Source organism: Meriones unguiculatus, chromosome 20 (genome assembly GCF_030254825.1).
Source record: "Meriones unguiculatus strain TT.TT164.6M chromosome 20, Bangor_MerUng_6.1, whole genome shotgun sequence".
Classification (NCBI taxonomy): Eukaryota; Metazoa; Chordata; class Mammalia; order Rodentia; family Muridae; genus Meriones; species Meriones unguiculatus.
In genome coordinates this window covers 3015836-3286659 of record NC_083367.1, presented here as the reverse complement: position 1 = coordinate 3286659, position 270824 = coordinate 3015836, and positions in this window count along the sequence as shown.

Below are 270824 nucleotides of genomic sequence, written 5' to 3'. Positions count from 1 at the left end.
TCTGGAGTCATTTCGTTGCAATCGGGTTTTTAAGTGCTCTGGAGTCATTTCGTTGCAAGCGCTTTTTTTAGTGCTCTGGAGTCATTTCGTTGCAAGCGGGTTTTTAAGTGCTCTGGAGTCATTTCGTTGCAAGCGGGTATTTAAGTGTTCTGGAGTCATTTCGTTGCAAGCGGGTTTTTAAGTTCTCTGAAGGCATTTTGTTGTAAGCGGGTTTTTAAGTGCTCTGGAGTCATTTCGTTGCAAGCGGGTTTTTATGTGTTCTGGAGTCATTTCGTTGCAAGCGGGTTTTTACATACTTCTCTTACATTGCACTGGAAGCGGGTTTTTTAAGTGCTCTGGAGGCATTTCGTTGCAAGCAGGTTTTTAAGTACTCTGGAGTCATTTCGTTGCAAGCGGGTTTTTATGTGCTCTGGATTCATTTCGTTGCAAGCAGGTTTTTACATACTTCTCTGACATTTAACTGGAAGCGGGTTTTTTAAGTGCTCTGCAGTCATTTCGTTGCAAGCGGGTTTTTACGTGCTCTGGAGTCATTTTGTTGCAAGCGGGTTTTTACATACTTCTCTGACATTTAACTGGAAGCGGGTTTTTTAAGTGCTCTGCAGTCATTTCGTTGCAAGCGGGTTTTTAAGAGCTCTGGAGTCATTTCGATGCAAGCGCTTTTTTAGGGCTCTGGAGTCATTTCGTTGCAAGCGGGTTTTTAAGTGCTCTGGAGTCATTTCGTTGCAAGCGGGTTTTTAAGTGTTCTTGAGTCATTTCGTTGCAAGCGGGTTTTTAAGTACTCTGGAGTCATTTCGTTGCAAGCGGGTTTTTAAGTGCTCTGGAGTCATTTCGTTGCAAGCGGGTTTTTACGTGTTCTGGAGTCATTTCGTTGCAAGCGGGTTTTTCCATACTTCTCAGACATTTCACTGGAAGCGGGTTTTTTAAGTGCTCTGGAGGCATTTCGTTGCAAGCGGGTTTTTAAGTGCTCTGGAGTCATTTTGTTGCAAGCGGGTTTTAACGTGCTCTGGAGTCATTTCGTTGCAAGCGGGTTTTTACATACTTCTGAGACATTTAACTGGAAGCGGGTTTTTTAAGTGCTCTGGAGTCATTTCGTTGCAAGCAGGTTTTTAAGTGCTCTGGAGTCATTTCGTTGCAAGAGCTTTTTTTAGTGCTCTGGAGTCATTTCGTTGCAAGCGGGTTTTTAAGTACTCTGGAGTCATTTCGTTGCAAGCGGGTTTTTAAGTGCTCTGGAGTCATTTCGTTGCAAGCGGGTTTTTACGTGTTCTGGAGTCATTTCGTTGCAAGCGGGTTTTTCCATACTTCTCAGACATTTAACTGGAAGCGGGTTTTTTAAGTGCTCTGCAGTCATTTCGTTGCAAGCGGGTTTTTAAGAGCTCTGGAGTCATTTCGATGCAAGCGCTTTTTTAGGGCTCTGGAGTCATTTCGTTGCAAGCGGGTTTTTAAGTGCTCTGGAGTCATTTCGTTGCAAGCGGGTTTTTAAGTGTTCTTGAGTCATTTCGTTGCAAGCGGGTTTTTAAGTACTCTGGAGTCATTTCGTTGCAAGCGGGTTTTTAAGTGCTCTGGAGTCATTTCGTTGCAAGCGGGTTTTTACGTGTTCTGGAGTCATTTCGTTGCAAGCGGGTTTTTCCATACTTCTCAGACATTTCACTGGAAGCGGGTTTTTTAAGTGCTCTGGAGGCATTTCGTTGCAAGCGGGTTTTTAAGTACTCTGGAGTCATTTCGTTGCAAGCGGGTTTTTACGTGCTCTGGAGTCATTTCGTTGCAAGCGGGTTTTTACATAGTTCTCTTACATTTAACTGGAAGCGGGTTTTTTAAGTGCTCTGGAGTCATTTTGTTGCAAGCGGGTTTTAACGTGCTCTGGAGTCATTTCGTTGCAAGCGGGTTTTTAAGTACTCTGGAGTCATTTCGTTGCAAGCGGGTTTTTACGTGTTCTGGAGTCATTTCGTTGCAAGCGGGTTTTTAAGTACTCTGGAGTCATTTCGTTGCAAGCTGGTTTTTATGTGCTCTGGAGTCATTTCGTTGCAAGCGGGTTTTTACATACTTCTCTTACATTTAACTGGAAGTGAGTTTTTTAAGTGTTCTGGAGTCATTTCGTTAAAAGCGGGTTCTTACGTGCTCTGTAGTCATTTCGTTGCAAGCGGGTTTTTACATACTTCTCAGACATTTCACTGGAAGCGGGTTTTTTAAGTGCTCTGGAGTCATTTCGTTGCAAATGGGTTTTTAAGTACTCTGGAGTCATTTCGTTGCAAGCGGGTTTTTAAGTGCTCTGGAGTCATTTCGTTGCAAGCGGGTTTTTAAGTGCTCTGGAGTCATTTCATTGCAAGGGGGTTTTTAAGTGCTCTGGAGTCATTTCGTTGCAAGCGGGTTTTTACGTGCTCTGGAGTCATTTCGTTGCAAGCGGGTTTTTAAGTGCTCTGGAGTAATTTCGTTGCAAGCGGGTTTTTAAGTGCTCTGGAGTCATTTCGTTGCAAGCGGGTTTTTACGTGCTCTGGAGTCATTTCATTGCAAGCGGGTTTTTAAGTGCTCTGGAGTCATTTCGTTGCAAGCGGGTTTTTAAGTGCTCTGGATTCATTTCGTTCCAAGCGGGTTTTTAAGTGCTCTGGAGTCTTTTCGTTGCAAGCGGGTTTTTAAGTGTGCTGGAGTCATTTCGTTGCAAGCGGGTTTTTAAGTACTCTGAAGGCATTTCGTTGTAAATGGGTTTTTAAGTGCTCTGGAGTCATTTCGTTGCAAGCGGGTTTTTACGTGTTCTGGAGTCATTTCGTTGCATGCGGGTTTTTAAGTGCTCTGGAGTCATTTCGTTGCAAGCGGGTTTTTAAGTGCTCTGGAGTCATTTCGTTGCAAGCGGGTTTTTAAGTACTCTGGAGTCATTTCGTTGCAAGCGGATTTTTACATGCTCTGGAGTCATTTCGTTGCAAGCGGGTTTTTAAGTACTCTGGAGTCATTTCGTTGCAAGCGGGTTTTTAAGTGCTCTGGAGTCATTTCGTTGCAAGCGGGTTTTTAAGTACTCTGAAGGCATTTCGTTGTAAGTGGGTTTTTAAGTGCTCTGGAGTCATTTCGTTGCAAGCGGGTTTTTCCGGGTTCTGGAGTCGTTTCGTTGCAAGCGGGTTTTTCCATACTTCTCAGACATTTCACTGGAAGCGGTTTTTTTAAGTACTCTGGAGGCATTTCGTTGCAAGCGGGTTTTTACGTGCTCTGTAGTCATTTCGTTGCAAGCGGGTTTTTAAGTACTCTGGAGTCATTTCGTTGCAAGGGGGTTTTTAAGTACTCTGGAGTCATTTCATTGCAAGCGGGTTTTTAAGTGCTCTGGAGTCATTTCGTTCCAAGCGGGTTTTTAAGTGCTCTGGATTCATTTCGTTCCAAGCGGGTTTTTAAGTGCTCTGGAGTCTTTTCGTTGCAAGCGGGTTTTTAAGTGTGCTGGAGTCATTTCGTTGCAAGCGGGTTTTTAAGTACTCTGAAGGCATTTCGTTGTAAATGGGTTTTTAAGTGCTCTGGAGTCATTTCGTTGCAAGCGGGTTTTTACGTGTTCTGGAGTCATTTCGTTGCAAGCGGGTTTTTAAGTGCTCTGGAGTCATTTCGTTGCAAGCGGGTTTTTAAGTGCTCTGGAGTCATTTCGTTGCAAGCGGGTTTTTAAGTACTCTGGAGTCATTTCGTTGCAAGCGGATTTTTACATGCTCTGGAGTCATTTCGTTGCAAGCGGGTTTTTAAGTACTCTGGAGTCATTTCGTTGCAAGCGGGTTTTTAAGTGCTCTGGAGTCATTTCGTTGCAAGCGGGTTTTTAAGTACTCTGAAGGCATTTCGTTGTAAGTGGGTTTTTAAGTGCTCTGGAGTCATTTCGTTGCAAGCGGGTTTTTCCGGGTTCTGGAGTCATTTCGTTGCAAGCGGGTTTTTCCATACTTCTCAGACATTTCACTGGAAGCGGTTTTTTTAAGTACTCTGGAGGCATTTCGTTGCAAGCGGGTTTTTACGTGCTCTGTAGTCATTTCGTTGCAAGCGGGTTTTTAAGTACTCTGGAGTCATTTCGTTGCAAGGGGGTTTTTAAGTACTCTGGAGTCATTTCATTGCAAGCGGGTTTTTAAGTGCTCTGGAGTCATTTCGTTCCAAGCGGGTTTTTAAGTGCTCTGGAGTCTTTTCGTTGCAAGCGGGTTTTTAAGTGTTCTGGAGTCATTTCGTTGCAAGCGGGTTTTTAAGTACTCTGAAGGCATTTCGTTGTAAGTGGGTTTTTAAGTGTTCTGGAGTCATTTCGTTGCAAGCGGGTTTTTACGTGTTCTGGAGTCATTCCGTTGCAAGCGGATTTTTCCATACTTCTCAGACATTTCACTGGAAGCGGGTTTTTTAAGTGCTCTGGAGGCATTTCGTTGCAAGCGGGTTTTAAGTACTCTGGAGTCATTTCGTTGCAAGCGGGTTTTTACGTGCTCTGGAGTCATTTCGTTGCAAGCGGGTTTTTACATACTTCTCTTACATTTAACTGGAAGCGGGTTTTTTAAGTGTTCTGGAGTCATTTCGTTGCAAGCGGGTTTTTACGTGCGCTGTAGTCATTTCGTTGCAAGCGGGTTTTTACATACTTCTCAGACATTTCACTGGAAGCGGGTTTTTTAAGTGCTCTGGAGTCATTTCGTTGCAAATGGGTTTTTAAGTACTCTGGAGTCATTTCGTTGCAAGCGGGTTTTTAAGTGCTCTGGAGTCATTTCGTTGCAAGCGGGTTTTTAAGTGCTCTGGAGTCATTTCATTGCAAGGGGGTTTTTAAGTGCTCTGGAGTCATTTTGTTGCAAGCGGGTTTTTAAGTGCTCTGGAGTCATTTCGTTGCAAGCGGGTTTTTAAGTGCTCTGGAGTCATTTCGTTGCAAGCGCTTTTTTTAGTGCTCTGGAGTCATTTCGTTGCAAGCGGGTTTTTAGGTGCTCTGGAGTCATTTCGTTGCAAGCGGGTTTTTAAGTGCTCTGGAGTCATTTCATTGCAAGGGGGTTTTTAAGTGCTCTGGAGTCATTTCGTTGCAAGCGGGTTTTTACGTGCTCTGGAGTCATTTCGTTGCAAGCGGGTTTTTAAGTGCTCTGGAGTCATTTCGTTGCAAGCTGGTTATTACGTGCTCTGGAGTCATTCCGTTGCAAGCGGGTTTTTACATACTTCTCAGACATTTCACTGGAAGCGGGTTTTTTAAGTGCTCTGGAGTCATTTCGTTGCAAGCGGGTTTTTAAGTGCTCTGGAGTCATTTCGTTGCAAGCGGGTTTTTAAGTGTTCTGGAGTCATTTCGTTGCAAGCGAGTTTTTAAGTACTCTGGAGTCGTTTCGTTGCAAGCGAGTTTTTAAGTACTCTGAAGTCATTTCGTTGCAAGAGGGTTTTTAAGTGCTCTGGAGTCATTTCGTTGCAAGCGGGTTTTTAAGTGCTCTGGAGTCATTTCGTTGCAAGCGGGTTTTTACGTGCTCTGGAGTCATTTCGTTGCAAGCGGGTTTTTAAGTGCTCTGGAGTCATTTCGTTGCAAGCGGGTTTTTAAGTGTTCTGGAGTCATTTCGTTGCAAGCGGGTTTTTAAGTACTCTGGAGTCATTTCGTTGCAACCGGGTTTTTAAGTACTCTGGAGTCATTTCGTTGCAAGCGGGTTTTTAAGTGCTCTGGAGTCATTTCATTGCAAGCGGGTTTTTAAGTGCTCTGGAGTCATTTCGTTGCAAGCGGGTTTTTAAGTACTCTGGAGTCATTTCGTTGCAAGTGGGTTTTTAAGTGCTCTGGAGTCATTTCGTTGCAAGCGGGTTTTTACGTGTTCTGGAGTCATTTCGTTGCATGCGGGTTTTTAAGTGCTCTGGAGTCATTTCGTTGCAAGCGGGTTTTTACGTGCTCTGGAGTCATTTCGTTGCAAGCGGGTTTTTAAGTACTCTGGAGTCATTTCGTTGCAAGCGGATTTTTACATGCTCTGGAGTTATTTCGTTGCAAGCGGGTTTTTAAGTGCTCTGGAGTCATTTCGTTGCAAGCGGGTTTTTAAGTACTCTGAAGGCATTTCGTTGTAAGTGGGTTTTTAAGTGCTCTGGAGTCATTTCGTTGCAAGCGGGTTTTTCCGGGTTCTGGAGTCATTTCGTTGCAAGCGGGTTTTTCCATACTTCTCAGACATTTCACTGGAAGCGGTTTTTTTAAGTACTCTGGAGGCATTTCGTTGCAAGCGGGTTTTTACGTGCTCTGTAGTCATTTCGTTGCAAGCGGGTTTTTAAGTACTCTGGAGTCATTTCGTTGCAAGGGGGTTTTTAAGTACTCTGGAGTGATTTCATTGCAAGCGGGTTTTTAAGTGCTCTGGAGTCATTTCGTTCCAAGCGGGTTTTTAAGTGCTCTGGAGTCTTTTCGTTGCAAGCGGGTTTTTAAGTGTTCTGGAGTCATTTCGTTGCAAGCGGGTTTTTAAGTACTCTGAAGGCATTTCGTTGTAAGTGGGTTTTTAAGTGTTCTGGAGTCATTTCGTTGCAAGCGGGTTTTTACGTGTTCTGGAGTCATTCCGTTGCAAGCGGATTTTTCCATACTTCTCAGACATTTCACTGGAAGCGGGTTTTTTAAGTGCTCTGGAGGCATTTCGTTGAAAGCGGGTTTTAAGTACTCTGGAGTCATTTCGTTGCAAGCGGGTTTTTACGTGCTCTGGAGTCATTTCGTTGCAAGCGGGTTTTTACATACTTCTCTTACATTTAACTGGAAGCGGGTTTTTTAAGTGTTCTGGAGTCATTTCGTTGCAAGCGGGTTTTTACGTGCGCTGTAGTCATTTCGTTGCAAGCGGGTTTTTACATACTTCTCAGACATTTCACTGGAAGCGGGTTTTTTAAGAGCTCTGGAGTCATTTCGTTGCAAATGGGTTTTTAAGTACTCTGGAGTCATTTCGTTGCAAGCGGGTTTTTAAGTGCTCTGGAGTCATTTCGTTGCAAGCGGGTTTTTAAGTGCTCTGGAGTCATTTCATTGCAAGGGGGTTTTTAAGTGCTCTGGAGTCATTTTGTTGCAAGCGGGTTTTTAAGTGCTCTGGAGTCATTTCATTGCAAGCGGGTTTTTAAGTGCTCTGGAGTCATTTCGTTGCAAGCGCTTTTTTTAGTGCTCTGGAGTCATTTCGTTGCAAGCGGGTTTTTAAGTGCTCTGGAGTCATTTCGTTGCAAGCGCTTTTTTTAGTGCTCTGGAGTCATTTCGTTGCAAGCGGGTTTTTAAGTGCTCTGGAGTCATTTCGTTGCAAGCGGGTTTTCAAGTGTTCTGGAGTCATTTCGTTGCAAGCGGGTTTTTAAGTACTCTGGAGTCATTTCGTTGCAAGCGGGTTTTTAAGTGCTCTGGAGTCATTTCGTTGCAAGCAGGTTTTTAAGTACTCTGGAGTCATTTCGTTGCAAGCGGGTTTTTACGTGCTCTGGAGTCATTTCATTGCAAGCGGGTTTTTAAGTGCTCTGCAGTCTTTTAATTGCAAGCGGGTTTTTTAAGTGTTCTGGAGTCATTTCGTTGCAAGCGGGTTTTTACGTGCGCTGTAGTCATTTCGTTGCAAGCGGGTTTTTACATACTTCTCAGACATTTCACTGGAAGGGGTTTTTTAAGTGCTCTGGAGTCATTTCGTTGCAAATGGGTTTTTAAGTACTCTGGAGTCATTTCGTTGCAAGCGGGTTTTTAAGTGCTCTGGAGTCATTTCGTTGCAAGCGGGTTTTTAAGTGCTCTGGAGTCATTTCATTGCAAGGGGGTTTTTAAGTGCTCTGGAGTCATTTCGTTGCAAGCGGGTTTTTACGTGCTCTGGAGTCATTTCGTTGCAAGCGGGTTTTTAAGTGCTCTGGAGTCATTTCGTTGCAAGCTGGTTATTACGTGCTTTGGAGTCATTCCGTTGCAAGCGGGTTTTTACATACTTCTCAGACATTTCACTGGAAGCGGGTTTTTTAAGTGCTCTGGAGTCATTTCGTTGCAAGCGGGTTTTTAAGTGCTCTGGAGTCATTTCGTTGCAAGCGGGTTTTTAAGTGTTCTGGAGTCATTTCGTTGCAAGCGAGTTTTTAAGTACTCTGGAGTCGTTTCGTTGCAAGCGAGTTTTTAAGTACTCTGGAGTCATTTCGTTGCAAGAGGGTTTTTAAGTGCTCTGGAGTCATTTCGTTGCAAGCGGGTTTTTAAGTGCTCTGGAGTCATTTCGTTGCAAGCGGGTTTTTACGTGCTCTGGAGTCATTTCGTTGCAAGCGGGTTTTTAAGTGCTCTGGAGTCATTTCGTTGCAAGCGGGTTTTTAAGTGTTCTGGAGTCATTTCGTTGCAAGCGGGTTTTTAAGTACTCTGGAGTCATTTCGTTGCAACCGGGTTTTTAAGTACTCTGGAGTCATTTCGTTGCAAGCGGGTTTTTAAGTGCTCTGGAGTCATTTCATTGCAAGCGGGTTTTTAAGTGCTCTGGAGTCATTTCGTTGCAAGCGGGTTTTTAAGTACTCTGGAGTCATTTCGTTGCAAGTGGGTTTTTAAGTGCTCTGGAGTCATTTCGTTGCAAGCGGGTTTTTAAGTGCTCTGGAGTCATTTCGTTGCAAGCGGGTTTTTAAGTGCTCTGGAGTCATTTCGTTGCAAGCGGGTTTTTAAGTGTTCTGGAGTCATATCGTTGCAAGCGGGTTTTTAAGTACTCTGGAGTCATTTCGTTGCAAGTGGGTTTTTAAGTGCTCTGGAGTCATTTCGTTGCAAGCGGGTTTTTCAGTACTCTGGAGTCATTTCGTTGCAAGCGGGTTTTTACGTGTTCTGGAGTCATTTCGTTGCAAGCGGGTTTTTAAGTACTCTGGAGTCATTTCGTTGCAAGCTGGTTTTTGTGTGCTCTGGAGTCATTTCGTTGCAAGCGGGTTTTTACATACTTCTCTTACATTTAACTGGAAGTGGGTTTTTTAAGTGTTCTGGAGTCATTTCGTTGAAAGCGGGTTTTTACGTGCTCTGTAGTCATTTCGTTGCAAGCGGGTTTTTACATACTTCTGAGACATTTCACTGGAAGCGGGTTTTTTAAGTGCTCTGGAGTCATTTCGTTGCAAATGGGTTTTTTAGTACTCTGGAGTCATTTCGTTGCAAGCGGGTTTTTAAGTGCTCTGGAGTCATTTCGTTCCAAGCGGGTTTTTAAGTGCTCTGGAGTCATTTCATTGCAAGGGGGTTTTTAAGTGCTCTGGAGTCATTTCGTTGCAAGCGGGTTTTTACGTGCTCTGGAGTCATTTCGTTGCAAGCGGGTTTTTAAGTGCTCTGGAGTCATTTCGTTGCAAGCGGGTTTTTAAGTGTTCTGGAGTCATTTCGTTGCAAGCGGGTTTTTAAGTACTCTGGATTCATTTCGTTGCAACCGGGTATTTAAGTACTCTGGAGTCATTTTGTTGCAAGCGGGTTTTTTAAGTACTCTGGAGTCATTTCGTTGCAAGCGGGTTTTTAAGTGCTCTGGAGTCATTTCATTGCAAGCGGGTTTTTAAGTGCTCTGGAGTCATTTCGTTGCAAGCGGGTTTTTAAGTGCTCTGGAGTCATTTCGTTCCAAGCGGGTTTTTAAGTGCTCTGGAGTCTTTTCGTTGCAAGCGGGTTTTTAAGTGTTCTGGAGTCATTTCGTTGCAAGCGGGTTTTTAAGTACTCTGAAGGCATTTCGTTGTAAATGGGTTTTTAAGTGCTCTGGAGTCATTTCTTTGCAAGCGGGTTTTTACGTGTTCTGGAGTTATTTCGTTGCATGCGGGTTTTTAAGTGCTCTGGAGTCATTTCGTTGCAAGCGGGTTTTTAAGTGCTCTGGAGTCATTTCGTTGCAAGCGGGTTTTTAAGTGTTCTGGAGTCATTTCGTTGCAAGCGAGTTTTTAAGTACTCTGGAGTCGTTTCGTTCCAAGCGAGTTTTTAAGTACTCTGGAGTCATTTCGTTGCAAGCGGGTTTTTAAGTGCTCTGGAGTCATTTCGTTGCAAGCGGGTTTTTAAGTGTTCTGGAGTCATTTCGTTGCAAGCGGGTTTTTAAGTACTCTGGAGTCATTTCGTTGCAACCGGGTTTTTAAGTACTCTGGAGTCATTTCGTTGCAAGCGGGTTTTTAAGTGCTCTGGAGTCATTTCATTGCAAGCGGGTTTTTAAGTGCTCTGGAGTCATTTCGTTGCAAGCGGGTTTTTAAGTACTCTGGAGTCATTTCGTTGCAAGTGGGTTTTTAAGTGCTCTGGAGTCATTTCGTTGCAAGCGGGTTTTTAAGTGCTCTGGAGTCATTTCGTTGCAAGCGCTTTTTTTAGTGCTCTGGAGTCATTTCGTTGCAAGCGGGTTTTTAAGTGCTCTGGAGTCATTTCGTTGCAAGCGGGTTTTTAAGTGTTCTGGAGTCATTTCGTTGCAAGCGGTTTTTAAGTGCTCTGGAGTCATTTCGTTGCAAGCGGGTTTTTAAGTGCTCTGGAGTCATTTCGTTGCAAGCGGGTTTTTAAGTGCTCTGTTGTCATTTTGTTGCAAGCGGGTTTTTAAGTGCTCTGGAGTCATTTCGTTGCAGGGGGGTTATTACGTGCTCTGGAGTCATTTCGTTGCAAGCGGGTTTTTACGTGCTCTGGAGTCATTTCGTTGCAAGAGGGTTTTTAAGTGCTCTGGAGTCATTTTGTTGCAAGCGGGTTTTTAAGTGCTCTGGAGTCATTTCGTTGCAAGCGGGTTTTTAAGTGCTCTGGAGTCATTTCGTTGCAAGCGGGTTTTTACATGCTCTGGAGTCATTTCGTTGCAAGCGGGTTTTTCCGGGTTCTGGAGTCATTTCGTTGCAAGCGGGTTTTTCCATACTTCTCAGACATTTCACTGGAAGCGGGTTTTTTAAGTACTCTGGAGGCATTTCGTTGCAAGCGGGTTTTTAATTACTCTGGAGTCATTTCGTTGCAAGCGGGTTTTTACGTGCTCTGGAGTCATTTCGTTGCAAGCGGGTTTTTAAGTACTCTGGAGTCATTTCGTTGCAAGCGGGTTTTTAAGTGCTCTGGAGTCATTTCGTTGCAAGCGGGTTTTTACGTGCTCTGGAGTCATTTCGTTGCAAGCGGGTTTTTAAGTGCTCTGGAGTCATTTCGTTGCAAGCGGGTTTTTAAGTGTTCTGGAGTCATTTCGTTGCAAGCGGGTTTTTAAGTACTCTGGATTCATTTCGTTGCAACCGGGTATTTAAGTACTCTGGAGTCATTTTGTTGCAAGCGGGTTTTTTAAGTACTCTGGAGTCATTTCGTTGCAAGCGGGTTTTTAAGTGCTCTGGAGTCATTTCATTGCAAGCGGGTTTTTAAGTGCTCTGGAGTCATTTCGTTGCAAGCGGGTTTTTAAGTGCTCTGGAGTCATTTCGTTCCAAGCAGGTTTTTAAGTGCTCTGGAGTCTTTTCGTTGCAAGCGGGTTTTTAAGTGTTCTGGAGTCATTTCGTTGCAAGCGGGTTTTTAAGTACTCTGAAGGCATTTCGTTGTAAATGGGTTTTTAAGTGCTCTGGAGTCATTTCGTTGCAAGCGGGTTTTTACGTGTTCTGGAGTCATTTCGTTGCATGCGGGTTTTTAAGTGCTCTGGAGTCATTTCGTTGCAAGCGGGTTTTTAAGTGCTCTGGAGTCATTTCGTTGCAAGCGGGTTTTTAAGTGTTCTGGAGTCATTTCGTTGCAAGCGAGTTTTTAAGTACTCTGGAGTCGTTTCGTTGCAAGCGAGTTTTTAAGTACTCTGGAGTCATTTCGTTGCAAGCGGGTTTTTAAGTGCTCTGGAGTCATTTCGTTGCAAGCGGGTTTTTAAGTGTTCTGGAGTCATTTCGTTGCAAGCGGGTTTTTAAGTGCTCTGGAGTCATTTCGTTCCAAGCGGGTTTTTAAGTGCTCTGGAGTCTTTTCGTTGCAAGCGGGTTTTTAAGTGTTCTGGAGTCATTTCGTTGCAAGCGGGTTTTTAAGTACTCTGAAGGCATTTCGTTGTAAATGGGTTTTTAAGTGCTCTGGAGTCATTTCGTTGCAAGCGGGTTTTTACGTGTTCTGGAGTCATTTCGTTGCATGCGGGTTTTTAAGTGCTCTGGAGTCATTTCGTTGCAAGCGGGTTTTTAAGTGCTCTGGAGTCATTTCGTTGCAAGCGGGTTTTTAAGTGTTCTGGAGTCATTTCGTTGCAAGCGAGTTTTTAAGTACTCTGGAGTCGTTTCGTTGCAAGCGAGTTTTTAAGTACTCTGGAGTCATTTCGTTGCAAGCGGGTTTTTAAGTGCTCTGGAGTCATTTCATTGCAAGCGGGTTTTTAAGTGCTCTGGAGTCATTTCGTTGCAAGCGGGTTTTTAAGTACTCTGGAGTCATTTCGTTGCAAGTGGGTTTTTAAGTGCTCTGGAGTCATTTCGTTGCAAGCGGGTTTTTAAGTGCTCTGGAGTCATTTCGTTGCAAGCGCTTTTTTTAGTGCTCTGGAGTCATTTCGTTGCAAGCGGGTTTTTAAGTGCTCTGGAGTCATTTCGTTGCAAGCAGGTTTTTAAGTGTTCTGGAGTCATTTCGTTGCAAGCGGTTTTTAAGTGCTCTGGAGTCATTTCGTTGCAAGCGGGTTTTTAAGTGCTCTGGAGTCATTTCGTTGCAAGCGGGTTTTTAAGTGCTCTGTTGTCATTTCGTTGCAAGCGGGTTTTTAAGTGCTCTGGAGTCATTTCGTTGCAGGGGGGTTATTACGTGCTCTGGAGTTATTTCGTTGCAAGCGGGTTTTTACGTGCTCTGGAGTCATTTCGTTGCAAGAGGGTTTTTAAGTGCTCTGGAGTCATTTTGTTGCAAGCGGGTTTTTAAGTGCTCTGGAGTCATTTCGTTGCAAGCGGGTTTTTAAGTGCTCTGGAGTCATTTCGTTGCAAGCGGGTTTTTACATGCTCTGGAGTCATTTCGTTGCAAGCGGGTTTTTCCGGGTTCTGGAGTCATTTCGTTGCAAGCGGGTTTTTCCATACTTCTCAGACATTTCACTGGAAGCGGGTTTTTTAAGTACTCTGGAGGCATTTCGTTGCAAGCGGGTTTTTAATTACTCTGGAGTCATTTCGTTGCAAGCGGGTTTTTACGTGCTCTGGAGTCATTTCGTTGCAAGCGGGTTTTTAAGTACTCTGGAGTCATTTCGTTGCAAGCGGGTTTTTAAGTGCTCTGGAGTCATTTCGTTGCAAGCGGGTTTTTACGTGCTCTGGAGTCATTTCGTTGCAAGCGGGTTTTTAAGTGCTCTGGAGTCATTTCGTTGCAAGCGGGTTTTTAAGTGTTCTGGAGTCATTTCGTTGCAAGCGGGTTTTTAAGTACTCTGGATTCATTTCGTTGCAACCGGGTATTTAAGTACTCTGGAGTCATTTCGTTGCAAGCGGGTTTTTTAAGTGCTCTGGAGTCATTTCGTTGCAAGCGCGTTTTTAAGTGCTCTGGAGTCATTTCGTTGCAAGCGGGTTTTTAAGTGCTCTGGAGTCATTTCGTTGCAAGCGGGTTTTTAAGTACTCTGAAGGCATTTCGTTGTAAATGGGTTTTTAAGTGCTCTGGAGTCATTTCGTTGCAAGCGGGTTTTTACGTGTTCTGGAGTCATTTCGTTGCATGCGGGTTTTTAAGTGCTCTGGAGTCATTTCGTTGCAAGCGGGTTTTTAAGTGCTCTGGAGTCATTTCGTTGCAAGCGGGTTTTTAAGTGTTCTGGAGTCATTTCGTTGCAAGCGAGTTTTTAAGTACTCTGGAGTCGTTTCGTTGCAAGCGAGTTTTTAAGTACTCTGGAGTCATTTCGTTGCAAGCGGGTTTTTAAGTGCTCTGGAGTCATTTCGTTGCAAGCGGGTTTTTAAGTGTTCTGGAGTCATTTCGTTGCAAGCGGGTTTTTAAGTACTCTGGAGTCATTTCGTTGCAACCGGGTTTTTAAGTACTCTGGAGTCATTTCGTTGCAAGCGGGTTTTTACGTGCTCTGGAGTCATTTCGTTGCAAGCGGGTTTTTAAGTGCTCTGGAGTCATTTCATTGCAAGGTGGTTTTTAAGTGCTCTGGAGTCATTTTGTTGCAAGCGGGTATTTAAGTACTCTGGAGTCATTTCGTTGCAAGCGGGTTTTTTAAGTGCTCTGGAGTCATTTCGTTGCAAGCGCGTTTTTAAGTGCTCTGGAGTCATTTCGTTGCAAGCGGGTTTTTAAGTGCTCTGGAGTCATTTCGTTGCAAGCGGGTTTTTAAGTACTCTGAAGGCATTTCGTTGTAAATGGGTTTTTAAGTGCTCTGGAGTCATTTCGTTGCAAGCGGGTTTTTACGTGTTCTGGAGTCATTTCGTTGCATGCGGGTTTTTAAGTGCTCTGGAGTCATTTCGTTGCAAGCGGGTTTTTAAGTGCTCTGGAGTCATTTCGTTGCAAGCGGGTTTTTAAGTGTTCTGGAGTCATTTCGTTGCAAGCGAGTTTTTAAGTACTCTGGAGTCGTTTCGTTGCAAGCGAGTTTTTAAGTACTCTGGAGTCATTTCGTTGCAAGCGGGTTTTTAAGTGCTCTGGAGTCATTTCGTTGCAAGCGGGTTTTTAAGTGTTCTGGAGTCATTTCGTTGCAAGCGGGTTTTTAAGTACTCTGGAGTCATTTCGTTGCAACCGGGTTTTTAAGTACTCTGGAGTCATTTCGTTGCAAGCGGGTTTTTACGTGCTCTGGAGTCATTTCGTTGCAAGCGGGTTTTTAAGTGCTCTGGAGTCATTTCATTGCAAGGTGGTTTTTAAGTGCTCTGGAGTCATTTTGTTGCAAGCGGGTTTTTAAGTGCTCTGGAGTCATTTCGTTGCAAGCAGGTTTTTAAGTGCTCTGGAGTCATTTCGTTGCAAGCGCTTTTTTTAGTGCTCTGGAGTCATTTCGTTGCAAGCGGGTTTTTAAGTGCTCTGGAGTCATTTCGTTGCAAGCGCTTTTTTTAGTGCTCTGGAGTCATTTCGTTGCAAGCGGGTTTTTAAGTGCTCTGGAGTCATTTCGTTGCAAGCGGGTTTTTAAGTGTTCTGGAGTCATTTCGTTGCAAGCGGGTTTTTAAGTACTCTGGAGTCATTTCGTTGCAAGCGGGTTTTTACGTGCTCTGGAGTCATTTCGTTGCAAGCGGGTTTTTAAGTGCTCTGGAGTCTTTTAATTGCAAGCGGGTTTTTTAAGTGTTCTGGAGTCATTTCGTTGCAAGCGGGTTTTTACGTGCGCTGTAGTCATTTCGTTGCAAGCGGGTTTTTACATACTTCTCAGACATTTCACTGGAAGGGGGTTTTTTAAGTGCTCTGTAGTCATTTCGTTGCAAATGGGTTTTTAAGTACTCTGGAGTCATTTCGTTGCAAGCGGGTTTTTAAGTGCTCTGGAGTCATTTCGTTGCAAGCGGGTTTTTAAGTGCTCTGGAGTCATTTCATTGCAAGGGGGTTTTTAAGTGCTCTGGAGTCATTTCGTTGCAAGCGGGTTTTTACGTGCTCTGGAGTCATTTCGTTGCAAGAGGGTTTTTAAGTGCTCTGGAGTCATTTCGTTGCAAGCTGGTTATTACGTGCTCTGGAGTCATTCCGTTGCAAGCGGGTTTTTACATACTTCTCAGACATTTCACTGGAAGCGGGTTTTTTAAGTGCTCTGGAGTCATTTCGTTGCAAGCGGGTTTTTAATTGCTCTGGAGTCATTTCGTTGCAAGCGGGTTTTTAAGTGTTCTGGAGTCATTTCGTTGCAAGCGAGTTTTTAAGTACTCTGGAGTCGTTTCGTTGCAAGCGAGTTTTTAAGTACTCTGGAGTCATTTCGTTGCAAGAGGGTTTTTAAGTGCTCTGGAGTCATTTCGTTGCAAGCGGGTTTTTAAGTGCTCTGGAGTCATTTCGTTGCAAGCGGGTTTTTAAGTGTTCTGGAGTCATTTCGTTGCAAGCGGGTTTTTAAGTACTCTGGAGTCATTTCGTTGCAACCGGGTATTTAAGTACTCTGGAGTCATTTTGTTGCAAGCGGGTTTTTTAAGTACTCTGGAGTCATTTCGTTGCAAGCGGGTTTTTAAGTGCTCTGGAGTCATTTCATTGCAAGCGGGTTTTTAAGTGCTCTGGAGTCATTTCGTTGCAAGCGGGGTTTTAAGTGCTCTGGAGTCATTTCGTTCCAAGCGGGTTTTTAAGTGCTCTGGAGTCTTTTCGTTGCAAGCGGGTTTTTAAGTGTTCTGGAGTCATTTCGTTGCAAGCGGGTTTTTAAGTACTCTGAAGGCATTTCGTTGTAAATGGGTTTTTAAGTGCTCTGGAGTCATTTCGTTGCAAGCGGGTTTTTACGTGTTCTGGAGTCATTTCGTTGCATGCGGGTTTTTAAGTGCTCTGGAGTCATTTCGTTGCAAGCGGGTTTTTAAGTGCTCTGGAGTCATTTCGTTGCAAGCGGGTTTTTAAGTACTCTGGAGTCATTTCGTTGCAAGCGGATTTTTACATGCTCTGGAGTCATTTCGTTACAAGCGGGTTTTTAAGTACTCTGGAGTCATTTCAATGCAAGCGGGTTTTTAAGTGCTCTGGAGTCATTTCGTTGCAAGCGGGTTTTTAAGTACTCTGAAGGCATTTCGTTGTAAGTGGGTTTTTAAGTGCTCTGGAGTCATTTCGTTGCAAGCGGGTTTTTACGTGTTCTGGAGTCATTTCGTTGCATGCGGGTTTTTAAGTGCTCTGGAGTCATTTCGTTGCAAGCGGGTTTTTAAGTGCTCTGGAGTCATTTCGTTGCAAGCGGGTTTTTAAGTACTCTGGAGTCATTTCGTTGCAAGCGGATTTTTACATGCTCTGGAGTCATTTCGTTGCAAGCGGGTTTTTAAGTACTCTGGAGTCATTTCGTTGCAAGCGGGTTTTTAAGTGCTCTGGAGTCATTTCGTTGCAAGCGGGTTTTTAAGTACTCTGAAGGCATTTCGTTGTAAGTGGGTTTTTAAGTGCTCTGGAGTCATTTCGTTGCAAGCGGGTTTTTCCGGGTTCTGGAGTCATTTCGTTGCAAGCGGGTTTTTCCATACTTCTCAGACATTTCACTGGAAGCGGTTTTTTTAAGTACTCTGGAGGCATTTCGTTGCAAGCGGGTTTTTAAGTACTCTGGAGACATTTCGTTGCAAGCGGGTTTTTACGTGCTCTGTAGTCATTTCGTTGCAAGCGGGTTTTTAAGTACTCTGGAGTCATTTCGTTGCAAGGGGGTTTTTAAGTACTCTGGAGTCATTTCATTGCAAGCGGGTTTTTAAGTGCTCTGGAGTCATTTCGTTCCAAGCGGGCTTTTAAGTGCTCTGGAATCTTTTCGTTGCAAGCGGGTTTTTAAGTGTTCTGGAGTCATTTCGTTGCAAGCGGGTTTTTACGTGCGCTGTAGTCATTTCGTTGCAAGCGGGTTTTTACATACTTCTCAGACATTTCACTGGAAGCGGGTTTTTTAAGTGCTCTGGAGTCATTTCGTTGCAAATGGGTTTTTAAGTACTCTGGAGTCATTTCGTTGCAAGCGGGTTTTTAAGTGCTCTGGAGTCATTTCGTTGCAAGCGGGTTTTTAAGTGCTCTGTAGTCATTTCATTGCAAGGTGGTTTTTAAGTGCTCTGGAGTCATTTTGTTGCAAGCGGGTTTTTAAGTGCTCTGAAGTCATTTCGTTGCAAGCGGGTTTTTAAGTGCTCTGGAGTCATTTCGTTGCAAGCGCTTTTTTTAGTGCTCTGGAGTCATTTCGTTGCAAGCGGGTTTTTAAGTGCTCTGGAGTCATTTCGTTGCAAGCGCTTTTTTTAGTGCTCTGGAGTCATTTCGTTGCAAGCGGGTTTTTAAGTGCTCTGGAGTCATTTCGTTGCAAGCGGGTTTTTAAGTGTTCTGGAGTCATTTCGTTGCAAGCGGGTTTTTACGTGCTCTGGAGTCATTTCGTTGCAAGCGGGTTTTTAAGTGCTCTGGAGTCATTTCATTGCAAGGTGGTTTTTAAGTGCTCTGGAGTCATTTTGTTGCAAGCGGGTTTTTAAGTGCTCTGGAGTCATTTCGTTGCAAGCAGGTTTTTAAGTGCTCTGGAGTCATTTCGTTGCAAGCGCTTTTTTTAGTGCTCTGGAGTCATTTCGTTGCAAGCGGGTTTTTAAGTGCTCTGGAGTCATTTCGTTGCAAGCGCTTTTTTTAGTGCTCTGGAGTCATTTCGTTGCAAGCGGGTTTTTAAGTGCTCTGGAGTCATTTCGTTGCAAGCGGGTTTTTAAGTGTTCTGGAGTCATTTCGTTGCAAGCGGGTTTTTAAGTACTCTGGAGTCATTTCGTTGCAAGCGGGTTTTTACGTGCTCTGGAGTCATTTCGTTGCAAGCGGGTTTTTAAGTGCTCTGGAGTCTTTTAATTGCAAGCGGGTTTTTTAAGTGTTCTGGAGTCATTTCGTTGCAAGCGGGTTTTTACGTGCGCTGTAGTCATTTCGTTGCAAGCGGGTTTTTACATACTTCTCAGACATTTCACTGGAAGGGGGTTTTTTAAGTGCTCTGTAGTCATTTCGTTGCAAATGGGTTTTTAAGTACTCTGGAGTCATTTCGTTGCAAGCGGGTTTTTAAGTGCTCTGGAGTCATTTCGTTGCAAGCGGGTTTTTAAGTGCTCTGGAGTCATTTCATTGCAAGGGGGTTTTTAAGTGCTCTGGAGTCATTTCGTTGCAAGCGGGTTTTTACGTGCTCTGGAGTCATTTCGTTGCAAGAGGGTTTTTAAGTGCTCTGGAGTCATTTCGTTGCAAGCTGGTTATTACGTGCTCTGGAGTCATTCCGTTGCAAGCGGGTTTTTACATACTTCTCAGACATTTCACTGGAAGCGGGTTTTTTAAGTGCTCTGGAGTCATTTCGTTGCAAGCGGGTTTTTAATTGCTCTGGAGTCATTTCGTTGCAAGCGGGTTTTTAAGTGTTCTGGAGTCATTTCGTTGCAAGCGAGTTTTTAAGTACTCTGGAGTCGTTTCGTTGCAAGCGAGTTTTTAAGTACTCTGGAGTCATTTCGTTGCAAGAGGGTTTTTAAGTGCTCTGGAGTCATTTCGTTGCAAGCGGGTTTTTAAGTGCTCTGGAGTCATTTCGTTGCAAGCGGGTTTTTAAGTGTTCTGGAGTCATTTCGTTGCAAGCGGGTTTTTAAGTACTCTGGAGTCATTTCGTTGCAACCGGGTATTTAAGTACTCTGGAGTCATTTTGTTGCAAGCGGGTTTTTTAAGTACTCTGGAGTCATTTCGTTGCAAGCGGGTTTTTAAGTGCTCTGGAGTCATTTCATTGCAAGCGGGTTTTTAAGTGCTCTGGAGTCATTTCGTTGCAAGCGGGGTTTTAAGTGCTCTGGAGTCATTTCGTTCCAAGCGGGTTTTTAAGTGCTCTGGAGTCTTTTCGTTGCAAGCGGGTTTTTAAGTGTTCTGGAGTCATTTCGTTGCAAGCGGGTTTTTAAGTACTCTGAAGGCATTTCGTTGTAAATGGGTTTTTAAGTGCTCTGGAGTCATTTCGTTGCAAGCGGGTTTTTACGTGTTCTGAAGTCATTTCGTTGCATGCGGGTTTTTAAGTGCTCTGGAGTCATTTCGTTGCAAGCGGGTTTTTAAGTGCTCTGGAGTCATTTCGTTGCAAGCGGGTTTTTAAGTACTCTGGAGTCATTTCGTTGCAAGCGGATTTTTACATGCTCTGGAGTCATTTCGTTACAAGCGGGTTTTTAAGTACTCTGGAGTCATTTCAATGCAAGCGGGTTTTTAAGTGCTCTGGAGTCATTTCGTTGCAAGCGGGTTTTTAAGTACTCTGAAGGCATTTCGTTGTAAGTGGGTTTTTAAGTGCTCTGGAGTCATTTCGTTGCAAGCGGGTTTTTACGTGTTCTGGAGTCATTTCGTTGCATGCGGGTTTTTAAGTGCTCTGGAGTCATTTCGTTGCAAGCGGGTTTTTAAGTGCTCTGGAGTCATTTCGTTGCAAGCGGGTTTTTAAGTACTCTGGAGTCATTTCGTTGCAAGCGGATTTTTACATGCTCTGGAGTCATTTCGTTGCAAGCGGGTTTTTAAGTACTCTGGAGTCATTTCGTTGCAAGCGGGTTTTTAAGTGCTCTGGAGTCATTTCGTTGCAAGCGGGTTTTTAAGTACTCTGAAGGCATTTCGTTGTAAGTGGGTTTTTAAGTGCTCTGGAGTCATTTCGTTGCAAGCGGGTTTTTCCGGGTTCTGGAGTCATTTCGTTGCAAGCGGGTTTTTCCATACTTCTCAGACATTTCACTGGAAGCGGTTTTTTTAAGTACTCTGGAGGCATTTCGTTGCAAGCGGGTTTTTAAGTACTCTGGAGACATTTCGTTGCAAGCGGGTTTTTACGTGCTCTGTAGTCATTTCGTTGCAAGCGGGTTTTTAAGTACTCTGGAGTCATTTCGTTGCAAGGGGGTTTTTAAGTACTCTGGAGTCATTTCATTGCAAGCGGGTTTTTAAGTGCTCTGGAGTCATTTCGTTCCAAGCGGGCTTTTAAGTGCTCTGGAATCTTTTCGTTGCAAGCGGGTTTTTAAGTGTTCTGGAGTCATTTCGTTGCAAGCGGGTTTTTACGTGCGCTGTAGTCATTTCGTTGCAAGCGGGTTTTTACATACTTCTCAGACATTTCACTGGAAGCGGGTTTTTTAAGTGCTCTGGAGTCATTTCGTTGCAAATGGGTTTTTAAGTACTCTGGAGTCATTTCGTTGCAAGCGGGTTTTTAAGTGCTCTGGAGTCATTTCGTTGCAAGCGGGTTTTTAAGTGCTCTGTAGTCATTTCATTGCAAGGTGGTTTTTAAGTGCTCTGGAGTCATTTTGTTGCAAGCGGGTTTTTAAGTGCTCTGAAGTCATTTCGTTGCAAGCGGGTTTTTAAGTGCTCTGGAGTCATTTCGTTGCAAGCGCTTTTTTTAGTGCTCTGGAGTCATTTCGTTGCAAGCGGGTTTTTAAGTGCTCTGGAGTCATTTCGTTGCAAGCGCTTTTTTTAGTGCTCTGGAGTCATTTCGTTGCAAGCGGGTTTTTAAGTGCTCTGGAGTCATTTCGTTGCAAGCGGGTTTTTAAGTGTTCTGGAGTCATTTCGTTGCAAGCGGGTTTTTACGTGCTCTGGAGTCATTTCGTTGCAAGCGGGTTTTTAAGTGCTCTGGAGTCATTTCATTGCAAGGTGGTTTTTAAGTGCTCTGGAGTCATTTTGTTGCAAGCGGGTTTTTAAGTGCTCTGGAGTCATTTCGTTGCAAGCAGGTTTTTAAGTGCTCTGGAGTCATTTCGTTGCAAGCGCTTTTTTTAGTGCTCTGGAGTCATTTCGTTGCAAGCGGGTTTTTAAGTGCTCTGGAGTCATTTCGTTGCAAGCGCTTTTTTTAGTGCTCTGGAGTCATTTCGTTGCAAGCGGGTTTTTAAGTGCTCTGGAGTCATTTCGTTGCAAGCGGGTTTTTAAGTGTTCTGGAGTCATTTCGTTGCAAGTGGGTTTTTAAGTACTCTGGAGTCATTTCGTTGCAAGCGGGTTTTTACGTGCTCTGGAGTCATTTCGTTGCAAGCGGGTTTTTAAGTGCTCTGGAGTCTTTTAATTGCAAGCGGGTTTTTTAAGTGTTCTGGAGTCATTTCGTTGCAAGCGGGTTTTTACGTGCGCTGTAGTCATTTCGTTGCAAGCGGGTTTTTACATACTTCTCAGACATTTCACTGGAAGGGGGTTTTTTAAGTGCTCTGGAGTCATTTCGTTGCAAATGGGTTTTTAAGTACTCTGGAGTCATTTCGTTGCAAGCGGGTTTTTAAGTGCTCTGGAGTCATTTCGTTGCAAGCGGGATTTTAAGTGCTCTGGAGTCATTTCATTGCAAGGGGGTTTTTAAGTGCTCTGGAGTCATTTCGTTGCAAGCGGGTTTTTACGTGCTCTGGAGTCATTTCGTTGCAAGAGGGTTTTTAAGTGCTCTGGAGTCATTTCGTTGCAAGCTGGTTATTACGTGCTCTGGAGTCATTCCGTTGCAAGCGGGTTTTTACATACTTCTCAGACATTTCACTGGAAGCGGGTTTTTTAAGTGCTCTGGAGTCATTTCGTTGCAAGCGGGTTTTTAATTGCTCTGGAGTCATTTCGTTGCAAGCGGGTTTTTAAGTGTTCTGGAGTCATTTCGTTGCAAGCGAGTTTTTAAGTACTCTGGAGTCGTTTCGTTGCAAGCGAGTTTTTAAGTACTCTGGAGTCATTTCGTTGCAAGAGGGTTTTTAAGTGCTCTGGAGTCATTTCGTTGCAAGCGGGTTTTTAAGTGCTCTGGAGTCATTTCGTTGCAAGCGGGTTTTTACGTGCTCTGGAGTCATTTCGTTGCAAGCGGGTTTTTAAGTGCTCTGGAGTCATTTCGTTGCAAGCGGGTTTTTAAGTGCTCTGGAGTCATTTCGTTGCAAGCGGGTTTTTAAGTGCTCTGGAGTCATTTCGTTGCAAACGGGTTTTTAAGTGCTCTGGAGTCATTTCGTTGCAAGCGGGTTTTTAAGTGTTCTGGAGTCATTTCGTTGCAAGGGGTTTTTAAGTGCTCTGGAGTCATTTCGTTGCAAGCGGGTTTTTAAGTGCTCTGGAGTCATTTCGTTGCAAGCGGGTTTTTAAGTGCTCTGTTGTCATTTCCTTGCAAGCGGGTTTTTAAGTGCTCTGGAGTCATTTCGTTGCAGGGGGGTTATTACGTGCTCTGGAGTCATTTCGTTGCAAGCGGGTTTTTACGTGCTCTGGAGTCATTTCGTTGCAAGCGGGTTTTTAAGTGCTCTGGAGTCATTTCGTTGCAAGCGGGTTTTTAAGTGCTCTGGAGTCATTTTGTTGCAAGCGGGTTTTTAAGTGCTCTGGAGTCATTTCGTTGCAAGCGGGTTTTTAAGTGCTCTGGAGTCATTTCGTTGCAAGCGGGTTTTTACATGCTCTGGAGTCATTTCGTTGCAAGCGGGTTTTTCCGTGTTCTGGAGTCATTTCGTTGCTAGCGGGTTTTTCCATACTTCTCAGACATTTCACTGGAAGCGGGTTTTTTAAGTACTCTGGAGTCATTTCGTTTTAAGCGGGTTTTTACGTGCTCTGGAGTCATTTCGTTGCAAGCGGGTTTTTAAGTACTCTGGAGTCATTTCGTTGCAAGCGGGTTTTTAAGTACTCTGGAGTCATTTCATTGCAAGCGGGTTTTTAAGTGCTCTGGAGTCATTTCGTTCCAAGCGGGTTTTTAAGTGCTCTGGAGTCTTTTCGTTGCAAGCGGGTTTTTAAGTGTTCTGGAGTCATTTCGTTGCAAGCGGGTTTTTGAGTACTCTGAAGGCATTTCGTTGTAAGTGGGTTTTTAAGTGCTCCTGAGTCATTTCGTTGCAAGCAGGTTTTTAAGTACTCTGGAGTCATTTCGTTGCAAGTGGGTTTTTACGTGCTCTGGAGTCATTTCATTGCAAGCGGGTTTTTAAGTGCTCTGGAGTCATTTCGTTCCAAGCGGGTTTTTAAGTGCTCTGGAGTCTTTTAATTGTAAGCGGGTTTTTAAGTGTTCTGGAGTCATTTCGTTGCAAGCGGGTTTTTAAGTACTCTGAAGGCATTTCGTTGTAAGTGGGTTTTTAAGTGCTCTGGAGTCATTTCGTTGCAAGTGGGTTTTTACGTGTTCTGGAGTCATTTCGTTGCAAGCGGGTTTTTCCATACTTCTCAGACATTTCACTGGAAGCGGGTTTTTTAAGTGCTCCGGAGGCATTTCGTTGCAAGCGGGTTTTTAAGTACTCTGGAGTCATTTCGTTGCAAGCGGGTTATTACGTGCTCTGGAGTCATTTCTTTGCAAGCGGGTTTTTACATACTTCTCTTACATTTAACTGGAAGCGGGTTTTTTAAATGTTCTGGAGTCATTTCGTTGCAAGCGGGTTTTTACGTGCGCTGTAGTCATTTCGTTGCAAGCGGGTTTTTACATACTTCTCAGACATTTCACTGGAAGGGGGTTTTTTAAGTGCTCTGGAGTCATTTCGTTGCAAATGGGTTTTTAAGTACTCTGGAGTCATTTCGTTGCAAGCAGGTTTTTAAGTGCTCTGGAGTCATTTCGTTGCAAGCGGGTTTTTAAGTGCTCTGGAGTCATTTCATTGCAAGGGGGTTTTTAAGTGCTCTGGAGTCATTTCGTTGCAAGCGGGTTTTTACGTGCTCTGGAGTCATTTCGTTGCAAGCGGGTTTTTAAGTGCTCTGGAGTCATTTCGTTGCAAGCGGGTTTTTAAGTGTTCTGGAGTCATTTCGTTGCAAGCGGGTTTTTAAGTACTCTGGAGTCATTTCGTTGCAAGCGGGTTTTTAAGTGCTCCTGAGTCATTTCGTTGCAAGCAGGTTTTTATGTACTCTGGAGTCATTTCGTTGCAAGTGGGTTTTTACGTGCTCTGGAGTCATTTCATTGCAAGCGGTTTTTTAAGTGCTCTGGAGTCATTTCGTTCCAAGCGGGTTTTTAAGTGCTCTGGAGTCTTTTAATTGTAAGCGGGTTTTTAAGTGTTCTGGAGTCATTTCGTTGCAAGCGGGTTTTTAAGTACTCTGAAGGCATTTCGTTGTAAGTGGGTTTTTAAGTGCTCTGGAGTCATTTCGTTGCAAGTGGGTTTTTACGTGTTCTGGAGTCATTTCGTTGCAAGCGGGTTTTTCCATACTTCTCAGACATTTCACTGGAAGCGGGTTTTTTAAGTGCTCCGGAGGCATTTCGTTGCAAGCGGGTTTTTAAGTACTCTGGAGTCATTTCGTTGCAAGCGGGTTATTACGTGCTCTGGAGTCATTTCTTTGCAAGCGGGTTTTTACATACTTCTCTTACATTTAACTGGAAGCGGGTTTTTTAAATGTTCTGGAGTCATTTCGTTGCAAGCGGGTTTTTACGTGCGCTGTAGTCATTTCGTTGCAAGCGGGTTTTTACATACTTCTCAGACATTTCACTGGAAGGGGGTTTTTTAAGTGCTCTGGAGTCATTTCGTTGCAAATGGGTTTTTAAGTACTCTGGAGTCATTTCGTTGCAAGCAGGTTTTTAAGTGCTCTGGAGTCATTTCGTTGCAAGCGGGTTTTTAAGTGCTCTGGAGTCATTTCATTGCAAGGGGGTTTTTAAGTGCTCTGGAGTCATTTCGTTGCAAGCGGGTTTTTACGTGCTCTGGAGTCATTTCGTTGCAAGCGGGTTTTTAAGTGCTCTGGAGTCATTTCGTTGCAAGCTGGTTATTACGTGCTCTGGAGTCATTCCGTTGCAAGCGGGTTTTTACATACTTCTCAGACATTTCACTGGAAGCGGGTTTTTTAAGTGCTCTGGAGTCATTTCGTTGCAAGCGGGTTTTTAAGTGCTCTGGAGTCATTTCGTTGCAAGCGGGTTTTTAAGTGTTCGGGAGTCATTTCGTTGCAAGCGAGTTTTTAAGTACTCTGGAGTCGTTTCGTTGCAAGCGAGTTTTTAAGTACTCTGGAGTCATTTCGTTGCAAGAGGGTTTTTAAGTGCTCTGGAGTCATTTCGTTGCAAGCGGGTTTTTAAGTGCTCTGGATTCATTTCGATTCAAGCGCTTTTTTAGTGCTCTGGAGTCATTTCGTTGCAAACGGGTTTTTAAGTGCTCTGGAGTCATTTCGTTGCAAGCGGGTTTTTAAGTGTTCTGGAGTCATTTCGTTGCAAGCGGGTTTTTAAGTGCTCTGGAGTCATTTCGTTGCAAGCGGGTTTTTACGTGCTCTGGAGTCATTTCGTTGCAAGCGGGTTTTTAAGTGGTCTGGAGTCATTTCGTTACAAGCGGGTTTTTAAGTGCTCTGGAGTCATTTTGTTGCAAGCGGGTTTTTAAGTGCTCTGGAGTCATTTCGTTGCAAGCGCTTTTTTTAGTGCTCTGGAGTCATTTCGTTGCAAGCGGGTTTTTAAGTGCTCTGGAGTCATTTCGTTGCAAGCGGGTTTTTAAGTGTTCTGGAGTCATTTCGTTGCAAGCGGGTTTTTACGTGCTCTGGAGTCATTTCGTTGCAAGCGGGTTTTTAAGTGCTCTGGAGTCATTTCATTGCAAGGTGGTTTTTAAGTGCTCTGGAGTCATTTCGTTGCAAGCGCTTTTTTTAGTGCTCTGGAGTCATTTCGTTGCAAGCGGGTTTTTAAGTGCTCTGGAGTCATTTCGTTGCAAGCGCTTTTTTTAGTGCTCTGGAGTCATTTCGTTGCAAGCGGGTTTTTAAGTGCTCTGGAGTCATTTCGTTGCAAGCGGGTTTTTAAGTGTTCTGGAGTCATTTCGTTGCAAGCGGGTTTTTAAGTACTCTGGAGTCATTTCGTTGCAAGCGGGTTTTTACGTGCTCTGGAGTCATTTCGTTGCAAGCGGGTTTTTAAGTGCTCTGGAGTCTTTTAATTGCAAGCGGGTTTTTTAAGTGTTCTGGAGTCATTTCGTTGCAAGCGGGTTTTTACGTGCGCTGTAGTCATTTCGTTGCAAGCGGGTTTTTACATACTTCTCAGACATTTCACTGGAAGGGGGTTTTTTAAGTGCTCTGGAGTCATTTCGTTGCAAATGGGTTTTTAAGTACTCTGGAGTCATTTCGTTGCAAGCGGGTTTTTAAGTGCTCTGGAGTCATTTCGTTGCAAGCGGGTTTTTAAGTGCTCTGGAGTCATTTCATTGCAAGGGGGTTTTTAAGTGCTCTGGAGTCATTTCGTTGCAAGCGGGTTTTTACGTGCTCTGGAGTCATTTCGTTGCAAGAGGGTTTTTAAGTGCTCTGGAGTCATTTCGTTGCAAGCTGGTTATTACGTGCTCTGGAGTCATTCCGTTGCAAGCGGGTTTTTACATACTTCTCAGACATTTCACTGGAAGCGGGTTTTTTAAGTGCTCTGGAGTCATTTCGTTGCAAGCGGGTTTTTAATTGCTCTGGAGTCATTTCGTTGCAAGCGGGTTTTTAAGTGTTCTGGAGTCATTTCGTTGCAAGCGAGTTTTTAAGTACTCTGGAGTCGTTTCGTTGCAAGCGAGTTTTTAAGTACTCTGGAGTCATTTCGTTGCAAGAGGGTTTTTAAGTGCTCTGGAGTCATTTCGTTGCAAGCGGGTTTTTAAGTGCTCTGGAGTCATTTCGTTGCAAGCGGGTTTTTACGTGCTCTGGAGTCATTTCGTTGCAAGCGGGTTTTTAAGTGCTCTGGAGTCATTTCGTTGCAAGCGGGTTTTTAAGTGCTCTGGAGTCATTTCGTTGCAAGCGGGTTTTTAAGTGCTCTGGAGTCATTTCGTTGCAAACGGGTTTTTAAGTGCTCTGGAGTCATTTCGTTGCAAGCGGGTTTTTAAGTGTTCTGGAGTCATTTCGTTGCAAGCGGTTTTTAAGTGCTCTGGAGTCATTTCGTTGCAAGCGGGTTTTTAAGTGCTCTGGAGTCATTTCGTTGCAAGCGGGTTTTTAAGTGCTCTGTTGTCATTTCCTTGCAAGCGGGTTTTTAAGTGCTCTGGAGTCATTTCGTTGCAGGGGGGTTATTACGTGCTCTGGAGTCATTTCGTTGCAAGCGGGTTTTTACGTGCTCTGGAGTCATTTCGTTGCAAGCGGGTTTTTAAGTGCTCTGGAGTCATTTCGTTGCAAGCGGGTTTTTAAGTGCTCTGGAGTCATTTTGTTGCAAGCGGGTTTTTAAGTGCTCTGGAGTCATTTCGTTGCAAGCGGGTTTTTAAGTGCTCTGGAGTCATTTCGTTGCAAGCGGGTTTTTACATGCTCTGGAGTCATTTCGTTGCAAGCGGGTTTTTCCGTGTTCTGGAGTCATTTCGTTGCTAGCGGGTTTTTCCATACTTCTCAGACATTTCACTGGAAGCGGGTTTTTTAAGTACTCTGGAGTCATTTCGTTTTAAGCGGGTTTTTACGTGCTCTGGAGTCATTTCGTTGCAAGCGGGTTTTTAAGTACTCTGGAGTCATTTCGTTGCAAGCGGGTTTTTAAGTACTCTGGAGTCATTTCATTGCAAGCGGGTTTTTAAGTGCTCTGGAGTCATTTCGTTCCAAGCGGGTTTTTAAGTGCTCTGGAGTCTTTTCGTTGCAAGCGGGTTTTTAAGTGTTCTGGAGTCATTTCGTTGCAAGCGGGTTTTTGAGTACTCTGAAGGCATTTCGTTGTAAGTGGGTTTTTAAGTGTTCTGGAGTCATTTCGTTGCAAGCGGGTTTTTACGTGTTCTGGAGTCATTTCATTGCAAGCGGGTTTTTCCATACTTCTCAGACATTTCACTGGAAGCGGGTTTTTTAAGTGCTCTGGAGGCATTTCGTTGCAAGCGGGTTTTTAAGTGCTCCTGAGTCATTTCGTTGCAAGCAGGTTTTTAAGTACTCTGGAGTCATTTCGTTGCAAGTGGGTTTTTACGTGCTCTGGAGTCATTTCATTGCAAGCGGGTTTTTAAGTGCTCTGGAGTCATTTCGTTCCAAGCGGGTTTTTAAGTGCTCTGGAGTCTTTTAATTGTAAGCGGGTTTTTAAGTGTTCTGGAGTCATTTCGTTGCAAGCGGGTTTTTAAGTACTCTGAAGGCATTTCGTTGTAAGTGGGTTTTTAAGTGCTCTGGAGTCATTTCGTTGCAAGTGGGTTTTTACGTGTTCTGGAGTCATTTCGTTGCAAGCGGGTTTTTCCATACTTCTCAGACATTTCACTGGAAGCGGGTTTTTTAAGTGCTCCGGAGGCATTTCGTTGCAAGCGGGTTTTTAAGTACTCTGGAGTCATTTCGTTGCAAGCGGGTTATTACGTGCTCTGGAGTCATTTCTTTGCAAGCGGGTTTTTACATACTTCTCTTACATTTAACTGGAAGCGGGTTTTTTAAATGTTCTGGAGTCATTTCGTTGCAAGCGGGTTTTTACGTGCGCTGTAGTCATTTCGTTGCAAGCGGGTTTTTACATACTTCTCAGACATTTCACTGGAAGGGGGTTTTTTAAGTGCTCTGGAGTCATTTCGTTGCAAATGGGTTTTTAAGTACTCTGGAGTCATTTCGTTGCAAGCAGGTTTTTAAGTGCTCTGGAGTCATTTCGTTGCAAGCGGGTTTTTAAGTGCTCTGGAGTCATTTCATTGCAAGGGGGTTTTTAAGTGCTCTGGAGTCATTTCGTTGCAAGCGGGTTTTTACGTGCTCTGGAGTCATTTCGTTGCAAGCGGGTTTTTAAGTGCTCTGGAGTCATTTCGTTGCAAGCGGGTTTTTAAGTGTTCTGGAGTCATTTCGTTGCAAGCGGGTTTTTAAGTACTCTGGAGTCATTTCGTTGCAAGCGGGTTTTTAAGTGCTCCTGAGTCATTTCGTTGCAAGCAGGTTTTTAAGTACTCTGGAGTCATTTCGTTGCAAGTGGGTTTTTACGTGCTCTGGAGTCATTTCATTGCAAGCGGGTTTTTAAGTGCTCTGGAGTCATTTCGTTCCAAGCGGGTTTTTAAGTGCTCTGGAGTCTTTTAATTGTAAGCGGGTTTTTAAGTGTTCTGGAGTCATTTCGTTGCAAGCGGGTTTTTAAGTATTCTGAAGGCATTTCGTTGTAAGTGGGTTTTTAAGTGCTCTGGAGTCATTTCGTTGCAAGTGGGTTTTTACGTGTTCTGGAGTCATTTCGTTGCAAGCGGGTTTTTCCATACTTCTCAGACATTTCACTGGAAGCGGGTTTTTTAAGTGCTCCGGAGGCATTTCGTTGCAAGCGGGTTTTTAAGTACTCTGGAGTCATTTCGTTGCAAGCGGGTTATTACGTGCTCTGGAGTCATTTCTTTGCAAGCGGGTTTTTACATACTTCTCTTACATTTAACTGGAAGCGGGTTTTTTAAATGTTCTGGAGTCATTTCGTTGCAAGCGGGTTTTTACGTGCGCTGTAGTCATTTCGTTGCAAGCGGGTTTTTACATACTTCTCAGACATTTCACTGGAAGGGGGTTTTTTAAGTGCTCTGGAGTCATTTCGTTGCAAATGGGTTTTTAAGTACTCTGGAGTCATTTCGTTGCAAGCAGGTTTTTAAGTGCTCTGGAGTCATTTCGTTGCAAGCGGGTTTTTAAGTGCTCTGGAGTCATTTCATTGCAAGGGGGTTTTTAAGTGCTCTGGAGTCATTTCGTTGCAAGCGGGTTTTTACGTGCTCTGGAGTCATTTCGTTGCAAGCGGGTTTTTAAGTGCTCTGGAGTCATTTCGTTGCAAGCTGGTTATTACGTGCTCTGGAGTCATTCCGTTGCAAGCGGGTTTTTACATACTTCTCAGACATTTCACTGGAAGCGGGTTTTTTAAGTGCTCTGGAGTCATTTCGTTGCAAGCGGGTTTTTAAGTGCTCTGGAGTCATTTCGTTGCAAGCGGGTTTTTAAGTGTTCGGGAGTCATTTCGTTGCAAGCGAGTTTTTAAGTACTCTGGAGTCGTTTCGTTGCAAGCGAGTTTTTAAGTACTCTGGAGTCATTTCGTTGCAAGAGGGTTTTTAAGTGCTCTGGAGTCATTTCGTTGCAAGCGGGTTTTTAAGTGCTCTGGATTCATTTCGATTCAAGCGCTTTTTTAGTGCTCTGGAGTCATTTCGTTGCAAACGGGTTTTTAAGTGCTCTGGAGTCATTTCGTTGCAAGCGGGTTTTTAAGTGTTCTGGAGTCATTTCGTTGCAAGCGGGTTTTTAAGTGCTCTGGAGTCATTTCGTTGCAAGCGGGTTTTTACGTGCTCTGGAGTCATTTCGTTGCAAGCGGGTTTTTAAGTGGTCTGGAGTCATTTCGTTACAAGCGGGTTTTTAAGTGGTCTGGAGTCATTTTGTTGCAAGCGGGTTTTTAAGTGCTCTGGAGTCATTTCGTTGCAAGCGGGTTTTTAAGTGCTCTGGAGTCATTTTGTTGCAAGCGGGTTTTTAAGTGCTCTGGAGTCATTTCGTTGCAAGCGGGTTTTTAAGTGCTCTGGAGTCATTTCGTTGCAAGCGGGTTTTTACGTGCTCTGGAGTCATTTCGTTGCAAGCGGGTTTTTAAGTGCTCTGGAGTCATTTCGTTGCAAGCGGGTTTTTAAGTGCTCTGGAGTCATTTTGTTGCAAGCGGGTTTTTAAGTGCTCTGGAATCATTTCGTTGCAAGCGGGTTTTTAAGTGTTCTGGAGTCATTTCGTTGCAAGCGGGTATTTAAGTACTCTGGAGTCATTTCGTTGCAAGCGGGTTTTTAAGTGCTCTGGAGTCATTTCCTTGCAAGCGGGTTTTTAAGAGCTCTGGAGTCATTTCGTTGCAGGGGGGTTATTACGTGCTCTGGAGTCATTTCGTTGCAAGCGGGTTTTTAAGTGCTCTGGAGTCATTTCTTTGCAAGCGGGTTTTTAAGTGCTCTGGAGTCTTTTCGTTGCAAGCGGGTTTTTAAGTGTTCTGGAGTCATTTCGTTGCAAGCGGGTTTTGAAGTACTCTGGAGTCATTTCGTTGCAAGCGGGTTTTTACGTGCTCTGGAGTCATTTCGTTGCAAGCGGGTTTTTACATACTTCTCTGACATTTAACTGGAAGCGAGTTTTTTAAGTGCTCTGGAGTCATTTCGTTGCAAGCGGGGTTTATGTGCTCTGGAGTCATTTCGTTGCAACCGGGTTTTTAAGTACTCTGGAGTCATTTCGTTGCAAGCGGGTTTTGAAGTAATCTGGAGTCATTTCGTTGCAAGCGGGTTTTTACGTGCTCTGGAGTCATTTCGTTGCAAGCGGGTTTTTACATACTTCTCTGACATTTAACTGGAAGCGAGTTTATTAAGTGCTCTGGAGTCATTTCGTTGCAAGCGGGTTTTTACGTGTTCTGGAGTCATTTCGTTGCAAGCGGGTTTTTACATACTTCTCAGAAATTTCACCGGAAGCGGGTTTTTTAAGTGCTCTGGAGGCATTTCGTTGCAAGCGGGTTTTTAAGTGCTCTGGAGTCATTTCGTTGCAAGCGGGTTTTTAAGTACTCTGGAGTCATTTCGTTGCATGCGGATTTTTACGTGCTCTGGAGTCATTTCGTTGCAAGCGGGTTTTTAAGTACTCTGGAGTCATTTCGTTGCAAGCGGGTTTTTAAGTGCTCTGGAGTCATTTCGTTGCAAGCGGGTTATTAAGTACTCTGAAGGCATTTCGTTGTAAGTGGGTTTTTAAGTGCTCTGGAGTCATTTCGTTGCAAGCGGGTTTTTCCGGGTTCTGGAGTCATTTCGTTGCAAGCGGGTTTTTCCATACTTCTCAGACATTTCACTGGAAGCGGGTTTTTTAAGTACTCTGGAGGCATTTCGTTCTAAGCGGGTTTTTAAGTACTCTGGAGTCATTTCGTTGCAAGCGGGTTTTTACATGCTCTGGAGTCATTTCGTTGCAAGCGGGTTTTTAAGTACTCTGGAGTCATTTCGTTGCAAGCGGGTTTTTAAGTACTCTGGAGTCATTTCATTGCAAGCGGGTTTTTAAGTGCTCTGGAGTCATTTCGTTGCAAGTGGGTTTTTACGTGTTCTGGAGTCATTTCGTTGCAAGCGGGTTTTTCCATACTTCTCAGACATTTCACTGGAAGCGGGTTTTTTAAGTGCTCCGGAGGCATTTCGTTGCAAGCGGGTTTTTAAGTACTCTGGAGTCATTTCGTTGCAAGCGGGTTATTACGTGCTCTGGAGTCATTTCTTTGCAAGCGGGTTTTTACATACTTCTCTTACATTTAACTGGAAGCGGGTTTTTTAAATGTTCTGGAGTCATTTCGTTGCAAGCGGGTTTTTACGTGCGCTGTAGTCATTTCGTTGCAAGCGGGTTTTTACATACTTCTCAGACATTTCACTGGAAGGGGGTTTTTTAAGTGCTCTGGAGTCATTTCGTTGCAAATGGGTTTTTAAGTACTCTGGAGTCATTTCGTTGCAAGCAGGTTTTTAAGTGCTCTGGAGTCATTTCGTTGCAAGCGGGTTTTTAAGTGCTCTGGAGTCATTTCATTGCAAGGGGGTTTTTAAGTGCTCTGGAGTCATTTCGTTGCAAGCGGGTTTTTACGTGCTCTGGAGTCATTTCGTTGCAAGCGGGTTTTTAAGTGCTCTGGAGTCATTTCGTTGCAAGCTGGTTATTACGTGCTCTGGAGTCATTCCGTTGCAAGCGGGTTTTTACATACTTCTCAGACATTTCACTGGAAGCGGGTTTTTTAAGTGCTCTGGAGTCATTTCGTTGCAAGCGGGTTTTTAAGTGCTCTGGAGTCATTTCGTTGCAAGCGGGTTTTTAAGTGTTCGGGAGTCATTTCGTTGCAAGCGAGTTTTTAAGTACTCTGGAGTCGTTTCGTTGCAAGCGAGTTTTTAAGTACTCTGGAGTCATTTCGTTGCAAGAGGGTTTTTAAGTGCTCTGGAGTCATTTCGTTGCAAGCGGGTTTTTAAGTGCTCTGGATTCATTTCGATTCAAGCGCTTTTTTAGTGCTCTGGAGTCATTTCGTTGCAAACGGGTTTTTAAGTGCTCTGGAGTCATTTCGTTGCAAGCGGGTTTTTAAGTGTTCTGGAGTCATTTCGTTGCAAGCGGGTTTTTAAGTGCTCTGGAGTCATTTCGTTGCAAGCGGGTTTTTACGTGCTCTGGAGTCATTTCGTTGCAAGCGGGTTTTTAAGTGGTCTGGAGTCATTTCGTTACAAGCGGGTTTTTAAGTGCTCTGGAGTCATTTTGTTGCAAGCGGGTTTTTAAGTGCTCTGGAGTCATTTCGTTGCAAGCGGGTTTTTAAGTGCTCTGGAGTCATTTTGTTGCAAGCGGGTTTTTAAGTGCTCTGGAGTCATTTCGTTGCAAGCGGGTTTTTAAGTGCTCTGGAGTCATTTCGTTGCAAGCGGGTTTTTACGTGCTCTGGAGTCATTTCGTTGCAAGCGGGTTTTTAAGTGCTCTGGAGTCATTTCGTTGCAAGCGGGTTTTTAAGTGCTCTGGAGTCATTTTGTTGCAAGCGGGTTTTTAAGTGCTCTGGAATCATTTCGTTGCAAGCGGGTTTTTAAGTGTTCTGGAGTCATTTCGTTGCAAGCGGGTATTTAAGTACTCTGGAGTCATTTCGTTGCAAGCGGGTTTTTAAGTGCTCTGGAGTCATTTCCTTGCAAGCGGGTTTTTAAGAGCTCTGGAGTCATTTCGTTGCAGGGGGGTTATTACGTGCTCTGGAGTCATTTCGTTGCAAGCGGGTTTTTAAGTGCTCTGGAGTCATTTCTTTGCAAGCGGGTTTTTAAGTGCTCTGGAGTCTTTTCGTTGCAAGCGGGTTTTTAAGTGTTCTGGAGTCATTTCGTTGCAAGCGGGTTTTGAAGTACTCTGGAGTCATTTCGTTGCAAGCGGGTTTTTACGTGCTCTGGAGTCATTTCGTTGCAAGCGGGTTTTTACATACTTCTCTGACATTTAACTGGAAGCGAGTTTTTTAAGTGCTCTGGAGTCATTTCGTTGCAAGCGGGGTTTATGTGCTCTGGAGTCATTTCGTTGCAACCGGGTTTTTAAGTACTCTGGAGTCATTTCGTTGCAAGCGGGTTTTGAAGTAATCTGGAGTCATTTCGTTGCAAGCGGGTTTTTACGTGCTCTGGAGTCATTTCGTTGCAAGCGGGTTTTTACATACTTCTCTGACATTTAACTGGAAGCGAGTTTATTAAGTGCTCTGGAGTCATTTCGTTGCAAGCGGGTTTTTACGTGTTCTGGAGTCATTTCGTTGCAAGCGGGTTTTTACATACTTCTCAGAAATTTCACCGGAAGCGGGTTTTTTAAGTGCTCTGGAGGCATTTCGTTGCAAGCGGGTTTTTAAGTGCTCTGGAGTCATTTCGTTGCAAGCGGGTTTTTAAGTACTCTGGAGTCATTTCGTTGCATGCGGATTTTTACGTGCTCTGGAGTCATTTCGTTGCAAGCGGGTTTTTAAGTACTCTGGAGTCATTTCGTTGCAAGCGGGTTTTTAAGTGCTCTGGAGTCATTTCGTTGCAAGCGGGTTATTAAGTACTCTGAAGGCATTTCGTTGTAAGTGGGTTTTTAAGTGCTCTGGAGTCATTTCGTTGCAAGCGGGTTTTTCCGGGTTCTGGAGTCATTTCGTTGCAAGCGGGTTTTTCCATACTTCTCAGACATTTCACTGGAAGCGGGTTTTTTAAGTACTCTGGAGGCATTTCGTTCTAAGCGGGTTTTTAAGTACTCTGGAGTCATTTCGTTGCAAGCGGGTTTTTACATGCTCTGGAGTCATTTCGTTGCAAGCGGGTTTTTAAGTACTCTGGAGTCATTTCGTTGCAAGCGGGTTTTTAAGTACTCTGGAGTCATTTCATTGCAAGCGGGTTTTTAAGTGCTCTGGAGTCATTTCGTTCCAAGCGGGTTTTTAAGTGCTCTGGAGTCTTTTCGTTGCAAGCGGGTTTTTAAGTGTTCTGGAGTCATTTCGTTGCAAGCGGGTTTTTAAGTACTCTGAAGGCATTTCGTTGTAAGTGGGTTTTTAAGTGTTCTGGAGTCATTTCGTTGCAAGCGGGTTTTTACGTGTTCTGGAGTCATTTCGTTGCAAGCGGGTTTTTCCATACTTCTCAGACATTTAACTGGAAGCGGGTTTTTTAAGTGCTCTGGAGTCATTTCGTTGCAAGCGGGTTTTTAATTGCTCTGGAGTCATTTCGTTGCAAGCGGGTTTTTAAGTGTTCTGGAGTCATTTCGTTGCAAGCGAGTTTTTAAGTACTCTGGAGTCGTTTCGTTGCAAGCGAGTTTTTAAGTACTCTGGAGTCATTTCGTTGCAAGAGGGTTTTTAAGTGCTCTGGAGTCATTTCGTTGCAAGCGGGTTTTTAAGTACTCTGGAGTCATTTCGTTGCAAGCGGGTTTTTACGTGCTCTGGAGTCATTTCGTTGCAAGCGGGTTTTTAAGTGCTCTGGAGTCATTTCGTTGCAAGCGGGTTTTTAAGTGCTCTGGAGTCATTTCGTTGCAAACGGGTTTTTAAGTGCTCTGGAGTCATTTCGTTGCAAGCGGGTTTTTAAGTGTTCTGGAGTCATTTCGTTGCAAGGGGTTTTTAAGTGCTCTGGAGTCATTTCGTTGCAAGCGGGTTTTTAAGTGCTCTGGAGTCATTTCGTTGCAAGCGGGTTTTTAAGTGCTCTGTTGTCATTTCCTTGCAAGCGGGTTTTTAAGTGCTCTGGAGTCATTTCGTTGCAGGGGGGTTATTACGTGCTCTGGAGTCATTTCGTTGCAAGCGGGTTTTTACGTGCTCTGGAGTCATTTCGTTGCAAGCGGGTTTTTAAGTGCTCTGGAGTCATTTCGTTGCAAGCGGGTTTTTAAGTGCTCTGGAGTCATTTTGTTGCAAGCGGGTTTTTAAGTGCTCTGGAGTCATTTCGTTGCAAGCGGGTTTTTAAGTGCTCTGGAGTCATTTCGTTGCAAGCGGGTTTTTACATGCTCTGGAGTCATTTCGTTGCAAGCGGGTTTTTCCGTGTTCTGGAGTCATTTCGTTGCTAGCGGGTTTTTCCATACTTCTCAGACATTTCACTGGAAGCGGGTTTTTTAAGTACTCTGGAGTCATTTCGTTTTAAGCGGGTTTTTACGTGCTCTGGAGTCATTTCGTTGCAAGCGGGTTTTTAAGTACTCTGGAGTCATTTCGTTGCAAGCGGGTTTTTAAGTACTCTGGAGTCATTTCATTGCAAGCGGGTTTTTAAGTGCTCTGGAGTCATTTCGTTCCAAGCGGGTTTTTAAGTGCTCTGGAGTCTTTTCGTTGCAAGCGGGTTTTTAAGTGTTCTGGAGTCATTTCGTTGCAAGCGGGTTTTTGAGTGTTCTGGAGTCATTTCGTTGCAAGCGGGTTTTTCCATACTTCTCAGACATTTCACTGGAAGCGGGTTTTTTAAGTACTCTGGAGGCATTTCGTTCTAAGCGGGTTTTTAAGTACTCTGGAGTCATTTCGTTGCAAGCGGGTTTTTACATGCTCTGGAGTCATTTCGTTGCAAGCGGGTTTTTAAGTACTCTGGAGTCATTTCGTTGCAAGCGGGTTTTTAAGTACTCTGGAGTCATTTCATTGCAAGCGGGTTTTTAAGTGCTCTGGAGTCATTTCGTTCCAAGCGGGTTTTTAAGTGCTCTGGAGTCTTTTCGTTGCAAGCGGGTTTTTAAGTGTTCTGGAGTCATTTCGTTGCAAGCGGGTTTTTAAGTACTCTGAAGGCATTTCGTTGTAAGTGGGTTTTTAAGTGTTCTGGAGTCATTTCGTTGCAAGCGGGTTTTTACGTGTTCTGGAGTCATTTCGTTGCAAGCGGGTTTTTCCATACTTCTCAGACATTTAACTGGAAGCGGGTTTTTTAAGTGCTCTGGAGTCATTTCGTTGCAAGCGGGTTTTTAATTGCTCTGGAGTCATTTCGTTGCAAGCGGGTTTTTAAGTGTTCTGGAGTCATTTCGTTGCAAGCGAGTTTTTAAGTACTCTGGAGTCGTTTCGTTGCAAGCGAGTTTTTAAGTACTCTGGAGTCATTTCGTTGCAAGAGGGTTTTTAAGTGCTCTGGAGTCATTTCGTTGCAAGCGGGTTTTTAAGTACTCTGGAGTCATTTCGTTGCAAGCGGGTTTTTACGTGCTCTGGAGTCATTTCGTTGCAAGCGGGTTTTTAAGTGCTCTGGAGTCATTTCGTTGCAAGCGGGTTTTTAAGTGCTCTGGAGTCATTTCGTTGCAAACGGGTTTTTAAGTGCTCTGGAGTCATTTCGTTGCAAGCGGGTTTTTAAGTGTTCTGGAGTCATTTCGTTGCAAGGGGTTTTTAAGTGCTCTGGAGTCATTTCGTTGCAAGCGGGTTTTTAAGTGCTCTGGAGTCATTTCGTTGCAAGCGGGTTTTTAAGTGCTCTGTTGTCATTTCCTTGCAAGCGGGTTTTTAAGTGCTCTGGAGTCATTTCGTTGCAGGGGGGTTATTACGTGCTCTGGAGTCATTTCGTTGCAAGCGGGTTTTTACGTGCTCTGGAGTCATTTCGTTGCAAGCGGGTTTTTAAGTGCTCTGGAGTCATTTCGTTGCAAGCGGGTTTTTAAGTGCTCTGGAGTCATTTTGTTGCAAGCGGGTTTTTAAGTGCTCTGGAGTCATTTCGTTGCAAGCGGGTTTTTAAGTGCTCTGGAGTCATTTCGTTGCAAGCGGGTTTTTACATGCTCTGGAGTCATTTCGTTGCAAGCGGGTTTTTCCGTGTTCTGGAGTCATTTCGTTGCTAGCGGGTTTTTCCATACTTCTCAGACATTTCACTGGAAGCGGGTTTTTTAAGTACTCTGGAGTCATTTCGTTTTAAGCGGGTTTTTACGTGCTCTGGAGTCATTTCGTTGCAAGCGGGTTTTTAAGTACTCTGGAGTCATTTCGTTGCAAGCGGGTTTTTAAGTACTCTGGAGTCATTTCATTGCAAGCGGGTTTTTAAGTGCTCTGGAGTCATTTCGTTCCAAGCGGGTTTTTAAGTGCTCTGGAGTCTTTTCGTTGCAAGCGGGTTTTTAAGTGTTCTGGAGTCATTTCGTTGCAAGCGGGTTTTTGAGTACTCTGAAGGCATTTCGTTGTAAGTGGGTTTTTAAGTGCTCCTGAGTCATTTCGTTGCAAGCAGGTTTTTAAGTACTCTGGAGTCATTTCGTTGCAAGTGGGTTTTTACGTGCTCTGGAGTCATTTCATTGCAAGCGGGTTTTTAAGTGCTCTGGAGTCATTTCGTTCCAAGCGGGTTTTTAAGTGCTCTGGAGTCTTTTAATTGTAAGCGGGTTTTTAAGTGTTCTGGAGTCATTTCGTTGCAAGCGGGTTTTTAAGTACTCTGAAGGCATTTCGTTGTAAGTGGGTTTTTAAGTGCTCTGGAGTCATTTCGTTGCAAGTGGGTTTTTACGTGTTCTGGAGTCATTTCGTTGCAAGCGGGTTTTTCCATACTTCTCAGACATTTCACTGGAAGCGGGTTTTTTAAGTGCTCCGGAGGCATTTCGTTGCAAGCGGGTTTTTAAGTACTCTGGAGTCATTTCGTTGCAAGCGGGTTATTACGTGCTCTGGAGTCATTTCTTTGCAAGCGGGTTTTTACATACTTCTCTTACATTTAACTGGAAGCGGGTTTTTTAAATGTTCTGGAGTCATTTCGTTGCAAGCGGGTTTTTACGTGCGCTGTAGTCATTTCGTTGCAAGCGGGTTTTTACATACTTCTCAGACATTTCACTGGAAGGGGGTTTTTTAAGTGCTCTGGAGTCATTTCGTTGCAAATGGGTTTTTAAGTACTCTGGAGTCATTTCGTTGCAAGCAGGTTTTTAAGTGCTCTGGAGTCATTTCGTTGCAAGCGGGTTTTTAAGTGCTCTGGAGTCATTTCATTGCAAGGGGGTTTTTAAGTGCTCTGGAGTCATTTCGTTGCAAGCGGGTTTTTACGTGCTCTGGAGTCATTTCGTTGCAAGCGGGTTTTTAAGTGCTCTGGAGTCATTTCGTTGCAAGCGGGTTTTTAAGTGTTCTGGAGTCATTTCGTTGCAAGCGGGTTTTTAAGTACTCTGGAGTCATTTCGTTGCAAGCGGGTTTTTAAGTGCTCCTGAGTCATTTCGTTGCAAGCAGGTTTTTAAGTACTCTGGAGTCATTTCGTTGCAAGTGGGTTTTTACGTGCTCTGGAGTCATTTCATTGCAAGCGGGTTTTTAAGTGCTCTGGAGTCATTTCGTTCCAAGCGGGTTTTTAAGTGCTCTGGAGTCTTTTAATTGTAAGCGGGTTTTTAAGTGTTCTGGAGTCATTTCGTTGCAAGCGGGTTTTTAAGTATTCTGAAGGCATTTCGTTGTAAGTGGGTTTTTAAGTGCTCTGGAGTCATTTCGTTGCAAGTGGGTTTTTACGTGTTCTGGAGTCATTTCGTTGCAAGCGGGTTTTTCCATACTTCTCAGACATTTCACTGGAAGCGGGTTTTTTAAGTGCTCCGGAGGCATTTCGTTGCAAGCGGGTTTTTAAGTACTCTGGAGTCATTTCGTTGCAAGCGGGTTATTACGTGCTCTGGAGTCATTTCTTTGCAAGCGGGTTTTTACATACTTCTCTTACATTTAACTGGAAGCGGGTTTTTTAAATGTTCTGGAGTCATTTCGTTGCAAGCGGGTTTTTACGTGCGCTGTAGTCATTTCGTTGCAAGCGGGTTTTTACATACTTCTCAGACATTTCACTGGAAGGGGGTTTTTTAAGTGCTCTGGAGTCATTTCGTTGCAAATGGGTTTTTAAGTACTCTGGAGTCATTTCGTTGCAAGCAGGTTTTTAAGTGCTCTGGAGTCATTTCGTTGCAAGCGGGTTTTTAAGTGCTCTGGAGTCATTTCATTGCAAGGGGGTTTTTAAGTGCTCTGGAGTCATTTCGTTGCAAGCGGGTTTTTACGTGCTCTGGAGTCATTTCGTTGCAAGCGGGTTTTTAAGTGCTCTGGAGTCATTTCGTTGCAAGCTGGTTATTACGTGCTCTGGAGTCATTCCGTTGCAAGCGGGTTTTTACATACTTCTCAGACATTTCACTGGAAGCGGGTTTTTTAAGTGCTCTGGAGTCATTTCGTTGCAAGCGGGTTTTTAAGTGCTCTGGAGTCATTTCGTTGCAAGCGGGTTTTTAAGTGTTCGGGAGTCATTTCGTTGCAAGCGAGTTTTTAAGTACTCTGGAGTCGTTTCGTTGCAAGCGAGTTTTTAAGTACTCTGGAGTCATTTCGTTGCAAGAGGGTTTTTAAGTGCTCTGGAGTCATTTCGTTGCAAGCGGGTTTTTAAGTGCTCTGGATTCATTTCGATTCAAGCGCTTTTTTAGTGCTCTGGAGTCATTTCGTTGCAAACGGGTTTTTAAGTGCTCTGGAGTCATTTCGTTGCAAGCGGGTTTTTAAGTGTTCTGGAGTCATTTCGTTGCAAGCGGGTTTTTAAGTGCTCTGGAGTCATTTCGTTGCAAGCGGGTTTTTACGTGCTCTGGAGTCATTTCGTTGCAAGCGGGTTTTTAAGTGGTCTGGAGTCATTTCGTTACAAGCGGGTTTTTAAGTGCTCTGGAGTCATTTTGTTGCAAGCGGGTTTTTAAGTGCTCTGGAGTCATTTCGTTGCAAGCGGGTTTTTAAGTGCTCTGGAGTCATTTTGTTGCAAGCGGGTTTTTAAGTGCTCTGGAGTCATTTCGTTGCAAGCGGGTTTTTAAGTGCTCTGGAGTCATTTCGTTGCAAGCGGGTTTTTACGTGCTCTGGAGTCATTTCGTTGCAAGCGGGTTTTTAAGTGCTCTGGAGTCATTTCGTTGCAAGCGGGTTTTTAAGTGCTCTGGAGTCATTTTGTTGCAAGCGGGTTTTTAAGTGCTCTGGAATCATTTCGTTGCAAGCGGGTTTTTAAGTGTTCTGGAGTCATTTCGTTGCAAGCGGGTATTTAAGTACTCTGGAGTCATTTCGTTGCAAGCGGGTTTTTAAGTGCTCTGGAGTCATTTCCTTGCAAGCGGGTTTTTAAGAGCTCTGGAGTCATTTCGTTGCAGGGGGGTTATTACGTGCTCTGGAGTCATTTCGTTGCAAGCGGGTTTTTAAGTGCTCTGGAGTCATTTCTTTGCAAGCGGGTTTTTAAGTGCTCTGGAGTCTTTTCGTTGCAAGCGGGTTTTTAAGTGTTCTGGAGTCATTTCGTTGCAAGCGGGTTTTGAAGTACTCTGGAGTCATTTCGTTGCAAGCGGGTTTTTACGTGCTCTGGAGTCATTTCGTTGCAAGCGGGTTTTTACATACTTCTCTGACATTTAACTGGAAGCGAGTTTTTTAAGTGCTCTGGAGTCATTTCGTTGCAAGCGGGGTTTATGTGCTCTGGAGTCATTTCGTTGCAACCGGGTTTTTAAGTACTCTGGAGTCATTTCGTTGCAAGCGGGTTTTGAAGTAATCTGGAGTCATTTCGTTGCAAGCGGGTTTTTACGTGCTCTGGAGTCATTTCGTTGCAAGCGGGTTTTTACATACTTCTCTGACATTTAACTGGAAGCGAGTTTATTAAGTGCTCTGGAGTCATTTCGTTGCAAGCGGGTTTTTACGTGTTCTGGAGTCATTTCGTTGCAAGCGGGTTTTTACATACTTCTCAGAAATTTCACCGGAAGCGGGTTTTTTAAGTGCTCTGGAGGCATTTCGTTGCAAGCGGGTTTTTAAGTGCTCTGGAGTCATTTCGTTGCAAGCGGGTTTTTAAGTACTCTGGAGTCATTTCGTTGCATGCGGATTTTTACGTGCTCTGGAGTCATTTCGTTGCAAGCGGGTTTTTAAGTACTCTGGAGTCATTTCGTTGCAAGCGGGTTTTTAAGTGCTCTGGAGTCATTTCGTTGCAAGCGGGTTATTAAGTACTCTGAAGGCATTTCGTTGTAAGTGGGTTTTTAAGTGCTCTGGAGTCATTTCGTTGCAAGCGGGTTTTTCCGGGTTCTGGAGTCATTTCGTTGCAAGCGGGTTTTTCCATACTTCTCAGACATTTCACTGGAAGCGGGTTTTTTAAGTACTCTGGAGGCATTTCGTTCTAAGCGGGTTTTTAAGTACTCTGGAGTCATTTCGTTGCAAGCGGGTTTTTACATGCTCTGGAGTCATTTCGTTGCAAGCGGGTTTTTAAGTACTCTGGAGTCATTTCGTTGCAAGCGGGTTTTTAAGTACTCTGGAGTCATTTCATTGCAAGCGGGTTTTTAAGTGCTCTGGAGTCATTTCGTTCCAAGCGGGTTTTTAAGTGCTCTGGAGTCTTTTCGTTGCAAGCGGGTTTTTAAGTGTTCTGGAGTCATTTCGTTGCAAGCGGGTTTTTAAGTACTCTGAAGGCATTTCGTTGTAAGTGGGTTTTTAAGTGTTCTGGAGTCATTTCGTTGCAAGCGGGTTTTTACGTGTTCTGGAGTCATTTCGTTGCAAGCGGGTTTTTCCATACTTCTCAGACATTTAACTGGAAGCGGGTTTTTTAAGTGCTCTGGAGGCATTTCGTTGCAAGCGGGTTTTTAAGTACTCTGGAGTCATTTCGTTGCAAGCGGGTTTTTACGTGCTCTGGAGTCATTTCGTTGCAAGCGGGTTTTTACATACTTCTCTTACATTTAACTGGAAGCGGGTTTTTTAAGTGTTCTGGAGTCATTTCGTTGCAAGGGGGTTTTTAAGTGCTCTGGAGTCATTTCGTTGCAATCGGGTTTTTACGTGCTCTGGAGTCATTTCGTTGCAAGCGGGTTTTTAAGTGCTCTGGAGTCATTTCGTTGCAAGCTGGTTATTACGTGCTCTGGAGTCATTCCGTTGCAAGCGGGTTTTTACATACTTCTCAGACATTTCACTGGAAGCTGGTTTTTTAAGTGCTCTGGAGTCATTTCGTTGCAAGCGGGTTTTTAAGTGCTCTGGAGTCATTTCGTTGCAAGCGGGTGTTTAAGTGCTCTGGAGTCATTTCGTTGCAAGCGGGTTTTTAAGTGTTCTGGAGTCATTTCGTTGCAAGCGGGTTTTTAAGTGCTCTGGAGTCATTTCGTTGCAAGCGGGTTTTTAAGTGCTCTGGAGTCATTTCGTTGCAAGCGGGTTTTTAAGTGCTCTGGAGTCATTTCGTTGCAAGCGGGTTTTTAAGTGCTCTGGAGTCATTTCGTTGCAAGCGGGTTTTTAAGTGCTCTGGAGTCATTTCGTTGCAAGCGGGTTTTTAAGTGCTCTTGAGTCATTTCGTTGCAAGCGGGTTTTTAAGTGCTCTGGAGTCATTTCGTTGCAAGCGGGTTTTTAAGTGCTCTGGACTCATATCGTTGCAAGCGGGTTTTAAGTGCTCTGGAGTCATTTCGTTGCAAGCGGGTTTTTAAGTGCTCTGGAGTCATTTCGTTGCAAGCGGGTTTTTAAGTGCTCTGAAGGCATTTCGTTGTAAGCGGGTTTTTCAGTGCTCTGGAGTCATTTCGTTGCAAGCGGGTTTTTACGTGCTCTGGAGTCATTTCATTGCAAGCGGGTTTTTACATACTTCTCAGACATTTCACTGGAAGCGGGTTTTTTAAGTGCTCTGGAGTCATTTCGTTGCAAGCGGGTTTTTAAGTACTCTGGAGTCATTTCGTTGCAAGCGGGTTTTCAAGTTTTCTGGAGTCATTTCATTGCAAGCGGGTTTTTAAGTGCTCTGGAGTCGTTTCGTTGCAAGCGGGTTTTCAAGTTTTCTGGAGTCATTTCGTTGCAAGCGGGTGTTTAAGTGCTCTGGAGTCGTTTCGTTGCAAGCGGGTGCTTAAGTGCTCTGGAGTCATTTCGTTGCAAGCGGGTTTTTAAGTGCTCTGGAGTCATTTCGTTGCAAGCGGGTTATTAAGTACTCTGAAGGCATTTCGTTGTAAGTGGGTTTTTAAGTGCTCTGGAGTCATTTCGTTGCAAGCGGGTTTTTCCGGGTTCTGGAGTCATTTCGTTGCAAGCGGGTTTTTCCATACTTATCAGACATTTCACTGGAAGCGGGTTTTTTAAGTACTCTGGAGGCATTTCGTTCTAAGCGGGTTTTTAAGTACTCTGGAGTCATTTCGTTGCAAGCGGGTTTTTACATGCTCTGGAGTCATTTCGTTGCAAGCGGGTTTTTAAGTACTCTGGAGTCATTTCGTTGCAAGCGGGTTTTTAAGTACTCTGGAGTCATTTCATTGCAAGCGGGTTTTTAAGTGCTCTGGAGTCATTTCGTTCCAAGCGGGTTTTTAAGTGCTCTGGAGTCTTTTCGTTGCAAGCGGGTTTTTAAGTGTTCTGGAGTCATTTCGTTGCAAGCGGGTTTTTAAGTACTCTGAAGGCATTTCGTTGTAAGTGGGTTTTTAAGTGTTCTGGAGTCATTTCGTTGCAAGCGGGTTTTTACGTGTTCTGGAGTCATTTCGTTGCAAGCGGGTTTTTCCATACTTCTCAGACATTTAACTGGAAGCGGGTTTTTTAAGTGCTCTGGAGGCATTTCGTTGCAAGCGGGTTTTTAAGTACTCTGGAGTCATTTCGTTGCAAGCGGGTTTTTACGTGCTCTGGAGTCATTTCGTTGCAAGCGGGTTTTTACATACTTCTCTTACATTTAACTGGAAGCGGGTTTTTTAAGTGTTCTGGAGTCATTTCGTTGCAAGGGGGTTTTTAAGTGCTCTGGAGTCATTTCGTTGCAATCGGGTTTTTACGTGCTCTGGAGTCATTTCGTTGCAAGCGGGTTTTTAAGTGCTCTGGAGTCATTTCGTTGCAAGCTGGTTATTACGTGCTCTGGAGTCATTCCGTTGCAAGCGGGTTTTTACATACTTCTCAGACATTTCACTGGAAGCTGGTTTTTTAAGTGCTCTGGAGTCATTTCGTTGCAAGCGGGTTTTTAAGTGCTCTGGAGTCATTTCGTTGCAAGCGGGTTTTTAAGTGCTCTTGAGTCATTTCGTTGCAAGCGGGTTTTTAAGTGCTCTGGAGTCATTTCGTTGCAAGCGGGTTTTTAAGTGCTCTGGACTCATTTCGTTGCAAGCGGGTTTTAAGTGCTCTGGAGTCATTTCGTTGCAAGCGGGTTTTTAAGTGCTCTGGAGTCATTTCGTTGCAAGCGGGTTTTTAAGTGCTCTGAAGGCATTTCGTTGTAAGCGGGTTTTTCAGTGCTCTGGAGTCATTTCGTTGCAAGCGGGTTTTTACGTGCTCTGGAGTCATTTCATTGCAAGCGGGTTTTTACATACTTCTCAGACATTTCACTGGAAGCGGGTTTTTTAAGTGCTCTGGAGTCATTTCGTTGCAAGCGGGTTTTTAAGTACTCTGGAGTCATTTCGTTGCAAGCGGGTTTTCAAGTTTTCTGGAGTCATTTCGTTGCAAGCGGGTTTTTAAGTGCTCTGGAGTCATTTCGTTGCAAGCGGGTGTTTAAGTGCTCTGGAGTCGTTTCGTTGCAAGCGGGTTTTTAAGTGCTCTGGAGTCATTTCGTTGCAAGTGGGTTTTTAAGTGTTCTGGAGTCATTTCATTGCAAGCGGGTTTTTAAGTGCTCTGGAGTCATTTGGTTGCAAGCGGGTTTTTAAGTGCTCTGGAGTCATTTCGTTGCAAGCGGGTTTTTAAGTGCTCTGGAGTCATTTCGTTGCAAGCGGGTTTTTAAGTGCTCTGGAGTCATTTCGTTGCAAGCGGGTTTTTAAGTGCTCTGGAGTCATTTCGTTGCAAGCGGGTTTTTAAGTGCTCTGGAGTCATTTCGTTGCAAGCGGGTTTTTAAGTGCTCTGGAGTCATTTCGTTGCAAGCGGGTTTTTAAGTACTCTGGAGTCATTTCGTTGCAAGCGGGTTTTTACATACTTCTCAGACATTTCACCGGAAGCGGGTTTTTTAAGTGCTCTGGAGGCATTTCGTTGCAAGCGGGTTTTTAAGTTCTCTGGAGTCATTTCGTTGCAAGCGGGTTTTTAAGTACTCTGGAGTCATTTCGTTGCATGCGGATTTTTACGTGCTCTGGAGTCATTTCATTGCAAGCGGGTTTTTAAGTACTCTGGAGTCATTTCGTTGCAAGCAGGTTTTTAAGTGCTCTGGAGTCATTTCGTTGCAAGCGGGTTATTAAGTACTCTGAAGGCATTTCGTTGTAAGTGGGTTTTTAAGTGCTCTGGAGTCATTTCGTTGCAAGCGGGTTTTTCCGGGTTCTGGAGTCATTTCGTTGCAAGCGGGTTTTTCCATACTTCTCAGAAATTTCACTGGAAGCGGGTTTTTTAAGTACTCTGGAGGCATTTCGTTGCAAGCGGGTTTTTAAGTACTCTGGAGTCATTTCGTTGCAAGCGGGTTTTTACATGCTCTGGAGACATTTCGTTGCAAGCGGGTTTTTAAGTACTCTGGAGTCATTTCGTTGCAAGCGGGTTTTTAAGTACTCTGGAGTCATTTCATTGCAAGCGGGTTTTTAAGTGCTCTGGAGTCATTTCGTTCCAAGCGGGTTTTTAAGTGCTCTGGAGTCTTTTCGTTGCAAGCGGGTTTTTAAGTGTTCTGGAGTCATTTCGTTGCAAGCGGGTTTTTAAGTACTCTGAAGGCATTTCGTTGTAAGTGGGTTTTTAAGTGTTCTGGAGTCATTTCGTTGCAAGCGGGTTTTTACGTGTTCTGGAGTCATTTCGTTGCAAGTGGGTTTTTCCATACTTCTCAGACATTTAACTGGAAGCGGGTTTTTTAAGTGCTCTGGAGGCATTTCGTTGCAAGCGGGTTTTTAAGTACTCTGGAGTCATTTCGTTGCAAGCGGGTTTTTACGTGCTCTGGAGTCATTTCGTTGCAAGCGGGTTTTTACATACTTCTCTTACATTTAACTGGAAGCGGGTTTTTTAAGTGTTCTGGAGTCATTTCGTTGCAAGGGGGTTTTTAAGTGCTCTGGAGTCATTTCGTTGCAAGCGGGTTTTTACGTGCTCTGGAGTCATTTCGTTGCAAGCGGGTTTTTAAGTGCTCTGGAGTCATTTCGTTGCAAGCTGGTTATTACGTGCTCTGGAGTCATTCCGTTGCAAGCGGGTTTTTTCATACTTCTCAGACATTTCACTGGAAGCGGGTTTTTTAAGTGCTCTGGAGTCATTTCGTTGCAAGCGGGTTTTTAAGTGCTCTGGAGTCATTTCGTTGCAAGCGGTTGTTTAAGTGCTCTGGAGTCATTTCGTTGCAAGCGGGTTTTTAAGTGTTCTGGAGTCATTTCGTTGCAAGCGGGTTTTTAAGTGCTCTGGAGTCATTTCGTTGCAAGCAGGTTTTTAAGTGCTCTGGAGTCATTTCGTTGCAAGCGGGTTTTTAAGTGCTCTGGAGTCATTTCGTTGCAAGCGGGTTTTTAAGTGCTCTGGAGTCATTTCGTTGCAAGCGGGTTTTTAAGTGCTCTGGAGTCATTTCGTTGCAAGCGGGTTTTTAAGTGCTCTTGAGTCATTTCGTTGCAAGCGGGTTTTTAAGTGCTCTGGAGTCATTTCGTTGCAAGCGGGTTTTTAAGTGCTCTGGACTCATTTCGTTGCAAGCGGGTTTTAAGTGCTCTGGAGTCATTTCGTTGCAAGCGGGTTTTTAAGTGCTCTGGAGCCATTTCGTTTGCAAGCGGGTTTTTAAGTGCTCTGAAGGCATTTCGTTGTAAGCGGGTTTTTCAGTGCTCTGGAGTCATTTCGTTGCAAGCGGGTTTTTACGTGCTCTGGAGTCATTTCATTGCAAGCGGGTTTTTACATACTTCTCAGACATTTCACTGGAAGCGGGTTTTTTAAGTGCTCTGGAGTCATTTCGTTGCAAGCGGGTTTTTAAGTACTCTGGAGTCATTTCGTTGCAAGCGGGTTTTCAAGGTTTCTGGAGTCATTTCGTTGCAAGCGGGTTTTTAAGTGCTCTGGAGTCATTTCGTTGCAAGCGGGTTTTTAAGTGCTCTGGAGTCGTTTCGTTGCAAGCGGGTTTTTAAGTGCTCTGGAGTCATTTCGTTGCAAGCGGGTTTTTAAGTGTTCTGGAGTCATTTCATTGCAAGCGGGTTTTTAAGTGCTCTGGAGTCATTTCGTTGCAAGCGGGTTTTTAACTGCTCTGGAATCATTTCGTTGCAAGCGGGTTTTTAAGTGTTCTGGAGTCATTTCATTGCAAGCGGGTTTTTAAGTGCTCTGGAGTCATTTCGTTGCAAGCGGGTGCTTAAGTGCTCTGGAGTCATTTCGTTGCAAGCGGGTTTTTAAGTGCTCCGGAGTCATTTCGTTGCAAGCGGGTTTTTAAGTGTTCTGGACTCATTTCGTTGCAAGCGGGTTTTTAAGTGCTCTGGAGTCATTTCGTTGCAAGCGGATTTTTAAGTGCTCTGGAGTCATTTCGTTGCAAGCGGGTTTTTAAGTGCTCTGGAGTCATTTCGTTGCAAGCGGGTTTTTAAGTGCTCTGGAGTCCTTTCGTTGCAAGCGGGTTTTTAAGTGCTCTGGAGTCCTTTCGTTGCAAGCGGGTTTTTAAGTGCTCTGGAGTCATTTCGTTGCAAGCGGGTTTTTAAGTGTTCTGGAGTCATTTCGTTGCAAGCGGGTTTTTAAGTGCTCTGGAGTCATTTCCTTGCAAGCGGGTTTTTAAGTGCTCTGGAGTCATTTCGTTGCAAGCGGGTTTTTAAGTGCTCTGGAGTCATTTCGTTGCAAGCGGGTTTTTAAGTGCTCTGGAGTCATTTCGTTGCAAGCGGGTTTTTAAGTGCTCTGGAGTCATTTCGTTGCAAGCGGGTTTTTAAGTGCTCTGGAGTCATTTCGTTGCAAGCGGGTTTTTAAGTGCTCTGGAGTCATTTCGTTGCAAGCGGGTTTTTAAGTGCTCTGGAGTCATTTCGTTGCAAGCGGGTTTTTAAGTGCTCTGAAGGCATTTCGTTGTAAGCGTTTTTTTCAGTGCTCTGGAGTCATTTCGTTGCAAGCGGGTTTTTACGTGATCTGAAGTCATTTCATTGCAAGCGGGTTTTTACATACTTCTCAGACATTTCACTGGAAGCGGGTTTTTTAAGTGCTCTGGAGTCATTTCCTTGCAAGCGGGTTTTTAAGTGCTCTGGAGTCATTTCGTTGCAGGGGGGTTATTACGTGCTCTGGAGTCATTTCGTTGCAAGCGGGTTTTTACGTGCTCTGGAGTCATTTCGTTGCAAGCGGGTTTTTAAGTGCTCTGGAGTCATTTCGTTGCAAGCGGGTTTTTAAGTGCTCTGGAGTCATTTCGTTGCAAGCGGGTTTTTAAGTGTTCTGGAGTCATTTCGTTGCAAGCGGGTTTTTAAGTGCTCTGGAGTCATTTCCTTGCAAGCGGGTTTTTAAGAGCTCTGGAGTCATTTCGTTGCAGGGGGGTTATTACGTGCTCTGGAGTCATTTCGTTGCAAGCGGGTTTTTAAGTGCTCTGGAGTCTTTTCGTTGCAAGCGGGTTTTTAAGTGTTCTGGAGTCATTTCGTTGCAAGCGGGTTTTGAAGTGCTCTGGAGTAATTTCGTTGCAAGCGGGTTTTTACATACTTCTCTGACATTTAACTGGAAGCGAGTTTTTTAAGTGCTCTGGAGTCATTTCGTTGCAAGCGGGTTTTTAAGTGCTCTGGAGTCTTTTCGTTGCAAGCGGGTTTTTAAGTGTTCTGGAGTCATTTCGTTGCAAGCGGGTTTTGAAGTACTCTGGAGTCATTTCGTTGCAAGCGGGTTTTTACATACTTCTCTGACATTTAACTGGAAGCGAGTTTATTAAGTGCTCTGGAGTCATTTCGTTGCAAGCGGGTTTTTACGTGTTCTGGAGTCATTTCGTTGCAAGCGGGTTTTTACATACTTCTCAGACATTTCACTGGAAGCGGGTTTTTTAAGTGCTCTGGAGGCATTTCGTTGCAAGCGGGTTTTTAAGTGCTCTGGAGTCATTTCGTTGCAAGCGGGTTTTTAAGTACTCTGGAGTCATTTCGTTGCATGCGGATTTTTACGTGCTCTGGAGTCATTTCGTTGCAAGCGGGTTTTTAAGTACTCTGGAGTCATTTCGTTGCAAGCGGGTTTTTAAGTGCTCTGGAGTCATTTCGTTGCAAGCGGGTTATTAAGTACTCTGAAGGCATTTCGTTGTAAGTGGGTTTTTAAGTGCTCTGGAGTCATTTCGTTGCAAGCGGGTTTTTCCGGGTTCTGGAGTCATTTCGTTGCAAGCGGGTTTTTCCATACTTCTCAGACATTTCACTGGAAGCGGGTTTTTTAAGTACTCTGGAGGCATTTCGTTGCAAGCGGGTTTTTAAGTACTCTGGAGTCATTTCGTTGCAAGCGGGTTTTTACGTGCTCTGGAGTCATTTCGTTGCAAGCGGGTTTTTAAGTACTCTGGAGTCATTTCGTTGCAAGCGGGTTTTTAAGTACTCTGGAGTCATTTCATTGCAAGCGGGTTTTTAAGTGCTCTGGAGTCATTTCGTTCGAAGCGGGTTTTTAAGTGCTCTGGAGTCTTTTCGTTGCAAGCGGGTTTTTAAGTGTTCTGGAGTCATTTCGTTGCAAGCGGGTTTTTAAGTACTCTGAAGGCATTTCGTTGTAAGTGGGTTTTTAAGTGTTCTGGAGTCATTTCGTTGCAAGCGGGTTTTTACGTGTTCTGGAGTCATTTCGTTGCAAGCGGGTTTTTCCATACTTCTCAGACATTTAACTGGAAGCGAGTTTATTAAGTGCTCTGGAGTCATTTCGTTGCAAGCGGGTTTTTAAGTACTCTGGAGTCATTTCGTTGCAAGCGGGTTTTTAAGTGCTCTGGAGTCATTTCGTTGCAAGCGGGTTATTAAGTACTCTGAAGGCATTTCGTTGTAAGTGGGTTTTTAAGTGCTCTGGAGTCATTTCGTTGCAAGAGGGTTTTTCCGGGTTCTGGAGTCATTTCGTTGCAAGCGGGTTTTTCCATACTTCTTAGACATTTCACAGGAAGCGGGTTTTTTAAGTACTCTGGAGGCATTTCGTTGCAAGCGGGTTTTTAAGTACTCTGGAGTCATTTCGTTGCAAGCGGGTTTTTACGTGCTCTGGAGTCATTTCGTTGCAAGCGGGTTTTTAAGTACTCTGGAGTCATTTCGTTGCAAGCGGGTTTTTAAGTACTCTGGAGTCATTTCATTGCAAGCGGGTTTTTAAGTGCTCTGGAGTCATTTCGTTGCAAGCGGGTTTTTACGTGCTCTGGAGTCATTTCGTTGCAAGCGGGTTTTTAAGTGCTCTGGAGTCATTTCGTTGCAAGCGGGTTTTTAAGTGCTCTGGAGTCATTTCATTGCAAGCTGGTTATTACGTGCTCTGGAGTCATTCCGTTGCAAGCGGGTTTTTACATACTTCTCAGACATTTCACTGGAAGCGGGTTTTTTAAGTGCTCTGGAGTCATTTCGTTGCAAGCGGGTTTTTAAGTGCTCTGGAGTCATTTCGTTGCAAGCGGGTTTTTAAGTGCTCTGGAGTCCTTTCGTTGCAAGCAGGTTTTTAAGTGCTCTGGAGTCCTTTCGTTGCAAGCGGGTTTTTAAGTGCTCTGGAGTCATTTCGTTCCAAGCGGGTTTTTAAGTGTTCTGGAGTCATTTCGTTGCAAGCGGGTTTTTAAGTGCTCTGGAGTCATTTCGTTGCAAGCGGGTTTTTAAGTGCTCTGGAGTCATTTCGTTGCAAGCGGGTTTTTAAGTGCTCTGGAGTCATTTCGTTGCAAGCGGGTTTTTAAGTGCTCTGGAGTCATTTCGTTGCAAGCGGGTTTTTAAGTGCTCTGGAGTCATTTCGTTGCAAGCGGGTTTTTAAGTGCTCTGGAGTCATTTCGTTGCAAGCGGGTTTTTAAGTGCTCTGGAGTCATTTCGTTGCAAGCGGGTTTTTAAGTACTCTGGAGTCATTTCGTTGCAAGCGGGTTTTTACATACTTCTCAGACATTTCACCGGAAGCGGGTTTTTTAAGTGCTCTGGAGGCATTTCGTTGCAAGCGGGTTTTTAAGTTCTCTGGAGTCATTTCGTTGCAAGCGGGTTTTTAAGTACTCTGGAGTCATTTCGTTGCATGCGGATTTTTACGTGCTCTGGAGTCATTTCATTGCAAGCGGGTTTTTAAGTACTCTGGAGTCATTTCGTTGCAAGCGGGTTTTTAAGTGCTCTGGAGTCATTTCGTTGCAAGCGGGTTATTAAGTACTCTGAAGGCATTTCGTTGTAAGTGGGTTTTTAAGTGCTCTGGAGTCATTTCGTTGCAAGCGGGTTTTTCCGGGTTCTGGAGTCATTTCGTTGCAAGCGGGTTTTTCCATACTTCTCAGACATTTCACTGGAAGCGGGTTTTTTAAGTACTCTGGAGGCATTTCGTTGCAAGCGGGTTTTTAAGTACTCTGGAGTCATTTCGTTGCAAGCGGGTTTTTACATGCTCTGGAGACATTTCGTTGCAAGCGGGTTTTTAAGTACTCTGGAGTCATTTCGTTGCAAGCGGGTTTTTAAGTACTCTGGAGTCATTTCATTGCAAGCGGGTTTTTAAGTGCTCTGGAGTCATTTCGTTCCAAGCGGGTTTTTAAGTGCTCTGGAGTCTTTTCGTTGCAAGCGGGTTTTTAAGTGTTCTGGAGTCATTTCGTTGCAAGCGGGTTTTTAAGTACTCTGAAGGCATTTCGTTGTAAGTGGGTTTTTAAGTGTTCTGGAGTCATTTCGTTGCAAGCGGGTTTTTACGTGTTCTGGAGTCATTTCGTTGCAAGTGGGTTTTTCCATACTTCTCAGACATTTAACTGGAAGCGGGTTTTTTAAGTGCTCTGGAGGCATTTCGTTGCAAGCGGGTTTTTAAGTACTCTGGAGTCATTTCGTTGCAAGCGGGTTTTTACGTGCTCTGGAGTCATTTCGTTGCAAGCGGGTTTTTACATACTTCTCTTACATTTAACTGGAAGCGGGTTTTTTAAGTGTTCTGGAGTCATTTCGTTGCAAGGGGGTTTTTAAGTGCTCTGGAGTCATTTCGTTGCAAGCGGGTTTTTACGTGCTCTGGAGTCATTTCGTTGCAAGCGGGTTTTTAAGTGCTCTGGAGTCATTTCGTTGCAAGCTGGTTATTACGTGCTCTGGAGTCATTCCGTTGCAAGCGGGTTTTTTCATACTTCTCAGACATTTCACTGGAAGCGGGTTTTTTAAGTGCTCTGGAGTCATTTCGTTGCAAGCGGGTTTTTAAGTGCTCTGGAGTCATTTCGTTGCAAGCGGTTGTTTAAGTGCTCTGGAGTCATTTCGTTGCAAGCGGGTTTTTAAGTGTTCTGGAGTCATTTCGTTGCAAGCGGGTTTTTAAGTGCTCTGGAGTCATTTCGTTGCAAGCGGGTTTTTAAGTGCTCTGGAGTCATTTCGTTGCAAGCGGGTTTTTAAGTGCTCTGGAGTCATTTCGTTGCAAGCGGGTTTTTAAGTGCTCTGGAGTCATTTCGTTGCAAGCGGGTTTTTAAGTGCTCTGGAGTCATTTCGTTGCAAGCGGGTTTTTAAGTGCTCTGGAGTCATTTCGTTGCAAGCGGGTTTTTAAGTGCTCTGGAGTCATTTCGTTGCAAGCGGGTTTTTAAGTGCTCTGGACTCATTTCGTTGCAAGCGGGTTTTAAGTGCTCTGGAGTCATTTCGTTGCAAGCGGGTTTTTAAGTGCTCTGGAGCCATTTCGTTTGCAAGCGGGTTTTTAAGTGCTCTGAAGGCATTTCGTTGTAAGCGGGTTTTTCAGTGCTCTGGAGTCATTTCGTTGCAAGCGGGTTTTTACGTGCTCTGGAGTCATTTCATTGCAAGCGGGTTTTTACATACTTCTCAGACATTTCACTGGAAGCGGGTTTTTTAAGTGCTCTGGAGTCATTTCGTTGCAAGCGGGTTTTTAAGTACTCTGGAGTCATTTCGTTGCAAGCGGGTTTTCAAGTTTTCTGGAGTCATTTCGTTGCAAGCGGGTTTTTAAGTGCTCTGGAGTCATTTCGTTGCAAGCGGGTTTTTAAGTGCTCTGGAGTCGTTTCGTTGCAAGCGGGTTTTTAAGTGCTCTGGAGTCATTTCGTTGCAAGCGGGTTTTTAAGTGTTCTGGAGTCATTTCATTGCAAGCGGGTTTTTAAGTGCTCTGGAGTCATTTCGTTGCAAGCGGGTTTTTAACTGCTCTGGAATCATTTCGTTGCAAGCGGGTTTTTAAGTGTTCTGGAGTCATTTCATTGCAAGCGGGTTTTTAAGTGCTCTGGAGTCATTTCGTTGCAAGCGGGTGCTTAAGTGCTCTGGAGTCATTTCGTTGCAAGCGGGTTTTTAAGTGCTCCGGAGTCATTTCGTTGCAAGCGGGTTTTTAAGTGTTCTGGACTCATTTCGTTGCAAGCGGGTTTTTAAGTGCTCTGGAGTCATTTCGTTGCAAGCGGATTTTTAAGTGCTCTGGAGTCATTTCGTTGCAAGCGGGTTTTTAAGTGCTCTGGAGTCATTTCGTTGCAAGCGGGTTTTTAAGTGCTCTGGAGTCCTTTCGTTACAAGCGGGTTTTTAAGTGCTCTGGAGTCCTTTCGTTGCAAGCGGGTTTTTAAGTGCTCTGGAGTCATTTCGTTGCAAGCGGGTTTTTAAGTGTTCTGGAGTCATTTCGTTGCAAGCGGGTTTTTAAGTGCTCTGGAGTCATTTCCTTGCAAGCGGGTTTTTAAGTGCTCTGGAGTCATTTCGTTGCAAGCGGGTTTTTAAGTGCTCTGGAGTCATTTCGTTGCAAGCGGGTTTTTAAGTGCTCTGGAGTCATTTCGTTGCAAGCGGGTTTTTAAGTGCTCTGGAGTCATTTCGTTGCAAGCGGGTTTTTAAGTGCTCTGGAGTCATTTCGTTGCAAGCGGGTTTTTAAGTGCTCTGGAGTCATTTCGTTGCAAGCGGGTTTTTAAGTGCTCTGGAGTCATTTCGTTGCAAGCGGGTTTTTAAGTGCTCTGAAGGCATTTCGTTGTAAGCGTTTTTTTCAGTGCTCTGGAGTCATTTCGTTGCAAGCGGGTTTTTACGTGATCTGAAGTCATTTCTTTGCAAGCGGGTTTTTACATACTTCTCAGACATTTCACTGGAAGCGGGTTTTTTAAGTGCTCTGGAGTCATTTCCTTGCAAGCGGGTTTTTAAGTGCTCTGGAGTCATTTCGTTGCAGGGGGGTTATTACGTGCTCTGGAGTCATTTCGTTGCAAACGGGTTTTTACGTGCTCTGGAGTCATTTCGTTGCAAGCGGGTTTTTAAGTGCTCTGGAGTCATTTCGTTGCAAGCGGGTTTTTAAGTGCTCTGGAGTCATTTCGTTGCAAGCGGGTTTTTAAGTGTTCTGGAGTCATTTCGTTGCAAGCGGGTTTTTAAGTGCTCTGGAGTCATTTCCTTGCAAGCGGGTTTTTAAGAGCTCTGGAGTCATTTCGTTGCAGGGGGGTTATTACGTGCTCTGGAGTCATTTCGTTGCAAGCGGGTTTTTAAGTGCTCTGGAGTCTTTTCGTTGCAAGCGGGTTTTTAAGTGTTCTGGAGTCATTTCGTTGCAAGCGGGTTTTGAAGTGCTCTGGAGTAATTTCGTTGCAAGCGGGTTTTTACATACTTCTCTGACATTTAACTGGAAGCGAGTTTTTTAAGTGCTCTGGAGTCATTTCGTTGCAAGCGGGTTTTTAAGTGCTCTGGAGTCTTTTCGTTGCAAGCGGGTTTTTAAGTGTTCTGGAGTCATTTCGTTGCAAGCGGGTTTTGAAGTACTCTGGAGTCATTTCGTTGCAAGCGGGTTTTTACATACTTCTCTGACATTTAACTGGAAGCGAGTTTATTAAGTGCTCTGGAGTCATTTCGTTGCAAGCGGGTTTTTACGTGTTCTGGAGTCATTTCGTTGCAAGCGGGTTTTTACATACTTCTCAGACATTTCACTGGAAGCGGGTTTTTTAAGTGCTCTGGAGGCATTTCGTTGCAAGCGGGTTTTTAAGTGCTCTGGAGTCATTTCGTTGCAAGCGGGTTTTTAAGTACTCTGGAGTCATTTCGTTGCATGCGGATTTTTACGTGCTCTGGAGTCATTTCGTTGCAAGCGGGTTTTTAAGTACTCTGGAGTCATTTCGTTGCAAGCGGGTTTTTAAGTGCTCTGGAGTCATTTCGTTGCAAGCGGGTTATTAAGTACTCTGAAGGCATTTCGTTGTAAGTGGGTTTTTAAGTGCTCTGGAGTCATTTCGTTGCAAGCGGGTTTTTCCGGGTTCTGGAGTCATTTCGTTGCAAGCGGGTTTTTCCATACTTCTCAGACATTTCACTGGAAGCGGGTTTTTTAAGTACTCTGGAGGCATTTCGTTGCAAGCGGGTTTTTAAGTACTCTGGAGTCATTTCGTTGCAAGCGGGTTTTTACGTGCTCTGGAGTCATTTCGTTGCAAGCGGGTTTTTAAGTACTCTGGAGTCATTTCGTTGCAAGCGGGTTTTTAAGTACTCTGGAGTCATTTCATTGCAAGCGGGTTTTTAAGTGCTCTGGAGTCATTTCGTTCGAAGCGGGTTTTTAAGTGCTCTGGAGTCTTTTCGTTGCAAGCGGGTTTTTAAGTGTTCTGGAGTCATTTCGTTGCAAGCGGGTTTTTAAGTACTCTGAAGGCATTTCGTTGTAAGTGGGTTTTTAAGTGTTCTGGAGTCATTTCGTTGCAAGCGGGTTTTTACGTGTTCTGGAGTCATTTCGTTGCAAGCGGGTTTTTCCATACTTCTCAGACATTTAACTGGAAGCGAGTTTATTAAGTGCTCTGGAGTCATTTCGTTGCAAGCGGGTTTTTAAGTACTCTGGAGTCATTTCGTTGCAAGCGGGTTTTTAAGTGCTCTGGAGTCATTTCGTTGCAAGCGGGTTATTAAGTACTCTGAAGGCATTTCGTTGTAAGTGGGTTTTTAAGTGCTCTGGAGTCATTTCGTTGCAAGAGGGTTTTTCCGGGTTCTGGAGTCATTTCGTTGCAAGCGGGTTTTTCCATACTTCTCAGACATTTCACAGGAAGCGGGTTTTTTAAGTACTCTGGAGGCATTTCGTTGCAAGCGGGTTTTTAAGTACTCTGGAGTCATTTCGTTGCAAGCGGGTTTTTACGTGCTCTGGAGTCATTTCGTTGCTAGCGGGTTTTTAAGTACTCTGGAGTCATTTCGTTGCAAGCGGGTTTTTAAGTACTCTGGAGTCATTTCATTGCAAGCGGGTTTTTAAGTGCTCTGGAGTCATTTCGTTGCAAGCGGGTTTTTACGTGCTCTGGAGTCATTTCGTTGCAAGCGGGTTTTTAAGTGCTCTGGAGTCATTTCGTTGCAAGCGGGTTTTTAAGTGCTCTGGAGTCATTTCATTGCAAGCTGGTTATTACGTGCTCTGGAGTCATTCCGTTGCAAGCGGGTTTTTACATACTTCTCAGACATTTCACTGGAAGCGGGTTTTTTAAGTGCTCTGGAGTCATTTCGTTGCAAGCGGGTTTTTAAGTGCTCTGGAGTCATTTCGTTGCAAGCGGGTTTTTACGTGCTCTGGAGTCATTTCGTTGCAAGCGGGTTTTTAAGTGCTCTGGAGTCATTTCATTGCAAGCTGGTTATTACGTGCTCTGGAGTCATTCCGTTGCAAGCGGGTTTTTACATACTTCTCAGACATTTCACTGGAAGCGGGTTTTTTAAGTGCTCTGGAGTCATTTCGTTGCAAGCGGGTTTTTAAGTGCTCTGGAGTCATTTCGTTGCAAGCGGGTGTTTAAGTGCTCTGGAGTCATTTCGTTGCAAGCGGGTTTTTAAGTGTTCTGGAGTCATTTCGTTGCAAGCGGGTTTTTAAGTGCTCTGTAGTCATTTCGTTGCAAGCGGGTTTTTACGTGCTCTGGAGTCATTTCGTTGCAAGCGGGTTTTTAAGTGCTCTGGAGTCATTTCGTTGCAAGCGGGTTTTAAGTGCTCTGGAGTCATTTCGTTGCAAGCGGGTTTTTAAGTGCTCTGGAGTCATTTCGTTGCAAGCGGGTTTTTAAGTGCTCTGAAGGCATTTCGTTGTAAGCGGGTTTTTCAGTGCTCTGGAGTCATTTCGTTGCAAGCGGGTTTTTACGTGCTCTGGAGTCATTTCATTGCAAGCGGGTTTTTACATACTTCTCAGACATTTCACTGGAAGCGGGTTTTTTAAGTGCTCTGGAGTCATTTCGTTGCAAGCGGGTTTTTAAGTACTCTGGAGTCATTTCGTTGCAAGCGGGTTTTCAAGTTTTCTGGAGTCATTTCGTTGCAAGCGGGTTTTTAAGTGCTCTGGAGTCATTTCGTTGCAAGCGGGTGTTTAAGTGCTCTGGAGTCGTTTCGTTGCAAGCGGGTTTTTAAGTGCTCTGGAGTCATTTCGTTGCAAGCGGGTTTTTAAGTGTTCTGGAGTCATTTCATTGCAAGCGGGTTTTTAAGTGCTCTGGAGTCATTTCGTTGCAAGCGGGTTTTTACGTGATCTGGAGTCATTTCATTGCAAGCGGGTTTTTACATACGTCTCAGACATTTCACTGGAAGCGGGTTTTTTAAGTGCTCTGGAATCATTTCGTTGCAAGCGGGTTTTTAAGTACTCTGGAGTCATTTCGTTGCAAGCGGGTTTTTAAGTGCTCTGGAGTCATTTTGTTGCAAGCGGATTTTTAAGTGCTCTGGAGTCATACCGTTGCAAGCGGGTGTTTAAGTGCTCTGGAGTCATTTCGTTGCGAGCGGGTTTTTAAGTGCTCTGGAGTCATTTCGTTGCAAGCGGGTTTTTAAGTGCTCTGGAGTCATTTCGTTGCAAGCGGGTTTTTAAGTGCTCTGGAGTCATTTCGTTGCAAGCGGGTTTTTAAGTGCTCTGGAGTCATTTCGTTGCAAGCGGGTTTTTAAGTGCTCTGGAGTCATTTCGTTGCAAGCGGGTTTTTAAGTACTCTGGAGTCATTTCGTTGCAAGCGGGTTTTTACATACTTCTCAGACATTTCACCGGAAGCGGGTTTTTTAAGTGCTCTGGAGGCATTTCGTTGCAAGCGGGTTTTTAAGTGCTCTGGAGTCATTTCGTTGCAAGCGGGTTTTTAAGTACTCTGGAGTCATTTCGTTGCATGCGGATTTTTACATGCTCTGGAGTCATTTCATTGCAAGCGGGTTTTTAAGTACTCTGGAGTCATTTCGTTGCAAGCGGGTTTTTAAGTGCTCTGGAGTCATTTCGTTGCAAGCGGGTTATTAAGTACTCTGAAGGCATTTCGTTGTAAGTGGGTTTTTAAGTGCTCTGGAGTCATTTCGTTGCAAGCGGGTTTTTCCGGGTTCTGGAGTCATTTCGTTGCAAGCGGGTTTTTCCATACTTCTCAGACATTTCACTGGAAGCGGGTTTTTTAAGTACTCTGGAGGCATTTCGTTGCAAGCGGGTTTTTAAGTACTCTGGAGTCATTTCGTTGCAAGCGGGTTTTTACATGCTCTGGAGACATTTCGTTGCAAGCGGGTTTTTAAGTACTCTGGAGTCATTTCGTTGCAAGCGGGTTTTTAAGTACTCTGGAGTCATTTCGTTGCAAGCGGGTTTTTACATGCTCTGGAGACATTTCGTTGCAAGCGGGTTTTTTAAGTACTCTGGAGGCATTTCGTTGCAAGCGGGTTTTTAAGTACTCTGGAGTCATTTCGTTGCAAGCGGGTTTTTACATGCTCTGGAGACATTTCGTTCCAAGCGGGTTTTTAAGTGCTCTGGAGTCTTTTCGTTGCAAGCGGGTTTTTAAGTGTTCTGGAGTCATTTCGTTGCAAGCGGGTTTTTAAGTACTCTGAAGGCATTTCTTTGTAAGTGGGTTTTTAAGTGTTCTGGAGTCATTTCGTTGCAAGCGGGTTTTTACGTGTTCTGGAGTCATTTCGTTGCAAGCGGGTTTTTCCATACTTCTCAGACATTTAACTGGAAGCGGGTTTTTTAAGTGCTCTGGAGGCATTTCGTTGCAAGCGGGTTTTTAAGTACTCTGGAGTCATTTCGTTGCAAGCGGGTTTTTACGTGCTCTGGAGTCATTTCGTTGCAAGCGGGTTTTTACATACTTCTCTTACATTTAACTGGAAGCGGGTTTTTTAAGTGTTCTGGAGTCATTTCGTTGCAAGGGGGTTTTTAAGTGCTCTGGAGTCATTTCGTTGCAAGCGGGTTTTTAAGTGCTCTGGAGTCATTTCGTTGCAAGCTGGTTATTACGTGCTCTGGAGTCATTCCGTTGCAAGCGGGTTTTTACATACTTCTCAGACATTTCACTGGAAGCGGGTTTTTTAAGTGCTCTGGAGTCATTTCGTTGCAAGCGGGTTTTTAAGTGCTCTGGAGTCATTTCGTTGCAAGCGGGTGTTTAAGTGCTCTGGAGTCATTTCGTTGCAAGCGGGTTTTTAAGTGTTCTGGAGTCATTTCGTTGCAAGCGGGTTTTTAAGTGCTCTGGAGTCATTTCGTTGCAAGCGGGTTTTTAAGTGCTCTGGAGTCATTTCGTTGCAAGCGGGTTTTTAAGTGCTCTGGAGTCATTTCGTTGCAAGCGGGTTTTTAAGTGCTCTGGAGTCATTTCGTTGCAAGCGGGTTTTTAAGTGCTCTGGAGTCATTTCGTTGCAAGCGGGTTTTTAAGTGCTCTTGAGTCATTTCGTTGCAAGCGGGTTTTTAAGTGCTCTGGAGTCATTTCGTTGCAAGCGGGTTTTTAAGTGCTCTGGACTCATTTCGTTGCAAGCGGGTTTTAAGTGCTCTGGAGTCATTTCGTTGCAAGCGGGTTTTTAAGTGCTCTGGAGCCATTTCGTTGCAAGCGGGTTTTTAAGTGCTCTGAAGGCATTTCGTTGTAAGCGGGTTTTTCAGTGCTCTGGAGTCATTTCGTTGCAAGCGGGTTTTTACGTGCTCTGGAGTCATTTCATTGCAAGCGGGTTTTTACATACTTCTCAGACATTTCACTGGAAGCGGGTTTTTTAAGTGCTCTGGAGTCATTTCGTTGCAAGCGGGTTTTTAAGTACTCTGGAGTCATTTCGTTGCAAGCGGGTTTTCAAGTTTTCTGGAGTCATTTCGTTGCAAGCGGGTTTTTAAGTGCTCTGGAGTCATTTCGTTGCAAGCGGGTGTTTAAGTGCTCTGGAGTCGTTTCGTTGCAAGCGGGTTTTTAAGTGCTCTGGAGTCATTTCGTTGCAAGCGGGTTTTTAAGTGTTCTGGAGTCATTTCATTGCAAGCGGGTTTTTAAGTGCTCTGGAGTCATTTCGTTGCAAGCGGGTTTTTAACTGCTCTGGAATCATTTCGTTGCAAGCGGGTTTTTAAGTGTTCTGGAGTCATTTCATTGCAAGCGGGTTTTTAAGTGCTCTGGAGTCATTTCGTTGCAAGCGGGTGCTTAAGTGCTCTGGAGTCATTTCGTTGCAAGCGGGTTTTTAAGTGCTCTGGAGTCATTTCGTTGCAAGCGGGTTTTTAAGTGTTCTGGACTCATTTCGTTGCAAGCGGGTTTTTAAGTGCTCTGGAGTCATTTCGTTGCAAGCGGATTTTTAACTGCTCTGGAGTCATTTCGTTGCAAGCGGGTTTTTAAGTGCTCTGGAGTCATTTCGTTGCAAGCGGGTTTTTAAGTGCTCTGGAGTCCTTTCGTTGCAAGCGGGTTTTTAAGTGCTCTGGAGTCCTTTCGTTGCAAGCGGGTTTTTAAGTGCTCTGGAGTCATTTCTTTGCAAGCGGGTTTTTAAGTGTTCTGGAGTCATTTCGTTGCAAGCGGGTTTTTAAGTGCTCTGGAGTCATTTCTTTGCAAGCGGGTTTTTAAGTGCTCTGGAGTCATTTCGTTGCAAGCGGGTTTTTAAGTGCTCTGGAGTCATTTCGTTGCAAGCGGGTTTTTAAGTGCTCTGGAGTCATTTCGTTGCAAGCGGGTTTTTAAGTGCTCTGGAGTCATTTCGTTGCAAGCGGGTTTTTAAGTGCTCTGGAGTCATTTCGTTGCAAGCGGGTTTTTAAGTGCTCTGGAGTCATTTCGTTGCAAGCGGGTTTTTAAGTGCTCTGGAGTCATTTCGTTGCAAGCGGGTTTTTAAGTGCTCTGAAGGCATTTCGTTGTAAGCGGGTTTTTCAGTGCTCTGGAGTCATTTCGTTGCAAGCGGGTTTTTACGTGATCTGAAGTCATTTCATTGCAAGCAGGTTTTTACATACTTCTCAGACATTTCACTGGAAGCGGGTTTTTTAACTGCTCTGGAGTCATTTCCTTGCAAGCGGGTTTTTAAGTGCTCTGGAGTCATTTCGTTGCAGGGGGGTTATTACGTGCTCTGGAGTCATTTCGTTGCAAGCGGGTTTTTACGTGCTCTGGAGTCATTTCGTTGCAAGCGGGTTTTTAAGTGCTCTGGAGTCATTTCATTGCAAGCTGGTTATTACGTGCTCTGGAGTCATTCCGTTGCAAGCGGGTTTTTACATACTTCTCAGACATTTCACTGGAAGCGGGTTTTTTAAGTGCTCTGGAGTCATTTCGTTGCAAGCGGGTTTTTAAGTGCTCTGGAGTCATTTCGTTGCAAGCGGGTGTTTAAGTGCTCTGGAGTCATTTCGTTGCAAGCGGGTTTTTAAGTGTTCTGGAGTCATTTCGTTGCAAGCGGGTTTTTAAGTGCTCTGTAGTCATTTCGTTGCAAGCGGGTTTTTACGTGCTCTGGAGTCATTTCGTTGCAAGCGGGTTTTTAAGTGTTCTGGAGTCATTTCTTTGCAAGCGGGTTTTTAAGTGCTCTGGAGTCATTTCGTTGCAAGCGGGTTTTTAAGTGCTCTGGAGTCATTTCGTTGCAAGCGGGTTTTTAAGTGCTCTGGACTCATTTCGTTGCAAGCGGGTTTTAAGTGCTCTGGAGTCATTTCGTTGCAAGCGGGTTTTTAAGTGCTCTGGAGTCATTTCGTTGCAAGCGGGTTTTTAAGTGCTCTGAAGGCATTTCGTTGTAAGCGGGTTTTTCAGTGCTCTGGAGTCATTTCGTTGCAAGCGGGTTTTTACGTGCTCTGGAGTCATTTCATTGCAAGCGGGTTTTTACATACTTCTCAGACATTTCACCGGAAGCGGGTTTTTTAAGTGCTCTGGAGGCATTTCGTTGCAAGCGGGTTTTTAAGTGCTCTGGAGTCATTTCGTTGCAAGCGGGTTTTTAAGTACTCTGGAGTCATTTCGTTGCATGCGGATTTTTACATGCTCTGGAGTCATTTCATTGCAAGCGGGTTTTTAAGTACTCTGGAGTCATTTCGTTGCAAGCGGGTTTTTAAGTGCTCTGGAGTCATTTCGTTGCAAGCGGGTTATTAAGTACTCTGGAGTCATTTCGTTGCAAGCGGGTGTTTAAGTGCTCTGGAGTCATTTCGTTGCAAGCGGGTTTTTAAGTGTTCTGGAGTCATTTCATTGCAAGCGGGTTTTTAAGTGCTCTGGAGTCATTTCGTTGCAAGCGGGTTTTTACGTGATCTGGAGTCATTTCATTGCAAGCGGGTTTTTACATACTTCTCAGACATTTCACTGGAAGCGGGTTTTTTAAGTGCTCTGGAATCATTTCGTTGCAAGCGGGTTTTTAAGTACTCTGGAGTCATTTCGTTGCAAGCGGGTTTTTAAGTGCTCTGGAGTCATTTTGTTGCAAGCGGATTTTTAAGTGCTCTGGAGTCATACCGTTGCAAGCGGGTGTTTAAGTGCTCTGGAGTCATTTCGTTGCGAGCGGGTTTTTAAGTGCTCTGGAGTCATTTCGTTGCAAGCGGGTTTTTAAGTGCTCTGGAGTCATTTCGTTGCAAGCGGGTTTTTAAGTGCTCTGGAGTCATTTCGTTGCAAGCGGGTTTTTAAGTGCTCTGGAGTCATTTCGTTGCAAGCGGGTTTTTAAGTGCTCTGGAGTCATTTCGTTGCAAGCGGGTTTTTAAGTACTCTGGAGTCATTTCGTTGCAAGCGGGTTTTTACATACTTCTCAGACATTTCACCGGAAGCGGGTTTTTTAAGTGCTCTGGAGGCATTTCGTTGCAAGCGGGTTTTTAAGTGCTCTGGAGTCATTTCGTTGCAAGCGGGTTTTTAAGTACTCTGGAGTCATTTCGTTGCATGCGGATTTTTACATGCTCTGGAGTCATTTCATTGCAAGCGGGTTTTTAAGTACTCTGGAGTCATTTCGTTGCAAGCGGGTTTTTAAGTGCTCTGGAGTCATTTCGTTGCAAGCGGGTTATTAAGTACTCTGAAGGCATTTCGTTGTAAGTGGGTTTTTAAGTGCTCTGGAGTCATTTCGTTGCAAGCGGGTTTTTCCGGGTTCTGGAGTCATTTCGTTGCAAGCGGGTTTTTCCATACTTCTCAGACATTTCACTGGAAGCGGGTTTTTTAAGTACTCTGGAGGCATTTCGTTGCAAGCGGGTTTTTAAGTACTCTGGAGTCATTTCGTTGCAAGCGGGTTTTTACATGCTCTGGAGACATTTCGTTGCAAGCGGGTTTTTAAGTACTCTGGAGTCATTTCGTTGCAAGCGGGTTTTTAAGTACTCTGGAGTCATTTCGTTGCAAGCGGGTTTTTACATGCTCTGGAGACATTTCGTTGCAAGCGGGTTTTTTAAGTACTCTGGAGGCATTTCGTTGCAAGCGGGTTTTTAAGTACTCTGGAGTCATTTCGTTGCAAGCGGGTTTTTACATGCTCTGGAGACATTTCGTTCCAAGCGGGTTTTTAAGTGCTCTGGAGTCTTTTCGTTGCAAGCGGGTTTTTAAGTGTTCTGGAGTCATTTCGTTGCAAGCGGGTTTTTAAGTACTCTGAAGGCATTTCTTTGTAAGTGGGTTTTTAAGTGTTCTGGAGTCATTTCGTTGCAAGCGGGTTTTTACGTGTTCTGGAGTCATTTCGTTGCAAGCGGGTTTTTCCATACTTCTCAGACATTTAACTGGAAGCGGGTTTTTTAAGTGCTCTGGAGGCATTTCGTTGCAAGCGGGTTTTTAAGTACTCTGGAGTCATTTCGTTGCAAGCGGGTTTTTACGTGCTCTGGAGTCATTTCGTTGCAAGCGGGTTTTTACATACTTCTCTTACATTTAACTGGAAGCGGGTTTTTTAAGTGTTCTGGAGTCATTTCGTTGCAAGGGGGTTTTTAAGTGCTCTGGAGTCATTTCGTTGCAAGCGGGTTTTTAAGTGCTCTGGAGTCATTTCGTTGCAAGCTGGTTATTACGTGCTCTGGAGTCATTCCGTTGCAAGCGGGTTTTTACATACTTCTCAGACATTTCACTGGAAGCGGGTTTTTTAAGTGCTCTGGAGTCATTTCGTTGCAAGCGGGTTTTTAAGTGCTCTGGAGTCATTTCGTTGCAAGCGGGTGTTTAAGTGCTCTGGAGTCATTTCGTTGCAAGCGGGTTTTTAAGTGTTCTGGAGTCATTTCGTTGCAAGCGGGTTTTTAAGTGCTCTGGAGTCATTTCGTTGCAAGCGGGTTTTTAAGTGCTCTGGAGTCATTTCGTTGCAAGCGGGTTTTTAAGTGCTCTGGAGTCATTTCGTTGCAAGCGGGTTTTTAAGTGCTCTGGAGTCATTTCGTTGCAAGCGGGTTTTTAAGTGCTCTGGAGTCATTTCGTTGCAAGCGGGTTTTTAAGTGCTCTTGAGTCATTTCGTTGCAAGCGGGTTTTTAAGTGCTCTGGAGTCATTTCGTTGCAAGCGGGTTTTTAAGTGCTCTGGACTCATTTCGTTGCAAGCGGGTTTTAAGTGCTCTGGAGTCATTTCGTTGCAAGCGGGTTTTTAAGTGCTCTGGAGCCATTTCGTTGCAAGCGGGTTTTTAAGTGCTCTGAAGGCATTTCGTTGTAAGCGGGTTTTTCAGTGCTCTGGAGTCATTTCGTTGCAAGCGGGTTTTTACGTGCTCTGGAGTCATTTCATTGCAAGCGGGTTTTTACATACTTCTCAGACATTTCACTGGAAGCGGGTTTTTTAAGTGCTCTGGAGTCATTTCGTTGCAAGCGGGTTTTTAAGTACTCTGGAGTCATTTCGTTGCAAGCGGGTTTTCAAGTTTTCTGGAGTCATTTCGTTGCAAGCGGGTTTTTAAGTGCTCTGGAGTCATTTCGTTGCAAGCGGGTGTTTAAGTGCTCTGGAGTCGTTTCGTTGCAAGCGGGTTTTTAAGTGCTCTGGAGTCATTTCGTTGCAAGCGGGTTTTTAAGTGTTCTGGAGTCATTTCATTGCAAGCGGGTTTTTAAGTGCTCTGGAGTCATTTCGTTGCAAGCGGGTTTTTAACTGCTCTGGAATCATTTCGTTGCAAGCGGGTTTTTAAGTGTTCTGGAGTCATTTCATTGCAAGCGGGTTTTTAAGTGCTCTGGAGTCATTTCGTTGCAAGCGGGTGCTTAAGTGCTCTGGAGTCATTTCGTTGCAAGCGGGTTTTTAAGTGCTCTGGAGTCATTTCGTTGCAAGCGGGTTTTTAAGTGTTCTGGACTCATTTCGTTGCAAGCGGGTTTTTAAGTGCTCTGGAGTCATTTCGTTGCAAGCGGATTTTTAACTGCTCTGGAGTCATTTCGTTGCAAGCGGGTTTTTAAGTGCTCTGGAGTCATTTCGTTGCAAGCGGGTTTTTAAGTGCTCTGGAGTCCTTTCGTTGCAAGCGGGTTTTTAAGTGCTCTGGAGTCCTTTCGTTGCAAGCGGGTTTTTAAGTGCTCTGGAGTCATTTCTTTGCAAGCGGGTTTTTAAGTGTTCTGGAGTCATTTCGTTGCAAGCGGGTTTTTAAGTGCTCTGGAGTCATTTCTTTGCAAGCGGGTTTTTAAGTGCTCTGGAGTCATTTCGTTGCAAGCGGGTTTTTAAGTGCTCTGGAGTCATTTCGTTGCAAGCGGGTTTTTAAGTGCTCTGGAGTCATTTCGTTGCAAGCGGGTTTTTAAGTGCTCTGGAGTCATTTCGTTGCAAGCGGGTTTTTAAGTGCTCTGGAGTCATTTCGTTGCAAGCGGGTTTTTAAGTGCTCTGGAGTCATTTCGTTGCAAGCGGGTTTTTAAGTGCTCTGGAGTCATTTCGTTGCAAGCGGGTTTTTAAGTGCTCTGAAGGCATTTCGTTGTAAGCGGGTTTTTCAGTGCTCTGGAGTCATTTCGTTGCAAGCGGGTTTTTACGTGATCTGAAGTCATTTCATTGCAAGCAGGTTTTTACATACTTCTCAGACATTTCACTGGAAGCGGGTTTTTTAACTGCTCTGGAGTCATTTCCTTGCAAGCGGGTTTTTAAGTGCTCTGGAGTCATTTCGTTGCAGGGGGGTTATTACGTGCTCTGGAGTCATTTCGTTGCAAGCGGGTTTTTACGTGCTCTGGAGTCATTTCGTTGCAAGCGGGTTTTTAAGTGCTCTGGAGTCATTTCATTGCAAGCTGGTTATTACGTGCTCTGGAGTCATTCCGTTGCAAGCGGGTTTTTACATACTTCTCAGACATTTCACTGGAAGCGGGTTTTTTAAGTGCTCTGGAGTCATTTCGTTGCAAGCGGGTTTTTAAGTGCTCTGGAGTCATTTCGTTGCAAGCGGGTGTTTAAGTGCTCTGGAGTCATTTCGTTGCAAGCGGGTTTTTAAGTGTTCTGGAGTCATTTCGTTGCAAGCGGGTTTTTAAGTGCTCTGTAGTCATTTCGTTGCAAGCGGGTTTTTACGTGCTCTGGAGTCATTTCGTTGCAAGCGGGTTTTTAAGTGTTCTGGAGTCATTTCTTTGCAAGCGGGTTTTTAAGTGCTCTGGAGTCATTTCGTTGCAAGCGGGTTTTTAAGTGCTCTGGAGTCATTTCGTTGCAAGCGGGTTTTTAAGTGCTCTGGACTCATTTCGTTGCAAGCGGGTTTTAAGTGCTCTGGAGTCATTTCGTTGCAAGCGGGTTTTTAAGTGCTCTGGAGTCATTTCGTTGCAAGCGGGTTTTTAAGTGCTCTGAAGGCATTTCGTTGTAAGCGGGTTTTTCAGTGCTCTGGAGTCATTTCGTTGCAAGCGGGTTTTTACGTGCTCTGGAGTCATTTCATTGCAAGCGGGTTTTTACATACTTCTCAGACATTTCACCGGAAGCGGGTTTTTTAAGTGCTCTGGAGGCATTTCGTTGCAAGCGGGTTTTTAAGTGCTCTGGAGTCATTTCGTTGCAAGCGGGTTTTTAAGTACTCTGGAGTCATTTCGTTGCATGCGGATTTTTACATGCTCTGGAGTCATTTCATTGCAAGCGGGTTTTTAAGTACTCTGGAGTCATTTCGTTGCAAGCGGGTTTTTAAGTGCTCTGGAGTCATTTCGTTGCAAGCGGGTTATTAAGTACTCTGAAGGCATTTCGTTGTAAGTGGGTTTTTAAGTGCTCTGGAGTCATTTCGTTGCAAGCGGGTTTTTCCGGGTTCTGGAGTCATTTCGTTGCAAGCGGGTTTTTCCATACTTCTCAGACATTTCACTGGAAGCGGGTTTTTTAAGTACTCTGGAGGCATTTCGTTGCAAGCGGGTTTTTAAGTACTCTGGAGTCATTTCGTTGCAAGCGGGTTTTTACATGCTCTGGAGACATTTCGTTGCAAGCGGGTTTTTAAGTACTCTGGAGTCATTTCGTTGCAAGCGGGTTTTTAAGTACTCTGGAGTCATTTCATTGCAAGCGGGTTTTTAAGTGCTCTGGAGTCATTTCGTTCCAAGCGGGTTTTTAAGTGCTCTGGAGTCTTTTCGTTGCAAGCGGGTTTTTAAGTGTTCTGGAGTCATTTCGTTGCAAGCGGGTTTTTAAGTACTCTGAAGGCATTTCGTTGTAAGTGGGTTTTTAAGTGTTCTGGAGTCATTTCGTTGCAAGCGGGTTTTTACGTGTTCTGGAGTCATTTCGTTGCAAGCGGGTTTTTCCATACTTCTCAGACATTTAACTGGAAGCGGGTTTTTTAAGTGCTCTGGAGGCATTTCGTTGCAAGCGGGTTTTTAAGTACTCTGGAGTCATTTCGTTGCAAGCGGGTTTTTACGTGCTCTGGAGTCATTTCGTTGCAAGCGGGTTTTTACATACTTCTCTTACATTTAACTGGAAGCGGGTTTTTTAAGTGTTCTGGAGTCATTTCGTTGCAAGGGGGTTTTTAAGTGCTCTGGAGTCATTTCGTTGCAAGCGGGTTTTTACGTGCTCTGGAGTCATTTCGTTGCAAGCGGGTTTTTAAGTGCTCTGGAGTCATTTCGTTGCAAGCTGGTTATTACGTGCTCTGGAGTCATTCCGTTGCAAGCGGGTTTTTACATACTTCTCAGACATTTCACTGGAAGCGGGTTTTTTAAGTGCTCTGGAGTCATTTCGTTGCAAGCGGGTTTTTAAGTGCTCTGGACTCATTTCGTTGCAAGCGGGTGTTTAAGTGCTCTGGAGTCATTTCGTTGCAAGCGGGTTTTTAAGTGTTCTGGAGTCATTTCGTTGCAAGCGGGTTTTTAAGTGCTCTGGAGTCATTTCGTTGCAAGCGGGTTTTTAAGTGCTCTGGAGTCATTTCGTTGCAAGCGGGTTTTAAGTGCTCTGGAGTCATTTCGTTGCAAGCGGGTTTTTAAGTGCTCTGGAGCCATTTCGTTGCAAGCGGGTTTTTAAGTGCTCTGAAGGCATTTCGTTGTAAGCGGGTTTTTCAGTGCTCTGGAGTCATTTCGTTGCAAGCGGGTTTTTACGTGCTCTGGAGTCATTTCATTGCAAGCGGGTTTTTACATACTTCTCAGACATTTCACTGGAAGCGGGTTTTTTAAGTGCTCTGGAGTCATTTCGTTGCAAGCGGGTTTTTAAGTACTCTGGAGTCATTTCGTTGCAAGCGGGTTTTCAAGTTTTCTGGAGTCATTTCGTTGCAAGCGGGTTTTTAAGTGCTCTGGAGTCATTTTGTTGCAAGCGGGTGTTTAAGTGCTCTGGAGTCGTTTCGTTGCAAGCGGGTTTTTAAGTGCTCTGGAGTCATTTCGTTGTAAGCGGGTTTTCAAGTGCTCTGGAGTCATTTCGTTGCAAGCGGGTTTTTAAGTGCTCTGGAGTCATTTCGTTGCAAGCGGGTTTTTAACTGCTCTGGAATCATTTCGTTGCAAGCGGGTTTTTAAGTGTTCTGGAGTCATTTCATTGCAAGCGGGTTTTTAAGTGCTCTAGAGTCATTTCGTTGCAAGCGGGTGCTTAAGTGCTCTGGAGTCATTTCGTTGCAAGCGGGTTTTTAAGTGCTCTGGAGTCATTTCGTTGCAAGCGGGTTTTTAAGTGTTCTGGACTCATTTCGTTGCAAGCGGGTTTTTAAGTGCTCTGGAGTCATTTCGTTGCAAGCGGATTTTTAACTGCTCTGGAGTCATTTCGTTGCAAGCGGGTTTTTAAGTGCTCTGGAGTCATTTCGTTGCAAGCGGGTTTTTAAGTGCTCTGGAGTCCTTCGTTGCAAGCGGGTTTTTAAGTGCTCTGGAGTCCTTTCGTTGCAAGCGGGTTTTTAAGTGCTCTGGAGTCATTTCGTTGCAAGCGGGTTTTTAAGTGCTCTGGAGTCATTTCGTTGCAAGCGGGTTTTTAAGTGCTCTGGAGTCATTTCGTTGCAAGCGGGTTTTTAAGTGCTCTGGAGTCATTTCGTTGCAAGCGGGTTTTTAAGTGCTCTGGAGTCATTTCGTTGCAAGTGGGTTTTTAAGTGCTCTGGAGTCATTTCGTTGCAAGCGGGTTTTTAAGTGCTCTGGAGTCATTTCGTTGCAAGCGGGTTTTTAAGTGCTCTGGAGTCATTTCGTTGCAAGCGGGTTTTTAAGTGCTCTGGAGTCATTTCGTTGCAAGCGGGTTTTTAAGTGCTCTGGAGTCATTTCGTTGCAAGCGGGTTTTTAAGTACTCTGGAGGCATTTCGTTGTAAGCGGGTTTTTCAGTGCTCTGGAGTCATTTCGTTGCAAGCGGGTTTTTACGTGGTCTGAAGTCATTTCATTGCAAGCGGGTTTTTACATACTTCTCAGACATTTCACTGGAAGCGGGTTTTTTAACTGCTCTGGAGTCATTTCCTTGCAAGCGGGTTTTTAAGTGCTCTGGAGTCATTTCGTTGCAGGGGGGTTATTACGTGCTCTGGAGTCATTTCGTTGCAAGCGGGTTTTTACGTGCTCTGGAGTCATTTCGTTGCAAGCGGGTTTTTAAGTGCTCTGGAGTCATTTCGTTGCAAGCGGGTTTTTAAGTGCTCTGGAGTCATTTCGTTGCAAGCGGGTTTTTAAGTGCTCTGGAGTCATTTCGTTGCAAGCGGGTTTTTAAGTGTTCTGGAGTCATTTCGTTGCAAGCGGGTTTTTAAGTGCTCTGGAGTCATTTCCTTGCAAGCGGGTTTTTAAGAGCTCTGGAGTCATTTCGTTGCAGGGGGGTTATTACGTGCTCTGGAGTCATTTCGTTGCAAGCGGGTTTTTAAGTGCTCTGGAGTCTTTTCGTTGCAAGCGGGTTTTAAAGTGTTCTGGAGTCATTTCGTTGCAAGCGGGTTTTGAAGTACTCTGGAGTCATTTCGTTGCAAGCGGGTTTTTACGTGCTCTGGAGTCATTTCGTTGCAAGCGGGTTTTTACATACTTCTCTGACATTTAACTGGAAGCGAGTTTTTTAAGTGCTCTGGAGTCATTTCGTTGCAAGCGGGTTTTTAAGTGCTCTGGAGTCTTTTCGTTGCAAGCGGGTTTTTAAGTGTTCTGGAGTCATTTCGTTGCAAGCGGGTTTTGAAGTACTCTGGAGTCATTTCGTTGCAAGCGGGTTTTTACATACTTCTCTGACATTTAACTGGAAGCGAGTTTATTAAGTGCTCTGGAGTCATTTCGTTGCAAGCGGGTTTTTACGTGTTCTGGAGTCATTTCGTTGCAAGCGGGTTTTTACATACTTCTCAGACATTTCACTGGAAGCGGGTTTTTTAAGTGCTCTGGAGGCATTTCGTTGCAAGCGGGTTTTTAAGTGCTCTGGAGTCATTTCGTTGCAAGCGGGTTTTTAAGTACTCTGGAGTCATTTCGTTCCATGCGGATTTTTACGTGCTCTGGAGTCATTTCGTTGCAAGCGGGTTTTTCCGGGTTCTGGAGTCATTTCGTTGCAAGCGGGTTTTTCCATACTTCTCAGATATTTCACTGGAAGCGGGTTTTTTAAGTACTCTGGAGGCATTTCGTTGCAAGCGGGTTTTTAAGTACTCTGGAGTCATTTCGTTGCAAGCGGGTTTTTACGTGCTCTGGAGTCATTTCGTTGCAAGCGGGTTTTTAAGTACTCTGGAGTCATTTCATTGCAAGCGAGTTTTTAAGTACTCTGGAGTCATTTCATTGCAAGCGGGTTTTTAAGTGCTCTGGAGTCATTTCGTTCGAAGCGGGTTTTTAAGTGCTCTGGAGTCTTTTCGTTGCAAGCGGGTTTTTAAGTGTTCTGGAGTCATTTCGTTGCAAGCGGGTTTTTAAGTACTCTGAAGGCATTTCGTTGTAAGTGGGTTTTTAAGTGTTCTGGAGTCATTTCGTTGCAAGCGGGTTTTTACGTGTTCTGGAGTCATTTCGTTGCAAGCGGGTTTTTCCATACTTCTCAGACATTTAACTGGAAGCGAGTTTATTAAGTGCTCTGGAGTCATTTCGTTGCAAGCGGGTTTTTAAGTACTCTGGAGTCATTTCGTTGCAAGCGGGTTTTTAAGTGCTCTGGAGTCATTTCGTTGCAAGCGGGTTATTAAGTACTCTGAAGGCATTTCGTTGTAAGTGGGTTTTTAAGTGCTCTGGAGTCATTTCGTTGCAAGAGGGTTTTTCCGGGTTCTGGAGTCATTTCGTTGCAAGCGGGTTTTTCAATACTTCTCAGACATTTCACAGGAAGCGGGTTTTTTAAGTACTCTGGAGGCATTTCGTTGCAAGCGGGTTTTTAAGTACTCTGGAGTCATTTCGTTGCAAGCGGGTTTTTACGTGCTCTGGAGTCATTTCGTTGCAAGCGGGTTTTTAAGTACTCTGGAGTCATTTCGTTGCAAGCGGGTTTTTAAGTACTCTGGAGTCATTTCATTGCAAGCGGGTTTTTAAGTGCTCTGGAGTCATTTCGTTCGAAGCGGGTTTTTAAGTGCTCTGGAGTCTTTTCGTTGCAAGCGGGTTTTTAAGTGTTCTGGAGTCATTTCGTTGCAAGCGGGTTTTTAAGTACTCTGAAGGCATTTCGTTGTAAGTGGGTTTTGAAGTGCTCTGGAGGCATTTCGTTGCAAGCGGGTTTTTAAGTACTCTGGAGTCATTTCGTTGCAAGGGGGTTTTTACGTGCTCTGGAGTCATTTCGTTGCAAGCGGGTTTTTACATACTTCTCTTACATTTAACTGGAAGCGGGTTTTTTAAGTGTTCTGGAGTCATTTCGTTGCAAGGGGGTTTTTAAGTGCTCTGGAGTCATTTCGTTGCAAGCGGGTTTTTACGTGCTCTGGAGTCATTTCGTTGCAAGCGGGTTTTTAAGTGCTCTGGAGTCATTTCATTGCAAGCTGGTTATTACGTGCTCTGGAGTCATTCCGTTGCAAGCGGGTTTTTACATACTTCTCAGACATTTCACTGGAAGCGGGTTTTTTAAGTGCTCTGGAGTCATTTCGTTGCAAGCGGGTTTTTAAGTGCTCTGGAGTCATTTCGTTGCAAGCGGGTGTTTAAGTGCTCTGGAGTCATTTCGTTGCAAGCGGGTTTTTAAGTGTTCTGGAGTCATTTCGTTGCAAGCGGGTTTTTAAGTGCTCTGTAGTCATTTCGTTGCAAGCGGGTTTTTACGTGCTCTGGAGTCATTTCGTTGCAAGCGGGTTTTTAAGTGCTCTGGAGTCATTTCTTTGCAAGCGGGTTTTTAAGTGCTCTGGAGTCATTTCGTTGCAAGCGGGTTTTTAAGTGCTCTGGAGTCATTTCGTTGCAAGCGGGTTTTTAAGTGCTCTGGACTCATTTCGTTGCAAGCGGGTTTTAAGTGCTCTGGAGTCATTTCGTTGCAAGCGGGTTTTTAAGTGCTCTGGAGTCATTTCGTTGCAAGCGGGTTTTTAAGTGCTCTGAAGGCATTTCGTTGTAAGCGGGTTTTTCAGTGCTCTGGAGTCATTTCGTTGCAAGCGGGTTTTTACGTGCTCTGGAGTCATTTCATTGCAAGCGGGTTTTTACATACTTCTCAGACATTTCACTGGAAGCGGGTTTTTTAAGTGCTCTGGAGTCATTTCGTTGCAAGCGGGTTTTTAAGTACTCTGGAGTCATTTCGTTGCAAGCGGGTTTTCAAGTTTTCTGGAGTCATTTCGTTGCAAGCGGGTTTTTAAGTGCTCTGGAGTCATTTCGTTGCAAGCGGGTGTTTAAGTGCTCTGGAGTCGTTTCGTTGCAAGCGGGTTTTTAAGTGCTCTGGAGTCATTTCGTTGCAAGCGGGTTTTTAAGTGTTCTGGAGTCATTTCATTGCAAGCGGGTTTTTAAGTGCTCTGGAGTCATTTCGTTGCAAGCGGGTTTTTACGTGATCTGGAGTCATTTCATTGCAAGCGGGTTTTTACATACTTCTCAGACATTTCACTGGAAGCGGGTTTTTTAAGTGCTCTGGAATCATTTCGTTGCAAGCGGGTTTTTAAGTACTCTGGAGTCATTTCGTTGCAAGCGGGTTTTTAAGTGCTCTGGAGTCATTTTGTTGCAAGCGGGTTTTTAAGTGCTCTGGAGTCATACCGTTGCAAGCGGGTGTTTAAGTGCTCTGGAGTCATTTCGTTGCGAGCGGGTTTTTAAGTGCTCTGGAGTCATTTCGTTGCAAGCGGGTTTTTAAGTGCTCTGGAGTCATTTCGTTGCAAGCGGGTTTTTAAGGGTTCTGGACTCATTTCGTTGCAAGCGGGTTTTTAAGTGCTCTGGAATCATTTCGTTGCAAGCGGGTTTTTAAGTGCTCTGGAGTCATTTCGTTGCAAGCGGGTTTTTAAGTGTTCTGGAGTCATTTCGTTGCAAGCGGGTTTTTAAGTGCTCTGGAGTCATTTCGTTGCAAGCGGGTTTTTAAGTGCTCTGGAGTCATTTCGTTGCAAGCGGGTGTTTAAGTGCTCTGGAGTCATTTCGTTGCAAGCGGGTTTTTAAGTGCTCTGGAGTCATTTCGTTGCAAGCGGGTTTTTAAGTGCTCTGGAGTCATTTCGTTGCAAGCGGGTGTTTAAGTGCTCTGGAGTCATTTCGTTGCAAGCGGGATTTTACGTGCTCTGAAGGCATATCGTTGTAAGCGGGTTTTTAAGTGCTCTGGAGTCATTTCGTTGCAAGCGGGTTTTTAAGTGTTCTGGAGTCATTTCTTTGCAAGCAGGTTTTTAAGTGCTCTGGAGTCATTTCGTTGCAAGCGGGTTTTTAATTGCTCTGGAGTCATTTCGTTGCAAGCGGGTTTTTAAGTGTTCTGGAGTCATTTCGTTGCAAGCGGGTTTTTAAGTGCTCTGGAGTCATTTCGTTGCAAGCGGGTTTTTACGTGCTCTGGAGTCATTTCGTTGCAAGCGGGTTTTTAAGTGTTCTGGAGTCATTTCGTTGCAAGGGGATTTTTAAGTGCTCTGGAGTCATTTCGTTGCAAGCGGGTTTTTAAGTGATCTGGAGTCATTTCGTTGCAAGCGGGTTTTTAAGTGCTCTGGAGTCATTTCGTTGCAAGCGGGTTTTTAAGTGCTCTGGAGTCAATTCGTTGCAAGAGGGTTTTTAAGTGCTCTGGATTCATTTCGTTGCAAGTGGGTTTTAAGTGCTCTGGAGTCATTTCGTTGCAAGCGGGTTTTTAAGTGCTCTGGAGTCATTTCGTTGCAAGCGGGTTTTTAAGTGCTCTGAAGGCATTTCGTTGTAAGCGGGTTTTTCAGTGCTCTGGAGTCATTTCGTTGCAAACGGGTTTTTAAGTGCTCTGGAGTCATTTCATTGCAAGCGGGTTTTTACATACTTCTCAGACATTTCACTGGAAGCGGGTTTTTTAAGTGCTCTGGAGTCATTTCGTTGCAAGCGGGTTTTTAAGTACTCTGGAGTCATTTCGTTGCAAGCGGGTTTTCAAGTGCTCTGGAGTCATTTCGTTGCAAGCGGGTTTTTAAGTGCTCTGGAGTCATTTCGTTGCAAGCGGGTGTTTAAGTGCTCTGGAGTCATTTCATTGCAAGCGGGTTTTTAAGTGCTCTGGAGTCATTTCGTTGCAAGCGGGTGTTTAAGTGCTCTGGAGTCATTTCGTTGCAAGCGGGTTTTTAAGTGCTCTGGAGTCATTTCGTTGCAAGCGGGTTTTTAAGTGCTCTGGAGTCATTTCGTTGCAAGCGGGTTTTTAAGTGCTCTGGAGTCATTTCGTTGCAAGCGGGATTTTAAGTGCTCTGAAGGCATTTCGTTGTAAGCGGGTTTTTAAGTGCTCTGGAGTCATTTCGTTGCAAGCGGGTTTTTAAGTGTTCTGGAGTCATTTCTTTGCAAGCAGGTTTTTAAGTGCTCTGGAGTCATTTCGTTGCAAGCGGGTTTTTAATTGCTCTGGAGTCATTTCGTTGCAAGCGGGTTTTTAAGTGCTCTGGAGTCATTTCGTTGCAAGCGGGTTTTTACGTGCTCTGGAGTCATTTCGTTGCAAGCGGGTTTTTAAGTGTTCTGGAGTCATTTCGTTGCAAGCGGGTTTTTAAGTGCTCTGGAGTCATTTCGTTGCAAGCGGGTTTTTAAGTGATCTGGAGTCATTTCGTTGCAAGCGGGTTTTTACGTGCTCTGGAGTCATTTCGTTGCAAGCGGGTTTTTAAGTGCTCTGGAGTCATTTCGTTGCAAGCGGGTTTTTAAGTGCTCTGGAGTCATTTCGTTGCAAGCGGGTTTTTAAGTGCTCTGGAGTCATTTCGTTGCAAGCGGGTTTTTAAGTGTTCTGGAGTCATTTCGTTGCAAGCGGGTTTTTAAGTGCTCTGGAGTCATTTCCTTGCAAGCGGGTTTTTAAGAGCTCTGGAGTCATTTCGTTGCAGGGGGGTTATTACGTGCTCTGGAGTCATTTCGTTGCAAGCGGGTTTTTAAGTGCTCTGGAGTCTTTTCGTTGCAAGCGGGTTTTAAAGTGTTCTGGAGTCATTTCGTTGCAAGCGGGTTTTGAAGTACTCTGGAGTCATTTCGTTGCAAGCGGGTTTTTACGTGCTCTGGAGTCATTTCGTTGCAAGCGGGTTTTTACATACTTCTCTGACATTTAACTGGAAGCGAGTTTTTTAAGTGCTCTGGAGTCATTTCGTTGCAAGCGGGTTTTTAAGTGCTCTGGAGTCTTTTCGTTGCAAGCGGGTTTTTAAGTGTTCTGGAGTCATTTCGTTGCAAGCGGGTTTTGAAGTACTCTGGAGTCATTTCGTTGCAAGCGGGTTTTTACATACTTCTCTGACATTTAACTGGAAGCGAGTTTATTAAGTGCTCTGGAGTCATTTCGTTGCAAGCGGGTTTTTACGTGTTCTGGAGTCATTTCGTTGCAAGCGGGTTTTTACATACTTCTCAGACATTTCACTGGAAGCGGGTTTTTTAAGTGCTCTGGAGGCATTTCGTTGCAAGCGGGTTTTTAAGTGCTCTGGAGTCATTTCGTTGCAAGCGGGTTTTTAAGTACTCTGGAGTCATTTCGTTGCATGCGGATTTTTACGTGCTCTGGAGTCATTTCGTTGCAAGCGGGTTTTTAAGTACTCTGGAGTCATTTCGTTGCAAGCGGGTTTTTAAGTGCTCTGGAGTCATTTCGTTGCAAGCGGGTTATTAAGTACTCTGAAGGCATTTCGTTGTAAGTGGGTTTTTAAGTGCTCTGGAGTCATTTCGTTGCAAGCGGGTTTTTCCGGGTTCTGGAGTCATTTCGTTGCAAGCGGGTTTTTCCATACTTCTCAGATATTTCACTGGAAGCGGGTTTTTTAAGTACTCTGGAGGCATTTCGTTGCAAGCGGGTTTTTAAGTACTCTGGAGTCATTTCGTTGCAAGCGGGTTTTTACGTGCTCTGGAGTCATTTCGTTGCAAGCGGGTTTTTAAGTACTCTGGAGTCATTTCATTGCAAGCGAGTTTTTAAGTACTCTGGAGTCATTTCATTGCAAGCGGGTTTTTAAGTGCTCTGGAGTCATTTCGTTCGAAGCGGGTTTTTAAGTGCTCTGGAGTCTTTTCGTTGCAAGCGGGTTTTTAAGTGTTCTGGAGTCATTTCGTTGCAAGCGGGTTTTTAAGTACTCTGAAGGCATTTCGTTGTAAGTGGGTTTTTAAGTGTTCTGGAGTCATTTCGTTGCAAGCGGGTTTTTACGTGTTCTGGAGTCATTTCGTTGCAAGCGGGTTTTTCCATACTTCTCAGACATTTAACTGGAAGCGAGTTTATTAAGTGCTCTGGAGTCATTTCGTTGCAAGCGGGTTTTTAAGTACTCTGGAGTCATTTCGTTGCAAGCGGGTTTTTAAGTGCTCTGGAGTCATTTCGTTGCAAGCGGGTTATTAAGTACTCTGAAGGCATTTCGTTGTAAGTGGGTTTTTAAGTGCTCTGGAGTCATTTCGTTGCAAGAGGGTTTTTCCGGGTTCTGGAGTCATTTCGTTGCAAGCGGGTTTTTCCATACTTCTCAGACATTTCACAGGAAGCGGGTTTTTTAAGTACTCTGGAGGCATTTCGTTGCAAGCGGGTTTTTAAGTACTCTGGAGTCATTTCGTTGCAAGCGGGTTTTTACGTGCTCTGGAGTCATTTCGTTGCAAGCGGGTTTTTAAGTACTCTGGAGTCATTTCGTTGCAAGCGGGTTTTTAAGTACTCTGGAGTCATTTCATTGCAAGCGGGTTTTTAAGTGCTCTGGAGTCATTTCGTTCGAAGCGGGTTTTTAAGTGCTCTGGAGTCTTTTCGTTGCAAGCGGGTTTTTAAGTGTTCTGGAGTCATTTCGTTGCAAGCGGGTTTTTAAGTACTCTGAAGGCATTTCGTTGTAAGTGGGTTTTTAAGTGCTCTGGAGGCATTTCGTTGCAAGCGGGTTTTTAAGTACTCTGGAGTCATTTCGTTGCAAGGGGGTTTTTACGTGCTCTGGAGTCATTTCGTTGCAAGCGGGTTTTTACATACTTCTCTTACATTTAACTGGAAGCGGGTTTTTTAAGTGTTCTGGAGTCATTTCGTTGCAAGGGGGTTTTTAAGTGCTCTGGAGTCATTTCGTTGCAAGCGGGTTTTTACGTGCTCTGGAGTCATTTCGTTGCAAGCGGGTTTTTAAGTGCTCTGGAGTCATTTCATTGCAAGCTGGTTATTACATGCTCTGGAGTCATTCCGTTGCAAGCGGGTTTTTACATACTTCTCAGACATTTCACTGGAAGCGGGTTTTTTAAGTGCTCTGGAGTCATTTCGTTGCAAGCGGGTTTTTAAGTGCTCTGGAGTCATTTCGTTGCAAGCGGGTGTTTAAGTGCTCTGGAGTCATTTCGTTGCAAGCGGGTTTTTAAGTGTTCTGGAGTCATTTCGTTGCAAGCGGGTTTTTAAGTGCTCTGTAGTCATTTCGTTGCAAGCGGGTTATTACGTGCTCTGGAGTCATTTCGTTGCAAGCGGGTTTTTAAGTGTTCTGGAGTCATTTCTTTGCAAGCGGGTTTTTAAGTGCTCTGGAGTCATTTCGTTGCAAGCGGGTTTTTAAGTGCTCTGGAGTCATTTCGTTGCAAGCGGGTTTTTAAGTGCTCTGGACTCATTTCGTTGCAAGCGGGTTTTAAGTGCTCTGGAGTCATTTCGTTGCAAGCGGGTTTTTAAGTGCTCTGGAGTCATTTCGTTGCAAGCGGGTTTTTAAGTGCTCTGAAGGCATTTCGTTGTAAGCGGGTTTTTCAGTGCTCTGGAGTCATTTCGTTGCAAGCGGGTTTTTACGTGCTCTGGAGTCATTTCATTGCAAGCGGGTTTTTACATACTTCTCAGACATTTCACTGGAAGCGGGTTTTTTAAGTGCTCTGGAGTCATTTCGTTGCAAGCGGGTTTTTAAGTACTCTGGAGTCATTTCGTTGCAAGCGGGTTTTCAAGTTTTCTGGAGTCATTTCGTTGCAAGCGGGTTTTTAAGTGCTCTGGAGTCATTTCGTTGCAAGCGGGTGTTTAAGTGCTCTGGAGTCGTTTCGTTGCAAGCGGGTTTTTAAGTGCTCTGGAGTCATTTCGTTGCAAGCGGGTTTTTAAGTGTTCTGGAGTCATTTCATTGCAAGCGGGTTTTTAAGTGCTCTGGAGTCATTTCGTTGCAAGCGGGTTTTTACGTGATCTGGAGTCATTTCATTGCAAGCGGGTTTTTACATACTTCTCAGACATTTCACTGGAAGCGGGTTTTTTAAGTGCTCTGGAATCATTTCGTTGCAAGCGGGTTTTTAAGTACTCTGGAGTCATTTCGTTGCAAGCGGGTTTTTAAGTGCTCTGGAGTCATTTTGTTGCAAGCGGGTTTTTAAGTGCTCTGGAGTCATACCGTTGCAAGCGGGTGTTTAAGTGCTCTGGAGTCATTTCGTTGCGAGCGGGTTTTTAAGTGCTCTGGAGTCATTTCGTTGCAAGCGGGTTTTTAAGTGCTCTGGAGTCATTTCGTTGCAAGCGGGTTTTTAAGGGTTCTGGACTCATTTCGTTGCAAGCGGGTTTTTAAGTGCTCTGGAGTCATTTCGTTGCAAGCCGGTTTTTAAGTGCTCTGGAGTCATTTCGTTGCAAGCGGGATTTTAAGTGCTCTGAAGGCATTTCGTTGTAAGCGGGTTTTTAAGTGCTCTGGAGTCATTTCGTTGCAAGCGGGTTTTTAACTGCTCTGGAGTCATTTCGTTGCAAGCGGGTTTTTAAGTACTCTGGAGTCATTTCGTTGCAAGCGGGTTTTCAAGTGCTCTGGAGTCATTTCGTTGCAAGCGGGTTTTTAAGTGCTCTGGACTCATTTCGTTGCAAGCGGGTTTTTAAGGTTTCTGGACTCATTTCGTTGCAAACGGGTTTTTAAGTGCTCTGGAGTCATTTCGTTGCAAGCGGGTTTTTAAGTGCTCTGGAGTCATTTCGTTGCAAGCGGGTTTTTAAGTGCTCTGGAGTCATTTCGTTGCAAGCGGGTTTTTAAGTGCTCTGGAGTCATTTCGTTGCAAGCGGGTTTTTAAGTGCTCTGGAGTCATTTCGTTGCAAGCGGGTTTTTAAGTGCTCTGGAGTCATTTCGTTGCAAGCGGGTTTTTAAGTGCTCTGGAGTCATTTCGTTGCAAGCGGGTTTTTAAGTGCTCTGGAGTCATTTCGTTGCAAGCGGGTTTTTAAGTGCTCTGGAGTCATTTCGTTGCAAGCGGGTTTTTCAGTGCTCTGGATTCATTTCGTTGCAAGCGGGTTTTTAAGTGCTCTGGAGTCATTTCGTTGCAAGCGGGTTTTTAAGTGCTCTGAAGGCATTTCGTTGTAAGCGGGTTTTTCAGTGCTCTGGAGTCATTTCGTTGCAAGCGGGTTTTTACATGATCTGGAGTCATTTCATTGCAAGCGGATTTTTACATACTTCTCAGACATTTCACTGGAAGCGGGTTTTTTAAGTGCTCTGGAGTCATTTCGTTGCAAGCGGGTTTTTAAGTGCTCTGGAGTCATTTCGTTGCAAGCGGGTGTTTAAGTGCTCTGGAGTCGTTTCGTTGCAAGCGGGTTTTTAAGTGCTCTGGAGTCATTTCGTTGCAAGCGGGTTTTTAAGTGTTCTGGAGTCATTTCATTGCAAGCGGGTTTTTAAGTGCTCTGGGGTCATTTCGTTGCAAGCGGGTTTTTAAGTGCTCTGGAGTCATTTCGTTGCAAGCGGGTTTTTAAGTGCTCTGAAGGCATTTTGTTGTAAGCGGGTTTTTCAGTGCTCTGGAGTCATTTCGTTGTAAGCGGGTTTTTACGTGCTCTGGAGTCATTTCATTGCAAGCGGGTTTTTACATACTTCTCATACATTTCACTGGAAGCGGGTTTTTTAAGTGCTCTGGAGTCATTTCGTTGCAAGCGGGTTTTTAAGTACTCTGGAGTCATTTCGTTGCAAGCGGGTTTTTAAGTGCTCTGGAGTCATTTCGTTGCAAGCGGGTTTTTAAGTGCTCTGGAGTCATTTCGTTGCAAGCGGGTTTTTAAGTGTTCTGGAGTCATTTCGTTGCAAGCGGGTTTTTAAGTGCTCTGGAGTCATTTCGTTGCAAGCAGGTTTTTAAGTACTCTGGAGTCATTTCGTTGCAAGCGGGTTTTTAAGTGCTCTGGAGTCATTTCGTTGCAAGCGGGTTTTTAAGTGCACTGGAGTCATTTTGTTGCAAGCGGGTTTTTAATTGCTCTGGAGTCATTTCGTTGCAAGCGGGTTTTTAAGTGCTCTGGAGTCATTTCGTTGCAAGCGGGTTTTTAAGTGCTCTGGAGTCATTTCGTTGCAAGCGGGTTTTTAAGTGCTCTGGAGTCATTTCGTTGCAAGCGGGTTTTTAAGTGCTCTGAAAGCATTTCGTTGTAAGCGGGTTTTTAAGTGCTCTGGAGTCATTTCGTTGCAAGCGGGTTTTTAAGTGCTCTGGAGTCATTTCGTTGCAAGCGGGTGTTTAAGTGCTCTGGAGTCATTTCGTTGCAAGCGGGTTTTTAAGTGTTCTGGAGTCATTTCTTTGCAAGCAGGTTTTTAAGTGCTCTGGAGTCATTTCGTTGCAAGCGGGTTTTTAATTGCTCTGGAGTCATTTCGTTGCAAGCGGGTTTTTAAGTGTTCTGGAGTCATTTCGTTGCAAGCGGGCTTTTAAGTGCTCTGGAGTCATTTCGTTGCAAGCGGGTTTTTACGTGCTCTGGAGTCATTTCGTTGCAAGCGGGTTTTTAAGTGTTCTGGAGTCATTTCGTTGCAAGCGGGTTTTTAAGTGCTCTGGAGTCATTTCGTTGCAAGCGGGTTTTTAAGTGATCTGGAGTCATTTCGTTGCAAGCGGGTTTTTAAGTGCTCTGGAGTCATTTCGTTGCAAGCGGGTTTTTAAGTGCTCTGGAGTCAATTCGTTGCAAGAGGGTTTTTAAGTTCTCTGGAGTCATTTCGTTGCAAGTGGGTTTTAAGTGCTCTGGAGTCATTTCGTTGCAAGCGGGTTTTTAAGTGCTCTGGAGTCATTTCGTTGCAAGCGGGTTTTTAAGTGCTCTGAAGGCATTTCGTTGTAAGCGGGTTTTTCAGTGCTCTGGAGTCATTTCGTTGCAAACGGGTTTTTAAGTGCTCTGGAGTCATTTCATTGCAAGCGGGTTTTTACATACTTCTCAGACATTTCACTGGAAGCGGGTTTTTTAAGTGCTCTGGAGTCATTTCGTTGCAAGCGGGTTTTTAAGTACTCTGGAGTCATTTCGTTGCAAGCGGGTTTTCAAGTGCTCTGGAGTCATTTCGTTGCAAGCGGGTTTTTAAGTGCTCTGGAGTCATTTCGTTGCAAGCGGGTGTTTAAGTGCTCTGGAGTCATTTCATTGCAAGCGGGTTTTTAAGTGCTCTGGAGTCATTTCGTTGCAAGCGGGTTTTTAAGTGTTCTGGAGTCATTTCATTGCAAGCGGGTTTTTAAGTGCTCTGGAGTCATTTCGTTGCAAGCGGGTTTTTAACTGCTCTGGAGTCATTTCGTTGCAAGCGTGTTTTTAAGTGTTCTGGAGTCATTTCGTTGCAAGCGGGTTTTTAAGTACTCTGGAGTCATTTCGTTGCAAGCGGGTTTTCAAGTGCTCTGGAGTCATTTCGTTGCAAGCGGGTTTTTAAGTGCTCTGGACTCATTTCGTTGCAAGCGGGTTTTTAAGGTTTCTGGACTCATTTCGTTGCAAGCGGGTTTTTAAGTGCTCTGGAGTCATTTCGTTGCAAGCGGGTTTTTAAGTGCTCTGGAGTCATTTCGTTGCAAGCGGGTTTTTAAGTGCTCTGGAGTCATTTCGTTGCAAGCGGGTTTTTAAGTGCTCTGGAGTCATTTCGTTGCAAGCGGGTTTTTAAGTGCTCTGGAGTCATTTCGTTGCAAGCGGGTTTTTAAGTGCTCTGGAGTCATTTCGTTGCAAGCGGGTTTTTAAGTGCTCTGGAGTCATTTCGTTGCAAGCGGGTTTTTAAGTGCTCTGGAGTCATTTCGTTGCAAGCGGGTTTTTAAGTGCTCTGGAGTCATTTCGTTGCAAGCGGGTTTTTCAGTGCTCTGGATTCATTTCGTTGCAAGCGGGTTTTTAAGTGCTCTGGAGTCATTTCGTTGCAAGCGGGTTTTTAAGTGCTCTGAAGGCATTTCGTTGTATGCGGGTTTTTCAGTGCTCTGGAGTCATTTCGTTGCAAGCGGGTTTTTACGTGATCTGGAGTCATTTCATTGCAAGCGGATTTTTACATACTTCTCAGACATTTCACTGGAAGCGGGTTTTTTAAGTGCTCTGGAGTCATTTCGTTGCAAGCGGGTTTTTAAGTGCTCTGGAGTCATTTCGTTGCAAGCGGGTGTTTAAGTGCTCTGGAGTCGTTTCGTTGCAAGCGGGTTTTTAAGTGCTCTGGAGTCATTTCGTTGCAAGCGGGTTTTTATGTGTTCTGGAGTCATTTCATTGCAAGCGGGTTTTTAAGTGCTCTGGGGTCATTTCGTTGCAAGCGGGTTTTTAACTGCTCTGGAATCATTTCGTTGCAAGCGGGTTTTTAAGTGTTTTGGAGTCATTTCATTGCAAGCGGGTTTTTAAGTGCTCTGGAGTCATTTCGTTGCAAGCGGGTGCTTAAGTGCTCTGGAGTCATTTCGTTGCAAGCGGGTTTTTAAGTGCTCTGGAGTCATTTCGTTGCAAGCGGGTTTTTAAGTGTTCTGGACTCATTTCGTTGCAAGCGGGTTTTTAAATGTTCTGGAGTCATTTCGTTGCAAGCGGGTTTTTAAGTGCTCTGGAGTCATTTCGTTGCAAGCGGGTTTTTAAGTGCTCTGGAGTCATTTCGTTGCAAGCGGGTTTTTAAGTGCTCTGGAGTCATTTCGTTGCAAGCGGGTTTTTAAGTGCTCTGGAGTCATTTCGTTGCAAGCGGGTTTTTAACTGCTCTGGAGTCATTTCGTTGCAAGCGGGTTTTTAAGTGCTCTGGAGTCATTTCGTTGCAAGCGGGTTTTTAAGTGCTCTGGAGTCATTTCGTTGCAAGCGGGTTTTTAAGTGCTCTGGAGTCATTTCGTTGCAAGCGGGTTTTTAAGTGCTCTGGAGTCATTTCGTTGCAAGCGGGTTTTTAAGTGCTCTGGAGTCATTTCGTTGCAAGCGGGTTTTTAAGTGCTCTGAAGGCATTTCGTTGTAAGCGGGTTTTTCAGTGCTCTGGAGTCATTTCGTTGCAAGCGGGTTTTTACGTGATCTGGAGTCATTTCATTGCAAGCGGGTTTTTACATACTTCTCAGACATTTCACTGGAAGCGGGTTTTTTAAGTGCTCTGGAGTCATTTCGTTGCAAGCGGGTTTTTAAGTACTCTGGAGTCATTTCGTTGCAAGCGGGTTTTTAAGTGCTCTGGAGTCATTTCGTTGCAAGCGGGTTTTTAAGTGCTCTGGAGTCATATCGTTGCAAGCGGGTGTTTAAGTGCTCTGGAGTCATTTCGTTGCAAGCGGGTTTTTAAGTGCTCTGGAGTCATTTCGTTGCAAGCGGGGTTTTAAGTGCTCTGGAGTCATTTCGTTGCAAGCGGGTTTTTAAGGTTTCTGGACTCATTTCGTTGCAAGCGGGTTTTTAAGTGCTCTGGAGTCATTTCGTTGCAAGCGGGTTTTTAAGTGCTCTGGAGTCATTTCGTTGCAAGCGGGTTTTTAAGTGTTCTGGAGTCATTTCGTTGCAAGCGGGTTTTTAAGTGCTCTGGAGTCATTTCGTTGCAAGCGGGTTTTTAAGTACTCTGGAGTCATTTCGTTGCAAGCGGGTTTTTAAGTGCTCTGGAGTCATTTCCTTGCAAGCGGGTTTTTAAGTGCACTGGAGTCATTTTGTTGCAAGCGGGTTTTTAAGTGCTCTGAAGGCATTTCGTTGTAAGCGGGTTTTTCAGTGCAATGGAGTCATTTCGTTGCAAGCGGGTTTTTACGTGCTCTGGAGTCATTTCATTGCAAGCGGGTTTTTACATACTTCTCAGACATTTCACTGGAAGCGGGTTTTTTAAGTGCTCTGGAGTCATTTCGTTGCAAGCGGGTTTTTAAGTACTCTGGAGTCATTTCGTTGCAAGCGGGTTTTTAAGTGCTCTGGAGTCATTTCGTTGCAAGCGGGTTTTTAAGTGCTCTGGAGTCATTTCGTTGCAAGCGGGTGTTTAAGTGCTCTGGAGTCATTTCGTTGCAAGCGGGTTTTTAAGTGCTCTGGAGTCATTTCGTTGCAAGCGGGTGTTTAAGTGCTCTGGAGTCCTTTCGTTGCAAGCGGGTGTTTAAGTGCTCTGGAGTCATTTCGTTGCAAGCGGGTTTTTAAGTGCTCTGGAGTCATTTCGTTGCAAGCGGGTTTTTAAGTGTTCTGGACTCATTTCGTTGCAAGCGGGTTTTTAAGTGCTCTGGAGTCATTTCGTTGCAAGCGGGTTTTTAAGTGCTCTGGAGTAATTTCGTTGCAAGCGGGTTTTTAAGTGCTCTGGAGTCATTTCGTTGCAAGCGGGTTTTTAAGTGTTCTGGAGTCATTTCGTTGCAAGCGGGTTTTTAAGTGCTCTGGAGTCATTTCGTTGCAAGCGGGTTTTTAAGTGCTCTGGAGTCATTTCATTGCAAGCGGGTTTTTACATACTTCTCAGACATTTCACTGGAAGCGGGTTTTTTAAGTGCTCTGGAGTCATTTCGTTGCAAGCGGGTTTTTAAGTACTCTGGAGTCATTTCGTTGCAGGCGGGTTTTTAAGTGCTCTGGAGTCATTTTTTTGCAAGCGGGTTTTTAAGTGCTCTGGAGTCATTTCGTTGCAAGCGGGTGTTTAAGTGCTCTGGAGTCATTTCGTTGCAAGCGGGTTTTTAAGTGCTCTGGAGTCATTTCGTTGCAAGCGGGTTTTTAAGTGCTCTGGACTCATTTCGTTGAAAGCGGGTTTTTAAGTGCTCTGGAGTCATTTCGTTGCAAGCGGGTTTTTAAGTGCTCTGGAGTCATTTCGTTGCAAGCGGGTTTTTAAGTGCTCTGGAGTCATTTCGTTGCAAGCGGGTTTTTAAGTGCTCTGGAGTCATTTCGTTGCAAGCGGGTTTTTAAGTGCTCTGGAGTCATTTCGTTGCAAGCGGGTTTTTAAGTGCTCTGGAGTCATTTCGTTGCAAGCGGGTTTTTAAGTGCTCTGGAGTCATTTCGTTGCAAGCGGGTTTTTAAGTGCTCTGGAGTCATTTCGTTGTAAGCGGGTTTTTCAGTGCTCTGGAGTCATTTCGTTGCAAGCGGGTTTTTACGTGCTCTGGAGTCATTTCGTTGCAAGCGGGTTTTTACATACTTCTCAGACATTTCACTGGAAGCGGGTTTTTTAAGTGCTCTGGAGTCCTTTCGTTGCAAGCGGGTTTTTAAGTACTCTGGAGTCATTTCGTTGCAAGCGGGTTTTTAAGTGCTCTGGAGTCATTTTTTTGCAAGCGGGTTTTTAAGTGCTCTGGAGTCATTTCGTTGCAAGCGGGTGTTTAAGTGCTCTGGAGTCATTTCGTTGCAAGCGGGTTTTTAAGTGCTCTGGAGTCATTTCGTTGCAAGCGGGTTTTTAAGTGCTCTGGAGTCATTTCGTTGCAAGCGGGTTTTTAAGTGCTCTGGAGTCACTTCGTTGCAAGCAGGTTTTTAAGTGCTCTGGAGTCACTTCGTTGCAAGCGGGTTTTTAAGTGCTCTGGAGTCATTTCGTTGCAAGCGGGTTTTTAAGTGCTCTGGAGTCATTTCGTTGCAAGCGGGTTTTTAAGTGCTCTGAAGGCATTTCGTTGTAAGCGGGTTTTTCAGTGCTCTGGAGTCATTTCGTTGCAAGCGAGTTTTTACGTGCTCTGGAGTCATTTCGTTGCAAGCGGGTTTTTACATACTTCTCAGACATTTCACTGGAAGCGGGTTTTTTTAAGTGCTCTGGAGTCCTTTCGTTGCAAGCGGGTTTTTAAGTGCTCTGGAGTCATTTCGTTGCAAGCGGGTTTTTAAGTGCTCTGGAGTCATTTCGTTGCAAGCGGGTTTTTAAGTGCTCTGGAGTCATTTCGTTGCAAGCGGGTTTTTAAGTGCTCTGGAGTCATTTCGTTGCAAGCGGGTTTTTAAGTGCTCTGGAGTCATTTCGTTGCAAGCGGGTTTTTAAGTGCTCTGGAGTCATTTCGTTGCAAGCGGGTTTTTAAGTGCTCTGGAGTCATTTCGTTGCAAGCGGGTTTTTAAGTGCTCTGGAGTCATTTCGTTGCAAGCGGGTTTTTAAGTGCTCTGGAGTCATTTCGTTGCAAGGGAGTTTTTAAGTGCTCTGGAGTCATTTCGTTGCAAGCGGGTTTTTAAGTGCTCTGGAGTCATTTCGTTGCAAGCGGGTTTTTAAGTGCTCTGGAGTCATTTCGTTGCAAGCGGGTTTTTAAGTGCTCTGGAGTCATTTCGTTGCAAGCGGGTTTTTAAGTGCTCTGGAGTCATTTCGTTGCAAGCGGGTTTTTAAGTGCTCTGGAGTCATTTCATTGCAAGCGGGTTTTTAAGTGCTCTGGAGTCATTTCGTTGCAAGCGGGTTTTTAAGTGCTCTGGAGTCATTTAGTTGCAAGCGGGTTTTTAAGTGCTCTGAAGGCATTTTGTTGTAAGCGGGTTTTTCAGTGCTCTAGAGTCATTTCGTTGTAAGCGGGTTTTTACGTGCTCTGGAGTCATTTCATTGCAAGCGGGTTTTTACATACTTCTCAGACATTTCACTGGAAGCGGGTTTTTTAAGTGCTCTGGAGTCATTTCGTTGCAAGCGGGTTTTTAAGTACTCTGGAGTCATTTCGTTGCAAGCGGGTTTTTAAGTGCTCTGGAGTCATTTCGTTGCAAGCGGGTTTTTAAGTGCTCTGGAGTCATATCGTTGCAAGCGGGTGTTTAAGTGCTCTGGAGTCATTTCGTTGCAAGCGGGTTTTTAAGTGCTCTGGAGTCATTTCGTTGCAAGAGGGGTTTTAAGTGCTCTGGAGTCATTTCGTTGCAAGCGGGTTTTTAAGGTTTCTGGACTCATTTCGTTGCAAGCGGGTTTTTAAGTGCTCTGGAGTCATTTCGTTGCAAGCGGGTTTTTAAGTGCTCTGGAGTCATTTCGTTGCAAGCGGGTTTTTAAGTGTTCTGGAGTCATTTCGTTGCAAGCGGGTTTTTAAGTGCTCTGGAGTCATTTCGTTGCAAGCGGGTTTTTAAGTACTCTGGAGTCATTTCGTTGCAAGCGGGTTTTTAAGTGCTCTGGAGTCATTTCGTTGCAAGCGGGTTTTTAAGTGCACTGGAGTCATTTTGTTGCAAGCGGGTTTTTAAGTGCTCTGGAGTCATTTCGTTGTAAGCGGGTTTTTCAGTGCAATGGAGTCATTTCGTTGCAAGCGGGTTTTTACGTGCTCTAGAGTCATTTCATTGCAAGCGGGTTTTTACATACTTCTCAGACATTTCACTGGAAGCGGGTTTTTTAAGTGCTCTGGAGTCATTTCGTTGCAAGCGGGTTTTTAAGTACTCTGGAGTCATTTCGTTGCAAGCGGATTTTTAAGTGCTCTGGAGTCATTTCGTTGCAAGCGGGTGTTTAAGTGCTCTGGAGTCATTTCGTTGCAAGCGGGTTTTTAAGTGTTCTGGAGTCATTTCGTTGCAAGCGGGTTTTTAAGTGCTCTGGAGTCATTTCGTTGCAAGCGGGTTTTTAAGTGCTCTGGAGTCATTTCATTGCAAGCGGGTTTTTACATACTTCTCAGACATTTCACTGGAAGCGGGTTTTTTAAGTGCTCTGGAGTCATTTCGTTGCAAGCGGGTTTTTAAGTACTCTGGAGTCATTTCGTTGCAGGCGGGTTTTTAAGTGCTCTGGAGTCATTTTTTTGCAAGCGGGTGTTTAAGTGCTCTGGAGTCATTTCGTTGCAAGCGGGTGTTTAAGTGCTCTGGAGTCATTTCGTTGCAAGCGGGTTTTTAAGTGCTCTGGAGTCATTTCGTTGCAAGCGGGTTTTTAAGTGCTCTGGACTCATTTCGTTGAAAGCGGGTTTTTAAGTGCTCTGGAGTAATTTCGTTGCAAGCGGGTTTTTAAGTGCTCTGGAGTCATTTCGTTGCAAGCGGGTTTTTATGTGCTCTGGAGTCATTTCGTTGCAAGCGGGTTTTTAAGTGCTCTGGAGTCATTTCGTTGCAAGCGGGTTTTTAAGTGCTCTGGAGTCATTTCGTTGCAAGCGGGTTTTTAAGTGCTCTGGAGTCATTTCGTTGCAAGCGGGTTTTTAAGTGCTCTGGAGTCATTTCGTTGCAAGCGGGTTTTTAAGTGCTCTGGAGTCATTTCGTTGTAAGCGGGTTTTTCAGTGCTCTGGAGTCATTTCGTTGCAAGCGGGTTTTTACGTGCTCTGGAGTCATTTCGTTGCAAGCGGGTTTTTACATACTTCTCAGACATTTCACTGGAAGCGGGTTTTTTAAGTGCTCTGGAGTCCTTTCGTTGCAAGCGGGTTTTTAAGTACTCTGGAGTCATTTCGTTGCAAGCGGGTTTTTAAGTGCTCTGGAGTCATTTTTTTGCAAGCGGGTTTTTAAGTGCTCTGGAGTCATTTCGTTGCAAGCGGGTGTTTAAGTGCTCTGGAGTCATTTCGTTGCAAGCGGGTTTTTAAGTGCTCTGGAGTCATTTCGTTGCAAGCGGGTTTTTAAGTGCTCTGGAGTCATTTCGTTGCAAGCGGGTTTTTAAGTGCTCTGGAGTCATTTCGTTGCAAGCGGGTTTTTAAGTGCTCTGGAGTCATTTCGTTGCAAGCGGGTTTTTAAGTGCTCTGGAGTCATTTCGTTGCAAGCGGGTTTTTAAGTGCTCTGGAGTCATTTCGTTGCAAGCGGGTTTTTAAGTGCTCTGGAGTCATTTCGTTGCAGGCGGGTTTTTAAGTGCTCTGGAGTCATTTCGTTGCAAGCGGGTTTTTAAGTGCTCTGGAGTCATTTCGTTGCAAGCGGGTTTTTAAGTGCTCTGGAGTCACTTCGTTGCAAGCGGGTTTTTAAGTGCTCTGGAGTCACTTCGTTGCAAGCGGGTTTTTAAGTGCTCTGGAGTCATTTCGTTGCAAGCGGGTTTTTACATACTTCTCAGACATTTCACTGGAAGCGGGTTTTTTAAGTGCTCTGGAGTCCTTTCGTTGCAAGCGGGTTTTTAAGTACTCTGGAGTCATTTCGTTGCAAGCGGGTTTTTAAGTGCTCTGGAGTCATTTTTTTGCAAGCGGGTTTTTAAGTGCTCTGGAGTCATTTCGTTGCAAGCGGGTGTTTAAGTGCTCTGGAGTCATTTCGTTGCAAGCGGGTTTTTAAGTGCTCTGGAGTCATTTCGTTGCAAGCGGGTTTTTAAGTGCTCTGGAGTCATTTCGTTGCAAGCGGGTTTTTAAGTGCTCTGGAGTCACTTCGTTGCAAGCAGGTTTTTAAGTGCTCTGGAGTCACTTCGTTGCAAGCGGGTTTTTAAGTGCTCTGGAGTCATTTCGTTGCAAGCGGGCTTTTAAGTGCTCTGGAGTCATTTCGTTGCAAGCGGGTTTTTAAGTGCTCTGAAGGCATTTCGTTGTAAGCGGGTTTTTCAGTGCTCTGGAGTCATTTCGTTGCAAGCGAGTTTTTACGTGCTCTGGAGTCATTTCGTTGCAAGCGGGTTTTTACATACTTCTCAGACATTTCACTGGAAGCGGGTTTTTTTAAGTGCTCTGGAGTCCTTTCGTTGCAAGCGGGTTTTTAAGTGCTCTGGAGTCATTTCGTTGCAAGCGGGTTTTTAAGTGCTCTGGAGTCATTTCGTTGCAAGCGGGTTTTTAAGTGCTCTGGAGTCATTTCGTTGCAAGCGGGTTTTTAAGTGCTCTGGAGTCATTTCGTTGCAAGCGGGTTTTTAAGTGCTCTGGAGTCATTTCGTTGCAAGCGGGTTTTTAAGTGCTCTGGAGTCATTTCGTTGCAAGCGGGTTTTTAAGTGCTCTGGAGTCATTTCGTTGCAAGCGGGTTTTTAAGTGCTCTGGAGTCATTTCGTTGCAAGCGGGTTTTTAAGTGCTCTGGAGTCATTTCGTTGCAAGCGGGTTTTTATGTGCTCTGGAGTCATTTCGTTGCAAGCGGGTTTTTAAGTGCTCTGGAGTCATTTCGTTGCAAGCGGGTTTTTAAGTGCTCTGGAGTCATTTCGTTGCAAGCGGGTTTTTAAGTGCTCTGGAGTCATTTCGTTGCAAGCGGGTTTTTAAGTGCTCTGGAGTCATTTCGTTGCAAGCGGGTTTTTAAGTGCTCTGGAGTCATTTCGTTGTAAGCGGGTTTTTCAGTGCTCTGGAGTCATTTCGTTGCAAGCGGGTTTTTACGTGCTCTGGAGTCATTTCGTTGCAAGCGGGTTTTTACATACTTCTCAGACATTTCACTGGAAGCGGGTTTTTTAAGTGCTCTGGAGTCCTTTCGTTGCAAGCGGGTTTTTAAGTACTCTGGAGTCATTTCGTTGCAAGCGGGTTTTTAAGTGCTCTGGAGTCATTTTTTTGCAAGCGGGTTTTTAAGTGCTCTGGAGTCATTTCGTTGCAAGCGGGTGTTTAAGTGCTCTGGAGTCATTTCGTTGCAAGCGGGTTTTTAAGTGCTCTGGAGTCATTTCGTTGCAAGCGGGTTTTTAAGTGCTCTGGAGTCATTTCGTTGCAAGCGGGTTTTTAAGTGCTCTGGAGTCATTTCGTTGCAAGCGGGTTTTTAAGTGCTCTGGAGTCATTTCGTTGCAAGCGGGTTTTTAAGTGCTCTGGAGTCATTTCGTTGCAAGCGGGTTTTTAAGTGCTCTGGAGTCATTTCGTTGCAAGCGGGTTTTTAAGTGCTCTGGAGTCATTTCGTTGCAGGCGGGTTTTTAAGTGCTCTGGAGTCATTTCGTTGCAAGCGGGTTTTTAAGTGCTCTGGAGTCATTTCGTTGCAAGCGGGTTTTTAAGTGCTCTGGAGTCATTTCGTTGCAAGCGGGTTTTTAAGTGCTCTAGAGTCATTTCGTTGCAAGCGGGTTTTTTAGTGCTCTGGAGTCATTTCGTTGCAAGCGGGTTTTTAAGTGCTCTGGAGTCATTTCATTGCAAGCGGGTTTTTAAGTGCTCTGGAGTCATTTCGTTGCAAGCGGGTTTTTAAGTGCTCTGGAGTCATTTAGTTGCAAGCGGGTTTTTAAGTGCTCTGAAGGCATTTTGTTGTAAGCGGGTTTTTCAGTGCTCTAGAGTCATTTCGTTGTAAGCGGGTTTTTACGTGCTCTGGAGTCATTTCATTGCAAGCGGGTTTTTACATACTTCTCAGACATTTCACTGGAAGCGGGTTTTTTAAGTGCTCTGGAGTCATTTCGTTGCAAGCGGGTTTTTAAGTACTCTGGAGTCATTTCGTTGCAAGCGGGTTTTTAAGTGCTCTGGAGTCATTTCGTTGCAAGCGGGTTTTTAAGTGCTCTGGAGTCATATCGTTGCAAGCGGGTGTTTAAGTGCTCTGGAGTCATTTCGTTGCAAGCGGGTTTTTAAGTGCTCTGGAGTCATTTCGTTGCAAGAGGGGTTTTAAGTGCTCTGGAGTCATTTCGTTGCAAGCGGGTTTTTAAGGTTTCTGGACTCATTTCGTTGCAAGCGGGTTTTTAAGTGCTCTGGAGTCATTTCGTTGCAAGCGGGTTTTTAAGTGCTCTGGAGTCATTTCGTTGCAAGCGGGTTTTTAAGTGTTCTGGAGTCATTTCGTTGCAAGCGGGTTTTTAAGTGCTCTGGAGTCATTTCGTTGCAAGCGGGTTTTTAAGTACTCTGGAGTCATTTCGTTGCAAGCGGGTTTTTAAGTGCTCTGGAGTCATTTCGTTGCAAGCGGGTTTTTAAGTGCACTGGAGTCATTTTGTTGCAAGCGGGTTTTTAAGTGCTCTGGAGTCATTTCGTTGTAAGCGGGTTTTTCAGTGCAATGGAGTCATTTCGTTGCAAGCGGGTTTTTACGTGCTCTAGAGTCATTTCATTGCAAGCGGGTTTTTACATACTTCTCAGACATTTCACTGGAAGCGGGTTTTTTAAGTGCTCTGGAGTCATTTCGTTGCAAGCGGGTTTTTAAGTACTCTGGAGTCATTTCGTTGCAAGCGGATTTTTAAGTGCTCTGGAGTCATTTCGTTGCAAGCGGGTGTTTAAGTGCTCTGGAGTCATTTCGTTGCAAGCGGGTTTTTAAGTGTTCTGGAGTCATTTCGTTGCAAGCGGGTTTTTAAGTGCTCTGGAGTCATTTCGTTGCAAGCGGGTTTTTAAGTGCTCTGGAGTCATTTCATTGCAAGCGGGTTTTTACATACTTCTCAGACATTTCACTGGAAGCGGGTTTTTTAAGTGCTCTGGAGTCATTTCGTTGCAAGCGGGTTTTTAAGTACTCTGGAGTCATTTCGTTGCAGGCGGGTTTTTAAGTGCTCTGGAGTCATTTTTTTGCAAGCGGGTGTTTAAGTGCTCTGGAGTCATTTCGTTGCAAGCGGGTGTTTAAGTGCTCTGGAGTCATTTCGTTGCAAGCGGGTTTTTAAGTGCTCTGGAGTCATTTCGTTGCAAGCGGGTTTTTAAGTGCTCTGGACTCATTTCGTTGAAAGCGGGTTTTTAAGTGCTCTGGAGTCATTTCGTTGCAAGCGGGTTTTTAAGTGCTCTGGAGTCATTTCGTTGCAAGCGGGTTTTTATGTGCTCTGGAGTCATTTCGTTGCAAGCGGGTTTTTAAGTGCTCTGGAGTCATTTCGTTGCAAGCGGGTTTTTAAGTGCTCTGGAGTCATTTCGTTGCAAGCGGGTTTTTAAGTGCTCTGGAGTCATTTCGTTGCAAGCGGGTTTTTAAGTGCTCTGGAGTCATTTCGTTGCAAGCGGGTTTTTAAGTGCTCTGGAGTCATTTCGTTGTAAGCGGGTTTTTCAGTGCTCTGGAGTCATTTCGTTGCAAGCGGGTTTTTACGTGCTCTGGAGTCATTTCGTTGCAAGCGGGTTTTTACATACTTCTCAGACATTTCACTGGAAGCGGGTTTTTTAAGTGCTCTGGAGTCCTTTCGTTGCAAGCGGGTTTTTAAGTACTCTGGAGTCATTTCGTTGCAAGCGGGTTTTTAAGTGCTCTGGAGTCATTTTTTTGCAAGCGGGTTTTTAAGTGCTCTGGAGTCATTTCGTTGCAAGCGGGTGTTTAAGTGCTCTGGAGTCATTTCGTTGCAAGCGGGTTTTTAAGTGCTCTGGAGTCATTTCGTTGCAAGCGGGTTTTTAAGTGCTCTGGAGTCATTTCGTTGCAAGCGGGTTTTTAAGTGCTCTGGAGTCATTTCGTTGCAAGCGGGTTTTTAAGTGCTCTGGAGTCATTTCGTTGCAAGCGGGTATTTAAGTGCTCTGGAGTCATTTCGTTGCAAGCGGGTTTTTAAGTGCTCTGGAGTCATTTCGTTGCAAGCGGGTTTTTAAGTGCTCTGGAGTCATTTCGTTGCAGGCGGGTTTTTAAGTGCTCTGGAGTCATTTCGTTGCAAGCGGGTTTTTAAGTGCTCTGGAGTCATTTCGTTGCAAGCGGGTTTTTAAGTGCTCTGGAGTCACTTCGTTGCAAGCGGGTTTTTAAGTGCTCTGGAGTCACTTCGTTGCAAGCGGGTTTTTAAGTGTTCTGGAGTCATTTCGTTGCAAGCGGGTTTTTAAGTGCTCTGGAGTCATTTCGTTGCAAGCGGGTTTTTAAGTGCTCTGAAGGCATTTCGTTGTAAGCGGGTTTTTCAGTGCTCTGGAGTCATTTCGTTGCAAGCGAGTTTTTACGTGCTCTGGAGTCATTTCGTTGCAAGCGGGTTTTTACATACTTCTCAGACATTTCACTGGAAGCGGGTTTTTTTAAGTGCTCTGGAGTCCTTTCGTTGCAAGCGGGTTTTTAAGTGCTCTGGAGTCATTTCGTTGCAAGCGGGTTTTTAAGTGCTCTGGAGTCATTTCGTTGCAAGCGGGTTTTTAAGTGCTCTGGAGTCATTTCGTTGCAAGCGGGTTTTTAAGTGCTCTGGAGTCATTTCGTTGCAAGCGGGTTTTTAAGTGCTCTGGAGTCATTTCGTTGCAAGCGGGTTTTTAAGTGCTCTGGAGTCATTTCGTTGCAAGCGGGTTTTTAAGTGCTCTGGAGTCATTTCGTTGCAAGCGGGTTTTTAAGTGCTCTGGAGTCATTTCGTTGCAAGCGGGTTTTTAAGTGCTCTGGAGTCATTTCGTTGCAAGGGAGTTTTTAAGTGCTCTGGAGTCATTTCGTTGCAAGCGGGTTTTTAAGTGCTCTGGAGTCATTTCGTTGCAAGCGGGTTTTTAAGTGCTCTGGAGTCATTTCGTTGCAAGCGGGTTTTTAAGTGCTCTAGAGTCATTTCGTTGCAAGCGGGTTTTTAAGTGCTCTGGAGTCATTTCGTTGCAAGCGGGTTTTTAAGTGCTCTGGAGTCATTTCATTGCAAGCGGGTTTTTAAGTGCTCTGGAGTCATTTCGTTGCAAGCGGGTTTTTAAGTGCTCTGGAGTCATTTAGTTGCAAGCGGGTTTTTAAGTGCTCTGAAGGCATTTTGTTGTAAGCGGGTTTTTCAGTGCTCTAGAGTCATTTCGTTGTAAGCGGGTTTTTACGTGCTCTGGAGTCATTTCATTGCAAGCGGGTTTTTACATACTTCTCAGACATTTCACTGGAAGCGGGTTTTTTAAGTGCTCTGGAGTCATTTCGTTGCAAGCGGGTTTTTAAGTACTCTGGAGTCATTTCGTTGCAAGCGGGTTTTTAAGGTTTCTGGACTCATTTCGTTGCAAGCGGGTTTTTAAGTGCTCTGGAGTCATTTCGTTGCAAGCGGGTTTTTAAGTGCTCTGGAGTCATTTCGTTGCAAGCGGGTTTTTAAGTGTTCTGGAGTCATTTCGTTGCAAGCGGGTTTTTAAGTGCTCTGGAGTCATTTCGTTGCAAGCGGGTTTTTAAGTACTCTGGAGTCATTTCGTTGCAAGCGGGTTTTTAAGTGCTCTGGAGTCATTTCGTTGCAAGCGGGTTTTTAAGTGCACTGGAGTCATTTTGTTGCAAGCGGGTTTTTAAGTGCTCTGAAGGCATTTCGTTGTAAGCGGGTTTTTCAGTGCAATGGAGTCATTTCGTTGCAAGCGGGTTTTTACGTGCTCTAGAGTCATTTCATTGCAAGCGGGTTTTTACATACTTCTCAGACATTTCACTGGAAGCGGGTTTTTTAAGTGCTCTGGAGTCATTTCGTTGCAAGCGGGTTTTTAAGTACTCTGGAGTCATTTCGTTGCAAGCGGATTTTTAAGTGCTCTGGAGTCATTTCGTTGCAAGCGGGTGTTTAAGTGCTCTGGAGTCATTTCGTTGCAAGCGGGTTTTTAAGTGCTCTGGAGTCATTTCGTTGCAAGCGGGTTTTTAAGTGCTCTGGAGTCATTTCGTTGCAAGCGGGTGTTTAAGTGCTCTGGAGTCATTTCGTTGCAAGCGGGTTTTTAAGTGCTCTGGAGTCATTTCGTTGCAAGCGGGTTTTTAAGTGCTCTGGAGTCATTTCGTTGCAAGCGGGTTTTTAAGTGCTCTGGAGTCATTTCGTTGTAAGCGGGTTTTTAAGTGTTCTGGAGTCATTTCGTTGCAAGCGGGTTTTTAAGTGCTCTGGAGTCATTTCGTTGCAAGCGGGTTTTTAAGTGCTCTGGAGTCATTTCATTGCAAGCGGGTTTTTACATACTTCTCAGACATTTCACTGGAAGCAGGTTTTTTAAGTGCTCTGGAGTCATTTCGTTGCAAGCGGGTTTTTAAGTACTCTGGAGTCATTTCGTTGCAAGCGGGTTTTTAAGTGCTCTGGAGTCATTTCTTTGCAAGCGGGTTTTTAAGTGCTCTGGACTCATTTCGTTGCAAGCGGGTGTTTAAGTGCTCTGGAGTCATTTCGTTGCAAGCGGGTTTTTAAGTGCTCTGGAGTCATTTCGTTGCAAGCGGGTTTTTAAGTGCTCTGGAGTCATTTCGTTGCAAACGGGTTTTTAAGTGCTCTGTAGTCATTTCGTTGCAAGCGGGTTTTTAAGTGCTCTGGAGTCATTTCGTTGCAAGCGGGTTTTTAAGTGCTCTGGAGTCATTTCGTTGCAAGGGTGTTTTTAAGTGCTCTGGAGTCATTTCGTTGCAAGCGGGTTTTTAAGTGCTCTGGAGTCATTTCGTTGCAAGCGGGTTTTTAAGTGCTCTGGAGTCATTTCGTTGCAAGCGGGTTTTTAAGTGCTCTGGAGTCATTTCGTTGCAAGCGGGTTTTTAAGTGCTCTGGAGTCATTTCGTTGCAAGCGGGTTTTTAAGTGCTCTGAAGGCATTTCGTTGTAAGCGGGTTTTTCAGTGCTCTGGAGTCATTTCGTTGCAAGCGTGTTTTTACGTGCTCTGGAGACATTTCGTTGCAAGCGGGTTTTTACATACTTCTCAGACATTTCACTGGAAGCGGGTTTTTTAAGTGCTCTGGAGTCATTTCGTTGCAAACGGGTTTGTAAGTGCTCTGGAGTCATTTCGTTGCAAGCGGGTTTTTAAGTACTCTGGAGTCATTTCGTTGCAAGCAGGTTTTTAAGTGCTCTGGAGTCATTTCGTTGCAAGCGGGTGTTTAAGTGCTCTGGAGTCATTTCGTTGCCAGCGGGTTTTTAAGTGCTCTAGAGTCATTTCGTTGCAAGCGGGTTTTTAAGTGTTCTGGACTCATTTCGTTGCAAGCGGGTTTTTAAGTGCTCTGGAGTCATTTCGTTGCAAGCGGGTTTTTAAGTGCTCTGGAGTCATTTCGTTGCAAGCGGGTTTTTAAGTGCTCTGGAGTCATTTCGTTGCAAGCGGGTTTTTACGTGCTCTGGAGTCATTTCATTGCAAGCGGGTTTTTACATACTTCTCAGACATTTCACTGGAAGCGGGTTTTTTAAGTGCTCTGGAGTCATTTCGTTGCAAGCGGGTTTTTAAGTACTCTGGAGTCATTTCGTTGCAAGCGGGTTTTTAAGTGCTCTGGAGTCATTTCGTTGCAAGCGGGTTTTTAAGTGCTCTGGAGTCATTTCTTTGCAAGCGGGTTTTTAATTGCTTTGGAGTCATTTCGTTGCAAGCAGGTTTTTAAATGCTCTGGAGTCATTTCGTTGCAAGCGGGTTTTTAAGTGCTCTGGAGTCATTTCGTTGCAAGCGGGTTTTTAAGTGCTCTGGAGTCATTTCGTTGCAAGCGGGTTTTTAAGTGCTCTGGAGTCATTTCGTTGCAAGCGGGTGTTTAAGTGCTCTGGAGTCATTTCGTTGCAAGCGGGTTTTTAAGTGCTCTGAAGGCATTTCGTTGTAAGCGGGTTTTTCAGTGCTCTGGAGTCATTTTGTTGCAAGCGGGTTTTTACGTGCTCTGGAGTCATTTCATTGCAAGCGGGTTTTTACAGACTTCTCAGACATTTCACTGGAAGCGGGTTTTTTAAGTGCTCTGGAGTCATTTCGTTGCAAGCGGGTTTTTAAGTGCTCTGGAATCATTTCGTTGCAAGCGGGTTTTTAAGTTCTCTGGAGTCATTTCGTTGCAAGCGGGTGTTTAAGTGCTCTGGAGTCATTTCGTTGCAAGCGGGTTTTTATGTACACTGGAGTCATTTCGTTGAAAGCGGGTTTTTAAGTGCTCTGGAGTCATTTCGTTGCAAGCGGGTTTTTAAGTGCTCTCGACTCATTTCGTTGCAAGCGGGTTTTTAAGTGCTCTGGAGTCATTTCGTTGCAAGCGGGTTTTTAAGTGCTCTGGACTCATTTCGTTGCAAGCGGGTTTTTAAGTGCTCTGGAGTCATTTCGTTGCAAGCGGGTTCTTAAGTGCTCTGGACTCATTTCGTTGCAAGCGGGTTTTTAAGTGCTCTGGAGTCATTTCGTTGCAAGCGGGTTTTTAAGTGTTCTGGACTCATTTCGTTGCAAGGGGGTTTTTAAGTGCTCTGGAGTCATTTCGTTGCAAGCGGGTTTTTAAGTGCTCTGGAGTCATTTCGTTGCAAGCGGGTTTTTAAGTGCTCTGGAGTCATTTCGTTGCAAGCGGGTTTTTAAGTGTTCTGGAGTCATTTCGTTGCAAGCGGGTTTTTAAGTGCTCTGGAGTCATTTCGTTGCAAGCGGGTTTTTAAGTGCTCTGAAGGCATTTCGTTGTTAGCGGGTTTTTCAGTGCAATGGAGTCATTTCGTTGCAAGCGGGTTTTTACGTGCTCTGGAGTCATTTCATTGCAAGCGGGTTTTTACATACTTCTCAGACATTTCACTGGAAGCGGGTTTTTTAAGTGCTCTGGAGTCATTTCGTTGCAAGCGGGTTTTTAAGTACTCTGGAGTCATTTCGTTGCAAGCGGGTTTTTAAGTGCTCTGGAGTCATTTCATTGCAAGCGGGTTTTTAAGTGCTCTGGAGTCATTTCGTTGCAAGCGGGTTTTTAAATGCTCTGGAGTCATTTCGTTGCAAGCGGGTTTTTAAGTGCTCTGGAGTCATTTCGTTGCAAGCGGGTTTTTAAGTGCTCTGGAGTCATTTCGTTGCAAGCGGGTTTTTAAGTGCTCTGGAGTCATTTCGTTGCAAGCGGGTTTTTAAGTGCTCTGGAGTCATTTCGTTGCAAGCGGGTTTTTAAGTGTTCTGGACTCATTTCGTTGCAAGGGGGTTTTTAAGTGCTCTGGAGTCATTTCGTTGCAAGCGGGTTTTTAAGTGCTCTGGAGTCATTTTGTTGCAAGCGGGTTTTTAAGTGCTCTGGAGTCATTTCGTTGCAAGCGGGTTTTTAAGTGTTCTGGAGTCATTTCGTTGCAAGCGGGTTTTTAAGTGCTCTGGAGTCATTTTGTTGCAAGCGGGTTTTTAAGTGCTCTGGAGTCATTTCATTGCAAGCGGGTTTTTACATACTTCTCAGACATTTCACTGGAAGCGGGTTTTTTAAGTGCTCTGGAGTCATTTCGTTGCAAGCGGGTTTTTAAGTACTCTGGAGTCATTTCGTTGCAAGCGGGTTTTTAAGTGCTCTGGAGTCATTTTGTTGCAAGCGGGTGTTTAAGTGCTCTGGAGTCATTTCGTTGCAAGCGGGTTTTTAAGTGCTCTGGAGTCATTTCGTTGCAAGCGGGTGTTTAAGTGCTCTGGAGTCATTTCGTTGCAAGCGGGTTTTTAAGTGCTCTGGAGTCATTTTGTTGCAAGCGGGTTTTTAAGTGTTCTGGACTCATTTCGTTGAAAGCGGGTTTTTAAGTGCTCTGGAGTCATTTCGTTGCAAGCGGGTTTTTAAGTGCTCTGGAGTCATTTCGTTGCAAGCGGGTTTTTAAGTGCTCTGGAGTCATTTCGTTGCAAGCGGGTTTTTAAGTGCTCTGGAGTCATTTCGTTGCAAGCGGGTTTTTAAGTGCTCTGGAGTCATTTCGTTGCAAGCGGGTTTTTAAGTGCTCTGGAGTCATTTCGTTGCAAGCGGGTTTTTAAGTGCTCTGGAGTCATTTCGTTGCAAGCGGGTTTTTAAGTGCTCTGGAGTCATTTCGTTGCAAGCGGGTTTTTAAGTGCTCTGGAGTCATTTTGTTGCAAGCGGGTTTTTAAGTGCTCTGGACTCATTTCGTTGCAAGCGGGTTTTTAAGTGCTCTGGAGTCATTTCGTTGCAAGCGGGTTTTTAAGTGCTCTGGAGTCATTTCGTTGCAAGCGGGTTTTTAAGTGCTCTGGAGTCATTTCGTTGCAAGCGGGTTTTTAAGTGCTCTGGAGTCATTTCGTTGCAAGCGGGTTTTTAAGTGCTCTGGAGTCATTTCATTGCAAGCGGGTTTTTAAGTGCTCTGAAGGCATTTCGTTGTAAGCGGGTTTTTCAGTGCTCTGGAGTCATTTCGTTGCAAGCGGGTTTTTACGTGCTCTGGAGTCATTTCGTTGCAAGCGGGTTTTTACATACTTCTCAGACATTTCACTGGAAGCGGGTTTTTTAAGTGCTCTGGAGTCCTTTCGTTGCAAGCGGGTTTTTAAGTACTCTGGAGTCATTTCGTTGCAAGCGGGTTTTTAAGTGCTCTGGAGTCATTTCGTTGCAAGCGGGTTTTTAAGTGCTCTGGAGTCATATCGTTGCAAGCGGGTGTTTAAGTGCTCTGGAGTCATTTCGTTGCAAGCGGGTTTTTAAGTGCTCTGAAGGCATTTCGTTGTAAGCGGGTTTTTCAGTGCTCTGGAGTCATTTCGTTGCAAGCGGGTTTTTACGTGCTCTGGAGTCATTTCATTGCAAGTGGGTTTTTACAGACTTCTCAGACATTTCACTGGAAGCGGGTTTTTTAAGTGCTCTGGAGTCATTTCGTTGCAAGCGGGTTTTTAAGTACTCTGGAGTCATTTCGTTGCAAGCGGGTTTTTAAGTGCTCTGGAGTCATTTCGTTGCAAGCGGGTTTTTAAGTTCTCTGGAGTCATTTCGTTGCAAGCGGGTTTTTAAGTGCTCTGGAGTCATTTCGTTGCAAGCGGGTTTTTAAGTGCTCTGGAGTCATTTCGTTGCAAGCGGGTTTTTAAGTGCTCTGGAGTCATTTCGTTGCAAGCGGGTTTTTAAGTGCTCTGGAGTCATTTCGTTGCAAGCGGGTTTTTAAGTGCTCTGGAGTCATTTCGTTGCAAGCGGGTTTTTAAGTGCTCTGGAGTCATTTCATTGCAAGCGGGTTTTTAAGTGCTCTGAAGGCATTTCGTTGTAAGCGGGTTTTTCAGTGCTCTGGAGTCATTTCGTTGCAAGCGGGTTTTTACGTGCTCTGGTGTCATTTCGTTGCAAGCGGGTTTTTACATACTTCTCAGACATTTCACTGGAAGCGGGTTTTTTAAGTGCTCTGGAGTCCTTTCGTTGCAAGCGGGTTTTTAAGTACTCTGGAGTCATTTCGTTGCAAGCGGGTTTTTAAGTGCTCTGGAGTCATTTCGTTGCAAGCGGGTTTTTAAGTGCTCTGGAGTCATATCGTTGCAAGCGGGTGTTTAAGTGCTCTGGAGTCATTTCGTTGCAAGCGGGTTTTTAAGTGCTCTGAAGGCATTTCGTTGTAAGCGGGTTTTTCAGTGCTCTGGAGTCATTTCGTTGCAAGCGGGTTTTTACGTGCTCTGGAGTCATTTCATTGCAAGCGGGTTTTTACAGACTTCTCAGACATTTCACTGGAAGCGGGTTTTTTAAGTGCTCTGGAGTCATTTCGTTGCAAGCGGGTTTTTAAGTGCTCTGGAATCATTTCGTTGCAAGCGGGTTTTTAAGTTCTCTGGAGTCATTTCGTTGCAAGCGGGTGTTTAAGTGCTCTGGAGTCATTTCGTTGCAAGCGGGTTTTTATGTACACTGGAGTCATTTCGTTGAAAGCGGGTTTTTAAGTGCTCTGGAGTCATTTCGTTGCAAGCGGGTTTTTAAGTGCTCTCGACTCATTTCGTTGCAAGCGGGTTTTTAAGTGCTCTGGAGTCATTTCGTTGCAAGCGGGTTTTTAAGTGCTCTGGACTCATTTCGTTGCAAGCGGGTTTTTAAGTGCTCTGGAGTCATTTCGTTGCAAGCGGGTTCTTAAGTGCTCTGGACTCATTTCGTTGCAAGCGGGTTTTTAAGTGCTCTGGAGTCATTTCGTTGCAAGCGGGTTTTTAAGTGTTCTGGACTCATTTCGTTGCAAGGGGGTTTTTAAGTGCTCTGGAGTCATTTCGTTGCAAGCGGGTTTTTAAGTGCTCTGGAGTCATTTCGTTGCAAGCGGGTTTTTAAGTGCTCTGGAGTCATTTCGTTGCAAGCGGGTTTTTAAGTGTTCTGGAGTCATTTCGTTGCAAGCGGGTTTTTAAGTGCTCTGGAGTCATTTCGTTGCAAGCGGGTTTTTAAGTGCTCTGAAGGCATTTCGTTGTTAGCGGGTTTTTCAGTGCAATGGAGTCATTTCGTTGCAAGCGGGTTTTTACGTGCTCTGGAGTCATTTCATTGCAAGCGGGTTTTTACATACTTCTCAGACATTTCACTGGAAGCGGGTTTTTTAAGTGCTCTGGAGTCATTTCGTTGCAAGCGGGTTTTTAAGTACTCTGGAGTCATTTCGTTGCAAGCGGGTTTTTAAGTGCTCTGGAGTCATTTCATTGCAAGCGGGTTTTTAAGTGCTCTGGAGTCATTTCGTTGCAAGCGGGTTTTTAAATGCTCTGGAGTCATTTCGTTGCAAGCGGGTTTTTAAGTGCTCTGGAGTCATTTCGTTGCAAGCGGGTTTTTAAGTGCTCTGGAGTCATTTCGTTGCAAGCGGGTGTTTAAGTGCTCTGGAGTCATTTCGTTGCAAGCGGGTTTTTAAGTGCTCTGGAGTCATTTCGTTGCAAGCGGGTTTTTAAGTGTTCTGGACTCATTTCGTTGCAAGGGGGTTTTTAAGTGCTCTGGAGTCATTTCGTTGCAAGCGGGTTTTTAAGTGCTCTGGAGTCATTTTGTTGCAAGCGGGTTTTTAAGTGCTCTGGAGTCATTTCGTTGCAAGCGGGTTTTTAAGTGTTCTGGAGTCATTTCGTTGCAAGCGGGTTTTTAAGTGCTCTGGAGTCATTTTGTTGCAAGCGGGTTTTTAAGTGCTCTGGAGTCATTTCATTGCAAGCGGGTTTTTACATACTTCTCAGACATTTCACTGGAAGCGGGTTTTTTAAGTGCTCTGGAGTCATTTCGTTGCAAGCGGGTTTTTAAGTACTCTGGAGTCATTTCGTTGCAAGCGGGTTTTTAAGTGCTCTGGAGTCATTTTGTTGCAAGCGGGTGTTTAAGTGCTCTGGAGTCATTTCGTTGCAAGCGGGTTTTTAAGTGCTCTGGAGTCATTTCGTTGCAAGCGGGTGTTTAAGTGCTCTGGAGTCATTTCGTTGCAAGCGGGTTTTTAAGTGCTCTGGAGTCATTTTGTTGCAAGCGGGTTTTTAAGTGTTCTGGACTCATTTCGTTGAAAGCGGGTTTTTAAGTGCTCTGGAGTCATTTCGTTGCAAGCGGGTTTTTAAGTGCTCTGGAGTCATTTCGTTGCAAGCGGGTTTTTAAGTGCTCTGGAGTCATTTCGTTGCAAGCGGGTTTTTAAGTGCTCTGGAGTCATTTCGTTGCAAGCGGGTTTTTAAGTGCTCTGGAGTCATTTCGTTGCAAGCGGGTTTTTAAGTGCCCTGGAGTCATTTCGTTGCAAGCGGGTTTTTAAGTGCTCTGGAGTCATTTCGTTGCAAGCGGGTTTTTAAGTGCTCTGGAGTCATTTCGTTGCAAGCGGGTTTTTAAGTGCTCTGGACTCATTTCGTTGCAAGCGGGTTTTTAAGTGCTCTGGAGTCATTTCGTTGCAAGCGGGTTTTTAAGTGCTCTGGAGTCATTTCGTTGCAAGCGGGTTTTTAAGTGCTCTGGAGTCATTTCGTTGCAAGCGGGTTTTTAAGTGCTCTGGAGTCATTTCGTTGCAAGCGGGTTTTTAAGTGCTCTGGAGTCATTTCATTGCAAGCGGGTTTTTAAGTGCTCTGAAGGCATTTCGTTGTAAGCGGGTTTTTCAGTGCTCTGGAGTCATTTCGTTGCAAGCGGGTTTTTACGTGCTCTGGAGTCATTTCGTTGCAAGCGGGTTTTTACATACTTCTCAGACATTTCACTGGAAGCGGGTTTTTTAAGTGCTCTGGAGTCCTTTCGTTGCAAGCGGGTTTTTAAGTACTCTGGAGTCATTTCGTTGCAAGCGGGTTTTTAAGTGCTCTGGAGTCATTTCGTTGCAAGCGGGTTTTTAAGTGCTCTGGAGTCATATCGTTGCAAGCGGGTGTTTAAGTGCTCTGGAGTCATTTCGTTGCAAGCGGGTTTTTAAGTGCTCTGAAGGCATTTCGTTGTAAGCGGGTTTTTCAGTGCTCTGGAGTCATTTCGTTGCAAGCGGGTTTTTACGTGCTCTGGAGTCATTTCATTGCAAGCGGGTTTTTACAGACTTCTCAGACATTTCACTGGAAGCGGGTTTTTTAAGTGCTCTGGAGTCATTTCGTTGCAAGCGGGTTTTTAAGTACTCTGGAGTCATTTCGTTGCAAGCGGGTTTTTAAGTGCTCTGGAGTCATTTCGTTGCAAGCGGGTTTTTAAGTTCTCTGGAGTCATTTCGTTGCAAGCGGGTGTTTAAGTGCTCTGGAGTCATTTCGTTGCAAGCGGGTTTTTATGTACACTGGAGTCATTTCGTTGAAAGCGGGTTTTTAAGTGCTCTGGAGTCATTTCGTTGCAAGCGGGTTTTTAAGTGCTCTCGACTCATTTCGTTGCAAGCGGGTTTTTAAGTGCTCTGGAGTCATTTCGTTGCAAGCGGGTTCTTAAGTGCTCTGGAGTCATTTCGTTGCAAGCGGGTTTTTAAGTGCTCTGGAGTCATTTCGTTGCAAGCGGGTTTTTAAGTGTTCTGGACTCATTTCGTTGCAAGGGGGTTTTTAAGTGCTCTGGAGTCATTTCGTTGCAAGCGGGTTTTTAAGTGCTCTGGAGTCATTTCGTTGCAAGCGGGTTTTTAAGTGCTCTGGAGTCATTTCGTTGCAAGCGGGTTTTTAAGTGTTCTGGAGTCATTTCGTTGCAAGCGGGTTTTTAAGTGCTCTGGAGTCATTTCGTTGCAAGCGGGTTTTTAAGTGCTCTGGAGTCATTTCATTGCAAGCGGGTTTTTACATACTTCTCAGACATTTCACTGAAAGCGGGTTTTTTAAGTGCTCTGGAGTCATTTCGTTGCAAGCGGGTTTTTAAGTACTCTGGAGTCATTTCGTTGCAAGCGGGTTTTTAAGTGCTCTGGAGTCATTTCGTTGCAAGCGGGTTTTTAAGTGCTCTGGAGTCATTTCGTTGCAAGCGGGTGTTTAAGTGCTCTGGAGTCATTTCGTTGCAAGCGGGTTTTTAAGTGCTCTGGAGTCATTTCGTTGCAAGCGGGTTTTTAAGTGCTCTGGAGTCATTTCGTTGCAAGCGGGTGTTTAAGTGCTCTGGAGTCATTTCGTTGCAAGCGGGTTTTTAAGTGCTCTGGAGTCATTTCGTTGCAAGCGGGTTTTTAAGTGTTCTGGACTCATTTCGTTGCAAGGGAGTTTTTAAGTGCTCTGGAGTCATTTCGTTGCAAGCGGGTTTTTAAGTGCTCTGGAGTCATTTCGTTGCAAGCGGGTTTTTAAGTGCTCTGGAGTCATTTCGTTGCAAGCGGGTTTTTAAGTGTTCTGGAGTCATTTCGTTTCAAGCGGGTTTTTAAGTGCTCTGGAGTCATTTCGTTGCAAGCGGGTTTTTAAGTGCTCTGGAGTCATTTCATTGCAAGCGGGTTTTTCCATACTTCTCAGACATTTCACTGGAAGCGGGTTTTTTAAGTGCTCTGGAGTCATTTCGTTGCAAGCGGGTTTTTAAGTACTCTGGAGTCATTTCGTTGCAAGCGGGTTTTTAAGTGCTCTGGAGTCATTTTGTTGCAAGCGGGTTTTTAAGTGCTCTGGAGTCATTTCGTTGCAAGCGGGTGTTTAAGTGCTCTGGAGTCATTTCGTTGCAAGCGGGTTTTTAAGTGCTCTGGAGTCATTTCGTTGCAAGCGGGTTTTTAAGTGTTCTGGACTCATTTCGTTGAAAGCGGGTTTTTAAGTACTCTGGAGTCATTTCGTTGCAAGCGGGTTTTTAAGTGCTCTGGAGACATTTCGTTGCAAGCGGGTTTTTAAGTGCTCTGGAGTCATTTCGTTGCAAGCGGGTTTTTAAGTGCTCTGGAGTCATTTCGTTGCAAGCGGGTTTTTAAGTGCTCTGGAGTCATTTCGTTGCAAGCGGGTTTTTAAGTGCTCTCGACTCATTTCGTTGCAAGCGGGTTTTTAAGTGCTCTGGAGTCATTTCGTTGCAAGCGGGTTTTTAAGTGCTCTGGAGTCATTTCGTTGCAAGCGGGTTTTTAAGTGCTCTGGAGTCATTTCGTTGCAAGCGGGTGTTTAAGTGCTCTGGAGTCATTTCGTTGCAAGCGGGTTTTTAAGTGCTCTGGAGTCATTTCGTTGCAAGCGGGTTTTTAAGTGCTCTGGACTCATTTCGTTGAAAGCGGGTTTTTAAGTGCTCTGGAGTCATTTCGTTGCAAGCGGGTTTTTACGTGCTCTGGAGTCATTTCGTTGCAAGCGGGTTTTTACATACTTCTCAGACATTTCACTGGAAGCGGGTTTTTTAAGTGCTCTGGAGTCCTTTCGTTGCAAGCGGGTTTTTAAGTACTCTGGAGTCATTTCGTTGCAAGCGGGTTTTTAAGTGCTCTGGAGTCATTTCGTTGCAAGCGGGTTTTTAAGTGCTCTGGAGTCATTTCGTTGCAAGCGGGTGTTTAAGTGCTCTGGAGTCATTTCGTTGCAAGCGGGTTTTTAAGTGCTCTGAAGGCATTTCGTTGTAAGCGGGTTTTTCAGTGCTCTGGAGTCATTTCGTTGCAAGCGGGTTTTTATGTGCTCTGGAGTCATTTCGTTGCAAGCGGGTTTTTACAGACTTCTCAGACATTTCACTGGAAGCGGGTTTTTTAAGTGCTCTGGAGTCATTTCGTTGCAAGCGGGTTTTTAAGTACTCTGGAGTCATTTCGTTGCAAGCGGGTTTTTAAGTGCTCTGGAGTCATTTCGTTGCAAGCGGGTTTTTAAGTTCTCTGGAGTCATTTCGTTGCAAGCGGGTGTTTAAGTGCTCTGGAGTCATTTCGTTGCAAGCGGGTTTTTATGTACACTGGAGTCATTTCGTTGAAAGCGGGTTTTTAAGTGCTCTGGAGTCATTTCGTTGCAAGCGGGTTTTTAAGTGCTCTCGACTCATTTCGTTGCAAGCGGGTTTTTAAGTGCTCTGGAATCATTTCGTTGCAAGCGGGTTTTTAAGTGCTCTGGACTCATTTCGTTGCAAGCGGGTTTTTAAGTGCTCTGGAGTCATTTCGTTGCAAGCGGGTTCTTAAGTGCTCTGGACTCATTTCGTTGCAAGCGGGTTTTTAAGTGCTCTGGAGTCATTTCGTTGCAAGCGGGTTTTTAAGTGTTCTGGACTCATTTCGTTGCAAGGGGGTTTTTAAGTGCTCTGGAGTCATTTCGTTGCAAGCGGGTTTTTAAGTGCTCTGGAGTCATTTCGTTGCAAGCGGGTTTTTAAGTGCTCTGGAGTCATTTCATTGCAAGCGGGTTTTTACATACTTCTCAGACATTTCACTGAAAGCGGGTTTTTTAAGTGCTCTGGAGTCATTTCTTTGCAAGCGGGTTTTTAAGTGCTCTGGAGTCATTTCGTTGTAAGCGGGTTTTTAAGTGTTCTGGACTCATTTCGTTGAAAGCGGGTTTTTAAGTGCTCTGGAGTCATTTCGTTGCAAGCGGGTTTTTAAGTGCTCTGGAGACATTTCGTTGCAAGCGGGTTTTTAAGTGCTCTGGAGTCATTTCGTTGCAAGCGGGTTTTTAAGTGCTCTGGAGTCATTTCATTGCAAGCGGGTTTTTACATACTTCTCAGACATTTCACTGAAAGCGGGTTTTTTAAGTGCTCTGGAGTCATTTCGTTGCAAGCGGGTTTTTAAGTACTCTGGAGTCATTTCGTTGCAAGCGGGTTTTTAAGTGCTCTGGAGTCATTTCGTTGCAAGCGGGTTTTTAAGTGCTCTGGAGTCATTTCGTTGCAAGCGGGTGTTTAAGTGCTCTGGAGTCATTTCGTTGCAAGCGGGTTTTTAAGTGCTCTGGAGTCATTTCGTTGCAAGCGGGTTTTTAAGTGCTCTGGAGTCATTTCGTTGCAAGCGGGTGTTTAAGTGCTCTGGAGTCATTTCGTTGCAAGCGGGTTTTTAAGTGCTCTGGAGTCATTTCGTTGCAAGCGGGTTTTTAAGTGTTCTGGACTCATTTCGTTGCAAGGGAGTTTTTAAGTGCTCTGGAGTCATTTCGTTGCAAGCGGGTTTTTAAGTGCTCTGGAGTCATTTCGTTGCAAGCGGGTTTTTAAGTGCTCTGGAGTCATTTCGTTGCAAGCGGGTTTTTAAGTGTTCTGGAGTCATTTCGTTGCAAGCGGGTTTTTAAGTGCTCTGGAGTCATTTCGTTGCAAGCGGGTTTTTAAGTGCTCTGGAGTCATTTCATTGCAAGCGGGTTTTTCCATACTTCTCAGACATTTCACTGGAAGCGGGTTTTTTAAGTGCTCTGGAGTCATTTCGTTGCAAGCGGGTTTTTAAGTACTCTGGAGTCATTTCGTTGCAAGCGGGTTTTTAAGTGCTCTGGAGTCATTTTGTTGCAAGCGGGTTTTTAAGTGCTCTGGAGTCATTTCGTTGCAAGCGGGTGTTTAAGTGCTCTGGAGTCATTTCGTTGCAAGCGGGTTTTTAAGTGCTCTGGAGTCATTTCGTTGCAAGCGGGTTTTTAAGTGTTCTGGACTCATTTCGTTGAAAGCGGGTTTTTAAGTACTCTGGAGTCATTTCGTTGCAAGCGGGTTTTTAAGTGCTCTGGAGACATTTCGTTGCAAGCGGGTTTTTAAGTGCTCTGGAGTCATTTCGTTGCAAGCGGGTTTTTAAGTGCTCTGGAGTCATTTCGTTGCAAGCGGGTTTTTAAGTGCTCTGGAGTCATTTCGTTGCAAGCGGGTTTTTAAGTGCTCTCGACTCATTTCGTTGCAAGCGGGTTTTTAAGTGCTCTGGAGTCATTTCGTTGCAAGCGGGTTTTTAAGTGCTCTGGAGTCATTTCGTTGCAAGCGGGTTTTTAAGTGCTCTGGAGTCATTTCGTTGCAAGCGGGTGTTTAAGTGCTCTGGAGTCATTTCGTTGCAAGCGGGTTTTTAAGTGCTCTGGAGTCATTTCGTTGCAAGCGGGTTTTTAAGTGCTCTGGACTCATTTCGTTGAAAGCGGGTTTTTAAGTGCTCTGGAGTCATTTCGTTGCAAGCGGGTTTTTAAGTGCTCTGGAGTCATTTCGTTGCAAGCGGGTTTTTAAGTGCTCTGGAGTCATTTCGTTGCAAGCGGGTTTTTAAGTGCTCTGGAGTCATTTCGTTGCAAGCGGGTTTTTAAGTGCTCTGGAGTCATTTCGTTGCAAGCGGGTTTTTAAGTGCTCTGGAGTCATTTCGTTGCAAGCGGGTTTTTAAGTGCTCTGAAGGCATTTCGTTGTAAGCGGGTTTTTCAGTGCTCTGGAGTCATTTCGTTGCAAGCGGGTTTTTACGTGCTCTGGAGTCATTTCGTTGCAAGCGGGTTTTTACATACTTCTCAGACATTTCACTGGAAGCGGGTTTTTTAAGTGCTCTGGAGTCCTTTCGTTGCAAGCGGGTTTTTAAGTACTCTGGAGTCATTTCGTTGCAAGCGGGTTTTTAAGTGCTCTGGAGTCATTTCGTTGCAAGCGGGTTTTTAAGTGCTCTGGAGTCATTTCGTTGCAAGCGGGTGTTTAAGTGCTCTGGAGTCATTTCGTTGCAAGCGGGTTTTTAAGTGCTCTGAAGGCATTTCGTTGTAAGCGGGTTTTTCAGTGCTCTGGAGTCATTTCGTTGCAAGCGGGTTTTTATGTGCTCTGGAGTCATTTCGTTGCAAGCGGGTTTTTACAGACTTCTCAGACATTTCACTGGAAGCGGGTTTTTTAAGTGCTCTGGAGTCATTTCGTTGCAAGCGGGTTTTTAAGTACTCTGGAGTCATTTCGTTGCAAGCGGGTTTTTAAGTGCTCTGGAGTCATTTCGTTGCAAGCGGGTTTTTAAGTTCTCTGGAGTCATTTCGTTGCAAGCGGGTGTTTAAGTGCTCTGGAGTCATTTCGTTGCAAGCGGGTTTTTATGTACACTGGAGTCATTTCGTTGAAAGCGGGTTTTTAAGTGCTCTGGAGTCATTTCGTTGCAAGCGGGTTTTTAAGTGCTCTCGACTCATTTCGTTGCAAGCGGGTTTTTAAGTGCTCTGGAATCATTTCGTTGCAAGCGGGTTTTTAAGTGCTCTGGACTCATTTCGTTGCAAGCGGGTTTTTAAGTGCTCTGGAGTCATTTCGTTGCAAGCGGGTTCTTAAGTGCTCTGGACTCATTTCGTTGCAAGCGGGTTCTTAAGTGCTCTGGAGTCATTTCGTTGCAAGCGGGTTTTTAAGTGTTCTGGACTCATTTCGTTGCAAGGGGGTTTTTAAGTGCTCTGGAGTCATTTCGTTGCAAGCGGGTTTTTAAGTGCTCTGGAGTCATTTCGTTGCAAGCGGGTTTTTAAGTGCTCTGGAGTCATTTCGTTGCAAGCGGGTTTTTAAGTGTTCTGGAGTCATTTCGTTGCAAGCGGGTTTTTAAGTGCTCTGGAGTCAATTCGTTGCAAGCGGGTTTTTAAGTGCTCTGGAGTCATTTCATTGCAAGCGGGTTTTTACATACTTCTCAGACATTTCACTGAAAGCGGGTTTTTTAAGTGCTCTGGAGTCATTTCTTTGCAAGCGGGTTTTTAAGTGCTCTGGAGTCATTTCGTTGTAAGCGGGTTTTTAAGTGTTCTGGACTCATTTCGTTGAAAGCGGGTTTTTAAGTGCTCTGGAGTCATTTCGTTGCAAGCGGGTTTTTAAGTGCTCTGGAGACATTTCGTTGCAAGCGGGTTTTTAAGTGCTCTGGAGTCATTTCGTTGCAAGCGGGTTTTTAAGTGCTCTGGAGTCATTTCGTTGCAAGCGGGTTTTTAAGTGCTCTGGAGTCATTTCGTTGCAAGCGGGTTTTTAAGTGCTCTCGACTCATTTCGTTGCAAGCGGGTTTTTAAGTGCTCTGGAGTCATTTCGTTGCAAGCGGGTTTTTAAGTGCTCTGGAGTCATTTCGTTGCAAGCGGGTTTTTAAGTGCTCTGGAGTCATTTCGTTGCAAGCGGGTGTTTAAGTGCTCTGGAGTCATTTCGTTGCAAGCGGGTTTTTAAGTGCTCTGGAGTCATTTCGTTGCAAGCGGGTTTTTAAGTGCTCTGGACTCATTTCGTTGAAAGCGGGTTTTTAAGTGCTCTGAAGTCATTTCGTTGCAAGCGGGTTTTTAAGTGCTCTGGAGTCATTTCGTTGCAAGCGGGTTTTTAAGTGCTCTGGAGTCATTTCGTTGCAAGCGGGTTTTTAAGTGCTCTGGAGTCATTTCGTTGCAAGCGGGTTTTTAAGTGCTCTGGAGTCATTTCGTTGCAAGCGGGTTTTTAAGTGCTCTGGAGTCATTTCGTTGCAAGCGGGTTTTTAAGTGCTCTGGAGTCATTTCGTTGCAAGCGGGTTTTTAAGTGCTCTGGAGTCATTTCGTTGCAAGCGGGTTTTTACGTGCCCTGGACTCATTTCGTTGCAAGGGGGTTTTTAAGTGCTCTGGAGTCATTTCGTTGCAAGCGGGTTTTTAAGTGCTCTGGAGTCATTTCGTTGCAAGCGGGTTTTTAAGTGCTCTGGAGTCATTTCGTTGCAAGCGGGTTTTTAAGTGTTCTGGAGTCATTTCGTTGCAAGCGGGTTTTTAAGTGCTCTGGAGTCATTTCGTTGCAAGCGGGTTTTTAAGTGCTCTGGAGTCATTTCATTGCAAGCGGGTTTTTACATACTTCTCAGACATTTCACTGAAAGCGGGTTTTTTAAGTGCTCTGGAGTCATTTCTTTGCAAGCGGGTTTTTAAGTGCTCTGGAGTCATTTCGTTGTAAGCGGGTTTTTAAGTGTTCTGGACTCATTTCGTTGAAAGCGGGTTTTTAAGTGCTCTGGAGTCATTTCGTTGCAAGCGGGTTTTTAAGTGCTCTGGAGACATTTCGTTGCAAGCGGGTTTTTAAGTGCTCTGGAGTCATTTCGTTGCAAGCGGGTTTTTAAGTGCTCTGGAGTCATTTCGTTGCAAGCGGGTTTTTAAGTGCTCTGGAGTCATTTCGTTGCAAGCGGGTTTTTAAGTGCTCTCGACTCATTTCGTTGCAAGCGGGTTTTTAAGTGCTCTGGAGTCATTTCGTTGCAAGCGGGTTTTTAAGTGCTCTGGAGTCATTTCGTTGCAAGCGGGTTTTTAAGTGCTCTGGAGTCATTTCGTTGCAAGCGGGTGTTTAAGTGCTCTGGAGTCATTTCGTTGCAAGCGGGTTTTTAAGTGCTCTGGAGTCATTTCGTTGCAAGCGGGTTTTTAAGTGCTCTGGACTCATTTCGTTGAAAGCGGGTTTTTAAGTGCTCTGGAGTCATTTCGTTGCAAGCGGGTTTTTAAGTGCTCTGGAGTCATTTCGTTGCAAGCGGGTTTTTAAGTGCTCTGGAGTCATTTCGTTGCAAGCGGGTTTTTAAGTGCTCTGGAGTCATTTCGTTGCAAGCGGGTTTTTAAGTGCTCTGGAGTCATTTCGTTGCAAGCGGGTTTTTAAGTGCTCTGGAGTCATTTCGTTGCAAGCGGGTTTTTAAGTGCTCTGGAGTCATTTCGTTGCAAGCGGGTTTATAAGTGCTCTGGAGTCATTTCGTTGCAAGCGGGTTTTTACGTGCCCTGGAGTCATTTCGTTGCAAGCGGGTTTTTAAGTGCTCTGGACTCATTTCGTTGCAAGCGGGTTTTTAAGTGCTCTGGAGTCATTTCGTTGCAAGCGGGTTTTTAAGTGCTCTGGAGTCATTTCGTTGCAAGCGGGTTTTTAAGTGCTCTGGAGTCATTTCGTTGCAAGCGGGTTTTTAAGTGCTCTGAAGGCATTTCGTTGTAAGCGGGTTTTTCAGTGCTCTGGAGTCATTTCGTTGCAAGCGGGTTTTTACGTGCTCTGGAGTCATTTCGTTGCAAGCGGGTTTTTACATACTTCTCAGACATTTCACTGGAAGCGGGTTTTTTAAGTGCTCTGGAGTCCTTTCGTTGCAAGCGGGTTTTTAAGTACTCTGGAGTCATTTCGTTGCAAGCGGGTTTTTAAGTGCTCTGGAGTCATTTCGTTGCAAGCGGGTTTTTAAGTGCTCTGGAGTCATTTCGTTGCAAGCGGGTGTTTAAGTGCTCTGGAGTCATTTCGTTGCAAGCGGGTTTTTATGTACACTGGAGTCATTTCGTTGAAAGCGGGTTTTTAAGTGCTCTGGAGTCATTTCGTTGCAAGCGGGTTTTTAAGTGCTCTCGACTCATTTCGTTGCAAGCGGGTTTTTAAGTGCTCTGGAATCATTTCGTTGCAAGCGGGTTTTTAAGTGCTCTGGACTCATTTCGTTGCAAGCGGGTTTTTAAGTGCTCTGGAGTCATTTCGTTGCAAGCGGGTTCTTAAGTGCTCTGGACTCATTTCGTTGCAAGCGGGTTTTTAAGTGCTCTGGAGTCATTTCGTTGCAAGCGGGTTTTTAAGTGTTCTGGACTCATTTCGTTGCAAGGGGGTTTTTAAGTGCTCTGGAGTCATTTCGTTGCAAGCGGGTTTTTAAGTGCTCTGGAGTCATTTCGTTGCAAGCGGGTTTTTAAGTGCTCTGGAGTCATTTCGTTGCAAGCGGGTTTTTAAGTGTTCTGGAGTCATTTCGTTGCAAGCGGGTTTTTAAGTGCTCTGGAGTCATTTCGTTGCAAGCGGGTTTTTAAGTGCTCTGGAGTCATTTCATTGCAAGCGGGTTTTTACATACTTCTCAGACATTTCACTGAAAGCGGGTTTTTTAAGTGCTCTGGAGTCATTTCTTTGCAAGCGGGTTTTTAAGTGCTCTGGAGTCATTTCGTTGTAAGCGGGTTTTTAAGTGTTCTGGACTCATTTCGTTGAAAGCGGGTTTTTAAGTGCTCTGGAGTCATTTCGTTGCAAGCGGGTTTTTAAGTGCTCTGGAGACATTTCGTTGCAAGCGGGTTTTTAAGTGCTCTGGAGTCATTTCGTTGCAAGCGGGTTTTTAAGTGCTCTGGAGTCATTTCGTTGCAAGCGGGTTTTTAAGTGCTCTGGAGTCATTTCGTTGCAAGCGGGTTTTTAAGTGCTCTGGAGTCATTTCATTGCAAGCGGGTTTTTACAGACTTCTCAGACATTTCACTGGAAGCGGGTTTTTTAAGTGCTCTGGAGTCATTTCGTTGCAAGCGGGTTTTTAAGTACTCTGGAGTCATTTCGTTGCAAGCGGGTTTTTAAGTTCTCTGAAGTCATTTCGTTGCAAGCGGGTGTTTAAGTGCTCTGGCGTCATTTCGTTGCAAGCGGGTTTTTATGTACACTGGAGTCATTTCGTTGCAAGCGGGTTTTTAAGTGCTCTGGAGTCATTTCGTTGCAAGCGGGTTTTTAAGTGCTCTCGACTCATTTCGTTGCAAGCGGGTGTTTAAGTGCTCTGGAGTCATTTCGTTGCAAGCGGGTTTTTAAGTGCTCTGGACTCATTTCGTTGCAAGCGGGTTTTTAAGTGCTCTGGAGTCATTTCGTTGCAAGCGGGTTCTTAAGTGCTCTGGACTCATTTCTTTGCAAGCGGGTTTTTAAGTGCTCTGGAGTCATTTCGTTGCAAGCGGGTTTTTAAGTGTTCTGGACTCATTTCGTTGCAAGGGGGTTTTTAAGTGCTCTGGAGTCATTTCGTTGCAAGCGGGTTTTTAAGTGCTCTGGAGTCATTTCGTTGCAAGCGGGTTTTTAAGTGCTCTGGAGTCATTTCGTTGCAAGCGGGTTTTTAAGTGTTCTGGAGTCATTTCGTTGCAAGCGGGTTTTTAAGTGCTCTGGAGTCATTTCGTTGCAAGCGGGTTTTTAAGTGCTCTGGAGTCATTTCATTGCAAGTGGGTTTTTACATACTTCTCAGACATTTCACTGAAAGCGGGTTTTTTAAGTGCTCTGGAGTCATTTCTTTGCAAGCGGGTTTTTAAGTACTCTGGAGTCATTTCGTTGCAAGCGGGTTTTTAAGTGCTCTGGAGTCATTTTGTTGCAAGGGGGTTTTTAAGTGCTCTGGAGTCATTTCGTTGCAAGCGGGTGTTTAAGTGCTCTGGAGTCATTTCGTTGCAAGCGGGTTTTTAAGTGCTCTGGAGTCATTTCGTTGCAAGCGGGTTTTTAAGTGTTCTGGACTCATTTCGTTGAAAGCGGGTTTTTAAGTGCTCTGGACTCATTTCGTTGAAAGCGTGTTTTTAAGTGCTCTGGAGTCATTTCGTTGCAAGCGGGTTTTTAAGTGCTCTGGAGTCATTTCGTTGCAAGCGGGTTTTTAAGTGCTCTGGAGTCATTTCGTTGCAAGCGGGTTTTTAAGTGCTCTGGAGTCATTTCGTTGCAAGCGGGTTTTTAAGTGCTCTGGAGTCATTTCGTTGCAAGCGGGTTTTTAAGTGCTCTGGAGTCATTTCGTTGCAAGCGGGTTTTTAAGTGCTCTGGAGTCATTTCGTTGCAAGCGGGTTTTTAAGTGCTGTGGAGTCATTTCGTTGCAAGCGGGTTTTTAAGTGCTCTGGAGTCATTTCGTTGCAAGCGGGTTTTTAAGTGCTCTGGAGTCATTTCGTTGCAAGCGGGTTTTTAAGTGCTCTGGAGTCATTTCGTTGCAAGCGGGTTTTTAAGTGCTCTGGAGTCATTTCGTTGCAAGCGGGTTTTTAAGTGCTCTGGAGTCATTTCGTTGTAAGCGGGTTTTTCAGTGCTCTGGAGTCATTTCGTTGCAAGCGGGTTTTTACGTGCTCTGGAGTCATTTCGTTGCAAGCGGGTTTTTACATACTTCTCAGACATTTCACTGGAAGCGGGTTTTTTAAGTGCTCTGGAGTCCTTTCGTTGCAAGCGGGTTTTTAAGTACTCTGGAGTCATTTCGTTGCAAGCGGGTTTTTAAGTGCTCTGGAGTCATTTCGTTGCAAGCGGGTTTTTAAGTGCTCTGGAGTCATATCGTTGCAAGCGGGTGTTTAAGTGCTCTGGAGTCATTTCGTTGCAAGCGGGTTTTTAAGTGCTCTGGAGTCATTTCGTTGCAAGCGGGTTTTTAAGTGTTCTGGAGTCATTTCGTTGCAAGCGGGTTTTTAAGTGCTCTGGAGTCTTTTCGTTGCAAGCGGGTTTTTAAGTACTCTGGAGTCATTTCGTTGCAAGCGGGTTTTTAAGTGCTCTGGAGTCATTTCGTTTCAAGCGGGTTTTTAAGTGCTCTGAAGGCATTTCGTTGCAAGCGGGTTTTTAAGTGCTCTGGAGTCATTTCGTTGCAAGCGGGTTTTTAAGTGTTCTGGAGTCATTTCGTTGCAAGCATGTTTTTAAGTGCTCTGGAGTCATTTTGTTGCAAGCGGGTTTTTAAGTGCTCTTGAGTCATTTCGTTCCAAGCGGGTTTTTCAGTGCTCTGGAGTCATTTCGTTGCAAGCGGGTTTTTACGTGCTCTGGAGTCATTTCATTGCAAGCGGGTTTTTACATACTTCTCAGACATTTCACTGGAAGCGGGTTTTTTAAGTGCTCTGGAGTCATTTCGTTGCAAGCGGGTTTTTAAGTACTCTGGAGTCATTTCGTTGCAAGCGGGTTTTTAAGTGCTCTGGAGTCATTTCGTTGCAAGCGGGTTTTTAAGTGCTCTGGAGTCATTTCGTTGCAAGCGGGTTTTTAAGTGCTCTGGAGTCATTTCGTTGCAAGCGGGTTTTTAATTGCTCTGGAGTCATTTCGTTGCAAGCGGGTGTTTAAGTGCTCTGGAGTCATTTCGTTGCAAGCGGGTTTTTAAGTGCTCTGGAGTCATTTCGTTGCAAGCGGGTTTTTAATTGCTCTGGAGTCATTTCGTTGCAAGCGGGTGTTTAAGTGCTCTGGAGTCATTTCGTTGCAAGCGGGTTTTTAAGTGCTCTGGAGTCATTTCGTTGCAAGCGGGTGTTTAAGTGCTCTGGAGTCATTTCGTTGCAAGCGGATTTTTAAGTGCTCTGGAGTCATTTCGTTGCAAGCGGGTTTTTAAGTGCTCTGGAGTCATTTCGTTGCAAGCGGGTGTTTAAGTGCTCTGGAGTCATTTCGTTGCAAGCGGGTTTTTAAGTGCTCTGGAGTCATTTCGTTGCAAGCGGGTTTTTAAGTGTTCTGGACTCATTTCGTTGCAAGCGGGTTTTTAAGTGCTCTGGAGTCATTTCGTTGCAAGCGGGTTTTTAAGTGCTCTGGAGTCATTTCGTTGCAAGCGGGTTTTTCAGTGCTCTGGAGTCATTTCGTTGCAAGCGGGTTTTTACGTGCTCTGGAGTCATTTCGTTGCAAGCGGGTTTTTACATACTTCTCAGACATTTCACTGGAAGCGGGTTTTTTAAGTGCTCTGGAGTCCTTTCGTTGCAAGCGGGTTTTTAAGTACTCTGGAGTCATTTCGTTGCAAGCGGGTTTTTAAGTGCTCTGGAGTCATTTCGTTGCAAGCGGGTTTTTAAGTGCTCTGGAGTCATATCTTTGCAAGCGGGTGTTTAAGTGCTCTGGAGTCATTTCGTTGCAAGCGGGTTTTTAAGTGCTCTGGAGTCATTTCGTTGCAAGCGGGTTTTTAAGTGCTCTGGAGTCATTTCGTTGCAAGCGGGTTTTTAAGGGTTCTGGACTCATTTCGTTGCAAGCGGGTTTTTAAGTGCTCTGGAGTCATTTCGTTGCAAGCGGGTTTTTAAGTGCTCTGGAGTCATTTCGTTGCAAGCGGGTTTTTAAGTGTTCTGGAGTCATTTCGTTGCAAGCGGGTTTTTAAGTGCTCTGGAGTCTTTTCGTTGCAAGCGTGTTTTTAAGTACTCTGGAGTCATTTCGTTGCAAGCGGGTTTTTAAGTGCTCTGGAGTCATTTCGTTTCAAGCGGGTTTTTAAGTGCTCTGAAGGCATTTCGTTGCAAGCGGGTTTTTAAGTGCTCTGGAGTCATTTCGTTGCAAGCGGGTTTTTAAGTGTTCTGGAGTCATTTCGTTGCAAGCATGTTTTTAAGTGCTCTGGAGTCATTTTGTTGCAAGCGGGTTTTTAAGTGCTCTTGAGTCATTTCGTTGCAAGCGGGTTTTTCAGTGCTCTGGAGTCATTTCGTTGCAAGCGGGTTTTTACGTGCTCTGGAGTCATTTCATTGCAAGCGGGTTTTTACATACTTCTCAGACATTTCACTGGAAGCGGGTTTTTTAAGTGCTCTGGAGTCATTTCGTTGCAAGCGGGTTTTTAAGTACTCTGGAGTCATTTCGTTGCAAGCGGGTTTTTAAGTGCTCTGGAGTCATTTCGTTGCAAGCGGGTTTTTAAGTGCTCTGGAGTCATTTCGTTGCAAGCGGGTTTTTAAGTGCTCTGGAGTCATTTCGTTGCAAGCGGGTTTTTAATTGCTCTGGAGTCATTTCGTTGCAAGCGGGTGTTTAAGTGCTCTGGAGTCATTTCGTTGCAAGCGGGTTTTTAAGTGCTCTGGAGTCATTTCGTTGCAAGCGGGTTTTTAATTGCTCTGGAGTCATTTCGTTGCAAGCGGGTGTTTAAGTGCTCTGGAGTCATTTCGTTGCAAGCGGGTTTTTAAGTGCTCTGGAGTCATTTCGTTGCAAGCGGGTGTTTAAGTGCTCTGGAGTCATTTCGTTGCAAGCGGATTTTTAAGTGCTCTGGAGTCATTTCGTTGCAAGCGGGTTTTTAAGTGCTCTGGAGTCATTTCGTTGCAAGCGGGTTTTTAAGTGCTCTGGATTCATTTCGTTGCAAGCGGGTTTTTAAGTGCTCTGGAGTCATTTCGTTGCAAGCGGGTTTTTAAGTGCTCTGGAGTCATTTCGTTGCAAGCGGGTTTTTAAGTACTCTGGAGTCATTTCGTTGCAAGCGGGTTTTTAAGTGCTCTGGAGTCATTTCGTTGCAAGCGGGTTTTTAAGTGCTCTGGAGTCATATCGTTGCAAGCGGGTGTTTAAGTGCTCTGGAGTCATTTCGTTGCAAGCGGGTTTTTAAGTGCTCTGAAGGCATTTCGTTGTAAGCGGGTTTTTCAGTGCTCTGGAGTCATTTCGTTGCAAGCGGGTTTTTACGTGCTCTGGAGTCATTTCATTGCAAGCGGGTTTTTACAGACTTCTCAGACATTTCACTGGAAGCGGGTTTTTTAAGTGCTCTGGAGTCATTTCGTTGCAAGCGGGTTTTTAAGTACTCTGGAGTCATTTCGTTGCAAGCGGGTTTTTAAGTGCTCTGGAGTCATTTCGTTGCAAGCGGGTTTTTAAGTTCTCTGGAGTCATTTCGTTGCAAGCGGGTGTTTAAGTGCTCTGGAGTCATTTCGTTGCAAGCGGGTTTTTATGTACACTGGAGTCATTTCGTTGAAAGCGGGTTTTTAAGTGCTCTGGAGTCATTTCGTTGCAAGCGGGTTTTTAAGTGCTCTCGACTCATTTCGTTGCAAGCGGGTTTTTAAGTGCTCTGGAGTCATTTCGTTGCAAGCGGGTTTTTAAGTGCTCTGGACTCATTTCGTTGCAAGCGGGTTTTTAAGTGCTCTGGAGTCATTTCGTTGCAAGCGGGTTCTTAAGTGCTCTGGACTCATTTCGTTGCAAGCGGGTTTTTAAGTGCTCTGGAGTCATTTCGTTGCAAGCGGGTTTTTAAGTGTTCTGGACTCATTTCGTTGCAAGGGGGTTTTTAAGTGCTCTGGAGTCATTTCGTTGCAAGCGGGTTTTTAAGTGTTCTGGAGTCATTTCGTTGCAAGCGGGTTTTTAAGTGCTCTGGAGTCATTTCGTTGCAAGCGGGTTTTTAAGTGCTTTGGAGTCATTTCATTGCAAGCGGGTTTTTACATACTTCTCAGACATTTCACTGAAAGCGGGTTTTTTAAGTGCTCTGGAGTCATTTCTTTGCAAGCGGGTTTTTAAGTGCTCTGGAGTCATTTCGTTGCAAGCGGGTTTTTAAGTGCTCTGGAGTCATTTCGTTGCAAGCGGGTTTTTAAGTGCTCTGGAGTCATTTCGTTGCAAGCGGGTTTTTAAGTGCTCTGGAGTCATTTCGTTGCAAGCGGGTTTTTAAGTGCTCTGGAGTCATTTCGTTGCAAGCGGGTTTTTAAGTGCTCTGGAGTCATTTCGTTGCAAGCGGGTTTTTAAGTGCTCTGGAGTCATTTCGTTGCAAGCGGGTTTTTAAGTGCTCTGGAGTCATTTCGTTGCAAGCGGGTTTTTAAGTGCTCTGAAGGCATTTCGTTGTAAGCGGGTTTTTCAGTGCTCTGGAGTCATTTCGTTGCAAGCGGGTTTTTACGTGCTCTGGAGTCATTTCGTTGCAAGCGGGTTTTTACATACTTCTCAGACATTTCACTGGAAGCGGGTTTTTTAAGTGCTCTGGAGTCCTTTCGTTGCAAGCGGGTTTTTAAGTGCTCTGGAGTCATTTCGTTGCAAGCGGGTTTTTAAGTGCTCTGAAGGCATTTCGTTGTAAGCGGGTTTTTCAGTGCTCTGGAGTCATTTCGTTGCAAGCGGGTTTTTACGTGCTCTGGAGTCATTTCGTTGCAAGCGGGTTTTTACATACTTCTCAGACATTTCACTGGAAGCGGGTTTTTTAAGTGCTCTGGAGTCCTTTCGTTGCAAGCGGGTTTTTAAGTACTCTGGAGTCATTTCGTTGCAAGCGGGTTTTTAAGTGCTCTGGAGTCATTTCGTTGCAAGCGGGTTTTTAAGTGCTCTGGAGTCATATCGTTGCAAGCGGGTGTTTAAGTGCTCTGGAGTCATTTCGTTGCAAGCGGGTTTTTAAGTGCTCTGGAGTCATTTCGTTGCAAGCGGGTTTTTAAGTGCTCTGGAGTCATTTCGTTGCAAGCGGGTTTTTAAGGGTTCTGGACTCATTTCGTTGCAAGCGGGTTTTTAAGTGCTCTGGAGTCATTTCGTTGCAAGCGGGTTTTTAAGTGCTCTGGAGTCATTTCGTTGCAAGCGGGTTTTTAAGTGTTCTGGAGTCATTTCGTTGCAAGCGGGTTTTTAAGTGCTCTGGAGTCTTTTCGTTGCAAGCGGGTTTTTAAGTACTCTGGAGTCATTTCGTTGCAAGCGGGTTTTTAAGTGCTCTGGAGTCATTTCGTTTCAAGCGGGTTTTTAAGTGCTCTGAAGGCATTTCGTTGTAAGCGGGTTTTTAAGTGCTCTGGAGACATTTCGTTGCAAGCGGGTTTTTAAGTGTTCTGGAGTCATTTCGTTGCAAGCATGTTTTTAAGTGCTCTGGAGTCATTTTGTTGCAAGCGGGTTTTTAAGTGCTCTTGAGTCATTTCGTTGCAAGCGGGTTTTTCAGTGCTCTGGAGTCATTTCGTTGCAAGCGGGTTTTTACGTGCTCTGGAGTCATTTCATTGCAAGCGGGTTTTTACATACTTCTCAGACATTTCACTGGAAGCGGGTTTTTTAAGTGCTCTGGAGTCATTTCGTTGCAAGCGGGTTTTTAAGTACTCTGGAGTCATTTCGTTGCAAGCGGGTTTTTAAGTGCTCTGGAGTCATTTCGTTGCAAGCGGGTTTTTAAGTGCTCTGGAGTCATTTCGTTGCAAGCGGGTTTTTAAGTGCTCTGGAGTCATTTCGTTGCAAGCAGGTTTTTAATTGCTCTGGAGTCATTTCGTTGAAAGCGGGTGTTTAAGTGCTCTGGAGTCATTTCGTTGCAAGCGGGTTTTTAAGTGCTCTGGAGTCATTTCGTTGCAAGCAGGTTTTTAATTGCTCTGGAGTCATTTCGTTGCAAGCGGGTGTTTAAGTGCTCTGGAGTCATTTTGTTGCAAGCGGGTTTTTAAGTGCTCTGGAGTCATTTCGTTGCAAGCGGGTGTTTAAGTGCTCTGGAGTCATTTCGTTGCAAGCGGGTTTTTAAGTGCTCTGGAGTCATTTCGTTGCAAGCGGGTTTTTAAGTGCTCTGGAGTCATTTCGTTGCAAGCGGGTGTTTAAGTGCTCTGGAGTCATTTCGTTGCAAGCGGGTTTTTAAGTGCTCTGGAGTCATTTCGTTGCAAGCGGGTTTTTAAGTGCTCTGGACTCATTTCGTTGCAAGCGGGTTTTTAAGTGCTCTGGAGTCATTTCGTTGCAAGCGGGTTTTTAAGTGCTCTGGAGTCATTTCGTTGCAAGCGGGTTTTTAAGTGCTCTGGAGTCATTTCGTTGCAAGCGGGTTTTTAAGTGCTCTGGAGTCATTTCGTTGCAAGCGGGTTTTTAAGTGCTCTGGAGTCATTTCATTGCAAGCGGGTTTTTCCATACTTCTCAGACATTTCACTGGAAGCGGGTTTTTTAAGTGCTCTGGAGTCATTTCGTTGCAAGCGGGTTTTTAAGTACTCTGGAGTCATTTCGTTGCAAGCGGGTTTTTAAGTGCTCTGGAGTCATTTTGTTGCAAGCGGTTTTTTAAGTGCTCTGGAGTCATTTCGTTGCAAGCGGGTGTTTAAGTGCTCTGGAGTCATTTCGTTGCAAGGGGGTTTTTAAGTGCTCTGGAGTCATTTCGTTGCAAGCGGGTTTTTAAGTGTTCTGGACTCATTTCGTTGAAAGCGGGTTTTTAAGTGCTCTGGAGTCATTTCGTTGCAAGCGGGTTTTTAAGTGCTCTGGAGTCATTTCGTTGCAAGCGGGTTTTTAAGTGCTCTGGAGTCATTTCGTTGCAAGCGGGTTTTTAAGTGCTCTGGAGTCATTTCGTTGCAAGCGGGTTTTTAAGTGCTCTGGAGTCATTTCGTTGCAAGCGGGTTTTTAAGTGCTCTCGACTCATTTCGTTGCAAGCGGGTTTTTAAGTGCTCTGGAGTCATTTCGTTGCAAGCGGGTTTTTAAGTGCTCTGGAGTCATTTCGTTGCAAGCGGGTTTTTAAGTGCTCTGGAGTCATTTCGTTGCAAGCGGGTGTTTAAGTGCTCTGGAGTCATTTCGTTGCAAGCGGGTTTTTAAGTGCTCTGGAGTCATTTCGTTGCAAGCGGGTTTTTAAGTGCTCTGGACTCATTTCGTTGAAAGCGGGTTTTTAAGTGCTCTGGAGTCATTTCGTTGCAAGCGGGTTTTTAAGTGCTCTGGAGTCATTTCGTTGCAAGTGGGTTTTTAAGTGCTCTGGAGTCATTTCGTTGCAAGCGGGTTTTTAAGTGCTCTGGAGTCATTTCGTTGCAAGCGGGTTTTTAAGTGCTCTGGAGTCATTTCGTTGCAAGCGGGTTTTTAAGTGCTCTGGAGTCATTTCGTTGCAAGCGGGTTTTTAAGTGCTCTGGAGTCATTTCGTTGCAAGCGGGTTTTTAAGTGCTCTGGAGTCATTTCGTTGCAAGCGGGTTTTTAAGTGCTCTGGAGTCATTTCGTTGCAAGCGGGTTTTTAAGTGCTCTGGAGTCATTTTGTTGCAAGCGGGTTTTTAAGTGCTCTGGAGTCATTTCGTTGCAAGCGGGTTTTTAAGTGCTCTGGACTCATTTCGTTGCAAGCGGGTTTTTAAGTGCTCTGGAGTCATTTCGTTGCAAGCGGGTTTTTAAGTGTTCTGGACTCATTTCGTTGAAAGCGGGTTTTTAAGTGCTCTGGACTCATTTCGTTGCAAGCGGGTTTTTAAGTGCTCTGGAGTCATTTCATTGCAAGCGGGTTTTTACATACTTCTCAGACATTTCACTGAAAGCGGGTTTTTTAAGTGCTCTGGAGTCATTTCTTTGCAAGCGGGTTTTTAAGTACTCTGGAGTCATTTCGTTGCAAGCGGGTTTTTAAGTGCTCTGGAGTCATTTTGTTGCAAGCAGGTTTTTAAGTGCTCTGGAGTCATTTCTTTGCAAGCGGGTGTTTAAGTGCTCTGGAGTCATTTCGTTGCAAGCGGGTTTTTAAGTGTTCTGGACTCATTTCGTTGAAAGCGGGTTTTTAAGTGCTCTGGACTCATTTCGTTGCAAGCGGGTTTTTAAGTGCTCTGGAGTCATTTCGTTGCAAGCGGGTTTTTAAGTGCTCTGGAGTCATTTCGTTGCAAGCGGGTTTTTAAGTGCTCTGGAGTCATTTCGTTGCAAGCGGGTTTTTAAGTGCTCTGGAGTCATTTCGTTGCAAGCGGGTTTTTAAGTGCTCTGGAGTCATTTCGTTGCAAGCGGGTTTTTAAGTGCTCTGGAGTCATTTCGTTGCAAGCGGGTTTTTAAGTGCTCTGGAGTCATTTCGTTGCAAGCGGGTTTTTAAGTGCTCTGGAGTCATTTCGTTGCAAGCGGGTTTTTAAGTGCTCTGAAGGCATTTCGTTGTAAGCGGGTTTTTCAGTGCTCTGGAGTCATTTCGTTGCAAGCGGGTTTTTACGTGCTCTGGAGTCATTTCGTTGCAAGCGGGTTTTTACATACTTCTCAGACATTTCACAGGAAGCGGGTTTTTTAAGTGCTCTGGAGTCCTTTCGTTGCAAGCGGGTTTTTAAGTACTCTGGAGTCATTTCGTTGCAAGCGGGTTTTTAAGTGCTCTGGAGTCATTTCGTTGCAAGCGGGTTTTTAAGTGCTCTGGAGTCATATCGTTGCAAGCGGGTGTTTAAGTGCTCTGGAGTCATTTCGTTGCAAGCGGGTTTTTAAGTGCTCTGGAGTCATTTCGTTGCAAGCGGGTTTTTAAGTGCTCTGGAGTCATTTCGTTGCAAGCGGGTTTTTAAGGGTTCTGGACTCATTTCGTTGCAAGCGGGTTTTTAAGTGCTCTGGAGTCATTTCGTTGCAAGCGGGTTTTTAAGTGCTCTGGAGTCATTTCGTTGCAAGCGGGTTTTTAAGTGTTCTGGAGTCATTTCGTTGCAAGCGGGTTTTTAAGTGCTCTGGAGTCTTTTCGTTGCAAGCGGGTTTTTAAGTGCTCTTGAGTCATTTCGTTGCAAGCGGGTTTTTCAGTGCTCTGGAGTCATTTCGTTGGAAGCGGGTTTTTACGTGCTCTGGAGTCATTTCATTGCAAGCGGGTTTTTACATACTTCTCAGACATTTCACTGGAAGCGGGTTTTTTAAGTGCTCTGGAGTCATTTCGTTGCAAGCGGGTTTTTAAGTGCTCTTGAGTCATTTCGTTGCAAGCGGGTTTTTCAGTGCTCTGGAGTCATTTCGTTGGAAGCGGGTTTTTACGTGCTCTGGAGTCATTTCATTGCAAGCGGGTTTTTACATACTTCTCAGACATTTCACTGGAAGCGGGTTTTTTAAGTGCTCTGGAGTCATTTCGTTGCAAGCGGGTTTTTAAGTGCTCTCGACTCATTTCGTTGCAAGCGGGTTTTTAAGTGCTCTGGAGTCATTTCGTTGCAAGCGGGTTTTTAAGTGCTCTGGAGTCATTTCGTTGCAAGCGGGTTTTTAAGTGCTCTGGAGTCATTTCGTTGCAAGCGGGTGTTTAAGTGCTCTGGAGTCATTTCGTTGCAAGCGGGTTTTTAAGTGCTCTGGAGTCATTTCGTTGCAAGCGGGTTTTTAAGTGCTCTGGACTCATTTCGTTGAAAGCGGGTTTTTAAGTGCTCTGGAGTCATTTCGTTGCAAGCGGGTTTTTAAGTGCTCTGGAGTCATTTCGTTGCAAGTGGGTTTTTAAGTGCTCTGGAGTCATTTCGTTGCAAGCGGGTTTTTAAGTGCTCTGGAGTCATTTCGTTGCAAGCGGGTTTTTAAGTGCTCTGGAGTCATTTCGTTGCAAGCGGGTTTTTAAGTGCTCTGGAGTCATTTCGTTGCAAGCGGGTTTTTAAGTGCTCTGGAGTCATTTCGTTGCAAGCGGGTTTTTAAGTGCTCTGGAGTCATTTCGTTGCAAGCGGGTTTTTAAGTGCTCTGGAGTCATTTCGTTGCAAGCGGGTTTTTAAGTGCTCTGGAGTCATTTTGTTGCAAGCGGGTTTTTAAGTGCTCTGGAGTCATTTCGTTGCAAGCGGGTTTTTAAGTGCTCTGGACTCATTTCGTTGCAAGCGGGTTTTTAAGTGCTCTGGAGTCATTTCGTTGCAAGCGGGTTTTTAAGTGTTCTGGACTCATTTCGTTGAAAGCGGGTTTTTAAGTGCTCTGGACTCATTTCGTTGCAAGCGGGTTTTTAAGTGCTCTGGAGTCATTTCATTGCAAGCGGGTTTTTACATACTTCTCAGACATTTCACTGAAAGCGGGTTTTTTAAGTGCTCTGGAGTCATTTCTTTGCAAGCGGGTTTTTAAGTACTCTGGAGTCATTTCGTTGCAAGCGGGTTTTTAAGTGCTCTGGAGTCATTTTGTTGCAAGCAGGTTTTTAAGTGCTCTGGAGTCATTTCTTTGCAAGCGGGTGTTTAAGTGCTCTGGAGTCATTTCGTTGCAAGCGGGTTTTTAAGTGTTCTGGACTCATTTCGTTGAAAGCGGGTTTTTAAGTGCTCTGGACTCATTTCGTTGCAAGCGGGTTTTTAAGTGCTCTGGAGTCATTTCGTTGCAAGCGGGTTTTTAAGTGCTCTGGAGTCATTTCTTTGCAAGCGGGTTTTTAAGTGCTCTGGAGTCATTTCGTTGCAAGCGGGTTTTTAAGTGCTCTGGAGTCATTTCGTTGCAAGCGGGTTTTTAAGTGCTCTGGAGTCATTTCGTTGCAAGCGGGTTTTTAAGTGCTCTGGAGTCATTTCGTTGCAAGCGGGTTTTTAAGTGCTCTGGAGTCATTTCGTTGCAAGCGGGTTTTTAAGTGCTCTGGAGTCATTTCGTTGCAAGCGGGTTTTTAAGTGCTCTGAAGGCATTTCGTTGTAAGCGGGTTTTTCAGTGCTCTGGAGTCATTTCGTTGCAAGCGGGTTTTTACGTGCTCTGGAGTCATTTCGTTGCAAGCGGGTTTTTACATACTTCTCAGACATTTCACAGGAAGCGGGTTTTTTAAGTGCTCTGGAGTCCTTTCGTTGCAAGCGGGTTTTTAAGTACTCTGGAGTCATTTCGTTGCAAGCGGGTTTTTAAGTGCTCTGGAGTCATTTCGTTGCAAGCGGGTTTTTAAGTGCTCTGGAGTCATATCGTTGCAAGCGGGTGTTTAAGTGCTCTGGAGTCATTTCGTTGCAAGCGGGTTTTTAAGTGCTCTGGAGTCATTTCGTTGCAAGCGGGTTTTTAAGTGCTCTGGAGTCATTTCGTTGCAAGCGGGTTTTTAAGGGTTCTGGACTCATTTCGTTGCAAGCGGGTTTTTAAGTGCTCTGGAGTCATTTCGTTGCAAGCGGGTTTTTAAGTGCTCTGGAGTCATTTCGTTGCAAGCGGGTTTTTAAGTGTTCTGGAGTCATTTCGTTGCAAGCGGGTTTTTAAGTGCTCTGGAGTCTTTTCGTTGCAAGCGGGTTTTTAAGTGCTCTTGAGTCATTTCGTTGCAAGCGGGTTTTTCAGTGCTCTGGAGTCATTTCGTTGGAAGCGGGTTTTTACGTGCTCTGGAGTCATTTCATTGCAAGCGGGTTTTTACATACTTCTCAGACATTTCACTGGAAGCGGGTTTTTTAAGTGCTCTGGAGTCATTTCGTTGCAAGCGGGTTTTTAAGTACTCTGGAGTCATTTCGTTGCAAGCGGGTTTTTAAGTGCTCTGGAGTCATTTCGTTGCAAGCAGGTTTTTAAGTGCTCTGGAGTCATTTCGTTGCAAGCGGGTTTTTAAGTGCTCTGGAGTCATTTCGTTGCAAGCAGGTTTTTAATTGCTCTGGAGTCATTTCGTTGCAAGCGGGTGTTTAAGTGCTCTGGAGTCATTTCGTTGCAAGCGGGTTTTTAAGTGCTCTGGAGTCATTTCGTTGCAAGCAGGTTTTTAATTGCTCTGGAGTCATTTCGTTGCAAGCGGGTGTTTAAGTGCTCTGGAGTCATTTTGTTGCAAGCGGGTTTTTAAGTGCTCTGGAGTCATTTCGTTGCAAGCGGGTGTTTAAGTGCTCTGGAGTCATTTCGTTGCAAGCGGGTTTTTAAGTGCTCTGGAGTCATTTCGTTGCAAGCGGGTTTTTAAGTGCTCTGGAGTCATTTCGTTGCAAGCGGGTGTTTAAGTGCTCTGGAGTCATTTCGTTGCAAGCGGGTTTTTAAGTGCTCTGGAGTCATTTCGTTGCAAGCGGGTTTTTAAGTGCTCTGGAGTCATTTCGTTGCAAGCGGGTTTTTAAGTGCTCTGGAGTCATTTCGTTGCAAGCGGGTTTTTAAGTGCTCTGGAGTCATTTCGTTGCAAGCGGGTTTTTAAGTGCTCTGGAGTCATTTCGTTGCAAGCGGGTTTTTAAGTGTTCTGGAGTCATTTCGTTGCAAGCGGGTTTTTAAGTGCTCTGGAGTCATTTCGTTGCAAGCGGGTTTTTAAGTGCTCTGGAGTCATTTCATTGCAAGCGGGTTTTTCCATACTTCTCAGACATTTCACTGGAAGCGGGTTTTTTAAGTGCTCTGGAGTCATTTCGTTGCAAGCGGGTTTTTAAGTACTCTGGAGTCATTTCGTTGCAAGCGGGTTTTTAAGTGCTCTGGAGTCATTTTGTTGCAAGCGGTTTTTTAAGTGCTCTGGAGTCATTTCGTTGCAAGCGGGTGTTTAAGTGCTCTGGAGTCATTTCGTTGCAAGGGGGTTTTTAAGTGCTCTGGAGTCATTTCGTTGCAAGCGGGTTTTTAAGTGTTCTGGACTCATTTCGTTGAAAGCGGGTTTTTAAGTGCTCTGGAGTCATTTCGTTGCAAGCGGGTTTTTAAGTGCTCTGGAGTCATTTCGTTGCAAGCGGGTTTTTAAGTGCTCTGGAGTCATTTCGTTGCAAGCGGGTTTTTAAGTGCTCTGGAGTCATTTCGTTGCAAGCGGGTTTTTAAGTGCTCTGGAGTCATTTCGTTGCAAGCGGGTTTTTAAGTGCTCTCGACTCATTTCGTTGCAAGCGGGTTTTTAAGTGCTCTGGAGTCATTTCGTTGCAAGCGGGTTTTTAAGTGCTCTGGAGTCATTTCGTTGCAAGCGGGTTTTTAAGTGCTCTGGAGTCATTTCGTTGCAAGCGGGTGTTTAAGTGCTCTGGAGTCATTTCGTTGCAAGCGGGTTTTTAAGTGCTCTGGAGTCATTTCGTTGCAAGCGGGTTTTTAAGTGCTCTGGACTCATTTCGTTGAAAGCGGGTTTTTAAGTGCTCTGGAGTCTTTTCGTTGCAAGCGGGTTTTTAAGTGCTCTGGAGTCATTTCGTTGCAAGTGGGTTTTTAAGTGCTCTGGAGTCATTTCGTTGCAAGCGGGTTTTTAAGTGCTCTGGAGTCATTTCGTTGCAAGCGGGTTTTTAAGTGCTCTGGAGTCATTTCGTTGCAAGCGGGTTTTTAAGTGCTCTGGAGTCATTTCGTTGCAAGCGGGTTTTTAAGTGCTCTGGAGTCATTTCGTTGCAAGCGGGTTTTTAAGTGCTCTGGAGTCATTTTGTTGCAAGCGGGTTTTTAAGTGCTCTGGAGTCATTTCGTTGCAAGCGGGTTTTTAAGTGCTCTGGACTCATTTCGTTGCAAGCGGGTTTTTAAGTGCTCTGGAGTCATTTCGTTGCAAGCGGGTTTTTAAGTGCTCTGGAGTCATTTCATTGCAAGCGGGTTTTTACATACTTCTCAGACATTTCACTGAAAGCGGGTTTTTTAAGTGCTCTGGAGTCATTTCTTTGCAAGCGGGTTTTTAAGTACTCTGGAGTCATTTCGTTGCAAGCGGGTTTTTAAGTGCTCTGGAGTCATTTTGTTGCAAGCAGGTTTTTAAGTGCTCTGGAGTCATTTCTTTGCAAGCGGGTGTTTAAGTGCTCTGGAGTCATTTCGTTGCAAGCGGGTTTTTAAGTGCTCTGGAGTCATTTCGTTGCAAGCGGGTTTTTAAGTGTTCTGGAATCATTTCGTTGAAAGCGGGTTTTTAAGTGCTCTGGACTCATTTCGTTGCAAGCGGGTTTTTAAGTGCTCTGGAGTCATTTCGTTGCAAGCGGGTTTTTAAGTGCTCTGGAGTCATTTCGTTGCAAGCGGGTTTTTAAGTGCTCTGGAGTCATTTCGTTGCAAGCGGGTTTTTAAGTGCTCTGGAGTCATTTCGTTGCAAGCGGGTTTTTAAGTGCTCTGGAGTCATTTCGTTGCAAGCGGGTTTTTAAGTGCTCTGGAGTCATTTCGTTGCAAGCGGGTTTTTAAGTGCTCTGGAGTCATTTCGTTGCAAGCGGGTTTTTAAGTGCTCTGGAGTCATTTCGTTGCAAGCGGGTTTTTAAGTGCTCTGGAGTCATTTCGTTGCAAGCGGGTTTTTAAGTGCTCTGGAGTCATTTCGTTGCAAGCGGGTTTTTAAGTGCTCTGAAGGCATTTCGTTGTAAGCGGGTTTTTCAGTGCTCTGGAGTCATTTCGTTGCAAGCGGGTTTTTACGTGCTCTGGAGTCATTTCGTTGCAAGCGGGTTTTTACATACTTCTCAGACATTTCACTGGAAGCGGGTTTTTTAAGTGCTCTGGAGTCCTTTCGTTGCAAGCGGGTTTTTAAGTACTCTGGAGTCATTTCGTTGCAAGCGGGTTTTTAAGTGCTCTGGAGTCATTTCGTTGCAAGCGGGTTTTTAAGTGCTCTGGAGTCATATCGTTGCAAGCGGGTGTTTAAGTGCTCTGGAGTCATTTCGTTGCAAGCGGGTTTTTAAGTGCTCTGGAGTCATTTCGTTGCAAGCGGGTTTTTAAGTGCTCTGGAGTCATTTCGTTGCAAGCGGGTTTTTAAGGGTTCTGGACTCATTTCGTTGCAAGCGGGTTTTTAAGTGCTCTGGAGTCATTTCGTTGCAAGCGGGTTTTTAAGTGCTCTGGAGTCATTTCGTTGCAAGCGGGTTTTTAAGTGTTCTGGAGTCATTTCGTTGCAAGCGGGTTTTTAAGTGCTCTGGAGTCTTTTCGTTGCAAGCGGGTTTTTAAGTACTCTGGAGTCATTTCGTTGCAAGCGGGTTTTTAAGTGCTCTGGAGTCATTTCGTTTCAAGCGGGTTTTTAAGTGCTCTGAAGGCATTTCGTTGTAAGCGGGTTTTTAAGTGCTCTGGAGACATTTCGTTGCAAGCGGGTTTTTAAGTGTTCTGGAGTCATTTCGTTGCAAGCATGTTTTTAAGTGCTCTGGAGTCATTTTGTTGCAAGCGGGTTTTTAAGTGCTCTTGAGTCATTTCGTTGCAAGCGGGTTTTTCAGTGCTCTGGAGTCATTTCGTTGCAAGCGGGTTTTTACGTGCTCTGGAGTCATTTCATTGCAAGCGGGTTTTTACATACTTCTCAGACATTTCACTGGAAGCAGGTTTTTTAAGTGCTCTGGAGTCATTTCGTTGCAAGCGGGTTTTTAAGTACTCTGGAGTCATTTCGTTGCAAGCGGGTTTTTAAGTGCTCTGGAGTCATTTCGTTGCAAGCGGGTTTTTAAGTGCTCTGGAGTCATTTCGTTGCAAGCGGGTTTTTAAGTGCTCTGGAGTCATTTCGTTGCAAGCAGGTTTTTAATTGCTCTGGAGTCATTTCGTTGCAAGCGGGTGTTTAAGTGCTCTGGAGTCATTTCGTTGCAAGCGGGTTTTTAAGTGCTCTGGAGTCATTTCGTTGCAAGCAGGTTTTTAATTGCTCTGGAGTCATTTCGTTGCAAGCGGGTGTTTAAGTGCTCTGGAGTCATTTCGTTGCAAGCGGGTTTTTAAGTGCTCTGGAGTCATTTCGTTGCAAGCGGGTGTTTAAGTGCTCTGGAGTCATTTCGTTGCAAGCGGGTTTTTAAGTGCTCTGGAGTCATTTCGTTGCAAGCGGGTTTTTAAGTGCTCTGGAGTCATTTCGTTGCAAGCGGGTGTTTAAGTGCTCTGGAGTCATTTCGTTGCAAGCGGGTTTTTAAGTGCTCTGGAGTCATTTCGTTGCAAGCGGGTTTTTAAGTGCTCTGGACTCATTTCGTTGCAAGCGGGTTTTTAAGTGCTCTGGAGTCATTTCGTTGCAAGCGGATTTTTAAGTGCTCTGGAGTCATTTCGTTGCAAGCGGGTTTTTAAGTGCTCTGGAGTCATTTCGTTGCAAGCGGGTTTTTAAGTGTTCTGGAGTCATTTCGTTGCAAGCGGGTTTTTAAGTGCTCTGGAGTCATTTCGTTGCAAGCGGGTTTTTAAGTGCTCTGGAGTCATTTCATTGCAAGCGGGTTTTTCCATACTTCTCAGACATTTCACTGGAAGCGGGTTTTTTAAGTGCTCTGGAGTCATTTCGTTGCAAGCGGGTTTTTAAGTACTCTGGAGTCATTTCGTTGCAAGCGGGTTTTTAAGTGCTCTGGAGTCATTTTGTTGCAAGCGGTTTTTTAAGTGCTCTGGAGTCATTTCGTTGCAAGCGGGTGTTTAAGTGCTCTGGAGTCATTTCGTTGCAAGGGGGTTTTTAAGTGCTCTGGAGTCATTTCGTTGCAAGCGGGTTTTTAAGTGTTCTGGACTCATTTCGTTGCAAACGGGTTTTTAAGTGCTCTGGAGTCATTTCGTTGCAAGCGGGTTTTTAAGTGCTCTGGAGTCATTTCGTTGCAAGCGGGTTTTTAAGTGCTCTGGAGTCATTTCGTTGCAAGCGGGTTTTTAAGTGCTCTGGAGTCATTTCGTTGCAAGCGGGTTTTTAAGTGCTCTGGAGTCATTTCGTTGCAAGCGGGTTTTTAAGTGCTCTCGACTCATTTCGTTGCAAGCGGGTTTTTAAGTGCTCTGGAGTCATTTCGTTGCAAGCGGGTTTTTAAGTGCTCTGGAGTCATTTCGTTGCAAGCGGGTTTTTAAGTGCTCTGGAGTCATTTCGTTGCAAGCGGGTGTTTAAGTGCTCTGGAGTCATTTCGTTGCAAGCGGGTTTTTAAGTGCTCTGGAGTCATTTCGTTGCAAGCGGGTTTTTAAGTGCTCTGGAGTCATTTCGTTGCAAGCGGGTTTTTAAGTGCTCTGGAGTCATTTCGTTGCAAGCGGGTTTTTAAGTGCTCTGGAGTCATTTCGTTGCAAGCGGGTGTTTAAGTGCTCTGGAGTCATTTCGTTGCAAGCGGGTTTTTAAGTGCTCTGGAGTCATTTCGTTGCAAGCGGGTTTTTAAGTGCTCTGGAGTCATTTCGTTGCAAGCGGGTTTTTAAGTGCTCTGGAGTCATTTCGTTGCAAGCGGGTGTTTAAGTGCTCTGGAGTCATTTCGTTGCAAGCGGGTTTTTAAGTGCTCTGGAGTCATTTCGTTGCAAGCGGGTTTTTAAGTGCTCTGGAGTCATTTCGTTGCAAGCGGGTTTTTAAGTGCTCTGGAGTCATTTCGTTGCAAGCGGGTTTTTAAATGCTCTGGAGTCATTTCGTTGCAAGCGGGTTTTTAAGTGCTCTGGAGTCATTTCGTTGCAAGCGGGTTTTTAAGTGCTCTGGAGTCATTTCGTTGCAAGCGGGTTTTTAAGTGCTCTGGACTCATTTCGTTGCAAGCAGGTTTTTAAGTGCTCTGGAGTCATTTCGTTGCAAGCGGGTTTTTAAGTGCTCTGGAGTCATTTCGTTGCAAGCGGGTTTTTAAGTGCTCTGGAGTCATTTCGTTGCAAGCGGGTTTTTAAGTGCTCTGGAGTCATTTCGTTGCAAGCGGGTTTTTAAGTGCTCTGGAGTCATTTCGTTGCAAGCGGGTTTTTAAGTGCTCTGAAGGCATTTCGTTGTAAGCGGGTTTTTCAGTGCTCTGGAGTCATTTCGTTGCAAGCGGGTTTTTACGTGTTCTGGAGTCATTTCGTTGCAAGCGGGTTTTTACATACTTCTCAGACATTTCACTGGAAGCGGGTTTTTTAAGTGCTCTGGAGTCCTTTCGTTGCAAGCGGGTTTTTAAGTACTCTGGAGTCATTTCGTTGCAAGCGGGTTTTTAAGTGTTCTGGAGTCATTTCGTTGCAAGAGGGTTTTTAAGTGCTCTGGAGTCATTTCGTTGCAAGCGGGTTTTTAAGTGCTCTGGAGTCATTCCGTTGCAAGCGGGTTTTTAAGTGCTCTGAAGGCATTTCGTTGTAAGCGGATTTTTCAGTGCTCTGGAGTCATTTCGTTGCAAGCGGGTTTTTACGTGCTCTGGAGTCATTTCATTGCAAGCGGGTTTTTACATACTTCTCAGACATTTCACTGGAAGCGGGTTTTTTAAGTGCTCTGGAGTCATTTCGTTGCAAGCGGGTTTTTAAGTACTCTGGAGTCATTTCGTTGCAAGCGGGTTTTTAAGTGCTCTGGAGTCATTTCGTTGCAAGCGGGTTTTTAAGTGCTCTGGAGTCATTTCGTTGCAAGCGGGTGTTTAAGTGCTCTGGAGTCATTTCGTTGCAAGCGGGTTTTTAAGTGCTCTGGAGTCATTTCGTTGCAAGCGGGTTTTTAAGTGCTCTGGTGTCATTTCGTTGCAAGCGGGTGTTTCAGTGCTCTGGAGTCATTTCGTTGCAAGCGGGTTTTTAAGTGCTCTGGAGTCATTTCGTTGCAAGCGGGTTTTTAAGTGCTCTGGACTCATTTCGTTGCAAGCGGGTTTTTAAGTGCTCTGGAGTCATTTCGTTGCAAGCGGGTTTTTAAGTGCTCTGGAGTCATTTCGTTGCAAGCGGGTTTTTAAGTGCTCTGGACTCATTTCGTTGAAAGCGGGTTTTTAAGTGCTCTGGAGTCATTTCGTTGCAAGCGGGTTTTTAAGTGCTCTGGAGTCATTTCGTTGCAAGCGGGTTTTTAAGTGCTCTGGAGTCATTTCGTTGCAAGCGGGTTTTTAAGTGCTCTGGAGTCATTTCGTTGCAAGCGGGTTTTTAAGTGCTCTGGATTCATTTCGTTGCAAGCGGGTTTTTAAGTGCTCTGGAGTCATTTCGTTGCAAGCGGGTTTTTAAGTGCTCTGGAGTCATTTCGTTGCAAGCGGGTTTTTAAGTGCTCTGGAGTCATTTCGTTGCAAGCGGGTTTTTAAGTGCTCTGGAGTCATTTCGTTGCAAGCGGGTTTTTAAGTGCTCTGGAGTCATTTCGTTGCAAGCGGGTTTTTAAGTGCTCTGGAGTCATTTCGTTGCAAGCGGGTTTTTAAGTGCTCTGGAGTCATTTCGTTGCAAGCGGGTTTTTACGTGCTCTGGAGTCATTTCGTTGCAAGCGGGTTTTTACATACTTCTCAGACATTTCACTGGAAGCGGGTTTTTTAAGTGCTCTGGAGTCCTTTCGTTGCAAGCGGGTTTTTAAGTACTCTGGAGTCATTTCGTTGCAAGCGGGTTTTTAAGTGCTCTTGATTCATTTCGTTGCAAGCGGGTTTTTAAGTGCTCTGGAGTCATATCGTTGCAAGCGGGTGTTTAAGTGCTCTGGAGTCATTTCGTTGCAAGCGGGTTTTTAAGTGCTCTGGAGTCATTTCGTTGCAAGCGGGTTTTTAAGTGCTCTGGAGTCATTTCGTTGCAAGCGGGTTTTTAAGTGCTCTGGACTCATTTCGTTGCAAGCGGGTTTTTAAGTGCTCTGGAGTCATTTCGTTGCAAGCGGGTTTTTAAGTGCTCTGGAGTCATTTCGTTGCAAGCGGGTTTTTAAGTGCTCTGGACTCATTTCGTTGAAAGCGGGTTTTTAAGTGCTCTGGAGTCATTTCGTTGCAAGCGGGTTTTTAAGTGCTCTGGAGTCATTTCGTTGCAAGCGGGTTTTTAAGTGCTCTGGAGTCATTTCGTTGCAAGCGGGTTTTTAAGTGCTCTGGAGTCATTTCGTTGCAAGCGGGTTTTTAAGTGCTCTGGATTCATTTCGTTGCAAGCGGGTTTTTAAGTGCTCTGGAGTCATTTCGTTGCAAGCGGGTTTTTAAGTGCTCTGGAGTCATTTCTTTGCAAGCGGGTTTTTAAGTGCTCTGGAGTCATTTCGTTGCAAGCGGGTTTTTAAGTGCTCTGGAGTCATTTCGTTGCAAGCGGGTTTTTAAGTGCTCTGGAGTCATTTCGTTGCAAGCGGGTTTTTAAGTGCTCTGGAGTCATTTCGTTGCAAGCGGGTTTTTAAGTGCTCTGGAGTCATTTCGTTGCAAGCGGGTTTTTACGTGCTCTGGAGTCATTTCGTTGCAAGCGGGTTTTTACATACTTCTCAGACATTTCACTGGAAGCGGGTTTTTTAAGTGCTCTGGAGTCCTTTCGTTGCAAGCGGGTTTTTAAGTACTCTGGAGTCATTTCGTTGCAAGCGGGTTTTTAAGTGCTCTTGATTCATTTCGTTGCAAGCGGGTTTTTAAGTGCTCTGGAGTCATATCGTTGCAAGCGGGTGTTTAAGTGCTCTGGAGTCATTTCGTTGCAAGCGGGTTTTTAAGTGCTCTGGAGTCATTTCGTTGCAAGCGGGTTTTTAAGTGCTCTGGAGTCATTTCGTTGCAAGCGGGTTTTTAAGGGTTCTGGACTCATTTCGTTGCAAGCGGGTTTTTAAGTGCTCTGGAGTCATTTCGTTGCAAGCGGGTTTTTAAGTGCTCTGGAGTCATTTCGTTGCAAGCGGGTGTTTAAGTGCTCTGGAGTCATTTCGTTGCAAGCGGGTTTTTAAGTGCTCTGGAGTCATTTCGTTGCAAGCAGGTTTTTAATTGCTCTGGAGTCATTTCGTTGCAAGCGGGTGTTTAAGTGCTCTGGAGTCATTTCGTTGCAAGCGGGTTTTTAAGTGCTCTGGAGTCATTTCGTTGCAAGCGGGTGTTTAAGTGCTCTGGAGTCATTTCGTTGCAAGCGGGTTTTTAAGTGCTCTGGAGTCATTTCGTTGCAAGCGGGTTTTTAAGTGCTCTGGAGTCATTTCGTTGCAAGCGGGTGTTTAAGTGCTCTGGAGTCATTTCGTTGCAAGCGGGTTTTTAAGTGCTCTGGAGTCATTTCGTTGCAAGCGGGGTTTTAAGTGCTCTGGACTCATTTCGTTGCAAGCGGGTTTTTAAGTGCTCTGGAGTCATTTCGTTGCAAGCGGGTTTTTAAGTGCTCTGGAGTCATTTCGTTGCAAGCGGGTTTTTAAGTGCTCTGGAGTCATTTCGTTGCAAGCGGGTTTTTAAGTGTTCTGGAGTCATTTCGTTGCAAGCGGGTTTTTAAGTGCTCTGGAGTCATTTCGTTGCAAGCGGGTTTTTAAGTGCTCTGGAGTCATTTCATTGCAAGCGGGTTTTTCCATACTTCTCAGACATTTCACTGGAAGCGGGTTTTTTAAGTGCTCTGGAGTCATTTCGTTGCAAGCGGGTTTTTAAGTACTCTGGAGTCATTTCGTTGCAAGCGGGTTTTTAAGTGCTCTGGAGTCATTTTGTTGCAAGCGGTTTTTTAAGTGCTCTGGAGTCATTTCGTTGCAAGCGGGTGTTTAAGTGCTCTGGAGTCATTTCGTTGCAAGGGGGTTTTTAAGTGCTCTGGAGTCATTTCGTTGCAAGCGGGTTTTTAAGTGTTCTGGACTCATTTCGTTGAAAGCGGGTTTTTAAGTGCTCTGGAGTCATTTCGTTGCAAGCGGGTTTTTAAGTGCTCTGGAGTCATTTCGTTGCAAGCGGGTTTTTAAGTGCTCTGGAGTCATTTCGTTGCAAGCGGGTTTTTAAGTGCTCTGGAGTCATTTCGTTGCAAGCGGGTTTTTAAGTGCTCTGGAGTCATTTCGTTGCAAGCGGGTTTTTAAGTGCTCTCGACTCATTTCGTTGCAAGCGGGTTTTTAAGTGCTCTGGAGTCATTTCGTTGCATGCGGGTGTTTAAGTGCTCTGGAGTCATTTCGTTGCAAGCGGGTTTTTAAGTGCTCTGGAGTCATTTCGTTGCAAGCGGGTGTTTAAGTGCTCTGGAGTCATTTCGTTGCAAGCGGGTTTTTAAGTGCTCTGGAGTCATTTCGTTGCAAGCGGGTTTTTAAGTGCTCTGGACTCATTTCGTTGAAAGCGGGTTTTTAAGTGCTCTGGAGTCATTTCGTTGCAAGCGGGTTTTTAAGTGCTCTGGAGTCATTTCGTTGCAAGCGGGTTTTTAAGTGCTCTGGAGTCATTTCGTTGCAAGCGGGTTTTTAAGTGCTCTGGAGTCATTTCGTTGCAAGCGGGTTTTTAAGTGCTCTGGAGTCATTTCGTTGCAAGCGGGTTTTTAAGTGCTCTGGAGTCATTTCGTTGCAAGCGGGTTTTTAAATGCTCTGGAGTCATTTCGTTGCAAGCGGGTTTTTAAGTGCTCTGGAGTCATTTCGTTGCAAGCGGGTTTTTAAGTGCTCTGGAGTCATTTCGTTGCAAGCGGGTTTTTAAGTGCTCTGGACTCATTTCGTTGCAAGCGGGTTTTTAAGTGCTCTGGAGTCATTTCGTTGCAAGCGGGTTTTTAAGTGCTCTGGAGTCATTTCGTTGCAAGCGGGTTTTGAAGTGCTCTGGAGTCATTTCGTTGCAAGCGGGTTTTTAAGTGCTCTGGAGTCATTTCGTTGCAAGCGGGTTTTTAAGTGCTCTGGAGTCATTTCGTTGCAAGCGGGTTTTTAAGTGCTCTGAAGGCATTTCGTTGTAAGCGGGTTTTTCAGTGCTCTGGAGTCATTTCGTTGCAAGCGGGTTTTTACGTGTTCTGGAGTCATTTCGTTGCAAGCGGGTTTTTACATACTTCTCAGACATTTCACTGGAAGCGGGTTTTTTAAGTGCTCTGGAGTCCTTTCGTTGCAAGCGGGTTTTTAAGTACTCTGGAGTCATTTCGTTGCAAGCGGGTTTTTAAGTGTTCTGGAGTCATTTCGTTGCAAGCGGGTTTTTAAGTGCTCTGGAGTCATTTCGTTGTAAGCGGATTTTTCAGTGCTCTGGAGTCATTTCGTTGCAAGCGGGTTTTTACGTGCTCTGGAGTCATTTCATTGCAAGCGGGTTTTTACATACTTCTCAGACATTTCACTGGAAGCGGGTTTTTTAAGTGCTCTGGAGTCATTTCGTTGCAAGCGGGTTTTTAAGTACTCTGGAGTCATTTCGTTGCAAGCGGGTTTTTAAGTGTTCTGGAGTCATTTCGTTGCAAGCGGGTTTTTAAGTGCTCTGGAGTCATTTCGTTGTAAGCGGATTTTTCAGTGCTCTGGAGTCATTTCGTTGCAAGCGGGTTTTTACGTGCTCTGGAGTCATTTCATTGCAAGCGGGTTTTTACATACTTCTCAGACATTTCACTGGAAGCGGGTTTTTTAAGTGCTCTGGAGTCATTTCGTTGCAAGCGGGTTTTTAAGTACTCTGGAGTCATTTCGTTGCAAGCGGGTTTTTAAGTGCTCTGGAGTCATTTCGTTGCAAGCGGGTTTTTAAGTGCTCTGGAGTCATTTCGTTGCAAGCGGGTGTTTAAGTGCTCTGGAGTCATTTCGTTGCAAGCGGGTTTTTAAGTGATCTGGAGTCATTTCGTTGCAAGCGGGTTTTTAAGTGTTCTGGAGTCATTTCGTTGCAAGCGGGTTTTTAAGTGCTCTGGAGTCATTTCGTTGCAAGCGGGTTTTTACGTGCTCTGGAGTCATTTCATTGCAAGCGGGTTTTTACATACTTCTCAGACATTTCACTGGAAGTGTGTTTTTTAAGTGCTCTGGAGTCATTTTGTTGCAAGCGCGTTTTTAAGTACTCTGGAGTCATTTCGTTGCAAGCGGGTTTTTAAGTGCTCTGGAGTCATTTCGTTGCAAGCGGGTTTTTAATTGCTCTGGAGTCATTTCGTTGCAAGCGGGTTTTTAAGTGTTCTGGAGTCATTTCGTTGCAAGCATATTTTTAAGTGCTCTGGAGTCATTTCGTTGCAAGCCGGTTTTTAAGTGCTCTTGATTCATTTCGTTGCAAGCGGGTTTTTAAGTGCTCTGGAGTCATTTTGTTGCAAGCGGATTTTTAAGTGCTTTGAAGGCATTTCGTTGTAAGCGGGTTTTTCAGTGCTCTGGAGTCATTTCGTTGAAAGCGGGTTTTTACGTGCTCTCGAGTCATTTCATTGCAAGCGGGTTTTTACATACTTCTCAGACATTTCACTGGAAGCGGGTTTTTTAAGTGCTCTGGAGTCATTTCGTTGCAAGCGGGTTTTTAAGTGCTCTGGAGTCATTTCGTTGCAAGCGGGTTTTTAAGTGCTCTGGAGTCATTTCGTTGCAAGCGGGTTTTTAAGTGCTCTGGAGTCATTTCGTTGCAAGCGGGTTTTTAAGTGCTCTGGATTCATTTCGTTGCAAGCGGGTTTTTAAGTGCTCTGGATTCATTTCGTTGCAAGCGGGTTTTTAAGTGCTCTGGAGTCATTTCGTTGCAAGCATATTTTTAAGTGCTCTGGAGTCATTTCGTTGCAAGCGGGTTTTTAAGTGCTCTTGATTCATTTCGTTGCAAGCGGGTTTTTAAGTGCTCTGGAGTCATTTTGTTGCAAGCGGGTTTTTAAGTGCTTTGAAGGCATTTCGTTGTAAGCGGGTTTTTCAGTGCTCTGGAGTCATTTCGTGCAAGCGGGTTTTTACGTGCTCTCGAGTCATTTCATTGCAAGCGGGTTTTTACATACTTCTCAGACATTTCACTGGAAGCGGGTTTTTTAAGTGCTCTGGAGTCATTTCGTTGCAAGCGGGTTTTTAAGTACTCTGGAGTCATTTCGTTGCAAGCGGGTTTTTAAGTGCTCTGGAGTCATTTCGTTGCAAGCGGGTTTTTAAGTGCTCTGGAGTCATTTCGTTGCAAGCGGGTGTTTCAGTGCTCTGGAGTCATTTCGTTGCAAGCGGGTTTTTAAGTGCTCTGGAGTCATTTCGTTGCAAGCGGGTTTTTAAGTGCTCTGGACTCATTTCGTTGCAAGCGGGTTTTTAAGTGCTCTGGAGTCATTTCGTTGCAAGCGGGTTTTTAAGTGCTCTGGAGTCATTTCGTTGCAAGCGGGTTTTTAAGTGCTCTGGACTCATTTCGTTGAAAGCGGGTTTTTAAGTGCTCTGGAGTCATTTCGTTGCAAGCGGGTTTTTAAGTGCTCTGGAGTCATTTCGTTGCAAGCGGGTTTTTAAGTGCTCTGGAGTCATTTCGTTGCAAGCGGGTTTTTAAGTGCTCTGGAGTCATTTCGTTGCAAGCGGGTTTTTAAGTGCTCTGGATTCATTTCGTGGCAAGCGGGTTTTTAAGTGCTCTGGAGTCATTTCGTTGCAAGCGGGTTTTTAAGTGCTCTGGAGTCATTTCGTTGCAAGCGGGTTTTTAAGTGCTCTGGAGTCATTTCGTTGCAAGCGGGCTTTTAAGTGCTCTGGAGTCATTTCGTTGCAAGCGGGTTTTTACGTGCTCTGGAGTCATTTCGTTGCAAGCGGGTTTTTACATACTTCTCAGACATTTCACTGGAAGCGGGTTTTTTAAGTGCTCTGGAGTCCTTTCGTTGCAAGCGGGTTTTTAAGTACTCTGGAGTCATTTCGTTGCAAGCGGGTTTTTAAGTGCTCTTGATTCATTTCGTTGCAAGCGGGTTTTTAAGTGCTCTGGAGTCATATCGTTGCAAGCGGGTGTTTAAGTGCTCTGGAGTCATTTCGTTGCAAGCGGGTTTTTAAGTGCTCTCGACTCATTTCGTGGCAAGCGGGTTTTTAAGTGCTCTGGAGTCATTTCGTTGCAAGCAGGTTTTTAAGGGTTCTGGACTCATTTCGTTGCAAGCGGGTTTTTAAGTGCTCTGGAGTCATTTCGTTGCAAGCGGGTTTTTAAGTGCTCTGGAGTCATTTCGTTGCAAGCGGGTTTTTAAGTGTTCTGGAGTCATTTCGTTGCAAGCGGGTTTTTAAGTGCTCTGGAGTCTTTTCGTTGCAAGCGGGTTTTTAAGTACTCTGGAGTCATTTCGTTGCAAGTGGGTTTTTAAGTGCTCTGGAGTCATTTCGTTTCAAGCGGGTTTTTAAGTGCTCTGAAGGCATTTCGTTGTAAGCGGGTTTTTAAGTGCTCTGGAGTCATTTCATTGCAAGCGGGTTTTTACATACTTCTCAGACATTTCACTGGAAGCGGGTTTTTTAAGTGCTCTGGAGTCATTTCGTTGCAAGCGGGTTTTTAAGTACTCTGGAGTCATTTCGTTGCAAGCGGGTTTTTAAGTGCTCTGGAGTCATTTCGTTGCAAGTGGGTTTTTAAGTGCTCTGGAGTCATTTCGTTGCAAGCGGGTTTTTAAGTGCTCTGGAGTCATTTCGTTGCAAGCGGGTTTTTAAGTGCTCTGGAGTCATTTCATTGCAAGCGGGTTTTTCCATACTTCTCAGACATTTCACTGGAAGCGGTTTTTTTAAGTGCTCTGGAGTCATTTCGTTGCAAGCGGGTTTTTAAGTACTCTGGAGTCATTTCGTTAAAAGCGGGTTTTTAAGTGCTCTGGAGTCATTTCGATGCAAGCGGGTTTTTAAGTGCTCTGGAGTCATTTCGTTGCAAGCGGGTTTTTAAGTGCTCTGGAGTCATTTCGTTGCAAGCGGGTTTTTAAGTGCTCTGGAGTCATTTCGTTGCAAGCGGGTTTTTAAGTGCTCTGGAGTCATTTCGTTGCAAGCGGGTTTTTAAGTGCTCTGGAGTCATTTCGTTGCAAGCGGGTTTTTAAGTGCTCTGGAGTCATTTCGTTGCAAGCGGGTTTTTAAGTGCTCTGGAGTCATTTCGATGCAAGCGGGTTTTTAAGTGCTCTGGAGTCATTTCGTTGCAAGCGGGTTTTTAAGTGCTCTGGAGTCATTTCGTTGCAAGCGGGTTTTTAAGTGCTCTGGAGTCATTTCGTTGCAAGCGGGTTTTTAAGTGCTCTGGAGTCATTTCGTTGCAAGCGGGTTTTTAAGTGCTCTGGAGTCATTTCGTTGCAAGCGGGTGTTTAAGTGCTCTGGAGTCATTTCGTTGCAAGCGGGTTTTTAAGTGCTCTGGAGTCATTTCGTTGCAAGCGGGTTTTTAAGTGTTCTGGACTCATTTCGTTGAAAGCGGGTTTTTAAGTGCTCTGGAGTCATTTCGTTGCAAGCGGGTTTTTAAGTGCTCTGGAGTCATTTCGTTGCAAGCGGGTTTTTAAGTGCTCTGGAGTCATTTCGTTGCAAGCGGGTTTTTAAGTGCTCTGGAGTCATTTCGTTGCAAGCGGGTTTTTAAGTGCTCTGGAGTCATTTCGTTGCAAGCGGGTTTTTAAGTGCTCTGGAGTCATTTCGTTGCAAGCGGGTTTTTAAGTGCTCTGGAGTCATTTCGTTGCAAGCGGGTTTTTAAGTGCTCTGGAGTCATTTCGTTGCAAGCGGGTTTTTAAGTGCTCTGGAGTCATTTCGTTGCAAGCGGGTTTTTAAGTGCTCTGGAGTCATTTCGTTGCAAGCGGGTTTTTAAGTGCTCTGGACTCATTTCGTTGCAAGCGGGTTTTTAAGTGCTCTGGAGTCATTTCGTTGCAAGCGGGTTTTTAAGTGCTCTGAAGGCATTTCGTTGTAAGCGGGTTTTTCAGTGCTCTGGAGTCATTTCGTTGCAAGCGGGTTTTTACGTGCTCTGGAGTCATTTCGTTGCAAGCGGGTTTTTACATACTTCTCAGACATTTCACTGGAAGCGGGTTTTTTAAGTGCTCTGGAGTCCTTTCGTTGCAAGCGGGTTTTTAAGTACTCTGGAGTCATTTCGTTGCAAGCGGGTTTTTATGTGTTCTGGAGTCATTTCGTTGCAAGCGGGTTTTTAAGTGCTCTGGAGTCATTTCGTTGCAAGCGGGTTTTTAAGTGCTCTGGAGTCATTCCGTTGCAAGCGGGTTTTTAAGTGCTCTGAAGGCATTTCGTTGTAAGCGGATTTTTCAGTGCTCTGGAGTCATTTCGTTGCAAGCGGGTTTTTACGTGCTCTGGAGTCATTTCATTGCAAGCGGGTTTTTACATACTTCTCAGACATTTCACTGGAAGCGGGTTTTTTAAGTGCTCTGGAGTCATTTCGTTGCAAGCGGGTTTTTAAGTACTCTGGAGTCATTTCGTTGCAAGCGGGTTTTTAAGTGCTCTGGAGTCATTTCTTTGCAAGCGGGTTTTTAAGTGCTCTGGAGTCATTTCGTTGCAAGCGGGTGTTTAAGTGCTCTGGAGTAATTTCGTTGCAAGCGGGTTTTTAAGTGATCTGGAGTCATTTCGTTGCAAGCGGGTTTTTAAGTGTTCTGGAGTCATTTCGTTGCAAGCGGGTTTTTAAGTGCTCTGGAGTCATTTCGTTGCAAGCGGGTTTTTAAGTGCTCTGGAGTCATATCGTTGCAAGCGGGTGTTTAAGTGCTCTGGAGTCATTTCGTTGCAAGCGGGTTTTTAAGTGCTCTGGAGTCATTTCGTGGCAAGCGGGTTTTTAAGTGCTCTGGAGTCATTTCGTTGCAAGCGGGTTTTTAAGGGTTCTGGACTCATTTCGTTGCAAGCGGGTTTTTAAGTGCTCTGGAGTCATTTCGTTGCAAGCGGGTTTTTAAGTGCTCTGGAGTCATTTCGTTGCAAGCGGGTTTTTAAGTGTTCTGGAGTCATTTCGTTGCAAGCGGGTTTTTAAGTGCTCTGGAGTCTTTTCGTTGCAAGCGGGTTTTTAAGTACTCTGGAGTCATTTCGTTGCAAGCGGGTTTTTAAGTGCTCTGGAGTCATTTCGTTTCAAGCGGGTTTTTAAGTGCTCTGAAGGCATTTCGTTGTAAGCGGGTTTTTAAGTGCTCTGGAGTCATTTCATTGCAAGCGGGTTTTTACATACTTCTCAGACATTTCACTGGAAGCGGGTTTTTTAAGTGCTCTGGAGTCATTTCGTTGCAAGCGGGTTTTTAAGTACTCTGGAGTCATTTCGTTGCAAGCGGGTTTTTAAGTGCTCTGGAGTCATTTCGTTGCAAGCGGGTTTTTAAGTGCTCTGGAGTCATTTCGTTGCAAGCGGGTTTTTAAGTGCTCTGGAGTCATTTCGTTGCAAGCGGGTTTTTAAGTGCTCTGGAGTCATTTCATTGCAAGCGGGTTTTTCCATACTTCTCAGACATTTCACTGGAAGCGGTTTTTTTAAGTGCTCTGGAGTCATTTCGTTGCAAGCGGGTTTTTAAGTACTCTGGAGTCATTTCTTTAAAAGCGGGGTTTTAAGTGCTCTGGAGTCATTTCGATGCAAGCGGGTTTTTAAGTGCTCTGGAGTCATTTCGTTGCAAGCGGGTTTTTAAGTGCTCTGGAGTCATTTCTTTGCAAGCGGGTTTTTAAGTGCTCTGGAGTCATTTCGTTGCAAGCGGGTTTTTAAGTGCTCTGGAGTCATTTCGTTGCAAGCGGGTTTTTAAGTGCTCTGGAGTCATTTCGTTGCAAGCGGGTTTTTAAGTGCTCTGGAGTCATTTCGTTGCAAGCGGGTTTTTAAGTGCTCTGGAGTCATTTCGATGCAAGCGGGTTTTTAAGTGCTCTGGAGTCATTTCGTTGCAAGCGGGTTTTTAAGTGCTCTGGAGTCATTTCGTTGCAAGCGGGTTTTTAAGTGCTCTGGAGTCATTTCGTTGCAAGCGGGTTTTTAAGTGCTCTGGAGTCATTTCGTTGCAAGCGGGTTTTTAAGTGCTCTGGAGTCATTTCGTTGCAAGCGGGTGTTTAAGTGCTCTGGAGTCATTTCGTTGCAAGCGGGTTTTTAAGTGCTCTGGAGTCATTTCGTTGCAAGCGGGTTTTTAAGTGTTCTGGACTCATTTCGTTGAAAGCGGGTTTTTAAGTGCTCTGGAGTCATTTCGTTGCAAGCGGGTTTTTAAGTGCTCTGGAGTCATTTCGTTGCAAGCGGGTTTTTAAGTGCTCTGGAGTCATTTCGTTGCAAGCGGGTTTTTAAGTGCTCTGGAGTCATTTCATTGCAAGCGGGTTTTTCCATACTTCTCAGACATTTCACTGGAAGCGGTTTTTTTAAGTGCTCTGGAGTCATTTCGTTGCAAGAGGGTTTTTAAGTACTCTGGAGTCATTTCGTTAAAAGCGGGTTTTTAAGTGCTCTGGAGTCATTTCGATGCAAGCGGGTTTTTAAGTGCTCTGGAGTCATTTCGTTGCAAGCGGGTTTTTAAGTGCTCTGGAGTCATTTCGTTGCAAGCGGGTTTTTAAGTGCTCTGGAGTCATTTCGTTGCAAGCGGGTTTTAAGTGCTCTGGAGTCATTTCGTTGCAAGCGGGTTTTTAAGTGCTCTGGAGTCATTTCGTTGCAAGCGGGTTTTTAAGTGCTCTGGAGTCATTTCGTTGCAAGCGGGTTTTTAAGTGCTCTGGAGTCATTTCGATGCAAGCGGGTTTTTAAGTGCTCTGGAGTCATTTCGTTGCAAGCGGGTTTTTAAGTGCTCTGGAGTCATTTCGTTGCAAGCGGGTTTTTAAGTGCTCTGGAGTCATTTCGTTGCAAGCGGGTTTTTAAGTGCTCTGGAGTCATTTCGTTGCAAGCGGGTTTTTAAGTGCTCTGGAGTCATTTCGTTGCAAGCGGGTGTTTAAGTGCTCTGGAGTCATTTCGTTGCAAGCGGGTTTTTAAGTGCTCTGGAGTCATTTCGTTGCAAGCGGGTTTTTAAGTGCTCTGGACTCATTTCGTTGCAAGCGGGTTTTTAAGTGCTCTGGAGTCATTTCGTTGCAAGCGGGTTTTTAAGTGCTCTGGAGTCATTTCGTTGCAAGCGGGTTTTTAAGTGCTCTGGAGTCATTTCGTTGCAAGCGGGTTTTTAAGTGCTCTGGAGTCATTTCGTTGCAAGCGGGTTTTTAAGTGCTCTGGAGTCATTTCGTTGCAAGCGGGTTTTTAAGTGCTCTGGAGTCATTTCGTTGCAAGCGGGTTTTTAAGTGCTCTGGAGTCATTTCGTTGCAAGCGGGTTTTTAAGTGCTCTGGAGTCATTTCGTTGCAAGCGGGTTTTTAAGTGCTCTGGAGTCATTTCGTTGCAAGCGGGTTTTTAAGTGCTCTGGAGTCATTTCGTTGCAAGCGGGTTTTTAAGTGCTCTGGACTCATTTCGTTGCAAGCGGGTTTTTAAGTGCTCTGGAGTCATTTCGTTGCAAGCGGGTTTTTAAGTGCTCTGGAGTCATTTCGTTGCAAGCGGGTTTTTAAGTGCTCTGGAGTCATTTCGTTGCAAGCGGGTTTTTAAGTGCTCTGGAGTCATTTCGTTGCAAGCGGTTTTTTAAGTGCTCTGAAGGCATTTCGTTGTAAGCGGGTTTTTCAGTGCTCTGGAGTCATTTCGTTGCAAGCGGGTTTTTACGTGCTCTGGAGTCATTTCGTTGCAAGCGGGTTTTTACATACTTCTCAGACATTTCACTGGAAGCGGGTTTTTTAAGTGCTCTGGAGTCCTTTCGTTGCAAGCGGGTTTTTAAGTACTCTGGAGTCATTTCGTTGCAAGCGGGTTTTTAAGTGTTCTGGAGTCATTTCGTTGCAAGCGGGTTTTTAAGTGCTCTGGAGTCATTTCGTTGCAAGCGGGTTTTTAAGTGCTCTGGAGTCATTCCGTTGCAAGTGGGTTTTTAAGTGCTCTGAAGGCATTTCGTTGTAAGCGGATTTTTCAGTGCTCTGGAGTCATTTCGTTGCAAGCGGGTTTTTACGTGCTCTGGAGTCATTTCATTGCAAGCGGGTTTTTACATACTTCTCAGACATTTCACTGGAAGCGGGTTTTTTAAGTGCTCTGGAGTCATTTCGTTGCAAGCGGGTTTTTAAGTACTCTGGAGTCATTTCGTTGCAAGCGGGTTTTTAAGTGCTCTGGAGTCATTTCTTTGCAAGCGGGTTTTTAAGTGCTCTGGAGTCATTTCGTTGCAAGCGGGTGTTTAAGTGCTCTGGAGTAATTTCATTGCAAGCGGGTTTTTAAGTGATCTGGAGTCATTTCGTTGCAAGCGGGTTTTTAAGTGCTCTGGAGTCATTTCGTTGCAAGCGGGTTTTTAAGTGCTCTGGAGTCATTTCGTTGCAAGCGGGTTTTTAAGTGCTCTGGAGTCATTTCGTTGCAAGCGGGTTTTTAAGTGCTCTGGAGTCATTTCGTTGCAAGCGGGTTTTTAAGTGCTCTGGAGTCATTTCGTTGCAAGCGGGTTTTTAAGTGCTCTGGAGTCATTTCGTTGCAAGCGGGTTTTTAAGTGCTCTGGAGTCATTTCGTTGCAAGCGGGTTTTTAAGTGCTCTGGAGTCATTTCGTTGCAAGCGGGTTTTTAAGTGCTCTGGAGTCATTTCGTTGCAAGCGGGTTTTTAAGTGCTCTGGAGTCATTTCGTTGCAAGCGGGTTTTTACGTGCTCTGGAGTCATTTCGTTGCAATCGGGTTTTTACATAGTTCTCAGACATTTCACTGGAAGCGGGTTTTTTAAGTGCTCTGGAGTCCTTTCGTTGCAAGCGGGTGTTTAAGTGCTCTGGAGTCATTTCGTTGCAAGCGGGTTTTTAAGTGCTCTTGATTCATTTCGTTGCAAGCGGGTTTTTAAGTGCTCTGGAGTCATATCGTTGCAAGCGGGTGTTTAAGTGCTCTGGAGTCATTTCGTTGCAAGCGGGTTTTTAAGTGCTCTGGAGTCATTTCGTGGCAAGCGGGTTTTTAAGTGCTCTGGAGTCATTTCGTTGCAAGCGGGTTTTTAAGGGTTCTGGACTCATTTCGTTGCAAGCGGGTTTTTAAGTGCTCTGGAGTCATTTCGTTGCAAGCGGGTTTTTAAGTGCTCTGGAGTCATTTCGTTGCAAGCGGGTTTTTAAGTGTTCTGGAGTCATTTCGTTGCAAGCGGGTTTTTAAGTGCTCTGGAGTCTTTTCGTTGCAAGCGGGTTTTTAAGTACTCTGGAGTCATTTCGTTGCAAGCGGGTTTTTAAGTGCTCTGGAGTCATTTCGTTTCAAGCGGGTTTTTAAGTGCTCTGAAGGCATTTCGTTGTAAGCGGGTTTTTAAGTGCTCTGGAGTCATTTCATTGCAAGCGGGTTTTTACATACTTCTCAGACATTTCACTGGAAGCGGGTTTTTTAAGTGCTCTGGAGTCATTTCGTTGCAAGCGGGTTTTTAAGTACTCTGGAGTCATTTCGTTGCAAGCGGGTTTTTAAGTGCTCTGGAGTCATTTCGTTGCAAGCGGGTTTTTAAGTGCTCTGGAGTCATTTCGTTGCAAGCGTGTTTTTAAGTGCTCTGGAGTCATTTCGTTGCAAGCGGGTTTTTAAGTGCTCTGGAGTCATTTCATTGCAAGCGGGTTTTTCCATACTTCTCAGACATTTCACTGGAAGCGGTTTTTTTAAGTGCTCTGGAGTCATTTCCTTGCAAGCGGGTTTTTAAGTACTCTGGAGTCATTTCTTTAAAAGCGGGTTTTTAAGTGCTCTGGAGTCATTTCGATGCAAGCGGGTTTTTAAGTGCTCTGGAGTCATTTCGTTGCAAGCGGGTTTTTAAGTGCTCTGGAGTCATTTCGTTGCAAGCGGGTTTTTAAGTGCTCTGGAGTCATTTCGTTGCAAGCGGGTTTTTAAGTGCTCTGGAGTCATTTCGTTGCAAGCGGGTTTTTAAGTGCTCTGGAGTCATTTCGTTGCAAGCGGGTTTTTAAGTGCTCTGGAGTCATTTCGTTGCAAGCGGGTTTTTAAGTGCTCTGGAGTCATTTCGATGCAAGCGGGTTTTTAAGTGCTCTGGAGTCATTTCGTTGCAAGCGGGTTTTTAAGTGCTCTGGAGTCATTTCGTTGCAAGCGGGTTTTTAAGTGCTCTGGAGTCATTTCGTTGCAAGCGGGTTTTTAAGTGCTCTGGAGTCATTTCGTTGCAAGCGGGTTTTTAAGTGCTCTGGAGTCATTTCGTTGCAAGCGGGTGTTTAAGTGCTCTGGAGTCATTTCGTTGCAAGCGGGTTTTTAAGTGCTCTGGAGTCATTTCGTTGCAAGCGGGTTTTTAAGTGTTCTGGACTCATTTCGTTGAAAGCGGGTTTTTAAGTGCTCTGGAGTCATTTCGTTGCAAGCGGGTTTTTAAGTGCTCTGGAGTCATTTCGTTGCAAGCGGGTTTTTAAGTGCTCTGGAGTCATTTCGTTGCAAGCGGGTTTTTAAGTGCTCTGGAGTCATTTCGTTGCAAGCGGGTTTTTAAGTGCTCTGGAGTCATTTCGTTGCAAGCGGGTTTTTAAGTGCTCTGGAGTCATTTCGTTGCAAGCGGGTTTTTAAGTGCTCTGGAGTCATTTCGTTGCAAGCGGGTTTTTAAGTGCTCTGGAGTCATTTCGTTGCAAGCGGGTTTTTAAGTGCTCTGGAGTCATTTCGTTGCAAGCGGGTTTTTAAGTGCTCTGGACTCATTTCGTTGCAAGCGGGTTTTTAAGTGCTCTGGAGTCATTTCGTTGCAAGCGGGTTTTTAAGTGCTCTGGAGTCATTTCGTTGCAAGCGGGTTTTTAAGTGCTCTGGAGTCATTTCGTTGCAAGCGGGTTTTTAAGTGCTCTGGAGTCATTTCGTTGCAAGCGGGTTTTTAAGTGCTCTGAAGGCATTTCGTTGTAAGCGGGTTTTTCAGTGCTCTGGAGTCATTTCGTTGCAAGCGGGTTTTTACGTGCTCTGGAGTCATTTCGTTGCAAGCGGGTTTTTACATACTTCTCAGACATTTCACTGGAAGCGGGTTTTTTAAGTGCTCTGGAGTCCTTTCGTTGCAAGCGGGTTTTTAAGTACTCTGGAGTCATTTCGTTGCAAGCGGGTTTTTAAGTGTTCTGGAGTCATTTCGTTGCAAGCGGGTTTTTAAGTGCTCTGGAGTCATTTCGTTGCAAGCGGGTTTTTAAGTGCTCTGGAGTCATTCCGTTGCAAGCGGGTTTTTAAGTGCTCTGAAGGCATTTCGTTGTAAGCGGATTTTTCAGTGCTCTGGAGTCATTTCGTTGCAAGCGGGTTTTTACGTGCTCTGGAGTCATTTCATTGCAAGCGGGTTTTTACATACTTCTCAGACATTTCACTGGAAGCGGGTTTTTTAAGTGCTCTGGAGTCATTTCGTTGCAAGCGGGTTTTTAAGTACTCTGGAGTCATTTCGTTGCAAGCGGGTTTTTAAGTGCTCTGGAGTCATTTCTTTGCAAGCGGGTTTTTAAGTGCTCTGGAGTCATTTCGTTGCAAGCGGGTGTTTAAGTGCTCTGGAGTAATTTCGTTGCAAGCGGGTTTTTAAGTGATCTGGAGTCATTTCGTTGCAAGCGGGTTTTTAAGTGTTCTGGAGTCATTTCGTTGCAAGCGGGTTTTTAAGTGCTCTGGAGTCATTTCGTTGCAAGCGGGTTTTTACGTGCTCTGGAGTCATTTCATTGCAAGCGGGTTTTTACATACTTCTCAGACATTTCACTGAAAGTGTGTTTTTTAAGTGCTCTGGAGTCATTTTGTTGCAAGCGCGTTTTTAAGTACTCTGGAGTCATTTCGTTGCAAGCGGGTTTTTAAGTGCTCTGGAGTCATTTCGTTGCAAGCGGGTTTTTAATTGCTCTGGAGTCATTTCGTTGCAAGCGGGTTTTTAAGTGTTCTGGAGTCATTTCGTTGCAAGCATATTTTTAAGTGCTCTGGAGTCATTTCGTTGCAAGCGGGTTTTTAAGTGCTCTTGATTCATTTCGTTGCAAGCGGGTTTTTAAGTGCTCTGGAGTCATTTTGTTGCAAGCGGGTTTTTAAGTGCTTTGAAGGCATTTCGTTGTAAGCGGGTTTTTCAGTGCTCTGGAGTCATTTCGTTGCAAGCGGGTTTTTACGTGCTCTCGAGTCATTTCATTGCAAGCGGGTTTTTACATACTTCTCAGACATTTCACTGGAAGCGGGTTTTTTAAATGCTCTGGAGTCATTTCGTTGCAAGCGGGTTTTTAAGTACTCTGGAGTCATTTCGTTGCAAGCGGGTTTTTAAGTGCTCTGGAGTCATTTCGTTGCAAGCGGGTTTTTAAGTGCTCTGGAGTCATTTCGTTGCAAGCGGGTGTTTCAGTGCTCTGGAGTCATTTCGTTGCAAGCGGGTTTTTAAGTGCTCTGGAGTCATTTCGTTGCAAGCGGGTTTTTAAGTGCTCTGGACTCATTTCGTTGCAAGCGGGTTTTTAAGTGCTCTGGAGTCATTTCGTTGCAAGCGGGTTTTTAAGTGCTCTGGAGTCATTTCGTTGCAAGCGGGTTTTTAAGTGTTCTGGAGTCATTTCGTTGCAAGCGGGTTTTTAAGTGCTCTGGAGTCATTTCGTTGCAAGCGGGTTTTTAAGTGCTCTGGAGTCATTTCGTTGCAAGCGGGTTTTTAAGTGCTCTGGAGTCATTTCGTTGCAAGCGGGTTTTTAAGTGCTCTGGACTCATTTCGTTGCAAGCGGGTTTTTAAGTGCTCTGGAGTCATTTCGTTGCAAGCGGGTTTTTAAGTGCTCTGGAGTCATTTCGTTGCAAGCGGGTTTTTAAGTGCTCTGGAGTCATTTCGTTGCAAGCGGGTTTTTAAGTGCTCTGGAGTCATTTCCTTGCAAGCGGGTTTTTAAGTGCTCTGAAGGCATTTCGTTGTAAGCGGGTTTTTCAGTGCTCTGGAGTCATTTCGTTGCAAGCGGGTTTTTACGTGCTCTGGAGTCATTTCATTGCAAGCGGGTTTTTACATACTTCTCAGACATTTCACTGGAAGCGGGTTTTTTAAGTGCTCTGGAGTCATTTCGTTGCAAGCGGGTTTTTAAGTACTCTGGAGTCATTTCGTTGCAAGCGGGTTTTTAAGTGCTCTGGAGTCATTTCGTTGCAAGCGGGTTTTTAAGTGCTCTGAAGGCATTTCGTTGTAAGCGGGTTTTTCAGTGCTCTGGAGTCATTTCGTTGCAAGCGGGTTTTTACGTGCTCTGGAGTCATTTCGTTGCAAGCGGGTTTTTAAGTGCTCTGGAGTCATTTCGTTGCAAGCGGGTTTTTACGTGCTCTGGAGTCATTTCGTTGCAAGCGGGTTTTTAAGTGCTCTGGAGTCATTTCGTTGCAAGCGGGTTTTTAAGTGCTCTGGAGTCATTTCGTTGCAAGCGGGTTTTTAAGTGCTCTGGAGTCATTCCGTTGCAAGCGGGTTTTTAAGTGCTCTGAAGGCATTTCGTTGTAAGCGGATTTTTCAGTGCTCTGGAGTCATTTCATTGCAAGCGGGTTTTTACATACTTCTCAGACATTTCACTGGAAGCGGGTTTTTTAAGTGCTCTGGAGTCATTTCGTTGCAAGCGGGTTTTTAAGTACTCTGGAGTCATTTCGTTGCAAGCGGGTTTTTAAGTGCTCTGGAGTCATTTCGTTGCAAGCGGGTTTTTAAGTGCTCTGGAGTCATTTCGTTGCAAGCGGGTGTTTAAGTGCTCTGGAGTAATTTCGTTGCAAGCGGGTTTTTAAGTGATCTGGAGTCATTTCGTTGCAAGCGGGTTTTTAAGTGTTCTGGAGTCATTTCGTTGCAAGCTGGTTTTTAAGTGCTCTGAAGTCATTTCGTTGCAAGCGGGTTTTTACGTGCTCTGGAGTCATTTCATTGCAAGCGGGTTTTTACATACTTCTCAGACATTTCACTGAAAGTGTGTTTTTTAAGTGCTTTGGAGTCATTTTGTTGCAAGCGCGTTTTTAAGTATTCTGGAGTCATTTCGTTGCAAGCGGGTTTTTAAGTGCTCTGGAGTCATTTCGTTGCAAGCGGGTTTTTAATTGCTCTGGAGTCATTTCGTTGCAAGCGGGTTTTTAAGTGTTCTGGAGTCATTTCGTTGCAAGCATATTTTTAAGTGCTCTGGAGTCATTTCGTTGCAAGCGGGTTTTTAAGTGCTCTTGATTCATTTCGTTGCAAGCGGGTTTTAAGTGCTCTGGAGTCATTTTGTTGCAAGCGGGTTTTTAAGTGCTTTAAAGGCATTTCGTTGTAAGCGGGTTTTTCAGTGCTCTGGAGTCATTTCGTTGCAAGCGGGTTTTTACGTGCTCTCGAGTCATTTCATTGCAAGCGGGTTTTTACATACTTCTCAGACATTTCACTGGAAGCGGGTTTTTTAAGTGCTCTGGAGTCATTTCGTTGCAAGCGGGTTTTTAAGTACTCTGGAGTCATTTCGTTGCAAGCGGGTTTTTAAGTGCTCTGGAGTCATTTCGTTGCAAGCGGGTTTTTAAGTGCTCTGGAGTCATTTCGTTGCAAGCGGGTGTTTCAGTGCTCTGGAGTCATTTCGTTGCAAGCGGGTTTTTAAGTGCTCTGGAGTCATTTCGTTGCAAGCGGGTTTTTAAGTGCTCTGGACTCATTTCGTTGCAAGCGGGTGTTTAAGTGCTCTGGAGTCATTTCGTTGCAAGCGGGTTTTTAAGTGCTCTGGAGTCATTTCGTTGCAAGCGGGTTTTTAAGTGTTCTGGAGTCATTTCGTTGCAAGCGGGTTTTTAAGTGCTCTGGAGTCATTTCGTTGCAAGCGGGTTTTTAAGTGCTCTGGAGTCATTTCGTTGCAAGCGGGTTTTTAAGTGCTCTGGAGTCATTTCGTTGCAAGCGGGTGTTTAAGTGCTCTGGAGTCATTTCGTTGCAAGCGGGTTTTTATGTGCTCTGGAGTCATTTCGTTGCAAGCGGGTTTTTAAGTGCTCTGGAGTCATTTCGTTGCAAGCGGGTTTTTAAGTGCTCTGGACTCATTTCGTTGCAAGCGGGTTTTTAAGTGCTCTGGAGTCATTTCGTTACAAGCGGGTTTTTAAGTGCTCTGGACTCATTTCGTTGCAAGCGGGTTTTTAAGTGTTCTGGAGTCATTTCGTTGCAAGCGGGTTTTTAAGTGCTCTGGATTCATTTCGTTGCAAGCGGGTTTTTAAGTGCTCTGGAGTCATTCCGTTGCAAGCGGGTTTTTAAGTGCTCTGAAGGCATTTCGTTGTAAGCGGGTTTTTCAGTGCTCTGGAGTCATTTCGTTGCAAGCGGGTTTTTACGTGCTCTGGAGTCATTTCATTGCAAGCGGGTTTTTACATACTTCTCAGACATTTCACTGGAAGCGGGTTTTTTAAGTGCTCTGGAGTCATTTCGTTGCAAGCGGGTTTTTAAGTACTCTGGAGTCATTTCGTTGCAAGCGGGTTTTTAAGTGCTCTGGAGTCATTTCGTTGCAAGCGGGTTTTTAAGTGCTCTGGAGTCATTTCGTTGCAAGCGGGTTTTTACGTGCTCTGGAGTCATTTCATTGCAAGCGGGTTTTTACATACTTCTCAGACATTTCACTGGAAGTGTGTTTTTTAAGTGCTCTGGAGTCATTTTGTTGCAAGCGCGTTTTTAAGTACTCTGGAGTCATTTCGTTGCAAGCGGGTTTTTAAGTGCTCTGGAGTCATTTCGTTGCAAGCGGGATTTTAAGTGCTCTGGAGTCATTTCGTTGCAAGCGGGTTTTTAAATGCTCTGGAGTCATTTCGTTGCAAGCGGGTTTTTAAATGCTCTGGAGTCATTTCGTTGAAAGCGGGTTTTTAAGTGCTCTGGAGTCATTTCGTTGCAAGCGGGTTTTTAAGTGCTCTGGAGTCATTTCGTTGCAAGCGGGTTTTTAAGTGCTCTGGAGTCATTTCGTTGCAAGCGGGTTTTTAAGTGCTCTGGAGTCATTTCGATGCAAGCGGGTTTTTAAGTGCTCTGGAGTCATTTCGTTGCAAGCGGGTTTTTAAGTGCTCTGGAGTCATTTCGTTGCAAGCGGGTTTTTAAGTGCTCTGGAGTCATTTCGTTGCTAGCGGGTTTTTAAGTGCTCTGGAGTCATTTCGTTGCACGCGGGTGTTTAAGTGCTCTGGAGTCATTTCGTTGCAAGCGGGTTTTTAAGTGCTCTGGACTCATTTCGTTGCAAGCGGGTTTTTACATACTTCTCAGACATTTCACTGGAAGTGTGTTTTTTAAGTGCTCTGGAGTCATTTTGTTGCAAGCGCGTTTTTAAGTACTCTGGAGTCATTTCGTTGCAAGCGGGTTTTTAAGTGCTCTGGAGTCATTTCGTTGCAAGCGGGTTTTTAATTGCTCTGGAGTCATTTCGTTGCAAGCGGGTTTTTAAGTGTTCTGGAGTCATTTCGTTGCAAGCATATTTTTAAGTGCTCTGGAGTCATTTCGTTGCAAGCGGGTTTTTAAGTGCTCTTGAGTCATTTCGTTGCAAGCGGGTTTTTAAGTGCTCTGGAGTCATTTTGTTGCAAGCGGGTTTTTAAGTGCTTTGAAGGCATTTCGTTGTAAGCGGGTTTTTCAGTGCTCTGGAGTCATTTCGTTGCAAGCGGGTTTTTACGTGCTCTCGAGTCATTTCATTGCAAGCGGGTTTTTACATACTTCTCAGACATTTCACTGGAAGCGGGTTTTTCAGTGCTCTGGAGTCATTTCGTTGCAAGCGGGTTTTTAAGTGCTCTGGAGTCATTTAGTTGCAAGCGGGTTTTTAAGTGCTCTGGAGTCATTTCGTTGCAAGCGGGTTTTTAAGTGCTCTGGAGTCATTTCGTTGCAAGCGGGTTTTTAATTGCTCTGGAGTCATTTCGTTGCAAGCGGGTTTTTAAGTGCTCTGGAGTCATTTTGTTGCAAGCGGGTTTTTAAGTGCTCTGGAGTCATTTCGTTGCAAGCGGGTTTTTAAGTGCTCAGGAGTCATTTCGTTGCAAGCGGGTTTTTAAGTGCTCTGGAGTCATTTCGTTGCAAGCGGGTTTTTAAGTGCTCTGGAGTCATTTCGTTGCAAGCGGGTTTTTAAGTGCTCTGGAGTCATTTCGTTGCAAGCGGGTTTTTAAGTGCTCTGGAGTCATTTCGTTGCAAGCGGGTTTTTAAGTGCTCTGGAGTCATTTCGTTGCAAGCGGGTTATTAAGTGTTCTGGAGTCATTTCGTTGCAAGCGGGTTTTTAAGTGCTCTGGAGTCATTTCGTTGCAAGCGGGTTTTTAAGTGCTCTGGAGTCATTTCGTTGCAAGCGGGTTTTTAAATGCTCTGGAGTCATTTCGTTGCAAGCGGGTTTTTAAGTGCTCTGGAGTCATTTCGTTGCAAGCGGGTTTTTACATACTTCTCAGACATTTCACTGGAAGCGGGTTTTTTAAGTGCTCTGTAGGCCTTTCATGGCAAGCGGGTTTTTAAGTGCTCTGGAGTCATTTCGTTGCAAGCGGGTTTTTAAGTGCTCTGAAGGCATTTCGTTGTAAGCGGGTTATTAAGTTCTCTGGAGTCATTTCGTTGCAAGCGGGTTTTTAAGTGCTCTGGAGTCATTTCGTTGCAAGCGGGTTTTTAAGTGCTCTGGAGACATTCCGTTGCAAGCGGGTTTTTAAGTGCTCTGAAGGCATTTCGTTGTAAGCGGGTTATTAAGTTCTCTGGAGTCATTTCGTTGCAAGCGGGTTTTTAAGTGCTCTGGAGTCATTTCGTTGCAAGCGGGTTTTTAAGTGCTCTGGAGTCATTTCGTTGCAAGCGGGTTTTTAAGTGCTCTGGAGTCATTTCGATGCAAGCGGGTTTTTAAGTGCTCTGGAGTCATTTCGTTGCAAGCGGGTTTTTAAGTGCTCTGGAGTCATTTCGTTGCAAGCGGGTTTTTAAGTGCTCTGGAGTCATTTCGTTGCTAGCGGGTTTTTAAGTGCTCTGGAGTCATTTCGTTGCACGCGGGTGTTTAAGTGCTCTGGAGTCATTTCGTTGCAAGCGGGTTTTTAAGTGCTCTGGACTCATTTCGTTGCAAGCGGGTTTTTACATACTTCTCAGACATTTCACTGGAAGTGTGTTTTTTAAGTGCTCTGGAGTCATTTTGTTGCAAGCGCGTTTTTAAGTACTCTGGAGTCATTTCGTTGCAAGCGGGTTTTTAAGTGCTCTGGAGTCATTTCGTTGCAAGCGGGTTTTTAATTGCTCTGGAGTCATTTCGTTGCAAGCGGGTTTTTAAGTGTTCTGGAGTCATTTCGTTGCAAGCATATTTTTAAGTGCTCTGGAGTCATTTCGTTGCAAGCGGGTTTTTAAGTGCTCTTGAGTCATTTCGTTGCAAGCGGGTTTTTAAGTGCTCTGGAGTCATTTTGTTGCAAGCGGGTTTTTAAGTGCTTTGAAGGCATTTCGTTGTAAGCGGGTTTTTCAGTGCTCTGGAGTCATTTCGTTGCAAGCGGGTTTTTACGTGCTCTCGAGTCATTTCATTGCAAGCGGGTTTTTACATACTTCTCAGACATTTCACTGGAAGCGGGTTTTTCAGTGCTCTAGAGTCATTTCGTTGCAAGCGGGTTTTTAAGTGCTCTGGAGTCATTTAGTTGCAAGCGGGTTTTTAAGTGCTCTGGAGTCATTTCGTTGCAAGCGGGTTTTTAAGTGCTCTGGAGTCATTTCGTTGCAAGCGGGTTTTTAATTGCTCTGGAGTCATTTCGTTGCAAGCGGGTTTTTAAGTGCTCTGGAGTCATTTTGTTGCAAGCGGGTTTTTAAGTGCTCTGGAGTCATTTCGTTGCAAGCGGGTTTTTAAGTGCTCAGGAGTCATTTCGTTGCAAGCGGGTTTTTAAGTGCTCTGGAGTCATTTCGTTGCAAGCGGGTTTTTAAGTGCTCTGGAGTCATTTCGTTGCAAGCGGGTTTTTAAGTGCTCTGGAGTCATTTCGTTGCAAGCGGGTTTTTAAGTGCTCTGGAGTCATTTCGTTGCAAGCGGGTTTTTAAGTGCTCTGGAGTCATTTCGTTGCAAGCGGGTTATTAAGTGTTCTGGAGTCATTTCGTTGCAAGCGGGTTTTTAAGTGCTCTGGAGTCATTTCGTTGCAAGCGGGTTTTTAAGTGCTCTGGAGTCATTTCGTTGCAAGCGGGTTTTTAAATGCTCTGGAGTCATTTCGTTGCAAGCGGGTTTTTAAGTGCTCTGGAGTCATTTCGTTGCAAGCGGGTTTTTACATACTTCTCAGACATTTCACTGGAAGCGGGTTTTTTAAGTGCTCTGTAGGCCTTTCATGGCAAGCGGGTTTTTAAGTGCTCTGGAGTCATTTCGTTGCAAGCGGGTTTTTAAGTGCTCTGAAGGCATTTCGTTGTAAGCGGGTTATTAAGTTCTCTGGAGTCATATCGTTGCAAGCGGGTTTTTAAGTGCTCTGGAGTCATTTCGTTGCAAGCGGGTTTTTAAGTGCTCTGGAGACATTCCGTTGCAAGCGGGTTTTTAAGTGCTCTGAAGGCATTTCGTTGTAAGCGGGTTTTTCAGTGCTCTGGAGTCATTTCGTTGCAAGCGGGTTTTTACGTGCTCTGGAGTCATTTCATTGCAAGCGGGTTTTTACATACTTCTCAGACATTTCACTGGAAGCAGGTTTTTTAAGTGCTCTGGAGTCATTTCGTTGCAAGCGGGTTTTTAAGTACTCTGGAGTCATTTCGTTGCAAGCGGGTTTTTAAGTGCTCTGGAGTCATTTCGTTGCAAGCGGGTTTTTAAGTGCTCTGGAGTCATTTCGTTGCAAGCGGGTTTTTACGTGCTCTGGAGTCATTTCATTGCAAGCGGGTTTTTACATACTTCTCAGACATTTCACTGGAAGTGTGTTTTTTAAGTGCTCTGGAGTCATTTTGTTGCAAGCGCGTTTTTAAGTACTCTGGAGTCATTTCGTTGCAAGCGGGTTTTTAAGTGCTCTGGAGTCATTTCTTTGCAAGCGGGATTTTAAGTGCTCTGGAGTCATTTCGTTGCAAGCGGGTTTTTAAATGCTCTGGAGTCATTTCGTTGCAAGCGGGTTTTTAAATGCTCTGGAGTCATTTCGTTGCAAGCGGGTTTTTAAGTGCTCTGGAGTCATTTCGTTGCAAGCGGGTTTTTAAGTGCTCTGGAGTCATTTCGTTGCAAGCGGGTTTTTAAGTGCTCTGGAGTCATTTCGTTGCAAGCGGGTTTTTAAGTGCTCTGGAGTCATTTCGATGCAAGCGGGTTTTTAAGTGCTCTGGAGTCATTTCGTTGCAAGCGGGTTTTTAAGTGCTCTGGAGTCATTTCGTTGCAAGCGGGTTTTTAAGTGCTCTGGAGTCATTTCGTTGCTAGCGGGTTTTTAAGTGCTCTGGAGTCATTTCGTTGCATGCGGGTGTTTAAGTGCTCTGGAGTCATTTCGTTGCAAGCGGGTTTTTAAGTGCTCTGGACTCATTTCGTTGCAAGCGGGTTTTTACATACTTCTCAGACATTTCACTGGAAGTGTGTTTTTTAAGTGCTCTGGAGTCATTTTGTTGCAAGCGCGTTTTTAAGTACTCTGGAGTCATTTCGTTGCAAGCGGGTTTTTAAGTGCTCTGGAGTCATTTCGTTGCAAGCGGGTTTTTAATTGCTCTGGAGTCATTTCGTTGCAAGCGGGTTTTTAAGTGTTCTGGAGTCATTTCGTTGCAAGCATATTTTTAAGTGCTCTGGAGTCATTTCGTTGCAAGCGGGTTTTTAAGTGCTCTTGAGTCATTTCGTTGCAAGCGGGTTTTTAAGTGCTCTGGAGTCATTTTGTTGCAAGCGGGTTTTTAAGTGCTTTGAAGGCATTTCGTTGTAAGCGGGTTTTTCAGTGCTCTGGAGTCATTTCGTTGCAAGCGGGTTTTTACGTGCTCTCGAGTCATTTCATTGCAAGCGGGTTTTTACATACTTCTCAGACATTTCACTGGAAGCGGGTTTTTTAAGTGCTCTGGAGTCATTTCGTTGCAAGCGGGTTTTTAAGTGCTCTGGAGTCATTTCGTTGCAAGCGGGTTTTTAAGTGCTCTGGAGTCATTTCGTTGCAAGCGGGTGTTTCAGTGCTCTGGAGTCATTTCGTTGCAAGCGGGTTTTTAAGTGCTCTGGAGTCATTTCGTTGCAAGCGGGTTTTTAAGTGCTCTGGACTCATTTCGTTGCAAGCGGGTTTTTAAGTGCTCTGGAGTCATTTCGTTGCCAGCGGGTTTTTAATTGCTCTGGAGTCATTTCGTTGCAAGCGGGTTTTTAAGTGCTCTGCAGTCATTTCGTTGCAAGCGGGTTTTTAAGTGCTCTGGAGTCATTTCGTTGCAAGCGGGGTTTTAAGTGCTCTGGAGTCATTTCGTTGCAAGCGGGTTTTTAAGTGCTCTGGAGTCATTTCGTTGCAAGCGGGTTTTTAAGTGCTCTGGAGTCATTTCGTTGCAAGCGGGTTATTAAGTGTTCTGGAGTCATTTCGTTGCAAGCGGGTTTTTAAGTGCTCTGGAGTCATTTCGTTGCAAGCGGGTTTTTAAGTGCTCTGGAGTCATTTCGTTGCAAGCGGGTTTTTAAATGCTCTGGAGTCATTTCGTTGCAAGCGGGTTTTTAAGTGCTCTGGAGTCATTTCGTTGCAAGCGGGTTTTTAAGTGCTCTGGAGTCATTTCGTTGCAAGCGGGTTTTTAAGTGCTCTGGAGTCATTTCGTTGCAAGCGGGTTTTTAAGTGCTCTGGAGTCATTTCGTTGCAAGCGGGTTTTTAAGTGCTCTGGAGTCATTTCGATGCAAGCGGGTTTTTAAGTGCTCTGGAGTCATTTCGTTGCAAGCGGGTTTTTAAGTGCTCTGGAGTCATTTCGTTGAAAGCGGGTTTTTACATACTTCTCAGACATTTCACTGGAAGTGGGTTTTTTAAGTGCTCTGCAGTCATTTCGTTGCAAGCGGGTTTTTAAGTACTCTGGAGTCATTTCGTTGCAAGCGGGTTTTTAAGTGCTCTGGAGTCATTTCGTTGCTAGCGGGTTTTTAAGTGCTCTGGAGTCATTTCGTTGCAAGCGGGTGTTTAAGTGCTCTGGAGTCATTTCGTTGCAAGCGGGTTTTTAAGTGCTCTGGACTCATTTCGTTGCAAGCGGGTTTTTAAGTGTTCTGGACTCATTTCGTTGCAAGCGGGTTTTTAAGTGCTCTGGAATCATTTCGTTGCAAGCGGGTTTTTAAGTGCTCTGGAGTCATTTCGTTGCAAGCGGGTTTTTAAGTGCTCTGGAGTCATTTCATTGCAGGCGGGTTTTTAAGTGCTCTGGAGTCATTTCGTTGCAAGCGGGTTTTTAAGTGCTCTGGAGTCATTTCGTTGCTATCGGGTTTTTAAGTGCTCTGGAGTCATTTCGTTGCACGCGGGTGTTTAAGTGCTCTGGAGTCATTTCGTTGCAAGCGGGTTTTTAAGTGCTCTGGAGTCATTTCGTTGCAAGCGGGTTTTTAAGTGCTCTGAAGGCATTTCATTGTAAGCGGGTTTTTCAGTGCTCTGGAATCATTTCGTTGCAAGCGGGTTTTTACGTGCTCTGGAGTCATTTCCTTGCAAGCGAGTTTTTACATACTTCTCAGACATTTCACTGGAAGCGGGTTTTTTAAGTGCTCTGTAGGCCTTTCGTTGCAAGCGGGTTTTTAAGTGCTCTGGAGTCATTTCGTTGCAAGCGGGTTTTTAAGTGCTCTGAAGGCATTTCGTTGTAAGCGGGTTATTAAGTTCTCTGGAGTCATTTCGTTGCAAGCGGGTTTTTAAGTGCTCTGGAGTCATTTCGTTGCAAGCGGGTTTTTAGGTGCTCTAGAGTCATTTCGTTGCAAGCGGGTTTTTAAGTGCTCTGGAGTCATTTCGTTGCAAGCGGGTTTTTAAGTGTTCTGGAGTCATTTCGTTGCAAGCGGGTTTTTAAGTGCTCCGGAGTCATTTCGTTGCAAGCGGGTTTTTAAGTGCTCTGGAGTCATTTCGTTGCAAGCGGGTTTTTAAGTGCTCTGGAGTCATTTCGTTGCAAGCGGGTTTTTAAGTGCTCTGGAGGCATTTCGTTGTAAGCGGGTTTTTAAGTGCTCTGGAGTCATTTCGTTGCAAGCGGGTTTTTACGTGTTCTGGAGTCATTTCCTTGCAAGCGAGTTTTTACATACTTCTCAGACATTTCACTGGAAGCGGGTTTTTTAAGTGCTCTGTAGGACTTTCGTTGCAAGCGGGTTTTTAAGTGCTCTGGAGTCATTTCGTTGCAAGCGGGTTTTTAAGTGCTCTGAAGGCATTTCGTTGTAAGCGGGTTATTAAGTTCTCTGGAGTCATTTCGTTGCAAGCGGGTTTTTAAGTGCTCTGGAGTCATTTCGTTGCAAGCGGGTTTTTAAGTGCTCTGGAGTCATTCCGTTGCAAGCGGGTTTTTAAGTGCTCTGAAGGCATTTCGTTGTAAGCGGGTTTTTCAGTGCTCTGGAGTCCTTTCGTTGCAAGCGGGTTTTTACGTGCTCTGGAGTCATTTCATTGCAAGCGGGTTTTTACATACTTCTCAGACATTTCACTGGAAGCGGGTTTTTTAAGTGCTCTGGAGTCATTTCGTTGCAAGCGGGTTTTTAAGTACTCTGGAGTCATTTCGTTGCAAGCGGGTTTTTAAGTGCTCTGGAGTCATTTCGTTGCAAGCGGGTTTTTAAGTGCTCTGGAGTCATTTCGTTGCAAACGGGTTTTTACGTGCTCTGGAGTCATTTCATTGCAAGCGGGTTTTTACATACTTCTCAGACATTTCACTGGAAGTGTGTTTTTTAAGTGCTCTGGAGTCATTTTGTTGCAAGCGCGTTTTTAAGTACTCTGGAGTCATTTCGTTGCAAGCGGGTTTTTAAGTGCTCTGGAGTCATTTCGTTGCAAGCGGGATTTTAAGTGCTCTGGAGTCATTTCGTTGCAAGCGGGTTTTTAAATGCTCTGGAGTCATTTCGTTGCAAGCGGGTTTTTAAATGCTCTGGAGTCATTTCGTTGCAAGCGGGTTTTTAAGTGCTCTGGAGTCATTTCGTTGCAAGCGGGTTTTTAAGTGCTCTGGAGTCATTTCGTTGCAAGCGGGTTTTTAAGTGCTCTGGAGTCATTTCGTTGCAAGCGGGTTTTTAAGTGCTCTGGAGTCATTTCGATGCAAGCGGGTTTTTAAGTGCTCTGGAGTCATTTCGTTGCAAGCGGGTTTTTAAGTGCTCTGGACTCATTTCGTTGCAAGCGGGTTTTTAAGTGCTCTGGAGTCATTTCGTTGCAAGCGGGTTTTTAAGTGCTCTGGAGTCATTTCGTTGCAAGCGGGTTTTTAATTGCTCTGGAGTCATTTCGTTGCAAGCGGGTTTTTAAGTGTTCTGGAGTCATTTCGTTGCAAGCATATTTTTAAGTGCTCTGGAGTCATTTCGTTGCAAGCGGGTTTTTAAGTGCTCTTGAGTCATTTCGTTGCAAGCGGGTTTTTAAGTGCTCTGGAGTCATTTTGTTGCAAGCGGGTTTTTAAGTGCTTTGAAGGCATTTCGTTGTAAGCGGGTTTTTCAGTGCTCTGGAGTCATTTCGTTGCAAGCGGGTTTTTACGTGCTCTCGAGTCATTTCATTGCAAGCGGGTTTTTACATACTTCTCAGACATTTCACTGGAAGCGGGTTTTTTAAGTGCTCTGGAGTCATTTCGTTGCAAGCGGGTTTTTAAGTACTCTGGAGTCATTTCGTTGCAAGCGGGTTTTTAAGTGCTCTGGAGTCATTTCGTTGCAAGCGGGTTTTTAAGTGCTCTGGAGTCATTTCGTTGCAAGCGGGTGTTTCAGTGCTCTGGAGTCATTTCGTTGCAAGCGGGTTTTTAAGTGCTCTGGAGTCATTTCGTTGCAAGCGGGTTTTTAAGTGTTCTGGAGTCATTTCGTTGCAAGCGGGTTTTTAAGTGCTCTGGAGTCATTTCGTTGCAAGCGGGTTTTTAAGTACTCTGGAGTCATTTCGTTGCAAGCGGGTGTTTAAGTGCTCTGGAGTCATTTCGTTGCAAGCGGGTTTTTACATACTTCTCAGACATTTCACTGGAAGTGTGTTTTTTAAGTGCTCTGGAGTCATTTTGTTGCAAGCGCGTTTTTAAGTACTCTGGAGTCATTTCGTTGCAAGCGGGTTTTTAAGTGCTCTGGAGTCATTTCGTTGCAAGCGGGATTTTAAGTGCTCTGGAGTCATTTCGTTGCAAGCGGGTTTTTAAATGCTCTGGAGTCATTTCGTTGCAAGCGGGTTTTTAAATGCTCTGGAGTCATTTCGTTGCAAGCGGGTTTTTAAGTGCTCTGGAGTCATTTCGTTGCAAGCGGGTTTTTAAGTGCTCTGGAGTCATTTCGTTGCAAGCGGGTTTTTAAGTGCTCTGGAGTCATTTCGTTGCAAGCGGGTTTTTAAGTGCTCTGGAGTCATTTCGTTGCTAGCGGGTTTTTAAGTGCTCTGGAGTCATTTCGTTGCATGCGGGTGTTTAAGTGCTCTGGAGTAATTTCGTTGCAAGCGGGTTTTTAAGTGCTCTGGACTCATTTCGTTGCAAGCGGGTTTTTACATACTTCTCAGACATTTCACTGGAAGTGTGTTTTTTAAGTGCTCTGGAGTCATTTTGTTGCAAGCGCGTTTTTAAGTACTCTGGAGTCATTTCGTTGCAAGCGGGTTTTTAAGTGCTCTGGAGTCATTTCGTTGCAAGCGGGTTTTTAATTGCTCTGGAGTCATTTCGTTGCAAGCGGGTTTTTAAGTGTTCTGGAGTCATTTCGTTGCAAGCATATTTTTAAGTGCTCTGGAGTCATTTCGTTGCAAGCGGGTTTTTAAGTGCTCTTGAGTCATTTCGTTGCAAGCGGGTTTTTAAGTGCTCTGGAGTCATTTTGTTGCAAGCGGGTTTTTAAGTGCTTTGAAGGCATTTCGTTGTAAGCGGGTTTTTCAGTGCTCTGGAGTCATTTCGTTGCAAGCGGGTTTTTACGTGCTCTCGAGTCATTTCATTGCAAGCGGGTTTTTACATACTTCTCAGACATTTCACTGGAAGCGGGTTTTTTAAGTGCTCTGGAGTCATTTAGTTGCAAGCGGGTTTTTAAGTACTCTGGAGTCATTTCGTTGCAAGCGGGTTTTTAAGTGCTCTGGAGTCATTTCGTTGCAAGCGGGTTTTTAAGTGCTCTGGAGTCATTTCGTTGCAAGCGGGTGTTTCAGTGCTCTGGAGTCATTTCTTTGCAAGCGGGTTTTTAAGTGCTCTGGAGTCATTTCGTTGCAAGCGGGTTTTTAAGTGCTCTGGACTCATTTCGTTGCAAGCGGGTTTTTAAGTGCTCTGGAGTCATTTCGTTGCAAGCGGGTTTTTAATTGCTCTGGAGTCATTTCGTTGCAAGCGGGTTTTTAAGTGCTCTGCAGTCATTTCGTTGCAAGCGGGTTTTTAAGTGCTCTGGAGTCATTTCGTTGCAAGCGGGTTTTTAAGTGCTCTGGAGTCATTTCGTTGCAAGCGGGTTTTTAAGTGCTCTGGAGTCATTTCGTTGCAAGCGGGTTTTTAAGTGCTCTGGAGTCATTTCGTTGCAAGCGGGTTTTTAAGTGCTCTGGAGTCATTTCGTTGCAAGCGGGTTTTTAAGTGCTCTGGAGTCATTTAGTTGCAAGCGGGTTATTACGTGTTCTGGAGTCATTTCGTTGCAAGTGGGTTTTTAAGTGCTCTGGAGTCATTTCGTTGCAAGCGGGATTTTAAGTGCTCTGGAGTCATTTCGTTGCAAGCGGGTTTTTAATTGCTCTGGAGTCATTTCGTTGCAAGCGGGTTTTTAATTGCTCTGGAGTCATTTCGTTGCAAGCGGGTTTTTAAGTGCTCTGGAGTCATTTCGTTGCAAGCGGGTTTTTAAGTGCTCTGGAGTCATTTCGATGCAAGCGGGTTTTAAGTGCTCTGGAGTCATTTCGTTGCAAGGGGGTTTTTAAGTGCTCTGAAGGCATTTCGTTGCAAGCGGGTTTTTCAGTGCTCTGGAGTCATTTCGTTGCAAGCGGGTTTTTAAGTGCTCTGGAGTCATTTAGTTGCAAGCGGGTTTTTAAGTGCTCTGGAGTCATTTCGTTGCAAGCGGGTTTTTAAGTGCTCTGGAGTCATTTCGTTGCAAGCGGGTTTTTAATTGCTCTGGAGTCATTTCGTTGCAAGCGGGTTTTTAAGTGCTCTGGAGTCATTTCGTTGCAAGCGGGTTTTTAAGTGCTCTGGAGTCATTTCGTTGCAAGCGGGTTTTTAAGTGCTCAGGAGTCATTTCGTTGCAAGCGGGTTTTTAAGTGCTCTGGAGTCATTTCGTTGCAAGCGGGTTTTTAAGTGCTCTGGAGTCATTTCGTTGCAAGCGGGTTTTTAAGTGCTCTAGAGTCATTTCGTTGCAAGCGGGTTTTTAAGTGCTCTGGAGTCATTTCGTTGCAAGCGGGTTTTTAAGTGCTCTGGAGTCATTTCGTTGCAAGCGGGTTATTAAGTGTTCTGGAGTCATTTCGTTGCAAGCGGGTTTTTAAGTGCTCTGGAGTCATTTCGTTGCAAGCGGGTTTTTAAGTGCTCTGGAGTCATTTCGTTGCAAGCGGGTTTTTAAATGCTCTGGAGTCATTTCGTTGCAAGCGGGTTTTTAAGTGCTCTGGAGTCATTTCGTTGCAAGCGGGTTTTTAAGTGCTCTGGAGTCATTTCGTTGCAAGCGGGTTTTTAAGTGCTCTGGAGTCATTTCGATGCAAGCGGGTTTTTAAGTGCTCTGGAGTCATTTCGTTGCAAGCGGGTTTTTAAGTGCTCTGGAGTCATTTCGTTGAAAGCGGGTTTTTACATACTTCTCAGACATTTCACTGGAAGTGGGTTTTTTAAGTGCTCTGCAGTCATTTCGTTGCAAGCGGGTTTTTAAGTACTCTGGAGTCATTTCGTTGCAAGCGGGTTTTTAAGTGCTCTGGAGTCATTTCGTTGCTAGCGGGTTTTTAAGTGCTCTGGAGTCATTTCGTTGCAAGCGGGTGTTTAAGTGCTCTGGAGTCATTTCGTTGCAAGCGGGTTTTTAAGTGCTCTGGACTCATTTCGTTGCAAGCGGGTTTTTAAGTGTTCTGGACTCATTTCGTTGCAAGCGGGTTTTTAAGTGCTCTGGAATCATTTCGTTGCAAGCGGGTTTTTACGTGCTCTGGAGTCATTTCGTTGCAAGCGGGTTTTTAAGTGCTCTGGAGTCATTTCATTGCAAGCGGGTTTTTAAGTGCTCTGGAGTCATTTCGTTGCAAGCGGGTTTTTAAGTGCTCTGGAGTCATTTCGTTGCTATCGGGTTTTTAAGTGCTCTGGAGTCATTTCGTTGCACGCGGGTGTTTAAGTGCTCTGGAGTCATTTCGTTGCAAGCGGGTTTTTAAGTGCTCTGGAGTCATTTCGTTGCAAGCGGGTTTTTAAGTGCTCTGAAGGCATTTCATTGTAAGCGGGTTTTTCAGTGCTCTGGAATCATTTCGTTGCAAGCGGGTTTTTACGTGCTCTGGAGTCATTTCCTTGCAAGCGAGTTTTTACATACTTCTCAGACATTTCACTGGAAGCGGGTTTTTTAAGTGCTCTGTAGGCCTTTCGTTGCAAGCGGGTTTTTAAGTGCTCTGGAGTCATTTCGTTGCAAGCGGGTTTTTAAGTGCTCTGAAGGCATTTCGTTGTAAGCGGGTTATTAAGTTCTCTGGAGTCATTTCGTTGCAAGCGGGTTTTTAAGTGTTCTGGAGTCATTTCGTTGCAAGCGGGTTTTTAGGTGCTCTAGAGTCATTTCGTTGCAAGCGGGTTTTTAAGTGCTCTGGAGTCATTTCGTTGCAAGCGGGTTTTTAAGTGTTCTGGAGTCATTTCGTTGCAAGCGGGTTTTTAAGTGCTCTGGAGTCATTTCGTTGCAAGCGGGTTTTTAAGTGCTCTGGAGTCATTTCGTTGCAAGCGGGTTTTTAAGTGCTCTGGAGTCATTTCGTTGCAAGCGGGTTTTTAAGTGCTCTGGAGGCATTTCGTTGTAAGCGGGTTTTTAAGTGCTCTGGAGTCATTTCGTTGCAAGCGGGTTTTTACGTGTTCTGGAGTCATTTCCTTGCAAGCGAGTTTTTACATACTTCTCAGACATTTCACTGGAAGCGGGTTTTTTAAGTGCTCTGTAGGCCTTTCGTTGCAAGCGGGTTTTTAAGTGCTCTGGAGTCATTTCGTTGCAAGCGGGTTTTTAAGTGCTCTGAAGGCATTTCGTTGTAAGCGGGTTATTAAGTTCTCTGGAGTCATTTCGTTGCAAGCGGGTTTTTAAGTGCTCTGGAGTCATTTCGTTGCAAGCGGGTTTTTAAGTGCTCTGGAGTCATTCCGTTGCAAGCGGGTTTTTAAGTGCTCTGAAGGCATTTCGTTGTAAGCGGGTTTTTCAGTGCTCTGGAGTCATTTCGTTGCAAGCGGGTTTTTACGTGCTCTGGAGTCATTTCATTGCAAGCGGGTTTTTACATACTTCTCAGACATTTCACTGGAAGCGGGTTTTTTAAGTGCTCTGGAGTCATTTCGATGCAAGCGGGTTTTTAAGTGCTCTGGAGTCATTTCGTTGCAAGCGGGTTTTTAAGTGCTCTGGAGTCATTTCGTTGAAAGCGGGTTTTTACATACTTCTCAGACATTTCACTGGAAGTGGGTTTTTTAAGTGCTCTGCAGTCATTTCGTTGCAAGCGGGTTTTTAAGTACTCTGGAGTCATTTCGTTGCAAGCGGGTTTTTAAGTGCTCTGGAGTCATTTCGTTGCTAGCGGGTTTTTAAGTGCTCTGGAGTCATTTCGTTGCAAGCGGGTGTTTAAGTGCTCTGGAGTCATTTCGTTGCAAGCGGGTTTTTAAGTGCTCTGGACTCATTTCGTTGCAAGCGGGTTTTTAAGTGTTCTGGACTCATTTCGTTGCAAGCGGGTTTTTAAGTGCTCTGGAATCATTTCGTTGCAAGCGGGTTTTTAAGTGCTCTGGAGTCATTTCGTTGCAAGCGGGTTTTTAAGTGCTCTGGAGTCATTTCATTGCAAGCGGGTTTTTAAGTGCTCTGGAGTCATTTCGTTGCAAGCGGGTTTTTAAGTGCTCTGGAGTCATTTCGTTGCTATCGGGTTTTTAAGTGCTCTGGAGTCATTTCGTTGCACGCGGGTGTTTAAGTGCTCTGGAGTCATTTCGTTGCAAGCGGGTTTTTAAGTGCTCTGGAGTCATTTCGTTGCAAGCGGGTTTTTAAGTGCTCTGAAGGCATTTCATTGTAAGCGGGTTTTTCAGTGCTCTGGAATCATTTCGTTGCAAGCGGGTTTTTACGTGCTCTGGAGTCATTTCCTTGCAAGCGAGTTTTTACATACTTCTCAGACATTTCACTGGAAGCGGGTTTTTTAAGTGCTCTGTAGGCCTTTCGTTGCAAGCGGGTTTTTAAGTGCTCTGGAGTCATTTCGTTGCAAGCGGGTTTTTAAGTGCTCTGAAGGCATTTCGTTGTAAGCGGGTTATTAAGTTCTCTGGAGTCATTTCGTTGCAAGCGGGTTTTTAAGTGTTCTGGAGTCATTTCGTTGCAAGCGGGTTTTTAGGTGCTCTAGAGTCATTTCGTTGCAAGCGGGTTTTTAAGTGCTCTGGAGTCATTTCGTTGCAAGCGGGTTTTTAAGTGTTCTGGAGTCATTTCGTTGCAAGCGGGTTTTTAAGTGCTCTGGAGTCATTTCGTTGCAAGCGGGTTTTTAAGTGCTCTGGAGTCATTTCGTTGCAAGCGGGTTTTTAAGTGCTCTGGAGTCATTTCGTTGCAAGCGGGTTTTTAAGTGCTCTGGAGGCATTTCGTTGTAAGCGGGTTTTTAAGTGCTCTGGAGTCATTTCGTTGCAAGCGGGTTTTTACGTGTTCTGGAGTCATTTCCTTGCAAGCGAGTTTTTACATACTTCTCAGACATTTCACTGGAAGCGGGTTTTTTAAGTGCTCTGTAGGCCTTTCGTTGCAAGCGGGTTTTTAAGTGCTCTGGAGTCATTTCGTTGCAAGCGGGTTTTTAAGTGCTCTGAAGGCATTTCGTTGTAAGCGGGTTATTAAGTTCTCTGGAGTCATTTCGTTGCAAGCGGGTTTTTAAGTGCTCTGGAGTCATTTCGTTGCAAGCGGGTTTTTAAGTGCTCTGGAGTCATTCCGTTGCAAGCGGGTTTTTAAGTGCTCTGAAGGCATTTCGTTGTAAGCGGGTTTTTCAGTGCTCTGGAGTCATTTCGTTGCAAGCGGGTTTTTACGTGCTCTGGAGTCATTTCATTGCAAGCGGGTTTTTACATACTTCTCAGACATTTCACTGGAAGCGGGTTTTTTAAGTGCTCTGGAGTCATTTCGTTGCAAGCGGGTTTTTAAGTACTCTGGAGTCATTTCGTTGCAAGCGGGTTTTTAAGTGCTCTGGAGTCATTTCGTTGCAAGCGGGTTTTTAAGTGCTCTGGAGTCATTTCGTTGCAAGCGGGTTTTTACGTGCTCTGGAGTCATTTCATTGCAAGCGGGTTTTTACATACTTCTCAGACATTTCACTGGAAGTGTGTTTTTTAAGTGCTCTGGAGTCATTTTGTTGCAAGCGCGTTTTTAAGTACTCTGGAGTCATTTCGTTGCAAGCGGGTTTTTAAGTGCTCTGGAGTCATTTCGTTGCAAGCGGGATTTTAAGTGCTCTGGAGTCATTTCGTTGCAAGCGGGTTTTTAAATGCTCTGGAGTCATTTCGTTGCAAGCGGGTTTTTAAATGCTCTGGAGTCATTTCGTTGCAAACGGGTTTTTAAGTGCTCTGGAGTCATTTCGTTGCAAGCGGGTTTTTAAGTGCTCTGGAGTCATTTCGTTGCAAGCGGGTTTTTAAGTGCTCTGGAGTCATTTCGTTGCAAGCGGGTTTTTAAGTGCTCTGGAGTCATTTCGATGCAAGCGGGTTTTTAAGTGCTCTGGAGTCATTTCGTTGCAAGCGGGTTTTTAAGTGCTCTGGAGTCATTTCGTTGCAAGCGGGTTTTTAAGTGCTCTGGAGTCATTTCGTTGCAAGCGGGTTTTTAAGTGCTCTGGAGTCATTTCGTTGAAAGCGGGTTTTTAAGTGCTCTGGAGTCATTTCGTTGCAAGCGGGTTTTTAAGTGCTCTGGAGTCATTTCGTTGCAAGCGGGTTTTTAAGTGCTCTGGAGTCATTTCGTTGCAAGCGGGTTATTAAGTGTTCTGGAGTCATTTCGTTGCAAGCGGGTTTTTAAGTGCTCTGGAGTCATTTCGTTGCAAGCGGGTTTTTAAGTGCTCTGGAGTCATTTCGTTGCAAGCGGGTTTTTAAGTGCTCTGGAGTCATTTCGTTGCAAGCGGGTTTTTAAGTGCTCTGGAGTCATTTCGTTGAAAGCGGGTTTTTAAGTGCTCTGGAGTCATTTCGTTGCAAGCGGGTTTTTAAGTGCTCTGGAGTCATTTCGTTGCAAGCGGGTTTTTAAGTGCTCTGGAGTCATTTCGTTGCAAGCGGGTTATTAAGTGTTCTGGAGTCATTTCGTTGCAAGCGGGTTTTTAAGTGCTCTGGAGTCATTTCGTTGCAAGCGGGTTTTTAAGTGCTCTGGAGTCATTTCGTTGCAAGCGGGTTTTTAAGTGCTCTGGAGTCATTTCGTTGCAAGCGGGTTTTTAAGTGCTCTGGAGTCATTTCGTTGCAAGCGGGTTTTTAAGTGCTCTGGAGTCATTTCGTTGCAAGCGGGTTATTAAGTGTTCTGGAGTCATTTCGTTGCAAGCGGGTTTTTAAGTGCTCTGGAGTCATTTCGTTGCAAGCGGGTTTTTAAGTGCTCTGGAGTCATTTCGTTGCAAGCGGGTTTTTAAATGCTCTGGAGTCATTTCGTTGCAAGCGGGTTTTTAAGTGCTCTGGAGTCATTTCGTTGCAAGCGGGTTTTTAAGTGCTCTGGAGTCATTTCGTTGCAAGCGGGTTTTTAAGTGCTCTGGAGTCATTTCGATGCAAGCGGGTTTTTAAGTGCTCTGGAGTCATTTCGTTGCAAGCGGGTTTTTAAGTGCTCTGGAGTCATTTCGTTGAAAGCGGGTTTTTACATACTTCTCAGACATTTCACTGGAAGTGGGTTTTTTAAGTGCTCTGCAGTCATTTCGTTGCAAGCGGGTTTTTAAGTACTCTGGAGTCATTTCGTTGCAAGCGGGTTTTTAAGTGCTCTGGAGTCATTTCGTTGCTAGCGGGTTTTTAAGTGCTCTGGAGTCATTTCGTTGCAAGCGGGTGTTTAAGTGCTCTGGAGTCATTTCGTTGCAAGCGGGTTTTTAAGTGCTCTGGAGTCATTTCGTTGCAAGCGGGTTTTTAAGTGCTCTGGAGTCATTTCATTGCAAGCGGGTTTTTAAGTGCTCTGGAGTCATTTCGTTGCAAGCGGGTTTTTAAGTGCTCTGGAGTCATTTCGATGCAAGCGGGTTTTTAAGTGCTCTGGAGTCATTTCGTTGCAAGCGGGTTTTTAAGTGCTCTGGAGTCATTTCGTTGCAAGCGGGTTTTTAAGTGCTCTGGAGTCATTTCGTTGCAAGCGGGTTTTTAAGTGCTCTGAAGGCATTTCATTGTAAGCGGGTTTTTCAGTGCTCTGGAATCATTTCGTTGCAAGCGGGTTTTTACGTGCTCTGGAGTCATTTCCTTGCAAGCGAGTTTTTACATACTTCTCAGACATTTCACTGGAAGCGGGTTTTTTAAGTGCTCTGTAGGCCTTTCGTTGCAAGCGGGTTTTTAAGTGCTCTGGAGTCATTTCGTTGCAAGCGGGTTTTTAAGTGCTCTGAAGGCATTTCGTTGTAAGCGGGTTATTAAGTTCTCTGGAGTCATTTCGTTGCAAGCGGGTTTTTAAGTGTTCTGGAGTCATTTCGTTGCAAGCGGGTTTTTAGGTGCTCTAGAGTCATTTCGTTGCAAGCGGGTTTTTAAGTGCTCTGGAGTCATTTCGTTGCAAGCGGGTTTTTAAGTGTTCTGGAGTCATTACGTTGCAAGCGGGTTTTTAAGTGCTCTGGAGTCATTTCGTTGCAAGCGGGTTTTTAAGTGCTCTGGAGTCATTTCGTTGCAAGCGGGTTTTTAAGTGCTCTGGAGTCATTTCGTTGCAAGCGGGTTTTTAAGTGCTCTGGAGGCATTTCGTTGTAAGCGGGTTTTTAAGTGCTCTGGAGTCATTTCGTTGCAAGCGGGTTTTTACGTGTTCTGGAGTCATTTCCTTGCAAGCGAGTTTTTACATACTTCTCAGACATTTCACTGGAAGCGGGTTTTTTAAGTGCTCTGTAGGCCTTTCGTTGCAAGCGGGTTTTTAAGTGCTCTGGAGTCATTTCGTTGCAAGCGGGTTTTTAAGTGCTCTGAAGGCATTTCGTTGTAAGCGGGTTATTAAGTTCTCTGGAGTCATTTCGTTGCAAGCGGGTTTTTAAGTGCTCTGGAGTCATTTCGTTGCAAGCGGGTTTTTAAGTGCTCTGGAGTCATTCCGTTGCAAGCGGGTTTTTAAGTGCTCTGAAGGCATTTCGTTGTAAGCGGGTTTTTCAGTGCTCTGGAGTCATTTCGTTGCAAGCGGGTTTTTACGTGCTCTGGAGTCATTTCATTGCAAGCGGGATTTTACATACTTCTCAGACATTTCACTGGAAGCGGGTTTTTTAAGTGCTCTGGAGTCATTTCGTTGCAAGCGGGTTTTTAAGTACTCTGGAGTCATTTCGTTGCAAGCGGGTTTTTAAGTGCTCTGGAGTCATTTCGTTGCAAGCGGGTTTTTAAGTGCTCTGGAGTCATTTCGTTGCAAGCGGGTTTTTACGTGCTCTGGAGTCATTTCATTGCAAGCGGGTTTTTACATACTTCTCAGACATTTCACTGGAAGTGTGTTTTTTAAGTGCTCTGGAGTCATTTTGTTGCAAGCGCGTTTTTAAGTACTCTGGAGTCATTTCGTTGCAAGCGGGTTTTTAAGTGCTCTGGAGTCATTTCGTTGCAAGCGGGATTTTAAGTGCTCTGGAGTCATTTCGTTGCAAGCGGGTTTTTAAATGCTCTGGAGTCATTTCGTTGCAAGCGGGTTTTTAAATGCTCTGGAGTCATTTCGTTGCAAGCGGGTTTTTAAGTGCTCTGGAGTCATTTCGTTGCAAGCGGGTTTTTAAGTGCTCTGGAGTCATTTCGTTGCAAGCGGGTTTTTAAGTGCTCTGGAGTCATTTCGTTGCAAGCGGGTTTTTAAGTGCTCTGGAGTCATTTCGATGCAAGCGGGTTTTTAAGTGCTCTGGAGTCATTTCGTTGCAAGCGGGTTTTTAAGTGCTCTGGAGTCATTTCGTTGCAAGCGGGTTTTTAAGTGCTCTGGAGTCATTTCGTTGCTAGCGGGTTTTTAAGTGCTCTGGAGTCATTTCGTTGCACGCGGGTGTTTAAGTGCTCTGGAGTCATTTCGTTGCAAGCGGGTTTTTAAGTGCTCTGGACTCATTTCGTTGCAAGCGGGTTTTTACATACTTCTCAGACATTTCACTGGAAGTGTGTTTTTTAAGTGCTCTGGAGTCATTTTGTTGCAAGCGCGTTTTTAAGTACTCTGGAGTCATTTCGTTGCAAGCGGGTTTTTAAGTGCTCTGGAGTCATTTCGTTGCAAGCGGGATTTTAAGTGCTCTGGAGTCATTTCGTTGCAAGCGGGTTTTTAAGTGCTCTGGAGTCATTTCGTTGCAAGCGGGTTTTTAAGTGCTCTGAAGGCATTTCATTGTAAGCGGGTTTTTCAGTGCTCTGGAATCATTTCGTTGCAAGCGGGTTTTTACGTGCTCTGGAGTCATTTCCTTGCAAGCGAGTTTTTACATACTTCTCAGACATTTCACTGGAAGCGGGTTTTTTAAGTGCTCTGTAGGCCTTTCGTTGCAAGCGGGTTTTTAAGTGCTCTGGAGTCATTTCGTTGCAAGCGGGTTTTTAAGTGCTCTGAAGGCATTTCGTTGTAAGCGGGTTATTAAGTTCTCTGGAGTCATTTCGTTGCAAGCGGGTTTTTAAGTGTTCTGGAGTCATTTCGTTGCAAGCGGGTTTTTAGGTGCTCTAGAGTCATTTCGTTGCAAGCGGGTTTTTAAGTGCTCTGGAGTCATTTCGTTGCAAGCGGGTTTTTAAGTGTTCTGGAGTCATTACGTTGCAAGCGGGTTTTTAAGTGCTCTGGAGTCATTTCGTTGCAAGCGGGTTTTTAAGTGCTCTGGAGTCATTTCGTTGCAAGCGGGTTTTTAAGTGCTCTGGAGTCATTTCGTTGCAAGCGGGTTTTTAAGTGCTCTGGAGGCATTTCGTTGTAAGCGGGTTTTTAAGTGCTCTGGAGTCATTTCGTTGCAAGCGGGTTTTTACGTGTTCTGGAGTCATTTCCTTGCAAGCGAGTTTTTACATACTTCTCAGACATTTCACTGGAAGCGGGTTTTTTAAGTGCTCTGTAGGCCTTTCGTTGCAAGCGGGTTTTTAAGTGCTCTGGAGTCATTTCGTTGCAAGCGGGTTTTTAAGTGCTCTGAAGGCATTTCGTTGTAAGCGGGTTATTAAGTTCTCTGGAGTCATTTCGTTGCAAGCGGGTTTTTAAGTGCTCTGGAGTCATTTCGTTGCAAGCGGGTTTTTAAGTGCTCTGGAGTCATTCCGTTGCAAGCGGGTTTTTAAGTGCTCTGAAGGCATTTCGTTGTAAGCGGGTTTTTCAGTGCTCTGGAGTCATTTCGTTGCAAGCGGGTTTTTACGTGCTCTGGAGTCATTTCATTGCAAGCGGGATTTTACATACTTCTCAGACATTTCACTGGAAGCGGGTTTTTTAAGTGCTCTGGAGTCATTTCGTTGCAAGCGGGTTTTTAAGTACTCTGGAGTCATTTCGTTGCAAGCGGGTTTTTAAGTGCTCTGGAGTCATTTCGTTGCAAGCGGGTTTTTAAGTGCTCTGGAGTCATTTCGTTGCAAGCGGGTTTTTACGTGCTCTGGAGTCATTTCATTGCAAGCGGGTTTTTACATACTTCTCAGACATTTCACTGGAAGTGTGTTTTTTAAGTGCTCTGGAGTCATTTTGTTGCAAGCGCGTTTTTAAGTACTCTGGAGTCATTTCGTTGCAAGCGGGTTTTTAAGTGCTCTGGAGTCATTTCGTTGCAAGCGGGATTTTAAGTGCTCTGGAGTCATTTCGTTGCAAGCGGGTTTTTAAATGCTCTGGAGTCATTTCGTTGCAAGCGGGTTTTTAAATGCTCTGGAGTCATTTCGTTGCAAGCGGGTTTTTAAGTGCTCTGGAGTCATTTCGTTGCAAGCGGGTTTTTAAGTGCTCTGGAGTCATTTCGTTGCAAGCGGGTTTTTAAGTGCTCTGGAGTCATTTCGTTGCAAGCGGGTTTTTAAGTGCTCTGGAGTCATTTCGATGCAAGCGGGTTTTTAAGTGCTCTGGAGTCATTTCGTTGCAAGCGGGTTTTTAAGTGCTCTGGAGTCATTTCGTTGCAAGCGGGTTTTTAAGTGCTCTGGAGTCATTTCGTTGCTAGCGGGTTTTTAAGTGCTCTGGAGTCATTTCGTTGCACGCGGGTGTTTAAGTGCTCTGGAGTCATTTCGTTGCAAGCGGGTTTTTAAGTGCTCTGGACTCATTTCGTTGCAAGCGGGTTTTTACATACTTCTCAGACATTTCACTGGAAGTGTGTTTTTTAAGTGCTCTGGAGTCATTTTGTTGCAAGCGCGTTTTTAAGTACTCTGGAGTCATTTCGTTGCAAGCGGGTTTTTAAGTGCTCTGGAGTCATTTCGTTGCAAGCGGGTTTTTAATTGCTCTGGAGTCATTTCGTTGCAAGCGGGTTTTTAAGTGTTCTGGAGTCATTTCGTTGCAAGCATATTTTTAAGTGCTCTCGAGTCATTTCGTTGCAAGCGGGTTTTTAAGTGCTCTTGAGTCATTTCGTTGCAAGCGGGTTTTTAAGTGCTCTGGAGTCATTTTGTTGCAAGCGGGTTTTTAAGTGCTTTGAAGGCATTTCGTTGTAAGCGGGTTTTTCAGAGCTATGGAGTCATTTCGTTGCAAGCGGGTTTTTACGTGCTCTCGAGTCATTTCATTGCAAGCGGGTTTTTACATACTTCTCAGACATTTCACTGGAAGCGGGTTTTTTAAGTGCTCTGGAGTCATTTCGTTGCAAGCGGGTTTTTAAGTACTCTGGAGTCATTTCGTTGCAAGCGGGTTTTTAAGTGCTCTGGAGTCATTTCGTTGCAAGCGGGTTTTTAAGTGCTCTGGAGTCATTTCGTTGCAAGCGGGTGTTTCAGTGCTCTGGAGTCATTTCGTTGCAAGCGGGTTTTTAAGTGCTCTGGAGTCATTTCGTTGCAAGCGGGTTTTTAAGTGTTCTGGACTCATTTCGTTGCAAGCGGGTTTTTAAGTGTTCTGGACTCATTTCGTTGCAAGCGGGTTTTTAAGTGCTCTGGAATCATTTCGTTGCAAGCGGGTTTTTAAGTGCTCTGGAGTCATTTCGTTGCAAGCGGGTTTTTAAGTGCTCTGGAGTCATTTCATTGCAAGCGGGTTTTTAAGTGCTCTGGAGTCATTTCGTTGCAAGCGGGTTTTTAAGTGCTCTGGAGTCATTTCGTTGCTATCGGGTTTTTAAGTGCTCTGGAGTCATTTCGTTGCACGCGGGTGTTTAAGTGCTCTGGAGTCATTTCGTTGCAAGCGGGTTTTTAAGTGCTCTGGAGTCATTTCGTTGCAAGCGGGTTTTTAAGTGCTCTGAAGGCATTTCATTGTAAGCGGGTTTTTCAGTGCTCTGGAATCATTTCGTTGCAAGCGGGTTTTTACGTGCTCTGGAGTCATTTCCTTGCAAGCGAGTTTTTACATACTTCTCAGACATTTCACTGGAAGCGGGTTTTTTAAGTGCTCTGTAGGCCTTTCGTTGCAAGCGGGTTTTTATGTGCTCTGGAGTCATTTCGTTGCAAGCGGGTTTTTAAGTGCTCTGAAGGCATTTCGTTGTAAGCAGGTTATTAAGTTCTCTGGAGTCATTTCGTTGCAAGCGGGTTTTTAAGTGTTCTGGAGTCATTTCGTTGCAAGCGGGTTTTTAAATGCTCTGGAGTCATTTCGTTGCAAGCGGGTTTTTAAATGCTCTGGAGTCATTTCGTTGCAAGCGGGTTTTTAAGTGCTCTGGAGTCATTTCGTTGCAAGCGGGTTTTTAAGTGCTCTGGAGTCATTTCGTTGCAAGCGGGTTTTTAAGTGCTCTGGAGTCATTTCGTTACAAGCGGGTTTTTAAGTGCTCTGGAGTCATTTCGATGCAAGCGGGTTTTTAAGTGCTCTGGAGTCATTTCGTTGCAAGCGGGTTTTTAAGTGCTCTGGAGTCATTTCGTTGCAAGCGGGTTTTTAAGTGCTCTGGAGTCATTTCGTTGCTAGCGGGTTTTTAAGTGCTCTGGAGTCATTTCGTTGCACGCGGGTGTTTAAGTGCTCTGGAGTCATTTCGTTGCAAGCGGGTTTTTAAGTGCTCTGGACTCATTTCGTTGCAAGCGGGTTTTTACATACTTCTCAGACCTTTTCACTGGAAGTGTGTTTTTTAAGTGCTCTGGAGTCATTTTGTTGCAAGCGCGTTTTTAAGTACTCTGGAGTCATTTCGTTGCAAGCGGGTTTTTAAGTGCTCTGGAGTCATTTCGTTGCAAGCGGGTTTTTTAAGTGCTCTGTAGGCCTTTCGTTGCAAGCGGGTTTTTAAGTGCTCTGGAGTCATTTCGTTGCAAGCGGGTTTTTAAGTGCTCTGAAGGCATTTCGTTGTAAGCAGGTTATTAAGTTCTCTGGAGTCATTTCGTTGCAAGCGGGTTTTTAAGTGCTCTGGAGTCATTTCGTTGCAAGCGGGTTTTTAAGTGCTCTGGAGTCATTTCGTTGCAAGCGGGTTTTTAAGTGCTCTGGAGGCATTTCATTGTAAGCGGGTTTTTAAGTGCTCTGGAGTCATTTCGTTGCAAGCGGGTTTTTACGTGTTCTGGAGTCATTTCCTTGCAAGCGAGTTTTTACATACTTCTCAGACATTTCACTGGAAGCGGGTTTTTTAAGTGCTCTGTAGGCCTTTCGTTGCAAGCGGGTTTTTAAGTGCTCTGGAGTCATTTCGTTGCAAGCGGGTTTTTAAGTGCTCTGAAGGCATTTCCTTGTAAGCGGGTTATTAAGTTCTCTGAAGTCATTTCGTTGCAAGTGGGTTTTTAAGTGCTCTGGAGTCATTCCGTTGCAAGCGGGTTTTTAAGTGCTCTGAAGGCATTTCGTTGTAAGCGGGTTTTTCAGTGCTCTGGAGTCATTTCGTTGCAAGCGGGTTTTTACGTGCTCTGGAGTCATTTCATTGCAAGCGGGTTTTTACATACTTCTCAGACATTTCACTGGAAGCGGGTTTTTTAAGTGCTCTGGAGTCATTTCGTTGCAAGCGGGTTTTTAAGTACTCTGGAGTCATTTCGTTGCAAGCGGGTTTTTAAGTGCTCTGGAGTCATTTCGTTGCAAGCGGGTTTTTAAGTGCTCTGGAGTCATTTCGTTGCAAGCGGGTTTTTACGTGCTCTGGAGTCATTTCGTTGCAAGCGGGTTTTTACGTGCTCTGGAGTCATTTCATTGCAAGCGGGTTTTTACATACTTCTCAGACATTTCACTGGAAGTGTGTTTTTTAAGTGCTCTGGAGTCATTTTGTTGCAAGCGCGTTTTAAAGTACTCTGGAGTCATTTCGTTGCAAGCGGGTTTTTAAGTGCTCTGGAGTCATTTCGTTGCAAGCGGGATTTTAAGTGCTCTGGAGTCATTTCGTTGCAAGCGGGTTTTTAAATGCTCTGGAGTCATTTCGTTGCAAGCGGGTTTTTAAATGCTCTGGAGTCATTTCGTTGCAAGCGGGTTTTTAAGTGCTCTGGAGTCATTTCGTTGCAAGCGGGTTTTTAAGTGCTCTGGAGTCATTTCGTTGCAAGCGGGTTTTTAAGTGCTCTGGAGTCATTTCGTTGCAAGCGGGTTTTTAAGTGCTCTGGAGTCATTTCGATGCAAGCGGGTTTTTAAGTGCTCTGGAGTCATTTCGTTGCAAGCGGGTTTTTAAGTGCTCTGGAGTCATTTCGTTGCAAGCGGGTTTTTAAGTGCTCTGGAGTCATTTCGTTGCTAGCGGGTTTTTAAGTGCTCTGGAGTCATTTCGTTGCACGCGGGTGTTTAAGTGCTCTGGAGTCATTTCGTTGCAAGCGGGTTTTTAAGTGCTCTGGACTCATTTCGTTGCAAGCGGGTTTTTACATACTTCTCAGACATTTCACTGGAAGTGTGTTTTTTAAGTGCTCTGGAGTCATTTTGTTGCAAGCGCGTTTTTAAGTACTCTGGAGTCATTTCGTTGCAAGCGGGTTTTTAAGTGCTCTGGAGTCATTTCGTTGCAAGCGGGTTTTTAATTGCTCTGGAGTCATTTCGTTGCAAGCGGGTTTTTAAGTGTTCTGGAGTCATTTCATTGCAAGCATATTTTTAAGTGCTCTGGAGTCATTTCGTTGCAAGCGGGTTTTTAAGTGCTCTTGAGTCATTTCGTTGCAAGCGGGTTTTTAAGTGCTCTGGAGTCATTTTGTTGCAAGCGGGTTTTTAAGTGCTTTGAAGGCATTTCGTTGTAAGCGGGTTTTTCAGTGCTCTGGAGTCATTTCGTTGCAAGCGGGTTTTTACGTGCTCTCGAGTCATTTCATTGCAAGCGGGTTTTTACATACTTCTCAGACATTTCACTGGAAGCGGGTTTTTTAAGTGCTCTGGAGTCATTTCGTTGCAAGCGGGTTTTTAAGTACTCTGGACTCATTTCGTTGCAAGCGGGTTTTTAAGTGCTCTGGAGTCATTTCGTTGCAAGCGGGTTTTTAAGTGCTCTGGAGTCATTTCGTTGCAAGCGGGTGTTTCAGTGCTCTGGAGTCATTTCGTTGCAAGCGGGTTTTTAAGTGCTCTGGAGTCATTTCGTTGCAAGCCCGTTTTTAAGTGCTCTGGACTCATTTCGTTGCAAGCGGGTTTTTAAGTGCTCTGGAGTCATTTCGTTGCAAGCGGGTTTTTAATTGCTCTGGAGTCATTTCGTTGCAAGCGGGTTTTTAAGTGCTCTGCAGTCATTTCGTTGCAAGCGGGTTTTTAAGTGCTCTGGAGTCATTTCGTTGCAAGCGGGTTATTACGTGTTCTGGAGTCATTTCGTTGCAAGTGGGTTTTTAAGTGCTCTGGAGTCATTTCGTTGCAAGCGGGATTTTAAGTGCTCTGGAGTCATTTCGTTGCAAGCGGGTTTTTAATTGCTCTGGAGTCATTTCGTTGCAAGCGGGTTTTTAATTGCTCTGGAGTCATTTCGTTGCAAGCGGGTTTTTAAGTGCTCTGGAGTCATTTCGTTGCAAGCGGGTTTTTAAGTGCTCTGGAGTCATTTCGATGCAAGCGGGTTTTTAAGTGCTCTGGAGTCATTTCGTTGCAAGGGGGTTTTTAAGTGCTCTGGAGTCATTTCGTTGCAAGCGGGTTTTTAAGTGCTCTGGAGTCATTTCGTTGCAAGCGGGTTTTTAAGTGCTCTGGAGTCATTTCGTTGCAAGCGGGTTTTTAATTGCTCTGGAGTCATTTCGTTGCAAGCGGGTTTTTAAGTGCTCTGGAGGCATTTCGTTGTAAGCGGGTTTTTAAGTGCTCTGGAGTCATTTCGTTGCAAGCGGGTTTTTACGTGTTCTGGAGTCATTTCCTTGCAAGCGAGTTTTTACATACTTCTCAGACATTTCACTGGAAGCGGGTTTTTTAAGTGCTCTGTAGGCCTTTCGTTGCAAGCGGGTTTTTAAGTGCTCTGGAGTCATTTCGTTGCAAGCGGGTTTTTAAGTGCTCTGAAGGCATTTCGTTGTAAGCGGGTTATTAAGTTCTCTGGAGTCATTTCGTTGCAAGCGGGTTTTTAAGTGCTCTGGAGTCATTTCGTTGCAAGCGGGTTTTTAAATGCTCTGGAGTCATTCCGTTGCAAGCGGGTTTTTAAGTGCTCTGAAGGCATTTCGTTGTAAGCGGGTTTTTCAGTGCTCTGGAGTCATTTCGTTGCAAGCGGGTTTTTACGTGCTCTGGAGTCATTTCATTGCAAGCGGGTTTTTACATACTTCTCAGACATTTCACTGGAAGCGGGTTTTTTAAGTGCTCTGGAGTCATTTCGTTGCAAGCGGGTTTTTAAGTACTCTGGAGTCATTTCGTTGCAAGCGGGTTTTTAAGTGCTCTGGAGTCATTTCGTTGCAAGCGGGTTTTTAAGTGCTCTGGAGTCATTTCGTTGCAAGCGGGTTTTTACGTGCTCTGGAGTCATTTCATTGCAAGCGGGTTTTTACATACTTCTCAGACATTTCACTGGAAGTGTGTTTTTTAAGTGCTCTGGAGTCATTTTGTTGCAAGCGCGTTTTTAAGTACTCTGGAGTCATTTCGTTGCAAGCGGGTTTTTAAGTGCTCTGGAGTCATTTCGTTGCAAGCGGGATTTTAAGTGCTCTGGAGTCATTTCGTTGCAAGCGGGTTTTTAAATGCTCTGGAGTCATTTCGTTGCAAGCGGGTTTTTAAATGCTCTGGAGTCATTTCGTTGCAAGCGGGTTTTTAAGTGCTCTGGAGTCATTTCGTTGCAAGCGGGTTTTTAAGTGCTCTGGAGTCATTTCGTTGCAAGCGGGTTTTTAAGTGCTCTGGAGTCATTTCGTTGCAAGCGGGTTTTTAAGTGCTCTGGAGTCATTTCGATGCAAGCGGGTTTTTAAGTGCTCTGGAGTCATTTCTTTGCAAGCGGGTTTTTAAGTGCTCTGGAGTCATTTCGTTGCAAGCGGGTTTTTAAGTGCTCTGGAGTCATTTCGTTGCTAGCGGGTTTTTAAGTGCTCTGGAGTCATTTCGTTGCACGCGGGTGTTTAAGTGCTCTGGAGTCATTTCGTTGCAAACGGGTTTTTAAGTGCTCTGGACTCATTTCGTTGCAAGCGGGTTTTTACATACTTCTCAGACATTTCACTGGAAGTGTGTTTTTTAAGTGCTCTGGAGTCATTTTGTTGCAAGCGCGTTTTTAAGTACTCTGGAGTCATTTCGTTGCAAGCGGGTTTTTAAGTGCTCTGGAGTCATTTCGTTGCAAGCGGGTTTTTAATTGCTCTGGAGTCATTTCGTTGCAAGCGGGTTTTCAAGTGTTCTGGAGTCATTTCGTTGCTAGCATATTTTTAAGTGCTCTGGAGTCATTTCGTTGCAAGCGGGTTTTTAAGTGCTCTTGAGTCATTTCGTTGCAAGCGGGTTTTTAAGTGCTCTGGAGTCATTTTTTTGCAAGCGGGTTTTTAAGTGCTTTGAAGGCATTTCGTTGTAAGCGGGTTTTTCAGTGCTCTGGAGTCATTTCGTTGCAAGCGGGTTTTTACGTGCTCTCGAGTCATTTCATTGCAAGCGGGTTTTTACATACTTCTCAGACATTTCACTGGAAGCGGGTTTTTAAGTGCTCTGGAGTCATTTCGTTGCAAGCGGGTGTTTCAGTGCTCTGGAGTCATTTCGTTGCAAGCGGGTTTTTAAGTGCTCTGGAGTCATTTCGTTGCAAGCGGGTTTTTAAGTGCTCTGGACTCATTTCGTTGCAAGCGGGTTTTTAAGTGCTCTGGAGTCATTTCGTTGCAAGCGGGTTTTTAATTGCTCTGGAGTCATTTCGTTGCAAGCGGGTTTTTAAGTGCTCTGCAGTCATTTCGTTGCAAGCGGGTTTTTAAGTGCTCTGGAGTCATTTCGTTGCAAGCGGGTTTTTAAGTGCTCTGGAGTCATTTCGTTGCAAGCGGGTTTTTAAGTGCTCTGGAGTCATTTCGTTGCAAGCGGGTTTTTAAGTGCTCTGGAGTCATTTCGTTGCAAGAGGGTTTTTAAGTGCTCTGGAGTCATTTCGTTGCAAGCGGGTTTTTAAGTGCTCTGGAGTCATTTCGTTGCAAGCGGGTTTTTAAGTGCTCTGGAGTCATTTAGTTGCAAGCGGGTTATTACGTGTTCTGGAGTCATTTCGTTGCAAGTGGGTTTTTAAGTGCTCTGGAGTCATTTCGTTGCAAGCGGGATTTTAAGTGCTCTGGAGTCATTTCGTTGCAAGCGGGTTTTTAATTGCTCTGGAGTCATTTCGTTGCAAGCGGGTTTTTAATTGCTCTGGAGTCATTTCGTTGCAAGTGGGTTTTTAAGTGCTCTGGAGTCATTTCGTTGCAAGGGGGTTTTTAAGTGCTCTGAAGGCATTTCGTTGCAAGCGGGTTTTTCAGTGCTCTGGAGTCATTTCGTTGCAAGCGGGTTTTTAAGTGCTCTGGAGTCATTTAGTTGCAAGCGGGTTTTTAAGTGCTCTGGAGTCATTTCGTTGCAAGCGGGTTTTTAAGTGCTCTGGAGTCATTTCGTTGCAAGCGGGTTTTTAAGTGCTCTGGAGTCATTTTGTTGCAAGCGGGTTTTTAAGTGCTCTGGAGTCATTTCGTTGCAAGCGGGTTTTTAAGTGCTCTGGAGTCATTTCGTTGCAAGCGGGTTTTTAAGTGCTCAGGAGTCATTTCGTTGCAAGCGGGTTTTTAAGTGCTCTGGTGTCATTTCGTTGCAAGCGGGTTTTTAAGTGCTCTGGAGTCATTTCGTTGCAAGCGGGTTTTTAAGTGCTCTGGAGTCATTTCGTTGCAAGCGGGTTTTTAAGTGCTCTGGAGTCATTTCGTTGCAAGCGGGTTTTTAAGTGCTCTGGAGTCATTTCGTTGCAAGCGGGTTATTAAGTGATCTGGAGTCATTTCGTTGCAAGCGGGTTTTTAAGTGCTCTGGAGTCATTTCGTTGCAAGCGGGTTTTTAAGTGCTCTGGAGTCATTTCGTTGCAAGCGGGTTTTTAAATGCTCTGGAGTCATTTCGTTGCAAGCGGGTTTTTAAGTGCTCTGGAGTCATTTCGTTGCAAGCGGGTTTTTAAGTGCTCTGGAGTCATTTCGTTGCAAGCGGGTTTTTAAGTGCTCTGGAGTCATTTCGTTGCAAGCGGGTTTTTAAGTGCTCTGGAGTCATTTCGTTGCAAGCGGGTTTTTAAGTGCTCTGGAGTCATTTCGATGCAAGCGGGTTTTTAAGTGCTCTGGAGTCATTTCGTTGCAAGCGGGTTTTTAAGTGCTCTGGAGTCATTTCGTTGAAAGCGGGTTTTTACATACTTCTCAGACATTTCACTGGAAGTGGGTTTTTTAAGTGCTCTGCATTCATTTCGTTGCAAGCGGGTTTTTAAGTACTCTGGAGTCATTTCGTTGCAAGCGGGTTTTTAAGTGCTCTGGAGTCATTTCGTTGCTAGCGGGTTTTTAAGTGCTCTGGAGTCATTTCGTTGCAAGCGGGTGTTTAAGTGCTCTGGAGTCATTTCGTTGCAAGCGCGTTTTTAAGTGCTCTGGACTCATTTCGTTGCAAGCGGGTTTTTAAGTGTTCTGGACTCATTTCGTTGCAAGCGGGTTTTTAAGTGTTCTGGACTCATTTCGTTGCAAGCGGGTTTTTAAGTGCTCTGGAATCATTTCGTTGCAAGCGGGTTTTTAAGTGCTCTGGAGTCATTTCGTTGCAAGCGGGTTTTTAAGTGCTCTGGAGTCATTTCATTGCAAGCGGGTTTTTAAGTGCTCTGGAGTCATTTCGTTGCAAGCGGGTTTTTAAGTGCTCTGGAGTCATTTCGTTGCAAGCGGGTTTTTAAGTGCTCTGAAGGCATTTCGTTGTAAGCGGGTTATTAAGTTCTCTGGAGTCATTTCGTTGCAAGCGGGTTTTTAAGTGTTCTGGAGTCATTTCGTTGCAAGCGGGTTTTTAGGTGCTCTAGAGTCATTTCGTTGCAAGCGGGTTTTTAAGTGCTCTGGAGTCATTTCGTTGCAAGCGGGTTTTTAAGTGTTCTGGAGTCATTTCGTTGCAAGCGGGTTTTTAAGTGCTCTGGAGTCATTTCGTTGCAAGCGGGTTTTTAAGTGTCTGGAGTCATTTCGTTGCAAGCGGGTTTTTAAGTGCTCTGGAGTCATTTCGTTGCAAGCGGGTTTTTAAGTGCTCTGGAGGCATTTCGTTGTAAGCGGGTTTTTAAGTGCTCTGGAGTCATTTCGTTGCAAGCGGGTTTTTACGTGTTCTGGAGTCATTTCCTTGCAAGCGAGTTTTTACATACTTCTCAGACATTTCACTGGAAGCGGGTTTTTTAAGTGCTCTGTAGGCCTTTCGTTGCAAGCGGGTTTTTAAGTGCTCTGGAGTCATTTCGTTGCAAGGGGGTTTTTAAGTGCTCTGAAGGCATTTCGTTGTAAGCGGGTTTTTCAGTGCTCTGGAGTCATTTCGTTGCAAGCGGGTTTTTAAGTGCTCTGGAGTCATTTCGTTGCACGCGGGTGTTTAAGTGCTCTGGAGTCATTTCGTTGCAAGCGGGTTTTTAAGTGCTCTGGAGTCATTTCGTTGCAAGCGGGTTTTTAAGTGCTCTGAAGGCATTTCATTGTAAGCGGGTTTTTCAGTTCTCTGGAATCATTTCGTTGCAAGCGGGTTTTTACGTGCTCTGGAGTCATTTCCTTGCAAGCGAGTTTTTACATACTTCTCAGACATTTCACTGGAAGCGGGTTTTTTAAGTGCTCTGTAGGCCTTTCGTTGCAAGCGGGTTTTTATGTGCTCTGGAGTCATTTCGTTGCAAGCGGGTTTTTAAGTGCTCTGAAGGCATTTCGTTGTAAGCAGGTTATTAAGTTCTCTGGAGTCATTTCGTTGCAAGCGGGTTTTTAAGTGTTCTGGAGTCATTTCGTTGCAAGCGGGTTTTTAAATGCTCTGGAGTCATTTCGTTGCAAGCGGGTTTTTAAATGCTCTGGAGTCATTTCGTTGCAAGCGGGTTTTTAAGTGCTCTGGAGTCATTTCGTTGCAAGCGGGTTTTTAAGTGCTCTGGAGTCATTTCGTTGCAAGCGGGTTTTTAAGTGCTCTGGAGTCATTTCGTTACAAGCGGGTTTTTAAGTGCTCTGGAGTCATTTCGATGCAAGCGGGTTTTTAAGTGCTCTGGAGTCATTTCGTTGCAAGCGGGTTTTTAAGTGCTCTGGAGTCATTTCGTTGCAAGCGGGTTTTTAAGTGCTCTGGAGTCATTTCGTTGCTAGCGGGTTTTTAAGTGCTCTGGAGTCATTTCGTTGCACGCGGGTGTTTAAGTGCTCTGGAGTCATTTCGTTGCAAGCGGGTTTTTAAGTGCTCTGGACTCATTTCGTTGCAAGCGGGTTTTTACATACTTCTCAGACCTTTTCACTGGAAGTGTGTTTTTTAAGTGCTCTGGAGTCATTTTGTTGCAAGCGCGTTTTTAAGTACTCTGGAGTCATTTCGTTGCAAGCGGGTTTTTAAGTGCTCTGGAGTCATTTCGTTGCAAGCGGGTTTTTTAAGTGCTCTGTAGGCCTTTCGTTGCAAGCGGGTTTTTAAGTGCTCTGGAGTCATTTCGTTGCAAGCGGGTTTTTAAGTGCTCTGAAGGCATTTCGTTGTAAGCAGGTTATTAAGTTCTCTGGAGTCATTTCGTTGCAAGCGGGTTTTTAAGTGCTCTGGAGTCATTTCGTTGCAAGCGGGTTTTTAAGTGCTCTGGAGTCATTTCGTTGCAAGCGGGTTTTTAAGTGCTCTGGAGGCATTTCATTGTAAGCGGGTTTTTAAGTGCTCTGGAGTCATTTCGTTGCAAGCGGGTTTTTAAGTGCTCTGGAGTCATTCCGTTGCAAGCGGGTTTTTAAGTGCTCTGAAGGCATTTCGTTGTAAGCGGGTTTTTCAGTGCTCTGGAGTCATTTCGTTGCAAGCGGGTTTTTACGTGCTCTGGAGTCATTTCATTGCAAGCGGGTTTTTACATACTTCTCAGACATTTCACTGGAAGCGGGTTTTTTAAGTGCTCTGGAGTCATTTCGTTGCAAGCGGGTTTTTAAGTACTCTGGAGTCATTTCGTTGCAAGCGGGTTTTTAAGTGCTCTGGAGTCATTTCGTTGCAAGCGGGTTTTTAAGTGCTCTGGAGTCATTTCGTTGCAAGCGGGTTTTTACGTGCTCTGGAGTCATTTCGTTGCAAGCGGGTTTTTACGTGCTCTGGAGTCATTTCATTGCAAGCGGGTTTTTACATACTTCTCAGACATTTCACTGGAAGTGTGTTTTTTAAGTGCTCTGGAGTCATTTTGTTGCAAGCGCGTTTTAAAGTACTCTGGAGTCATTTCGTTGCAAGCGGGTTTTTAAGTGCTCTGGAGTCATTTCGTTGCAAGCGGGATTTTAAGTGCTCTGGAGTCATTTCGTTGCAAGCGGGTTTTTAAATGCTCTGGAGTCATTTCGTTGCAAGCGGGTTTTTAAATGCTCTGGAGTCATTTCGTTGCAAGCGGGTTTTTAAGTGCTCTGGAGTCATTTCGTTGCAAGCGGGTTTTTAAGTGCTCTGGAGTCATTTCGTTGCAAGCGGGTTTTTAAGTGCTCTGGAGTCATTTCGTTGCAAGCGGGTTTTTAAGTGCTCTGGAGTCATTTCGATGCAAGCGGGTTTTTAAGTGCTCTGGAGTCATTTCGTTGCAAGCGGGTTTTTAAGTGCTCTGGAGTCATTTCGTTGCAAGCGGGTTTTTAAGTGCTCTGGAGTCATTTCGTTGCTAGCGGGTTTTTAAGTGCTCTGGAGTCATTTCGTTGCACGCGGGTGTTTAAGTGCTCTGGAGTCATTTCGTTGCAAGCGGGTTTTTAAGTGCTCTGGACTCATTTCGTTGCAAGCGGGTTTTTACATACTTCTCAGACATTTCACTGGAAGTGTGTTTTTTAAGTGCTCTGGAGTCATTTTGTTGCAAGCGCGTTTTTAAGTACTCTGGAGTCATTTCGTTGCAAGCGGGTTTTTAAGTGCTCTGGAGTCATTTCGTTGCAAGCGGGTTTTTAATTGCTCTGGAGTCATTTCGTTGCAAGCGGGTTTTTAAGTGTTCTGGAGTCATTTCATTGCAAGCATATTTTTAAGTGCTCTGGAGTCATTTCGTTGCAAGCGGGTTTTTAAGTGCTCTTGAGTCATTTCGTTGCAAGCGGGTTTTTAAGTGCTCTGGAGTCATTTTGTTGCAAGCGGGTTTTTAAGTGCTTTGAAGGCATTTCGTTGTAAGCGGGTTTTTCAGTGCTCTGGAGTCATTTCGTTGCAAGCGGGTTTTTACGTGCTCTCGAGTCATTTCATTGCAAGCGGGTTTTTACATACTTCTCAGACATTTCACTGGAAGCGGGTTTTTTAAGTGCTCTGGAGTCATTTCGTTGCAAGCGGGTTTTTAAGTACTCTGGACTCATTTCGTTGCAAGCGGGTTTTTAAGTGCTCTGGAGTCATTTCGTTGCAAGCGGGTTTTTAAGTGCTCTGGAGTCATTTCGTTGCAAGCGGGTGTTTCAGTGCTCTGGAGTCATTTCGTTGCAAGCGGGTTTTTAAGTGCTCTGGAGTCATTTCGTTGCAAGCCCGTTTTTAAGTGCTCTGGACTCATTTCGTTGCAAGCGGGTTTTTAAGTGCTCTGGAGTCATTTCGTTGCAAGCGGGTTTTTAATTGCTCTGGAGTCATTTCGTTGCAAGCGGGTTTTTAAGTGCTCTGCAGTCATTTCGTTGCAAGCGGGTTTTTAAGTGCTCTGGAGTCATTTCGTTGCAAGCGGGTTATTACGTGTTCTGGAGTCATTTCGTTGCAAGTGGGTTTTTAAGTGCTCTGGAGTCATTTCGTTGCAAGCGGGATTTTAAGTGCTCTGGAGTCATTTCGTTGCAAGCGGGTTTTTAATTGCTCTGGAGTCATTTCGTTGCAAGCGGGTTTTTAATTGCTCTGGAGTCATTTCGTTGCAAGCGGGTTTTTAAGTGCTCTGGAGTCATTTCGTTGCAAGCGGGTTTTTAAGTGCTCTGGAGTCATTTCGATGCAAGCGGGTTTTTAAGTGCTCTGGAGTCATTTCGTTGCAAGGGGGTTTTTAAGTGCTCTGGAGTCATTTCGTTGCAAGCGGGTTTTTAAGTGCTCTGGAGTCATTTCGTTGCAAGCGGGTTTTTAAGTGCTCTGGAGTCATTTCGTTGCAAGCGGGTTTTTAATTGCTCTGGAGTCATTTCGTTGCAAGCGGGTTTTTAAGTGCTCTGGAGGCATTTCGTTGTAAGCGGGTTTTTAAGTGCTCTGGAGTCATTTCGTTGCAAGCGGGTTTTTACGTGTTCTGGAGTCATTTCCTTGCAAGCGAGTTTTTACATACTTCTCAGACATTTCACTGGAAGCGGGTTTTTTAAGTGCTCTGTAGGCCTTTCGTTGCAAGCGGGTTTTTAAGTGCTCTGGAGTCATTTCGTTGCAAGCGGGTTTTTAAGTGCTCTGAAGGCATTTCGTTGTAAGCGGGTTATTAAGTTCTCTGGAGTCATTTCGTTGCAAGCGGGTTTTTAAGTGCTCTGGAGTCATTTCGTTGCAAGCGGGTTTTTAAATGCTCTGGAGTCATTCCGTTGCAAGCGGGTTTTTAAGTGCTCTGAAGGCATTTCGTTGTAAGCGGGTTTTTCAGTGCTCTGGAGTCATTTCGTTGCAAGCGGGTTTTTACGTGCTCTGGAGTCATTTCATTGCAAGCGGGTTTTTACATACTTCTCAGACATTTCACTGGAAGCGGGTTTTTTAAGTGCTCTGGAGTCATTTCGTTGCAAGCGGGTTTTTAAGTACTCTGGAGTCATTTCGTTGCAAGCGGGTTTTTAAGTGCTCTGGAGTCATTTCGTTGCAAGCGGGTTTTTAAGTGCTCTGGAGTCATTTCGTTGCAAGCGGGTTTTTACGTGCTCTGGAGTCATTTCATTGCAAGCGGGTTTTTACATACTTCTCAGACATTTCACTGGAAGTGTGTTTTTTAAGTGCTCTGGAGTCATTTTGTTGCAAGCGCGTTTTTAAGTACTCTGGAGTCATTTCGTTGCAAGCGGGTTTTTAAGTGCTCTGGAGTCATTTCGTTGCAAGCGGGATTTTAAGTGCTCTGGAGTCATTTCGTTGCAAGCGGGTTTTTAAATGCTCTGGAGTCATTTCGTTGCAAGCGGGTTTTTAAATGCTCTGGAGTCATTTCGTTGCAAGCGGGTTTTTAAGTGCTCTGGAGTCATTTCGTTGCAAGCGGGTTTTTAAGTGCTCTGGAGTCATTTCGTTGCAAGCGGGTTTTTAAGTGCTCTGGAGTCATTTCGTTGCAAGCGGGTTTTTAAGTGCTCTGGAGTCATTTCGATGCAAGCGGGTTTTTAAGTGCTCTGGAGTCATTTCTTTGCAAGCGGGTTTTTAAGTGCTCTGGAGTCATTTCGTTGCAAGCGGGTTTTTAAGTGCTCTGGAGTCATTTCGTTGCTAGCGGGTTTTTAAGTGCTCTGGAGTCATTTCGTTGCACGCGGGTGTTTAAGTGCTCTGGAGTCATTTCGTTGCAAACGGGTTTTTAAGTGCTCTGGACTCATTTCGTTGCAAGCGGGTTTTTACATACTTCTCAGACATTTCACTGGAAGTGTGTTTTTTAAGTGCTCTGGAGTCATTTTGTTGCAAGCGCGTTTTTAAGTACTCTGGAGTCATTTCGTTGCAAGCGGGTTTTTAAGTGCTCTGGAGTCATTTCGTTGCAAGCGGGTTTTTAATTGCTCTGGAGTCATTTCGTTGCAAGCGGGTTTTCAAGTGTTCTGGAGTCATTTCGTTGCTAGCATATTTTTAAGTGCTCTGGAGTCATTTCGTTGCAAGCGGGTTTTTAAGTGCTCTTGAGTCATTTCGTTGCAAGCGGGTTTTTAAGTGCTCTGGAGTCATTTTTTTGCAAGCGGGTTTTTAAGTGCTTTGAAGGCATTTCGTTGTAAGCGGGTTTTTCAGTGCTCTGGAGTCATTTCGTTGCAAGCGGGTTTTTACGTGCTCTCGAGTCATTTCATTGCAAGCGGGTTTTTACATACTTCTCAGACATTTCACTGGAAGCGGGTTTTTAAGTGCTCTGGAGTCATTTCGTTGCAAGCGGGTGTTTCAGTGCTCTGGAGTCATTTCGTTGCAAGCGGGTTTTTAAGTGCTCTGGAGTCATTTCGTTGCAAGCGGGTTTTTAAGTGCTCTGGACTCATTTCGTTGCAAGCGGGTTTTTAAGTGCTCTGGAGTCATTTCGTTGCAAGCGGGTTTTTAATTGCTCTGGAGTCATTTCGTTGCAAGCGGGTTTTTAAGTGCTCTGCAGTCATTTCGTTGCAAGCGGGTTTTTAAGTGCTCTGGAGTCATTTCGTTGCAAGCGGGTTTTTAAGTGCTCTGGAGTCATTTCGTTGCAAGCGGGTTTTTAAGTGCTCTGGAGTCATTTCGTTGCAAGCGGGTTTTTAAGTGCTCTGGAGTCATTTCGTTGCAAGAGGGTTTTTAAGTGCTCTGGAGTCATTTCGTTGCAAGCGGGTTTTTAAGTGCTCTGGAGTCATTTCGTTGCAAGCGGGTTTTTAAGTGCTCTGGAGTCATTTAGTTGCAAGCGGGTTATTACGTGTTCTGGAGTCATTTCGTTGCAAGTGGGTTTTTAAGTGCTCTGGAGTCATTTCGTTGCAAGCGGGATTTTAAGTGCTCTGGAGTCATTTCGTTGCAAGCGGGTTTTTAATTGCTCTGGAGTCATTTCGTTGCAAGCGGGTTTTTAATTGCTCTGGAGTCATTTCGTTGCAAGTGGGTTTTTAAGTGCTCTGGAGTCATTTCGTTGCAAGGGGGTTTTTAAGTGCTCTGAAGGCATTTCGTTGCAAGCGGGTTTTTCAGTGCTCTGGAGTCATTTCGTTGCAAGCGGGTTTTTAAGTGCTCTGGAGTCATTTAGTTGCAAGCGGGTTTTTAAGTGCTCTGGAGTCATTTCGTTGCAAGCGGGTTTTTAAGTGCTCTGGAGTCATTTCGTTGCAAGCGGGTTTTTAAGTGCTCTGGAGTCATTTTGTTGCAAGCGGGTTTTTAAGTGCTCTGGAGTCATTTCGTTGCAAGCGGGTTTTTAAGTGCTCTGGAGTCATTTCGTTGCAAGCGGGTTTTTAAGTGCTCAGGAGTCATTTCGTTGCAAGCGGGTTTTTAAGTGCTCTGGAGTCATTTCGTTGCAAGCGGGTTTTTAAGTGCTCTGGAGTCATTTCGTTGCAAGCGGGTTTTTAAGTGCTCTGGAGTCATTTCGTTGCAAGCGGGTTTTTAAGTGCTCTGGAGTCATTTCGTTGCAAGCGGGTTTTTAAGTGCTCTGGAGTCATTTCGTTGCAAGCGGGTTATTAAGTGATCTGGAGTCATTTCGTTGCAAGCGGGTTTTCAAGTGCTCTGGAGTCATTTCGTTGCAAGCGGGTTTTTAAGTGTTCTGGAGTCATTTCGTTGCAAGCGGGTTTTTAAATGCTCTGGAGTCATTTCGTTGCAAGCGGGTTTTTAAGTGCTCTGGAGTCATTTCGTTGCAAGCGGGTTTTTAAGTGCTCTGGAGTCATTTCGTTGCAAGCGGGTTTTTAAGTGCTCTGGAGTCATTTCGTTGCAAGCGGGTTTTTAAGTGCTCTGGAGTCATTTCGTTGCAAGCGGGTTTTTAAGTGCTCTGGAGTCATTTCGATGCAAGCGGGTTTTTAAGTGCTCTGGAGTCATTTCGTTGCAAGCGGGTTTTTAAGTGCTCTGGAGTCATTTCGTTGAAAGCGGGTTTTTACATACTTCTCAGACATTTCACTGGAAGTGGGTTTTTTAAGTGCTCTGCATTCATTTCGTTGCAAGCGGGTTTTTAAGTACTCTGGAGTCATTTCGTTGCAAGCGGGTTTTTAAGTGCTCTGGAGTCATTTCGTTGCTAGCGGGTTTTTAAGTGCTCTGGAGTCATTTCGTTGCAAGCGGGTGTTTAAGTGCTCTGGAGTCATTTCGTTGCAAGCGGGTTTTTAAGTGCTCTGGACTCATTTCGTTGCAAGCGGGTTTTTAAGTGTTCTGGACTCATTTCGTTGCAAGCGGGTTTTTAAGTGTTCTGGACTCATTTCGTTGCAAGCGGGTTTTTAAGTGCTCTGGAATCATTTCGTTGCAAGCGGGTTTTTAAGTGCTCTGGAGTCATTTCGTTGTAAGCGGGTTTTTAAGTGCTCTGGAGTCATTTCATTGCAAGCGGGTTTTTAAGTGCTCTGGAGTCATTTCGTTGCAAGCGGGTTTTTAAGTGCTCTGGAGTCATTTCGTTGCAAGCGGGTTTTTAAGTGCTCTGAAGGCATTTCGTTGTAAGCGGGTTATTAAGTTCTCTGGAGTCATTTCGTTGCAAGCGGGTTTTTAAGTGTTCTGGAGTCATTTCGTTGCAAGCGGGTTTTTAGGTGCTCTAGAGTCATTTCGTTGCAAGCGGGTTTTTAAGTGCTCTGGAGTCATTTCGTTGCAAGCGGGTTTTTAAGTGTTCTGGAGTCATTTCGTTGCAAGCGGGTTTTTAAGTGCTCTGGAGTCATTTCGTTGCAAGCGGGTTTTTAAGTGCTCTGGAGTCATTTCGTTGCAAGCGGGTTTTTAAGTGCTCTGGAGTCATTTCGTTGCAAGCGGGTTTTTAAGTGCTCTGGAGGCATTTCGTTGTAAGCGGGTTTTTAAGTGCTCTGGAGTCATTTCGTTGCAAGCGGGTTTTTACGTGTTCTGGAGTCATTTCCTTGCAAGCGAGTTTTTACATACTTCTCTGACATTTCACTGGAAGCGGGTTTTTTAAGTGCTCTGTAGGCCTTTCGTTGCAAGCGGGTTTTTAAGTGCTCTGGAGTCATTTCGTTGCAAGGGGGTTTTTAAGTGCTCTGAAGGCATTTCGTTGTAAGCGGGTTTTTCAGTGCTCTGGAGTCATTTCGTTGCAAGCGGGTTTTTAAGTGCTCTGGAGTCATTTAGTTGCAAGCGGGTTTTTAAGTGTTCTGGAGTCATTTCGTTGCAAGCGGGTTTTTAAGTGCTCTGGAGTCATTTCGTTGCAAGCGGGTTTTTAATTGCTCTGGAGTCATTTCGTTGCAAGCGGGTTTTTAAGTGCTCTGGAGCCATTTCGTTGCAAGCGGGTTTTTAAGTGCTCTGGAGTCATTTCGTTGCAAGCGGGTTTTTAAGTGCTCAGGAGTCATTTCGTTGCAAGCGGGTTTTTAAGTGCTCTGGAGTCATTTCGTTGCAAGCGGGTTTTTAAGTGCTCTGGAGTCATTTCGTTGCAAGCGGGTTTTTAAGTGCTCTGGAGTCATTTCGTTGCAAGCGGGTTATTAAGTGTTCTGGAGTCATTTCGTTGCAAGCGGGTTTTTAAGTGCTCTGGAGTCATTTCGTTGCAAGCGGGATTTTAAGTGCTCTGGAGTCATTTCGTTGCAAGCGGGTTTTTAAATGCTCTGGAGTCATTTCGTTGCAAGCGGGTTTTTAAGTGCTCTGGAGTCATTTCGTTGCAAGCGGGTTTTTACGTGCTCTGGAGTCATTTCGTTGCAAGCGGGTTTTTAAGTGCTCTGGAGTCATTTCGTTGCAAGCGGGTTTTTAAGTGCTCTGGAGTCATTTCGATGCAAGCGGGTTTTTAAGTGCTCTGGAGTCATTTCGTTGCAAGCGGGTTTTTAAGTGCTCTGGAGTCATTTCGTTGAAAGCGGGTTTTTACATACTTTTCAGACATTTCACTGGAAGTGGGTTTTTTAAGTGCTCTCCAGTCATTTCCTTGCAAGCGGGTTTTTAAGTACTCTGGAGTCATTTCGTTGCAAGCGGGTTTTTAAGTGCTCTGGAGTCATTTCGTTGCTAGCGGGTTTTTAAGTGCTCTGGAGTCATTTCGTTGCAAGCGGGTGTTTAATTGCTCTGGAGTCATTTCGTTGCAAGCGGGTTTTTAAGTGCTCTGAAGGCATTTCGTTGTAAGCGGGTTATTAAGTTCTCTGGAGTCATTTCGTTGCAAGCGGGTTTTTAAGGGTTCTGGAGTCATTTCGTTGCAAGCGGGTTTTTAGGTGCTCTAGAGTCATTTCGTTGCAAGCGGGTTTTTAAGTGCTCTGGAGTCATTTCGTTGCAAGCGGGTTTTTAAGTGTTCTGGAGTCATTTCGTTGCAAGCGGGTTTTTAAGTGCTCTGGAGTCATTTCGTTGCAAGCGGGTTTTTAAGTGCTCTGGAGTCATTTCGTTGCAAGCGGGTTTTTAAGTGCTCTGGAGGCATTTCGTTGTAAGCGGGTTTTTAAGTGCTCTGGAGTCATTTCGTTGCAAGCGGGTTTTTACGTGTTCTGGAGTCATTTCCTTGCAAGCGAGTTTTTACATACTTCTCAGACATTTCACTGGAAGCGGGTTTTTTAAGTGCTCTGTAGGCCTTTCGTTGCAAGCGGGTTTTTAAGTGCTCTGAAGGCATTTCGTTGTAAGCGGGTTATTAAGTTCTCTGGAGTCATTTCGTTGCAAGCGGGTTTTTAAGTGTTCTGGAGTCATTTCGTTGCAAGCGGGTTTTTAAGTGCTCTGGAGTCATTTCGTTGCAAGCGGGTTTTTAATTGCTCTGGAGTCATTTCGTTGCAAGCGGGTTTTTAAGTGCTCTGGAGTCATTTCGTTGCAAGCGGGTTTTTAAGTGCTCTGGAGTCATTTCGTTGCAAGCGGGTTTTTAAGTGCTCAGGAGTCATTTCGTTGCAAGCGGGTTTTTAAGTGCTCTGGAGTCATTTCGTTGCAAGCGGGTTTTTAAGTGCTCTGGAGTCATTTCGTTGCAAGCGGGTTTTTAAGTGCTCTGGAGTCATTTCGTTGCAAGCGGGTTTTTAAGTGCTCTGGAGTCATTTCGTTGCAAGCGGGTTTTTAAGTGCTCTGGAGTCATTTCGTTGCAAGCGGGTTATTAAGTGTTCTGGAGTCATTTCGTTGCAAGCGGGTTTTTAAGTGCTCTGGAGTCATTTCGTTGCAAGCGGGATTTTAAGTGCTCTGGAGTCATTTCGTTGCAAGCGGGTTTTTAAATGCTCTGGAGTCATTTCGTTGCAAGCGGGTTTTTAAGTGCTCTGGAGTCATTTCGTTGCAAGCGGGTTTTTAAGTGCTCTGGAGTCATTTCGTTGCAAGCGGGTTTTTAAGTGCTCTGGAGTCATTTCGTTGCAAGCGGGTTTTTAAGTGCTCTGGAGTCATTTCGATGCAAGCGGGTTTTTAAGTGCTCTGGAGTCATTTCGTTGCAAGCGGGTTTTTAAGTGCTCTGGAGTCATTTCGTTGAAAGCGGGTTTTTACATACTTCTCAGACATTTCACTGGAAGTGGGTTTTTTAAGTGCTCTCCAGTCATTTCGTTGCAAGCGGGTTTTTAAGTACTCTGGAGTCATTTCGTTGCACGCGGGTTTTTAAGTGCTCTGGAGTCATTTCGTTGCTAGCGGGTTTTTAAGTGCTCTGGAGTCATTTCGTTGCAAGCGGGTGTTTAAGTGCTCTGGAGTCATTTCGTTGCAAGCGGGTTTTTAAGTGCTCTGAAGGCATTTCGTTGTAAGCGGGTTATTAAGTTCTCTGGAGTCATTTCGTTGCAAGCGGATTTTTAAGTGTTCTGGAGTCATTTCGTTGCAAGCGGGTTTTTAGGTGCTCTAGAGTCATTTCGTTGCAAGCGGGTTTTTAAGTGCTCTGGAGTCATTTCGTTGCAAGCGGGTTTTTAAGTGTTCTGGAGTCATTTCGTTGCAAGCGGGTTTTTAAGTGCTCTGGAGTCATTTCGTTGCAAGCGGGTTTTTAAGTGCTCTGGAGTCATTTCGTTGCAAGCGGGTTTTTAAGTGCTCTGGAGGCATTTCGTTGTAAGCGGGTTTTTAAGTGCTCTGGAGTCATTTCGTTGCAAGCGGGTTTTTACGTGTTCTGGAGTCATTTCCTTGCAAGCGATTTTTTACATACTTCTCAGACATTTCACTGGAAGCGGGTTTTTTAAGTGCTCTGTAGGCCTTTCGTTGCAAGCGGGTTTTTAAGTGCTCTGGAGTCATTTCGTTGCAAGCGGGTTTTTAAGTGCTCTGAAGGCATTTCGTTGTAAGCGGGTTATTAAGTTCTCTGGAGTCATTTCGTTGCAAGCGGGTTTTTAAGTGTTCTGGAGTCATTTCGTTGCAAGCGGGTTTTTAAGTGCTCTAGAGTCATTTCGTTGCAAGCGGGTTTTTAAGTGCTCTGGAGTCATTTCGTTGCAAGCGGGTTTTTAAGTGTTCTGGAGTCATTTCGTTGCAAGCGGGTTTTTAAGTGCTCTGGAGTCATTTCGTTGCAAGCGGGTTTTTAAGTGCTCTGGAGTCATTTCGTTGCAAGCGGGTTATTAAGTGTTCTGGAGTCATTTCGTTGCAAGCGGGTTTTTAAGTGCTCTGGAGTCATTTCGTTGCAAGCGGGTTATTAAGTGCTCTGGAGTCATTTCGTTGCAAGCGGGTTTTTAAATGCTCTGGAGTCATTCCGTTGCAAGCGGGTTTTTGTAGTGCTCTGGAGTCATTTCGTTGCAAGCGGGTTTTTAAGTGCTCTGGAGTCATTTCGTTGCAAGCGGGTTTTTAAGTGCTCTGGAGTCATTTCGTTGCAAGCGGGTTTTTAAGTGCTCTGGAGTCATTTCGTTGCAAGCGGGTTTTTAAGTGCTCTGGAGTCATTTCGATGCAAGCGGGTTTTTAAGTGCTCTGGAGTCATTTCGTTGCAAGCGGGTTTTTAAGTGCTCTGGAGTCATTTCGTTGAAAGCGGGTTTTTACATACTTCTCAGACATTTCACTGGAAGTGGGTTTTTTAAGTGCTCTGCAGTCATTTCGTTGCAAGCGGGTTTTTAAGTACTCTGGAGTCATTTCGTTGCAAGCGGGTTTTTAAGTGCTCTGGAGTCATTTCGTTGCTAGCGGGTTTTTAAGTGCTCTGGAGTCATTTCGTTGCAAGCGGGTGTTTAAGTGTTCTGGAGTCATTTCGTTGCAAGCGGGTTTTTAAGTGCTCTGGACTCATTTCGTTGCAAGCGGGTTTTTAAGTGTTCTGGAGTCATTTCGTTGCAAGCGGGTTTTTAAGTGCTCTGGAATCATTTCGTTGCAAGCGGGTTTTTAAGTGCTCTGGAGTCATTTCGTTGCAAGCGGGTTTTTAAGTGCTCTGGAGTCATTTCATTGCAAGCGGGTTTTTAAGTGCTCTGGAGTCATTTCGTTGCAAGCGGGTTTTTACGTGCTCTGGAGTCATTTCCTTGCAAGCGAGTTTTTACATACTTCTCAGACATTTCACTGGAAGCGGGTTTTTTAAGTGCTCTGTAGGCCTTTCGTTGCAAGCGGGTTTTTAAGTGCTCTGGAGTCATTTCGTTGCAAGCGGGTTTTTAAGTGCTCTGAAGGCATTTCGTTGTAAGCGGGTTATTAAGTTCTCTGGAGTCATTTCGTTGCAAGCGGGTTTTTAAGTGCTCTGGAGTCATTTCGTTGCAAGCGGGTTTTTAGGTGCTCTAGAGTCATTTCGTTGCAAGCGGGTTTTTAAGTGCTCTGGAGTCATTTCGTTGCAAGCGGGTTTTTAATTGTTCTGGAGTCATTTCGTTGCAAGCGGGTTTTTAAGTGCTCTGGAGTCATTTCGTTGCAAGCGGGTTTTTAAGTGCTCTGGAGTCATTTCGTTGCAAGCGGGTTTTTAAGTGCTCTGGAGTCATTTCGTTGCAAGCGGGTTTTTAAGTGCTCTGGAGGCATTTCGTTGTAAGCGGGTTTTTAAGTGCTCTGGAGTCATTTCGTTGCAAGCGGGTTTTTACGTGTTCTGGAGTCATTTCCTTGCAAGCGAGTTTTTACATACTTCTCAGACATTTCACTGGAAGCGGGTTTTTTAAGTGCTCTGTAGGCCTTTCGTTGCAAGCGGGTTTTTAAGTGCTCTGGAGTCATTTCGTTGCAAGCGGGTTTTTAAGTGCTCTGAAGGCATTTCGTTGTAAGCGGGTTATTAAGTTCTCTGGAGTCATTTCGTTGCAAGCGGGTTTTTAAGTGTTCTGGAGTCATTTCGTTGCAAGCGGGTCTTTAAGTGCTCTAGAGTCATTTCGTTGCAAGCGGGTTTTTAAGTGCTCTGGAGTCATTTCGTTGCAAGCGGGTTTTTAAGTGTTCTGGAGTCATTTCGTTGCAAGCGGGTTTTTAAGTGCTCTGGAGTCATTTCGATGCAAGCGGGTTTTTAAGTGCTCTGGAGTCATTTCGTTGCAAGGGGGTTTTTAAGTGCTCTGAAGGCATTTCGTTGTAAGCGGGTTTTTCAGTGCTCTGGAGTCATTTCGTTGCAAGCGGGTTTTTAAGTGCTCTGGAGTCATTTAGTTGCAAGCGGGTTTTTAAGTGTTCTGGAGTCATTTCGTTGCAAGCGGGTTTTTAAGTGCTCTGGAGTCATTTCGTTGCAAGCGGGTTTTTAATTGCTCTGGAGTCATTTCGTTGCAAGCGGGTTTTTAAGTGCTCTGGAGTCATTTCGTTGCAAGCGGGTTTTTAAGTGCTCTGGAGTCATTTCGTTGCAAGCGGGTTTTTAAGTGCTCAGGAGTCATTTCGTTGCAAGCGGGTTTTTAAGTGCTCTGGAGTCATTTCGTTGCAAGCGGGTTTTTAAGTGCTCTGGAGTCATTTCGTTGCAAGCGGGTTTTTAAGTGCTCTGGAGTCATTTCGTTGCAAGCGGGTTTTTAAGTGCTCTGGAGTCATTTCGTTGCAAGCGGGTTTTTAAGTGCTCTGGAGTCATTTCGTTGCAAGCGGGTTATTAAGTGTTCTGGAGTCATTTCGTTGCAAGCGGGTTTTTAAGTGCTCTGGAGTCATTTCGTTGCAAGCGGGATTTTAAGTGCTCTGGAGTCATTTCGTTGCAAGCGGGTTTTTAAATGCTCTGGAGTCATTTCGTTGCAAGCGGGTTTTTAAGTGCTCTGGAGTCATTTCGTTGCAAGCGGGTTTTTAAGTGCTCTGGAGTCATTTCGTTGCAAGCGGGTTTTTAAGTGCTCTGGAGTCATTTCGTTGCAAGCGGGTTTTTAAGTGCTCTGGAGTCATTTCGATGCAAGCGGGTTTTTAAGTGCTCTGGAGTCATTTCGTTGCAAGCGGGTTTTTAAGTGCTCTGGAGTCATTTCGTTGAAAGCGGGTTTTTACATACTTCTCAGACATTTCACTGGAAGTGGGTTTTTTAAGTGCTCTCCAGTCATTTCGTTGCAAGCGGGTTTTTAAGTACTCTGGAGTCATTTCGTTGCAAGCGGGTTTTTAAGTGCTCTGGAGTCATTTCGTTGCTAGCGGGTTTTTAAGTGCTCTGGAGTCATTTCGTTGCAAGCGGGTGTTTAAGTGCTCTGGAGTCATTTCGTTGCAAGCGGGTTTTTAAGTGCTCTGAAGGCATTTCGTTGTAAGCGGGTTATTAAGTTCTCTGGAGTCATTTCGTTGCAAGCGGGTTTTTAAGTGTTCTGGAGTCATTTCGTTGCAAGCGGGTTTTTAGGTGCTCTAGAGTCATTTCGTTGCAAGCGGGTTTTTAAGTGCTCTGGAGTCATTTCGTTGCAAGCGGGTTTTTAAGTGTTCTGGAGTCATTTCGTTGCAAGCGGGTTTTTAAGTGCTCTGGAGTCATTTCGTTGCAAGCGGGTTTTTAAGTGCTCTGGAGTCATTTCGTTGCAAGCGGGTTTTTAAGTGCTCTGGAGTCATTTCGTTGCTAGCGGGTTTTTAAGTGCTCTGGAGTCATTTCGTTGCAAGCGGGTGTTTAAGTGCTCTGGAGTCATTTCGTTGCAAGCGGGTTTTTAAGTGCTCTGAAGGCATTTCGTTGTAAGCGGGTTATTAAGTTCTCTGGAGTCATTTCGTTGCAAGCGGGTTTTTAAGTGTTCTGGAGTCATTTCGTTGCAAGCGGGTTTTTAGGTGCTCTAGAGTCATTTCGTTGCAAGCGGGTTTTTAAGTGCTCTGGAGTCATTTCGTTGCAAGCGGGTTTTTAAGTGTTCTGGAGTCATTTCGTTGCAAGCGGGTTTTTAAGTGCTCTGGAGTCATTTCGTTGCAAGCGGGTTTTTAAGTGCTCTGGAGTCATTTCGTTGCAAGCGGGTTTTTAAGTGCTCTGGAGTCATTTCGTTGCAAGCGGGTTTTTAAGTGCTCTGGAGGCATTTCGTTGCAAGCGGGTTTTTAAGTGCTCTGGAGTCATTTCGTTGCAAGCAGGTTTTTACGTGTTCTGGAGTCATTTCCTTGCAAGCGAGTTTTTACATACTTCTCAGACATTTCACTGGAAGCGGGTTTTTTAAGTGCTCTGTAGGCCTTTCGTTGCAAGCGGGTTTTTAAGTGCTCTGGAGTCATTTCGTTGCAAGCGGGTTTTTAAGTGCTCTGAAGGCATTTCGCTGTAAGCGGGTTATTAAGTTCTCTGGAGTCATTTCGTTGCAAGCGGGTTTTTAAGTGTTCTGGAGTCATTTCGTTGCAAGCGGGTTTTTAAGTGCTCTAGAGTCATTTCGTTGCAAGCGGGTTTTTAAGTGCTCTGGAGTCATTTCGTTGCAAGCGGGTTTTTAAGTGTTCTGGAGTCATTTCGTTGCAAGCGGGTTTTTAAGTGCTCTGGAGTCATTTCGTTGCAAGCGGGTTTTTAAGTGCTCTGGAGTCATTTCTTTGCAAGCGGGTTATTAAGTGTTCTGGAGTCATTTCGTTGCAAGCGGGTTTTTAAGTGCTCTGGAGTCATTTCGTTGCAAGCGGGTTATTAAGTGCTCTGGAGTCATTTCGTTGCAAGCGGGTTTTTAAATGCTCTGGAGTCATTCCGTTGCAAGCGGGTTTTTGTAGTGCTCTGGAGTCATTTCGTTGCAAGCGGGTTTTTAAGTGCTCTGGAGTCATTTCGTTGCAAGCGGGTTTTTAAGTGCTCTGGAGTCATTTCGTTGCAAGCGGGTTTTTAAGTGCTCTGGAGTCATTTCGTTGCAAGCGGGTTTTTAAGTGCTCTGGAGTCATTTCGATGCAAGCGGGTTTTTAAGTGCTCTGGAGTCATTTCGTTGCAAGCGGGTTTTTAAGTGCTCTGGAGTCATTTCGTTGAAAGCGGGTTTTTACATACTTCTCAGACATTTCACTGGAAGTGGGTTTTTTAAGTGCTCTGCAGTCATTTCGTTGCAAGCGGGTTTTTAAGTACTCTGGAGTCATTTCGTTGCAAGCGGGTTTTTAAGTGCTCTGGAGTCATTTCGTTGCTAGCGGGTTTTTAAGTGCTCTGGAGTCATTTCGTTGCAAGCGGGTGTTTAAGTGCTCTGGAGTCATTTTGTTGCAAGCGGGTTTTTAAGTGCTCTGGACTCATTTCGTTGCAAGCGGGTTTTTAAGTGTTCTGGACTCATTTCGTTGCAAGCGGGTTTTTAAGTGCTCTGGAATCATTTCGTTGCAAGCGGGTTTTTAAGTGCTCTGGAGTCATTTCGTTGCAAGCGGGTTTTTAAGTGCTCTGGAGTCATTTCGTTGCAAGCGGGTTTTTAAGTGCTCTGGAGTCATTTCGTTGCTAGCGGGTTTTTAAGTGCTCTGGTTTATTTCGTTGCACGCGGGTTTTTAAGTGCTCTGGAGTCATTTCGTTGCAAGCGGGTTTTTAAGTGCTCTGGAGTCATTTCGTTGCAAGCGGGTTTTTAAGTGCTCTGGAGGCATTTCGTTGTAAGCGGGTTTTTAAGTGCTCTGGAGTCATTTCGTTGCAAGCGGGTTTTTACGTGTTCTGGAGTCATTTCCTTGCAAGCGAGTTTTTACATACTTCTCAGACATTTCACTGGAAGCGGGTTTTTTAAGTGCTCTGTAGGCCTTTCGTTGCAAGCGGGTTTTTAAGTGCTCTGGAGTCATTTCGTTGCAAGCGGGTTTTTAAGTGCTCTGAAGGCATTTCGTTGTAAGCGGGTTAATAAGTTCTCTGGAGTCATTTCGTTGCAAGTGGGTTTTTAAGTGTTCTGGAGTCATTTCGTTGCAAGCGGGTTTTTAAGTGCTCTAGAGTCATTTCGTTGCAAGCGGGTTTTTAAGTGCTCTGGAGTCATTTCGTTGCAAGCGGGTTTTTAAGTGTTCTGGAGTCATTTCGTTGCAAGCGGGTTTTTAAGTGCTCTGGAGTCATTTCGTTGCAAGCGGGTTTTTAAGTGTTCTGGAGTCATTTCGTTGCAAGCGGGTTTTTAAGTGTTCTGGAGTCATTTCGTTGCAAGCGGGTTTTTAAGTGCTCTGGAGTCATTTCGTTGCAAGCGGGTTTTTAAGTGCTTTGAAGGCATTTCGTTGTAAGCGGGTTATTAAGTTCTCTGGAGTCATTTCGTTGCAAGCGGGTTTTTAAGTGTTCTGGAGTCATTTCGTTGCAAGCGGGTTTTTAAGTGCTCTGGAGTCATTTCGTTGCAGGCGGGTTTTTAAGTGCTCTGGAGTCATTTCGTTGCAAGCGGGTTTTTAAGTGCTCTGGAGTCATTTCGTTGCAAGCGGGTTTTTACGTGCTCTGGAGTCATTTCATTGCAAGCGGGTTTTTACATACTTCTCAGACATTTCAATGGAAGCGGGTTTTTTAAGTGCTCTGGAGTCGTTTCGTTGCAAGCGGGTTTTTAAGTACTCTGGAGTCATTTCGTTGCAAGCGGGTTTTTAAGTGCTCTGGAGTCATTTCGTTGCAAGCGGGTTTTTAAGTGCTCTGGAGTCATTTCGTTGCAAGCGGGTGTTTAAGTGCTCTGGAGTCATTTCGTTGCAAGCGGGTTTTTAAGTGCTCTGGAGTCATTTCGTTGCAAGCGGGTTTTTAAGTGCTCTGGAGTCATTTCGTTGCAAGCGGTTTTTTAAGTGCTCTGGAGTCATTTCGTTGCAAGCGGGTTTTTAAGTGCTCTGGAGTCATTTCGTTGCAAGCGGTTTTTTAAGTGCTCTGGAGTCATTTCGTTGCAAGCGGGTTTTTAAGTGCTCTGGAGTCATTTCGTTGCAAGCGGGTTTTTAAGTGCTCTGGAGTCATTTCGTTGCAAGCGGGTTTTTAAGTGCTCTGGAGTCATTTCATTGCAAGCGGGTTTTTAAGTGCTCTGGAGTCATTTCGTTGCAAGCGGGTTTTTAAGTGCTCTGGAGACATTTCGTTGTAAGCGGGTTTTTAAATGCTCTGGAGTCATTTCATTGCAAGCGGGTTTTTACGCGTTCTGGAGTCATTTCGTTGCAAGCGGGTTTTTATATACTTCTCAGACATTTCACTGGAAGCGGGTTTTTTAAGTGCTCTGTAGGCCTTTCGTTGCAAGCGGGTTTTTAAGTACTCTGGAGTCATTTCGTTGCAAGCGGGTTTTTAAGTGCTCTGGAGTCATTTCGTTGCAAGCGCGTTTTTAAGTGCTCTGGAGGCATTTGGTTGTAAGCGGGTTTTTACGTGTTCTGGAGTCATTTCGTTGCAAGCGGGTTTTTAAGTGCTCTGGAGTCATTTCATTGCAAGCGGGTTTTTAAGTGCTCTGGAGTCATTTCGTTGCAAGCGGGTGTTTAATGCTCTGGAGTCATTTCGTTGCAAGCGGGTTTTTAAGTGCTCTGGAGTCATTTCGTTGCAAGCGGGTTTTTAAGTGTTCTGGAGTCATTTCGTTGCAAGCGGGTTTTTAAGTGCTCTGGAGTCATTTCTTTGCCAGCGGGTTTTTAAGTGCTCTGGAGTCATTTCGTTGCAAGCGGGTTTTTAAGTGTTCTGGAGTCATTTCGTTGCAAGCGGGTTTTTAAGTGCTCTGGAGTCATTTCGTTGAAAGCGGGTTTTTAAGTGCTCTGGAGTCATTTTGTTGCAAGCGGGTTTTTAAGTACTCTGGAGTCATTTCGTTCCAAGCGGGTTTTTAAGTGCTCTGGAGTCATTTCGTTGCAAGCGGGTTTTTAAGTGCTCTGAAGGCATTGCGTTGTAAGCGGGTTATGAAGTTCTCTGGAGTCATTTCGTTGCAAGCGGGTTTTTAAGTGCTCTGAAGGCATTTCGTTGTAAGCGGGTTTTTAAGTGCTCTGGAGTCATTTCGTTGCAAGCGGGATTTTAAGTGTTCTGGAGTCATTTCGTTGCAAGCGGGTTTTTACATACTTCTCAGACATTTCAATGGAAGCGGGTTTTTTAAGTGCTCTGGAGTCATTTCGTTGCAAGCGGGTTTTTAAGTACTCTGGAGTCATTTCGTTGCAAGCGGGTTTTTAAGTGCTCTGGAGTCATTTCGTTGCAAGCGGGTTTTTAAGTGCTCTGGAGTCATTTCGTTGCAAGCGGGTTTTTAAGTGCTCTGGAGTCATTTCGTTGCAAGCGGGTTTTTAAGTACTCTGGAGTCATTTCGTTGCAAGCGGGTTTTTAAGTGCTCTGGAGTCATTTCGTTGCAAGCGGGTTTTTAAGTGCTCTGGAGTCATTTCGTTGCAAGCGGGTTTTTAAGTGCTCTGGAGTCATTTCGTTGCAAGCGGGTTTTTAAGTGCTCTGGAGTCATTTCGTTGCAAGCGGGTTTTTAAGTGCTCTGGAGTCATTTCGTTGCAAGCGGGTTTTTAAGTGTTCTGGAGTCATTTCGTTGCAAGCGGGTTTTTAAGTGCTCTGGAGTCATTTCGTTGCAAGCGGGTTTTTAAGTACTCTGGAGTCATTTCGTTGCAAGCGGGTTTTTAAGTGCTCTGGAGTCATTTCGTTGCAAGCGGGTTTTTAAGTGCTCTGGAGTCATGTCGTTGCAAGCGGGTTTTTAAGTGCTCTGGAGTCATTTCGTTGCAAGCGGGTTTTTAAGTGTTCTGGAGTCATTTCGTTGCAAGCGGGTTTTTAAGTGTTCTGGAGTCATTTCGTTGCAAGCGGGTTTTTAAGTGCTCTGGAGTCATTTCATTGCAAGCGGGTTTTTAAGTGCTCTGGAGTCATTTCGTTGCAAGCGGGTTTTTAAGTGCTCTGGAGTCATTTCGTTGCTAGCGGGTTTTTAAGTGCTCTGGAGTCATTTCGTTGCAAGCGGGTTTTAATTGTTCTGGAGTCATTTCGTTGCAAGCGGGTTTTTAAGTGCTCTGGAGTCATTTCGTTGCAGGCGGGTTTTTAAGTGCTCTGGAGTCATTTCGTTGCAAGCGGGTTTGTAAGTGCTCTGGAGTCATTTCGTTGCAAGCGGGTTTTTAAGTGCTCTGGAGTCATTTTGTTGCAAGCGGGTTTTTAAGTACTCTGGAGTCATTTCGTTGCAAGCGGGTTTTTAAGTGCTCTGGAGTCATTTCGTTGCAAGCGGGTTTTTAAGTGCTCTGAAGGCATTGCGTTGTAAGCGGGTTATTAAGTTCTCTGGAGTCATTTCGTTGCAAGCGGGTTTTTAAGTGTTCTGGAGTCATTTCGTTGCAAGCGGGTTTTTAAGTGCTCTGGAGTCATTTCGTTGCAAGCGGGTTTTTAAGTGCTCTGGAGTCATTTCGTTGCAAGCGGGTTTTTAAGTGTTCTGGAGTCATTTCGTTGCAAGCGGGTTTTTAAGTGCTCTGAAGGCATTTCGTTGTAAGCGGGTTTTTAAGTGCTCTGGAGTCATTTCGTTGCAAGCGGGATTTTAAGTGTTCTGGAGTCATTTCGTTGCAAGCGGGTTTTTACATACTTCTCAGACATTTCAATGGAAGCGGGTTTTTAAGTGCTCTGGAGTCATTTCGTTGCAAGCGGGTTTTTAAGTGCTCTGGAGTCATTTCGTTGCAAGCGGGTTTTTAAGTGCTCTGAAGGCATTTCGTTGTAAGCGGGTTATTAAGTTCTCTGGAGTCATTTCGTTGCAAGCGGGTTTTTAAGTGTTCTGGAGTCATTTCGTTGCAAGCGGGTTTTTAAGTGCTCTGGAGTCATTTCGTTGCAAGCTTGTTTTTAAGTGCTCTGGAGTCATTTCGTTGCAAGCGGGTTTTTACGTGCTCTGGAGTCATTTCATTGCAAGCGGGTTTTTACATACTTCTCAGACATTTCAATGGAAGCGGGTTTTTTAAGTGCTCTGGAGTCATTTCGTTGCAAGCGGGTTTTTAAGTACTCTGGAGTCATTTCGTTGCAAGCGGGTTTTTAAGTGCTCTGGAGTCATTTCGTTGCAAGCGGGTTTTTAAGTGCTCTGGAGTCATTTCGTTGCAAGCGGGTGTTTAAGTGCTCTGGAGTCATTTCGTTGCAAGCGGGTTTTTAAGTGCTCTGGAGTCATTTCGTTGCAAGCGGGTTTTTAAGTGTTCTGGAGTCATTTCGTTGCAAGCGGGTTTTTAAGTGCTCTGGAGTCATTTCGTTGCAAGCGGGTTTTTAAGTGTTCTGGAGTCATTTCGTTGCAAGCGGGTTTTTAAGTGTTCTGGAGTCATTTCGTTGCAAGCGGGTTTTTAAGTGCTCTGGAGTCATTTCGTTGCAAGCGGGTTTTTAAGTGCTTTGAAGGCATTTCGTTGTAAGCGGGTTATTAAGTTCTCTGGAGTCATTTCGTTGCAAGCGGGTTTTTAAGTGTTCTGGAGTCATTTCGTTGCAAGCGGGTTTTTAAGTGCTCTGGAGTCATTTCGTTGCAGGCGGGTTTTTAAGTGCTCTGGAGTCATTTCGTTGCAAGCGGGTTTGTAAGTGCTCTGGAGTCATTTCGTTGCAAGCGGGTTTTTAAGTGCTCTGGAGTCATTTTGTTGCAAGCGGGTTTTTACGTGCTCTGGAGTCATTTCATTGCAAGCGGGTTTTTACATACTTCTCAGACATTTCAATGGAAGCGGGTTTTTTAAGTGCTCTGGAGTCGTTTCGTTGCAAGCGGGTTTTTAAGTGCTCTGGAGTCATTTCGTTGCAAGCGGGTTTTTAAGTTCTCTGGAGTCATTTCGTTGCAAGCGGGTTTTTAAGTGTTCTGGAGTCATTTCGTTGCAAGCGGGTTTTTAAGTGCTCTGGAGTCATTTCGTTGCAAGCGGGTTTTTAAGTGCTCTGGAGTCATTTCGTTGCAAGCGGATTTTTACGTGCTCTGGAGTCATTTCATTGCAAGCGGGTTTTTACATACTTCTCAGACATTTCAATGGAAGCGGGTTTTTTAAGTGCTCTGGAGTCATTTCGTTGCAAGCGGGTTTTTAAGTACTCTGAAGTCATTTCGTTGCAAGCGGGTTTTTAAGTGCTCTGGAGTCATTTCGTTGCAAGCGGGTTTTTAAGTGCTCTGGAGTCATTTCGTTGCAAGCGGGTGTTTAAGTGCTCTGGAGTCATTTCGTTGCAAGCGGGTTTTTAAGTGCTCTGGAGTCATTTCGTTGCAAGCGGGTTTTTAAGTGCTCTGGAGTCATTTCGTTGCAAGCGGGTTTTTAAGTGCTCTGGAGTCATTTCGTTGCAAGCGGGTTTTTAAGTGTTCTGGAGTCATTTCGTTGCAAGCGGGTTTTTAAGTGTTCTGGAGTCATTTCGTTGCAAGCGGGTTTTTAAGTGCTCTGGAGTCATTTCGTTGCAAGCGGGTTTTTAAGTGCTTTGAAGGCATTTCGTTGTAAGCGGGTTATTAAGTTCTCTGGAGTCATTTCGTTGCAAGCGGGTTTTTAAGTGTTCTGGAGTCATTTCGTTGCAAGCGGGTTTTTAAGTGCTCTGGAGTCATTTCGTTGCAGGCGGGTTTTTAAGTGCTCTGGAGTCATTTCGTTGCAATCGGGTTTTTAAGTGCTCTGGAGTCATTTCGTTGCAAGCGGGTGTTTAAGTGCTCTGTAGGCCTTTCGTTGCAAGCGGGTTTTTAAGTACTCTGGAGTCATTTCGTTGCAAGCGGGTTTTTAAGTGCTCTGGAGTCATTTCGTTGCAAGCGGGTTTTTAAGTGCTCTGGAGTCATTTCGTTGCAATCGGGTTTTTAAGTGCTCTGGAGTCATTTCGTTGCAAGCGGGTGTTTAAGTGCTCTGTAGGCCTTTCGTTGCAAGCGGGTTTTTAAGTACTCTGGAGTCATTTCGTTGCAAGCGGGTTTTTAAGTGCTCTGGAGTCATTTCGTTGCAAGCGCGTTTTTAAGTGCTCTGGAGGCATTTGGTTGTAAGCGGGTTTTTACGTGTTCTGGAGTCATTTCGTTGCAAGCGGGTTTTTAAGTGCTCTGGAGTCATTTCATTGCAAGCGGGTTTTTAAGTGCTCTGGAGTCATTTCGTTGCAAGCGGGTGTTTAATGCTCTGGAGTCATTTCGTTGCAAGCGGGTTTTTAAGTGCTCTGGAGTCATTTCGTTGCAAGCGGGTTTTTAAGTGTTCTGGAGTCATTTCGTTGCAAGCGGGTTTTTAAGTGCTCTGGAGTCATTTCTTTGCCAGCGGGTTTTTAAGTGCTCTGGAGTCATTTCGTTGCAAGCGGGTTTTTAAGTGTTCTGGAGTCATTTCGTTGCAAGCGGGTGTTTAAGTGCTCTGGAGTCATTTCATTGCAAGCGGGTTTTTACATACTTCTCAGACATTTCAATGGAAGCGGGTTTTTTAAGTGCTCTGGAGTCGTTTCGTTGCAAGCGGGTTTTTAAGTGCTCTGGAGTCATTTCGTTGCAAGCGGGTTTTTAAGTTCTCTGGAGTCATTTCGTTGCAAGCGGGTTTTTAAGTGTTCTGGAGTCATTTCGTTGCAAGCGGGTTTTTAAGTGCTCTGGAGTCATTTCGTTGCAAGCGGGTTTTTAAGTGCTCTGGAGTCATTTCGTTGCAAGCGGGTTTTTACGTGCTCTGGAGTCATTTCATTGCAAGCGGGTTTTTACATACTTCTCAGACATTTCAATGGAAGCGGGTTTTTTAAGTGCTCTGGAGTCATTTCGTTGCAAGCGGGTTTTTAAGTACTCTGGAGTCATTTCGTTGCAAGCGGGTTTTTAAGTGCTCTGGAGTCATTTCGTTGCAAGCGGGTTTTTAAGTGCTCTGGAGTCATTTCGTTGCAAGCGGGTGTTTAAGTGCTCTGGAGTCATTTCGTTGCAAGCGGGTTTTTAAGTGCTCTGGAGTCATTTCGTTGCAAGCGGGTTTTTAAGTGTTCTGGAGTCATTTCGTTGCAAGCGGGTTTTTAAGTGCTCTGGAGTCATTTCGTTGCAAGCGGGTTTTTAAGTGTTCTGGAGTCATTTCGTTGCAAGCGGGTTTTTAAGTGTTCTGGAGTCATTTCGTTTCAAGCGGGTTTTTAAGTGCTCTGGAGTCATTTCGTTGCAAGCGGGTTTTTAAGTGCTCTGAAGGCATTTCGTTGTAAGCGGGTTATTAAGTTCTCTGGAGTCATTTCGTTGCAAGCGGGTTTTTAAGTGTTCTGGAGTCATTTCGTTGCAAGCGGGTTTTTAAGTGCTCTGGAGTCATTTCGTTGCAGGCGGGTTTTTAAGTGCTCTGGAGTCATTTCGTTGCAAGCGGGTTTGTAAGTGCTCTGGAGTCATTTCGTTGCAAGCGGGTTTTTAAGTGCTCTGGAGTCATTTCGTTGCAAGCGGGTTTTTACGTGCTCTGGAGTCATTTCATTGCAAGCGGGTTTTTACATACTTCTCAGACATTTCAATGGAAGCGGGTTTTTTAAGTGCTCTGGAGTCGTTTCGTTGCAAGCGGGTTTTTAAGTACTCTGGAGTCATTTCGTTGCAAGCGGGTTTTTAAGTGCTCTGGAGTCATTTCGTTGCAAGCGGGTTTTTAAGTGCTCTGGAGTCATTTCCTGGCAAGCGGGTGTTTAAGTGCTCTGGAGTCATTTCGTTGCAAGCGGGTTTTTAAGTGCTCTGGAGTCATTTCGTTGCAAGCGGTTTTTTAAGTGCTCTGGAGTCATTTCGTTGCAAGCGGGTTTTTAAGTGCTCTGGAGTCATTTCGTTGCAAGCGGGTTTTTAAGTGTTCTGGAGTCATTTCGTTGCAAGCGGGTTTTTAAGTGCTCTGGAGTCATTTCGTTGCAAGCGGGTTTTTAAGTACTCTGGAGTCATTTCGTTGCAAGCGGGTTTTTAAGTGCTCTGGAGTCATTTCGTTGCAAGCGGGTTTTTAAGTGCTCTGGAGTCATTTCATTGCAAGCGGGTTTTTAAGTGCTCTGGAGTCATTTCGTTGCAAGCGGGTTTTTAAGTGCTCTGGAGTCATTTCGTTGCAAGCGGGTTTTTAAGTGTTCTGGAGTCATTTCGTTGCAAGCGGGTTTTTAAGTGCTCTGGAGTCATTTCGTTGCAAGCGGGTTTTTAAGTGCTCTGGAGTCATTTCGTTGCAAGCGGGTTTTTAAGTGTTCTGGAGTCATTTCGTTGCAAGCGGGTTTTTAAGTGCTCTGGAGTCATTTCGTTGCAAGCGGATTTTTAAGTGCTCTGGAGTCATTTTGTTGCAAGCGGGTTTTTAAGTGCTCTGGAGTCATTTCGTTGCAGGCGGGTTTTTAAGTGCTCTGGAGTCATTTCGTTGCAAGCGGGTTTTTAAGTGCTCTGGAGTCATTTCGTTGCAAGCGGGTTTTTAAGTGCTCTGGAGGCATTTCGTTGTAAGCGGGTTATTAAGTTCTCTGGAGTCATTTCGTTGCAAGCGGGTTTTTAAGTGTTCTGGAGTCATTTCGTTGCAAGCGGGTTTTTAAGTGCTCTGGAGTCATTTCGTTGCAAGCGGGTTTTTAAGTGCTCTGGAGTCATTTCGTTGCAAGCGGGTTTTTAAGTGCTCTGGAGGCATTTCGTTGTAAGCGGGTTATTAAGTTCTCTGGAGTCATTTCGTTGCAAGCGGGTTTTTAAGTGTTCTGGAGTCATTTCGTTGCAAGCGGGTTTTTAAGTGCTCTGGAGTCATTTCGTTGCTAGCGGGTTTTTAAGTGCTCTGGAGTCATTTCGTTGCAAGCGGGTGTTTAAGTGCTCTGGAGTCATTTCGTTGCAAGCGGGTTTTTAAGTGCTCTGAAGGCATTTCGTTGTAAGCGGGTTATTAAGTTCTCTGGAGTCATTTCGTTGCAAGCGGGTTTTTAAGTGTTCTGGAGTCATTTCGTTGCAAGCGGGTTTTTAGGTGCTCTAGAGTCATTTCGTTGCAAGCGGGTTTTTAAGTGCTCTGGAGTCATTTCGTTGCAAGCGGGTTTTTAAGTGTTCTGGAGTCATTTCGTTGCAAGCGGGTTTTTAAGTGCTCTGGAGTCATTTCGTTGCAAGCGGGTTTTTAAGTGCTCTGGAGTCATTTCGTTGCAAGCGGGTTTTTAAGTGCTCTGGAGTCATTTCGTTGCTAGCGGGTTTTTAAGTGCTCTGGAGTCATTTCGTTGCAAGCGGGTGTTTAAGTGCTCTGGAGTCATTTCGTTGCAAGCGGGTTTTTAAGTGCTCTGAAGGCATTTCGTTGTAAGCGGGTTATTAAGTTCTCTGGAGTCATTTCGTTGCAAGCGGGTTTTTAAGTGTTCTGGAGTCATTTCGTTGCAAGCGGGTTTTTAGGTGCTCTAGAGTCATTTCGTTGCAAGCGGGTTTTTAAGTGCTCTGGAGTCATTTCGTTGCAAGCGGGTTTTTAAGTGTTCTGGAGTCATTTCGTTGCAAGCGGGTTTTTAAGTGCTCTGGAGTCATTTCGTTGCAAGCGGGTTTTTAAGTGCTCTGGAGTCATTTCGTTGCAAGCGGGTTTTTAAGTGCTCTGGAGTCATTTCGTTGCAAGCGGGTTTTTAAGTGCTCTGGAGGCATTTCGTTGTAAGCGGGTTTTTAAGTGCTCTGGAGTCATTTCGTTGCAAGCAGGTTTTTACGTGTTCTGGAGTCATTTCCTTGCAAGCGAGTTTTTACATACTTCTCAGACATTTCACTGGAAGCGGGTTTTTTAAGTGCTCTGTAGGCCTTTCGTTGCAAGCGGGTTTTTAAGTGCTCTGGAGTCATTTCGTTGCAAGCGGGTTTTTAAGTGCTCTGAAGGCATTTCGTTGTAAGCGGGTTATTAAGTTCTCTGGAGTCATTTCGTTGCAAGCGGGTTTTTAAGTGTTCTGGAGTCATTTCGTTGCAAGCGGGTTTTTAAGTGCTCTAGAGTCATTTCGTTGCAAGCGGGTTTTTAAGTGCTCTGGAGTCATTTCGTTGCAAGCGGGTTTTTAAGTGTTCTGGAGTCATTTCGTTGCAAGCGGGTTTTTAAGTGCTCTGGAGTCATTTCGTTGCAAGCGGGTTTTTAAGTGCTCTGGAGTCATTTCTTTGCAAGCGGGTTATTAAGTGTTCTGGAGTCATTTCGTTGCAAGCGGGTTTTTAAGTGCTCTGGAGTCATTTCGTTGCAAGCGGGTTATTAAGTGCTCTGGAGTCATTTCGTTGCAAGCGGGTTTTTAAATGCTCTGGAGTCATTCCGTTGCAAGCGGGTTTTTGTAGTGCTCTGGAGTCATTTCGTTGCAAGCGGGTTTTTAAGTGCTCTGGAGTCATTTCGTTGCAAGCGGGTTTTTAAGTGCTCTGGAGTCATTTCGTTGCAAGCGGGTTTTTAAGTGCTCTGGAGTCATTTCGTTGCAAGCGGGTTTTTAAGTGCTCTGGAGTCATTTCGATGCAAGCGGGTTTTTAAGTGCTCTGGAGTCATTTCGTTGCAAGCGGGTTTTTAAGTGCTCTGGAGTCATTTCGTTGAAAGCGGGTTTTTACATACTTCTCAGACATTTCACTGGAAGTGGGTTTTTTAAGTGCTCTGCAGTCATTTCGTTGCAAGCGGGTTTTTAAGTACTCTGGAGTCATTTCGTTGCAAGCGGGTTTTTAAGTGCTCTGGAGTCATTTCGTTGCTAGCGGGTTTTTAAGTGCTCTGGAGTCATTTCGTTGCAAGCGGGTGTTTAAGTGCTCTGGAGTCATTTTGTTGCAAGCGGGTTTTTAAGTGCTCTGGACTCATTTCGTTGCAAGCGGGTTTTTAAGTGTTCTGGACTCATTTCGTTGCAAGCGGGTTTTTAAGTGCTCTGGAATCATTTCGTTGCAAGCGGGTTTTTAAGTGCTCTGGAGTCATTTCGTTGCAAGCGGGTTTTTAAGTGCTCTGGAGTCATTTCATTGCAAGCGGGTTTTTAAGTGCTCTGGAGTCATTTCGTTGCAAGCGGGTTTTTAAGTGCTCTGGAGTCATTTCGTTGCTAGCGGGTTTTTAAGTGCTCTGGTTTATTTCGTTGCACGCGGGTGTTTAAGTGCTCTGGAGTCATTTCGTTGCAAGCGGGTTTTTAAGTGCTCTGGAGTCATTTCGTTGCAAGCGGGTTTTTAAGTGCTCTGAAGGCATTTCATTGTAAGCGGGTTTTTCAGTGCTCTGGAATCATTTCGTTGCAAGCGGGTTTTTACGTGCTCTGGAGTCATTTCCTTGCAAGCGAGTTTTTACATACTTCTCAGACATTTCACTGGAAGCGGGTTTTTTAAGTGCTCTGTAGGCCTTTCGTTGCAAGCGGGTTTTTAAGTGCCCTGGAGTCATTTCGTTGCAAGCGGGTTTTTAAGTGCTCTGAAGGCATTTCGTTGTAAGCGGGTTATTAAGTTCTCTGGAGTCATTTCGTTGCAAGCGGGTTTTTAAGTGTTCTGGAGTCATTTCGTTGCAAGCGGGTTTTTAGGTGCTCTAGAGGCATTTCGTTGCAAGCGGGTTTTTAAGTGCTCTGGAGTCATTTCGTTGCAAGCGGGTTTTTAAGTGTTCTGGAGTCATTTCGTTGCAAGCGGGTTTTTAAGTGCTCTGGAGTCATTTCGTTGCAAGCGGGTTTTTAAGTGCTCTGGAGTCATTTCGTTGCAAGCGGGTTTTTAAGTGCTCTGGAGTCATTTCGTTGCAAGCGGGTTTTTAAGTGCTCTGGAGGCATTTCGTTGTAAGCGGGTTTTTAAGTGCTCTGGAGTCATTTCGTTTCAAGCGGGTTTTTACGTGTTCTGGAGTCATTTCCTTGCAAGCGAGTTTTTACATACTTCTCAGACATTTCACTGGAAGCGGGTTTTTTAAGTGCTCTGTAGGCCTTTCGTTGCAAGCGGGTTTTTAAGTGCTCTGGAGTCATTTCGTTGCAAGCGGGTTTTTAAGTGCTCTGAAGGCATTTCGTTGTAAGCGGGTTATTAAGTTCTCTGGAGTCATTTCGTTGCAAGCGGGTTTTTAAGTGTTCTGGAGTCATTTCGTTGCAAGCGGGTTTTTAAGTGCTCTAGAGTCATTTCGTTGCAAGCGGGTTTTTAAGTGCTCTGGAGTCATTTCGTTGCAAGCGGGTTTTTAAGTGTTCTGGAGTCATTTCGTTGCAAGCGGGTTTTTAAGTGCTCTGGAGTCATTTCGTTGCAAGCGGGTTTTTAAGTGCTCTGGAGTCATTTCGTTGCAAGGGGGTTTTTAAGTGCTCTGAAGGCATTTCGTTGTAAGCGTGTTTTTCAGTGCTCTGGAGTCATTTCGTTGCAAGCGGGTTTTTAAGTGCTCTGGAGTCATTTAGTTGCAAGCGGGTTTTTAAGTGTTCTGGAGTCATTTCGTTGCAAGCGGGTTTTTAAGTGCTCTGGAGTCATTTCGTTGCAAGCGGGTTTTTAATTGCTCTGGAGTCATTTCGTTGCAAGCGGGTTTTTAAGTGCTCTGGAGTCATTTCGTTGCAAGCGGGTTTTTAAGTGCTCTGGAGTCATTTCGTTGCAAGCGGGTTTTTAAGTGCTCAGGAGTCATTTCGTTGCAAGCGGGTTTTTAAGTGCTCTGGAGTCATTTCGTTGCAAGCGGGTTTTTAAGTGCTCTGGAGTCATTTCGTTGCAAGCGGGTTTTTAAGTGCTCTGGAGTCATTTCGTTGCAAGCGGGTTTTTAAGTGCTCTGGAGTCATTTCGTTGCAAGCGGGTTTTTAAGTGCTCTGGAGTCATTTCGTTGCAAGCGGGTTATTAAGTGTTCTGGAGTCATTTCGTTGCAAGCGGGTTTTTAAGTGCTCTGGAGTCATTTCGTTGCAAGCGGGATTTTAAGTGCTCTGGAGTCATTTCGTTGCAAGCGGGTTTTTAAATGCTCTGGAGTCATTTCGTTGCAAGCGGGTTTTTAAGTGCTCTGGAGTCATTTCGTTGCAAGCGGGTTTTTAAGTGCTCTGGAGTCATTTCGTTGCAAGCGGGTTTTTAAGTGCTCTGGAGTCATTTCGTTGCAAGCGGGTTTTTAAGTGCTCTGGAGTCATTTCGATGCAAGCGGGTTTTTAAGTGCTCTGGAGTCATTTCGTTGCAAGCGGGTTTTTAAGTGCTCTGGAGTCATTTCGTTGAAAGCGGGTTTTTACATACTTCTCAGACATTTCACTGGAAGCGGGTTTTTTAAGTGCTCTGCAGTCATTTCGTTGCAAGCGGGTTTTTAAGTACTCTGGAGTCATTTCGTTGCAAGCGGGTTTTTAAGTGCTCTGGAGTCATTTCGTTGCTAGCGGGTTTTTAAGTGCTCTGGAGTCATTTCGTTGCAAGCGGGTGTTTAAGTGCTCTGGAGTCATTTCGTTGCAAGCGGGTTTTTAAGTGCTCTGGACTCATTTCGTTGCAAGCGGGTTTTTAAGTGTTCTGGACTCATTTCGTTGCAAGCGGGTTTTTAAGTGCTCTGGAATCATTTCGTTGCAAGCGGGTTTTTAAGTGCTCTGGAGTCATTTCGTTGCAAGCGGGTTTTTAAGTGCTCTGGAGTCATTTCATTGCAAGCGGGTTTTTAAGTGCTCTGGAGTCATTTCGTTGCAAGCGGGTTTTTAAGTGCTCTGGAGTCATTTCGTTGCTAGCGGGTTTTTAAGTGCTCTGGAGTCATTTCGTTGCACGCGGGTGTTTAAGTGCTCTGGAGTCATTTCGTTGCAAGCGGGTTTTTAAGTGCTCGGGATTCATTTCGTTGCAAGCGGGTTTTTAAGTGCTCTGAAGGCATTTCATTGTAAGCGGGTTTTTAAGTGCTCTGGAGTCATTTCGTTGCAAGCGGGTTTTTAAGTGCTCTGGAGTCATTTCGTTGCAAGCGGGTTTTTAAGTGCTCTGGAGGCATTTCGTTGTAAGCGGGTTTTTAAGTGCTCTGGAGTCATTTCGTTGCAAGCGGGTTTTTACGTGTTCTGGAGTCATTTCCTTGCAAGCGAGTTTTTACATACTTCTCAGACATTTCACTGGAAGCGGGTTTTTTAAGTGCTCTGTAGGCCTTTCGTTGCAAGCGGGTTTTTAAGTGCTCTGGAGTCATTTCGTTGCAAGCGGGTTTTTAAGTGCTCTGAAGGCATTTCGTTGTAAGCGGGTTAATAAGTTCTCTGGAGTCATTTCGTTGCAAGTGGGTTTTTAAGTGTTCTGGAGTCATTTCGTTGCAAGCGGGTTTTTAAGTGCTCTAGAGTCATTTCGTTGCAAGCGGGTTTTTAAGTGCTCTGGAGTCATTTCGTTGCAAGGGGGTTTTTAAGTGTTCTGGAGTCATTTCGTTGCAAGCGGGTTTTTAAGTGCTCTGGAGTCATTTCGTTGCAAGCGGGTTTTTAAGTGTTCTGGAGTCATTTCGTTGCAAGCGGGTTTTTAAGTGTTCTGGAGTCATTTCGTTGCAAGCGGGTTTTTAAGTGCTCTGGAGTCATTTCGTTGCAAGCGGGTTTTTAAGTGCTTTGAAGGCATTTCGTTGTAAGCGGGTTATTAAGTTCTCTGGAGTCATTTCGTTGCAAGCGGGTTTTTAAGTGTTCTGGAGTCATTTCGTTGCAAGCGGGTTTTTAAGTGCTCTGGAGTCATTTCGTTGCAGGCGGGTTTTTAAGTGCTCTGGAGTCATTTCGTTGCAAGCGGGTTTTTAAGTGCTCTGGAGTCATTTCGTTGCAAGCGGGTTTTTACGTGCTCTGGAGTCATTTCATTGCAAGCGGGTTTTTACATACTTCTCAGACATTTCAATGGAAGCGGGTTTTTTAAGTGCTCTGGAGTCGTTTCGTTGCAAGCGGGTTTTTAAGTACTCTGGAGTCATTTCGTTGCAAGCGGGTTTTTAAGTGCTCTGGAGTCATTTCGTTGCAAGCGGGTTTTTAAGTGCTCTGGAGTCATTTCGTTGCAAGCGGGTGTTTAAGTGCTCTGGAGTCATTTCGTTGCAAGCGGGTTTTTAAGTGCTCTGGAGTCATTTCGTTGCAAGCGGGTGTTTAAGTGCTCTGGAGTCATTTCGTTGCAAGCGGTTTTTTAAGTGCTCTGGAGTCATTTCGTTGCAAGCGGGTTTTTAAGTGCTCTGGAGTCATTTCGTTGCAAGCGGTTTTTTAAGTGCTCTGGAGTCATTTCGTTGCAAGCGGGTTTTTAAGTGCTCTGGAGTCATTTCGTTGCAAGCGGGTTTTTAAGTGCTCTGGAGTCATTTCGTTGCAAGCGGGTTTTTAAGTGCTCTGGAGTCATTTCATTGCAAGCGGGTTTTTAAGTGCTCTGGAGTCATTTCGTTGCAAGCGGGTTTTTAAGTGCTCTGGAGACATTTCGTTGTAAGCGGGTTTTTAAATGCTCTGGAGTCATTTCATTGCAAGCGGGTTTTTACGCGTTCTGGAGTCATTTCGTTGCAAGCGGGTTTTTATATACTTCTCAGACATTTCACTGGAAGCGGGTTTTTTAAGTGCTCTGTAGGCCTTTCGTTGCAAGCGGGTTTTTAAGTACTCTGGAGTCATTTCGTTGCAAGCGGGTTTTTAAGTGCTCTGGAGTCATTTCGTTGCAAGCGCGTTTTTAAGTGCTCTGGAGGCATTTGGTTGTAAGCGGGTTTTTACGTGTTCTGGAGTCATTTCGTTGCAAGCGGGTTTTTAAGTGCTCTGGAGTCATTTCATTGCAAGCGGGTTTTTAAGTGCTCTGGAGTCATTTCGTTGCAAGCGGGTGTTTAATGCTCTGGAGTCATTTCGTTGCAAGCGGGTTTTTAAGTGCTCTGGAGTCATTTCGTTGCAAGCGGGTTTTTAAGTGTTCTGGAGTCATTTCGTTGCAAGCGGGTTTTTAAGTGCTCTGGAGTCATTTCTTTGCCAGCGGGTTTTTAAGTGCTCTGGAGTCATTTCGTTGCAAGCGGGTTTTTAAGTGTTCTGGAGTCATTTCGTTGCAAGCGGGTTTTTAAGTGCTCTGGAGTCATTTCGTTGAAAGCGGGTTTTTAAGTGCTCTGGAGTCATTTTGTTGCAAGCGGGTTTTTAAGTACTCTGGAGTCATTTCGTTCCAAGCGGGTTTTTAAGTGCTCTGGAGTCATTTCGTTGCAAGCGGGTTTTTAAGTGCTCTGAAGGCATTGCGTTGTAAGCGGGTTATGAAGTTCTCTGGAGTCATTTCGTTGCAAGCGGGTTTTTAAGTGCTCTGAAGGCATTTCGTTGTAAGCGGGTTTTTAAGTGCTCTGGAGTCATTTCGTTGCAAGCGGGATTTTAAGTGTTCTGGAGTCATTTCGTTGCAAGCGGGTTTTTACATACTTCTCAGACATTTCAATGGAAGCGGGTTTTTTAAGTGCTCTGGAGTCATTTCGTTGCAAGCGGGTTTTTAAGTACTCTGGAGTCATTTCGTTGCAAGCGGGTTTTTAAGTGCTCTGGAGTCATTTCGTTGCAAGCGGGTTTTTAAGTGCTCTGGAGTCATTTCGTTGCAAGCGGGTTTTTAAGTGCTCTGGAGTCATTTCGTTGCAAGCGGGTTTTTAAGTACTCTGGAGTCATTTCGTTGCAAGCGGGTTTTTAAGTGCTCTGGAGTCATTTCGTTGCAAGCGGGTTTTTAAGTGCTCTGGAGTCATTTCGTTGCAAGCGGGTTTTTAAGTGCTCTGGAGTCATTTCGTTGCAAGCGGGTTTTTAAGTGCTCTGGAGTCATTTCGTTGCAAGCGGGTTTTTAAGTGTTCTGGAGTCATTTCGTTGCAAGCGGGTTTTTAAGTGCTCTGGAGTCATTTCGTTGCAAGCGGGTTTTTAAGTGCTCTGGAGTCATTTCGTTGCAAGCGGGTTTTTAAGTGTTCTGGAGTCATTTCGTTGCAAGCGGGTTTTTAAGTGCTCTGCAGTCATTTCGTTGCAAGCGGATTTTTAAGTGCTCTGGAGTCATTTTGTTGCAAGCGGGTTTTTAAGTGCTCTGGAGTCATTTCGTTGCAGGCGGGTTTTTAAGTGCTCTGGAGTCATTTCGTTGCAAGCGGGTTTTTAAGTGCTCTGGAGTCATTTCGTTGCAAGCGGGTTTTTAAGTGCTCTGAAGGCATTTCGTTGTAAGCGGGTTATTAAGTTCTCTGGAGTCATTTCGTTGCAAGCGGGTTTTTAAGTGCTCTGGAGTCATTTCGTTGCAAGCGGGTTTTTAAGTGCTCTGGAGTCATTTCGTTGCAAGCGGGTTTTTAAGTGCTCTGGAGTCATTTCGTTGCAAGCGGGTTTTTACGTGCTCTGGAGTCATTTCATTGCAAGCGGGTTTTTACATACTTCTCAGACATTTCAATGGAAGCGGGTTTTTTAAGTGCTCTGGAGTCATTTCGTTGCAAGCGGGTTTTTAAGTACTCTGGAGTCATTTCGTTGCAAGCGGGTTTTTAAGTGCTCTGGAGTCATTTCGTTGCAAGCGGGTTTTTAAGTGCTCTGGAGTCATTTCGTTGCAAGCGGGTGTTTAAGTGCTCTGGAGTCATTTCGTTGCAAGCGGGTTTTTAAGTGTTCTGGAGTCATTTCGTTGCAAGCGGGTTTTTAAGTGTTCTGGAGTCATTTCGTTGCAAGCGGGTTTTTAAGTGCTCTGGAGTCATTTCGTTGCAAGCGGGTTTTTAAGTACTCTGGAGTCATTTCGTTGCAAGCGGGTTTTTAAGTGCTCTGGAGTCATTTCGTTGCAAGCGGGTTTTTAAGTGCTCTGGAGTCATTTCGTTGCAAGCGGGTTTTTAAGTGCTCTGGAGTCATTTCGTTGCAAGCGGGTTTTTAAGTGTTCTGGAGTCATTTCGTTGCAAGCGGGTTTTTAAGTGTTCTGGAGTCATTTCGTTGCAAGCGGGTTTTTAAGTGCTCTGGAGTCATTTCATTGCAAGCGGGTTTTTAAGTGCTCTGGAGTCATTTCGTTGCAAGCGGGTTTTTAAGTGCTCTGGAGTCATTTCGTTGCTAGCGGGTTTTTAAGTGCTCTGGAGTCATTTCGTTGCAAGCGGGTTTTTAATTGTTCTGGAGTCATTTCGTTGCAAGCGGGTTTTTAAGTGCTCTGGAGTCATTTCGTTGCAGGCGGGTTTTTAAGTGCTCTGGAGTCATTTCGTTGCAAGCGGGTTTGTAAGTGCTCTGGAGTCATTTCGTTGCAAGCGGGTTTTTAAGTGCTCTGGAGTCATTTTGTTGCAAGCGGGTTTTTAAGTACTCTGGAGTCATTTCGTTGCAAGCGGGTTTTTAAGTGCTCTGGAGTCATTTCGTTGCAAGCGGGTTTTTAAGTGCTCTGAAGGCATTGCGTTGTAAGCGGGTTATTAAGTTCTCTGGAGTCATTTCGTTGCAAGCGGGTTTTTAAGTGTTCTGGAGTCATTTCGTTGCAAGCGGGTTTTTAAGTGCTCTGGAGTCATTTCGTTGCAAGCGGGTTTTTAAGTGCTCTGGAGTCATTTCGTTGCAAGCGGGTTTTTAAGTGTTCTGGAGTCATTTCGTTGCAAGCGGGTTTTTAAGTGCTCTGAAGGCATTTCGTTGTAAGCGGGTTTTTAAGTGCTCTGGAGTCATTTCGTTGCAAGCGGGATTTTAAGTGTTCTGGAGTCATTTCGTTGCAAGCGGGTTTTTACATACTTCTCAGACATTTCAATGGAAGCGGGTTTTTAAGTGCTCTGGAGTCATTTCGTTGCAAGCGGGTTTTTAAGTGCTCTGGAGTCATTTCGTTGCAAGCGGGTTTTTAAGTGCTCTGAAGGCATTTCGTTGTAAGCGGGTTATTAAGTTCTCTGGAGTCATTTCGTTGCAAGCGGGTTTTTAAGTGTTCTGGAGTCATTTCGTTGCAAGCGGGTTTTTAAGTGCTCTGGAGTCATTTCGTTGCAAGCTTGTTTTTAAGTGCTCTGGAGTCATTTCGTTGCAAGCGGGTTTTTACGTGCTCTGGAGTCATTTCATTGCAAGCGGGTTTTTACATACTTCTCAGACATTTCAATGGAAGCGGGTTTTTTAAGTGCTCTGGAGTCATTTCGTTGCAAGCGGGTTTTTAAGTACTCTGGAGTCATTTCGTTGCAAGCGGGTTTTTAAGTGCTCTGGAGTCATTTCGTTGCAAGCGGGTTTTTAAGTGCTCTGGAGTCATTTCGTTGCAAGCGGGTTTTTAAGTGTTCTGGAGTCATTTCGTTGCAAGCGGGTTTTTAAGTGCTCTGGAGTCATTTCGTTGCAAGCGGGTTTTTAAGTGTTCTGGAGTCATTTCGTTGCAAGCGGGTTTTTAAGTGCTCTGGAGTCATTTCGTTGCAAGCGGGTTTTTAAGTGTTCTGGAGTCATTTCGTTGCAAGCGGGTTTTTAAGTGTTCTGGAGTCATTTCGTTGCAAGCGGGTTTTTAAGTGCTCTGGAGTCATTTCGTTGCAAGCGGGTTTTTAAGTGCTTTGAAGGCATTTCGTTGTAAGCGGGTTATTAAGTTCTCTGGAGTCATTTCGTTGCAAGCGGGTTTTTAAGTGTTCTGGAGTCATTTCGTTGCAAGCGGGTTTTTAAGTGCTCTGGAGTCATTTCGTTGCAGGCGGGTTTTTAAGTGCTCTGGAGTCATTTCGTTGCAAGCGGGTTTGTAAGTGCTCTGGAGTCATTTCGTTGCAAGCGGGTTTTTAAGTGCTCTGGAGTCATTTCGTTGCAAGCGGGTTTTTACGTGCTCTGGAGTCATTTCATTGCAAGCGGGTTTTTACATACTTCTCAGACATTTCAATGGAAGCGGGTTTTTTAAGTGCTCTGGAGTCGTTTCGTTGCAAGCGGGTTTTTAAGTGCTCTGGAGTCATTTCGTTGCAAGCGGGTTTTTAAGTTCTCTGGAGTCATTTCGTTGCAAGCGGGTTTTTAAGTGTTCCCGAGTCATTTCGTTGCAAGCGGGTTTTTAAGTGCTCTGGAGTCATTTCGTTGCAAGCGGGTTTTTAAGTGCTCTGGAGTCATTTCGTTGCAAGCGGATTTTTACGTGCTCTGGAGTCATTTCATTGCAAGCGGGTTTTTACATACTTCTCAGACATTTCAATGGAAGCGGGTTTTTTAAGTGCTCTGGAGTCATTTCGTTGCAAGCGGGTTTTTAAGTACTCTGAAGTCATTTCGTTGCAAGCGGGTTTTTAAGTGCTCTGGAGTCATTTCGTTGCAAGCGGGTTTTTAAGTGCTCTGGAGTCATTTCGTTGCAAGCGGGTGTTTAAGTGCTCTGGAGTCATTTCGTTGCAAGCGGGTTTTTAAGTGCTCTGGAGTCATTTCGTTGCAAGCGGGTTTTTAAGTGCTCTGGAGTCATTTCGTTGCAAGCGGGTTTTTAAGTGCTCTGGAGTCATTTCGTTGCAAGCGGGTTTTTAAGTGTTCTGGAGTCATTTCGTTGCAAGCGGGTTTTTAAGTGTTCTGGAGTCATTTCGTTGCAAGCGGGTTTTTAAGTGCTCTGGAGTCATTTCGTTGCAAGCGGGTTTTTAAGTGCTTTGAAGGCATTTCGTTGTAAGCGGGTTATTAAGTTCTCTGGAGTCATTTCGTTGCAAGCGGGTTTTTAAGTGTTCTGGAGTCATTTCGTTGCAAGCGGGTTTTTAAGTGCTCTGGAGTCATTTCGTTGCAGGCGGGTTTTTAAGTGCTCTGGAGTCATTTCGTTGCAATCGGGTTTTTAAGTGCTCTGGAGTCATTTCGTTGCAAGCGGGTGTTTAAGTGCTCTGTAGGCCTTTCGTTGCAAGCGGGTTTTTAAGTACTCTGGAGTCATTTCGTTGCAAGCGGGTTTTTAAGTGCTCTGGAGTCATTTCGTTGCAAGCGGGTTTTTAAGTGCTCTGGAGTCATTTCGTTGCAATCGGGTTTTTAAGTGCTCTGGAGTCATTTCGTTGCAAGCGGGTGTTTAAGTGCTCTGTAGGCCTTTCGTTGCAAGCGGGTTTTTAAGTACTCTGGAGTCATTTCGTTGCAAGCGGGTTTTTAAGTGCTCTGGAGTCATTTCGTTGCAAGCGCGTTTTTAAGTGCTCTGGAGGCATTTGGTTGTAAGCGGGTTTTTACGTGTTCTGGAGTCATTTCGTTGCAAGCGGGTTTTTAAGTGCTCTGGAGTCATTTCATTGCAAGCGGGTTTTTAAGTGCTCTGGAGTCATTTCGTTGCAAGCGGGTGTTTAATGCTCTGGAGTCATTTCGTTGCAAGCGGGTTTTTAAGTGCTCTGGAGTCATTTCGTTGCAAGCGGGTTTTTAAGTGTTCTGGAGTCATTTCGTTGCAAGCGGGTTTTTAAGTGCTCTGGAGTCATTTCTTTGCCAGCGGGTTTTTAAGTGCTCTGGAGTCATTTCGTTGCAAGCGGGTTTTTAAGTGTTCTGGAGTCATTTCGTTGCAAGCGGGTGTTTAAGTGCTCTGGAGTCATTTCATTGCAAGCGGGTTTTTACATACTTCTCAGACATTTCAATGGAAGCGGGTTTTTTAAGTGCTCTGGAGTCGTTTCGTTGCAAGCGGGTTTTTAAGTGCTCTGGAGTCATTTCGTTGCAAGCGGGTTTTTAAGTTCTCTGGAGTCATTTCGTTGCAAGCGGGTTTTTAAGTGTTCTGGAGTCATTTCGTTGCAAGCGGGTTTTTAAGTGCTCTGGAGTCATTTCGTTGCAAGCGGGTTTTTAAGTGCTCTGGAGTCATTTCGTTGCAAGCGGGTTTTTACGTGCTCTGGAGTCATTTCATTGCAAGCGGGTTTTTACATACTTCTCAGACATTTCAATGGAAGCGGGTTTTTTAAGTGCTCTGGAGTCATTTCGTTGCAATCGGGTTTTTAAGTCCTCTGGAGTCATTTCGTTGCAAGCGGGTTTTTAAGTGCTCTGGAGTCATTTCGTTGCAAGCGGGTTTTTAAGTGCTCTGGAGTCATTTCGTTGCAAGCGGGTGTTTAAGTGCTCTGGAGTCATTTCGTTGCAAGCGGGTTTTTAAGTGCTCTGGAGTCATTTCGTTGCAAGCGGGTTTTTAAGTGTTCTGGAGTCATTTCGTTGCAAGCGGGTTTTTAAGTGCTCTGGAGTCATTTCGTTGCAAGCGGGTTTTTAAGTGTTCTGGAGTCATTTCGTTGCAAGCGGGTTTTTAAGTGTTCTGGAGTCATTTCGTTTCAAGCGGGTTTTTAAGTGCTCTGGAGTCATTTCGTTGCAAGCGGGTTTTTAAGTGCTCTGAAGGCATTTCGTTGTAAGCGGGTTATTAAGTTCTCTGGAGTCATTTCGTTGCAAGCGGGTTTTTAAGTGTTCTGGAGTCATTTCGTTGCAAGCGGGTTTTTAAGTGCTCTGGAGTCATTTCGTTGCAGGCGGGTTTTTAAGTGCTCTGGAGTCATTTCGTTGCAAGCGGGTTTGTAAGTGCTCTGGAGTCATTTCGTTGCAAGCGGGTTTTTAAGTGCTCTGGAGTCATTTCGTTGCAAGCGGGTTTTTACGTGCTCTGGAGTCATTTCATTGCAAGCGGGTTTTTACATACTTCTCAGACATTTCAATGGAAGCGGGTTTTTTAAGTGCTCTGGAGTCGTTTCGTTGCAAGCGGGTTTTTAAGTACTCTGGAGTCATTTCGTTGCAAGCGGGTTTTTAAGTGCTCTGGAGTCATTTCGTTGCAAGCGGGTTTTTAAGTGCTCTGGAGTCATTTCCTGGCAAGCGGGTGTTTAAGTGCTCTGGAGTCATTTCGTTGCAAGCGGGTTTTTAAGTGCTCTGGAGTCATTTCGTTGCAAGCGGTTTTTTAAGTGCTCTGGAGTCATTTCGTTGCAAGCGGGTTTTTAAGTGCTCTGGAGTCATTTCGTTGCAAGCGGGTTTTTAAGTGTTCTGGAGTCATTTCGTTGCAAGCGGGTTTTTAAGTGCTCTGGAGTCATTTCGTTGCAAGCGGGTTTTTAAGTACTCTGGAGTCATTTCGTTGCAAGCGGGTTTTTAAGTGCTCTGGAGTCATTTCGTTGCAAGCGGGTTTTTAAGTGCTCTGGAGTCATTTCATTGCAAGCGGGTTTTTAAGTGCTCTGGAGTCATTTCGTTGCAAGCGGGTTTTTAAGTGCTCTGGAGTCATTTCGTTGCAAGCGGGTTTTTAAGTGTTCTGGAGTCATTTCGTTGCAAGCGGGTTTTTAAGTGCTCTGGAGTCATTTCGTTGCAAGCGGGTTTTTAAGTGCTCTGGAGTCATTTCGTTGCAAGCGGGTTTTTAAGTGTTCTGGAGTCATTTCGTTGCAAGCGGGTTTTTAAGTGCTCTGGAGTCATTTCGTTGCAAGCGGATTTTTAAGTGCTCTGGAGTCATTTTGTTGCAAGCGGGTTTTTAAGTGCTCTGGAGTCATTTCGTTGCAGGCGGGTTTTTAAGTGCTCTGGAGTCATTTCGTTGCAAGCGGGTTTTTAAGTGCTCTGGAGTCATTTCGTTGCAAGCGGGTTTTTACGTGCTCTGGAGTCATTTCATTGCAAGCGGGTTTTTACATACTTCTCAGACATTTCAATGGAAGCGGGTTTTTTAAGTGCTCTGGAGTCGTTTCGTTGCAAGCGGGTTTTTAAGTACTCTGGAGTCATTTCGTTGCAAGCGGGTTTTTAAGTGCTCTGGAGTCATTTCGTTGCAAGCGGGTTTTTAAGTGCTCTGGAGTCATTTCCTGGCAAGCGGGTGTTTAAGTGCTCTGGAGTCATTTCGTTGCAAGCGGGTTTTTAAGTGCTCTGGAGTCATTTCGTTGCAAGCGGTTTTTTAAGTGCTCTGGAGTCATTTCGTTGCAAGCGGGTTTTTAAGTGCTCTGGAGTCATTTCGTTGCAAGCGGGTTTTTAAGTGTTCTGGAGTCATTTCGTTGCAAGCGGGTTTTTAAGTGCTCTGGAGTCATTTCGTTGCAAGCGGGTTTTTAAGTGCTCTGGAGTCATTTCGTTGCAAGCGGGTTTTTAAGTGCTCTGGAGTCATTTCGTTGCAAGCGGGTTTTTAAGTGCTCTGGAGTCATTTCATTGCAAGCGGGTTTTTAAGTGCTCTGGAGTCATTTCGTTGCAAGCGGGTTTTTAAGTGCTCTGGAGTCATTTCGTTGCAAGCGGGTTTTTAAGTGTTCTGGAGTCATTTCGTTGCAAGCGGGTTTTTAAGTGCTCTGGAGTCATTTCGTTGCAAGCGGGTTTTTAAGTGCTCTGGAGTCATTTCGTTGCAAGCGGGTTTTTAAGTGTTCTGGAGTCATTTCGTTGCAAGCGGGTTTTTAAGTGCTCTGGAGTCATTTCGTTGCAAGCGGATTTTTAAGTGCTCTGGAGTCATTTTGTTGCAAGCGGGTTTTTAAGTGCTCTGGAGTCATTTCGTTGCAGGCGGGTTTTTAAGTGCTCTGGAGTCATTTCGTTGCAAGCGGGTTTTTAAGTGCTCTGGAGTCATTTCGTTGCAAGCGGGTTTTTAAGTGCTCTGGAGGCATTTCGTTGTAAGCGGGTTATTAAGTTCTCTGGAGTCATTTCGTTGCAAGCGGGTTTTTAAGTGTTCTGGAGTCATTTCGTTGCAAGCGGGTTTTTAAGTGCTCTGGAGTCATTTCGTTGCAAGCGGGTTTTTAAGTGCTCTGGAGTCATTTCGTTGCAAGCGGGTTTTTAAGTGCTCTGGAGGCATTTCGTTGTAAGCGGGTTATTAAGTTCTCTGGAGTCATTTCGTTGCAAGCGGGTTTTTAAGTGTTCTGGAGTCATTTCGTTGCAAGCGGGTTTTTAAGTGCTCTGGAGTCATTTCGTTGCAAGCGGGTTTTTAAGTGCTCTGGAGTCATTTCGTTGCAAGCGGGTTTTTACGTGCTCTGGAGTCATTTCATTGCAAGCGGGTTTTTACATACTTCTCAGACATTTCAATGGAAGCGGGTTTTTTAAGTGCTCTGGAGTCATTTCGTTGCAAGCGGGTTTTTAAGTGTTCTGGAGTCATTTCGTTGCAAGCGGGTTTTTAAGTGCTCTGGAGTCATATCGTTGCAAGCGGGTTTTTAAGTGCTCTGGAGTCATTTCGTTGCAAGCGGGTGTTTAAGTGCTCTGGAGTCATTTCGTTGCAAGCGGGTTTTTAAGTGTTCTGGAGTCATTTCGTTGCAAGCGGGTTTTTAAGTGTTCTGGAGTCATTTCGTTGCAAGCGGGTTTTTAAGTGCTCTGGAGTCATTTCGTTGCAAGCGGGTTTTTAAGTACTCTGGAGTCATTTCGTTGCAAGCGGGTTTTTAAGTGCTCTGGAGTCATTTCGTTGCAAGCGGGTTTTTAAGTGCTCTGGAGTCATTTCGTTGCAAGCGGGTTTTTAAGTGCTCTGGAGTCATTTCGTTGCAAGCGGGTTTTTAAGTATTCTGGAGTCATTTCGTTGCAAGCGGGTTTTTAAGTGTTCTGGAGTCATTTCGTTGCAAGCGGGTTTTTAAGTGTTCTGGAGTCATTTCGTTGCAAGCGGGTTTTTAAGTGTTCTGGAGTCATTTCGTTGCAAGCGGGTTTTTAAGTGCTCTGGAGTCATTTCGTTGCAGGCGGGTTTTTAAGTGCTCTGGAGTCATTTCGTTGCAAGCGGGTTTTTAAGTGCTCTGGAGTCATTTCGTTGCAAGCGGGTTTTTAAGTGCTCTAGAGTCATTTCGTTGCAAGCGGGTTTTTACGTGCTCTGGAGTCATTTCATTGCAAGCGGGTTTTTACATACTTCTCAGACATTTCAATGGAAGCGGGTTTTTTAGGTGCTCTGGAGTCGTTTCGTTGCAAGCGGGTTTTTAAGTGCTCTGGAGTCATTTCGTTGCAAGCGGGTTTTTAAGTGCTCTGGAGTCATTTCGTTGCAAGCGGGTTTTTAAGTGCTCTGGAGTCATTTCGTTGCACGCGGGTTTTTAAGTATTCTGGAGTCATTTCGTTGCAAGCGGGTTTTTAAGTGTTCTGGAGTCATTTCGTTGCAAGCGGGTTTTTAAGTGTTCTGGAGTCATTTCGTTGCAAGCGGGTTTTTAAGTGTTCTGGAGTCATTTCGTTGCAAGCGGGTTTTTAAGTGCTCTGGAGTCATTTCGTTGCAGGCGGGTTTTTAAGTGCTCTGGAGTCATTTCGTTGCAAGCGGGTTTTTAAGTGCTCTGGAGTCATTTCGTTGCAAGCGGGTTTTTAAGTGCTCTAGAGTCATTTCGTTGCAAGCGGGTTTTTACGTGCTCTGGAGTCATTTCATTGCAAGCGGGTTTTTACATACTTCTCAGACATTTCAATGGAAGCGGGTTTTTTAGGTGCTCTGGCGTCTTTTTGTTGCAAGCGGGTTTTTAAGTACTCTGGAGTCATTTCGTTGCAAGCGGGTTTTTAAGTGCTCTGGAGTCATTTCGTTGCAAGTGGGTTTTTAAGTGCTCTGGAGTCATTTCGTTGCAAGCGGGTGTTTAAGTGCTCTGGAGTCATTTCGTTGCAAGCGGGTTTTTAAGTGCTCTGGAGTCATTTCGTTGCAAGCGGGTTTTTAAGTGCTCTGGAGTCATTTCGTTGCAAGCGGTTTTTTAAGTGCTCTGGAGTCATTTCTTTGCAAGCGGGTTTTTAAGTGCTCTGGAGTCATTTCGTTGCAAGCGGGTTTTTAAGTGTTCTGGAGTCATTTCGTTGCAAGCGGGTTTTTAAGTGCTCTGGAGTCATTTCGTTGCAAGCGGGTTTTTAAGTGCTCTGGAGTCATTTCGTTGCAAGCGGGTTTTTAAGTGCTCTGGAGACATTTCGTTGTAAGCGGGTTTTTAAATGCTCTGGAGTCATTTCGTTGCAAGCGGGTTTTTACGCGTTCTGGAGTCATTTCGTTGCAAGCGGGTTTTTATATACTTATCAGACATTTCACTGGAAGCGGGTTTTTTAAGTGCTCTGTAGGCCTTTCGTTGCAAGCGGGTTTTTAAGTACTCTGGAGTCATTTCGTTGCAAGCGGGTTTTTAAGTGCTCTGGAGTCATTTCGTTGCAAGCGCGTTTTTAAGTGCTCTGGAGGCATTTGGTTGTAAGCGGGTTTTTAAGTGCTCTGGAGTCATTTCGTTGCAAGCGGGTTTTTACGTGTTCTGGAGTCATTTCGTTGCAAGCGGGTTTTTAAGTGCTCTGGAGTCATTTCATTGCAAGCGGGTTTTTAAGTGCTCTGGAGTCATTTCGTTGCAAGCGGGTGTTTAATGCTCTGGAGTCATTTCGTTGCAAGCGGGTTTTTAAGTGCTCTGGAGTCATTTCGTTGCAAGCGGGTTTTTAAGTGTTCTGGAGTCATTTCGTTGCAAGCGGGTTTTTAAGTGCTCTGGAGTCATTTCGTTGCAAGCAGGTTTTTAAGTGCTCTGGAGTCATTTTGTTGCAAGCGGGTTTTTAAGTACTCTGGAGTCATTTCGTTGCAAGCGGGTTTTTAAATGCTCTGGAGTCATTTCGTTGCAAGCGGGTTTTTAAGTGCTCTGAAGGCATTGCGTTGTAAGCGGGTTATTAAGTTCTCTGGAGTCATTTCGTTGCAAGCGGGTTTTTAAGTGTTCTGGAGTCATTTCGTTGCAAGCGGGTTTTTAAGTGCTCTGGAGTCATTTCGTTGCAAGCGGGTTTTTAAATGCTCTGGAGTCATTTCGTTGCAAGCGGGTTTTTAAGTGTTCTGGAGTCATTTCGTTGCAAGCGGGTTTTTAAGTGCTCTGAAGGCATTTCGTTGTAAACGGGTTTTTAAGTGCTCTGGAGTCATTTCGTTGCAAGCGGGATTTTAAGTGTTCTGGAGTTATTTCGTTGCAAGCGGGTTTTTACATACTTCTCAGACATTTCAATGGAAGCGGGTTTTTTAAGTGCTCTGGAGTCATTTCGTTGCAAGCGGGTTTTTAAGTACTCTGGAGTCATTTTGTTGCAAGCGGGTTTTTAAGTGCTCTGGAGTCATTTCGTTGCAAGCGGGTTTTTAAGTGCTCTGGAGTCATTTCGTTGCAAGCGGGTTTTTAAGTGCTCTGGAGTCATTTCGTTGCAAGCGGGTTTTTAAGTGCTCTGGAGTCATTTCGTTGCAAGCGGGTTTTTAAGTGTTCTGGAGTCATTTCGTTGCAAGCGGGTTTTTAAGTGCTCTGGAGTCATTTCGTTGCAAGCGGGTTTTTAAGTGCTCTGGAGTCATTTCGTTGCAAGCGCGTTTTTAAGTGCTCTGGAGTCATTTCGTTGCAAGCGGGTTTTTAAGTGCTCTGGAGTCATTTCGTTGCAAGCGGGTTTTTAAGTGCTCTGGAGTCATTTCGTTGCAAGCGCGTTTTTAAGTGCTCTGGAGTCATTTCGTTGCAAGCGGGTTTTTAAGTGCTCTGGAGTCATTTCGTTGCAAGCGGGTTTTTATATACTTCTCAGACATTTCACTGGAAGCGGGTTTTTTAAGTGCTCTGTAGGCCTTTCGTTGCAAGCGGGTTTTTAAGTACTCTGGAGTCATTTCGTTGCAAGCGGGTTTTTAAGTGCTCTGGAGTCATTTCGTTGCAAGCGCGTTTTTAAGTGCTCTGGATGCATTTGGTTGTAAGCGGGTTTTTAAGTGCTCTAGAGTCATTTCGTTGCAAGCGGGTTTTTACGTGTTCTGGAGTCATTTCGTTGCAAGCGGGTTTTTAAGTGCTCTGGAGTCATTTCGTTGCAAACGGGTTTTTAAGTGCTCTGGAGTCATTTCGTTGCAAGCGGGTTTTTAAGTGCTCTGAAGGCATTTCGTTGTAAGCGGGTTATTAAGTTCTCTGGAGTCATTTCGTTGCAAGCGGGTTTTTAAGTGTTCTGGAGTCATTTCGTTGCAAGCGGGTTTTTAAGTGCTCTGGAGTCATTTCGTTGCAAGCGGGTTTTTAAGTGCTCTGGAGTCATTTCGTTGCAAGCGGGTTTTTACGTGCTCTGGAGTCATTTCATTGCAAGCGGGTTTTTACATACTTCTCAGACATTTCAATGGAAGCGGGTTTTTTAAGTGCTCTGGAGTCATTTCGTTGCAAGCGGGTTTTTAAGTACTCTGGAGTCATTTCGTTGCAAGCGGGTTTTTAAGTGCTCTGGAGTCATTTCGTTGCAAGCGGGTTTTTAAGTGCTCTGGAGTCATTTCGTTGCAAGCGGGTTTTTAAGTGCTCTGGAGTCATTTCGTTGCAAGCGGGTTTTTAAGTGCTCTGGAGGCATTTCGTTGTAAGCGGGTTTTTAAGTGCTCTGGAGTCATTTCGTTGCAAGCGGGTGTTTAAGTGTTCTGGAGTCATTTCGTTGCAAGCGGGTTTTTACATACTTCTCAGACATTTCACTGGAAGCGGGTTTTTTAAGTGCTCTGTAGGCCTTTCGTTGCAAGCGGGTTTTTAAGTACTCTGGAGTCATTTCGTTGCAAGCGGGTTTTTAAGTGCTCTGAAGGCATTTCGTTGTAAGCGGGTTTTTCAGTGCTCTGGAGTCATTTCGTTGCAAGCGGGTTTTTAAGTGCTCTGGAGTCATTTCGTTGCAGGCAGGTTTTTAAGTGCTCTGGAGTCATTTCGTTGCAGGCGGGTTTTTAAGTGCTCTGGAGTCATTTCGTTGCAAGCGGGTTTTTAAGTGCTCTGAAGGCATTTCATTGTAAGCGGGTTATTAAGTTCTCTGGAGTCATTTTGTTGCATTCGGGTTTTTAAGTGTTCTGGAGTCATTTCGTTGCAAGCGGGTTTTTAAGTGCTCTGGAGTCATTTCGTTGCAGGCGGGTTTTTAAGTGCTCTGGAGTCATTTCGTTGCAAGCGGGTTTGTAAGTGCTCTGGAGTCATTTCGTTGCAAGCGGATTTTTAAGTGCTCTGGAGTCATTTCGTTGCAAGCGGGTTTTTACGTGCTCTGGATTCATTTCGTTGCAAGCGGGTTTTTAAGTGTTCTGGAGTCATTTCGTTGCAAGCGGGTTTTTAAGTGCTCTGAAGGCATTTCGTTGTAAGCGGGTTTTTAAGTGCTCTGGATTCATTTCGTTGCAAGCGGGATTTTAAGTGTTCTGGAGTCTTTTCGTTGCAAGCGGGTTTTTACATACTTCTCAGACATTTCAATGGAAGCGGGTTTTTTAAGTGCTCTGCAGTCATTTCGTTGCAAGCGGGTTTTTAAGTACTCTGGAGTCATTTCGTTGCAAGCGGGTTTTTAAGTGCTCTGGAGTCATTTCGTTGCAAGCGGGTTTTTAAGTGCTCTGGAGTCATTTCGTTGCAAGCGGGTTTTTAAGTGCTCTGGAGTCATTTCGTTGCAAGCGGGTTTTTAAGTGCTCTGGAGTCATTTCGTTGCAAGCGGGTTTTTATATACTTCTCAGACATTTCACTGGAAGCGGGATTTTTAAGTGCTCTGTAGGCCTTTCGTTGCAAGCGGGTTTTTAAGTACTCTGGAGTCATTTCGTTGCAAGCGGGTTTTTAAGTACTCTGGAGTCATTTCGTTGCAAGCGCGTTTTTAAGTGCTCTGGAGGCATTTGGTTGTAAGCGGGTTTTTAAGTGCTCTGGAGTCATTTCGTTGCAAGCGGGTTTTTACGTGTTCTGGAGTCATTTCGTTGCAAGCGGGTTTTTAAGTGCTCTGGAGTCATTTCGTTGCAAGCGGGTTTTTAAGTGCTCTGGAGTCATTTCGTTGCAAGCGGGTTTTTAAGTGCTCTGAAGGCATTTCGTTGTAAGCGGGTTATTAAGTTCTCTGGAGTCATTTCGTTGCAAGCGGGTTTTTAAGTGTTCTGGAGTCATTTCGTTGCAAGCGGGTTTTTAAGTGCTCTGGAGTCATTTCGTTGCAAGCGGGTTTTTAAGTGCTCTGGAGTCATTTCGTTGCAAGCGGGTTTTTACGTGCTCTGGAGTCATTTCATTGCAAGCGGGTTTTTACATACTTCTCAGACATTTCAATGGAAGCGGGTTTTTTAAGTGCTCTGGAGTCATTTCATTGCAAGCGGGTTTTTAAGTACTCTGGAGTCATTTCGTTGCAAGCGGGTTTTTAAGTGCTCTGGAGTCATTTCGTTGCAAGCGGGTTTTTAAGTGCTCTGGAGTCATTTCGTTGCAAGCGGGTTTTTAAGTGCTCTGGAGTCATTTCGTTGCAAGCGGGTTTTTAAGTGCTCTGGAGGCATTTCGTTGTAAGCGGGTTTTTAAGTGCTCTGGAGTCATTTCGTTGCAAGCGGGTGTTTAAGTGTTCTGGAGTCATTTCGTTGCAAGCGGGTTTTTACATACTTCTCAGACATTTCACTGGAAGCGGGTTTTTTAAGTGCTCTGTAGGCCTTTCGTTGCAAGCGGGTTTTTAAGTACTCTGGAGTCATTTCGTTGCAAGCGGGTTTTTAAGTGCTCTGAAGGCATTTATTTGTAAGCGGGTTTTTCAGTGCTCTGGAGTCATTTCGTTGCAAGCGGGTTTTTAAGTGCTCTGGAGTCATTTCGTTGCAAGCGGGTGTTTAAGTGCTCTGGAGTCATTTCGTTGCAAGCGGGTTTTTAAGTGCTCTGGAGTCATTTCGTTGCAAGCGGTTTTTTAAGTGCTCTGGAGTCATTTCTTTGCAAGCGGGTTTTTAAGTGCTCTGGAGTCATTTCGTTGCAAGCGGGTTTTTAAGTGTTCTGGAGTCATTTCGTTGCAAGCGGGTTTTTAAGTGCTCTGGAGTCATTTCGTTGCAAGCGGGTTTTTAAGTGCTCTGGAGTCATTTCGTTGCAAGCGGGTTTTTAAGTGCTCTGGAGACATTTCGTTGTAAGCGGGTTTTTAAATGCTCTGGAGTCATTTCGTTGCAAGCGGGTTTTTACGCGTTCTGGAGTCATTTCGTTGCAAGCGGGTTTTTATATACTTCTCAGACATTTCACTGGAAGCGGGTTTTTTAAGTGCTCTGTAGGCCTTTCATTTCAAGCGGGTTTTTAAGTACTCTGGAGTCATTTCGTTGCAAGCGGGTTTTTAAGTGCTCTGGAGTCATTTCGTTGCAAGCGCGTTTTTAAGTGCTCTGGAGGCATTTGGTTGTAAGCGGGTTTTTAAGTGCTCTGGAGTCATTTCGTTGCAAGCGGGTTTTTACGTGTTCTGGAGTCATTTCGTTGCAAGCGGGTTTTTAAGTGCTCTGGAGTCATTTCATTGCAAGCGGGTTTTTAAGTGCTCTGGAGTCATTTCGTTGCAAGCGGGTGTTTAATGCTCTGGAGTCATTTCGTTGCAAGCGGGTTTTTAAGTGCTCTGGAGTCATTTCGTTGCAAGCGGGTTTTTAAGTGTTCTGGAGTCATTTCGTTGCAAGCGGGTTTTTAAGTGCTCTGGAGTCATTTCTTTGCCAGCGGGTTTTTAAGTGCTCTGGAGTCATTTCGTTGCAAGCGGGTTTTTAAGTGTTCTGGAGTCATTTCGTTGCAAGCGGGTTTTTAAGTGCTCTGGAGTCATTTCGTTGCAAGCAGGTTTTTAAGTGCTCTGGAGTCATTTTGTTGCAAGCGGGTTTTTAAGTACTCTGGAGTCATTTCGTTGCAAGCGGGTTTTTAAATGCTCTGGAGTCATTTCGTTGCAAGCGGGTTTTTAAGTGCTCTGAAGGCATTGCGTTGTAAGCGGGTTATTAAGTTCTCTGGAGTCATTTCGTTGCAAGCGGGTTTTTAAGTGTTCTGGAGTCATTTCGTTGCAAGCGGGTTTTTAAATGCTCTGGAGTCATTTCGTTGCAAGCGGGTTTTTAAGTGCTCTGGAGTCATTTCGTTGCAAGCGGGTTTTTAAGTGCTCTGAAGGCATTTCGTTGTAAACGGGTTTTTAAGTGCTCTGGAGTCATTTCTTTGCAAGCGTGATTTTAAGTGTTCTGGAGTCATTTCGTTGCAAGCGGGTTTTTAAGTGCTCTGGAGTCATTTCATTGCAAGCGGGTTTTTAAGTGCTCTGGAGTCATTTCGTTGCAAGCGGGTGTTTAATGCTCTGGAGTCATTTCGTTGCAAGCGGGTTTTTAAGTGCTCTGGAGTCATTTCGTTGCAAGCGGGTTTTTAAGTGTTCTGGAGTCATTTCGTTGCAAGCGGGTTTTTAAGTGCTCTGGAGTCATTTCTTTGCCAGCGGGTTTTTAAGTGCTCTGGAGTCATTTCGTTGCAAGCGGGTTTTTAAGTGTTCTGGAGTCATTTCGTTGCAAGCGGGTTTTTAAGTGCTCTGGAGTCATTTCGTTGCAAGCAGGTTTTTAAGTGCTCTGGAGTCATTTTGTTGCAAGCGGGTTTTTAAGTACTCTGGAGTCATTTCGTTGCAAGCGGGTTTTTAAATGCTCTGGAGTCATTTCGTTGCAAGCGGGTTTTTAAGTGCTCTGAAGGCATTGCGTTGTAAGCGGGTTATTAAGTTCTCTGGAGTCATTTCGTTGCAAGCGGGTTTTTAAGTGTTCTGGAGTCATTTCGTTGCAAGCGGGTTTTTAAATGCTCTGGAGTCATTTCGTTGCAAGCGGGTTTTTAAGTGCTCTGGAGTCATTTCGTTGCAAGCGGGTTTTTAAGTGCTCTGAAGGCATTTCGTTGTAAACGGGTTTTTAAGTGCTCTGGTGTCATTTCTTTGCAAGCGTGATTTTAAGTGTTCTGGAGTCATTTCGTTGCAAGCGGGTTTTTAAGTGCTCTGAAGGCATTTCGTTGTAAACGGGTTTTTAAGTGCTCTGGAGTCATTTCTTTGCAAGCGTGATTTTAAGTGTTCTGGAGTCATTTCGTTGCAAGCGGGTTTTTACATACTTCTCAGACATTTCAATGGAAGCGGGTTTTTTAAGTGCTCTGGAGTCATTTCGTTGCAAGCGGGTTTTTAAGTACTCTGGAGTCATTTCGTTGCAAGCGGGTTTTTAAGTGCTCTGGAGTCATTTCGTTGCAAGCGGGTTTTTAAGTGCTCTGGAGTCATTTCGTTGCAAGCGGGTTTTTAAGTGCTCTGAAGGCATTTCGTTGTAAGCGGGTTATTAAGTTCTCTGGAGTCATTTCGTTGCAAGCGGGTTTTTAAGTGTTCTGGAGTCATTTCGTTGCAAGCGGGTTTTTAAGTGCTCTGGAGTCATTTCGTTGCAAGCGGGTTTTTAAGTGCTCTGGAGTCATTTCGTTGCAAGCGGGTTTTTACGTGCTCTGGAGTCATTTCATTGCAAGCGGGTTTTTACATACTTCTCAGACATTTCAATGGAAGCGGGTTTTTTAAGTGCTCTGGAGTCATTTCGTTGCAAGCGGGTTTTTAAGTACTCTGGAGTCATTTCGTTGCAAGCGGGTTTTTAAGTGCTCTGGAGTCATTTCGTTGCAAGCGGGTTTTTAAGTGCTCTGGAGTCATTTCGTTGCAAGCGGGTTTTTAAGTGCTCTGGAGTCATTTCGTTGCAAGCGGGTTTTTAAGTGCTCTGGAGGCATTTCGTTGTAAGCGGGTTTTTAAGTGCTCTGGAGTCATTTCGTTGCAAGCGGGTGTTTAAGTGTTCTGGAGTCATTTCGTTGCAAGCGGGTTTTTACATACTTCTCAGACATTTCACTGGAAGCGGGTTTTTTAAGTGCTCTGTAGGCCTTTCGTTGCAAGCGGGTTTTTAAGTACTCTGGAGTCATTTCGTTGCAAGCGGGTTTTTAAGTGCTCTGAAGGCATTTCGTTGTAAGCGGGTTTTTCAGTGCTCTGGAGTCATTTCGTTGCAAGCGGGTTTTTAAGTGCTCTGGAGTCATTTCGTTGCAAGCGGGTGTTTAAGTGCTCTGGAGTCATTTCGTTGCAAGCGGGTTTTTAAGTGCTCTGGAGTCATTTCGTTGCAAGCGGTTTTTTAAGTGCTCTGGAGTCATTTCTTTGCAAGCGGGTTTTTAAGTGCTCTGGAGTCATTTCGTTGCAAGCGGGTTTTTAAGTGTTCTGGAGTCATTTCGTTGCAAGCGGGTTTTTAAGTGCTCTGGAGTCATTTCGTTGCAAGCGGGTTTTTAAGTGCTCTGGAGTCATTTCGTTGCAAGCGGGTTTTTAAGTGCTCTGGAGACATTTCGTTGTAAGCGGGTTTTTAAATGCTCTGGAGTCATTTCGTTGCAAGCGGGTTTTTACGCGTTCTGGAGTCATTTCGTTGCAAGCGGGTTTTTATATACTTCTCAGACATTTCACTGGAAGCGGGTTTTTTAAGTGCTCTGTAGGCCTTTCATTTCAAGCGGGTTTTTAAGTACTCTGGAGTCATTTCGTTGCAAGCGGGTTTTTAAGTGCTCTGGAGTCATTTCGTTGCAAGCGCGTTTTTAAGTGCTCTGGAGGCATTTGGTTGTAAGCGGGTTTTTAAGTGCTCTGGAGTCATTTCGTTGCAAGCGGGTTTTTACGTGTTCTGGAGTCATTTCGTTGCAAGCGGGTTTTTAAGTGCTCTGGAGTCATTTCATTGCAAGCGGGTTTTTAAGTGCTCTGGAGTCATTTCGTTGCAAGCGGGTGTTTAATGCTCTGGAGTCATTTCGTTGCAAGCGGGTTTTTAAGTGCTCTGGAGTCATTTCGTTGCAAGCGGGTTTTTAAGTGTTCTGGAGTCATTTCGTTGCAAGCGGGTTTTTAAGTGCTCTGGAGTCATTTCTTTGCCAGCGGGTTTTTAAGTGCTCTGGAGTCATTTCGTTGCAAGCGGGTTTTTAAGTGCTCTGGAGTCATTTCGTTGCAAGCGGGTTTTTAAGTGCTCTGGAGTCATTTCGTTGCAAGCAGGTTTTTAAGTGCTCTGGAGTCATTTTGTTGCAAGCGGGTTTTTAAGTACTCTGGAGTCATTTCGTTGCAAGCGGGTTTTTAAATGCTCTGGAGTCATTTCGTTGCAAGCGGGTTTTTAAGTGCTCTGAAGGCATTGCGTTGTAAGCGGGTTATTAAGTTCTCTGGAGTCATTTCGTTGCAAGCGGGTTTTTAAGTGTTCTGGAGTCATTTCGTTGCAAGCGGGTTTTTAAATGCTCTGGAGTCATTTCGTTGCAAGCGGGTTTTTAAGTGCTCTGGAGTCATTTCGTTGCAAGCGGGTTTTTAAGTGCTCTGAAGGCATTTCGTTGTAAACGGGTTTTTAAGTGCTCTGGAGTCATTTCTTTGCAAGCGTGATTTTAAGTGTTCTGGAGTCATTTCGTTGCAAGCGGGTTTTTAAGTGCTCTGAAGGCATTTCGTTGTAAACGGGTTTTTAAGTGCTCTGGAGTCATTTCTTTGCAAGCGTGATTTTAAGTGTTCTGGAGTCATTTCGTTGCAAGCGGGTTTTTACATACTTCTCAGACATTTCAATGGAAGCGGGTTTTTTAAGTGCTCTGGAGTCATTTCGTTGCAAGCGGGTTTTTAAGTACTCTGGAGTCATTTCGTTGCAAGCGGGTTTTTAAGTGCTCTGGAGTCATTTCGTTGCAAGCGGGTTTTTAAGTGCTCTGGAGTCATTTCGTTGCAAGCGGGTTTTTAAGTGCTCTGGAGTCATTTCGTTGCAAGCGGGTTTTTAAGTGCTCTGGAGTCATTTCGTTGCAAGCGGGTTTTTAAGTGCTCTGGAGTCATTTCGTTGCAAGCGGGTTTTTAAGTGCTCTGGAGTCATTTCGTTGCAAGCGGGTTTTTAAGTGCTCTGGAGTCATTTCGTTGCAAGCGGGTTTTTAAGTGCTCTGGAGTCATTTCGTTGCAAGCGGGTTTTTAAGTGTTCTGGAGTCATTTCGTTGCAAGCGGGTTTTTAAGTGCTCTAGAGTCATTTCGTTGCAAGCGGGTTTTTAAGTGCTCTGGAGTCATTTCGTTGCAGGCGGGTTTTTAAGTGCTCTGAAGGCATTTCGTTGTAAGCGGGTTTTTAAGTGCTCTGGAGTCATTTCGTTGCAAGCGGGATTTTAAGTGTTCTGGAGTCATTTCGTTGCAAGCGGGTTTTTACATACTTCTCAGACATTTCAATGGAAGCGGGTTTTTTAAGTGCTCTGGAGTCATTTCGTTGCAAGCGGGTTTTTAAGTGCTCTGGAGTCATTTCGTTGCAAGCGCGTTTTTAAGTGCTCTGGAGTCATTTCGTTGCAAGCGGGTTTTTAAGTGCTCTGGAGTCATTTCGTTGCAAGCGGGTTTTTATATACTTCTCAGACATTTCACTGGAAGCGGGTTTATTAAGTGCTCTGTAGGCCTTTCGTTGCAAGCGGGTTTTTAAGTACTCTGGAGTCATTTCGTTGCAAGCGGGTTTTTAAGTGCTCTGGAGTCATTTCGTTGCAAGCGCGTTTTTAAGTGCTCTGGATGCATTTGGTTGTAAGCGGGTTTTTAAGTGCTCTGGAGTCATTTCGTTGCAAGCGGGTTTTTACGTGTTCTGGAGTCATTTCGTTGCAAGCGGGTTTTTAAGTGCTCTGGAGTCATTTCGTTGCTAACGGGTTTTTAAGTGCTCTGGAGTCATTTCGTTGCAAGCGGGTTTTTAAGTGCTCTGAAGGCATTTCGTTGTAAGCGGGTTATTAAGTTCTCTGGAGTCATTTCGTTGCAAGCGGGTTTTTAAGTGTTCTGGAGTCATTTCGTTGCAAGCGGGTTTTTAAGTGCTCTGGAGTCATTTCGTTGCAAGCGGGTTTTTAAGTGCTCTGGAGTCATTTCGTTGCAAGCGGGTTTTTACGTGCTCTGGAGTCATTTCATTGCAAGCGGGTTTTTACATACTTCTCAGACATTTCAATGGAAGCGGGTTTTTTAAGTGCTCTGGAGTCATTTCGTTGCAAGCGGGTTTTTAAGTACTCTGGAGTCATTTCGTTGCAAGCGGGTTTTTAAGTGCTCTGGAGTCATTTCGTTGCAAGCGGGTTTTTAAGTGCTCTGGAGTCATTTCGTTGCAAGCGGGTTTTTAAGTGCTCTGGAGTCATTTCGTTGCAAGCGGGTTTTTAAGTGCTCTGGAGGCATTTCGTTGTAAGCGGGTTTTTAAGTGCTCTGGAGTCATTTCGTTGCAAGCGGGTGTTTAAGTGTTCTGGAGTCATTTCGTTGCAAGCGGGTTTTTACATACTTCTCAGACATTTCACTGGAAGCGGGTTTTTTAAGTGCTCTGTAGGCCTTTCGTTGCAAGCGGGTTTTTAAGTACTCTGGAGTCATTTCGTTGCAAGCGGGTTTTTAAGTGCTCTGAAGGCATTTCGTTGTAAGCGGGTTTTTCAGTGCTCTGGAGTCATTTCGTTGCAAGCGGGTTTTTAAGTGCTCTGGAGTCATTTCGTTGCAGGCAGGTTTTTAAGTGCTCTGGAGTCATTTCGTTGAAGGCGGGTTTTTAAGTGCTTTGGAGTCATTTCGTTGCAGGCGGGTTTTTAAGTGCTCTGGAGTCATTTCGTTGCAAGCGGGTTTTTCAGTGCTCTGGAGTCATTTCGTTGCAAGCGGGTTTTTACGTGTTCTGGAGTCATTTCGTTGCAAGCGGGTTTTTAAGTGCTCTGGAGTCATTTCGTTGCAAGCGGGTTTTTAAGTGCACTGGAGTCATTTCGTTGCAAGCGGGTTTTTAAGTGCTCTGAAGGCATTTCGGTGTAAGCGGGTTATTAAGTTCTCTGGAGTCATTTCGTTGCAAGCGGGTTTTTAAGTGTTCTGGAGTCATTTCGTTGCAAGCGGGTTTTTAAGTGCTCTGGAGTCATTTCGTTGCAAGCGGGTTTTTAAGTGCTCTGGAGTCATTTCGTTGCAAGCGGGTTTTTACGTGCTCTGGAGTCATTTCATTGCAAGCGGGTTTTTACATACTTCTCAGACATTTCAATGGCAGCGGGTTTTTTAAGTGCTCTGGAGTCATTTCGTTGCAAGCGGGTTTTTAAGTACTCTGGAGTCATTTCGTTGCAAGCGGGTTTTTAAGTGCTCTGGAGTCATTTCCTTGCAAGCGGGTTTTTAAGTGCTCTGGAGTCATTTCGTTGCAAGCGGGTTTTTAAGTGCTCTGGAGTCATTTCGTTGCAAGCGGGTTTTTAAGTGCTCTGGAGGCATTTCGTTGTAAGCGGGTTTTTAAGTGCTCTGGAGTCATTTCATTGCAAGCGGGTGTTTAAGTGTTCTGGAGTCATTTCGTTGCAAGCGGGTTTTTACATACTTCTCAGACATTTCACTGGAAGCGGGTTTTTTAAGTGCTCTGTAGGCCTTTCGTTGCAAGCGGGTTTTTAAGTACTCTGGAGTCATTTCGTTGCAAGCGGGTTTTTAAGTGCTCTGAAGGCATTTCGTTGTAAGCGGGTTTTTCAGTGCTCTGGAGTCATTTCGTTGCAAGCGGGTTTTTAAGTGCTCTGGAGTCATATCGTTGCAGGCAGGTTTTTAAGTGCTCTGGAGTCATTTCGTTGCAGGCGGGTTTTTAAGTGCTCTGGAGTCATTTCGTTGCAGGCGGGTTTTTAAGTGCTCTGGAGTCATTTCGTTGCAAGCGGGTTTTTAAGTGCTCTGAAGGCATTTCGTTGTAAGCGGGTTATTAAGTTCTCTGGAGTCATTTCGTTGCAAGCGGGTTTTTAAGTGCTCTGGAGTCATTTCGTTGCAAGCGGGTTTTTAAGTACTCTGGAGTCATTTCGTTGCAAGCGGGTTTTTAAGTGCTCTGGAGTCATTTCGTTGCAAGCGGGTTTTTAAGTGCTCTGGAGTCATTTCGTTGCAAGAGGGTGTTTAAGTGCTCTGGAGTCATTTCGTTGCAAGCGGGTTTTTAAGTGCTCTGGAGTCATTTCGTTGCAAGCGGGTTTTTAAGTGCTCTGGAGTCATTTCGTTGCAAGCGGGTTTTTAAGTGCTCTGGAGTCATTTCGTTGCAAGCGGGTTTTTAAGTGCTCTGGAGTCATTTCGTTGCAAGCGGGTTTTTAAGTGTTCTGGAGTCATTTCGTTGCAAGCGGGTTTTTAAGTGCTCTGGAGTCATTTCGTTGCAAGCGGGTTTTTAAGTGCTCTGAAGGCATTTCGTTGTAAGCGGGTTATTAAGTTCTCTGGAGTCATTTCGTTGCAAGAGGATTTTTAAGTGTTCTGGAGTCATTTCGTTGCAAGCGGTTTTTTAAGTGCTCTGGAGTCATTTCGTTGCAGGCGGGTTTTTAAGTGCTCTGGAGTCATTTCGTTGCAAGCGGGTTTGTAAGTGCTCTGGAGTCATTTCGTTGCAAGCGGGTTTTTAAGTGCTCTGGAGTCATTTCGTTGCAAGCGGGTTTTTACATACTTCTCAGACATTTCAATGGAAGCGGGTTTTTTAAGTGCTCTGGAGTCATTTCGTTGCAAGCGGGTTTTTAAGTACTCTGGAGTCATTTCGTTGCAAGCGGGTTTTTAAGTGCTCTGGAGTCATTTCGTTGCAAGCGGGTTTTTAAGTGCTCTGGAGTCATTTCGTTGCAAGCGGGTTTTTAAGTGCTCTGGAGTCATTTCGTTGCAAGCGGGTTTTTAAGTGCTCTGGAGTCATTTCGTTGCAAGCGGGTTTTTAAGTGCTCTGGAGTCATTTCGTTGCACGCGGGTTTTTAAGTGCTCTGGAGTCATTTCGTTGCAAGCGGGTTTTTAAGTGCTCTGGAGTCATTTCGTTGCAGGCGGGTTTTTAAGTGCTCTGGAGTCATTTCGTTGCAAGCGGGTTTTTAAGTGCTCTGGAGTCATTTCGTTGCAAGCGGGTTTTTAAGTGCTCTGAAGGCATTTCGTTGTAAGCGGGTTATTAAGTTCTCTGGAGTCATTTCGTTGCAAGCGGGTTTTTAAGTGTTCTGGAGTCATTTCGTTGCAAGCAGGTTTTTAAGTGCTCTAGAGTCATTTCGTTGCAAGCGGGTTTTTAAGTGCTCTGGAGTCATTTCGTTGCAAGCGGGTTTTTAAGTGTTCTGGAGTCATTTCGTTGCAAGCGGGTTTTTACGTGTTCTGGAGTCATTTCGTTGCAAGCGGGTTTTTACATAGTTCTCAGACATTTCACTGGAAGCGGGTTTTTTAAGTGCTCTGTAGGCCTTTCGTTGCTAGCGGGTTTTTAAGTACTCTGGAGTCATTTCGTTGCAAGCGGGTTTTTAAGTGCTCTGGAGTCATTTCGTTGCAAGCGGGTTTTTAAGTGCTCTGGAGTCATTTCCTTGCAAGCGGGTTTTTAAGTGCTCTGGAGTCATTTCATTGCAAGCGGGTTTTTAAGTGCTCTGGAGTCATTTCGTTGCAAGCGGGTTTTTAAGTGCTCTGGAGTCATTTCGTTGCAAGCGGGTTTTTAAGTGCTCTGGAGTCATTTCGTTGCAAGCGGGTGTTTAAGTGCTCTGGAGTCATTTCCTTGCAAGCGGGTTTTTAAGTGGTCTGGAGTCATTTCCTTGCAAGCGGGTTTTTAAGTGCTCTGGAGTCATTTCGTTGCAAGCGGGTTTTTAAGTGCTCTGGAGTCATTTACTTGCAAGCGGGTTTTTAAGTGCTCTGAAGGCATTTCGTTGTAAGCGGGTTTTTCAGTGCTCTGGAATCATTTCGTTGCAAGCGGGTTTTTACGTGCTCTGGAGTCATTTCCTTGCAAGCGGGTTTTTACATACTTCTCAGACATTTCACTGGAAGCGGGTTTTTTAAGTGCTCTGTAGGCCTTTCGTTGCAAGCGGGTTTTTAAGTACTCTGGAGTCATTTCGTTGCAAGCGGGTTTTTAAGTGCTCTGCAGTCATTTCGTTGCAAGCGGGTTTTTAAGTGTTCTGGAGTCATTTCGTTGCAGTCGGGTTTTTAAGTGCTCTGGAGTCATTTCGTTGCAAGCGGGTTTTTAAGTGCTCTGGAGTCATTTCGTTGCAAGCGGGTTTTTAAGTGTTCTGGAGTCATTTCTTTGCAAGCGGGTTTTTAAGTGCTCTGAAGGCATTTCGTTGTGAGCGGGTTTTTAAGTGCTCTGGAGTCATTTCGTTGCAAGCGGGTTTTTAAGTGCTCTGGAGTCATTTCGTTGCAAGCGGGTTTTTAAGTGCTCTGGAGTCATTTCGTTGCATGCGGGTTTTTAAGTGCTCTGGAGTCATTTCCTTGCAAGAGGGTTTTTAAGTGCTCTGGAGTCATTTCGTTGCAAGCGGATTTTTAAGTGCTCTGGAGTCATTTCGTTGCAAGCGGGTTTTTAAGTGCTCTGGAGTCATTTCGTTGCAAGCGGGTTTTTAAGTGCTCTGGAGTCATTTCTTTGCAGGCGGGTTTTTAAGTGCTCTGGAGTCATTTCGTTGCAAGCGGGTTTTTAAGTGCTCTGGAGTCATTTCGTTGCAAGCGGGTTTTTAAGTGCTCTGAAGGCATTTCGTTGTAGGCGGGTTATTAAGTTCTCTGGAGTCATTTCGTTGCAAGCGGGTTTTTAAGTGCTCTGGAGTCATTTCGTTGCAAGCGGGTTTTTAAGTGCTCTGGAGTCATTTCGTTGCAAGCGGGTTTTTAAGTGTTCTGGAGTCATTTCGTTGCAAGCGGGTTTTTAAGTGCTCTGAAGGCATTTCGTTGTGAGCGGGTTTTTAAGTGCTCTGGAGTCATTTCGTTGCAAGCGGGTTTTTAAGTGCTCTGGAGTCATTTCGTTGCAAGCAGGTTTTTAAGTGCTCTGGAGTCATTTCGTTGCAAGCGGGTTTTTAAGTGCTCTGGAGTCATTTCGTTGCAAGCGGGTTTTTATATACTTCTCAGACATTTCACTGGAAGCGGGTTTTTTAAGTGCTCTGTAGGCCTTTCATTTCAAGCGGGTTTTTAAGTACTCTGGAGTCATTTCGTTGCAAGCGGGTTTTTAAGTGCTCTGGAGTCATTTCGTTGCAAGCGCGTTTTTAAGTGCTCTGGAGGCATTTGGTTGTAAGCGGGTTTTTAAGTGCTCTGGAGTCATTTCGTTGCAAGCGGGTTTTTACGTGTTCTGGAGTCATTTCGTTGCAAGCGGGTTTTTAAGTGCTCTGGAGTCATTTCATTGCAAGCGGGTTTTTAAGTGCTCTGGAGTCATTTCGTTGCAAGCGGGTGTTTAATGCTCTGGAGTCATTTCGTTGCAAGCGGGTTTTTAAGTGCTCTGGAGTCATTTCGTTGCAAGCGGGTTTTTAAGTGTTCTGGAGTCATTTCGTTGCAAGCGGGTTTTTAAGTGCTCTGGAGTCATTTCTTTGCCAGCGGGTTTTTAAGTGCTCTGGAGTCATTTCGTTGCAAGCGGGTTTTTAAGTGCTCTGGAGTCATTTCGTTGCAAGCGGGTTTTTAAGTGCTCTGGAGTCATTTCGTTGCAAGCAGGTTTTTAAGTGCTCTGGAGTCATTTTGTTGCAAGCGGGTTTTTAAGTACTCTGGAGTCATTTCGTTGCAAGCGGGTTTTTAAATGCTCTGGAGTCATTTCGTTGCAAGCGGGTTTTTAAGTGCTCTGAAGGCATTGCGTTGTAAGCGGGTTATTAAGTTCTCTGGAGTCATTTCGTTGCAAGCGGGTTTTTAAGTGTTCTGGAGTCATTTCGTTGCAAGCGGGTTTTTAAATGCTCTGGAGTCATTTCGTTGCAAGCGGGTTTTTAAGTGCTCTGGAGTCATTTCGTTGCAAGCGGGTTTTTAAGTGCTCTGAAGGCATTTCGTTGTAAACGGGTTTTTAAGTGCTCTGGAGTCATTTCTTTGCAAGCGTGATTTTAAGTGTTCTGGAGTCATTTCGTTGCAAGCGGGTTTTTAAGTGCTCTGAAGGCATTTCGTTGTAAACGGGTTTTTAAGTGCTCTGGAGTCATTTCTTTGCAAGCGTGATTTTAAGTGTTCTGGAGTCATTTCGTTGCAAGCGGGTTTTTACATACTTCTCAGACATTTCAATGGAAGCGGGTTTTTTAAGTGCTCTGGAGTCATTTCGTTGCAAGCGGGTTTTTAAGTACTCTGGAGTCATTTCGTTGCAAGCGGGTTTTTAAGTGCTCTGGAGTCATTTCGTTGCAAGCGGGTTTTTAAGTGCTCTGGAGTCATTTCGTTGCAAGCGGGTTTTTAAGTGCTCTGGAGTCATTTCGTTGCAAGCGGGTTTTTAAGTGCTCTGGAGTCATTTCGTTGCAAGCGGGTTTTTAAGTGCTCTGGAGTCATTTCGTTGCAAGCGGGTTTTTAAGTGCTCTGGAGTCATTTCGTTGCAAGCGGGTTTTTAAGTGCTCTGGAGTCATTTCGTTGCAAGCGGGTTTTTAAGTGCTCTGGAGTCATTTCGTTGCAAGCGGGTTTTTAAGTGTTCTGGAGTCATTTCGTTGCAAGCGGGTTTTTAAGTGCTCTAGAGTCATTTCGTTGCAAGCGGGTTTTTAAGTGCTCTGGAGTCATTTCGTTGCAGGCGGGTTTTTAAGTGCTCTGAAGGCATTTCGTTGTAAGCGGGTTTTTAAGTGCTCTGGAGTCATTTCGTTGCAAGCGGGATTTTAAGTGTTCTGGAGTCATTTCGTTGCAAGCGGGTTTTTACATACTTCTCAGACATTTCAATGGAAGCGGGTTTTTTAAGTGCTCTGGAGTCATTTCGTTGCAAGCGGGTTTTTAAGTGCTCTGGAGTCATTTCGTTGCAAGCGCGTTTTTAAGTGCTCTGGAGTCATTTCGTTGCAAGCGGGTTTTTAAGTGCTCTGGAGTCATTTCGTTGCAAGCGGGTTTTTATATACTTCTCAGACATTTCACTGGAAGCGGGTTTATTAAGTGCTCTGTAGGCCTTTCGTTGCAAGCGGGTTTTTAAGTACTCTGGAGTCATTTCGTTGCAAGCGGGTTTTTAAGTGCTCTGGAGTCATTTCGTTGCAAGCGCGTTTTTAAGTGCTCTGGATGCATTTGGTTGTAAGCGGGTTTTTAAGTGCTCTGGAGTCATTTCGTTGCAAGCGGGTTTTTACGTGTTCTGGAGTCATTTCGTTGCAAGCGGGTTTTTAAGTGCTCTGGAGTCATTTCGTTGCTAACGGGTTTTTAAGTGCTCTGGAGTCATTTCGTTGCAAGCGGGTTTTTAAGTGCTCTGAAGGCATTTCGTTGTAAGCGGGTTATTAAGTTCTCTGGAGTCATTTCGTTGCAAGCGGGTTTTTAAGTGTTCTGGAGTCATTTCGTTGCAAGCGGGTTTTTAAGTGCTCTGGAGTCATTTCGTTGCAAGCGGGTTTTTAAGTGCTCTGGAGTCATTTCGTTGCAAGCGGGTTTTTACGTGCTCTGGAGTCATTTCATTGCAAGCGGGTTTTTACATACTTCTCAGACATTTCAATGGAAGCGGGTTTTTTAAGTGCTCTGGAGTCATTTCGTTGCAAGCGGGTTTTTAAGTACTCTGGAGTCATTTCGTTGCAAGCGGGTTTTTAAGTGCTCTGGAGTCATTTCGTTGCAAGCGGGTGTTTAAGTGCTCTGGAGTCATTTCCTTGCAAGCGGGTTTTTAAGTGGTCTGGAGTCATTTCCTTGCAAGCGGGTTTTTAAGTGCTCTGGAGTCATTTCGTTGCAAGCGGGTTTTTAAGTGCTCTGGAGTCATTTACTTGCAAGCGGGTTTTTAAGTGCTCTGAAGGCATTTCGTTGTAAGCGGGTTTTTCAGTGCTCTGGAATCATTTCGTTGCAAGCGGGTTTTTACGTGCTCTGGAGTCATTTCCTTGCAAGCGGGTTTTTACATACTTCTCAGACATTTCACTGGAAGCGGGTTTTTTAAGTGCTCTGTAGGCCTTTCGTTGCAAGCGGGTTTTTAAGTACTCTGGAGTCATTTCGTTGCAAGCGGGTTTTTAAGTGCTCTGCAGTCATTTCGTTGCAAGCGGGTTTTTAAGTGTTCTGGAGTCATTTCGTTGCAGTCGGGTTTTTAAGTGCTCTGGAGTCATTTCGTTGCAAGCGGGTTTTTAAGTGCTCTGGAGTCATTTCGTTGCAAGCGGGTTTTTAAGTGTTCTGGAGTCATTTCTTTGCAAGCGGGTTTTTAAGTGCTCTGAAGGCATTTCGTTGTGAGCGGGTTTTTAAGTGCTCTGGAGTCATTTCGTTGCAAGCGGGTTTTTAAGTGCTCTGGAGTCATTTCGTTGCAAGCGGGTTTTTAAGTGCTCTGGAGTCATTTCGTTGCATGCGGGTTTTTAAGTGCTCTGGAGTCATTTCCTTGCAAGAGGGTTTTTAAGTGCTCTGGAGTCATTTCGTTGCAAGCGGATTTTTAAGTGCTCTGGAGTCATTTCGTTGCAAGCGGGTTTTTAAGTGCTCTGGAGTCATTTCGTTGCAAGCGGGTTTTTAAGTGCTCTGGAGTCATTTCTTTGCAGGCGGGTTTTTAAGTGCTCTGGAGTCATTTCGTTGCAAGCGGGTTTTTAAGTGCTCTGGAGTCATTTCGTTGCAAGCGGGTTTTTAAGTGCTCTGAAGGCATTTCGTTGTAGGCGGGTTATTAAGTTCTCTGGAGTCATTTCGTTGCAAGCGGGTTTTTAAGTGCTCTGGAGTCATTTCGTTGCAAGCGGGTTTTTAAGTGCTCTGGAGTCATTTCGTTGCAAGCGGGTTTTTAAGTGTTCTGGAGTCATTTCGTTGCAAGCGGGTTTTTAAGTGCTCTGAAGGCATTTCGTTGTGAGCGGGTTTTTAAGTGCTCTGGAGTCATTTCGTTGCAAGCGGGTTTTTAAGTGCTCTGGAGTCATTTCGTTGCAAGCAGGTTTTTAAGTGCTCTGGAGTCATTTCGTTGCAAGCGGGTTTTTAAGTGCTCTGGAGTCATTTCGTTGCAAGCGGGTTTTTATATACTTCTCAGACATTTCACTGGAAGCGGGTTTTTTAAGTGCTCTGTAGGCCTTTCATTTCAAGCGGGTTTTTAAGTACTCTGGAGTCATTTCGTTGCAAGCGGGTTTTTAAGTGCTCTGGAGTCATTTCGTTGCAAGGGCGTTTTTAAGTGCTCTGGAGGCATTTGGTTGTAAGCGGGTTTTTAAGTGCTCTGGAGTCATTTCGTTGCAAGCGGGTTTTTACGTGTTCTGGAGTCATTTCGTTGCAAGCGGGTTTTTAAGTGCTCTGGAGTCATTTCATTGCAAGCGGGTTTTTAAGTGCTCTGGAGTCATTTCGTTGCAAGCGGGTGTTTAATGCTCTGGAGTCATTTCGTTGCAAGCGGGTTTTTAAGTGCTCTGGAGTCATTTCGTTGCAAGCGGGTTTTTAAGTGTTCTGGAGTCATTTCGTTGCAAGCGGGTTTTTAAGTGCTCTGGAGTCATTTCTTTGCCAGCGGGTTTTTAAGTGCTCTGGAGTCATTTCGTTGCAAGCGGGTTTTTAAGTGCTCTGGAGTCATTTCGTTGCAAGCGGGTTTTTAAGTGCTCTGGAGTCATTTCGTTGCAAGCAGGTTTTTAAGTGCTCTGGAGTCATTTTGTTGCAAGCGGGTTTTTAAGTACTCTGGAGTCATTTCGTTGCAAGCGGGTTTTTAAATGCTCTGGAGTCATTTCGTTGCAAGCGGGTTTTTAAGTGCTCTGAAGGCATTGCGTTGTAAGCGGGTTATTAAGTTCTCTGGAGTCATTTCGTTGCAAGCGGGTTTTTAAGTGTTCTGGAGTCATTTCGTTGCAAGCGGGTTTTTAAATGCTCTGGAGTCATTTCGTTGCAAGCGGGTTTTTAAGTGCTCTGGAGTCATTTCGTTGCAAGCGGGTTTTTAAGTGCTCTGAAGGCATTTCGTTGTAAACGGGTTTTTAAGTGCTCTGGAGTCATTTCTTTGCAAGCGTGATTTTAAGTGTTCTGGAGTCATTTCGTTGCAAGCGGGTTTTTAAGTGCTCTGAAGGCATTTCGTTGTAAACGGGTTTTTAAGTGCTCTGGAGTCATTTCTTTGCAAGCGTGATTTTAAGTGTTCTGGAGTCATTTCGTTGCAAGCGGGTTTTTACATACTTCTCAGACATTTCAATGGAAGCGGGTTTTTTAAGTGCTCTGGAGTCATTTCGTTGCAAGCGGGTTTTTAAGTACTCTGGAGTCATTTCGTTGCAAGCGGGTTTTTAAGTGCTCTGGAGTCATTTCGTTGCAAGCGGGTTTTTAAGTGCTCTGGAGTCATTTCGTTGCAAGCGGGTTTTTAAGTGCTCTGGAGTCATTTCGTTGCAAGCGGGTTTTTAAGTGCTCTGGAGTCATTTCGTTGCAAGCGGGTTTTTAAGTGCTCTGGAGTCATTTCGTTGCAAGCGGGTTTTTAAGTGCTCTGGAGTCATTTCGTTGCAAGCGGGTTTTTAAGTGCTCTGGAGTCATTTCGTTGCAAGCGGGTTTTTAAGTGCTCTGGAGTCATTTCGTTGCAAGCGGGTTTTTAAGTGTTCTGGAGTCATTTCGTTGCAAGCGGGTTTTTAAGTGCTCTAGAGTCATTTCGTTGCAAGCGGGTTTTTAAGTGCTCTGGAGTCATTTCGTTGCAGGCGGGTTTTTAAGTGCTCTGAAGGCATTTCGTTGTAAGCGGGTTTTTAAGTGCTCTGGAGTCATTTCGTTGCAAGCGGGATTTTAAGTGTTCTGGAGTCATTTCGTTGCAAGCGGGTTTATACATACTTCTCAGACATTTCAATGGAAGCGGGTTTTTTAAGTGCTCTGGAGTCATTTCGTTGCAAGCGGGTTTTTAAGTGCTCTGGAGTCATTTCGTTGCAAGCGCGTTTTTAAGTGCTCTGGAGTCATTTCGTTGCAAGCGGGTTTTTAAGTGCTCTGGAGTCATTTCGTTGCAAGCGGGTTTTTATATACTTCTCAGACATTTCACTGGAAGCGGGTTTATTAAGTGCTCTGTAGGCCTTTCGTTGCAAGCGGGTTTTTAAGTACTCTGGAGTCATTTCGTTGCAAGCGGGTTTTTAAGTGCTCTGGAGTCATTTCGTTGCAAGCGCGTTTTTAAGTGCTCTGGATGCATTTGGTTGTAAGCGGGTTTTTAAGTGCTCTGGAGTCATTTCGTTGCAAGCGGGTTTTTACGTGTTCTGGAGTCATTTCGTTGCAAGCGGGTTTTTAAGTGCTCTGGAGTCATTTCGTTGCTAACGGGTTTTTAAGTGCTCTGGAGTCATTTCGTTGCAAGCGGGTTTTTAAGTGCTCTGAAGGCATTTCGTTGTAAGCGGGTTATTAAGTTCTCTGGAGTCATTTCGTTGCAAGCGGGTTTTTAAGTGTTCTGGAGTCATTTCGTTGCAAGCGGGTTTTTAAGTGCTCTGGAGTCATTTCGTTGCAAGCGGGTTTTTAAGTGCTCTGGAGTCATTTCGTTGCAAGCGGGTTTTTACGTGCTCTGGAGTCATTTCATTGCAAGCGGGTTTTTACATACTTCTCAGACATTTCAATGGAAGCGGGTTTTTTAAGTGCTCTGGAGTCATTTCGTTGCAAGCGGGTTTTTAAGTACTCTGGAGTCATTTCGTTGCAAGCGGGTTTTTAAGTGCTCTGGAGTCATTTCGTTGCAAGCGGGTTTTTAAGTGCTCTGGAGTCATTTCGTTGCAAGCGGGTTTTTAAGTGCTCTGGAGTCATTTCGTTGCAAGCGGGTTTTTAAGTGCTCTGGAGGCATTTCGTTGTAAGCGGGTTTTTAAGTGCTCTGGAGTCATTTCGTTGCAAGCGGGTGTTTAAGTGTTCTGGAGTCATTTCGTTGCAAGCGGGTTTTTACATACTTCTCAGACATTTCACTGGAAGCGGGTTTTTTAAGTGCTCTGTAGGCCTTTCGTTGCAAGCGGGTTTTTAAGTACTCTGGAGTCATTTCGTTGCAAGCGGGTTTTTAAGTGCTCTGAAGGCATTTCGTTGTAAGCGGGTTTTTCAGTGCTCTGGAGTCATTTCGTTGCAAGCGGGTTTTTAAGTGCTCTGGAGTCATTTCGTTGCAGGCAGGTTTTTAAGTGCTCTGGAGTCATTTCGTTGAAGGCGGGTTTTTAAGTGCTTTGGAGTCATTTCGTTGCAGGCGGGTTTTTAAGTGCTCTGGAGTCATTTCGTTGCAAGCGGGTTTTTCAGTGCTCTGGAGTCATTTCGTTGCAAGCGGGTTTTTACGTGTTCTGGAGTCATTTCGTTGCAAGCGGGTTTTTAAGTGCTCTGGAGTCATTTCGTTGCAAGCGGGTTTTTAAGTGCACTGGAGTCATTTCGTTGCAAGCGGGTTTTTAAGTGCTCTGAAGGCATTTCGGTGTAAGCGGGTTATTAAGTTCTCTGGAGTCATTTCGTTGCAAGCGGGTTTTTAAGTGTTCTGGAGTCATTTCGTTGCAAGCGGGTTTTTAAGTGCTCTGGAGTCATTTCGTTGCAAGCGGGTTTTTAAGTGCTCTGGAGTCATTTCGTTGCAAGCGGGTTTTTACGTGCTCTGGAGTCATTTCATTGCAAGCGGGTTTTTACATACTTCTCAGACATTTCAATGGCAGCGGGTTTTTTAAGTGCTCTGGAGTCATTTCGTTGCAAGCGGGTTTTTAAGTACTCTGGAGTCATTTCGTTGCAAGCGGGTTTTTAAGTGCTCTGGAGTCATTTCCTTGCAAGCGGGTTTTTAAGTGCTCTGGAGTCATTTCGTTGCAAGCGGGTTTTTAAGTGCTCTGGAGTCATTTCGTTGCAAGCGGGTTTTTAAGTGCTCTGGAGGCATTTCGTTGTAAGCGGGTTTTTAAGTGCTCTGGAGTCATTTCATTGCAAGCGGGTGTTTAAGTGTTCTGGAGTCATTTCGTTGCAAGCGGGTTTTTACATACTTCTCAGACATTTCACTGGAAGCGGGTTTTTTAAGTGCTCTGTAGGCCTTTCGTTGCAAGCGGGTTTTTAAGTACTCTGGAGTCATTTCGTTGCAAGCGGGTTTTTAAGTGCTCTGAAGGCATTTCGTTGTAAGCGGGTTTTTCAGTGCTCTGGAGTCATTTCGTTGCAAGCGGGTTTTTAAGTGCTCTGGAGTCATATCGTTGCAGGCAGGTTTTTAAGTGCTCTGGAGTCATTTCGTTGCAGGCGGGTTTTTAAGTGCTCTGGAGTCATTTCGTTGCAGGCGGGTTTTTAAGTGCTCTGGAGTCATTTCGTTGCAAGCGGGTTTTTAAGTGCTCTGAAGGCATTTCGTTGTAAGCGGGTTATTAAGTTCTCTGGAGTCATTTCGTTGCAAGCGGGTTTTTAAGTGCTCTGGAGTCATTTCGTTGCAAGCGGGTTTTTAAGTACTCTGGAGTCATTTCGTTGCAAGCGGGTTTTTAAGTGCTCTGGAGTCATTTCGTTGCAAGCGGGTTTTTAAGTGCTCTGGAGTCATTTCGTTGCAAGAGGGTGTTTAAGTGCTCTGGAGTCATTTCGTTGCAAGCGGGTTTTTAAGTGCTCTGGAGTCATTTCGTTGCAAGCGGGTTTTTAAGTGCTCTGGAGTCATTTCGTTGCAAGCGGGTTTTTAAGTGCTCTGGAGTCATTTCGTTGCAAGCGGGTTTTTAAGTGCTCTGGAGTCATTTCGTTGCAAGCGGGTTTTTAAGTGTTCTGGAGTCATTTCGTTGCAAGCGGGTTTTTAAGTGCTCTGGAGTCATTTCATTGCAAGCGGGTTTTTAAGTGCTCTGAAGGCATTTCGTTGTAAGCGGGTTATTAAGTTCTCTGGAGTCATTTCGTTGCAAGAGGATTTTTAAGTGTTCTGGAGTCATTTCGTTGCAAGCGGTTTTTTAAGTGCTCTGGAGTCATTTCGTTGCAGGCGGGTTTTTAAGTGCTCTGGAGTCATTTCGTTGCAAGCGGGTTTGTAAGTGCTCTGGAGTCATTTCGTTGCAAGCGGGTTTTTAAGTGCTCTGGAGTCATTTCGTTGCAAGCGGGTTTTTACATACTTCTCAGACATTTCAATGGAAGCGGGTTTTTTAAGTGCTCTGGAGTCATTTCGTTGCAAGCGGGTTTTTAAGTACTCTGGAGTCATTTCGTTGCAAGCGGGTTTTTAAGTGCTCTGGAGTCATTTCGTTGCAAGCGGGTTTTTAAGTGCTCTGGAGTCATTTCGTTGCAAGCGGGTTTTTAAGTGTTCTGGAGTCATTTCGTTGCAAGCGGGTTTTTACGTGTTCTGGAGTCATTTCGTTGCAAGCGGGTTTTTACATAGTTCTCAGACATTTCACTGGAAGCGGGTTTTTTAAGTGCTCTGTAGGCCTTTCGTTGCTAGCGGGTTTTTAAGTACTCTGGAGTCATTTCGTTGCAAGCGGGTTTTTAAGTGCTCTGGAGTCATTTCGTTGCAAGCGGGTTTTTAAGTGCTCTGGAGTCATTTCCTTGCAAGCGGGTTTTTAAGTGCTCTGGAGTCATTTCATTGCAAGCGGGTTTTTAAGTGCTCTGGAGTCATTTCGTTGCAAGCGGGTTTTTAAGTGCTCTGGAGTCATTTCGTTGCAAGCGGGTTTTTAAGTGCTCTGGAGTCATTTCGTTGCAAGCGGGTGTTTAAGTGCTCTGGAGTCATTTCCTTGCAAGCGGGTTTTTAAGTGGTCTGGAGTCATTTCCTTGCAAGCGGGTTTTTAAGTGCTCTGGAGTCATTTCGTTGCAAGCGGGTTTTTAAGTGCTCTGGAGTCATTTACTTGCAAGCGGGTTTTTAAGTGCTCTGAAGGCATTTCGTTGTAAGCGGGTTTTTCAGTGCTCTGGAATCATTTCGTTGCAAGCGGGTTTTTACGTGCTCTGGAGTCATTTCCTTGCAAGCGGGTTTTTACATACTTCTCAGACATTTCACTGGAAGCGGGTTTTTTAAGTGCTCTGTAGGCCTTTCGTTGCAAGCGGGTTTTTAAGTACTCTGGAGTCATTTCGTTGCAAGCGGGTTTTTAAGTGCTCTGCAGTCATTTCGTTGCAAGCGGGTTTTTAAGTGTTCTGGAGTCATTTCGTTGCAGTCGGGTTTTTAAGTGCTCTGGAGTCATTTCGTTGCAAGCGGGTTTTTAAGTGCTCTGGAGTCATTTCGTTGCAAGCGGGTTTTTAAGTGTTCTGGAGTCATTTCTTTGCAAGCGGGTTTTTAAGTGCTCTGAAGGCATTTCGTTGTGAGCGGGTTTTTAAGTGCTCTGGAGTCATTTCGTTGCAAGCGGGTTTTTAAGTGCTCTGGAGTCATTTCGTTGCAAGCGGGTTTTTAAGTGCTCTGGAGTCATTTCGTTGCATGCGGGTTTTTAAGTGCTCTGGAGTCATTTCCTTGCAAGAGGGTTTTTAAGTGCTCTGGAGTCATTTCGTTGCAAGCGGATTTTTAAGTGCTCTGGAGTCATTTCGTTGCAAGCGGGTTTTTAAGTGCTCTGGAGTCATTTCGTTGCAAGCGGGTTTTTAAGTGCTCTGGAGTCATTTCTTTGCAGGCGGGTTTTTAAGTGCTCTGGAGTCATTTCGTTGCAAGCGGGTTTTTAAGTGCTCTGGAGTCATTTCGTTGCAAGCGGGTTTTTAAGTGCTCTGAAGGCATTTCGTTGTAGGCGGGTTATTAAGTTCTCTGGAGTCATTTCGTTGCAAGCGGGTTTTTAAGTGCTCTGGAGTCATTTCGTTGCAAGCGGGTTTTTAAGTGCTCTGGAGTCATTTCGTTGCAAGCGGGTTTTTAAGTGTTCTGGAGTCATTTCGTTGCAAGCGGGTTTTTAAGTGCTCTGAAGGCATTTCGTTGTGAGCGGGTTTTTAAGTGCTCTGGAGTCATTTCGTTGCAAGCGGGTTTTTAAGTGCTCTGGAGTCATTTCGTTGCAAGCAGGTTTTTAAGTGCTCTGGAGTCATTTCGTTGCAAGCGGGTTTTTAAGTGCTCTGGAGTCATTTCGTTGCAAGCGGGTTTTTAAGTGCTCTGGAGTCATTTCGTTGCAAGCGGGTTTTTAAGTGCTCTGGAGTCATTTCGTTGCAAGCGGGTTTTTAAGTGCTCTGGAGTCATTTCGTTGCAAGTGGGTTTTTAAGTGCTCTGGAGTCATTTCGTTGCAAGCGGGTTTTTAAGTGCTCTGGAGTCATTTCGTTGCAGGCGGGTTTTTAAGTGCTCTGGAGTCATTTCGTTGCAGGCGGGTTTTTAAGTGCTCTGGAGTCATTTCGTTGCAAGCGGGTTTTTAAGTGCTCTGGAGTCATTTCGTTGCAGGCGGGTTTTTAAGTGCTCTGAAGGCATTTCGTTGTAAGCGGGTTATTAAGTTCTCTGGAGTCATTACGTTGCAAGCGGGTTTTTAAGTGTTCTGGAGTCATTTCGTTGCAAGCGGGTTTTTAAGTGCTCTGGAGTCATTTCGTTGCAAGCGGGTTTTTAAGTGCTCTGGAGTCATTTCGTTGCAAGCGGGTTTTTACGTGCTCTGGAGTCATTTCATTGCAAGCGGGTTTTTACATACTTCTCAGACATTTCAATGGAAGCGGGTTTTTTAAGTGCTCTGGAGTCATTTCGTTGCAAGCGGGTTTTTAAGTACTCTGGAGTCATTTCGTTGCAAGCGGGTTTTTAAGTGCTCTGGAGTCATTTCGTTGCAAGCGGGTTTCTAAGTGCTCTGGAGTCATTTCGTTGCAAGCGGGTTTTTACGTGCTCTGGAGTCATTTCATTGCAAGCGAGTTTTTACATACTTCTCAGACATTTCAATGGAAGCGGGTTTTTTAAGTGCTCTGGAGTCATTTCGTTGCAAGCGGGTTTTTACGTGCTCTGGAGTCATTTCCTTGCAAGCGGGTTTTTACATACTTCTCAGACATTTCCCTGGAAGCGGGTTTTTTATGTGCTCTGTAGGCCTTTCGTTGCAAGCGGGTTTTTAAGTACTCTGGAGTCATTTCGTTGCAAGCGGGTTTTTAAGTGCTCTGCAGTCATTTCTTTGCAAGCGGGTTTTTAAGTGCTCTGGAGTCATTTCGTTGCAGTCTGGTTTTTAAGTGCTCTGGAGTCATTTCGTTGCAAGCGGGTTTTTAAGTGCTCTGGAGTCTTTTCGTTGCAAGCGGGTTTTTAAGTGTTCTGGAGTCATTTCTTTGCAAGCGGGTTTTTAAGTGCTCTGAAGGCATTTCGTTGCGAGCGGGTTTTTAAGTGCTCTGGAGTCATTTCGTTGCAAGCGGGTTTTTAAGTGCTCTGGAGTCATTTCGTTGCAAGCGGGTTTTTAAGTGCTCTGGAGTCATTTCGTTGCATGCGGGTTTTTAAGTGCTCTGGAGTCCTTTCATTGCAGGCGGGTTTTTAAGTGCTCTGGAGTCATTTTCTTGCAAGAGGGTTTTTAAGTGCTCTGGAGTCATTTCGTTGCAAGCGGATTTTTAAGTGCTCTGGAGTCATTTCGTTGCAAGCGGGTTTTTAAGTGCTCTGTAGTCATTTCGTTGCACGCGGGTTTTTAAGTGCTCTGGAGTCATTTCGTTGCAAGCGGGTTTTTAAGTGCTCTGGAGTCATTTCGTTGCAGGCGGGTTTTTAAGTGCTCTGGAGTCATTTCGTTGCAAGCGGGTTTTTAAGTGCTCTGGAGTCATTTCGTTGCAAGCGGGTTTTTAAGTGCTCTGAAGGCATTTCGTTGTAAGCGGGTTATTAAGTTCTCTGGAGTCATTTCGTTGCAAGCGGGTTTTTAAGTGTTCTGGAGTCATTTCGTTGCAAGCAGGTTTTTAAGTGCTCTAGAGTCATTTCGTTGCAAGCGGGTTTTTAAGTGCTCTGGAGTCATTTCGTTGCAAGCGGGTTTTTAAGTGTTCTGGAGTCATTTCGTTGCAAGCGGGTTTTTAAGTGCTCTGGAGTCATTTCGTTGCAAGTGGGTTTTTAAGTGCTCTGGAGTCATTTTGTTGCAAGCGGGTTTTTAAGTGCTCTGGAGTCATTTCGTTGCAAGCGGGTTTTTAAGTGCTCTGGAGGCATTTCGTTGTAAGCGGGTTTTTAAGTGCTCTGGAGTCATTTCGTTGCAAGCGGGTTTTTACGTGTTCTGGAGTCATTTCGTTGCAAGCCGGTTTTTACATAGTTCTCAGACATTTCACTGGAAGCGGGTTTTTTAAGTGCTCTGTAGGCCTTTCGTTGCTAGCGGGTTTTTAAGTACTCTGGAGTCATTTCGTTGCAAGCGGGTTTTTAAGTGCTCTGGAGTCATTTCGTTGCAAGCGGGTTTTTAAGTGCTCTGGAGTCATTTCCTTGCAAGCGGGTTTTTAAGTGCTCTGGAGTCATTTCGTTGCAAGCGGGTTTTTAAGTGCTCTGGAGTCATTTCGTTGCAAGCGGGTTTTTAAGTGCTCTGGAGTCATTTCGTTGCAAGCGGGTTTTTAAGTGCTCTGGAGTCATTTCGTTGCAAGCGGGTGTTTAAGTGCTCTGGAGTCATTTCCTTGCAAGCGGGTTTTTAAGTGGTCTGGAGTCATTTCCTTGCAAGCGGGTTTTTAAGTGCTCTGGAGTCATTTCGTTGCAAGCGGGTTTTTAAGTGCTCTGGAGTCATTTCCTTGCAAGCGGGTTTTTAAGTGCTCTGAAGGCATTTCGTTGTAAGCGGGTTTTTCAGTGCTCTGGAATCATTTCGTTGCAAGCGGGTTTTTACGTGCTCTGGAGTCATTTCCTTGCAAGCGGGTTTTTACATACTTCTCAGACATTTCACTGGAAGCGGGTTTTTTAAGTGCTCTGTAGGCCTTTCGTTGCAAGCGGGTTTTTAAGTACTCTGGAGTCATTTCGTTGCAAGCGGGTTTTTAAGTGCTCTGCAGTCATTTCGTTGCAAGCGGGTTTTTAAGTGTTCTGGAGTCATTTCGTTGCAGTCGGGTTTTTAAGTGCTCTGGAGTCATTTCGTTGCAAGCGGGTTTTTAAGTGCTCTGGAGTCATTTCGTTGCAAGCGGGTTTTTAAGTGTTCTGGAGTCATTTCTTTGCAAGCGGGTTTTTAAGTGCTCTGAAGGCATTTCGTTGTGAGCGGGTTTTTAAGTGCTCTGGAGTCATTTCGTTGCAAGCGGGTTTTTAAGTGCTCTGGAGTCATTTCGTTGCAAGCGGGTTTTTAAGTGCTCTGGAGTCATTTCGTTGCATGCGGGTTTTTAAGTGCTCTGGAGTCATTTCCTTGCAAGAGGGTTTTTAAGTGCTCTGGAGTCATTTCGTTGCAAGCGGATTTTTAAGTGCTCTGGAGTCATTTCGTTGCAAGCGGGTTTTTAAGTGCTCTGGAGTCATTTCGTTGCAAGCGGGTTTTTAAGTGCTCTGGTGTCATTTCTTTGCAGGCGGGTTTTTAAGTGCTCTGGAGTCATTTCGTTGCAAGCGGGTTTTTAAGTGCTCTGGAGTCATTTCGTTGCAAGCGGGTTTTTAAGTGCTCTGAAGGCATCTCGTTGTAGGCGGGTTATTAAGTTCTCTGGAGTCATTTCGTTGCAAGCGGGTTTTTAAGTGCTCTGGAGTCATTTCGTTGCAAGCGGGTTTTTAAGTGCTCTGGAGTCATTTCGTTGCAAGCGGGTTTTTAAGTGTTCTGGAGTCATTTCGTTGCAAGCGGGTTTTTAAGTGCTCTGGAGTCATTTCGTTGCAAGTGGGTTTTTAAGTGCTCTGGAGTCATTTCGTTGCAAGCGGGTTTTTAAGTGCTCTGGAGTCATTTCGTTGCAAGCGGGTTTTTAAGTGCTCTGGAGGCATTTCGTTGTAAGCGGTTTTTTAAGTGCTCTGGAGTCATTTCGTTGCAAGCGGGTTTTTACGTTTTCTGGAGTCATTTCGTTGCAAGCGGGTTTTTACATACTTCTCAGACATTTCACTGGAAGCGGGTTTTTTAAGTGCTCTGTAGGCCTTTTGTTGCAAGCGGGTTTTTAAGTACTCTGGAGTCATTTCGTTGCAAGCGGGTTTTTAAGTGCTCTGGAGTCATTTCGTTGCAAGCGAGTTTTTAAGTGCTCTGGAGTCATTTCCTTGCAAGCGGGTTTTTAAGTGCTCTGGAGTCATTTCCTTGCAAGCGGGTTTTTAAGTGCTCTGGAGTCATTTCATTGCAAGCGGGTTTTTAAGTGCTCTGGAGTCATTTCGTTGCAAGAGGGTTTTTAAGTGCTCTGGAGTCATTTCGTTGCAAGCGGGTTTTTAAGTGCTCTGGAGTCATTTCGTTGCAAGCGGGTTTTTAAGAGCTCTGAAGGCATTTCGTTGTAAGCGGGTTTTTCAGTGCTCTGGAGTCATTTCGTTGCAAGCGGGTTTTTACGTGCTCTGGAGTAATTTCATTTCAAGCGGGTTTTTACATACTTCTCAGACATTTCAATGGAAGCGGGTTTTTTAAGTGCTCTGGAGTCATTTCGTTGCAAGTGGGTTTTTAAGTACTGTGGAGTCATTTCGTTGCAAGCGGGTTTTTAAGTGCTCTGGAGTCATTTCGTTGCAAGCGGGTTTTTAAGTGCTCTGGAGTCATTTCGTTGCAAGCAGGTGTTTAAGTGCTCTGGAGTCATTTCGTTGCAAGCGGGTTTTTAAGTGCTCTGGAGTCATTTCGTTGCAAGCGGGTTTTTAAGTGTTCTGGAGTCATTTCGTTGCAAGCGGGTTTTTAAGTGCTCTGGAGTCATTTCGTTGCAAGCGGGTTTTTAAGTGCTCTGAAGGCATTTCGTTGTAAGCGGGTTATTAAGTTCTCAGGAGTCATTTCGTTGCAAGCGGGTTTTTAAGTGTTCTGGAGTCATTTCATTGCAAGCGGGTTTTTAAGTGCTCTAGAGTCATTTCGTTGCAAGCGGGTTTTTAAGTGCTCTGGAGTCATTTCGTTGCAAGCGGGTTTTTAAGTGCTCTGGAGTCATTTCGTTGCATGCGGGTTTTTAAGTGCTCTGGAGTCCTTTCATTGCAGGCGGGTTTTTAAGTGCTCTGGAGTCATTTTCTTGCAAGAGGGTTTTTAAGTGCTCTGGAGTCATTTCGTTGCAAGCGGATTTTTAAGTGCTCTGGAGTCATTTCGTTGCAAGCGGGTTTTTAAGTGCTCTGTAGTCATTTCGTTGCACGCGGGTTTTTAAGTGCTCTGGAGTCATTTCGTTGCAAGCGGGTTTTTAAGTGCTCTGGAGTCATTTCGTTGCAGGTGGGTTTTTAAGTGCTCTGGAGTCATTTCGTTGCAAGCGGGTTTTTAAGTGCTCTGAAGGCATTTCGTTGTAAGCGGGTTATTAAGTTCTCTGGAGTCATTTCGTTGCAAGCGGGTTTTTAAGTGTTCTGGAGTCATTTCTTTGCAAGCAGGTTTTTAAGTGCTCTAGAGTCATTTCGTTGCAAGCGGGTTTTTAAGTGCTCTGGAGTCATTTCGTTGCAAGCGGGTTTTTAAGTGTTCTGGAGTCATTTCGTTGCAAGCGGGTTTTTAAGTGCTCTGGAGTCATTTCGTTGCAAGTGGGTTTTTAAGTGCTCTGGAGTCATTTCGTTGCAAGCGGGTTTTTAAGTGCTCTGGAGTCATTTCGTTGCAAGCGGGTTTTTAAGTGCTCTGGAGGCATTTCGTTGTAAGCGGGTTTTTAAGTGCTCTGGAGTCATTTCGTTGCAAGCGGGTTTTTAGGTGTTCTGGAGTCATTTCGTTGCAAGCGGGTTTTTACATAGTTCTCAGACATTTCACTGGAAGCGGGTTTTTTAAGTGCTCTGTAGGCCTTTCGTTGCTAGCGGGTTTTTAAGTACTCTGGAGTCATTTCGTTGCAAGCGGGTTTTTAAGTGCTCTGGAGTCATTTCGTTGCAAGCGGGTTTTTAAGTGCTCTGGAGTCATTTCCTTGCAAGCGGGTTTTAAAGTGCTCTGGAGTCATTTCATTGCAAGCGGGTTTTTAAGTGCTCTGGAGTCATTTCGTTGCAAGCGGGTTTTTAAGTGCTCTGGAGTCATTTCGTTGCAAGCGGGTTTTTAAGTGCTCTGGAGTCATTTCGTTGCAAGCGGGTGTTTAAGTGCTCTGGAGTCATTTCCTTGCAAGCGGGTTTTTAAGTGGTCTGGAGTCATTTCCTTGCAAGCGGGTTTTTAAGTGCTCTGGAGTCATTTCGTTGCAAGCGGGTTTTTAAGTGCTCTGGAGTCATTTCCTTGCAAGCGGGTTTTTAAGTGCTCTGAAGGCATTTCGTTGTAAGCGGGTTTTTCAGTGCTCTGGAATCATTTCGTTGCAAGCGGGTTTTTACGTGCTCTGGAGTCATTTCCTTGCAAGCGGGTTTTTACATACTTCTCAGACATTTCACTGGAAGCGGGTTTTTTAAGTGCTCTGTAGGCCTTTCGTTGCAAGCGGGTTTTTAAGTACTCTGGAGTCATTTCGTTGCAAGCGGGTTTTTAAGTGCTCTGCAGTCATTTCGTTGCAAGCGGGTTTTTAAGTGTTCTGGAGTCATTTCGTTGCAGTCGGGTTTTTAAGTGCTCTGGAGTCATTTCGTTGCAAGCGGGTTTTTAAGTGCTCTGGAGTCATTTCGTTGCAAGCGGGTTTTTAAGTGGTCTGGAGTCATTTCGTTGCAAGCGGGTTTTTAAGTGCTCTGGAGTCCTTTCATTGCAGGCGGGTTTTTAAGTGCTCTGGAGTCATTTTCTTGCAAGAGGGTTTTTAAGTGCTCTGGAGTCATTTCGTTGCAAGCGGATTTTTAAGTGCTCTGGAGTCATTTCGTTGCAAGCTGGTTTTCAAGTGCTCTGGAGTCATTTCGTTGCACGCGGGTTTTTAAGTGCTCTGGAGTCATTTCGTTGCAAGCGGGTTTTTAAGTGCTCTGGAGTCATTTCGTTGCAGGTGGGTTTTTAAGTGCTCTGGAGTCATTTCGTTGCAAGCGGGTTTTTAAGTGCTCTGGAGTCATTTCGTTGCAAGCGGGTTTTTAAGTGCTCTGAAGGCATTTCGTTGTAAGCGGGTTATTAAGTTCTCTGGAGTCATTTCGTTGCAAGCGGGTTTTTAAGTGTTCTAGAGTCATTTCTTTGCAAGCAGGTTTTTAAGTGCTCTAGAGTCATTTCGTTGCAAGCGGGTTTTTAAGTGCTCTGGAGTCATTTCGTTGCAAGCGGGTTTTTAAGTGTTCTGGAGTCATTTCGTTGCAAGCGGGTTTTTAAGTGCTCTGGAGTCATTTCGTTGCAAGTGGGTTTTTAAGTGCTCTGGAGTCATTTCGTTGCAAGCGGGTTTTTAAGTGCTCTGGAGTCATTTCGTTGCAAGCGGGTTTTTAAGTGCTCTGGAGGCATTTCGTTGTAAGCGGGTTTTTAAGTGCTTTGGAGTCATTTCGTTGCAAGCGGGTTTTTAGGTGTTCTGGAGTCATTTCGTTGCAAGCGGGTTTTTACATAGTTCTCAGACATTTCACTGGAAGCGGGTTTTTTAAGTGCTCTGTAGGCCTTTCGTTGCTAGCGGGTTTTTAAGTACTCTGGAGTCATTTCGTTGCAAGCGGGTTTTTAAGTGCTCTGGAGTCATTTCGTTGCAAGCGGGTTTTTAAGTGCTCTGGAGTCATTTCCTTGCAAGCGGGTTTTAAAGTGCTCTGGAGTCATTTCATTGCAAGCGGGTTTTTAAGTGCTCTGGAGTCATTTCGTTGCAAGCGGGTTTTTAAGTGCTCTGGAGTCATTTCGTTGCAAGCGGGTTTTTAAGTGCTCTGGAGTCATTTCGTTGCAAGCGGGTTTTTAAGTGGTCTGGAGTCATTTCGTTGCAAGCGGGTTTTTAAGTGCTCTGGAGTCCTTTCATTGCAGGCGGGTTTTTAAGTGCTCTGGAGTCATTTTCTTGCAAGAGGGTTTTTAAGTGCTCTGGAGTCATTTCGTTGCAAGCGGATTTTTAAGTGCTCTGGAGTCATTTCGTTGCAAGCTGGTTTTCAAGTGCTCTGGAGTCATTTCGTTGCACGCGGGTTTTTAAGTGCTCTGGAGTCATTTCGTTGCAAGCGGGTTTTTAAGTGCTCTGGAGTCATTTCGTTGCAGGTGGGTTTTTAAGTGCTCTGGAGTCATTTCGTTGCAAGCGGGTTTTTAAGTGCTCTGGAGTCATTTCGTTGCAAGCGGGTTTTTAAGTGCTCTGAAGGCATTTCGTTGTAAGCGGGTTATTAAGTTCTCTGGAGTCATTTCGTTGCAAGCGGGTTTTTAAGTGTTCTAGAGTCATTTCTTTGCAAGCAGGTTTTTAAGTGCTCTAGAGTCATTTCGTTGCAAGCGGGTTTTTAAGTGCTCTGGAGTCATTTCGTTGCAAGCGGGTTTTTAAGTGTTCTGGAGTCATTTCGTTGCAAGCGGGTTTTTAAGTGCTCTGGAGTCATTTCGTTGCAAGTGGGTTTTTAAGTGCTCTGGAGTCATTTCGTTGCAAGCGGGTTTTTAAGTGCTCTGGAGTCATTTCGTTGCAAGCGGGTTTTTAAGTGCTCTGGAGTCATTTCGTTGCAAGCGAGTTTTTAAGTGCTCTGGAGTCATTTCCTTGCAAGCGGGTTTTTAAGTGCTCTGGAGTCATTTCCTTGCAAGCGGGTTTTTAAGTGCTCTGGAGTCATTTCATTGCAAGCGGGTTTTTAAGTGCTCTGGAGTCATTTCGTTGCAAGAGGGTTTTTAAGTGCTCTGGAGTCATTTCGTTGCAAGCGGGTTTTTAAGTGCTCTGGAGTCATTTCGTTGCAAGCGGGTTTTTAAGAGCTCTGAAGGCATTTCGTTGTAAGCGGGTTTTTCAGTGCTCTGGAGTCATTTCGTTGCAAGCGGGTTTTTACGTGCTCTGGAGTAATTTCATTTCAAGCGGGTTTTTACATACTTCTCAGACATTTCAATGGAAGCGGGTTTTTTAAGTGCTCTGGAGTCATTTCGTTGCAAGTGGGTTTTTAAGTACTGTGGAGTCATTTCGTTGCAAGCGGGTTTTTAAGTGCTCTGGAGTCATTTCGTTGCAAGCGGGTTTTTAAGTGCTCTGGAGTCATTTCGTTGCAAGCAGGTGTTTAAGTGCTCTGGAGTCATTTCGTTGCAAGCGGATTTTTAAGTGCTCTGGAGTCATTTCGTTGCAAGCGGGTTTTTAAGTGTTCTGGAGTCATTTCGTTGCAAGCGGGTTTTTAAGTGCTCTGGAGTCATTTCGTTGCAAGCGGGTTTTTAAGTGCTCTGAAGGCATTTCGTTGTAAGCGGGTTATTAAGTTCTCAGGAGTCATTTCGTTGCAAGCGGGTTTTTAAGTGTTCTGGAGTCATTTCATTGCAAGCGGGTTTTTAAGTGCTCTAGAGTCATTTCGTTGCAAGCGGGTTTTTAAGTGCTCTGGAGTCATTTCGTTGCAAGCGGGTTTTTAAGTGCTCTGGAGTCATTTCGTTGCATGCGGGTTTTTAAGTGCTCTGGAGTCCTTTCATTGCAGGCGGGTTTTTAAGTGCTCTGGAGTCATTTTCTTGCAAGAGGGTTTTTAAGTGCTCTGGAGTCATTTCGTTGCAAGCGGATTTTTAAGTGCTCTGGAGTCATTTCGTTGCAAGCGGGTTTTTAAGTGCTCTGTAGTCATTTCGTTGCACGCGGGTTTTTAAGTGCTCTGGAGTCATTTCGTTGCAAGCGGGTTTTTAAGTGCTCTGGAGTCATTTCGTTGCAGGTGGGTTTTTAAGTGCTCTGGAGTCATTTCGTTGCAAGCGGGTTTTTAAGTGCTCTGAAGGCATTTCGTTGTAAGCGGGTTATTAAGTTCTCTGGAGTCATTTCGTTGCAAGCGGGTTTTTAAGTGTTCTGGAGTCATTTCTTTGCAAGCAGGTTTTTAAGTGCTCTAGAGTCATTTCGTTGCAAGCGGGTTTTTAAGTGCTCTGGAGTCATTTCGTTGCAAGCGGGTTTTTAAGTGTTCTGGAGTCATTTCGTTGCAAGCGGGTTTTTAAGTGCTCTGGAGTCATTTCGTTGCAAGTGGGTTTTTAAGTGCTCTGGAGTCATTTCGTTGCAAGCGGGTTTTTAAGTGCTCTGGAGTCATTTCGTTGCAAGCGGGTTTTTAAGTGCTCTGGAGGCATTTCGTTGTAAGCGGGTTTTTAAGTGCTCTGGAGTCATTTCGTTGCAAGCGGGTTTTTAGGTGTTCTGGAGTCATTTCGTTGCAAGCGGGTTTTTACATAGTTCTCAGACATTTCACTGGAAGCGGGTTTTTTAAGTGCTCTGTAGGCCTTTCGTTGCTAGCGGGTTTTTAAGTACTCTGGAGTCATTTCGTTGCAAGCGGGTTTTTAAGTGCTCTGGAGTCATTTCGTTGCAAGCGGGTTTTTAAGTGCTCTGGAGTCATTTCCTTGCAAGCGGGTTTTAAAGTGCTCTGGAGTCATTTCATTGCAAGCGGGTTTTTAAGTGCTCTGGAGTCATTTCGTTGCAAGCGGGTTTTTAAGTGCTCTGGAGTCATTTCGTTGCAAGCGGGTTTTTAAGTGCTCTGGAGTCATTTCGTTGCAAGCGGGTGTTTAAGTGCTCTGGAGTCATTTCCTTGCAAGCGGGTTTTTAAGTGGTCTGGAGTCATTTCCTTGCAAGCGGGTTTTTAAGTGCTCTGGAGTCATTTCGTTGCAAGCGGGTTTTTAAGTGCTCTGGAGTCATTTCCTTGCAAGCGGGTTTTTAAGTGCTCTGAAGGCATTTCGTTGTAAGCGGGTTTTTCAGTGCTCTGGAATCATTTCGTTGCAAGCGGGTTTTTACGTGCTCTGGAGTCATTTCCTTGCAAGCGGGTTTTTACATACTTCTCAGACATTTCACTGGAAGCGGGTTTTTTAAGTGCTCTGTAGGCCTTTCGTTGCAAGCGGGTTTTTAAGTACTCTGGAGTCATTTCGTTGCAAGCGGGTTTTTAAGTGCTCTGCAGTCATTTCGTTGCAAGCGGGTTTTTAAGTGTTCTGGAGTCATTTCGTTGCAGTCGGGTTTTTAAGTGCTCTGGAGTCATTTCGTTGCAAGCGGGTTTTTAAGTGTTCTAGAGTCATTTCTTTGCAAGCAGGTTTTTAAGTGCTCTAGAGTCATTTCGTTGCAAGCGGGTTTTTAAGTGCTCTGGAGTCATTTCGTTGCAAGCGGGTTTTTAAGTGTTCTGGAGTCATTTCGTTGCAAGCGGGTTTTTAAGTGCTCTGGAGTCATTTCGTTGCAAGTGGGTTTTTAAGTGCTCTGGAGTCATTTCGTTGCAAGCGGGTTTTTAAGTGCTCTGGAGTCATTTCGTTGCAAGCGGGTTTTTAAGTGCTCTGGAGTCATTTCGTTGCAAGCGAGTTTTTAAGTGCTCTGGAGTCATTTCCTTGCAAGCGGGTTTTTAAGTGCTCTGGAGTCATTTCCTTGCAAGCGGGTTTTTAAGTGCTCTGGAGTCATTTCATTGCAAGCGGGTTTTTAAGTGCTCTGGAGTCATTTCGTTGCAAGAGGGTTTTTAAGTGCTCTGGAGTCATTTCGTTGCAAGCGGGTTTTTAAGTGCTCTGGAGTCATTTCGTTGCAAGCGGGTTTTTAAGAGCTCTGAAGGCATTTCGTTGTAAGCGGGTTTTTCAGTGCTCTGGAGTCATTTCGTTGCAAGCGGGTTTTTACGTGCTCTGGAGTAATTTCATTTCAAGCGGGTTTTTACATACTTCTCAGACATTTCAATGGAAGCGGGTTTTTTAAGTGCTCTGGAGTCATTTCGTTGCAAGTGGGTTTTTAAGTACTGTGGAGTCATTTCGTTGCAAGCGGGTTTTTAAGTGCTCTGGAGTCATTTCGTTGCAATCGGGTTTTTAAGTGCTCTGGAGTCATTTCGTTGCAAGCAGGTGTTTAAGTGCTCTGGAGTCATTTCGTTGCAAGCGGATTTTTAAGTGCTCTGGAGTCATTTCGTTGCAAGCGGGTTTTTAAGTGTTCTGGAGTCATTTCGTTGCAAGCGGGTTTTTAAGTGCTCTGGAGTCATTTCGTTGCAAGCGGGTTTTTAAGTGCTCTGAAGGCATTTCGTTGTAAGCGGGTTATTAAGTTCTCAGGAGTCATTTCGTTGCAAGCGGGTTTTTAAGTGTTCTGGAGTCATTTCATTGCAAGCGGGTTTTTAAGTGCTCTAGAGTCATTTCGTTGCAAGCGGGTTTTTAAGTGCTCTGGAGTCATTTCGTTGCAAGCGGGTTTTTAAGTGCTCTGGAGTCATTTCGTTGCATGCGGGTTTTTAAGTGCTCTGGAGTCCTTTCATTGCAGGCGGGTTTTTAAGTGCTCTGGAGTCATTTTCTTGCAAGAGGGTTTTTAAGTGCTCTGGAGTCATTTCGTTGCAAGCGGATTTTTAAGTGCTCTGGAGTCATTTCGTTGCAAGCGGGTTTTTAAGTGCTCTGTAGTCATTTCGTTGCACGCGGGTTTTTAAGTGCTCTGGAGTCATTTCGTTGCAAGCGGGTTTTTAAGTGCTCTGGAGTCATTTCGTTGCAGGTGGGTTTTTAAGTGCTCTGGAGTCATTTCGTTGCAAGCGGGTTTTTAAGTGCTCTGAAGGCATTTCGTTGTAAGCGGGTTATTAAGTTCTCTGGAGTCATTTCGTTGCAAGCGGGTTTTTAAGTGTTCTGGAGTCATTTCTTTGCAAGCAGGTTTTTAAGTGCTCTAGAGTCATTTCGTTGCAAGCGGGTTTTTAAGTGCTCTGGAGTCATTTCGTTGCAAGCGGGTTTTTAAGTGTTCTGGAGTCATTTCGTTGCAAGCGGGTTTTTAAGTGCTCTGGAGTCATTTCGTTGCAAGTGGGTTTTTAAGTGCTCTGGAGTCATTTCGTTGCAAGCGGGTTTTTAAGTGCTCTGGAGTCATTTCGTTGCAAGCGGGTTTTTAAGTGCTCTGGAGGCATTTCGTTGTAAGCGGGTTTTTAAGTGCTCTGGAGTCATTTCGTTGCAAGCGGGTTTTTAGGTGTTCTGGAGTCATTTCGTTGCAAGCGGGTTTTTACATAGTTCTCAGACATTTCACTGGAAGCGGGTTTTTTAAGTGCTCTGTAGGCCTTTCGTTGCTAGCGGGTTTTTAAGTACTCTGGAGTCATTTCGTTGCAAGCGGGTTTTTAAGTGCTCTGGAGTCATTTCGTTGCAAGCGGGTTTTTAAGTGCTCTGGAGTCATTTCCTTGCAAGCGGGTTTTAAAGTGCTCTGGAGTCATTTCATTGCAAGCGGGTTTTTAAGTGCTCTGGAGTCATTTCGTTGCAAGCGGGTTTTTAAGTGCTCTGGAGTCATTTCGTTGCAAGCGGGTTTTTAAGTGCTCTGGAGTCATTTCGTTGCAAGCGGGTGTTTAAGTGCTCTGGAGTCATTTCCTTGCAAGCGGGTTTTTAAGTGGTCTGGAGTCATTTCCTTGCAAGCGGGTTTTTAAGTGCTCTGGAGTCATTTCGTTGCAAGCGGGTTTTTAAGTGCTCTGGAGTCATTTCCTTGCAAGCGGGTTTTTAAGTGCTCTGAAGGCATTTTGTTGTAAGCGGGTTTTTCAGTGCTCTGGAATCATTTCGTTGCAAGCGGGTTTTTACGTGCTCTGGAGTCATTTCCTTGCAAGCGGGTTTTTACATACTTCTCAGACATTTCACTGGAAGCGGGTTTTTTAAGTGCTCTGTAGGCCTTTCGTTGCAAGCGGGTTTTTAAGTACTCTGGAGTCATTTCGTTGCAAGCGGGTTTTTAAGTGCTCTGCAGTCATTTCGTTGCAAGCGGGTTTTTAAGTGTTCTGGAGTCATTTCGTTGCAGTCGGGTTTTTAAGTGCTCTGGAGTCATTTCGTTGCAAGCGGGTTTTTAAGTGCTCTGGAGTCATTTCGTTGCAAGCGGGTTTTTAAGTGGTCTGGAGTCATTTCGTTGCAAGCGGGTTTTTAAGTGCTCTGGAGTCCTTTCATTGCAGGCGGGTTTTTAAGTGCTCTGGAGTCATTTTCTTGCAAGAGGGTTTTTAAGTGCTCTGGAGTCATTTCGTTGCAAGCGGATTTTTAAGTGCTCTGGAGTCATTTCGTTGCAAGCTGGTTTTCAAGTGCTCTGGAGTCATTTCGTTGCACGCGGGTTTTTAAGTGCTCTGGAGTCATTTCGTTGCAAGCGGGTTTTTAAGTGCTCTGGAGTCATTTCGTTGCAGGTGGGTTTTTAAGTGCTCTGGAGTCATTTCGTTGCAAGCGGGTTTTTAAGTGCTCTGGAGTCATTTCGTTGCAAGCGGGTTTTTAAGTGCTCTGAAGGCATTTCGTTGTAAGCGGGTTATTAAGTTCTCTGGAGTCATTTCGTTGCAAGCGGGTTTTTAAGTGTTCTAGAGTCATTTCTTTGCAAGCAGGTTTTTAAGTGCTCTAGAGTCATTTCGTTGCAAGCGGGTTTTTAAGTGCTCTGGAGTCATTTCGTTGCAAGCGGGTTTTTAAGTGTTCTGGAGTCATTTCGTTGCAAGCGGGTTTTTAAGTGCTCTGGAGTCATTTCGTTGCAAGTGGGTTTTTAAGTGCTCTGGAGTCATTTCGTTGCAAGCGGGTTTTTAAGTGCTCTGGAGTCATTTCGTTGCAAGCGGGTTTTTAAGTGCTCTGGAGGCATTTCGTTGTAAGCGGGTTTTTAAGTGCTCTGGAGTCATTTCGTTGCAAGCGGGTTTTTAGGTGTTCTGGAGTCATTTCGTTGCAAGCGGGTTTTTACATAGTTCTCAGACATTTCACTGGAAGCGGGTTTTTTAAGTGCTCTGTAGGCCTTTCGTTGCTAGCGGGTTTTTAAGTACTCTGGAGTCATTTCGTTGCAAGCGGGTTTTTAAGTGCTCTGGAGTCATTTCGTTGCAAGCGGGTTTTTAAGTGCTCTGGAGTCATTTCCTTGCAAGCGGGTTTTAAAGTGCTCTGGAGTCATTTCATTGCAAGCGGGTTTTTAAGTGCTCTGGAGTCATTTCGTTGCAAGCGGGTTTTTAAGTGCTCTGGAGTCATTTCGTTGCAAGCGGGTTTTTAAGTGCTCTGGAGTCATTTCGTTGCAAGCGGGTGTTTAAGTGCTCTGGAGTCATTTCCTTGCAAGCGGGTTTTTAAGTGGTCTGGAGTCATTTCCTTGCAAGCGGGTTTTTAAGTGCTCTGGAGTCATTTCGTTGCAAGCGGGTTTTTAAGTGCTCTGGAGTCATTTCCTTGCAAGCGGGTTTTTAAGTGCTCTGAAGGCATTTCGTTGTAAGCGGGTTTTTCAGTGCTCTGGAATCATTTCGTTGCAAGCGGGTTTTTACGTGCTCTGGAGTCATTTCCTTGCAAGCGGGTTTTTACATACTTCTCAGACATTTCACTGGAAGCGGGTTTTTTAAGTGCTCTGTAGGCCTTTCGTTGCAAGCGGGTTTTTAAGTACTCTGGAGTCATTTCGTTGCAAGCGGGTTTTTAAGTGCTCTGCAGTCATTTCGTTGCAAGCGGGTTTTTAAGTGCTCTGGAGTCATTTCGTTGCAAGCGGGTTTTTAAGTGCTCTGGAGTCATTTCGTTGCAAGCGGGTTTTTAAGTGCTCTGGAGTCATTTCGTTGCATGCGGGTTTTTAAGTGCTCTGGAGTCCTTTCATTGCAGGCGGGTTTTTAAGTGCTCTGGAGTCATTTTCTTGCAAGAGGGTTTTTAAGTGCTCTGGAGTCATTTCGTTGCAAGCGGATTTTTAAGTGCTCTGGAGTCATTTCGTTGCAAGCGGGTTTTTAAGTGCTCTGTAGTCATTTCGTTGCACGCGGGTTTTTAAGTGCTCTGGAGTCATTTCGTTGCAAGCGGGTTTTTAAGTGCTCTGGAGTCATTTCGTTGCAGGTGGGTTTTTAAGTGCTCTGGAGTCATTTCGTTGCAAGCGGGTTTTTAAGTGCTCTGAAGGCATTTCGTTGTAAGCGGGTTATTAAGTTCTCTGGAGTCATTTCGTTGCAAGCGGGTTTTTAAGTGTTCTGGAGTCATTTCTTTGCAAGCAGGTTTTTAAGTGCTCTAGAGTCATTTCGTTGCAAGCGGGTTTTTAAGTGCTCTGGAGTCATTTCGTTGCAAGCGGGTTTTTAAGTGTTCTGGAGTCATTTCGTTGCAAGCGGGTTTTTAAGTGCTCTGGAGTCATTTCGTTGCAAGTGGGTTTTTAAGTGCTCTGGAGTCATTTCGTTGCAAGCGGGTTTTTAAGTGCTCTGGAGTCATTTCGTTGCAAGCGGGTTTTTAAGTGCTCTGGAGGCATTTCGTTGTAAGCGGGTTTTTAAGTGCTCTGGAGTCATTTCGTTGCAAGCGGGTTTTTAGGTGTTCTGGAGTCATTTCGTTGCAAGCGGGTTTTTACATAGTTCTCAGACATTTCACTGGAAGCGGGTTTTTTAAGTGCTCTGTAGGCCTTTCGTTGCTAGCGGGTTTTTAAGTACTCTGGAGTCATTTCGTTGCAAGCGGGTTTTTAAGTGCTCTGGAGTCATTTCGTTGCAAGCGGGTTTTTAAGTGCTCTGGAGTCATTTC